Here is a 278,574-nt window from a genome sequence, read left to right as displayed (position 1 = left end):
CTGTTCTCCCTCCCTCTCCCCTCTCTATTAACCTCACCCTTCCCAATCCAGTGGGGTAGTATTAAGTCCCAGTCGCAGATGGGGCAATAATGTCCCTGCACCCCTTCCTCCACACACCCAGGGCTTCCTGTTCTTTCCACCCTCACCCTGAAGAGCTGCAGGGTGGTGGGGGGAGGCAAAGGCTCATTACTTCATAAGATTTTCATTACTTTATAAGATTTCATTTTACATTTTACTTAAGTGTCCTTGTTTCAGAGAGTGGTAAAGACAGATCCTGCTCCTCTCAATCCAATCCTGTAGATTTCTTCAGTTACCTCAACAGGGTCATACTGGCTCCTGAAATGGGCACCATTATTTAAAAGAAATAGAGGTACAGAGTCCTCAAGATTTATGGGCACCTGAGTTTCTGCCCCGTGCCCCGCTGCAGGTTTCCCAATCCCCTAAAGACATTCATGGATGGATGAGAGGAGCTGACACTTCCCCCTCTGTGACCACTTTCTCTTTGGCCATGGAGAAAGTCTTGCTGCCCCTGGCTGTGACATCTGACCCCAGGCCCTTTAATCAACAACTCCCAGAGCCTCCAGACCCAAAATGTGTTTTGGAACCCCAGGACAATCCTGAACTGGCACCTGCCCTGGTGTGTGCCCTTTGCTGCTGCTTTGGAATCATCTACTGCTGCTTCAGTGAGGGCAGGGCCAAGGACCTGGGGGGCCATTGCCCAAGACTGTCACCCTCAAGGATGATGCCAGCTTTCCTCCTTGCTCCTGGGCCATCTCACCTCCTCTGCCAGGGGTTCCTACCTCCAGTGTGGCCCATGTTGCTCTGGCTGTATTCCTAGGCCCGTGTTGCTCTTGCCAGCTTCTTGTCCATCCTCCATGCCCATGCCTTCCAGCTCTCACCTCTGGCATCTATCATTTGCTCTTCTCTTAACTTCTACCTGAAAACCCCACTTCTAAATTATTCTCTATGTTTCAGACTTCTTCACTCTTCCCAAAAAACCTGAATCAGCTTGTGCTGATTTTTTCCTATCTGCTATCCCTGAAAGGACTAGACCTTCTTTCTATCCTTACTCCCCATCTTACCTCTTGATTTTCCCTCCCATTCCCTCACAGTTCCTGAAACAGTGCCCCCCCGACCCTAAGCTACCCCATTCTGCCCCTGGCCTTGAGGTCCCTTGACGTGCTGCTCCTGTCTTCTGCTCCTCTAGTGAGCCATTCCTCTCCCTTGGAATTCATCAGTCATCCCTGTAGAGCCCCCTTCCTGCCTCACAATGCCTCCTGCCTCACTTCCCAGGCTACCGCTGCTTCAAGACAGTGATGTTTCTCTCCGGTCAGCTGTCAGGAGCGCTGTTGAGCTTCCTACTGTGCCACAAGGTGCGGGTGCTGGAGACACAGCTGAGCCTAGAAATGAGAGTGGGCATCGCCGTGGTCATCATGATTCCTCTGCGGCGTGGTCACCGTGTTGGTTCACTGTGTTGGGCTCTTATTGACTGGTCTCCTGCTAGGCCTGACCTTGGGTGCCGGAGCCCTGCTGGCTTCTGAGCCTATCTACCAACCATCTTCAGCCTAGGTGCCAGCTGGGGGGCTGGTGGGGCTGGCGCTGCTGGGATCCCTGCTCACGCTTTGGTGGCCACGTCCATTCACAGTTCTGGGCACAGCCCTGCTGGGTTCTGCAGTGCTTGTGGCCTGTGTTGACTACTTCCTGGAGGGGCTGGCACTGGGCAGTCAGCTGGGCCAACGCCTGCAGACACTTCCAGCCTTGCCTTCTCACTGCTGATATAGCTGGGTCTTACTGGGGATCTGGCCAGCCTTGGGGGCCCTTGGGGCCCTGGCCCAGTGGAAGCTCGTGCCTGAGGAACATGGAGGCCACGCTAATGGTGAGTTAGTGCTGTGGTACAGAAGCAAGGTCATGCCTGAGGAACATGGAGGCCACACCAATGGTGAGTTAGTGCTGTGGTACAGAAGCAGCCAACCTGTGCCTACTCATGTCCCCAGTTCCTAGACTTGAGGAGGGAAGGGGAGAAATACACTTGAGGAAGGAGAGTGGGGGAGGATGTCCAAGGTGAATGGGGCAGGGCACTGAAAAAAAAAGTTGAAGGAGTCAGGGGAAGCAGGAAAGAGTTACGGAAGGAAAGGAGGATCTCAGGGAAGTCTAGGAGGAAAGAATAGAGTTCCAAAGAGTTTCTTTTAGAATAAATTGTGGGGGGGGGGTGCTGGGCACGGTGGCTCCCGCATATAATCCCAGCACTTTGGGAGGCCAAGGCAGGTGGATCACGAGATCAGGAGATCAAGACCATCCTGACTAACACGGTGAAACCCTATCTCTACTAAAAATACAAAAAAAAAAAAAAACTAGCTGGGCCTGTTGGCGGGCGCCTATAGTCCCAGCTACTCGGGAGGCTGAGGCAGGAGAATGGCTTGAACCCAGGAGGCGGAGCTTGCAGTGTGCCAAGATCACGCCACTGCACTCTAGCCTGGGCGACAGAGCGAGACTCCATCTCAAAAAAAAAAAAAAAAAAAAAGGAATAAATGGGGGTAAGATGAGGCTTGAGAGAAACAACAGGAAGGTCAAATGGGTTTCTTTAGAATGTGAGTGTGTATAGGGTAGGATTCAGGGTCTAAAGAGGCCTCCTTGAGTCTGTATTGCCGCCTCCGAAGCAGTGGTCTTTTTGAGACGGAGTCTCACTCTGTCACCCAGGCTGGAGTACAATGGCATGATCTTGGCTCACTGTAACCTCCGCTTCCTGGATTCAAGTGATTCTCATGCCTCAGCTTCCCAAGTAACTGGGATTACAGATATGCATCACCATGCCCGGCTAATTTTTGTATCTTTAGTAGAGATGGGGTTTCACCATGTTGGCCAGGCTGGTCTTAAACTCCTGACCTCAAGTGATCCACCCACCTCAGCCTCCCAAAGTGCTGGGATTACAAGTGTGAGCCACCGCGCCTGGCCAGCAGTAGTCTTAAGCCACCAGCAAAGCCATCTCCAACTCCTTCAGACCCTTCAGCAAAAGGCCAAATGGCACTGGATCCCCTCTGGGGTGGGGCTTTGTGAGGGCAGCTGTCGGCACCAGCTCCCTGCCAATATCTGCAGCCCTGCTGACAGTCTCGCTCCAGTGAGTGGGGGGCTTGGGGACACCCTGGGCAGATGGAGCAGAGGGCATATGGGGATGGTCAGGGTGGGAGGGGGGCTCTGACCCAGGCCCCTCCTTACTCCCTCTCTGCCCTGTGTCCCTCTAGAGTTACTTCCAGAGTCTTCAAGAGTGCCAACTGGGACCAGGACCCCAGGCCACAGCCCCCCACACCGTCCTGGACCTGGATTCTGACTGTGGTTCCACTGTACCCCTCACCTTAATCTCTGGTTCTAACCAGACCTGAGCCTAGACTTCCACTTTTTCCCTCACACCTGTGAGGGCCTGGGAACACTAGGTGGGCAGGGTTTGAGCCCACAGGACCTGCACACAAACTTCCCCACCTCTTGGACTTGGGGACAGGATCTGTGCCTCAACCCAGACCAGCCTTGTAGGGATATGTTCCAAGAACAGAGAAGAATCTTATGGGGAAGGGGGAGGAAGGGAAGTATGAATATTTACCTCTGACCAATAATAGAGGTGCCCTGGTCCCCAAAGAAACTGACTCCCGAATTCCCTCCAAGCCTTACCCATATAGCTTTTTTTTTTTTCTTGTTGTGTCCAGTGCCATGGCGTGATCACAGCTCATGACAACTTTGATTTCCCCGGCCCAAGCGAGCCTCTCATTCAGCCTCCTGAGTGGCTGGGATCACAGACGCCACACACAGCTAATTTTTATTTATTCGTTTTTATTTTTTTGCAGGGACAGGGTCTCCCTATGTTGCCCAAGCTGGTCTTGAACTCCTGGGCTCAAGTGATCCTCCTGCTTCAGCCTCCCAAAGTGCTAGGATTACAGCCACCTCACCTGGTCTTGAAATAGCCTTTTAAATATCTACCTCAGCGTGCCTCACAGTGGTAAAAATAAGCGTTTTTTTGTTTTGTAGGATCAGGGAGCTTCCAAGGCATTTGATAGCTTTTTGATGGGAAGAAGGGCTCTGAGGAGCTCCAAGATACCCCAACCTCCAGGCCCTTCATTAGGGGGTAGTTGGGTTTCTGTTTGGCCTTTCCCCCTGGGCCCCATAGGCTTAAACTACCCCCACCCACCCCACCCACCCCCCAGCCTCCTACCTCAGCTGGGAGCACTATCTTCCATGGTGCTTCCACTTCTCTCCTCAACCTGGGGAAGACCACAGGGCAATGCCTGCCTCAGGACCTGCCTTCCCCAAAAGCTGGCTTCTTGCTCCAAGGAGAGAGCATTGGCCCGCCTGCCAGAGTCTTGCCTTTTGCCCAAAGGAGCCTGGTCTTCAGGGCTGCATAGGAGACAAGTGCCTTCTCTGCTTCTCACTGTGGGTGGCACTAATTCCCTCCTTAACCAGAACTTTGTTCCAGCCACTAACCCATTCTAACTCTTCCCCCTCTGACTCTCCTGCCCAAGGTCTGTTCCTGGTTTCCCAGCTGCATAAAGGAAGACATATCCCTTCCCTGGGCAGCAAGGCTACAATGGGAGGGAGGGAGAACATGTGAATAAAATGGCATTAACCAGGGAGTCCAGCCTCTACTGTTGCTCTTTTCTTTCTCTGCACCCCAAAACAAAGAGCTAACCATCTTGACAAATCCTCTGTCCCCTAAAGATCTAATAGAGGTACCTTTATTATACAGACTATTGTGGGAGTTACACAGCCAGACAGCTAGAGGAAGAGCTGTTCAGTCCTCTCTTATGAACATGGAGTTAGCTTTTATTAAACACAAATGTACCAGACACTGTGCCAGGCACTTCACATACAGTATTTCATTTAGTGCAACAATCCTGCAGTACTGGTCTTAACCTAATGTTGCAAATGGGGAATCTGAGATTCAACAAGGTTAATTAGCTTGCCCGTAATCATAAGCACATAAATGTGATTCTCAAGGATTCCAAGGCCCTTGCTCAGTTTACTGGCCATGCTGTTTTCTTGCATTTTATGTAGGAAGAACAGGACCCAGGCATCTCCCTCTACCATTGACCTCCAGAGAAGAGATGACACAGTTGGAAGGGCTGTCTAAGACAGACAGGAAATGGAGTTGGGGGCCAAATCCAAGTTAGGGGAGCTGAGCTAGGGGAGCACTTCTCAGGAGTGAAAATGCACAGGAGAGTGGTGGCTGGAGTTGGAAGTGTTAGAGGCCTGAGGTCTACGGTCATGCCCCTGCCACAGTACCTGCAAGGTTCTACTGAGCAGACAGGTATTTCATTCAGCTATTAGGCCTTAGGCTTCTAGGAGGGAATGAAAGGGTGGGTGGTGGAGCCTCAGGGGTTAATGTCCAAGATTGTGTCTGTGGTTGAGCAGTCAGTATTCAAACGTGGTTTCTGTGGCTGAGAGAGTGGTATCCAAGGTTGTACCCGTACCTGAGGGAGTGGTATTCCCACCTGATGGGGTAGTGTCTATAGTCTGGGGATGACAGTGCATCCAGTTGTGGGCAATATTTCTGGGATAGCCTTTCTCTACTCGAAGCTGCTGGTTGAGGCGCCAGTAGACTTTGCCCTTGAAGAAGTAGACTCGGCCATCTTGCCAACTCATAGCAGCCGAGGGCTGGTTTGGCACTCCCGTAAACAAACCCTTGATTGGTTTGGGGTAGCTGCTGAAGTCGGTTCGGGCTAGCTCGTCCCACTGCCAGTACCCGGAGCCCTGGGTATGGGATGGGTTGGGAGAGGGGAGAGGAAGAGGAGAGAGCTTAGGACCCCCAGAGGTCTACCCCAGCCCACTGCAGCTGCAGAACATCTCCCTTCAAGCGCAAGCTTTGCTTCTCAGTATAAAGTAGCCCACTCCTCCTAAGAAGGGATTTGCCCTTGCTTTGAACTTTATACCTTAAAGAGGAACACCTTTTGGTTGAGAGGCCAATAGAGAGCTGCATCCAGGTTAGGTTCTACCCTATTCAGCTTCTTGGGGAAGCCAGGAGACATCTTGAAATTAATGTAGCGCCACACCTTGTCTCCTGAGAGCATGTGAGGAAAGAACAAGTCACCTCTGTCCTCAGGTGATAGCTTTCGGTCTCCTCCGGTCCACCCATTCAGAAACTTCTCATCTCCCTCCTTTTCATAGTTTCTTTAAGATTAGGCCCTCCTCAAGTAAGACACTGTAACTAGCCCCCTTACCCTTAAAGAAGTGAATCCATTGTGTTCGAGGCGAGTAGACAGCAGCATCCAGGTTTCCGGGGAGCCCCTCCCAAAGGGCAGACACTCGGAACAAGGGGCCCGGTCCTGAATCTGTTACAGTCCACACATAGTCCCCCTTGAAAGCATAGGTCTTCCCACGGGGCCCTGAGAGTAATGGTGTGTCAACAAGTCAAAAAGACAGAGGTCAAGTAGACAGAAACTTAGGGGTATCTCAGCCCTACTAACAATTTGCCCTCTCCCTGCAGGCTGATTCTTCAAAAATTCATTCTACTTTAATTCAAGGAGAAAATTAAAGGCAGAGAAAGAGGACTCAATGCTTTGTTGCTCAGAGCATTTCAGCTCTGGTCCACTCAACAAAACAAAAGCCCTGCAGATAGCTATTCCTCCTTAGGAACCTCACCCTCCCCTCCAAGTGGCTTCCTAGTTGTCCTTCCAACCAGGTGCACCCTCTCTAACAGGCAATCTGGGTAATATAGTTTTCTCCATCTTGCTCCATTTCCAGATGTGTTCTAGTGGCCCTTAGAGGGTGGCAACCTTGGTAAGTGCCTGCCTAAGCTGCCTTTAATTTGGCTCCGAACTCTCCCTCCCCATGTCACGTGTCTCCTTCCATGGTCATTAATGCCTGGGGTCTAACCTCCATTGCTCATGCTGAAGTCCCATGTCACTCCCATATGTCCAGGCCTCAGGATCAGCAGGCTGCCCCCACCGCCTGCCAACAGCCTGGAGGGGAGGGGCCTCACCCAGCATCATGGCATCCAGTTCACTACTGCAGGGGTCTGGCATGGGACTGGGTTCTGTGGGCACTGGGGGCACAGTGGGCAGCTCTGTCTCTTCTTCTTCCTCATCCCTTATCACTGGACTCTTCTTGCCTATAAGGTAAAGTAATGCTGCTTAGGGAGAGAACTCACAGCAGCTGTCCTCCATACCAGTCTCCTGTAAGTTTTGCTCAGAGGCCCCATACAGAGGGGAAAAGGGAATCCTAGAGCGTTTTCATTTGTGGTCGGCAATATTATGTTGATATCAGCAGGAGACACATTCTAGGTTTGAGAGGCACCAGAAAGGGAGAAGGAGGATTGTTAGAATGTGCATTCTTGTCGGGTGTAGTGGCTGACGCCTATAATCCTAGCACTTTGGGAGGCTGAGGTGGGTGGATTGCCTGAGCTCAGGAATTTAAGACCAGCCTGGGCAACATGGTGAAACCCTGTCTCTACTAAAATACAAAAAAAATTAGCTGGGCGTGGTGGTGTGCACCTGTAATCCCAGCTACTTGGGAGGCTGAGGCAGGAGAATCGCTTGAACCCAGGAGGCGGAGGTTGCAGTGAGCCAAGATCATGCCATTGCACTCCAGCCTGGGTGACAGAGTGAGGCTCCATCTCAAAAAAAAAAGGAATGTGCATTCTCCATCCCCAAGCATGAGTGTCAGGAGAGAGGCCTGGAAGGAAGATTAGACATAGAAGAGTCAGAGAAAAACTATTCCTGAGAATGAAGAAGCCTGAGTAACTGGGCTGGAGGAGAAGAAAGAAGAAAGACACTAAGCTATATCCCTACATGGAGGCTAGACCTGTCTCTTCAAGCCTTGACGTGGGAGTCAGACTGACTCTCCCCCTCACTAGGGGGAGGGACTGACCATAGAGAGCCTGGATCCCTGCCACATCATCTGGGTGCAGCTTGAAGTGGGGCCGGTAGCCCTGGTAGACTGGGGCCATGAGGGCCTGGGAATATCGGGAGTGCCCAAGCCCCAGAGCATGGCCCACTTCATGGGCTGCAATGATGCGCAGGTTCACCCCGCGGTAGGTCCCCTCAGTCCAGAACTCGTCTTCATCGAAGTGCACACTGCCCAGCTCTGGGATGTCGGCATGGGCCAGGACTCTCCCTGGACAAAGGCAAAGGTGAATAGGAAGGAGGTCAGAGCCCGCTAGGCTAGAGCACACCCTGCCTATTATAAACTCTAATTAATGCATGCCCTTAAAATTCCCCCAGCTATGTTCACTGTCTCTTGGATGCTTCTTTCTCTCCTTTCAGACTCCCCTGTCATCACCCAGTTCTCTCAGGAATGCCCATCACTGTCCCTTACCTCCCCAGCCACTCCCTGCTCTCTGACTCATACCTCCTCTCTGGCCCATACCTCTAAGGTATGCCTTGAACAGGGGAACTTAAGGGAGAAAAAGAAGCATAGGCAGCCAGGGGTGATGGCTCACACCTGTAATCCCAACACTTTCAGAGGCCAAGGCAGGAGGATTGCTTGAGTACAGGAGTTTAAGACCAGCCTGGGCAACATAGCAAAACCTCATCTCTACAAAAATTAGCCAGGTGTGGTAGTGTTTGCCTGTAGTGTCTACCTGGGAGGCTGAGGCGAGAGGATCACTTGAGCCTGGGAGGTTGAGGCTGCAGTGAGCCATGATTGTGTCACTGTACTCCAGTCTGGGCAACAGAGTGAGACTCTGTCAAGCAAGCAAGAGAGAGGAAGGAAAGAAGGGAGGGAGGGAAAGAAGGAAGGAAGAAAAGAAGGAAGGAAGGGAGGGAGGGAGAGAAGGAAGGAAGGAAGGGAGGGAGGGAGGGAAGGAGAGAAGGAAGGGAGGGAGGGAGGAAGTTTCAAAGAGGAGGCTCCATGTAGATGACCAACTGCGCCCCTGCTCCCATTAGAAGGTAATTAGAGAGTGTATGGTGCAGGTGGGATAAAGGGCAGCCCAAACATCAAGGTTCTAGAGTCACTGGTTCAAGGAGACAGAGGTAATCTCAGAGGTCTATGAGGTGGGAACTGAGAAGTGTTGCCTACCAGGCCCATCAAAAGTATTGGAACAGTACGAGCTTTGGCGGCCATGGAAGGAGAGGCGGATGTCAGCCGCGCCAGCCTGCACCTCTCGGAAGGTCAAGGGAGCCACGTTGCTCCAGTCCTCGAAGGCTTGACGCAGGGCTGTCCGGGCTGTGTGGGGTGGAAGGGTGGAGGGCAGGTTCAAGATGCGGAAAGTCAGGTGCTTCTTTCTCCAGCGGCCTAGTTAATGACCAGAAAACAGATTAGAAATGCAGATCCTTCTGCCAACCCCAGAGAGCTCCTCTGGGTTTAGACACTCAACCCCCAAGACAGGTGATAACCAGGTAATCACCAGGTGATTATCTATTCAACACTGAGCTGGTCCAGACTGTCCTAATGCCACCCACACGCCAAAACCACATCACCCCCTCCTCTCCCTCCCTTTTCCAGGCTCCGTTCTCACCCAGCAACAGGTATTTAAGGGTCTTCTGGTTGAAGGGATCCTCTAGGCCACAACGAGGCTGCCTCATGCGGGCCCTTGTGGCATCATCCAGCTGACCTGAGACTGGAAGTTCAGATGCTTCCTGAAAAGCTCTGAAGGAGGGAGAGGGATGGGTCTACCAGGACAGGAAAATCTGAAATGACTGGGAGATGATTGCTCTTTGACTTCCCGCTGCCCAAGGTCATGGCCAAGAATAGCACAGAATCCCTGAAGCTGACAGGGTTACTCCAGCCTCCAGTCCTCATAACTGGGACTTTCTCTTCTGTTCTGCAGAAATGGAGATACTCCAGCTTCATCTCCCCATTTTCAGTCTCTTTTATTCGAGTAAGTTTGCCCTCAGGTGTAGCCTTCCTCCTCTACTGCAATCTTCCTTCCTTCCTTCCTTCCTTCCTTTCTTCCTTCCTTTTCCTTCCTTCCTTCCTTCCTTTTCCTTCCTTCCTTCCTTCCTTCCTTCCTTTTTCTTCTCTTTCTTCCTTTCTTTTTTGGTAGAGATGGAGTCTCACTATGTTGACGAGGTTGCTGTCAAACTTCTGGGCTCAAGCAATCCCTCTGCCTGGATCTCCCGAAGTGCTGGGATTACAGGCATGAGCCACCATGCCCAGCCCCTCTACTGCAATTTCCAACCTTCTCCTACTCTGTGGAGGTGTCTGGCTCCCCTGCTCTGGAGAGCTTTCCACTAGTGCTCCCATCTGCCAGCCTGTCCTCCTTCAGCCTTCTCCCTTCCTGAATGGATACCCCTCCCAGCCCAGCTTGCCCTGGAGCAATTTCATCCATCTATGGACTGTCATAGGGCCTAGGGGCTTTTCAAGGGACGTGAACATATCTGAGAGCAGAAAGAAAAACAATCCATTACATCAACATATAAAACTATAAAATAGAAATAAATAAGTACCAAATTAAAGGCCCACAAAAGGTAACAGCATGTCAACAACTCAACTCAGTTTTACATATCATTATACTTTATGTGGACTATAACTAAATATTAGTATTTGAGATATGATGTGGGTAGAGACTCCAAAGGAGTGCTTATGGCCTAGGAAGATCCAATGACTGTATTCCTTGTCTGTGAATCCCCATCTCACCCCATGCCCCACCACCATAATAATGATCGCCACCCATCTCTAGATCCCTGGCGTGGTTTAGGGTCAGGAGGAGGTGGGCCTGGGGAAAGGAAGGGATGAGAAGGAAGAAGACCTTGAGACCTTAGCCCTAAAGGCATACACCTCATAGCTTCTCACCTCAGAGCCTCGGTAATATCTTCTGGCTTGAAGTTATTAGATCCTTCTAGAGGCTTCTGTAGGTACCCATATTGTGACAGGTAGTCCTATGATGGCAGTGGAGGTAAGCAGGTTAAAAGGGGGTTAGTCTCAGAGTAAAGCTTCTAAGTGACCTAACAGGTCCATCAGGAGAGGAGGGACAAGATATGGAAGCACTAATGGAGAAGCACCTTAGAGAAGGGGCTCAGGTGGAACAAGGGGAAGCAGCGGGAGATGGGCAGGGTAGACCATGGGGCAGAGAGAGCAAGGGAAAGGCAGAGAGGCTGAAGGTCAGGAGGGAGGCTTGGATGGGGCTGTGGAGCAGTAACCCCTGTCCCTCCGCTGGCCCAGGTCTCTTTCTTGGGGGACTTACCACGGCCGCCACCTCTGCAAGCCCCAGGACCCGGCCTGAGACTGTCATGGGGAGTAGGAAGCCCAGCCACAGCTGCTGCCAGTTCATGGTCCCACCAGACAAGAGCTCCAGAGGCTGCCCGTGCCCTCTGACCTGAGATTTCTGGGAGCCTGGGGGAGCAGTGCTAGGCAGAGGGGCTCTTACCTCCAGTTCTTTTTACTCTCCAGCCTCTGGTCCTCTTTATAACAGCTGAAGGGAATTTGGGGGAGAGGCAGAGGGAGGTGACTCAGCCAAGAGATATGTTGCAATTCACCATTAACCCTTGCCCCACCAGAGAGCAGAAACCAAAGAGAGTTCCCAATCCCTTCCCTCAGAGTCCTCTGCTGGAGACGGAAAAACTTCATACTGCCCTAGGGTGAGCATCCAGGCAGGACGAGAACCAGAATCTCTGGAGAGACTAGAGATAGGGATCATGGACATCCCCTGGAATTAGACATCGCTATGCCTCAGGGACCCTGGGCCAGCAAATCACTCCGCCCCTACCTTTGAGTCTCCCTAGGATAAGCTGAGAGGTAGGAAACAGCTGAGGTAGCTTGGGTTTCAGGTGAAGGAGTCAAGCATGAAGTCTCAGTTTCTTTGTACCCAAGACCAAGTTGGGAATATAAATGCTCCTGAAACCTACTTATGTCTGCTTTAATTAAAAAGTCATTATTTCAAGAATCTAATGAGCCTGGAATATGTGGGTGTAGGTGGGGCTTAACAAGGGCACAAATAAGTAAAGGGCCCAGAGCCTACTCTCAGGGAGCTTACGGATCCAGTGAGGCAGATCCAAACACCTGGGAAGAGGGGAGCCAGCGTGCCAGGCCAGAGGTGATTCACCCTAAGGGGCTTGGGGCTGGGGGGAGGTTTGCTGAGAAGGCAGGCTTTGAGATGGACTTTGAAGGCCAGCTGAGAATTGACGGGGTAAGGCCAGGCATGGTGGCTCACTCCTGTAATCCTAGTACTTTGAAAGGCTGAGGTGGGTGAATCACTTGAGATCGAGAGTTCAAAACCAGCCTGACCAACATGGTGAAACCTTGTTTCTACTAAAAATACAAAAATTAGCCAGGTGTGGTGGTGGGCGCCTGTAATCCCAGCTACTCGGCAGGCTGAGGCAGGAGAATCACGTGAACCCGGGAGGCAGAGGTTGCAGTGAGCTGAGATCGCACCATTGCACTCCAGCCTGGGCAACAGAGCAAAAACTCCATCTCAAAAAAAAAAAAAAAAAAAAGAATTGATAGGGTAAAAGGATACCGAGAGACAGACAGTGCAGGTCTTGAGTAAAAGTGCAGAGCTGAGAGACTGCCGTACTCAGTAAGTCAGAAGGATCAGGACTGCTTCATTCACCACTGAATCCCGAGTGCCTACCCCAGGCCATCTCCGTGCTTTCGAGGCTGTGCTTAATAAATCACTGTCAAAGAATGACCAGGGTGGGAAAATGGTTGGGAGACAGAATTTGGAGAGGGCCTTAAATGCTATGCAAGGAAAAGAAGAAAAACTTGCATTTAAAAATACCGGACGGGAGCAGTGGCTCATGCCTGTAATCCCAGCACTTTTGGAGGCCGAGGTGGGCGGATCACGAGGTCAGGAGTTTGAGACTAGCCTGGCCAACATAGCGAAATCTTGTCTCTACCAAAAATACAAAAATTAGCCAGGTGCGATGGCATGCGCCTGTAATCCCAGCTACTCGGGAGACTGAGGCGAGAGACTGAGGCAGGAGAATTGCTTGAACTGGGGAGGCAGAGATTGCAGTGAGCTGAGATTGCGCCACTGCACTCCAGCCTGGTGACAGAGTGAGACTCCGTCTCAAAATTAATTAATTAATTAATTAAAATAAAAATACCTACTATTGGGTGATGGGTGAACCAAAATCTCACAAATCACCACTAAACACTAAAGAACTCATGTAATCAAATACCGCCTGTTCCCCAAAAACCTATGGAAATAAAAAATTAAAGGAATTAAAGGCCGGGCATGGTGACTCACACTTGTAATCCCAGCACTTTCGGAGGCCGAGGTGGGTGGATCACCCGAGGTCAAGAGTTTGAGACCAGCCTGGCCAACATGGTGAAACCCCATCTCTACTAAAAATACAAAAATTAGCCAGGCGTGGTGGCACGCGCCTGTAATCCCAGCTACTCAGGAGGCTGAGGCAGGAGAATTGCTTGAACCCGGGAGACAGAGGTTGCAGTGAGCTGAGATTGCACCACTGCGCTCCATCCTGGGCGACAGAGCAAAACTCTGTCCCCCCACAAAAAAAAAAAAAAGTAAAAAAAAAAAAAGCTACTATGTATTACATGCTTTATATATTATCTCCTTTAGTTCTCACAGCCATCTGGTGAGGGGAAAATTATTCCGGCCACTTTTTGTAGGAGGAAATAGATACTCAGAAAGGGAAATTTGACCAAGAACATGGAACTCCCAACTGGCCTGACCTTATTTAAATCCCTCTGCTGACTCTATAACTCATGCTGTTTCCATACACCACACTGACACTTAGAGCTTTGTTCTTTAAGTAATTAGGACCCCTGAAGGCTCCACCATCAGTTACACATCATACAACATTTGCATATTGTTCAAAAGCACAATGAAGTAGACATAGGAATGGGGGAAAAGGTAACTGAACTTTTATGTTCTCAGAAGGGCTGGGAGGCCACAAGCGAACACCTCACAGCCCAGGATCAAGGAGGGGGATGCTCCTGATTCATATTGCTGCCCTCAATGATGCTGGTCCCTCTGACCCATCCACCACCCAACTGGTAACCATTGGGTGACTAAGTCTCAAGTGACCAGTGACAGGCAAGGAAGGACAGAAAGCCTCTGAGCGATGAGTGACAGGGCCCATCACCAAGGCTGATGCACCCAGGAAATGATGGAGTTTGGGGACAAGTTCCTGCTTAGTCCCCTGCAGGGGTTTTTCTCCTCTCTTTCTACCCCCTTTCCAGTCTTTCTCCTTTTGAGAACAGAACATGGGCCAATTGAAAATTAATTACAATCGGCTGGGCGCTGTGGCTCACGCTTGTAATCCCAGCACTTTGGGAGGCCGAGGCGGGCGGATCACGAGGTCAGGAGATCGAGACCACGGTGAAACCCCGTCTCTACTAAAAAGACAAAAAATTAGCCGGGCGTGGTGGCGGGCGCCTGTAGTCCCAGCTACTCGGAGAGGCTGAGGCAGGAGAATGGCGTGAACCCAGGAAGCGGAGCTTGCAGTGAGCCGAGATTGCGCCACTGCACTCCAGCCTGGGTGACAGAGCAAGACTCCGTCTCAAAAAAAAAAAAAGAAAATTAATTACGATTTTTAAAATTAATGTTTTGTGTTTTTTTCCTGAATAAGTTATTCATCATTCATTATAATATTTGGTATTAGAAAATACCAAAACAAACAAGGAAGAAAATGAAAACCACTAGTACATTCTACCGAAAAGAGACCACTAGTAACATTTTGATGCATTTCTTTGAAACTGTCTGTGGAACTGAGTTCACCCAGCTCTGCCTGCCTGGCCTCAGCCCCTAGAGACTGGCTGGGATGGAGGAGAAAGCTGTAGGAGCCAGAGAGGATAATGGAGGAGAGGTGAGGGGAGGGGTGGGGAAGAGACAGACAAGGAGGATGCAAGGGACAGGCGTAAAGTGAAATGAATGTTATAGCAAATTACTCCCTCCCCTTAGAAACCTCATGTAAGGAAAAAAAGAAAAAAAAATTTTTTTTTTGGGTCTCCCAGGCTGGAATGCAGTGGCACAATAATCCTGGCTCACTGCAACCTTCGCCTTCTGGGCTCAAGCAATCCTCCCACCTCAGCCTCCTGCATCACTGGGGCTACAGGCACACACCAACCAGCCCAGCTAATTTTTGTATTTTTTGTACAGAGAGTGGGGGGTGAGGGAGGCCGGTTTCCTATGTTGCTCAGGCTGGTCTTGGGCTCAGGTGATCGGCCCACCTCAGCCTCCCAAAATGCTGTGATTATACGTGTGAGCCACTGTGCCTAACCAGAAAAAAAAAAAAAAGTATATATAGATATATATTTAGTGTCTTAGGGAGAGAGATGGCAGTTATCATAAGGTGAGGGTGGGTACTAACTCCAGCCTCAGAAGGCATGGGGGTGGAACTACATTCTAGCAACTTAGGAGCCAGGAGAGGGAGAAAAAATCAAAAGTAAAAGCTGCCAAATAGTTAACTTCATTTACATGTTAACAACAACCCTTCAGCCGGTATTATCATCTTTTTTACTCCTTTTCTAAGACTGAATCTCACTCTGTAGCCCAGGCGGGAGTGCAGTGGCGCAATCTTGGCTCACTGCAACCTCCGCCTCCCGGGTTCAAACAATTCTCCTGCCTCAGCCACCCGAATAGCTGGGATTACAGGCGCTTGCCACCACACCCAGCTAATTTTTGTACTTTTAGTACAGACGGGATTTTGCTGTGTTGGCCAGGCTGGTCTCAAACTCCTGAGCTCAAATGATCCACCTCCCTTGGCCTCCCAAAGCGCTGGGATTACAGACGTGAGCCACCTCACCTGGCCAGTATTATCATCTTTTTACGGAAAGAGAAACTGAGTCTGTAATAAGTTGCTTCAGGTCACATAGCTAGGATGCAGCAGAGCCTGGAGCAGGCTCGAATGCTGCCATCTTTGCTCAGCACTCTTCAGTTTCCCAGAGTTCCCACAGGCACCCAAACAAAAGCCCCTGGAGTCAGGAGCTGCAGGCCGGGCACATGTGCAAGGACTGGATGACTAATTGTTGCCAGCACAGCATCATGACCACCCCCTCCACCAGCCCCTACCCCCTGAGCCAGGCTGACCCAGCTCTTTTTCCCTCTAAATCTGTCATCTCTCACTGGGGGAGATGTGGACATGTGTGCGAAGGGTTAGGACATGTGGCTGGCCTGCCCCAAAAAGAGAACTTGATCTGAGAGAAAAAAAATGGGTTCTTTGTCTTGCTTGCTCCCTTCCTGCAAATTGGTTTCCCTCTCTGTCCACAAATTGTGGCAAAAGAGTTTTACAGAAATATTTTTAATGACAATATTTTAAACTATAGCAAGTGGGAGTAGAGTAGACCTCTGAGAGTATTTTCTAATGATCAGGGGCCGTGGGGCTATGGGTGGAAGGCAAAAGTTTGTAGAGATTTCTAAGCCCAGGAGAAGCTAATCTCGAAGCTATCGCCCACCCCCTCTGACAGCCACCCTTACTCTGTGGAGGCAGTGGGCAGCGAAGCTGCGGAAAGAAGAAAGGGCAATCCCGGAGGGCGGGTAGAAGGGCAAGTCTGGAGCCTGAAACTGGAAACTGGAGGTGAGAAAAACATGAGCTGTAACCAAGTTAGGGCTGGCCCCGACTTTGCCCTTGACCTGGATAAATGTGGGAGTTGGTGGTGTTAGCCTCTGACCTGTTTCCCTCTCAGGGAGTCAGGAGATAGGCAGCTTTCTTTGGCAGAGTGGGGTTGAATTTTTAAGCTGTTACCCTGGAAACCTCTGTTTTTAGGAGGACTCCCCTACATACCCACAAACACAGACATACACACACACTTCTTTAATTACTCATAAGTTCCTAGAAGCCGTATGGGAAGTGATGGTCAGAACTGTGCACAGCTGGAACTGGTTAGTGACCAGGGAAGTGGGAGGGGCTTGGGGATGGCTCAGGGACAGGGCCAGCACATTCTGTTCCCATGATGCCCCAAACTTCCTCAACCCCCATATGAACACTTCCTGGCGTTCCCACCCACCCACCACTGCAGCTTGCACACACACTGCATCGGGCACTGGCCTGCATCAGCTCAGTTGAGAGGACGTCAGACCCAAATCCAGAAGTTCTTCAGTTTCTGCCAAAGTGTGAGGGAGACCAGCATCTGCTCCCCTTCTCCATTTCTCAGAAAAAGTTGCTGTCCCACAGGACTCCCCTGGAAATGGCTTTTTTTTTCTTTTTTTTTTCTTTCTTTCTTTCTTTTTTTTTTTTTTTTTAGTGAGACAGAGTCTCACTCTGTTGCCCAGGCTGGAGTGCTATGGCATGATCTCAGCTCACTGCAACCTCCACCTCCCGGGTTGAAGCGATTCTCCTGCCTTGGCCTCCCGAGTAGCTGGGATTACAGGCGCATGCCACCATGCCCAGCTAATTTTTGTATTTTTGCTAGAAATGGGGTTTCACCGTGTTAGCCAGGCTGGTCTCAAACTCCTGACCTCAGGTGATCCATCCACCTCGGCCTCCCAAAGTGCTGGGATTACAGGCGTGAGCCACCACCCCCAGCCTGGTGCCTTCTACTGGTGGTCTTATTCCCCAGCACAGCGCCTGTTGCATGAAGGGATGAATTATAGCCCCTGGGACAAGGAGGAGACTAGAGAAATGAGAAATGTCAGTGTTCTCTCAGCATCTGGGATGATAGGGAAATGAAGGTAGCACAGGGGTTTTTTGATGCTTGTAGGAATGGCAGCCTTTTCTTTCAAGAAAACCAAACTGCTTTTCCTAAGGGAGGTAGGATGTGGATAAGCACTTTGGCCTCTTGTCCTCACCCTGTGACACCAGGAAACAGATCTGTCTTGACGTTGGGGACTGTCATGGGTGTGGAAAACCCATGTTTGGTTCCTTTTTTGTTGGCAAAAGGGCTTGATAGGGGATTGGCAAGGGAAAGAGCCCAGCACTGACCTCTCCTTCTTTTTATTTTTTTTGAGATGGAGTTTCGCTCTTGTTGCCCAGGCTGGAGTTCAGTGGCGCAATCTCAGCTCACCACAACCTCCACCTCCCGGGTTCAAGCGATTCTCCTGCCTCAGCCTTCCGAGTAGCTGGGATTACAGGCATGCACCACCACGCCCGGCTAACTTTGTATTTTTCGTAGAGAGGGGGTTTCTACTAAAACCCAGAGGACGTCAGACCCAAATCCAGAAGTTCTTCAGCTTCTGCCAAAGTGTGAGGGAGATCAACATCTGCTCCCCTTCTCCATTTCTCAGAAAAAGTTGCTGTCCCACAGGAGTCCCCTAGAAATGGCTGGAGGCTTTTCTTTCTTTTCTTTTTTTTTTTTTTTCTATTTCTTTTTTTTGTGAGACAGAGTCTTGCTCTGTCCTCACTTTGGGTGAGGACAAGAGGGCAAAGTGCTCTCTTAGGAAAAGCAGTTTGGTTTTCTTGAAAGAAAAGGCTGCCATTCCTAGAAGAAGCAAAACCCCCTGTGCTACCTTCATTTCCCTATCATCCCAGATGCTGAGAGAACACTGACGTTTCTTATTTCCCTAGTCTCCTCCTTGTCCCAGGGGCTAGAATTTATCCCTTCATGCATCATGGTGAGCCACTGCACCCGGCCTGACCTCTCCTTTTGAAGAGAGTGGTAACTAGATGAGGGAGGGAAAGTTGGGAAAGACCTAGCTCTGTTGGTGCCAGGCCAGCAACTGCAGAGAGGGGTGTTGGGGTGAGAAGGCTGTCCTTGATGGCGAAGGGATGCCTTGACACCTGTTTTGATGGGGTGGGGGTTCTCCGCAACCCCTATTTTGCCTCTAAATTTTTTAAGAAGGATACTGGGTGTTCACCAGTGTGTTTTTATTCTTTTTTAAATGGAATTCATTAATTTCACCATAGGGGAAGGGTTGATGCTGTGTGCAAGTATATCTTGCACAGAGGAAGAAAGAACTAAAAGGTTTTAAAGTGGTTTTAAAGGGGCACAATTCCAAACTCAAACGAATTGAGCTGTGTGCAACTTTGGCACAATGAGCACTGCTGCTCAGCTGTGAAAGGAGTTTTTGAAATGTGAAATAGGAAAAGATAACTGAGAAAAAAGACTGTTGATCCTAAGGAGACTGTTTTCTCAGATTTTTTATCTTTCTTTGCATTCACTGGTTTGGAACCTCCTTCACTGTGAATCTCTCCTGGGCAAACAGAATGTGAGCTGGTGCCTTCACACAGCCCCACAAACTACAGAGGACATTTTACAGGGCTAGTGTCACCCTCCCCAGTGAATTCTTGGAGCCACACAGTCTTGGTGCATAGCATGGTCTTCGGGTCTCAGTTCCCTTCCTAATCCTTAGTCTTGTGGTTTTTAAGTGGAACCAGCATCCCAGACTAAAAAGCAACATTTATAGCTCCTTGAACAAGCCACCAGGGAGACACAAATACCTCCCTGTTGTCTATAATACACCCTTACAGATCACAAGCTGGCTGTGTGATTGTCACCCTGTTTGACCTGGGGTAAGAGGTCACAAAGGAGGAAGCAGAAGAGGAAATTAAGTCTGAACTAAACAATGCCATAATACAAAGAGATTCCAGAATGCTTTTTTATGCTCTCAACTTCCAGAGGGACCTAAGACCCTGTTAAGTGAAAACTTAGGAAATGTTGACTACATCTTTTGCAGAAGGCTGAAAGACAGAAGACAGAGTGAGGTTGCAGGACCCGAGGATTGATCCCTGGTCTTCAGCGCCTTTTAACTGAAATGGGGAGGATCCAGCCAGACAGGACCTAATAGGTTACTTGGATATTTCAGATAATTTGTCCTGGGATTGTTGCCTCTTTTCAGCGCCCGGTTTAGAGAACGTATGTCTCAAGCCATAACAGTCCAAAGTGGACATTACATCCTCAAGTCTTCCATTTTCAAGTGCCTCATCATGAGTTGGAGAAACCTGGCCCAACATTTTGCTGACTCCTGACATTCCAGGCTTTGCTGCTAGCATAGCAGGGAATTGCTCTTTAGTAAGATCAAAAGCCTTGTTAGAGGGAGGAGTTTCACAAGGGAAACCTAACTCTGTGGATGCCCCAGCTCTCCTTTTTGGTTGTGGATGTTCTCTACTTCATGTAATACTTGGTTAATATACTTTTTTAATTGAGAGTTAGCACACATGCAATAAAATGTATAAAGTGCACTAATTTTAAGTGTGTATTTTGATTTTTAAAAATGTGTATATTGGCCTATGAAGCCATCACTCAGATCAAGATAGAAAATATTTCAGGTACCCCATAAGGGACCCTCATGTCCTTTTCCTGTCTGTATTCCATCAAAGGTATTCTAGGCCAGGTATGGTGGTTCACACCTATAATCCCAGCACTTTGGGAGGCTGAGGTGGGAGGATAGCTTAAGCCCAGGAGTTTGAGACCAGCCTGGCAACATAGGGAAGCCTCCATCTTTAAAAAAAAAAAAAAAAAATCCATCCTGGCCAACATGGTGAAACCGTCTCTACTAAAAATACAAAAATTAGCTGGGCATGGTGGCGCATGCCTATAATCCCAGCTACTTGAGAGGCTGAGGCAGGAGAATTGCTTGAGCCTGGGAGGTGGAGGTTGCAGTGAGCTGAAATTGCGCCACTGAACTCCAGCCTGGGTAACAGAGCGAGACCCAGTCTCAAAAAAAAAAAAAAAAAATTATCCAAATGTCGTAGCGCATGTCTGTGGTCCCAGGTACTCTGGAGGAGGAGTCAGGAGTATCACTTAAGCTTGGGAGGTTGAAGCTGCAGTGAGCTGTGATCCTGCCACTGCACTCTAGCCTGGGCAATGCAGCAAGACCCTGTCTCGAAAAAAACATCTACAAACACCTGTTCTGCTTGCTGCTTGTTCTTTTTTTTTTTTTTTTTTTTTTTTTTTTTTTTTTTTTTTTTTTTTGAGACAGGGTCTCTAAAGGTTATATGGAAAGGTGAAAATAAAACACAACAAAACAGAATAGTCAACTCAATATTCAAGAACAAAGTCAGTTGGCTAATACTACATGACTTCATGACTAATAGTAATCAAGACAGTGTGGTATTGGTGAATAGACAAATAGGCTGGGTGAGGTGGCTCACACCTGTAATCCTAACACTTTGAGAGGCTGAGGAGGGTGGGTCACTTGAGCTCAGGAGTTTGAGACCAGCCTGGGCAACATGCTGAAACCCCATCTCTACAAAAAAATGCAAAAATGAGCTGGACATAGTGGCATGCACCTGTAGTCCCAGCTACTTGGGAGGCTGAGGTGGGAGGTTGGCTTGAGCCCAGAGGTTGTAGTGAGACAAGATCGCACCACTGCACTCCAGCCTGGGTGACAGAGGCAGACCTTGTCTCAAGAAAAAAAGAATAGACAAATAGATCAATGGAGCAGAATAGAGAGCCCAGAAACAGAAATAGAGCCGCATAAATATAGTCAACTGAGCTCCGAGGGAGGAGCAAAGGCAATACAATAGAGCAAGATAGTCTTTTCAATAACTGTGCTAGAACAACTGGAAATCCTCATGCGAAAAAAATGAATGTAGACACAGACCTTATATCCTTCACAAAAATTAGCTCAAAATGGATCATAGACCTAAATGTAAAATGCAAAACGAGAGAACTCCTGGAATATAACATAGGAGAAACCTAGATGACCTTGGGTATGGAAATGACTTTTTAGATACAATGCCAAAGACATGGTTCATAAAAAAAATTGATAAATTGGACTTAATTAAAATTAAAAACTGCTCTGCTAAAGACAATGTCAAGAGAATGAGAAGACATGACACAGACTGGAAAAAAATATTTGCATATCTTAATCAGATACCTTATCTGATTTGTTTATCAGATATGTTTATCTGATTAAGGATTGCTAACTAACATATGCAAAGATCATTTAAAATGCAATAAATGTATAACCCAATTAAAACGTGGGCAAAAGATCTGAAGAATCACCTCATCAAATAAGATACACAGATTGCAGGTACGCATATGAAAAGATGTTTGACATCGTATGTCATTAGAGAACTGCAAATTAAAACAACAGTGAGATATCACTTACACCTATTAGAATAGCCAAAATCCAAAACACTGACAATACCAAATGCTGACAAGGATATGGACCAACAGGAACTCTCATTCGTTGCTGGTGGAAGTGCAAAATGGTACAGTTACTTTGAAAGACGGTTTGGCAGTTGCCTACAAAATTAAACATACTCTTACCATATGATCCAGCAGTTGTGCTCCTTAGTATTTACCCAAATGAACTGAAAAGTTATGTCCGTACAAAATTTCCACGTGGATGTTTACAGCAGCTTTATCCATAATTGCTGAAACGGGGAAGCAACCAAGATGTCCTTCAGTAAGTGAATGTATTAATAAACAGTAGTACATCCAGACAATAGAATATTATTTATTACTAAAAAGAAATGAGTTATCAAGCTGTGAAAAGACATGGAGGAAACTTAAATGCATATTATTAAGAAGCCAATCTGGGCCTGGCACAGTGGCTCATGCCTGTAATCCCAGCATTTTGGGAGGCCAAGGCAGGTGGATCACCTGGGGTCAGGAGTTTGAGACCAGCCTGGCCAATATGGCGAAACCCTGTCTCTACTAAAAATACAAAAAATAAATTAGCCACCTGTAGTAGTGAGTGCGTGTAATCCCAGCTACTCCGGAGGCTGAGGCAGGAGAGTTGCTTGAACCTGGGAGGTGGAGGTTGCAGTGAGCCGAGATCACGCCACGGCACTCCAGCCTGGGTGACAGAATGAGACTCCATCTAAAAAAAAAAAAAAAAAAAAAATTAGCCTGATGTGGTGGCACACACTTGTGGTCCCAGATACTTAGAGGCTGAGGTGGGAGGATCACTACACCCTAGGAGGAGGATCACTACACCCCAGGTGGACTACACTATGTCCACCCCATGAATTGAGATCATGCCACTGCACTCCAGCCTAAGTGACAGAGTAAGACCCCATCTCAAAAGTAAATAAATTAATTAATTAAATAAAATAAACAAGCCAATCTGAAAAGGCTACATGCTATGATGTAGCTTGTATGTATGATTCTAACTATATGACATTCTGGGAAAGGCAAAATCATGGAAACAGTAAAAAGATCATTGTCAAGTTGGACGTGATGGCTCATGCCTGTAATCCTACCACTTTAGGAGGCTGAGGCAGGAGGATCCCTTGAACCCAGAAGTTCAAGACCAGCCTGGGCAACATGGCAAAACCTCATGTCTACAAAAAACCAAAAACGGCCGGGCGCGATGGCTCATGCCTGTAATCCCAGCACTTTGGAGGCCAAGGTGGGCGGATCATAAGGTCAGGAGTTCGAGACCAGCCTGGCCAACATGGTGAAACCCCCGTCTCTACTAAAAATACAAAAATTAGGCTGGGTGCGGTGGCTCACACTTGTAATCCCAGCACTTTGGGAGGCTGAGGCGGGCGGATCACGAGGTCAGGAGATCGAGACCACGGTGAAACCCTGTCTCTACCAAAAATACAAAAAATTAGCCGGGCATGGTGGCGGGCGCCTGTAGTCCCAGCTACTCAGAGAGGCTGAGGCAGGAGAATGGCGTGAACCTGGGAGACAGAGCTTGCAGTGAGCCGAGATTGCGCCACTGCACTCCAGCCTGGGCAACAGAGCGAGACTCCATCTCAAAAAAAAAAAAAAAATTAGCTGGGCGTGGTGGCAGGCACCTGTAATCCCAGCTACTTGGGAGGTTGAGGCAGGAGAATCGCTTGAACCTGGGAAGTGGAGGTTGCAGTGAGCTGAGACCATGCCATTGCATTCCAGCCTGGGCAGCAGAGTGATACTCCATCTCAAAACAAAAACAAAAACAAAAATTATCTGAGTATGGTGGTGTGTACCTGTGGTCCCAGCTACTCGGGAGGCTGAGTCAGGAGGATTGCTTGAGCCCAAGAGATCAAGGCTATGGCAAGCTGTGGTCACACCCCTGCACTCCAGCCTGGGCGACAAAGTGAAATCCTGTTTCAAAAATTAATTAATTAGGCCGGGCACGGTGGCTCATGCCTGTAATCCCAGCACTTTGAGAGGCTGAGGTCAGGAGATCAAGGTGAGGAGATCGAGACCATCCTGGCTAACACCGTGAAGCCCCGTCTCTACTAAAAATACAAAAAAATTAGCTGGGCGTGGTGGCGGGCGTCTGTAGTCCCAGCTACTCGGGAGCCTGAGGCAGGAGAATGGCGTGAACCCGGGAGGCAGAGCTTGCAGTGAGCGGAGATCGGGCCACTGCACTCCAGCCTGGGCGACAGAGCGAGACTCCATTAGGAGATATACCTAATGTAAGTGACAAGTTAATGGGTGCAGCACACCAACATGGCACATGTATGCATATGTAACAAACCTGCACATTGTGCACATGTACCCTAGAACTTAAAGTATAATAAAATATATATTTGTTAAATTAATTAATTAATTAAATACATGCATTTATGTATTTATGTATGTATTAATTAAATACATGCATATATGTATATGTACATATTTATGTATGTGTCCTCTAAAATGTTAATAAAGGAATAAACCCACCAGGACAAGGAGAAGAGTCAATGCATGGGAGATGACAGCATATTTTGGAAGAGGGAAATCAAATAGAGGAGTGATAACATATAGTTTGGAGAGATTTGAAGCCTAAATGCCCATGGAAGGTGAAACAAACAGGAAGCAAGCCAATTTATGCCCCGACCCTGTCTCCCTTTTTTTGAGACAGAGTTTTGCTGTTGTCACCCAGGCTGGAGTGCAATGATATGATGTCGGCTCACTGTAACCTCTGCCTCCCGGGTTCAAGTGATTCTCCTGCCCAGCCTCCTGAGTAGCTAGGATTACAGGCATCTGCCACCACACCCGGCTAATTTTTTATATTTTTAGTAGAGACGGGGTTTCACCGTGGCCTCGATCTCGACCTCATGATCCGCCCGCCTCGGCCTCCCAAAGTGCTGGGATTACAAGCGTGAGCCACTGCGCCCGGCAAAAGATTGCTTTTTAAATATATAATTTATATTTTTGGATAGGAGAAAACATCAGTGCCATGAAATGAAAGGTGCTATTTTTTTTTTTTTTTTTTTGAGAGTCTCACTCTGTCACCCAGGCTGAAGAGCGGTGGCGTGATCTCGGCTCATTGCAACCTCTGCCTCCCGGGTTCAAGTGATTCTCCTGCCACAGCCTCCTGTGTAGCTGGGATAATGGGCGAGCACCACCACGCCTGGCTGTTTTGTATTTTTAGTAGAGATGGGGTTTCGCCATGTTGGCCAGGCTGCTCTCAAACTCCTGACCTCAAGTAATCCACCTTGCCTTGGCTTATCAAAGTGAAAAGGTGCTATTTTTTTATAATTCAAAGAACAAGAAAAAAGTCATGGAAATTTAAAGTATGATAACCAACAGAAAAACATTCCATTGGAAAAGCTGGAAGCTAAAGTCAAGGAAATCTCTAAGTAGAACAAAAAGACTAAACGAGTGACAATAGGAGTGAAAAGGATAGAAAACTCAAATGTCAGTTGAGAAGATATAACATCAGAAAGGAAGAACAGAGAGAGAAATAAGGAGGAAATTACCAAGGAAATAATATGAAAATGCTTTCCAGGCCAGGTACAGAGGCTCAAGCCTGTAGTCCCAGCACTTTGGGAGGCCAAGGCAGGAAGAACTTGAACCCAGGAGTTTGAGACCAGCCTGGGCAACACAGGAAGACCCCATCTCTACAAAAAATAAAAATGAATTAGCCAGGCATGGTGGCAAGCATCTGTAGTCCCAGCTATTCCGAAGGCTGAGGTGGGAAAATCTCCTGAGCCTGGGAAGTCAAGGGTACAGTGAGCCATGTTTGTGCCACTGCACTCCAGTCTATGTGACAGAGCAAGACCCTGTCTCAAAAAAAAAAAAGCTTTCCAAAACTGAAGATTAGTCTCAAAATTTAAAAAAGTGTTCTAAGCATTCAGAAAGAAAAAAATAAAGATAGAAATATACCAATCACATCATCAAGTTAAAGAGCGGATCCCAAAAACTTTCTTTTCTTTTCTTTTTTTGTTTTTTATTTTTTATTTTTTGAGACAGAGTCTCGCTCTGTTGCCCAGGCTGGAGTATGCAGTAGCACAATCTTGGCTCACTACAGCCTCTGCCTCCTGGGTTCAGGCTCCCGAGTAGCTGGGATTACTGGGATTACAGGCGACCACCACTACACCCGGCCAATTTTTTTTTTTTTTTTTTTTGAGACAGAATCTCACTCTTTCTCCCAGGCTGGAGTGCAGTGGTGCGATCTCGGCTCACTGCAACTTCTGCCTCCCGGGTTCAAGCAATTCTTTTTTTTTTTTTTTTTTTTTTTTTGAGACAGAGTCTCGCTCTGTCACCCAGGCTGGAGTGCAGTGGCGCGATCTCTGCTCACTGCAAGCTCCGCCTCCCGGGTTCACGCCATTCTCCTGCCTCAGCCTCTCCGAGTAGCTGGGACTACAGGCGCCCGCCACCACGCCGGCTAATTTTTTGTATTTTTAGTAGAGACGGGGTTTCACCGTGTTAGCCAGGATGGTCTTGATCTCGTGATCCGCCCGCCTCGGCCTCCCAAAGTGCTGGGATTACAAGCGTGAGCCACCGCGCCCGGCCTCAAGCAATTCTTTTGCATTAGCCTCCCGAGTAGCTGAGATTACCGGCATCCGCCGCCACACCCGACTAATTTTTTTGTATTTTTGGCAGAGACAGGGTTTCACCATGTTGCCCAGGATGGTCTTGATCTCCTGCCCTCGTGATCCGCCAGTCTCGGCCTCCCAAAGTGCTGGGATTACAGGCGTGAGCCACCCCGCCTGGCTTTTTTTTTTTTTTTTTTTTTGACGGAGTCTCGCTCTGTCCCCCAGGCTGGAGTGCATTGGTGTGATCTCCGCTCACTGCAACCTCCGCCTCCCGGGTTCACGCCATTCTTCTGCCTCAGCCTCCCAAGTAGTTGGGACTACAGGCGCCTGGCTAATCTTTTTTTTTTTTTTTTTTTTTTTGTATTTTTAGTAGAGACGGGGTTTCATCCTGTTAGCCAGGATGGTCTCAATCTCTTGACCTCGTGATCCGCACGCCTCCGCCTCACAAAGTGCTGGGATTACAGGTGTGAGCCACCGCACCAGGCCCTTTTTTTGTATTTTTTTAGTAGAGATGGGGTTTCACCATGTTGGCCAGGCTGGCCTCAACATCCTGACCTCAGGTGATCTGCCCACCTCAGCCTCCCAAAGTGTTGGGATTACAGGCATGAGCTACCGCACCCGGCCCCTAAAACTTTCAAAGAGAAAACACAAGTCATATATTAGGTATCAGGAATGAGATGACATCTGTTTCCTCAATGCAATATTGAAGGCTAACATTAAAAAAGCAATGCCTTTAAAGTTCTGAAAGAAATTATTTTAACCTAGAAATAAATACCCAGCCAAACTATAAATCAAATGTGAAAGGTGAATAAAGGCATCTTCGGAAATTCAAGCTCACAATTTATCTTTCTTGTACCTTTTCTCAGTAAGGTGTTGTAGGGGCCAAAGGAAAACTTCCCCTCTAGCCTCTGAAGTTTCACTGAAAACTCAACTCTCACAAAAGGCAGATTGATTGGAGAAAAGGCATACAAGGCATACGAACTTATTAATGTGTACAGGGGAGACAGCTGTAGAATGATTATCCTACCCCCAGTGTGGTGCAGAAGCTTATATACCATCTTGAGGTTACAGATAGAATGGGGCTCAGAGCATGGCCAAAAACAGGCTACAGTGGTAAATCAGGTTATAGTGGCAAAACAGACAATGGGAAGGAGGGAAGAGGCCTGGTTAGCAAAGGTGGTCTTGTTCTGCAAATGAAACCTCTCAAGCAGCAGCCCTCAAAGAGGATTGATGGTACATGTTTCTTTCAGGAGTTTAAAGGTGTCAGACTCTCAGTGAATCTTCTCTGGATTTGGGCAAGGGAAGGCCAAGCTGTATCAATGCAGATTCTTACAGATGCAAATCTTCCCCCACAAAATACAGCTTTACAGAGCTACTGTTTTCTGGCTCTCTGACAGCCATCTCAGAATATACCAAATAAATATATTTTGGGGTAAAACATTTTTATTTCCTTCAGTCCCCATTTTGAAACTTTAAAATGATTCAAATATTAAAAGTCAGGTTGATAGCTTCGGAGAGATTTGAGTTGAAGGTTGTTAGATAGAGAAAGGAGCTGACAAATTTGGATAAGCAGGAAAGAGCAAATTTAAATATATCATCCCATATCTTCATTAATCAGAGTCTTAGTTCTGAGAATAGATCAGTTTGGTTAAACAGCTGTGTCCCATTCTAGGAGGTGCCACTGCAGATGGGCTAGGTCTCTATTTATGATGCAGGCAAACAGATCTTTAATAAGAGTCATTTATATGGAAACGGAAGAAAAGCAAAAGCTAATGTCTGGAGTAGTCTATACATTCATTTCTGCAGAGTCTCTAAAGTATCTTCAGATTGCCAGTGCAATCTGACAGATTTTTCTGAATTGTAATTCGAACCAGGTGTTCAGGTGAACTTTCTGAGTATTCTATACATTAGCAAGCCAAATGCTGTTTCTACATAAGTTGCTGTGGTGATTTCTCCTGGAGTTACATCAAGCTATCTAGCTTCAGTATGCAGGGCTTCAGTAAAAGCACAATTTTAATTTTTGGTGAGTCCAAGTCAGAAAAATTGTAGGAAAATTTGAAAACATTAGTTTGGAGACTTGTATCTGGGAAAGAATTCAGATTCAGTCCAAATTGTACACAAATAATAAAGACTTAAAAACAGTGGCCAAGGCTACAATCTAATATCATAGGTACTATATTTTTTTCTGAAACATAATTTTTCTCTTTCCAGTTCCCCATTTCTACCAAAGACAAATAATAATAGGATCAATTTATTTGCAAAATACATTTTACTTTTATTATACGTGGCCTGATTATCTGCATAAAGTGCAGCAAGAATAGTGATTGGTCATATAGTATCTTTTAAAGTTATCTTTGCTGAAATTTTTTTTTTTTTTTGAAATGGAATCTCATTCTGTCTCCCAAGCTGGAGTGCAGTGGCACGATCTTGGCTCACTGCAACCTCTGCCTCCTGGATTCAAGCTGTTCTCCTGCCTCAGCCTCCCAAGTAGCTGGGATTACAGGCGTGCACCACCATGCCCAGCTAATTTTTTGTATTTTTGGTAGATACGGGGTTTCACCATGATGACCAAGCTAGTTTTGAATTCCTGACCTCAAGTGATCTGCCTCCCTCAGCCTCCCAAAGTGCTAGGATTACAGGCATGAGCCACGGTGCCTGGCCAGAATTTTTTAATAAGGAATTTTAGATTCGACTTTTAAAAGCCTGAAGGCTAGAAACCCACATCAAAGATTTATCATCAGATTGTGTTTGTAACACCTATATGAATCTGGTGAATTCTTTTCTTCTCAAGGTCCTCAAAATACCTTGAAATTCCTAGACCTGGGCTGGGTGCATTGGACCATGCCCATAATCCCAGCAATTTGGGAGGCTGAGACGTGCGAATTACTTGAGGCCAGGAGTTTGAGACCAACCTGGTCAACACAGCAAAACCCCATCTCTACTAAAAATACAAAAATTAGCCGGGCATGATGGTGGGTGCCTATAATCCCAGCTTGGGAGGCTGAGGCTTGAAAATCACTTAAGCCTGGGCAGCAGAGATTGCAGTGAGCTGAGATCACGCCACTATACTCCAGCGTGGGTGAGTGAGACACCGTCTAAAAAAAAAAAAAAAAAAAGAAAAGAATAAAAGAAATTCCTAGACCTGTCAGAAAGTGACATTCTTTACTTATCACAAGTCAGAAACCTTGTAAGGGAACTATGTAGACAAGGTAGCAGGCCAGGCTTTCCAGGAGGCTTTATATCAACTCTACAAAGTCTACTTCAATTCCTGAAAGCAATCTGGTCATATGTGAAAATATGCCAATCCAGTCACAGCCTTAATACAATAAGGCTCCAATTGTGTCTCTTTACAAAAGAAAACAGATTCTTATTGAACTTATTCAAATAACCATATTGCCACAAACTAAGAATACTCACAAATAGTTTCTGAATTCTGGAGAAATCAGGCAGAGAAAAGTAAATATTTTGATTTTGCTCATAGAAGTATAATTTGCCCAATTGTTATAAACTACAAATAGCTCAAGGCCAAGTGCAGTGGTTCATGCCGTAATCTCAGCACTTTGGGAAGCCAAGGCTGGTGAATCACTTGAGCCTAGGAATTCCAGACCAGCATGGACAACATGGCAAAACCCCATCTCTAAAAAAATACAAAAATTATCCAGTGGCATGCGTCTGTAGTCCCAGCTATTCAGGAGGCTGAAGAGGGAGGACTGATTGAGCCCATGAGCTCAACGCTGCAGTGAGCCATAATTTTGCCACTACACTCCAGCTTGGGTGACAGAGAGAGACTTTGTCTCAAAAACAAACATTAGGCCACACACAGTGGCTCATGCTGTAATCCCAGCACTTTGGGAGGCTGAAGCAGGTGTATCACTTGAGATCAGGAGTTCAAGACCAGCCTGGCCAACATGGTGAAACCCTGTCTCTACTAAAACTAGGAAAGTTAGCTGGGTGTGGTGGCATGCGACTGTAATCCCAGCTACTCAGGAGGCTGAGGTGCAAGAATCACTTGAACCTGGGAGGCAGGGGTTGCAGTGAGCCGAGATCATGCCACTCCACTCCAGGCTGGGTAACAGAGACTCTGTCTCAAAAATAATAATAATAATAATAATAATAAAGGCTGGGTGCAGTGGCTCATGCCTGTAATCCCAGCACTTTGGGGGGCCAAGGTGGGTGGATCACAAGATCAAGAGTTCAAGACCGACCTGAGCAACATAGCAAGACTCCATCTCTGCAAAATCTTTTAAAAATAGCTAGGTGCCAGGCATGGTGGCATAACCCTGTAGTCCTAGCTACTCGGGAAACTGAGGTGGGAGGATCACTTGAGCCCAGAAGTAGTTCTAGGCTACAATGAGCAATGATCATGCCACTGTACCCTAGTCTGGGTGACAGATTGGGATCCTGTCTCTAAAAAACAAAACAAGGAGCCAGGTGCATTGGCTCATACCTGTAATCCCAGCATTTTGGGAGGCCAAGGTCAGAGGATTGTTTGAGCCCAGGAGTTCAAGACCAGTCTGGGCAACATGGTGAGACCACATCTCTACAAATATTGTTTAAATTAGCCAGGCTTTGTGACATTAGCCAGCTAGTCAGGAGGCCAAGTAGTTTTGACAGTTTAATTAAAAGGTAAGCGGCCGGGCGCGGTGGCTCAAGCCTGTAATCCCAGCACTTTGGGAGGCCGAGGCGGGCGGATCACGAGGTCAGGAGATCGAGACCATCCTGGCTAACACGGTGAAACCCCGTCTCTACTAAAAATACAAAAAAATTAGCCGGGCGTGTTGGCGGGCGCCTGTAGTCCCAGCTACTCGGGAGGCTGAGGCAGGAGAATGGCGTGAACCCGGGAGGCGGAGCTTGCAGTGGGCCGAGATCGCGCCACTGCACTCCAGCCTGGGGGACAGAGAAAGACTCCGTCTCAAAAAAAAAAAAAAAAAAAAAAAAAAAAAATTAAAAGGTAAGCAAAAATTGGCCAGGCAAGGTGGCTCATGCCTGTAATCCCAGGACTTTGGGAGGCCGAGGCGGGTGGATCACAAGGTCAGGAGATCGAGATCTGGCTAACACAGTGAAACCCCGTCTCTACTGAAAATACAAAAAAAATTAGCCAGCTGTGGTGGTGGACGCCTGTAGTCTCAGCTACTCTGGAGGCTGAGGCAGGAGAATGGCATGAACCTGGGAGGCGGAGCTTGCAGTGAACCAAGATCACACCACTGCACACTCCAGCCTGGGTGACAAAGTGAGACTCCATCTGAAAAATAAATAAATAAATAAAATAAAATCAAAATACAAACAATTAGCTGGGCATGGTGGCGGGCGCCTGTAGTCCCAGCTACTCTGGAGGCTGAGGCAGGAGAATGGTGTGAACCTGGGAGACAGAGTTGGCATTGAGCCAAGATCATGCCACTGCACTCCAGCCTGGGTGACAGAGCAAGACTCAATCTCAAAAAAAAAATAAGTAAGCCAAAATCTTTTACTGTCTCTTATTAATACTGCACAAAAACCTTGTTTAAAAGAGAAAGTCAAATTCTATCTTTGCATGTGTATTATTAATGCCAAAGCTAATTTTAATAAAATCTTATAAACAAATCCATCCAATTTCAACCAATTTTGACCACACAAGGTAACATTTTCATAAACCTTTTATAGCCTCTTACAATTTTTCCATTCCCTTTTTTTCCAACTTTTTATACCCATTTAGTTTTATCTATTATCATTCTTCAATTTAAAACAACTTTTTTTTTTTTTTTGGAGACGGAGTCTCGCTCTGTCACCCAGGCTGGAGTGCAGTGACACGATCTCAGCTCACTGCAACCTCTGCCTCCTGGATTCAAGCGATTCTCCTGCCTCAGTCTCCTGAGTAGCTGGGACTATAGGCACTCAACACCATGCCCGGCTAATTTGTGTATTTTTAGTAGAGATGGGGTTTCACCATGTTAGCCAGGATGGTCTCCATCTCCTGACCTTGTGATCCGCCTGCCTCAGCCTACCATAGTGCTGGGATTACTTTGCATACGGAACTGTTTCTCTTGTATGTAGTAATTTTTTGTTTGTTTTTTGTTGTTTTTCTTTTCTATTTAGTAGTTTTAATTACACATATTCATTACAATGTTAGCTCTTAGTAACCCTAATTTTTAGTGTAAAACCTAGGAAATAGGCAATTTTAATTATGTACCAGATGCAGATCTCAGGGCAAAGGACAGATCTGTGAAGACGCTGCCTGGAGGATCCAGCCACTCCAGCATGGCCAGGAGGCACAGCTGGAATAGTGAGGACGGGGCTGGGTGCTGTCCTCGGGCCTCACCAAGTCCACTTTGTCTAGACCTGGAAATCTAAAGGCTCAAATTCAAAGACATAAGCTCACAGACAAAACAAGGAACTATCAAAAAATATCAGAAGCAATAATTTTATGACCTTAAAATATCTGGCAGAGATAACATAAACCTGGTAGACTGATAGATCCAGGCAAAACAATGTCTAAATTAAATTTTGAAGATGTTTCTGTTTGATTTTTACCAATTTTTGAACTGGTTTTATTTACCAAAGATTATTAAAGTCACTTGAACTTGAAAAGCATTTGAGCTTATTTACTTAATTTATGAGTATTCATTTATTTATAATCTAGTTTGATACCATATAGACAATATATAAACATAGACATGTACACATATAACATAAACATACAAACAAACACAAATAAAGACTTTATATTTTTATTTTTAAAAATTTTAGCCATGAGACTGGTAAAACTCACTAGTTTAAAAGGACAGTTGGATTAAAACCCTGCCTTTGTAAATGGAAAAGGTTAAAGTGTATTTTTTTCAATCCTGATCCTTCTGTAATTTGTTTCACATGGCTGAAGCCCTGAGTTTTAGAGAAAACAAAGTGGCAAATTTATATCTCAAAGCACAGAAAGAAAATTTAAGCTTTTTGAAAAAGGAGTTTGGGTGTGTTAGAGAAAGATTAAAAATCAATGCCATTCATAGCTTGCCAGGAGCTTAAAAAAAAAAAAGCACTGGACTCGGTGGCTCATGCCTGTAATCCCAGCACTTTGGGAGGCTGAAGTGGGAGGATTATGTGAGGTTGCGAGTTCAAGGCCAGCCTGGCCAACATAGTGAAACCCCATCTCTACTAAAAATACAAAAATTAGCTGGGTGTGGTGGCGGGCGCCTGTAATTCCAGCTACTTGGGAGGCTGAGGCAGGAGAATCGCTTGAACCCAGGAGGCACAAGTTGCAATGAGCAAAGATTGCACCACTGCACTCTAGCCTGGGTGACAGAGCGAGACTCAGTCTCAGAAAAAAAAAAAAAAAGAAAAAGAAAAGAAAAAAAAAGGGGTGCCAAGGAAACACAAAATCATAAGAATTTACCATAGGATTTTACAAGGAAACATATAGATGAGCCTAGAGGGAATTTGGAAATCTTATTAAAATAATCAGCTAAATCCCAGAAAGTTGTATTTTGGAGACTAACCTAGCTAGACGGTTTTTAATTTAGTCTCTGTTTTCTCACCGCATTGCTGAACTCAGGGCAGGGCCCATTAATGCAAAGCATTTGCAGTTTGGGGGGCCTAATAATTTAAATATTTAAATAATTTAAATATGTGAAAGCAGGCACAGCTGGAAAACAGAGCACCTAGCTCTTTAAATATTATATATATATATATTTTTATTATTTGTTTATTTATTTTTTTTTTAGACAGAGTCTTGCTCTGTTGCCCAGGCTGGAGTACAGTGGCGTGATCTCAGCTTACTGCAACCTCTGCCTCCCAGGTTCAAGTGATTCTTGTGCCTCAGCCTCCTGGGTGAGTAGCTAGGGTTACAGGCATGCGCCACAACTCCCGGCTAATTTTTTGTATTTTTAGTAGAGATGGGGTTTTACCATGTTAGCCACACTGGTCTAGAACTCCTGACCTCAGGTGATCCACCTGCCTCAGCCTCCCCAAGTGCTGGGATTACAGGTGTGAGCCACTGTGCCCGGCCTAAAAACCAAGAATTCTAATTTTACATTGAATCCTTGGTCCCCCCAAAAGAGGGAAATACCATGAGACTAGCACCATGTTTCCACAGTGCACCTTACTGCAAGGACATTCCCCCAAAGCTGGTGGGTAACCAACACCAACCAACCCACTCTGTGATCAGCCCATCCCCCATGGAAGTTTTTTTGTTGTTGTTCTTTTTTTTTTTTTTTGAGACGAAGTCTCGCTCTGTCACCCAAGCTGGAATGCAGGGGCACGATTTTGGCTCACTGCAACCTCCGCCTCCAGGGTTCAAGTGATTCTCCTGCCTCAGCCTCCTGAGTAGCTGGGACTACAGGTGTGCACCACCATGTCCGGCTAATTTTTGTATTTTTAGTAGAGACGAAGTTTCACTATGTTGGCCAGGCTGGTCTTGAACTCCTGATCTTGTGATCCACCCGCCTTGGCCTCCCAAAGTTCTGGGATTACAGGCATGAGCCACTGCATCCGGCCTCCCCCTGGAAGTTTTATCCCTTGATGGTGAATGCTCTCATAGCCTCCAAGTGTACTAACCTGTAGTCTCCTGCAGTAACAATTATTTATCACAACTGAAGTCAACCACCTCCAAAACTGCAGCTCTTACCAGTGACTTGCCAGTCATCACAAACACAAAGGTCAAGTTATCTCATAGTACAAAGTAACCCCTGGTACCTCCAAAAGTCAAAGACAGGCTGGGCATGGTGGCTCACGCCTGTAATCTCAGCACTTTGGGAGGCTGAGGTGGGCAGATCACCTGAAGTCCAGAGTTCGAGACCAGCCTGACCCCAACATGGAGAAACCCTATCTCTACTAAAAATACAAAAATTAGCCAGGCGTGGTGTCGCATGCCTGTAATCCCATCTACTCTGGAGGCTGAGGCAGGAGAATGGCTTGAATCCGGGAGGCGGAGGTTGCTGTGAGCCGAGATCACGCCATTGCACTCCAGCCTGGCAAGAAGAGTGAAACTCCGTCTCAAAAAAAAAAAAAAAAAAAGTCAAAGACAGAAAGACATCAGATAACTCAATACAAAGCTTTAAACCTGAGAAGAATATGTCCACCATTCTTCAGACTCCATAGGAAGAGAGAAGACCCAAAAAAAGGGGTTAGTGGTGCCTTTTTCTGTGTTCCTTAAAGGGTCTGAGTCACTGTAAGTTCCCTCTAAGCCAAACGCAGTGGCCCACACCTGTAATCCCAATACTTTGGGAGGCCAAGGCAGGCAGATCAATAGAGCCCAGGAGTTTGAGACCAGCCTGGCCAACATGATGAAACCCTGTCTCTACTAAAAGTACAAAAAATTAGCTAGGCGTGGTGGTGCACACCTGTAATCCCAGCTACTCGGGAGGCTGAGGCAGGAGAATCACTTGAACCTGGGAGATGGAAGTTGTAGTGAGCTGAGATCGCGCCACTGCACTCCAGCCTAGGAGACAAGAGCAAGACTCTGTCTCAAAAAAAGAGTCCACTCTCTGCTTCCATAGCACCCTGTGTATGTCCCTATTAGGGTATTTATCACATTGTACTGTGGTTGGGTATTTACCTGTGTTTCCCTTTAGTTTCTAGAAAGGAAAATTTATTCAACTTTCTATTCTTCTGGCCTATAGAATGCTCTTGAAAAATGTTTTTATTTTCAGTATTTTCATTTATTCAAATTCTATGACTGGTTGCTTTCCCAAGGAAGAGATCCTTTAACATTTCCTTTTTCTCCTCCTCTCAGCCAATTATATTACCCCACACAGCCAGTTGTTCATTTGGGGTATAACCCCTATCCCTTCCACTGCAATAGAGCATCTTCTTTAATCTCCAGGAGAGAATGGAATGCATTCCTGATCTTTAAGAGGTGGCAATATTGACCAAAAAATGTACCTTCTTCATCCTAGATTTTCTATCCTCCTCAATGTGTTCATCTAGGTTATATTTGGGAAGGAGAGGAAGATCTAGATACCCTCTCCCGAAATTCTTGGGAGCCTGGGGAGAAAAAATTTTCTAACAAAATAAACCTTTCTGCTACTCTGAAAAAAAGCTGGAGTCTAGGGTCAAGGTAACTTGCAAACATTGGCTCCTCCTAGTACCACCTAGTGGACAATAATAAACTAACACATAGGTTCTGAGCCCATGAAAGTAAATGACCAGTCCTAAAATAACTCACTTCCAGATCCCTAGAATCTTGCTATTTGCACGTTATGACAGAATCACATGCAAGGTGGAGAGCAAGATTAAATAAATGGCCTTAGAAATAGAAAAGAAAGTCAGGGGATAATTTAATTTGCCATAAGCTACACGGGCCCATTGGGGAAGTAATTAAAATAATATCCTTCTACCTCACACATCCCAAATATAGGAACCAGAAGAAGGAAAGGATGTGTGATACCTCAGCCCCTCACAATTGATTGTATCGGTGGCTTTCAAATTTATTTTATATATATATAGTATTATGTACAGTTATGTGTTGTTTAGCAACAGAGATGTGTTCTGAGAAATGCATCATTAGGCCTTTTCATCACTGTGCAAACATTATAGAGTGTACTTACATACTAGATGGTATAACCTCCTACACACCTAGGTTATATAGTATGGCCTATTGCTCTTAGGCTACAAACCCCTATGGCATGTACAAGCATCTACTGAATACTATAGGCAAATGTAACACAATAGTAATTTATTTGTGTATCTAAACATGTAAACATAGAAAAGGTACAGAAAAATTAGGATATAAAAGGTAAAAAGTGGTACACCATGAATGGAGTTTGCAGGACTAGAAGTTGCTCTGGGTGAGTCAGTGAGTGAATGTGAAGGCCTAGGACATTATTGTACACTACTGTAGACTTTATTAAAGTATACTTAGCCTGCACTAAATTTATAAGAAGGTATTTTTCTTCAATAATAATTTAACCTTAGCTTACTATAAGTGTTTTGGTTTTTTTTTGAGATGGAGTCTCACTGTGTCACCAAGTAGAGTGCAGTGGTGCAATTTCAGCTCACTACAACCTCCATCTCCCGGGTTCAAGTGATTCTCCTGCTTCAGCCTCCCGAGAATTTGGGATTACAGGCACGCACCACCACACCTGGCTAAGTTTTTGTCTTTTTAGTAGAGAGAGTTTCACCATGTTGGCCAGGCTGGTCTCGAACTCCTGGCATCAAGTGATAAACCCACCTCGGCCTCCCAAAGTGTTGGGATTACAGGCATGAGCCACCGCACCCAGCTGATATTTTTACTTTACAAACTTTAAAATTTTTTGTTAACTTTTTGACTCTTTTGTAAAAAACACTTAGCTTAAAACAGAAACACATTGTACAGCTGTACAAAAATATTTGTTTATATCCTTATTCTATAAGCTTTTTTCTATTTTTATTTATTTACTTATTTATTTTGAGATAGTGTCTTGCTCTGTTGCCCAAGCTGGAGTGCAGTGGCGCGATCTCAGATCACTGCAACCTCTGCCTCCTGGGTTCAAGCAATTCTCCTGCCTCAGCCTCCTAAGTAGCTGGGATTACAGGCACACGCCACAGTGCCCAGCTAATTTTTTTGTATTTTTAGTAGAGACCGGGTTTCACCATGTTGGCCAGGCTGGTCTTGAACTCCTGATCTCAAGTGATCCGCCTGCCTCGGCCTCCCAAAGTGCTGGGATTACAAGGCGTGAGCCGCCACGCCTGGCTCTTTTTTCTATTTTAAAAATTTTTATTTTATTTTATTTGTATTGTATAAACTTTTTTGTTAAAAACTAAGACATGGGACAGGGCGCAGTAACTTTTAGTAATGTTTTAGTAACTTTTAGTCTCTACTAAAAATACAAAAAAAAAAAAACATAGTCGGGCGTGGTGACACACACCATAGTCCCAGCTACTCAGGGAGGCTGAGGGAGGAGAATTTCTTGAACTCAGGAGGCAGAGGTTGCAGTGAGCCAAGATCGCACCACTCCACTACAGCCTGGGTGACAGAGGGAGACCCCATCTCAAAAAAACAAAACAAAACAAAAACAAACAACAACAACAAAAAAACCTAAGACATGGGAGCTGGGCGTAGTGGCTCATGCCTGTAATCCCAGCACTTTCAGAAGCTGAGGTGGGCTGACTGCTTGAGCCTAGGAGTTTGAGACCAGCCTGAGCAACATAGTCAGAACTCATCTCTAGAAAAAAAATTTTTAAATTAGCAGGGTGTGGTGGCACACGCCTGTAGTCCCAGCTACTAAGGACGCTGAAGTCCAAGGATTTAAGGCTGCAGTAAGCCGTTATCGTACCACTGCACTCCAGCCTAGGTGACAGAGATCCTATCTCAAAAAAAGAAGGCAGGGAGTGGTGGCTCACACCAGTATCCCAGCACTTTGGGAGGCCGATGCAGGCAGATCACTTGAGGTCAAGAGTTAGAGACCAGCCTGGACAACATGGTGAGACCCCGTATCTGCTAAAAATACAAAAATTAGCCAGGCATTGTGGTGCACCTGTAATCCCAGTTACTGGGGAGGCTGAGGCAGGAGAATCATCTGAACCCAGGAGGTGGAGGTTGCAGTGAGCCTAGATCGTGTCACTGCACTCCAGCCTGGGCAACAGAGCAAGACTCTGTCCCAAAAAAAAAAAAAAAAAATTAACTGAGCATGATGGAGTAAGCCTACGGTCCCAGCTACATAAGAGGCTGAGGCAGAAGGATCACTTGAGCCCAGGAAGTCAAGGCTGCAGTTAGCTGTGTTTTCACCACTGCACTCCAGCTTGAATGACAGAGAGGTGCTGCCTCACAAAAACAAAAACAAAAGCTAACACACATATTAGCTTAGGCCTACACAGGATCAGGATCATCAATATCACTGTCTTCCACCACCACATTTTGTCCCACTGGAAAGTTTTCTGGGGCAATAACACACATGGTGCTGTCATCTCCTATAACAATGCCTCCTTCTAGAATACCTCCTGAAGGACCTTCCTGAGGCTATTTTACAGTTAACTTTTTTTTTTTTTTTTTTTGAGACAGATTCTCACTCTGTTGCCCAGGCTGGAGTGCAGTGGCATGATCTTGGCTTACTGCAACCTCTGCCTCCCAGTTCAAGCAATTCTCCTCCCTCAGTCTTCCGAGTAGCTGGGATTACAGGCGCGTGTCACCACACCTGGCTAATTTTTATATTTCCTAGTAAAGCGGGGGTTTCACCACGTTGGCCAGGCTGGTCTCGAACTCCTGACCTCAAGTTATCCACCCTCCTCGGCCTCCCAAAGTGCTGGGATTACAGGCGTGAGCCACTGAGCCCGGCCAATAATGGTTTTTAAAGTATAGATTCCTGTAAGATATCTAAATTTACAAAGCATCAAACATCTCTGTATAAGCCAATTAAATCTCACATATAAAATCTCTATAATTTTATAGGGATCCTATGAAAGGAAACTCAGGCTGCTTTTGGTCTCACACTTGACTGGGGTGCTCAGTCAAGTACTCATTAACTGTTCAGTTGTGTGTGAGGCACTAATTGTCCCCCATCTTCTGTTCTGCACATGACTTGCAGCCTCATTCAAATATTTGAGAATGTACTATGTCAGGGACTGAGGATGCAATGATGATAAATACAATCCCAGGGCTTGAGGAGTTCATAGTTTAATAAGGAGGAGGGCTGGCTGGGCACAGTGGCTCATGCCTGTAATCTCAGCACTTTGGGAGGCCGAGGCTGGCAGATCCCCTGAGGTCGGAAGTTCAAGGCCAGCCTGACCAACATGGAGAAACCCCATCTCTACTAAAAATACAAAAATTAGCCAGGCGTGGTGGTGCATGCTTGTAATTCCAGCTATTCGGGAGGCTGAGGCAGGAGAATCGCTGGAACCTGGGAGGCGGAGGTTGTGGTGAGCTGAGATTGCACTCCAGCCTGGGCAACAAGAGCAAAACTTTGTCTCAGAAAAAAATAAAAAATAAATGCTACTACAAAAGTTAAGTTTGAGCTGGGCGCAGTGGCTCATGCCTATAATCCCAGCACTTTGGAAGGCTGAGGCAGGCGGATCACTTGAGGTCAGGAGTTCAAAAACAGCCTAGCCAATATGGTAAAACCTGTCTCTACTAAAAATTAAAAAAAAAAAAAAATTAGCTAGGCATGGTGGTGCACGCCTATAATCCCAGCTACTCAGGAAGCTGATACAGGAGAATCGCTTGGACCTGGAAGGTGGAGGTGACAGTGAGCCGAGATCATGCCACTGCACTCCAGCCTGATGACAGAGTGAGACTTTGTCTGAAAAAAAAAAAAAGCCAGGAATGGTGGCTCACGCCTGTAATCCCAGCACTTTGAGATGCCAAGGCTGGTGGATCACTTGATGTCAGGAATTCAAGACCAGCCTGACCAACATGGTGAAACTCTGTCTCTACTGAAAATACAAAATTAGCCAGACATGGTGGCACACAGTACTTGGGAGGCTGAGGCAGGAGAATCACTTGAACCTGGGAGGCAGAGTTTGCAGTGATCTGAGATCGCGCCATTGCACTCCAGCCTGGGCAACAACAGCGAAACTCCATCTCAAAAAAAAAAACAAAATTTAAAAAAAAAAGAAGGCCAGGTGTGGTGGCATGAGCCTGTAGTCCCAGCTACTTGGGAGGCTGAGGCAGGAGAATCGCTTGAACCCAGGAGGCAGAGGCTGCAGTGAGCCGAGGTCGCGCCACTGCACTCCAGCCTGGGTGACAGAGCAAGACTCTGTCTCAAAAAAAAAAAAAAAGTAAGTTTGGAGTTAAAAAGCAAACAAATAAGGGTGCATAAATTAACATTTGAGAGTACAAGGCAGGCGGATCACCTGAGGTCAGGAGTTCGAGACCAGCCTGGCCAACATGGCGAAACCCCGTCTCTACTAAAAATACAAAAATTAGCCAGGTGTGGTGGCACACGCCTGTAATCCCAGCTACTCGGGAGGCCGAGACAGGAGAATCACTTGAACTCGGGAGGTGGAGGTTGCAGTGAGCCAGGATCATGCCACTGCACTCCAGCCTGGGTGACAGGGTGAGACTCCATCTCAAAAAAAAAAAAAGACTTCAAGACCAGCCTGTCCAACGTGGTGAAACCTCATCTCTTACTACAAATACAAAAATTAGCTGAGCATGGTGTTGGACGCCTGTTATCCAAGCTACTCGGGAGGCTGAGGCAGGAGAATTGCTTGAACCTGGGAGGCGAAAGTTGCAGTGAGTCAAGATTGCACCACTGCACTCTAGCCTGGGCAATACAGCGAGACTCCATCTCAAAAAAAAAACCATATATATGTATGTATACACATACTTATGTGTGTGTATATATATATGCACATATATATATATGTGCATATATATATACACACACATATATATGTGCATATATATACACATATATGTATATATGTATGTATATATGTATATATACATATGTGTATATATTATATGTGTGTGTGTATATATATATGTATATGAATAAAGGAAGGCTTCCCAGAGACAATAACATTTAAGAGAGCCAAAGGCTAAGAAAAATTTCATTAGGGGCCAGGCTTGGTGGCTCACGCCTGTAATCCTAGCACTATGGGAGGCTGAAGCAGGCAGGTGGCTTTAGCTCAGGAGACCACCCTAGGTAACATAGCTAAACCCCATTTCTATCAATTAAAAAGAAAAGTTCATTAGGGGGTCAGGAAGTGTTCTAGGCAGAGGGACAAGCAGAGGCAAAGGACTGAGGCTCAGACAGAATATGGGTCATTTAAAGAACTGAAAGAAGTTCAGTATAGCTGCAGCATTGAGTTCGATCAGAGTTGGAGAATGGAAAGACATGATGCTGGAGTTAAGCAGGGCCAGATTATGTGTGCGCTTATGAATCAGGCTAAGAACTCTGAACTGTTGAGATAGTTCATTACAGCTGACTTCCCACTCCTTTCGTCTCTACCCCCACAGCTAGCTAAAGAAAAAGGCTGCGATAAATGAGGGTATGGAAACCAGAGGACATGTAAAAATTAAGTGACAGATCTTTTGCATGTAAGTTCCTCTACATGTATCACTAATTTGCCCCACAATGCCATCTTGGGGTGGCATCGAAGAAGGTCAAATTTCAAAAGAGCTGTACTAGGTGCAGCTGTGAAATAAGATTATCTTCAGAAACAGGAAGGAAGGTACAAAACTCCCATTGCTATTCAGCACACTAATGGCAACATATAAATTAACATGTCAAGTTAAATTTGTTCTAAGTTTCATTTGATTATAACACTAATTCATTTACTGAAGTCTCAGGAAACATGCAGAAATCAGTGTTGCTAATTTGGTCATAAACTCACAATTTTTAAAAATTAAATACCTCTGGCCAGGTGCAGTGGCTCACGCCTGTAATCTCAGCACTTTGGGAAGTTGAGGCAGGTGGATCACCTGAGATCAGGAGTTCAAGACCAGCCTGGCCAACATGGTGAAACCTCATCTCTACTAAAAATAAAAATAATTAGCCAGGCATGGTGGTGCACGCCTATAATCCCAACTACTCAGGAAGGAGGCTGAGGCAGGAGAATCGCTTGAACCCAGGAGGTGGACATTGAAGTGAGCTGAGATCATGCCACTGCACTCCAGCCTGGGCGACAAGAGACAAACTCCATCTCAAAAAAAAAAAAAAAAAAAAAAAAAAAATTAAATACCTAAGGCTGGGCTCGGTGGCTCACGCCTGTAATCCCACCACTTCGGGAGGCCGAGGCAGGTGGATCACCTGAGGTCAGGAGTTCAAGACCAGCCTGACCAACATAGTGAAACCCAGTCTCTATTAAATACAAAAAAATTACCCAGCACTTTGGGAGGCCGAGGCGGGTGGATCACGAGGTCAGGAGATCGAGACCACGGTGAAACCCCATCTCTACTAAAAATACAAAAAATTAGCCGGGCGTGGTGGCGGGCGCCTGTAGTCCCAGCTACTCGGAGAGGCTGAGGCAGGAGAATGGTGTCAACCCGGGAGGCGGAGCTTGCAGTGAGCCAAGATTGCGCCACTGCACTCCAGCCTGGGTGACAGAGTGATACTCCGTCTCAAAAAAAAAAAAAAAAAATTAGCCGGGCGTGGTGGTGGGCGCCTGTAATCCCAGCTACTTGGGAGGCTGTGGCAGGAGAATCGCTTGAACCCGGGAGGCGGAGGTTGCAGTGAGCCGAGATTGCGCCATTGCCCTCCAGCCCGGGAAACAAGAGGGAAACTCTTGTCTCAAAAATAAAGTAAATAAATAAATACCTCACCCTCATCTATACCAACTACAAGGTGGGCAAGGGTGACTTATGTGAAGGCACTCCCCGGGCAACTGAAGCCTTTTGAGACCCTGCCATCCCAGAACCAGGGAGGCTAGGCCTTCCTTGTGGGCAACCAGATCTCCTTCGCTTACTACAACCTGCTGGACTTGCTGCTGATCCACGAGGTCCTGCCCACCAGCTGCCTGGATGTGTTCCCCGTGCTCTCGGCCTACATGGCACAACTCAGTGCCCGGCCCAAGCTCAAGGCCTTCCTGGCCTCCACTGAGCACCTGAACCACCCCATCAATGGCAACGGGAAACAGTGAGGGCTGGGGGGACCCTCAGCGGGAGGCAGGGGCCATTTGCCTCCCTTTCTCCAGGACCAATAAAGTTTCTAACAGAAAAAAAAAAAGAAATATTGGACTGGGCGTGATGGCTCACACCTGTAATCCTAGCACTTTGGGAGGCTGAACTGGGTGGATCACCTGAGGTCAGGAGTTTGAGACCAGCCTGGCCAACATGCTGAAACTCCGTCTCTGCTAAAAATACAAAAATTAGGTGGGTGTGGTGGTGAGTGTCTATAATCCCAGCTACTCGAGAGGCTAAAGCAGAATTGCTTGAACCCGGGAGGCGGAGGTTGCAGTGAGCTGAAACCGCGCCACTACACTCCAGCCTGGGAGACAGAGCGAGACTCCATCTCACAAAAAAAGAAAAAAGAAAAAAAATATATCGGCTGAGCACGGTAACTCATGCCTAAAATCCCAGCACTTTAGGAGGCCAAGGTGGGTTGATCACCTGAAATCAGGAGTTCAAGACCAGCCTGGCCAACATGGTGAAACCCCATCTCTACTAAAAAATTAGCCAGGTGTGGTGGTGGGCGCCTGTAATCCCAGCTACTCGGGAGGGAGGCTGAGGCAGGAGAACTGCGTGAACTCAGGAGACAGAGTTTGCAGTGAGCCCAGATTACACCACTGCACCCCAACCTGGGCAACAGCACAAAACTCTGTCTCGAAAAGAAAAGAAAAGAAAAGAAAAGAAAAGAAATCACTCCCAATACTTGTCTTCCTGTGCCAAACTCAGGAGATACAATATCTACTAGCAGCTGAAAATAAGGAGGCAAAGCCAGACATGTCTACTTGTGTTTATTCTCGTTTTTGCTTTTTTTTTAAAAAAAAAAAAAAAAAAGATGAGGGATGGAGAGGGAAATAACCCATAAACACCGCGAACAGGAACCAAGACTCCAAGACTTGGGCACACTCCCTCTACCCTCAGCCTCAGTTCTCCAAGAGATTCCCACCCACCTGATTTTCTTTTAAACAAGACACCCAAATCAGCAGCAAAGGTACCTGGGGTAGTCACTGAGATTCTGAACACTGGGAATGGGAGGGGGAAAGTCCAAAAAGTAGAAGTTGAGAAGAAAAGGGAAGGATTGAGGGAGATGCTAGGCTCTGGAGGACAGAGCTGGGCCGCAAGAAGTGGAAGTAAGCCAGTATGGGGGGTACCCCTCCTGACTGCTGTTGCCCGTATTCCCCCAGACCCCAGAGAGCCCCATGGTTTATTCGCAGTCCATTCCCTATTCCCCAAAGGCCTCAGAGGCCTAACTCCAAGTCCTCTAACTCCTCTTCTAGCGCCCTCCTCCTTGCTAGCTTTTCCAGCTGCTCTTTGCTGGGCTGGCTGACTTCCCCAGCCTGGATCCGCTGCTGCAGCTCTTCCACCTGCCGGAGCTTCTTCTTTAGGTTCTTTATTTTCTTGGCTTTCTCAGTGGTGGCAGCTGAGTCAGGCTGGTCAGATGCAGCTGTGGGGGCTGCCCGGGAGCCCTGTGGAGCACTGGGGAGTTGGGCTGTCTCTTCCAGGGACACCTTATCAAGAGTCCTGCTCAAGGCTTCTGCCTCTCCTTTCTCTTGCTGCTGCCGCCTCTTCTCCTTTCGCTTCAGGTTGCGTTTGGCTGTCTTGGAGAGGCCTGGTTCACCACCTTCAGGCCTGGATGGGGTGACAGGAGCAGTGGCCTCAGGGCTTAGCCCTGGGGGCAACTCTGGTTTACTCTTGAAAAACTTCACATACTTGTTTTCATATCTGCAGGAAACAAAGGATGTCAAGAGTTTCAGAGAATCATTGACTTTTTGATCCCTTTTCTTAAACTTCCAAACACTTCATCCTCTTTACATTCTTGCTTCCTTTTTTTGCTGTTGTTGTTTTTGTGGGGTTTGTTTTGTTTGTTTTGTGGGGTTTTTTGTTTTGTTTGTTTTTTGAGATGGAGTCTCGCTCAGTTGCCCAGGCTGGAGTGTAATGGCACAATCTCAGCTCACTGCAACCTCCACCTCCCGGGTTCAAGCGATTCTCCTGCCTCAGCCTCCCGGGTAGCTGGGATTACAGGCGTCTGCCACCACGCCTGGCTAACTGTGTATTTTTAGTAGAGATGGGGTTTCACCATGTTGGTCAGGCTGGTCTTGAACTCCTGACCTCAGGTGATCCACCGATCTTGGCCTCCCAAAGTGCTGGGATTACAGAGAGCCACCATGCCTGCCTGTTTGTTTTTGGGACAGAGTCTTGCTCTGTCACCAGGGCTGAAGTGCACTGGCGCAATCTCGGCTTACTGCAACCTCCCACTTCCTGGGTTCAAGAGATTCTCCTGCCTCAGCCTCCTGAGTAGCTGAGATTACAGGCTCGTGCCACCACGCCTGGCTGATGTTTGTATTTTGTAATTTTGTATTTTTAGTACAGATGGGGTTTCGCCACCTTGGCGAAGCTGTTCTTGAACTCCTGACCTCAAGTAATCCACCCGCCTAGGCCTCCCAAAGTGCTTAGATTACAGATATAGGCCACCGGGCCTGACCACCTTTCTCTCTTTATGGTCCCTCCCCAACTTTCCTCTGCTCTGCAGGAAAGGTGCAGCAAAGTCCCTAGAACCTAAAGCTCTGGAGGTTCTAATGAACAGAGGTCAAAAGTATAGGACTAGTGATCTGTAACCCTCACTCATCCCTGAATCCCAGACTCTTTCTCTGCTTTCTCAGATAGTTGCCCCCCGTTCCATTTCCTTGGGGCTTACGAGAGTCCTCCCTGAACTTGTAGACATAAGGGTATTCTATTCTTCTGTAGGGACCCCATCAGAAAACCCCTACTCAAGCCTAACCACATACACTGGGACCTCCTCCTGGGGCACATATCCTTCTTTCACCCTCCGCTGCTTGCGCCAGGTCCCGTCAGGTCGCTGTGTTGACGCGATATACTTGCCTAAAATAAGAAAAATTAAGTTGAAAATTACTCTTATTTTCAAACATTTTACAAGATGAGACAAGAATGTATAAATGCACATACCATCTCTCAGCACCCATTCATCCAAATGCAACCATTAAGGCTCCTTTTCTCATACCAACACTCAATCCCTCTCTCATTATTTATTTACCAAGTGCCAATACACTGTACAACAAACCATCCTTGCCCTCATGAAGATTCTATTTGCATAATTTAGTAGGTAAGACAGGATAGGCACGGAGGAAGAATTTTGTTAAAAAACCAAGGCAATAGCATGGGAACATGAAAGGCAGTAAATGAACAAGAGGCTAAAAAGACGCAAAAACCATAGGGAGGAGAAACGACAAGAGCGGATGTTGTAAAGAAGGAGAAATTTTATTTAGATGGAACTTAAAAAAATAGGTCAACTTTTAGGAATTCATACCATAGATATATACCCAGCAGTACACGAGGATGTATTTAAAGGGTATTTGGTTTTTGTTTCATTTTGTTTTTTTTTTTTAAGATGGAGTTTCACTCTGTCACCCAGGCTGGAGTGCAGTGGTGCATCTCAGCTCACCGCAACCTCCACCTCCCAGGTTAGGCAATTCTCCTGCCTCAGCCTCCTGAGTAGCTAGGATTACAGGCCCCTGCCACCACATCCAGCTAATTTTTGTATTATTAGTAGAGATGGGTTTCGCCATGTCAGCCAGGCTAGTCTCAAACTCCTGACCTTAGGTGATCCTCCCGCCTCGGCCTCCCAAATTGCTGGGATTATAGGCATGAGCCACAGTGCCTGGCCTTTAAAGGGTATTCGTTGATGCATGATTTAAATTAGCAAAAAGCTGGCCAGGCACAGTGGCTCACACCTGTAATCCCAGCACTTTGGGAGGCCGAGGAGGGGGTGGTGAATCACGAGGTCAGGAGTTCGAGATCAGCCTGACCAACATAGTGAAACCCCGTCTCTACTAAAAATACAAAAAAAATTAGCTGGGCATGCTAGAGCACGCCTGTAGTTCCAGCTACTCAGAAGGCTGAGGCAGGAGAATCACTTGAACTCAGGGGGCGGAGGTTGCAGTGAGCCGAGACTGCGCCACTGCACTCCAGCCTGGGCAACAGAGCAAGACTCCATCTCAAAAAAAAAAAAGAAAAAAAAATTAGCAAAAAGCTGAAAGCAACGTAAAAGGCCATCAATAAATGAATAATTAGCACTTTGGGAGACCGAGGCTAGTAGATCTATTGAGGTCAGGAGTTCGAGACCAGCCTGGCCAACATGGTGAAACCCTGTCTCTACTAAAAATACAAAAATTAGCTAGGTGTGATGGCACACGTCTGTAATCCCAGCTACTGGGGAGGCCGAGGCACGAGAATTGCTTGAACCTGGGAGGCAGAGGTTGCAGTGAGTCTCAAAAAAAATAAATGTTCTGACACTGACTAGTGTTCAAGATATACTAAGTGAAAAAGCAAGCTGTAGGATAACATGTGGAGTAGTGGTCCTCTAACTTTTTTTATTTCAGGACCCCCTTTACACTGTTATTTTGTAATGTGCATATCATTATACAATATTTATTTATTTATTTATTTTGAGACGGAGTCTCACTCTGTCACCCAGGCTGGAGTGCAGTGGCGCAATCTCAGCTCACTGCAAGCTCTGCCGCCCGGGTTCACGCCATTCTCCTGCCTCAGCCTCCCGAGTAGCTGGGACTACAGGTGCCTGCCACCACACCTGGCTAATTTTTTTTTTTTCTTTTGTATTTCTAATAAAGACGGGGTTTCACCATGTTAGCCAGAATGGTCTCGATCTCCTGACCTCGTGATCCGCCTGCCTCGGCCTCCCAAAGTGCTGGGATTACAGGCATGAGCCACCGCGCCTAGCCTATTATACAATATTTAAAAGAGATCATATTCATTAATCTCATCACTAAAGTATTTAAGTACATGGAAGCTATCAAGCTCAGAATGGGAGATATATAAGTTTTCCAAAATTCTTGGCTGGGCACAGTAGCTCATGCCTGTAATCCCAACACTTTGAGAGGCTGAGGCGGGCGGATCACCTGAGGTCAGGAGTTCGAGAGCAGCCTGGCTAACATGGCAAAACCCTGTCTCTACTAAAAATACAAAAATTAGCTGGGCGTGGTGGCAGGCGCCTGTAATCCCAGCTACTCGGGAGGCTGAGGCAGGGGGAACTGCTTGAACCCAGGAGACGGAGGTTGCAGTGAGCGGAGATTGCGCCACTGCAGTCCAGCCTGGGTGACAGAGCGAGACTCCATCCCAATTAAAAAAAAAAAAAAATATATATATATATATATATATATATATATAAAATATAAAATAAATATTTTCCAAAATTCTAATTTTCACTTAAGTGTTTGAATTTTATCATTGACGAGAAAAACTATCAGCTGTTTTCCTTCACTTTCACTTCCTTCATTTTCAGGAAAATGATCATTGGATAGTCAGGTCTGAATTACCATAGTTTGTCTGTGTTTTTTTTTTTTTTTCAAATAAAAAATACTGCTCCATGAGAAGAAAGTTTGTTCAGCTTGCAATTCAGACAACCATCCTACTTTGGTATGCAGCAGAAATGTTTCATGCTTACTTCCCATGAGTCACAGAGAACATTAAAAAAATATGTATTCAAGGGCTGGGCTTAATACAATTAATCATTTTTATTGTATCATCAATGATATTCTTAGGTGAAGCTGGGATTTACAGCAAGTGTGTGGCAGTGAAGAACACAATGATTAGTATAATTTGGTGCCACTGCCCTGACAAATGCATGCTTACAGGGCCAGCAGTTTCACCAACTATGTCTTTTGCACCATTGGTGCAAAGTCAACCCTGTGAAAAAGACAGATAAATAAGCATGATTATGAGAATAGTTTTCCTTGCAGACCTTCTGAAAGAGTCTCAGGGACCCCCTTAAGGGTCCTGAACCACACTTTGAGAATCATTGGTATAGAATATGGTACTATTTTGTTTTATTTATTTATTTATTTTGAGACGGAGTTTCGCTCTTGTTGCCCAGGCTGGAGTGCAATGGCGCAATCTCAGCTCACTGCAACCTCCTCCTCCCAGATTCAAGCGATTCTCCTGCCTCAGCCTCCTGAGTAGCTGGGATTACAGGCATACACCACAACACCTGGCTAATTTTGTATTTTTAGTAGAGACGGGATTTCTCCGTATTGGTCAGGCTGGTTGCGAACTCCCGACCTCAGGTGATCCGCCCGCCTCGGCCTCCCAAAGTCCTGAGATTACAGGTGTGAGCCACCGCGCCCAGCCAGTATGGTACTATTCTTGTTGGAGTAAGGGGCAACACTTAAAGACATGTAGTCTGTGTACAGGGACAAAGAAAAAGGTGTGCAAGGACACATATCAAACTGTTAATGCTGGTTACCTTAAGAGAGAAACTTAACATATATGTATGTTTTGTTGTAGCTCTCTTAAGTATTACTTTTGTAAAAATAAAGAAAAAAAGATTTTTAAGGCCAGATGCGGTGGTTCACATCTGTAATCCCAGCAATTTGGGAGGCTGAAGTGGGTGGATCACATGAGGCCAGGAGTTCCAGACCAGCCTGGCCAACATGGCAAAACCCCGTCTCTACTAAAAATACAAAAATTGGCAAGGCATGGTGGCTCACACCTATAATGCCAGCACTTTGGGAGGCCGAGGCAGGTGGATTGCCTGAACTCAGGAGTTCAAAACTAGCCTGGACAACATGGTGAAACCCTGTCTCTACATACAAAACCCTGTCTCTACATAAATACAAAAAAAAAAAATTAGCCGGGCATGGCGGCATATGCTTGTAATCCCAGCTACTCGGGAGGTTGAAGCAGGAGAATCACTTGAAACGGGGTCGGAGGTTGCAGTGAGCCGAGATTGCGCCACTGCACTCCAGCCTGGTGACAGAGCGAGACTTCGTCTGGAAAAAAAAAAAAATTGGAGGCCAGGCGCGGTGGTGCACACCTGTAATCCCAGCACTTTGGGAAGCTGAGGCGAGCGGATCACTTAAGGTCAGGAGTTCGAGACCAGCCTGGCCAACATGGTGAAACCCCATCTCCATTAAAAACACAAAAATTAGCTGGGTGTGGTGGCAAGTGCCTGTAGTCTCAGCTACTTGGGAGGGTAAGGCAAGAGCATCGCTTGAACCTGGGAGGTGGAGGTTGCAGTGAGCCGAGATTGCAACGCTGCACTCCAACCTGGGCGACAGAGAAAGACTCCATCTCAAAAAGTAAAAATAAGTAAAATAAATAAAAATTAAAAAATTAGCTGGGCATGGTGGCACGTTTGTAATCCCAGCTACTGGGGATGCTGAGGCATAAGAATTGCTTGAGCCCAGGAGGCGGAGGTTGCAGTCAACCGATATCGTGCCACTGCACTCCAGCTTCGGCAACAGAGTGAAAATCTTTCTCAAAAAAAAAAAAAAGAAAGAAAAAGGAAAAAAAGACTTTTAAAATAAAAGTCTAGGGCCTCCTACATTAATTATATATTACATGAATTAGTTTTTTGTTCAAAATGCAAATATAATTAATACATTAAAACAAAAAAGTCCAGGCGCACGGGCCCATTCCTGTACTCCTAGCACTTTGGGAGGCCGAGGCAGGCGGATCACCTGAGGTCAGGAGTTTGAGACCAGCCTGGCCAACACTGTGAAACCCCGTCTCTACTAAAATACAAAAAATAGCCAGGAGTGGTGGCTGGGCGTCTGTAATCCCAGCTACTCCAGAGGCTGAGGCAGGAGAATCACTTGAGCCCAGAAGGCGGAGGTTGCAGTGAGCTGAGATCATACCATTGCACTCCAGCCTGGGTGACAGAGCAAGACTCTGTCTCCAAAAAAATAAAATAAAATAAAACAAAAAAAGTTGTTAAAGGCAATGGGTGATTCGACAGGTGGAGGGGATGGAAGAAAGAAAAATCATGAGCAAAGGGGCTCAAACTTGAGCAAAGAAAGGCATGGATGTGGGAATGGGCATGAGTAGGGAACAGAAAGCAGAGAGGCTCAGGTGAATGAGACAGTTCATGTTAGGGAATAGGAAGCCTGGTTGGAAATGAAAAATGGGGTAATCGCAGAAAGTCTTAAAAACAAGGTCAAGAACTTTGGACTTTATTGGGTGAGTAAAAGAGAACTACTAAGGATATTTTTTACCCAGCTGTGACAAGAATAAAAACTAAAGAAAAAAAACTAGGAGGCTTCCTGGAGGGAGGACTGAGACTGGAGCTGGGCTTTGAAGGAAGAGTCAAACTAAACAAAAAGGGAGACAGAGTAGATTAGAAACAGTTCGTTCTCAAACAAAAACTCACGCATGGGAATGTAGATAGCATTTTCAGGCAACGACAAATAGACCAGTCAGGCTGAGCCAGAGACAGGGCTGGAATGTTCAGACCTTGAATACCAGTTAAAGATTTTAATATCTGGCACACGGCATGCACTCAACAAATATTTGTCAAATGAATGAATCCTTTATGCGAAGTATTGTCTTAGGGCTTTGAATAAATGAATGAACCCTTTATACAAAGCAGTGTTTCAGAGTATTTAATCTAGCGTAATAAAAGGGTGACTTGGAAAAAAAAAAACCAGAGACGTGGAAACTAGTTAGGGAAAAAATATTGCGATAATCTTGGCATGAAGGGACAGAATTGGCTGAAACAGGGGCACTGGAAAGTAAGAGACTAAGGGCAGATACGTTATCAAAGAATCAACAACATTTGGTAATTCACTGACTAGGGAAGGAGTAAGAGGATAAGAAATCAAAGATAATTCAATATACTTTTTATTTTAGTAATCTCAATGTCCACAATTTACCATAGTTATAATAGGAAAAAATAAAAACAAAAAAGAGAGGAAGAGATAATCATATGAATATGATGGCATTATCAATAAATAGTGAAAAGTCAGGCACAGTGGCTCATGGCTATAATCCCAGCACTTTGGGAGGCCAAGATGGGAGGATCCCTTGAGCCCAGGCATTCAAGACCAGCCTGAGCAACATAGGGAGACCCCCGTCTTTACGAACTACACAAAAATTAGCTGGGTATGGTTAGTGGCATGTACCTGTGCTACCAGCTACTCAGGAGGGTGACCTGTGTTGACGAAAAGAGTCGAACTCTGTAAAATATTTTTAGAGATTCTGAGCCAAATATGAGTGACCATGGCCTGTGACACTGACTTAGGAGGTCCTGAGAACATGTGCCCTAGGTGCTTGGGGTACAGCTTGGTTTTATATATATATATATATATATATATAAAATTTTTTTGAGACAGAATCTCACTCTGTCTCTCAGGCTGGAGTGCAGTAGCCCGATCCTGGCTCACTGCAATCTCCGCCTCCCCAGTTAAAGTGCTTTTCCTGCCTCAGCCTGCCGAGTAGCTGGACTACAGAGCATCACCACACCTGGCTAATTATTGTTTTTGTTTTTTGACACAGTCTAACCCTGTTGCCCAGGCTGCAGTGTAGTGACACGATCTTGGCTCACTGCAACCTCCGTCCCCCGGGTTCAAGCGATTCTCTTGCCTCAGTCTCCCGAGTACCTGGGACTACAGGCACCCACCACCACGCCCAGCTAATTTTTTGTATTTTTAGTAGAGACAGGGTTTCACCATGGTGGCCAGGCTAGTCTCAAACTCCTGACCTCAGGTGATCCACCCACCTCAGCCTCCCAAAGTGTTGGGATTGCAGGTGTGAGCCACCACGCCTGGTTTTATATATCTTAGGGAGGCATGAGACATCACTCAAATACATTTAAGAAATACACTGGTTTGGTTCAGAAAGGTGGGACAACTCAAAGCGGGGGGTTTCCAGGCTATAGGTAAATTTAAACATTTCTGGTTGACAATTGGTTGAGTTTGTCTAAAGGCCTGGGATCGACAGAAAGGTTCAGGTTCAGATAAAAGATTGTGGAGACCAAGGTTCTTTTGAAGTCTTATGGTGGCTACCCTTAGAGACAACAGACGACAAACGTTTCCTATTCAGTTCTTTAAAAGGTGCTAGACTTTTAGTTAACCTCTTCAGCATTGGGAGAGCCTGGAAGACATAGATCTAGCTATGTTAATACAGAGTTTTATTTATTTATTTATTTTTTTGAGACGGAGTTTTGCTCTTGTAGCCCAGGCTGGAGTGCAGAGGCACCATCTCAGCTCACTGCAACCTCCACCTCCGGGTTCAAATGATTCTCCTGCTTCAGCCTCCCGAGTAGCTGGGATTACAGATGTGTGCCACCACGTCTGGCTAATTTTTATAATTTTTTTAAGTAGAGATGGGGTTTCGCCATGTTGGCCAAGCTGGTCTTGAACTCCTGACCTCATGTAATCTACCCACCTCGGCCTCCCAAAGTACTGAGATTACAGGTGTGAGTGATTGAGCCCGGCCTGTTAATAGAGATTTTTTACAGATGCAGTTTCCCCCACAAAGGTCGGCTTTGCAGGGCCATTTTAAGATACGGCAAGAAACATGTTTTGGGGTAAAATATTTTCATTTTCTTGTTATGTCAGAGTCAAATTGAAAAGTAAGTAATGAGGCCAGGCGTGGTGGCTCACGCCTGTAATCACAGCACTTTGGGAGGCCAAGGTGGGTGGATCACCTGAGGTCAGGAGTTTAAAACCAGCCTGGCCAACATGGTGAAACCCCGTCTCTAGTAAAAATACAAAAATTAGCTGGGAGTGGTGGCAGGCACCTGTACCTGTAATCCCAGCTACTCAGGAGGCTGAGGCAGGAGAATCACTTGATCCCAGGAGGTGGAAGTTGCAATGAGCCAAGACTGCACCATTGCACTCCAGCCTGGGTGACAAGAGCAAAACTCCATCAAGAAAACAGAAGGGGAGGGGAGGGCAGGGGAGGGGAGATACAGGGTTAAATAACCTATCTGATGAGAACTTACGGTTTGTAGGGCATGAATCCCCAGACCCCTTAGATACAAATTTTGGCAAGATAAAAAAAATCAGAGCTTAGTCCTCATGTGGGAGGATCAATTGAATCTTGGACAACATATTGAGACCCCATCTCTATTTTAAAAACTTTTTTGAAAATAATGTGCAAGGCAGGGTGCAGTGGCTCATGCCTGTAATGCCAACACTTTGGGAAGCTGAGGCAGGTAGGTCACCTGAGGTCAGGAATTCGAGACCAGCCCGGCCAACATGGCAAAACCCTATCTCTACAAAAAAAAAAAAAAAAAAATTAGCTGGGCATGGTGGTGCACGCCTGTAGTCCCAGCTACTCAGGAGGCTAAGGTGGGACAATCACTTGAGTCTGGGAAGTGGAGGCTGCAGTGAACCGAGATCACGCCACTGCACCCCAGCCTGGGTGATAGAGCAAGACTCCATCTCAAAAAATTAAAAAAAGAAAAGAACATGCAATAATGAAAATTCTATTGGGGTGATAACTTTTCTGTTAAAAATTTCCATTATGCCAGGCACGGTGGCTCACACCTGTAATCCCAGCTACCTGGGAGGCTGAGGGAGGAGAATTGCTTGAACTTGGGAGGCAGAAGCTGCAGTGAGCCAAGATCATGCCATTGCACTCCAGCCTGGGCAACAGGAGCAAAACTCCGCAAGTGGGGAAAAAAAAAAAAAAAAGGCCTTCTTGATTTACCTCTTGCTAGTTTTCAGCCTCTTAGCATAAAGCCACCATACTCTCTGCTCTAGAAACAAATATTTGGCTGGGTGCAGTAGCTCACATATGTAATCCCAGCACTTTGGGAGACTGAGGCGGGTGGATCATCTGAGGTCAGGAGTTCGAGACCAGCCTGGCCAATATGGAGAAACTGCATCTCTACTAAAAATACAAAAATTAGCAGGGCGTTGTGGCGAGCTCCTGTAATCCCAGCTACTTGGGAGCCTGAGGCAGGAGAATCACTTGAACCCGGGAGGCGGAGGTTGCAGTGAGCCAAGATCACGCCATTGCACTCCAGCCTGGGCGACAAGAGCAAAACTCCATCTCAAAAGAAAAAAAAAAATAGAGACTAAAATATTCACAAATCTCAACCTGACCCATGTCTCTATTCTCTGTACCTTTTTGCTTTTGCTTCCTCTGGCCTGGAATAGACTATATTTGCTTATCTTAAGTTCATTCCTATTGGTCTTTAAAGGTCAAATTCAAGTATCAACTCAAGGCAGCCTTCCTGACTTCCTTACACCAAGCCAGGTTAAAACTTGCTTTCTGTGCACTCACAGCACCTGTTTTAGCTTTTATCATGCTCTAATGCTTAACATAATTATTTGCTTGTTGGAAAGCAGAAACTGTCTTTGAACTTTGTAGCAAAGAGCCTGGCCCACAGAAGACAGTAAATATGGATTGAATTAATGAATAAATAAATGTGAGTATCTCATCAGGGAAGAGCAAGAATCCAGAATGTTCTGGGCAAAAAGCATATGTAATGTGGAAAGAAACTCAGGGTAAATTAGTGAGACTATGAAAGGTCTCCAACCTCCACTGAGTTTGGACTGAAGCCTTAAGCTGTAGAATACTGACGACCAATAAGGGAGTACAGGTGATCTGTTCAAAGCAATAATTTAAGATTAAACTGAAAAATGTGTACCATAAACCAAAGGTAGAGAAAATGAAAACAATAGCTGCAATGTGAGAAGACTTGACTTCGATGGTTTCTACAGGTAATGAAAGGAAAATGAAAGAGAAATTCATTGTGAAGATTAAATCAACAGGATCCAAAGACTTACCAAGATATGAATTAGAGAGGAAATAATCAAAACAGTGACACGGTGGATTTAATCTCGTGCTTTTCACATGTATTCTTATTTTTTCTCAATATACGGTAGGGCACATGGTAATCACATTTATTCACACATGGATTTTAAATTTTTATTGAGCACTTACTCTTGTGCCAGACACTGTAACAGAAGCTAGGGATACAACAATGAATAAAGCAAGCAAGGTTCTTGCCTTCTTAGAGTATACATTCTAGTGAGAAAGATAACAAACAAGAACACAACTATTTATAATATCACTCTTGACTTTGGAAAATTGGGAAAATAAAAACTACTGCTATAAACAAAGTCCACAGGGGAAAACAACTTTGTGGAAACAACAATTCAATTCAGACAAGTGTTTTACATGGAATTTGGGAGAAAGGGACAATACTAGAAACATATATTTAAGTCGATTGCATAGAGATTATAGCTGAAGTTTAGGAGGACTAAAGATAGACTGTAATGAAAGGCAGAGCAGAAGCTTCTTGAATGGCCATCCTGTGTGGAAGCCCTCAGAGATACAAATAGCCCATTATCACAAAGGAGCACCTATTTTATGTTATCTTGGTTCCATCCTCTGGCCTTGATGGTATCCAAGGGTGAAGTCAAAAAGAAGGGAGAGGTTTGGCGGTTCCCACCCCTAGAAATAAAAACCAAGGGCAAAATATCAGGACTTTCAGATAATATCTTGCAGAGAGTCAAAAACTAGAGATTGGGGACTGCTACTGTAAGAATCTTTTTAAGCTTTGTCATTTTCTCACATCTGCCGTTTTTTAATTCTCAATCTATTTCCTTAAGTCTGTCAGCAATAAAAACTCTTACACTGAAAGGGTCCTTGTTTCCAGGGGTTGCAGGTAGACAGTGAAAAGACAACATAGCAAGGCATGGAGGAACTCCAAGGAGGTAGGGGACATGGTTGTTAAAGGTATGAGACCTGCTTCAAATAAGAAAAGAGATCTAAGTCACAGGTCTCAGCCTGCGGATGATCTCAGGGCCAAAATAAGACCTGGATGTGGTGTCCAACATGGAGAAAATATAACAAAGAGAAGATTAGAGCTGGAGGAATGACCCTGAAATAATGGTCATAATCATTTCCCTCAAGGAAGAAAAGGTGACAGCAACAACAGGAAATGATTCATAGGAAAGGAAGACCAGGACATGCTAAGCCATGGAGACCAACAGTTTTAAATAAAGGTAGGTAGGTGATGGCCAGGCATGGTGGCTCACGCCTGTAATCCCAGCACTTTGGGAGGCCGAGGCGGGTGGATCACGAGGTCAGAAGATGGAGACCATCCTGGCTAACACGATGAAACCCCATCTCTACTAAAAATAGAAAAAATTAGCCGGGCATGGAGGCATGCACCTGTAGTCCCAGCTACTCAGGAGGCTGAGGCAGGAGAATCACTTGAACGCGGGAGGCAGAGGTTGCAGTAAGCCAAGATCACGCCACTGCACTCCAGCCTGGGCGACAGTCCAAGACTCGGTCTAAAAAAAACAAACAAACAAACAAAAAAAAAGAGTAAAGGTAGGTGATTAACAGTATTAAATACTACAGAGAGATCAAGGAAAGGAGAACTGAGAAAAAGGTTCTGGCTTTGGCATTTTGGAAATCCCTGGTTATCTCCACAAATACAGCCTCAGAAAAGCACAGTGGTAAAGAGGCCAGACTACAAATTAAACACAATCAACATTAAAAGCCTCCTAGCTGGGCATGGTGGCACACACCTGTAATCCCAGCTACTCGGGAGGCTAAGACAGGAGAATCGCTTGATCCCGGGAGGCAGAGGTTGCAGATCATGCCATTGCACTCCAGCCTGGGTGACAGAGCTAGTTCATCTTTAAAAAAAAAAAAAAAAAGTCTCCTAGAAGAAAAGTACCATAAGTGCCAATAGGGTTATCAAAATGAGTAAGATGGTCCCAATTTTCAAAAAATTTACAGACTAAGTAAGGAGAAAGTGGGCAAATTAGGCAAGCAAAGCATAAGACAAAAGTAAAGAGTGTCGTTAAGTATCCTAAGAGATGACAGGAGATAATCAGGAAAACCTCATTTGACACTAAAGACAATAAAGTAGTAATAATTAATGATAACTACAAATCAGCAGCCAGTATTTCTGCAGGCAGAGAAAAGGGAAAGGGGATAAGAGGAACAACAAAAGCAAAATCCTAGCAGTGGAAAACTCAATATTTAAGAATGATTAGTAAAGAGTACTTATTAAGTAGCTACATTACAGGAGGAACTTTGTATACATTATCCTGTTAAATCTAAACGATAGATAGATATTATCATTTACAGCCAAGGAAACAGTCTTCAAAAAGTTAAAAGACATGGTCAAGTCTTGGTGCGGTGGCTCACGCCTGTAATCCCAGCACTTTGGGAGGCCAAGGCAGGCGGATCACCTGAGGTCAGGAGTTCGAGACCAGCCTGGCCAACATGGCGAAGCCCCATCTCTACTAAAAATACAAAAATTAGCCAGACATGCTGGCGCATGCTTGTAATCCCAGCTACTCGGGAGGCTGAGACAGGAGAATTGCTTGAAGTCAGGAGGCAGAGGCTGCAGTGAGCTGAAACCACACCAATGCACTCCAGCCTGGGCGACACAGTGAGACTCCAGCTCAAAAAAAAAAAAAAAAAAAAAAAAAAAAAAAGACATGGTCAAGATCCCAAAGGTAGCACATATCTGTAACCTGAACTCAAGTCTGATGCCAAAGCTTACACACCATTGCACTGCTGTTCCACATCAGTCATATAGCCCAGTTTCACTAGAGGGTATGGGCAAAAACATGGCATGTGATAATACTATATTTAAAAGTAGTTAGCCAGGCACGGTGACTCACATCTGTAATCCCAGTACTTTGAGAGGCAGAGGCGGGCGGATCACCTGAGGTCAGGAGTTCAAGACCAGCCTGACCAACATGGAGAAAGCCCCATCTCTACTAAAAATACAAAAATTAGCCAGGCGTGGTGGCACATGCCTGTAATCCCAGCTACTCGGGAGGCTGAGGCAGAAGAATCACTTGAACCTGGGAGGTGGATGTTGCGGTGAGCTGAGGTCGGGCCATTGCACTCCACAGCCTGGGCAACAACAGCAAAAGTCAGTCTCAAAAAAAGAAAAAAAAAAGTAGTCTGAGGTTGGGCGTGGTGGCTCATGCCTGTAATCCCAACACTTTGGGAGGCTGAGGCAGGCAGATCGCTTGCGCCCAGGAGTTCAAGACCAGCCTGGGCAACATGGTGAAACCTCTTCTCTACAAAAATTAGCTGGGCATGGTGGCGCACACCTGTAATCCCAGCTACTTGGGAGGGTAAGCTGGGAAGATCACTTGAACCCAGGAGGTCAAGCCTGCAGTAAACTGCAATCACACCACTGTACTCCAGCCTGGGTAACAGAGTGAAACTCTGTCTCAAAAATAAAAAAAAATTTAAAAAGTAGTTTGTCGGCTGGGTGCAGTGGCTCACCATGCCTGCAATCCCAGCACTTTGGGATGCCAAGACGGGTGGATCACCTGAGGTCAGGAACTCGAGACCAGCCTGGCCAACATGGTGAAAGCCCATCTCTACTAAAAATAAAAAAAATTAGCTGGGCGTGGTGGTGGGCGCCTATAATCCCAGCTACTTGGGAGGCTGAGGCAAGAGATCACTTGAACCCAGGAGGCAGAGGTTGCAGGGAGCCGAGGTCGCACCATTGCACTCCAGCCTGGGCAACAAGAGCGAGACTCCATCTCAAAACAAAAAAAAATTAATTAAATAAAAAGTAGTTTGTCACAGCCATAAAGAACAAAATAATGTCCTTTGTAGCAACATGGATGCAGCTGAGGGCCATTATCCTAAGCAAATTAACACAGGAACAGAAAACCAAATACTGCATGTTCTCTTATAAGTAGGAGCTAAACACTGGGTACTCACGGACATAAAGATGGCAACAACAGACACTGGGGACTACTAGAGGCAGGCACGGGTTTAAAAACTATCTACTGAGGCCAGGCGCAGTGGCTCACGCCTGTAATCCCAGCACTTTGGGAGGCCAAGCTAGATGGATCACCTGAGGTCAGGAGTTGGAGACCAGCCTGGCCAACACGGTGAAACCCCAACTCTACTAAATACAAAACTCAGCCAGTCATGGTGGTGCATGCCTGTAATCCCAGCTACTTGGGATGCTGAGGCAGGAGAATCACTTCAACCCGGGAGATAGAGGTTGTAGTGAGCCAAGATCACACCACTGAACTCCAGTCTGGGCAACAGAGCAAGACTCCATCTCAAAAAAAAAAAAACAGGCCGGGTGTGGTGGCTCAAGCCTGTAATCCCAGCACTTTGGGAGGCCGAGGCGGGCGGATCACAAGGTCAGGAGATCGAGACCATCCTGGCTAACACGGTGAAACCCCGTCTCTACTAAAAAAATACAAAAAATTAGCCGGGTGCGGTGGCGGGTGCCTGTATTCCCAGCTACTCGGGAGGCTGAGGCAGGAGAATGGCGTGAACCCGGGAGGCGGAGCTTGCAGTGAGCCGAGATCGCGCCACTGCACTCCAGCCTGGGGGAGAGAGCAAGACTCTGTCTCAAAAAAAACAAAAAAACAAAAAACTTAACTATTGGGTACTATGCTCACTATCTGGGTGATGGGATCACTCGTACCCAAACCTCAGCATCACATAATTATTATACTCATGTAACAAACCTGCATATTTTCTTTTTTTTTTTTTTTTTTTTTTTTTTTTTTTTGAGACGGAGTCTGGCTTTGTCGCCCAGGCTAGAGTGCAGTGGCGTGATCTCGGCTCACTGCAAGCTCCGCCTCCCGGGTTCATGCCATTCTCCTGCCTCAGCTTCCCGAGTAGCTGGGACTACAGGTGCCCGCCACCGTGCCCGGCTAATTTTCTTCTGTATTTTTAGTAGAGACGGGGTTTCACTGTGTTAGCCAGGATGGTCTCGATCTCCTGACCTCGTGATCCGCCCACCTTGGCCTCCCAAAGTGCTGGGATTACAGCCGTGAGCCACTGCACCCAACCACAAACCTGCACATTTTCTAAATCTAAAATAAAAATTGAAATAAAAAAAAAAAAAAAAAAATTGAAATCAACAACAAATAGTCCAGGCATGGTGGCTCACGTCTGTAATCCCAGCACACTAGGAGCTGAGGTAGGAGGATTTGAGCCCAGGAGTTCAAGACCATCCTGGGTTAAGATGGTAAGACCTCCATCTCTACAAAAAATTTAAAAATTAGGCTGGACATGGTGGCTTACACCTGTAATCCCAGCACTGGGAGGCCAAGGCGGGTGGATCACCTGAGGTCAGGAGTTTGAGACCAGCCTGGCCAACACGGTGAAACCCCATCTCTACTAAAAATACAAAAATTAGCTGGGCGTGGTGGCAGGTGCCCGTAGTCCCACCTACTTGGGAGGCTGAGGCAGGAGAATCACTTGAACCCGGGAGGCAGAGGTTGCACTGAGCCGAGACTGCACCACTGCACTCCAGCCTGGGTGACAGAGCAAGAGTCCATCTCAAAAAAATAAAAATAAGGCCGGGCGCAGTGGCTCACGCTTGTAATCCCAGCACTTTGGGAGGCCGAGGCGGGCAGATCACAAGGTCAGGAGATCGAGACCACTGTGAAACCCCGTCTCTACTAAAAAAATACAAAAAAATTAGCCGGGCGTGGTGGCGGGCGCCTGTAGTCCCAGCTACTCGGAGAGGTTGAGGCAGAAGAATGGCGTGAACGCAGGAGGCGGAGCTTGCAGTGAGCCGAGATTGCGCCACTGCACTCCAGCCTGGGTGACAGAGCGAGACTCCGTCTCAAAAAAAATAAAAATAATAAAAATAAAAAAAATAAAAAAGGTAGTCCTATCATTTAATCACATTTCCCAAAGCTTTTGTTATGTAAAATACTACTCCCATAAGATATTAAACAGGGGTTATCCCTACAAATTGTTAAATAAGTTTGGGAAATTCTGGGTTAAACACCAAAAAAGATTTTGTGTTTGTTTGTTTGTTTTTTTTTTTTAACAGCAAGGCTTAAATGAGTTACTATGTTCTTATTCAGGTAAATATGCAAGATGGGAATATCGTTTACAGTGTTTCTCAAAATTTCTGCACAGAAACATTATTTGTATTTTATTTTATTTATCTTTGAGATGAGGTCACTGTCACCCAAGCTGGAGTGCAGTAGCCAGACCTTGACTCACTGCAGTCTCCACCTCCCAGGGTCAAGCAATTCCTCCCACCTCAGCCCTCCAAGTAGTTGGGACTACAGGAGTGTGTGTGTCACCACACCCAGTCAATTTTTTTGTATTTTTTGTAGAGACGAGGTTTTGCCACGTTGCCCAGGCTGGCCTCGAATTCCTGGGCTCAAGCAATCCACCCGCCTCGGCCTCCCGAAGTGTTGACATTACAGGCGTGAGCCACCACTCCCGGCCTCTATTTTAGTTATTTATTTTGTGTCACATCTCAGAAGACTACTAGGTGTTTCAAGGCTTCATATTTTGGAAAATAACAGCCAATCTTAACAGTATAATTCCAAATATGTCATTTTACTTTAATGTTATATATGCGTATGTGCTTAGAAAAACTAGGCTGGGGGCCAGGAGTGGTGGCTCATGCCTATAATCCCAGCACTTTGGGAGGCCAAGGCAGGCAGATCACCTGAGGTCAGGAGTTCGAGACCAGCCTGGCCAACACGGTGAAACCCCATCTCTAACTAAAAATACAAAAAAATAGCTGGGCGTGGTGGTGCGTGCCTGTAATCTCATCTATTTGGGAGGCTGAGGCAGGAGAATAGCTTGAGCCCAGTTGGCAGAGCAGAGATCGCGTCACTGGACTCCAGTCTGGGTGACTGGAGACAGAGCAAAACTCTGTCTCAAAAAAAAAAAAAAAAAAAAAAGAAAAGAAAAAAGAAAAACTAGGCTGGGTGCAGTGGCTCGTGCCTGTAATCCCACCACTTTGGAAGGCCAAGGTGGGAGCACTGCTTGTGAAAAGAAGTTTGAGAACAGCCTGGGCAACATAGCTCTATAAAAAAATTCAAAAATTAGCCAGCCATGGTGGCGCATGCCTGTAGTACTAGTACTAGCTACTCAGGAGGTGGAGGCAGAATTGCTTGACCCCAACAGTTGAGACTACAGCAAGGTATGACTGCGCCACTGTACACTAACCTGGGCAACAGAGCAAGACCTTGTCTCTTTAAAAAAAAAAAAAAAAAGGAAAAGAAAAGAAAAACTAGTTGCTCATGCCTATAATCCCAACACTTCAGAAGGCCGAGGTGAGAGGATCACTTGAGCCCAGGAGTTGGAGACCAGCCTGGGAAACATAGCAAGACCTCATCTTACAGATAATTTAAAAAATCAGGCCGAGCACGGTGGCTCATGCCTGTAATTCTAGCATTCTGGGAGGCCGAGGTGGGCGATCCTTTGAGGCCAGGAGTTCAAGACCAGCCTAGACAACATGGTAAAACCCCATCTCTACTAAAAATACAAAAATTACCCGGGTGTGGGGGTGCATGCCAGTAATTCCAGCTACTCGGGAGGCTGAGGCAGGAGAATCACTTGAGCTCAGGAGGTGGAGATTGTAGTGAGCAGAGATCGCACCACTGCACTCCAGCCTGGTGACACAGCGAGACTCGGTCTCAAAGAAAAAAAAAAAAAAAAAGGAAAAGGTCTCAAAAAAAAAAGAAAAAGAAAATAACCCTAAATGCAGAAAAAGATGCATGCACAAAAACATTCATAGTGTTCTTATAATAAAAATTCTGAAAACAATCTAAAAGTCCAATAACAGAAGAAAGTAAGATAGGGTGCATGCCCAAACTATAAAACACTCGGCCAGTATTTTAAAAGATGTTTACGGAGTTTTTAATAGCAAGGAAAAACATTTACCTCATAAGGCTAAATGAAAAGTCAAGATAAAAAATGTATATACCATCTGATTCTGCTATGTTCAAAACAGTTTAGAAAGATATATGCCATATATAACAGCAGACTCTGGGTTGATGAATTAATATTGAACAAAAATTACATAACTAAATTTGTACTTAAGAAGCAGTAATCTGGTAGCAGTGTATCTGAAGAAATGAAACAAGAGAGGGACTGGAAATAGGATGACCAGTTTAGGAAGTCACAGTAATATTTGCAGAACAACAGAAACTAGAATTTTAGCAGGCACTTAGAATGGCCCAAGTACTATGCCTGGTACTTGGCCATATATAGTAACTTCTAACCCATACAATGATCCTTACATAATAGTAATAATTATAGAACAATGTGTTGGACACTTTTTATGTGCCAAACATGTAAATTACTTTATTTAAATTTTAATACTCATAATAATCCTGTGTTGCAGGAGTTATTCCAATTTCATTTATGAGAAAACTAAGATTCCCAAGGCTATATAACTAACAAGTACTGAAGATGGGATAAGGGTAACAGCAGTAGGAATAAAAGAATGATATTTTGATAACTGATATACGTGAGGAGGGCAAGAGAGAAGTAAAAGATAATAAAAATAATCGTAAAAAAATAAAACTCCCATAAAAAAAATACTCCCATACAAATAAAAACACCTAGTGATCAGATCTTAGTTTTTAACATTACTCTTTAGTAAAAAGAACAAGGGCTTCTTAGAGAAATGGCAGACCATAGGACTGGAGCAGAGAACAAAATCATACCTGCAATGATGGTGAATGTCAAAGGGAGATGGGCCAAGTAAAAAACTGAAAGAGTTCCCAGTGTTCAAAACTGGAACATTTGAGCAATAAAGCAAATAAAATAGTATTGGATTATAACCTAACATATAAAATAAACACCTATAAGTCCATATTGATATACATAAATAAACAAAGGGAAATAAAAAAATCTCCTGGGCAGAAGAATGCCAAATAATGTGTTTTTTTATTGTTTTTTGAGACAGCCTCTCACCAAGGCTGGAGTACAGTGGCACAATCACGGCTCAATGTAGCCTCAGCCTCCCTGGCTCAAACAATCTTCCCCTCTCAGGCTCCCTGAGTAGCTGGGACCACAGGTGTGTGCCACCTTACCCAGCTCATTTTTTTTTATCTTTTTGTAGATAAGAGGTCTTGCTATGTTGCTTAGGATGGCCTCAAGCAATCCTTCAGCCTCAGCCTCCCAAAGTGCTGGGATTACAGGCATATGCCACCATGCCCAGCCCTTAATCTCTTTTTTTAAGGAGAGCACAACTCTCTACTCCTTATGCGTGGGCTGGCAATAGTGACTTCCCTACAGTATGGGAAGGAAGGGGGTAAAGCGTAACTTTACAGTGAAGCCTTACAAACAATATCTGCCAGATGATCATGGTCAATACTAATAGGCTGGGCACAGTGACTCATGACTAGTAATCCCAGAATTTTGGTAGGCCAAAGGGGAACAATACCTTGAGCTCAGGAGTTCAAGACCAGCCCAGGTAACATAGTGAGACCATCTTTACCAAAAAAAAAAAAAATTAGCTGGGCATGATAGCACACGCCTGTGGTCCCAGATACTCAGGAGGCTGAGGTGGAAGGATCAGTTGAGCCTGGGAGGTCAAGGCTTCAGTGAGCCATGACGGCTTCACCGCACTCCAGTCTGGGCAACAGAGGGAAGACCCTGTCTCAAAAAAACAAAAAAATTAACAGTAAAAAATCATTGTGATACTGTGTACCCTGATACAACGTGATGAAAATGTCACTTTACCTCTGTGGTCTTCCTCCCCAAAACACATAACCCAAGTCTAATCATGAGAAATACATCAGACAAATTCCAATAGAAGGACATCCTACAAAATACCTGACCAGTACTCCTCAAAACTCAAGGTCATGGAAAACAAGGAAAGCCTGAAAAAATGTCACAGCCAAGAGGAGCTTAAAGAGACATGAGAACTAAATGTTATGTAGTACCCTGGATAAGATCCTGGAACAACAACAAAAAATTAGGTAAAAAGGCTGGGCGCAGTGGCTCACACCTGTAATCCCAGCACTTTTGGGTGATCTGAGGTGGGCAGATCACCTGAGGTCAGGAGTTTGAGACCAGCCTGACCAACATGGAGAAACCCATCTCTACTAAAAATACAAAATTAGCCGGGCATGGTGGCACATGCCTGTAATCCCAGCTACCCAGGAGGCTGAGGCAGAGGAATCACTTGAATCTGGGAGGCAGAGGTTGCGGTGAGCTGAGATCTCACCATTGCACTCTAGTCTGGGCAACAAGAACAGAACTCCATCCCAAAAAAATAATAATAATAATAAATAAATAAATAAATAAATATAAAAATAAATTAAGTAAAAACTAAGGAAATCAGCCAGGCATGATGGTTCACACCTGTAATCCCAGCACTTTGGGAGGCCAGGGCGTGAGGATCGCTTGAGCCCAGGAATTTGAGATCAGACTGGGCAACAGAGCAAGACCGCATTTCTACAAAAAATACAAAAACTAGCCAGGCGTGGTGGTGTGTACCTGTAGTCCCAGCTACTCAGTAGGTTGAGGTGGGAGGATCACTTGAGCCCAGAAGTTAAGACTACAGTAAATGGTGATTGCACCACTGCACTCCAGCCTGGGTGACAGAGCAAGACCCTGTCTGGAAAAAAAAAAAAAACTAATGAAATCATGTATGGATTCTAGTTAATAGTAATATATCGATATTGCTTCATTAATTGCAAGCAAAGTACCATATTAACGTAAGGTGATAATAATAGGAGAAACTGAGTGTAGGGTATATGAGAAATCTCCGTAGTATCTTCTCAATTTTTCTCTAATCTAAAAGTGTTCTAAAAAATCAAGTATATTTAGAATATTAAAAAAAGAAATGGCCAGGCGTGGTGACTCACGCCTGTAATCCCAGCACTTTGGGAGGCCAAGGTGGGCAGATCACAAGGTCAGGAGTTCGAGACCAACCTGACCAACATGATGAAACCCTGTCTCTACTAACAATACAAAAATTAGCCAGGCGTGGTGACATGCGCCTGTAATCCCAGCTACTCATGAGACAGAGGCAGGAGAATCGCTTGAACCAGGGAGGCGGAGGTTGCAGTGAGCCGAGATCACGCTGCTGCACTCCAGCCTGGGCGACAGAGTGACTCCGTCTCAAAGAAAAAAAAAGAAACGATACAAAAGTTTATCTTGGGTTGGCTAGAACAGTGGTGCCTTTAACAGAAATAGTGATGGAAAAACTGATACTGGTTTTGATCAGGTTGGATTTGAGGTATGACAGTATATCCAAGAGTTAAGATATCCACGAAACAATTAGAAAAAGGCATAGGCAACTCGAGAGAGGGTAGTGCCAGAAATAATGACTGCAAAGAGTTAAGAAACAAATAGGCAGCAAGGAAACAGAAATATCAGGAGATTTCTTCATATTCAAGAAATCTGGGGCCAGGTGCAGGCTCACACCTGTAATCCCAACATTTTGGCAGACTGAGGTGGGAAGATCACTTGAGGCCAGGAGTTCAAAACCAGCCTGGGCAACATAACAAGTCTGCATTGCTTCATTTTAAAAAAAAAGAAAGAAACAAAATCTGGCTGTGAAGAAAAAGGAAACAAAAATGATAGGCCTTGAGTTTTCAGTGAAATAAAAATGAAGTCATCTGCCAAAAGAAGGAGAATTAAAAGGGATGGTCACACAGATCTCGAAAAGGTTGGGGAAACAGCTATGGAAGAACATAAAAAATAAATTTAAATATTTACTTATTATTTATTTTTGAGACAGAGTCTCGCTCTGTCGCCCGGGCTGGAGTGCAGTGGCACGATCTCAGCTCACTGCAACCGCTTTCTCTTGTGTTCAAGCAATTCTCCTGTCTCAACCTCCCGAGTAGCTGAGATGACAGGCCTACGCCACCACACCACCACACCCAGCTAATTTTAGTAGTTTTAGTAGAGATGGGGTTTCACCATATTGGTCAGGCTGGTCTTGAACTCCGGACCTCAGTTGATCCCCCTACCTCGGCCTCCCAAAGTGCTGGGATTATAGGTGTGAGTCGCCACGCCCAGCAAAATTTTTTTTTAAAAAGAAAAAAATAATTAGAAGCCATGATCTTGGCAGAAGTTAAGTTATACTGAATCTGATAGCTTCTGTACTTTTTCTCTAGCAACATGCTGTGGCCTAGAAGCAGAAGCCAAGAAAACATCTCTAATCATACCCATCATTAGAGATAACAGTAGTGCCTGCTTAGTATAGAAAATCAAAATGAATAAAGAAAGCAAGAGGATATTATCAAAGTGGCTGGTCACAGAGGTCTAGCTGGGCAGCATCAAAGGCCATAAGGTACTGACAGATTCAATGAAATGGGAAGGTCAAGAACCAGAGAACCTGAGGACAAAAAGCTGATCCTGTGGGTTTAAGATAGTGAAATAGGTGACTGGTAAGGAGGCTAAAGTGATGGGGAGCACCAGAAGAAAAAGCGGTGTCCTAGATGAGATCCAGGTTGTAGTGATTCTGATGTGCAACTGGTTTGAAAATACAAAGGAAAGTCGACCGTCTCATGCTGAGGAACTATGAGATCGGAGTATTCCAATGGTGCTGGAGACACTGAAAATGATAGCAAGAAAAAAAGGAGAGAAAAAAATATGATGCAATAGGCCTGGGTCCTTGTGGGCAGTAAATGATGTCACTAAAGTTTTACAGAAACTGCTATAATTGCATGGCAATACCTTCCATGAGGATTAGAGTGACAGTGGTAGATCAATGATCTGGACATAGTAAAGGAAAACAAAAAAGCAGTTTATTCCTTTTTCTCTTCCACATAGTCACGGAAAACAGAAAACAGCTTTTAGTGGCAAGGTAAGGTGAGATGTGATACCTGGATTTTCACGGAGTCAGGGTAAAGAAAATGATTCAGAGTAAAGAGAAGTATACTGGATAAGAAGTATTTTCAAAGCACACATTAAAAGTTGGTAATTCATGAAGGAGCTACTGGGTAGGGAACAGAAGGAAAGAGGTAGTACCACTTTAAATTGTGAGGTTGGGGAGAAGTAGCAGCAACCTGGGTTGTCATCAGGTGCCACAAGATAGGTGGGCTGAGGTGTAAGGAACATGGAAAGCAGCAGAGCAAGAAGCAAAATGGCACATTTTAAAACACCGTGTGTACCAAGGCACAGGCACAGTGTTGCTTCTACAGACTACACATATGAGGACTACAAAAACAGAAACACTTTGCACTTGCACAGCATTTTATAAATTGCTTTCACATATATTATTTGATCATCATTGAGTACCTATTACTACTATGCATATTTTTCTAAAGATGAGGCCATTAGGAAGGGACAAAACCATGATGAAAGCTGTGATTCTCCGTTTCCAACACATACACCTCACATACACAGCAGACACTTCAGCATCTTGGCCAGCCAGGCTGCAAATTCTTCTCTAGCCAGAAGGAATAGTGGGTTTTATTCACTTGTCAAAGGGCTTCGGAGAAAAGCCACTAGACACTTTCCTGTTTGCCTTTTCCCACCTTAGACCCCTCAATTTCTATCACCATCACGGGAGAAGGTAACGAAGGGTGACTCCATCAGGGAGAAAACTCAAGCTGAAAGTTGTATTAGGGTCCTCTTCCCTTCACACCTCTAAACCTCAGTGACCCAACAAATAAAGATAAGGGAGAGGAAAAAGTACTATGTAGAAACGAGGAGGTCTTCAGCAAATAAAGCTTCGAGAAAAATAATGAAAACGGCACTGGGGTAGGGCAGAAAGCAAGTATAGCTGAGATGGGGGAGGGGAAAAGGAGGAGGGCAGGAATTGGAGGGAAATGAGAGTGTAGGAGCCCCCAAGCCTGAAGAACCTAAAAGAGACATGAGTGCTCCAACTGCTGGAGAAAAGCTAAGGGCCCGTGAGGGTCCTGAGGCAGGGACCAGCACTGAAGGACCCCAGGGTTTGGGTGACCGGAAGCAGAGACCCCAAACACGAGACCAGAAGGGGGCGCAGGAGACACCCCGTAGGAGAGAATGAATGGGGAAGGCGGTCCGGGGGGCGGGGCAAAGGAGGGGCCCCGGGATGGGCGGGGCACAGACCCCTTTCCAAGTCCGAACCCCTGTCCCGAGAGCCCGGAGAGAAGCGGCTCCGCGCCTCCCGCACTCACCGCCGGTCTCGTCAGTAACATAGGGAGTCGCCATCTTGAAAACGCAAACCACTTCCGGCGTGAGCGGGCTGGGGTCCCGCCCCCCTCCCCACCGGAAGTGGAGTCCCGATCGTAGCAAGCCACCATCTTAGTCTTAAAGGGAGAGTGCACCATTTCATGGGCGGAGGTGGAGGAGGAGGAAGAGGGGAGAAGCTGAAATAGTTAATAAAATAAAGGCGTAGGCTCTTTTACTGCCACCGATACCATTATTGAGCGCTTGCTGCCTGTAAAACAGTCTTCAGGGAGCCAAGAGAAGTTCCGAGGCACAGTCCCTCTCATCCCAGGAACTCCTCGTACGTCCAGGACCTGCGAGGGAAAAGGACGCAAGGCCCACCTGCACCCAAAAAGGGGGCCTTTTAAATGAAGAAAGGAAGAATATCCAGGCTCTGGCGTGCACCCAGATCTCAGAGCGGCTTGGTGACGTGGAGCAGACAAACTCCAGGAACGCACTGGGGCGCACAAGTGTTTCTAGGGACGGTTGGAAGACCCCATCTAACCCTAAGAAGGTGGGGAGGTCGAACTCGTGTGCCGAGTGCTGTCGGCCGCCCCACTCAACCTCCAGGGACCCGCGGGAGGGGCGTGCAAGGCGGAGGGCGCCGCGGGTCGGTCACCTGTCTCCGTAGCCGCAGGGTTGCCGGCAGCTTCCATGGCCGAAGAGGCAGCGGACCAGGTTGGGCGGGCGGCCCTGGCCTGGCTCTGCCCCGCTGGGCGGCGCCGGGGATTCGGCGGCGAAGTGATGAGGGCCCTAGTTGCTTCTCGCCCAGACCTGCTAACCCTGAGTGCCTCCTTGGGCTGGGCCCTAGGGTCAGAGGGCAGGGTGAAAGCTTCTGGGCGGACCTACTTAGTATTCTAATTAAACTCGTCCAACCGCTGAGGATCTAAAGCGGGGCAACTCGCCAATAATCCGGTCCCGCAGTGTCACTCCATTTGTAATCCTGCCCTGCTCCGTACCTCCCTATTCTTCAGACGAACCCATATGGTCTTTCTCCGCCGCCCATTTCAGCAACTGTTGTTCCTTCAGGGCTAAGTCCTGTTAAACTTGTTTCCCCTACAGCTTGGGAGGGACCCGGCTGCAGGTTCCTCTCCTCAGGTGTCAACTCTGCCCTCCTCCCTCATATAGCTTTTTCCATATCAACCCTTTTACCTTCCTCTTTATCCCCACTTTGGCTTAGCTTAATGTCCAGCAGTACCCCTGGAACCAGGGAGGAGGGAGGAGGTAAGTATTGGTGACTACCTCCAACACTAGGCAGCATGTCCCATTTAAAAAACAAAACAAAAGCCAGGCGCGGTGGCTCACGCCTGTAATCCCAGCACTTTGGAAGGCCAAGGCGGGTGGATCACGAGGTCTGGAGTTCAAGACCAACCTGGCCAAGATGGTGAAACCCCGTCTCTACTAAAAATACAAAAAAATTAGCCGGGCGTGGTGGCGGGAGGCTGAGGCAGAGAATTTCTTGAATCTGGGAGGCGGAGGTTGCAGTGAGCCAAGATCGCGCCACTGCACTGCAGCCTGGACGACAGAGTGAGACTCCGTCTCAAAAAAAAAAGAACCCACTAAAAAACTGAGCAATGGCTGACTAGGACCTTTATAAGACAAATTAGGCCTCAGAAGTTTTCTGGGGGCCGTAGCTTGCCTTCCTTCCCATCCTCCATCTCTGTGACTTCCACTAGAAGCCAATTCAGAATGTCTGGGGGTGGGGGACGGGGGCTCGTTTAAAAAGTATTTCCAGGCCGGGTGCGGTGTCTCATGCCTGTAATCCCAACACTTTGGGAGCCCAAGGTGGGCAGATCACTTGAGATCAGGAGTTCGAGACCAGCCATGGCCAACAGGGTGAAATCCCGTCTCTACTAAAAATACAAAAATTAGCTGGGTGTGGTGGCGAGTGCCTGTAATCTCAGCTACTCGGGAGGCTGAGGCAGGAGAATCACTTGAACCTGGGAGGTGGAGGTTGCAGTGAGCCAAGATCGTGCCACTGCACTCCAGCTTGTATGACAGAGCAAGACTCAGTCTCAAAATAAATAAATAAAAAGTATTTGCATACGATACACTGTTATTGCAAGTGTTGTGACACTGTGGTCTTAAACCCTTGCTCTCTTTCCACCGATTGTACTTCAGCCCCTCAGGGTCTGACATCTTGTCCTTAACCTTGTTATGATTAAACGTGAGAGTGTGGGATGAAGCCTCTAAAAACTAATGGGATACGTTGGTCTTGACTGAACCACCTCAGGAGTGGTCTCTGCAGCTTTCAGAGGCTGCTCAATAGACCTTTCTGCAGGAGGGAAACCTGAAGTGGCCCCCGTTCACTACCAACCCTAGGCCCCCTTTCCACCCCCAGACATCCTGCCTCAGCACTGGGGTTGACAGGAAGTGAAACTCAATTGTCTGCTTAGTAGACCTGCCTGGGACCCAACCCGGGGCCCCGGATGTGGCCCCCCACCCTGAGGAGGAACAGGGCAAAAAAGGCCGGGGAGAACAGGCTGTTGTTTTTTCCTTTCCCTTTGTTCATTGCGGTTTCTTTCTTTCTGATTGTTATGATGTGGTTGATTAAAGAAATGAGCACCTGGAACCGTAGGCATTAAACGCCTCCTTCTTAGATGTTTCTTGGCTTTTCTTCCCCCACCCACACCCCCCAGTAACTGACTTGGGGTATGATGGAGCACAGATCCTAAAGAAGACACTAAGAAGTCTAGAGTAAGACTGATTCCACCTTATTCCTTATTCGAGAGATAACATTACACCCCACTTTGAAGTACCAAAAACTATCTTAAAAGGAGTGTCTTCAACTTTATTTAGGGACATATCTAAAGACGATAAGAGTGAGAAACACAGGTAATACACAGGGTGGCATTACTTTAAGCATTCTTTGCAAGGAAAGCTGAGTGCCTTAGAGATTAATATCATTCCAAGATTTCTAAATGAAAGATCCAGGGACAGAAAACTGATAGGCAGAGGTGTTAGGGGACCTATTCTTATATTGTATGTTTGTTTAAAGTAGCTCAGAGCAGAGAGGCTTTACACACATTGCACCGCTCATTGGTATGGTCCCTAAACTGGACTGTGTTTTTGCTTGTATTGCAGAACTAAGTACAGGACTTAGTGTATAAAAGGCCTTCAGAACAGTTTGTTTACTATGACTAAGGAGGTCATAGAGGAAGGAGAGATGAAGCTTTGCTAACAGTGAAGAAAATACTGTAAAGACAGGATGGGGAGTATCAAGGGCCTTGTCTTTTTTTTTTTTTTTTGAGACGGAGTTTTGCTCGTGTCGCCCAGGGTGGAGTGCAGTGGCGCGATCTCGGCTCACTACAACCTCCGCCTCCCGGGTTCAAGCGATTATCCTGCCTCAGCCTCCTGAGTAACTGGGACTATAGGCATGTGTCACCACGCCTGGCTAATTTTTTGTATTTTTAGTAGAGACAGGTTTTCACCGTGTTAGCCAGGATGGTCTCGATCTCCTGATCTCGTGATCCACCTGCCTCGGCCTGCCAAAGTGCTGAGATTACAGGTGTTAGCCACCGTGCCCGGCCTTTGGCCCTTGTCTTTTTATGATTGGGGGTGAGAGGGTGAGACTTGGAGGGGCACAGGAGCAGAGAGACAGACTGCTCTTCAACCTATGCCCGAAATCTCCAGTTTAGATACAACAGCAATACTCCCAAACCCTATTATTCAGCAGCTATATTTCTGGCAAATGTGGAGGAGTCTGTTCCAACAAGCCTGTCTTGAAACAATCAAGAACTGCTTAGATATCCCTGTTTCCACTAGAGGGCCTCATGTATTCATTCCCTTTCCGACCCCCACCAAAAGTATGTGTATATTATGTGTGTGTATGTATGCATACACAATACCCACACATGCATATACCCTTCTAGTCAGAGGTCTCCCCTCCCCCTTCTTCCCACTCCCAGGTGTAAGAAGGACGATTCCAGGAACCTAAGGCTTTGTTACTCTGCCCCATTTTCAATGAAGGGTAGGAGGGAGTTAGATAGGGGTTGGGGCGGGGCCAGTGAGCAGGATGCCTGGGTCTCCAGTTCCTGCCAGTAAGTCCCTAGGCCCCCATCTCTCTCCCTTGCTGTACCACCTTCACCACCATCCATGCGCCCCCAAGAGCCTTAATGACTCTAGAAGAGACTCCAGGCAGGAGAAGCTGAAAGGACCTTTCACTCCCTACTTTTGGCCAGGGCCTTCTATGCCACCTGCCAAGGCCAGCAGGTAAAGTGGGAGGATGAGGGCGTGGAGAAAGGCTGGACACAGACCAAAGTGCAAACCTCCACCCTAGAATTAAGGAGAGGACATGAGTCTTGACAGGAGGTGTCCTTAGACTGGGGAAAATAGGTCTAAAAGGAAAGAGAGGAACGTGGAGAAGGTAGGCAGATTGTCTCAAGCAGGGTAGAGCCTGGGGCGGGAGGGAGGTGTTTGGTCAGGTTGTGGAGTTTGGGACTCTGGGCTTGCCCCCCTGGGATCTCCTGAGTGTAAAGTCAGTAGTGGATGGAAGGGAGTTGGTCAGGGAAGTTCAGGATGGCAGCAATCAGGAGAGAGTGAGACGTTGGTTGGGTGCCCAACTGCCGAGCTGTTCTGTTAGCGGCCCGCCCGGTATCTTCGCCTCCCAGGTTTGGGAGGAAGGGAGAGGCTGTGAGTGATTAGAAAGAAGGGAAAATAGAAGCAGAGCTGCCGCCGGCGCGGGAAGAAGATGAGGAGTGCAGCAAATGGAGAAAATGTGTCAAAAGCCCCAGACATATTCGAGGGAGGCTGGAGCAGGTTATGGTGAACTGGAAACCTAGAAACGGGCCTCTCCAACTTCGAAGTTCCCAGAGTTGGGGGCGCCCGGCGCGGGCGCCGCGGGCAGGCTGGGGTGGGGGACGGGCAGCTATGTCGTCAGGAACGGGGCGGCCCCGCTGCGGCCGCGTCTGCCTGGCCCGTCCCCTCCAGCCCAGCTCGGGCTCCAGCTCCAGCGCCGGCGCTTCAGCTGCGACCGCGAGCCCTCTCAAGCAAGGTAGAGACCCCGCGAGCCCCCCAGCGCCCCACTCTCCCCCATCGGAAAAGGACAGGCATAGGGAAGCCGAGAACCCATGGGCTGCGTTCGTGCTGCTGGGTCGGGAAGGAGGAAGCGTGACAGCTGGAGCGGGTATCGAGAAGGGTCTGCGCTGGGACACGGGGGTGCAGCGGGAGGGCTGGGCCAGAACCCGGTGGGTAACGTTTCCCAGACCTTCCCCTCCCTCCCTCCCGCTCATTCGGAGGAATGGTGAAGCCCGGTTCCTGGGACCCGACTCGGAGGGAAGTCCTTTTCGGAACCTCCACAGCGCCGCACGGGTGGAGAAGGGTTCTTGTTTGGCCTCCAGGTCCCCAACTTCCCACCCCCAACCTCTCCCCACCTGTCACTGGGAAGTTTCTGAAAATACCTGAGTCTAAATCTCACTTTTCACCTTGATGGGAGAAATGAGCCTTCCTGGGGAAGAAAGGCAAATATTATTGGGCATCTCTTCAGCCTCAGCACAGACAAGCCCACATCCCCCAACCATGCCAGTATCGTAACTTCCTCCTATACTACGCAATGACACCCTCTACACACACACACACACACACACACACACACACACACAACCCCCTCAGCCAGGTAGCACTGAAGTCTTCAGTGTTTGTGGAGGCTTAATAAGTTTTCAGGCTTCAAGCAAATGATTCCCTTTTGAGGGCTACCTACTAGCAGCAACGGTCGGGGAGAGGAGGAGGATACAGTCTATGATGTGATTAAGGAATTCAGAAGTCCAGGTAATCAGGACTGGACCCTCAAATTCAGAGCTCCTGCCCCCTGGGGCAGCCTCAATATTCTGGAGACGTAGCTATTTCCTGGGTAATGGTCGACTTAAAGGACTTGGAATGTTAGCAATGAATGCTTACGTGAAAAAAGGAAACTTTAAATACTAACACAGGCTTTGGAAATAATATTTATCTCTTGGTTAAGATTTTAGTATTTGATGTTTAAAATTAGATCCAGAGAGCCATGAGCTCTAAGATTTAGTGGAATGTACTAAGGATGGGTGTCTAGAGTCTGACTGTGCCCTTAAGAGAGTAATTCTCTCTGTATGCCTCAATTTCCTCCTCTGTAAAATATGAGGGTTGGTGACTCCCAGCTCTGTGGATGTTCTAAGATTCTCTGCCTCCAAGTGAACTTCTTCCTTTCTCACCCCAAGCGGGTAGGGGCAGGCAGGGAAACCAGAGGAGGGAAGGGAAGGGTGAGTCACAAATAGCTGGCAGGCTGGCAGCAGACCCCACCCTCCCAGCCCTGGCATTCGCCTAGACTAGCCCAGGTTATAGCCTCAGGGTTGGGATGGACCTGGAGGAAAAAAATGGACTTGTTCCAGGTCTTTAAGTCCCCAGGATCCCACAGTTTGCTGCCCTTCAGCTCCAGGGGTAGCTAAACTTTCAGTCAGAGAAGTCAAGAGAATCACTGAGAAGATCCCAGGAGCACTCGTTTCCAAGATTCCAGCCCAGGGGTGTCCTTGAACCCTGAGAGTCTAGTTCTAGCCACCTCGTCATCCTCCCAGAGGCAAAGTTCAGGATCCTGATACTACATGTTTGCACCTGACACATATATTAATAACAAGGGGTAAGACGTACAACTGGGCTTCACTGATGCTAGCAGTCCCTGAAATTTATGCCTTCCTGGTTCAAAGACATCATTTTTCCTAATCTCCAGAAATGTTTCTCTAGGTACTACCCTTGTGTAATAATGACAATAGCTGATGTTCATTGAGTTCTTATTCTGTGTCATGCTGTTTGCTAAGTACATTGCATATATCATCTTATTTAATGCCCATATTGCGACTGATTTCTGTAGGTGCCCACTTTACTGATGAGAAAACTGAGGCTCAGGGAGTTGAAATGACCTCTCAAAGAGCTAGGATTGTGATCCTTGCCTGTCCAATTTGCAAGTCCATTCTCTTAACTTCTACTGTATACTACTTCTCCAGGTTTAAGACCTGGGGAGCTAGGAAGGAGCAAGAAAGAGTTAGATCATTGTAAAAAGAGAGGCAGAGAAGAAGCCTGTCCTCTCTCCTTTGCATTGTAACTTGTTTGCTCCCTCCTTGTCACTTTCTCCCTCAGATTCCATTTCCTAGAACTTTGGAGTCATCTTAGAATCCCCAGGGGTAATCAGAGAGGCTAATTAAGCTATAGAGGCCCCATTAGCCATAAGACTATTAGTATTCATTAGATCTGTTCGCAGCAGAAGTTGGAATATAGTCATTGAAAAGTGCCAGATGGGTAGAGTCCTTTCTCTGGGATGTCAGTATCCCAGAACCCTCTTCTGAGTGTTCCCAGAAAGCTGCTGGAACAGGAATGGTGTGCTGCATAAAAGTAGGCAGCAGAGATGTCCCAAGGGCAGAAGCTGCAGAGAAAGTCCTTGCATCATCAGAAAGGAAAAGGGCTGGGCTGTTCTGGGCTGTGCTTGAACACCCAAACTGCTTCCCTAACCCAACAAGCCCTAAATGAGTGGGTGGAGATCAGGGTGTTTGATGGGGTAGTCAATATGTGCTTTTCAGCATCATTCATTTATTTAACAGATATTTATTTAGCACCTACTCTATGTACTACAAATTATCTCCTTTCCTCTGACTGTCAGGTGGACACTCTGGCATCCTATTCCCATGTAACCATATTTGGATAAATAGCCCCAAATTATGAATCCCCAGCTTTACACAATCATTTGTCCAACCAATATTGAGCACTCACTACATACTGGGAAGGGTATCCCAGGCAGACAGAACAGTAAGACTCATTGCTCTGAGCAGGGGAGAGCTTGGCATGCCTGAGGAACAGAAAGGAGCACAGTGAGACCAGATGGCGGGGTGTGAGGAGAAAGAGGAACAAGAGGAGGGCAAAGTGACAAGCAGAGGCACTACCACATGGCCTTGGGCTGGAGCCCTGGATTTTCCATCTATCAACTGCCTTAGGAAATCCAAGCTTCTCTGAGCTCCAGTTTCCTCATCTGCAGAATGGTTATGCCAATAATTTCCTATGTCTCATGATTTGATTCTAATTGTTAGTACAGTAATAACTAGCATTTCTTGTAGGCCTCCTAAATGTCAGGCATTATATGAGCGACTTTTCATATATTTTACTTAAGCCACACAACTGTGAAAAATGGTTCTCATTCTCCCCATTTTACAGATATAACTTCCCCAAGTCACACAGTGGTATCAGAGCTAAGAATGGGACCCAGATATGACTGATCCTAGTTCTGTTCCAAAACCGTGCTGTATTATATTAACGTAAGATATATTATTATCATTATTGAATCAAGGCAAGCCGCCCACTGCACCTTGGTCCCTGGATCCAGTAGCCAAAACATGGAGCTCCCTAAGCACTGCTGACCTAGCAGAGTGGAAGGAAGTTCCCAGGAGCCGAGACACTAGCACTCGGCTCCACCGTCCCGGGACTGGGAAATACTAGATCTGTTGGCAGCAGAAGTTGGACTATAGTCATTGAAAACTGCCAGATGGTTAGAGTCCTTTCTCTAGGATGTCAGTATCCCAGAATCCTCTTCTAAGAAGAGACTCTGTGAGTACCCAGAGTCTCTTCCCCTGCCTCTTCCCTACCCCGCGCCTAGGTCTCCACCCTTCCCTAGTGGAGCTCCGCGGAACGCAGTCCAGGCGGGGCCAGGGCTAGGGACCTTGCCGGAGCTGGTTCTGTGTCGCGCGTCAGAAGCGCTAGAGGTCGTTGCGGGGCGTGGGTGGCTCGGGGAGTGGGTGGCTGAGCGGAGCTGGGGTCTCTGGCCAGAGGCGGAACAAAATGGGGTCATGGCCAGGAAGACGCGCTAACGCAGTAAGAGTCACCCAGAGGGCCGGAACTGCCGGAACTGCCGAAGACCCGAGATGGGAGAGAGCGCAGGCTGGGGAGAGTCTGCAGAGATTGACGATGGCGGAAGAAAGCGCAGAAACAGACAAGGGACACACCCACAGAAACATATATAGACTGAGAAAGCCGGGTGCGGGTGGGAAGGTGAGGGTGGTCAGATGAATCAAGATAGGTTGGGGGAGAGGGAGAAGGATCCAGAAATGGAGAGACAGAGATGAGAAACAGAGACAGAGGACAGACAATGTCAGGGAAGGTAGAGGCATAGGGAAGAGGGACACAGGGAAAGGAAGATATTTAGGGAGGGACTAGGAGAGAAGGAAAGAACAAAAAATAATAGTGGGAGTACAGACAGAATGGAACAGACAGAAGAAAAGACACCCAGACAGCTGGCTCTTCCCACTGTACCCTCTGTCACTTTTCCCCAGGCCTACCCTCTGAAGAGGTCCAAGCAACGGAAGTACTACTACGAAGCTGCCTTTCTGGCCATCCTTGAGAAAAACAGACAGATGGCCAAGGAGAGGGGCCTAATAAGCCCCAGTGATTTTGCCCAGCTGCAAAAATACATGGAATGTGAGTCTTCCTGTCAGGCCTTCAGTTCTGGAGACCCTGCCCCAGAGAATCCCTCCTCCTCCTCATTACACCCCCTGGCCCCCAGCTTCCTCAGTGGCTTTGAGCAGTGTGCTGCTCAGATGTGCCCATGACTGGGAATGGGAGGAGTGGGAGATGGGGAGATGTCAGAAAAGGATCCGGATCTACCACAGTCTAACCCGGCTGCATTGTGCAAGGTCTCGGCTCTCTACCCACCTTCGCTATACCTGGACTGCTTGCTCCAGCTCTCAGAGAAGAGGAGTAAAGAGTGGTACTGTTCTGGAGGATCTGAAATATTTTTCTCTCTGTATTTCTGTGTTTCTTCTTGGAATTTCTTCATCTCATTTGAATCTTTTTTCCTGCTGGATTTCTCTGGCAGGAGAACTCAGCTGGACTAATAATGCTGTTCTCTTACTCTCTCTATACCCTAGACTCCACCAAAAAGGTCAGTGATGTCCTAAAGCTCTTTGAGGATGGCGAGATGGCTAAATATGTCCAAGGAGATGTGAGTGGCAGCTGGGAAATCCTCTCCTTGATCAACTCTTCCCATCTTTGTTTTTGATCCCCAACTTCCAGGAATTATGCTGGGCCTGCCCCTCACTATCCCCTCCAGAGATACCCTAGTGTCCATTGTCACTCCGACTATTGCTTTAGGATAAAACAAGAGATTCTATTACCTCAGGACTTAATCAAAGAAACCATACTCCTGCCTCAGATGCTTCTCAGCTCTGCACTTATTATCCCTGTCCCCACTACTCCCAATTCTTCAGCCCCAGCTCCGACCTTGCAGACTCCCCAGGATAATGCTCACTCTCATTATAGGCCATTGGGTACGAGGGATTCCAGCAATTCCTGAAAATCTATCTGGAATTGGATAATGTTCCCAGACACCTAAGCCTGGCACTGTTTCAATCCTTTGAGACTGGTCACTGCTTAAATGAGACAAATGTGGCAAAAGGTATGGTCAAGCAGGTAGGACTGGGCTGAGCCTCTGGCAGAAAAATCAAACTAGTATGGATTTGGGGATGAGAATTGACTTGAGTCACATGTTGTGCAGGTTGGGGGGGAAATTGGTGGAGAATAGTCAGGCTGGTCTAGGAGCTAAAGGGAGGAAAGGTAAAGGGGAAAGGTAAGTTGAGGGCAGTTGCTCATACCTGTAGTCCCAGCACTTTGGGAGGCTGAGGTGGGAGGATTGCTTGAGGCCAGGAGTTCAAGGTGCAGTGAGCGATAATCATGCCACTGCACTCCAGCCTCAGTGACAGAGCGAGACCCTGTCTCTTAAAAAATCAGTAAATCTTTTTTGTAAAAAAAGGGAGTGGTGGAACAAACAAAGAATAAAACATGGGCCAAAGTGGAGGGAGCCCTGACTTCTGATCTGCTTTTTTGTAACCAGATATGGTGTGTCTCAATGATGTTTCCTGCTACTTTTCCCTTCTGGAGGGTGGTCGGCCAGAAGACAAGTTAGAATGTGAGTTGCCCTTCTGAAGTGAGGTGGCGGGGCAGTGAAGGGAGAGAGAGGTGTTTCCCAGCCTCCTTTCCCTTATTCCTTCAGGATTCCTAAAGGCTGACAGGTCTAGACAAAGGTGGGGCCAGAGAATGAGCCCATTTCCTCTGTTCTCCCAGACTATTTATACCTAATGCCCTTCACCATAGTCACCCCAGTACCCATGTCTTGTACATTCCCATGTAGGCGGCCTAGGATGTCCTTGGGATATGGATTGTGTATTGTCTCCCCTGACACATTCACTGAGGGTGGAATCCATGCCTCTTTTCCTTTCCTTTTTGTCTCTCTCTCAGTCCCATCCCAGGCTCTAGGCTTCTCACCCAAAGGCTCTCTCCCTGTCTCTTTGTTTCCCCCATATTCTGGTATGAATTCTTTGGGTATCTCTCACAAACTGACCCTGGCCCCCCTAAAACATCCCACAGTCACCTTCAAGCTGTACGACACGGACAGAAATGGGATCCTGGACAGCTCAGTGAGTTGGGGACCCTGTATGCTGGGCAAGGGAATATGTGTTAATTTGTTTGCACCCTCCTGCCCCAACTCTTCCAGGGTCTTAAGAAACAGAAGAGGATGGGGGGAGAGGTTGAGTCCTCTAGGACTAAATTTGAAAGTAAGTCCCAAGCTCTTGAGCCCTCAAAAAGAATGCTGGAGACATGAATTGGGTCTGCCTTACAAACATACAAACACATTTATTTACTTGGCAGACGTACCTGAGAATGAGAGGTGTGAATCTGGGGTGGAAGCCAGGAACACTGATTTCTGGAAAAGAGTTTGGATGGTGGTAGTAAAGGGGATGTGGCTGTGGCTCTTGCCCTTTTTGCTCCAGGAAGTGGACAAAATTATCCTACAGATGATGCGAGTGGCTGAATACCTGGATTGGGATGTGTCTGAGCTGAGGCCGGTAAGGCAGCTCTTCCTTCATGTCCCTTCTTGTATCTTCTTCCCTGGTGAGTCCTGCATCTGCCTTACCTCATCTCTGACAGGCAACCTGGTTCCCTTGGCTAGGATGGCTGGGCTGGATATCCTAAGAGGCAGTGGAGAGGTGTTGGGTCTGAAGACCCACTCATACTGAAAGTCCCTTTCCACTCTGTGCTCAGATTCTTCAAGAGATGATGAAAGAGATTGACTATGATGGCAGTGGCTCTGTCTCTCAAGCTGAGTGGGTCCGGGCTGGGGCCACCACCGTGCCACTGCTAGTGCTGCTGGGTCTGGAGATGGTGAGTAGGAGAGACTTTGGGGGATGAGTAAGACAGCCTTGGGTTATGCTTGCCAGGATTGGCCCTGTAAGGGCTTTGACACTCCCTAGCATCTACTGTGCCTTCCTAGACTCTGAAGGACGATGGACAGCACATGTGGAGGCCCAAGAGGTTCCCCAGACCAATCTACTGCAACCTGTGCGAGTCAAGCATTGGTCTTGGCAAACAGGGACTGAGCTGTAACCGTGAGTAATGGGAGCTGGGAGGTAGGGGAAGAGGGTCAGCCCAGCTATCTGTGGGAGCTTGACGCTGTGAACTTAGAAAGACCTAGGTTTGAATCCTGGGCTCTGCCACGGACTAGTTATGTGACCTTGGGAAAGCCACATCACTTCTTTAAGCCTTAGTTTCCTCAACTGAAAATGAGGTAACTGTGAGCATTAAAAAAGTTGGTGCAACAAAAGTGCTTCAGATGGTGCATGCACATACTATAAGATGCAATAAAAAATATCTATTATGATTACTGTTGCTGTTAGACCTGGGCCTCCCAAGCATCATCCAGCTCAGTTCCTGCCTGGCACATGGATGGTGTGGGGCAGGCATGGGGTAGCAGCTGATCTTTTAGGAGGAAGAGTTAGGAAAAGGCGTGGGTTTTGGAGGTGGGCACCTCACCCCAAACTTTTATTCTGTTACACCCTCAAGCAAGGGATCACATATCTGATCCTGCCTCACCCTCAGGTAAGAAGGAAATAGGGGGAGAGGCTCAGCTAAGCCTCCCAACTTCTTCCTTCTCCCTCAGTCTGTAAGTACACTGTTCACGACCAGTGTGCCATGAAAGCCCTGCCTTGTGAAGTCAGCACCTATGCCAAGTCTCGGAAGGACATTGGTGTGAGTGATCTCAAGCCTCCGCCCCCAACATCACCTACATCCTGGCCCTGGCCCTGGCCCTGGCCCTTGGCTCATTGCTGCCCTCAGCCCCTCCCTCCCCTAAGTCCTGCTCAGACCCTCCCAGACAAGGAACTGCCTTTCTCCCCAAGGTCCAATCACATGTGTGGGTGCGAGGGGGCTGTGAGTCCGGGCGCTGCGACCGCTGTCAGAAAAAGATCCGGATCTACCACAGTCTGACCGGGCTGCATTGTGTATGGTGCCACCTAGAGGTCAGTTTGGGAGCTATCCCTTCTGGGTACGTCTTAGGGCCCCGCAGAGCTGCCCTCTCCACGGGCCTCCCAGCCACACCTCCTTTACAGCCACAGTTGCCCCTGCTCCCAAGGGCTCTTTCCAGCCCAGACTGCCAGGTTGAGAGGAGACAGGGTTCCCTTCGTGATCTCTCTGTGCCCACCTCGTCTTTCAGATCCACGATGACTGCCTGCAAGCGGTGGGCCATGAGTGTGACTGTGGGCTGCTCCGGGATCACATCCTGCCTCCATCTTCCATCTATCCCAGTGTCCTGGTGAGACCCTCGGCAGCAGCGGGGAGGGGACAGGAGTGCCTCCCCGATTTCCCACACGCACAGAGTGGCATTTAGAATAGAAAGCTCATACTTTTAGGATTCAAGTCAGACTCCTCGATTTAGGGATTCATGCACAATACAGCTTTCCTTCCCTCTGCTTTCCTCCCCTCCCAGGCCTCTGGATCGGATCGTAAAAATAGCAAAACAAGCCAGAAGACCATGGATGATTTAAATTTGAGCACCTCTGAGGCTCTGCGGGTACAGGGCTGAGAGTCTTGGGCTTCATGATGGGGGCCGGTTTTTCGCTGGAGCCCTCATGGGTGGGAATGAAGTGGGAGAGCCTGGTGGGGAGCGGTTGATGCTCACTCTCCAGAAACTCCACCACGGTAGGGGAGGGAAGGGGAGGGAAACAGGAGGGAGGGGGGAAATATCTTGGTGGAATGCCAGCCCTCTGCCCCTGTCTCCAGGGCCCACCTTAACTCTGACAAAATCCTGCTTTCTTTATCCTTACTTTCTTCCCCCAATGCAGATTGACCCTGTTCCTAACACCCACCCACTTCTTGTCTTTGTCAATCCTAAGAGTGGCGGGAAACAGGGGCAGAGGTGAGGAGAGATATATTGGGTCTTCTAAGATGAGAGGGAGGGCCTGCCTGCAGCACTTGGAAGGTGGAAGGGGATGTGTGTGTCTGGAGGGGCATACCTTGAGGAACACACCAAGAGGGTGAGGTTCAGAAGATCACCCCCAACCCCTGCGCCTGCCATGAGCTTTTCTTTTTCCCACACACAGGGTGCTCTGGAAGTTCCAGTATATATTAAACCCTCGACAGGTGTTCAACCTCCTAAAGGATGGTCCTGAGATAGGGTGAGCACCGGTTAGGGACCGTCTCACAGTGTTTTCGTGGGTCTGTGTATCTGTATATGTCAGGAGAGTGCAGGAAAGAGTGCAGGTTGGGAGAGGAGGGCTAGAGATCCCCTAGAGGCCAGAATTCAGAATATTTCCTTCCCTAGGGTCACTGGGTATCCCATCCTCCGAGCTCTCTGGCCCATCTTTGTCCTGCTCTCAAAGAATGAAGATCCTATTTTTCCCTAACCACTGAGGAGTGGCTGTAACTTTCCCCCATTGTTCTTTTCTGTGACCTTCATAGAAACTCAAGTCTTTTGACAAAAAGGAGGAAGGTCCTACGGAATGAGAGACAAGAAGCAATCTGCCTGCCCGGGACTTGGGTAGCCTGAGTCCTGTTATCCTTCTTCATCTTCTCTCTCCCCTTTGTCTCAGGCTCCGATTATTCAAGGATGTTCCTGATAGCCGGATTTTGGTGTGTGGTGGAGACGGCACAGTAGGCTGGATTCTAGAAACCATTGGTCAGTGCAGGGAGGGGCTCTGGGAAGGGATTGGGGTTGTAGTCTTGCAGAGCTAACTCACTCCATCCTTCTCTTCACCTGCCTCCGCAGACAAAGCTAACTTGCCGGTTTTGCCTCCTGTTGCTGTGTTGCCCCTGGGTACTGGAAATGATCTGGCTCGATGCCTAAGATGGGGAGGAGGTAAGTGGTTAGAAATTGTTTTGCTGTAGGCTGGGGGGAGTTGTGTAGGAAGGGAAAGGCACTTAGAGTCGAAACTAGGCATCTGGTATAGAAAGGATTGGGGAAGAAGAGGGGCACAGACAGGTGGATACAAAAGTGGAATGTCCAAAAAGAAGAGAGCTTTGGAAGAAGCAGGGACCACATTCTGAACCTAGAAGGGTCAAGAGTGATAGTCCCCTTTCCTGTAAATATTTTTATGTTTCTCCCAACCAACTCTTATGGCTCAGAGAATCAAGGAATATGGGGGTTGGGAACAATGTGTGAATAAGGAAGGTTGTATAAGAGCTAAGCCAGATGCTGAGTGATGGAGCTAGCAGGGAGCTTGGTCATGACTCATTCACTCATTCAAACAATTAACCAGGTAGTCATTAATTAATTCACTATGACTTCTTTCCGAGTATTGCAATAGTCTCCTAACTGCTCTCCCATTTCTAATCTCTTATGCCTTCCAAACAGAAAGAATTTGAAGGATGGTATTGGTAGGTAAAGAGGTCAGCGTAGGGCAGATTGTGTTTGAGGAATCTTGGAGTTGAGGTTATTGGGTTCAGAGTCCAGCTCTAAGATCTTGCTGGAGATCTTAGGGAATAGAGATCTGCGAAGGGCAGCGGAAGGCATTCTAGGTGGAGGAAGTAGTGTAAGGCCAGAGGAGCCACCAAAAAACATGGTGGTGCATTGGGGGAACTGTAAGTCATTCATCATGATTGGGACATAGGGTGCAAGGTGGAAAATGTGGAGAGGGAAGACTAGTTGAGCAGAGTCCAGATTATGGAGGGTTATGAATACTGTGCCAGGGAGTTTTTAATTTTATCCTGCCAGAGATTGCAAGCTGACAGCCCACAGTAATGATTTTGTGTTGTTTTGTATTAGTTGCCTTGCAGTGTTTTCAATTTCTTTGTACTTGATTATTTCAAAGTGGGACATGTATTCTTCAGTTTGTCATAATCCCCTTGGCTCCCTGCTAGTCACTTATTCACTTTCCCTTTCTTTTTTTTTTTTTTTTTCTTGAGATGGAATCTCGCTCTGTTGCCCAGGCTGGAGTGCAGTGGTACCATCTCAGCTCACTGCAACCTCTGCCTCCCAGGTTCAAGTGATTCTCCTGTCTCAGCCTCCTGAGTAGCTGGAAATACAGGTGTGTGCCATCACGCCCTGCTAATTTTTGTATTTTTAGTAGAGACGAGGTAGGATGGTCTCAAACTCCTGACCTCAAGTGATCTGCCCACCTAGGCTTCCCAAAGTGTTGGGATTACAGGTGTGAGCCACCATGCCCAACCCACTTTACCATTCAAGCCACTCAGGTATTTGAGTGTGCAATCCCTGAACTATGGGCAAACTTTTTTTTTTTCTTTTTTTTTAACCCAATCAAACAAGCAGCAGTGAGGGAGAACTCGATGTAAGTAAAAGATGTAACTAGAAGAACAAATAGGAAGAAATATCTCTGAGTGCTCATTATAACTTAAGTTTTATATGTAGACATATAACCAATTCTTTGACCAGTTTTCAGATCCTCAACATCTGACTTCTTCATTTATAATATTAGACATTTTGAAATTACATATTTTATGTCTTCCCTGTGTTCTGCAAACAAAAATCAAGTTAGCATAAACAAGCAAACAAGTTAGCAGAAAACATTGCAGTTTTCTGCTAACTCAACCTGAATCATGACAGTAAGGATATAAATATAGCACTAATGAAAATGTATGTTGGGCTGGGCACTGTGGCTCATTCCTATAATCCCAACACTTTGGGAGGCCAAGGTGAGAAGATCGCTTTAAGCCAGGAGCTGGAGACCAGCCTGGACAACAAAGTGAGACCAAGTCTCTACAAAATATTTTTTTAAAAATTAGCTGGGCATGGTGGCACGCACCTGTAGTCCCAACAACTCAGGAGGTGGAGGCTGGAGGATTCCTTGAGCCCAGGAGTTTCAGGCTGCAATGAGCTATGATTGGGCCACTGCACTCAATCCTGGGTGACACAGTGAGATCTCATCTCTAAAAATAAATAAGCAAACACACAAATAAATAGCCAGGCATGGTGGCACATGCCTATAGTCCCAGCTGAGGCTGAGGCGGGAGAATTGCTTCAGCTGAAAGATCGAGACTGTAGTGAGCCATGATTGCACCACTGCACTCCAGCCTGGACAACAGTGTGAGACTTTAAATTGAAAAATAAAATGGAAAACATGTTGACACTGAAAAAATCATAAGGTTTGAAGAGGGGGGATTGAAAGGAGTATCACTATGGGAGCTCTGTGGAAGATGGATTGTAGGAAGGAGACAGAATAGGAAATTACCTGTTTGCAGTAGTCCAGACAAGAGATGATGAACACAGAAGCCAAGGCAGCAGCAGTGGAGTTAATGAGGTAGAAGCCACAGCTCTGGATAACTGATAGGTTGTGGAGAAGGAAGTAGAGACAAGTCTAGGACATTTCCTAGGTTTGTGGACTCAGCAGATGGGGGTGGCATTTATTTATTCATTTATTCATTTATCTATTTTTATTTATCTTTTTGAGACAGAGTCTCACTCTGTTGCCTAGACTGGAGTGCAGTGGCACGATCTCAGCTCACTGCAACCTCTACCTCCCAGGTTCCGGCGATTCTCCTGCCTTAGCCTCCCGAGTAGCTGGGATTGCAGGCGTCCACCACCACATCCAGCTAATTTTTGTATTTTAAGTGGAGACGAGATTTCACTATGCTGGCCAGGCTGGTCTCGAACTCCTGACCTCAGGTGATCCGCCCGCCTCTGCCTCCCAAAGTGCTGAGATTATATGTGTGAGCCACCACGCCCAACCTTGGGGTGGCATTTATTAAGACAGGGAATATATGAGGAAGACCAGTTTAAGGAAGAAAAATTCAGTTTGGGGCAGGTAGAGATGTTGTGGTGGGTGGTTAGAAATACATGTCAGGAATTTAGGAGAGAAGTCAAATATTTTAGGAGATACATGTTTGAGAGTCATCTGCTCCTAGGTGGTAATTGACATTCTGAGAGTAGCTGAGATTACCCAGAGAAGGAGGTAAGAGAAGGTGAACAAGGACAGCAAGATCCTGGTAAACACCCTATTTAACAGTTGAGCAGAGGAAGAGGAGTTATTAAAGGACTCTGCATTAGTGTCCCATTGCTGCTGTCACCAGTTACCACAAACAGTGGCTTAAAGCAACACAAATTTATTATCTTACAGTTCTGGATGAGAGAAGTCCAAAATGGGTCTCACTAGGCTAAAATCAAGGTGTTGGCAGGGCCGAGTTCTTTTCTAGAGGCTCTAGGGAAGAATCCTTTGCTTTTTCTAGTTTCTACAGGCTGTCTGCATTCCTTGGCTCAAGGTCCCCCTTCCAACCAGCGATCTTATCACTCCAACCCTTGCTTCCACGGTCACATCTCCTTTTACAACTCTTTTCTCCTGCCTTCCTCTTTCACTTATAAGGACCCCTGTGATTACATTGGTACCACCCAGATAATCCAGTATGATCTCCCATCTCAAAAGCCTCATTTTTTTTTTTTTTTTTTAAAGACAGAGTCTCCCTCTGTTGCCCAGGCTGTAGTGCAGTGGCACAATCTCGGCTCATCGCAACCTCTGCCTCCCTGGCTCAAGCGATTCTCATGTCTCAGTCTCCCAGGTAGCTGGGATTACAAGCCTGTGCCAACATGCCGGCTAATTTTTGTATTTTTAGTAGAGACAGGTTTCACCATGCTGCCCATGCTGGTCTTGAACTCCTGACCTCAAGTGAACCGCCTGCCTCAGCCTCCCAAAGTGCTGGGATTACAGGCGTGAGCCACCGTGCCTGACCTGAAATCCTCAATTTAAATGTATCTGCAGAGTCTCTTTTTCCATGTAGGGTAACATATTCACAGTTTCTTTTTTTCTTTCTTCTTCTTCTTTTTTTTTTTTTTTTTTTGAGAGGGAGTTTTGCTCTTGTTGCCCAGGCTGGAGTGCAATGGCACGGTCTGGGCTCAATACCACCTCTGCCTCCCAGGTTCAAGCGATTCTCCTGCCTCAGCCTCCCTAGTAGCTGGGGTTACAGGCATGTGCCACAACGCCTGGCTGATTTTCTTTTGTTGTTGTTGTTATTGTTGTTGTTGTTTTTGGAGACGGAGTCTCACTCCATCGCACAGGCTGGAGTGCAGTGGCGCAATCTCAGCTCACTGCAACCTCTGCCTCCCAGGTTCAAGTGATTCTCCGGCCTCAGCCTTCTGAGTAGCTGAGATTACAGGCGTGCGCCATCACAACTGGCTAATTTTTGTATTTTTAGTAGAGACGGGTTTTGCCATGTTGGCCAGGCTGTTGTCAAACTCCTGACCTCAGGTGATCCACCCACCTCGGCCTCCCAAAATGCTGGGATTACAGGCGTGAGCCACCTCACCCAGCAATATTCAGTTTCTTGAGATTAAGATGTGGACCTCTTTGAGAAGCTAGTATTCTGCCTACCACAAAGACTAAAAAGGAGTAGTCAAAGAGAAAGGAAAGTCAAAGGAAAGTCCCTCTGTAACCAAGAGAGTGATGTTTCAGAGGTTAAGTGAAGACTTTCAAGAGTTAAAATGAAAACGAAAGATACACTGTTGGCAGGAGTCATTGGCAATCTTTGCCAAAAAAGTTTCAGCAGGGTGGGATGGGCAAAAGGTAAATTACAGTGGATTGAACCCTCAATAGAATGTGAGAAAGTGGAAACTTTTTTTCTTTTTCTTTTTCTTTTCTTTCTTTCTTTTTTTTTTTTTGAGACAGAGTTTTGCTCTTGTTGCCCGGGACGGAGTGCAATGGTGCAATCTCGGCTCATTGCAACCTCCACCTCCCGGGTTCAATCGATTCTCCTGCATCAGCCTCCCAAGTAGCTGGAATTACAGGCATGTGCCACCACGCCCAGCTAATTTTGTATTTTTAGTAGAGTTGGGGTTTCTCCATGTTGTTCAGGCTGGTCTCGAACTCCTGACCTCAGGTGATCCACCTGCCTTGGCCTCCCAAAGTGCTGGGTATTACAGATGTAAGCTACTGCACCCAGCTGTGAAGACATTTTTAAAACCTTTTTTCTTCCCTGACTACAATTATAATATATGCTGGTGGTAAAAAATAACTCAAACATTTCATATATATGTGCCAAGAAAGTGAAAGCTCCCTATAATCTATGCCCTACAGTTTTGGGGGCTGTTCCTCCATGTTTTACTTCCTAGACACAAACTAACATATATTTAAACAATGAGATCATTTTATAGATGTTTTTCTTCTTTTTCTAACTTAACAGTTCATATTGGTTATCATTATATTTCTATACAGTCAGGTTTGCCTCATCCATTTTTTTTTTTTGAGGCGGAGTCTCGCTCTGTCGCCCAGGCTGGAGTGCAGTGGCGCAATCTCGGCTCACTGCAAGCTCCGCCTCCCGGGTTAACGCCATTCTCCTGCCTCAGCCTCTCTGAGTAGCTGGGACTACAGGCGCCCGCCACCACGCCCGGCTAATTTTTTTTTGTATTTTTTAGTAGAGACGGGGTTTCACTGTGGTCTCGATCTCCTGACCTCGTGATCCGCCCGCCTCGGCCTCCCAAAGTGCTGGGATTACAAGCGTGAGCCACCGCGCCCGGCCTTGCCTCATCCATTTTAGCACTGAATAGAGTTCCGTTGTGTGAATGTGTAATCATTTATAAACAGTTCCCTATTGGTGGACATTAGGGTAGCATTCAGTTTTTTAATCTTACAAACCGTGGTGCAGTGAACACTCATACATCTATCTCTGCGCACAGATATGAACATTTCTCTAGGAGAGATTTCTAGAAGTAGAATTGCTGACTCAGAGAGAATATGAACATTTTTATTTTATTTTATTTATTTTTTTGAGATGGAGTTCCGCTCTTCTTACCCAGGCTGGAGTGCAATAGTACAATCTCGGCTCACTGCAACCTCCACCTCCTGGGTTCAAGCGATTCTCATGCCTCAGCCTCCCAAGTAGCTGGGACTAAAGGCATGCGCCACCACGCCTGGCTAATTTTTTGTATTTTCAGTAGAGATGAGGCTTCACCATGTTGGCCAGGCTGATCTCGAACTTTTGACCTCAGGTGATCCTCCCACCTGGGCCTCCCAAAGTGCTGGGATTACAAGTGTGAGCCACCACACCCAGCCGAAAATAACTATTAATAGTAAAATGTTCATGTTGGACATGGTGGCTCATGCCTGTAATCCCAGCACTTTGGGAGGCCAAGGCGGGTGGATCATGAGGTCAGGACTTCAAGACCAGCCTGGCCAAGATGGTGAAACCTCATCTCTACTAAAAATACAAAAATCAGCTGGGTATGGTGGCAGGCACCTGTAATCCCAGCTACTCAGTAGGCTGAGGCAGGAGAATCGCTTGAACCCAGGAGGCGGAGGTTGCAGTGAGCCGAGATCACGCCACTGCACTCCAGCCTGGACGACAGAGCTAGACTCCATCTCGAAAAAAAAAAAAGGGTATTTTCTTTTTAAAAAAACTATTCAAATAGCCGAACATGGTGGCTCACACCTGTAATCCCAGCACTTTGGGAGGCCAAGGCTGGAAGATCGCTTGAGCCCAGGAGTTTGAGACCATCCTGGGCTACATAGTGAGACCTCGTCTCTATGAAAAGTAAAATAATTAGCCAGGCATGGTGGCACACACTTGTGGTTCCAGATACTCAGGAGGCTGAGGCAGGAGGATAGCTTGAGCCTGGCAGGTTGAGGCTGCAGTGAGCCAGTGCACTCCAGCTTGGGCAAGAGAACAAGATCCTGTCTCAAAAGAAAAAAAGAAAAATTACACAAATGGGCTGGGCGCAGTGGCTCACGCCTGTAATCCCAGCACTTTGGGAGGCCAAGGTGGGCGGATCATGAGGTCAGGAGATCAAGACCATCCTGGCTAACATGATGAAACCCTGTCTCTACTAAAAATACAAAAAATTGGCTGGGCGGATCATGAGGTCAGGAGATCAAGACCATCCTGGCTAACATGATGAAACCCTGTCTCTACTAAAAATACAAAAAATTGGCTGGGCGTGGTGGCATACGCCTGTAATCCCAGCTACTTGGGAGGCTGAGCAGGAGTATAGCTTGAACCTGGGAGGCGGAGGTTGCAGTGAGACGAGATCGTGCCAACAATCTGGGCAACAGAGCCGGACTCCGTCTCAAAAAAAAAAAAAAAAAGTACATAAATAAGTCATCAGTACATTGTCACCATAAAGATTTAAAGACTCCCCACAAAACTCCATGTACCTCCTCAGAGATAAACATTGTTTCCTATTTACAGTCATTTTTCTGTTTTTACGCATGCACACACACACACACACACACACACATACGCATAAACAGACAACTTTTTTTTTTTTGAGACGGAGTCTCACTCTGTCACCCAGGCTGGAGTACAGTGGCGTGATCTCAGCTCCCTGCAACCTCTGCCTCCTGGCTTCAAGCGATTCTCCCTGTCTCAGCCTCCTGAGTAGCTGGGATTACAGGCGCCCACCACCATGCCCAGCTAATTTTTGTATTTTTAGCAGAGACAGGGTTTCACCATGTTGGCCAGGTTGATCTCGAACTCCTGACCTTAGGTGATTTGCCCACCTCGGCCTCCCAAAGTGCTGGGATTACAGGCATGAGTCATGGCACCCAGCGAAAAATATGTTTTGATAAAATTTGATAACATTTTGATAATAGTTGCCAAAATGCTTTCCAAAAATGACTTATCAAGTCATGCCGTAGCTAACAGCAAATGAGAATGCCAATTTATTCATAAACTCATTAGCACTTGGTTTTCTGAATCTCATTATACTTTGCCAACCTGATAGGCAACAAAAGGTAGCTAATTGTTTTAATTATGGTTCTTGAAATTGTTAGTAATACTGAGCACGTTTCATATGCATATTGGCCATTCGTATTTTTTCTTCTATCATAGGCTTGTTTGTATTATTTGCGCATTTTTCCTTTTTTGTTTTTTGTTTCTTTCTTTGTTTTGAGATAGTCTTGCTTTGCTGCCCATGCTGGAGTACAGTGGTGAGCTCACAGCTCACCACAGCCTCGAACTCCTAGGATCATGAAATCCTCTCACCTCAGAGTAGCCTGGACTACAGTCACATGCCACCACACCTGGCTAATTTTTTTTTTTTTTTTTTTTTTTGAGACGAGAGTTTCACTCTTGTTGCCCAGGCTGGAGTGCAGTGGCACAATCTCGGCTCACTGCAACCTCCGCCTCCTGAGTTCAAGCGATTCTCCTGCCTCACCCTCCCAAGTAGCTGGGATTACAGGTGTCTGCCACCATGCCTTGCTAATTTTTTGTATTTTTAGTAAAGATGGGGTTTCTTTTTTTTTTTTTTTTTGAGACGGAGTCTTGCTCTGTCGCCCAGGCTGGAGTGCAGTGGCGCAGTCTCGGCTCACTGCAAGCTCCGCCTCTCGGGTTCACGCCATTCTCCTGCCTCAGCCTCTCCGAGTAGCTGGGACTACAGGCGCCCGCCACCACGCCCGGCTAATTTTTTTGTATTTTTAGTAGTGACGGGGTTTCACCGTGGTCTCGATCTCCTGACCTCATGATCCGCCCGCCTCGGCCTCCCAAAGTGCTGGGATTACAAGCGTGAGCCACCGCGCCCGGCGCAAAGATGGGGTTTCACCATGTTGGCCAGGCTGGTCTGAAACTCCTGACCTGTGATCTGCCCGCCTCGGCCTCCCAAAATGCTGGGATTACAGGCGTCAGCCATCGCGCCCGGCCTACACCTGGCTAATTTTTATTTTATTTATTTATTTATTTATTTTTGAGAAGGAGTCTTGCTCTGTCACCCAGGCTGGAGTGCAGTGGCGCGATCTCGGCTCACTGAAAGCTCCACCTCCTGGGTTCATGCCATTCTCCTGCCTCAGCCTCCCGAGTAGCTGGGACTACAGGTGCCCACCACCACGCCTGGCTAATTTTTTGTATTTTTAGTAGAGTCAGGGTTTCACCATGTTAGCCAGGATGGTCTCAATCTCCTGACCTCGTGATCCGCATGCCTCTGCCTCCCAAAGTGCTGGGATTACAGGCATGAGTCACCGACACCTGGCTAATTTTTATATTTTTTATAGAGATGAGGTTTTCCATGTTGTCCAGGCTGGTCTCAAACTCCTGGCCTCAAGGGATTACCTGCTTCAGCCTCCGAAAGTGCTGGGACTACAGGAGTGAGCCACTGCACCTGGCCTTGTTTGTTTTTTGAGATGGGGTCTCACTATGTTGGCCAGGCTGGTCTCGAACTCCTGGGTTTGAGCAATCCTCCTGCCATGTAGCTGGGATTATAGGGGCTACCATGTCCGTCTAGTTTTAAATTTTAATATAATTATATTTATCTATCTTTTTTGGGGGGCTTCTAGTTTTGTATCCGTTCAAAGATTATAAAAACATTTACTAATGTTTTCTTCTAGTACAAATTCTGGCCAGGCGCAGTGGCCTGTAATCCCAGCACTTTGGGAGGTTTGGGGTATGGATGGCCACGTCATGCAGGTAGCGAGCATTGAACCCAGTAGGTAGTTTTTCATGCTGCTCCTCCCTTTCCCCAGCACGATTTATTGAATAATCTATCTTTTCCCCATTTATTTGAAATGACATCACATACTAAATTTCTATATATACTTGAGTCTATTTGGGGGCTCTCTGTTCTTTACTATTGAACCTTTTATTCCATTCACTCTGCCTGTATAACACTGTTTACACATGGTTGCTTTATACTGTGGTCTGTCTGAATGGGGAGTGAAAGCATCAGGGGTCGAGGGTGAGAGAGGATTATCCCCATTTGTCACCCATCTTTTTCAGCATTCTCCTGGCTATTCTCTCCAACCTTCCAGATGACTGTTGGCACCATCTTTACATATCCACACACATTAAAAACATTCACCCTCCACACAGCATGGAGGAAAGGTCCATGGGAGCTGTGACCATGCACGCTGCCCTGTCACTGGCTAAGGCTGGGAGGCTTTGCAGAAACAGGGCAGAAGGCCCCCGGGAATTTGTGGAATTGGGAGCTGAGAAGAGGCCTCTCTGGGACCCAGAGCTCAGTGCTAACCTGTCTTCTCCACTCCTAGGGTATGAAGGACAGAATCTGGCAAAGATCCTCAAGGATTTAGAGATGAGTAAAGTGGTACATATGGATCGATGGTCTGTGGAGGTGATACCTCAACAAACTGAAGAAAAAAGTGACCCAGTCCCCTTTCAAATCATCAATAACTACTTCTCTATTGGTGTGGTCAGTGGAATGGGGCCTGGGGAGAAGGGAGAAAGCGGGGGCCAAGCAGTCAGAAGCTGGAGGAGAGCAGAAAAGGAGGGGGAGGTTAAGTGACCTGTGACACAGGGAAATTGGGAGTGCAGTACAGTGCTGTGAGTTGCAAGGGAAGATCTTGGGACATGCTATGGGGAGCAGCATGGGGACTTGGGAGAGAGGGGAGACTGGGAGGGAGAGATTGAGCTCTGTACTGACCTTCATGTCCTGAACTCTCCAGGATGCCTCTATTGCTCATCGATTCCACATCATGCGAGAGAAATATCCGGAGAAGTTCAACAGCAGGTTAGGGAAAGGAGGGGGTGGTGTGGGCATACACAGTGTCAGGAGCCAGGTTTTGACCAAGTTTGACTCAGATTGCTCAGAAAAGCAGTGGCACCTCTAGGAGATCCCCCAACCAAAGCCACCCTTGTTTCCCATGGGACTAAAGTTAGGAGGTTGATGCCCTTCCCTGTCACTTACCACCCCTGCCAGCACTGTGTAACCTGTCCCTTCCTACTGGGCCTTGTGTTGGGGCTGACACAGAATGAAGAACAAGCTATGGTACTTCGAATTTGCCACATCTGAATCCATCTTCTCAACATGCAAAAGGCTGGAGGAGTCTTTGACAGTTGAGGTGTGTGTAATAAGACTCAACCCTACATCCTTTTCAGCTTCTTAATAGCCAAGTTTCTCCCTCCATGGCACCCTTAGGAACTTCCCATATTCTTGAACCTATGCTTCTTTGACCTCCCAGCTCTCCTACCCCAATTCTCCAAGTCCTCAAGATACACTAGTCCCTATTTCCATCCCTTGCATACCTCCAAATCCTGCCCTCTCCAGTTTGTCATCTGGTGGAGGGAGCGATCACATCTGTGATCATGCCATGAGGTGAGGATCTGTACCCTCCCTAACTGGGACTGTGCCCCCTCCTCTCAGATCTGTGGGAAACCGCTGGATCTGAGCAACCTGTCCCTAGAAGGCATCGCAGTGCTAAACATCCCTAGCATGCATGGTGGCTCCAACCTCTGGGGTGATACCAGGAGACCCCATGGGGATATCTATGGGATCAACCAGGCCTTAGGTGCTACAGCTAAAGTCATCACCGACCCTGATATCCTGAAAACCTGTGTACCAGGTGAGAGGAGCAGCCTTGGGAGCTGAGTGGGCAGGACCAAGGGAAAGTGTGACTCCCTATGGGGATATCCTGTTTATGTAAAACTTAACTCCCTGCTTCATCCCCAGACCTAAGTGACAAGAGACTGGAAGTGGTCGGATTGGAGGGTGCAATTGAGATGGGCCAAATCTATACCAAGCTCAAGAATGCTGGCCGTCGGCTGGCCAAGTGCTCTGAGATCACCTTCCAGTAAGGAAGACTCCACTAGGGTCCCTGAGGGAAGGTGTGGGGCTGGGGCAGCAGAAGGGTCATGGGAATGGTGGGGAGGGGCTTTACTAGATCTCCCTCAGTAACAAAAGTCTCAAAGCCAACCTGAGAAGCAGAGTTTTGGTATTCGATTGGTAAGGAAATCACTAATGTTCCTTGGCCTCCTATAGCACCACAAAAACCCTTCCCATGCAAATTGATGGAGAACCCTGGATGCAGACGCCGTGTACAGTGAGTATTGATGATCCCAGCCAAAAACTAAACCGTTGGGCTTCATGGATCGTAAATCCCCATTCCACAGCTTCTTTACATCCTTCTGATGCCTGAACTTCCCCTGCACATCATTCATCCTAAACCCTGATTTCTCAGCCCCTGGTTTCCCTATCATGGCCTCTCCAGGAACCTAGCAACCCACCCCAAACCCCACAGATTTCCCTCCAAATCTCTGAAGCCACAGCCCCAAAGCATCAGATCCTGCCTCTGAATGTGCTCCCTTCCCTTCCAGATCAAGATCACCCACAAGAACCAGATGCCCATGCTCATGGGCCCACCCCCCCGCTCCACCAATTTCTTTGGCTTCTTGAGCTAAGGGGGGACACCCTTGGCCTCCAAGCCAGCCTTGAACCCACCTCCCTGTCCCTGGACTCTACTCCTGAGGCGCTGTACATTGCTGCCACATACTCCTGCCAGCTTGGGGGAGTGTTCCTTCACCCTCACAGTATTTATTATCCTGCACCACCTCACTGTTCCCCATGCGCACACACATACACACACCCCAAAACACATACATTGAAAGTGCCTCATCTGAATAAAATGACTTGTGTTTCCCCTTTGGGATCTGCTAAGTAAGTGGTACACTTCCTTCTTTTATACCTTAACTCCTTAAATGACACAGATTCTCCCGGCCGGGTGCGGTGGCTCACGCTTGTAATCCCAGCACTTTGGGAGGCCGAGGTGGGCGGATCACGAGGTCAGGAGATCGAGACCACGGTGAAACCCCGTCTCTACTAAAAATACAAAAAAATTAGCCAGGCGTAGTGGCGGGTGCCTGTAGTCCCAGCTACTCGGAGAGGCTGAGGCAGGAGAATGGCGTGAACCCAGGAGGCGGAGCTTACAGTGAGCTGAGATTGCACCACTGCACTCCAGCCTGGGCAACAGAGCGAGACTCCGTCTCAAAAAAAAAAAAAAAAAAAGACATAGATTCTCCCAAGAAGCAACAGAAAAACCAGCATCAGGCTCTGAGTATTTATTTCAGTTAATAGTAGTCTCCCAGGGAAGACTGGGGGAAATATAGGTGTTTCTGTCAACTCCAGGAAAATCACAGCATCATATGAGAATACTCAGACCTGCTGCCCACTGAGGAGTGGGCTGTTTTCACCAATGGGGCAAGAGCGGAAGATGCGGGGCAGACGCAGCCAGTGACTGCTGCTATGTGGCAGCTGGGGAACGGAGAAGTCTTGCTTCATAAGTCTGCGCCTGATATTGGGAGAAGGGGTAAACTGGTTAGCAATGGACAAAGGTAGCTTGTCTGTGCTTCTCCAAAGAAGGGAACACACCCATATCCCAGTCTGCTTAGCCTTAATCCTAGCTTCCTCCCCTTCTCCTCACCTCCAGGGTTTACCCTCTCTTATTTCTGTGGTAACCTCTGTCCATTCCTCCCTCACCCCGTAAGCTTTCCTGCCTGAGGACCATGCCACCCCAGGCCTGGGGGATCTGCCCTTCTTGCAGGTAGAAAACTCAGTTCACCCCAGGCCAGGCACGGTGGCTCACGCCTGTAATCCCAGCACTTTGGGAGGCCAAGGAGGGCAGATCACGAGGTCAGGAGTTTGAGACCAGCCTGGCCAACATGGTGAAACCCTGTCTTTACTAAAAATACAAAAATTAGCCAGGTGTGGTGGCGGGCACCTGAAATCCCAGCTACTCGGGAAGCTGAAGCAGGAGAATCACTTGAAACTGGAAGGTGGAGGTTGCAGTGAGCCAAGATTATGCCACTATACTCCAGCCTGAGCAAAAAGGGTGAAACTCTGCCTCAAAAAAAAAAAAAGAAAAGAAAATTCAGTTTACCCAAACTGCCCCCACTCTTCATATTATTAACAACAGTCATTAATATCAATTATTGCACTCTTGCTTCAGAGCCAGGTGCTTTACTCATTGTTTCTAATCTTTACAATAGCCCCACAGGGCAAGTATTAGTTTACCTACTTTTCAGAGGCTTAGACAGGTTAAGCTACTTCCCCCAGGTTCCACAGGCAAGACTGCAGCCCAAGTCTGTCTAACTTACAAGCCTGGGCTCTTTCCTGGACACCATGCTTCCTCAAAGGGAGAGGTGGTTTCTTCTCCCCTTGAGGAAGAGTGAGTAGTGATAATAAGGGATAAGGGGGTCTGAGCTGTGTGATGAGGCCCTTACCTATATATCAGAGATGCAAGGACCACAGCCATCAACACCAGCAAGATGCCCACGAACAGCGGAGCCTGCCCAAGGCCTGCTTCTTGACCTGTGAGAAGAATCCCAGGCACTGCTTCACTCAGTGTCTGCTCTTTGCCAGCTGCCTTCTGTCCACTCCCTTCCTCATCTTAGCTCTTGTCCAAGGACCTACCAGGCATGATAAGCTGGGTGCTGACCACTGCCAAGCTGCTGGCATCAGCCAGAGACACATTGAGGCAGTATGTCCCTGAGCCACCCTTCAGTATCTGGTGCAGAACCAGCTGGCAGGCTGGGCTGGGTAGCACAGGCTGGCACACCCGCTGGGCAGGGGGCTGGCACCCTGGCGATGAGATCTCCATGCAGGCTTCCTTGGGCAGCCTGGAAGAGGTGTCAGCATATATAAAGGGATCTGGGAAGGGACACTAAATGCCAGAGAGCAGAGAAACAGTCAACCCAAGAGTTACCAGCACACTAGTGAGACACTCACCCGCCTTGGCAGGACACAGTCAGCTCAAATGCATCCCCCTCACTGGATGGCACAGCCTGCAGGATCTCGGCACTTTCAATACCCTCTGCAGAGTTGCAAGATTATCAAGTTAGGATTCCTCTACCTGGCCTCCCCAAAAGCCCAGAGACAGGAAAGCCCCAGGGCTGCTCCACCAATCCCATCCCTGTGCTTTCAAATGAGGACTCTGGCATTTGGGTATTCTTCCTATCTAGGTGAGTAATTCCTCCCATCTAGGTGAGTAATTCCTCCCAAGGTGTGCTTCCACTGACCAGCCCTGGGCAGCACACAGCTGCCTCCATCAGCCCCCAAAGTAGGCAAGACTCACGGACGATGTCCAGGGTGACGGAAAAGGAACCATATCGATACAGAACACAATCCAGGGGGACTTGTCTCTTCACCAGCCTTAAGGTGGCCGTACTATCCAGCAGGGGGCCCAGGGAACCTGGCAGGAGAGGATCAAGGAGGCAAGATCAAGAGACAGATGACTCATCTGGAGGCAGAGGCCAAGCAGGCATTTTTTCAGGTTGAACCAGAGTTACTGGATTCTGGAGTCACAGGCTTGGAATCAGATAAGACCTGGGAAACCTTATTCTATAGATAAGGAAACTGAGGCCCAGAAGAAGAAAATGACTCCTCCAGAGTTAGGGGTGGCACTGGAGTTTTAAAAAATCCTCAAATGTTTATCACACCCCACAATATGCCAGGTCCTAGGCTAGACATTCAACATGTATTAACTCATTTAAGCATCACTGTTTCATTCCTCCCTTTTTGCTTTGGGATGGGAATCCAGGGTTGGGAAATGGAAGGATCAGGATCTCGGAATCTGGGAAGGATTTTCGTGCATTTATGCTTGAACAGAAAATGAGCTATAAATATTATGTAAATGATCACAGTCTGTTCCCTGGTCTCGCCAACCGTTCTCAGCAGTAGAGAAAGCAACAAGCTCTTCCCTCATGGCCTAGGGGAAGACCTTGGTTTCCTGAACTCCAGACCTATTCCATGTCAGTAAGAGAGACTGGAGGGCTTTATAGCCAGGCCAGTGAGAGCTCTGAAGGGACTACAGTGCTAAGCAAAGGATTGGGTAACATCTGAGTCCCGGGTAAGACTTACAGAGTAGAGTAGGGTACCCCACCTCCACGAACCTCATTCGCCCTGATACTCTTACCTGTAATACTTTCCGTAGACATGATTGAGCTGGCATCTGGACCCTCAGGCTCAGATGTAGGTAGCTCTCCAGCTGTGGTCTCCACCCACTCTGTAGTTGTTACCTGTGCAGCTGTGGTTCCAGAAGGCACTACAATTGATACCTCTGCAGGTGTCATATCTATAGCCTCTGGAGTTGACATCTCTGCCAGTGTGGTACCCATGACCTCTGAAACTGGCACCTTCTCAGGTGTCGTACCTGTGCTCTCTGCAGTTGGCATCTGCACAGGTGTAGTGCTTATGACTTCAGTGGTTGGCACCTGCACAGATGTGGTTCCAGAGGGCTCTGCAGTTGACATCTGACCAGGTGTAGTACCCATGACTTCTGTAGTAGGCACTTGGCCAGCTGTGGTGTTAGGGGCCTCTGCAGTTGGCCTGTGCCCATCCGTGGTGCCTGGAACTGGGGAGGAGCCACAGGAGGTAAGAGGAATGGCAGCCTGCAGGACCACCTGGGCAGTGACTGGGCCAGGCTCCAGGTAAGTATGAGTGACCACAATTGCCCGAGAGATCAGGGTTCCACTACTGTCTCCAAAGTCCCAGGTGTAGGAGAGGTCAGCTTCAGCCAAATAGCCACTGGGGTCATGGAGCTGGAGGGCAAAGGTCAGAGGCTGATTTCTCAGGAAGTGCTTGTTCCCTCCATCCAAGGCCCGCAGCTGGGACACGCTCACAGAGAAAGGCACCTGGTCTGGGATTGGAGCCAGAAAAGGTGAGAACCAGGCCTGAGCCACAGCTTCTCCTTTCACAGCCACGCCTTCCAACCCCAAGCTGACTGGCTGGCCCTTCACTGGCACTAAGCCTCACATTTCTCTGCCTTGGTCTTCCTGGCCCTTCTACTTTAAGTTTGCACAGCATTTCACCTTTCCCCTTTCCAGTCCATCCAAGCCTCCCTGCCTTCTCTTGCCCTATGACTGGCCTTGCCCCTTCCTAAACCCTTACCAGTAATGGTGAAGGCTGAGCTGGAATGAGCAAGAGGCACATAGCTCTGGGATCCCCGGCGATGGTAGACAGTCACTTCCATGGTGTGTGTGCCCAGCATTGCCCTGCCTGTCCCAATGCTCAGCCCAGACACTGGGCCCCCAAGAACTTGCCAGTATTGGCCTGAAGTTTTTGGTATGAAAAGCAAGGAAGAAGAGATTACTGGTCAAAGGGGACTGAGGAACAGGCTTAGAAACAGGGCACTGGAGATGGGAGGTCAGGAGGTATGATTACTTCTGAGGGTGTTTGGAAGGCTGTGATATGGGGGGACAGGGAAGAGGTCCTAATGAGGCATTCCATGGGGTAGGACTACAATTGAGGAAGAGCTGCCAGAAAGAATTATGATAGAGTTGAAGGGGGCTAAGTGCTATGAAAGAGAAAAGATCCAAGAGGAAAATGAAGATTAGAGAAAATCACAGAAGTTAAGATGGAAGGGGCGGCCAAAAGAAAGGCGATCAGGTAGAAAGAAGTAAACACAAGTGTGGATGACAGGCTGAGAAGGGAGTCCCTCACCCCAGGTCTTCCAGACATAAACAAAGCTTCTCTTCTGAAACCAAGGGCCAGATGGGCAAGGTCCACCATCAGGGAAGACGCAGGCATCATCAGTTTCCTGGGGATACACTGGCTGTCCTCCCCACACCTGGCTCCCTGAAAGGTAAATACAGAGTCACTCTCAAACCCTGGCATTCTTTTTTATATGCCAAAACCCCTAAAATTGCTCCCAGGGTATCAGAGAGGGGCTCTGGGAATATTCCCTAGCTAGAAAGTACATTCTCCATGGTATAACCATTTGAGGTGGTAGTTGGGGGTTGAGGGTGTGGAAACTACATTTTTTTTTTTAGAGACAGGGTCTTACTCTGATATCCAGGCTGGACTGCAGTGGTGTGATCACAGCTCACTGGAGTGTCAACCTCCCGGGGTCAAGCAATCCTCCCATCTCAGCCTCCTGAGTAGCTGGGACTACAGGTGTGCACCACCATACCCAGCTAATTTTATTTTTTTGTAGAGACAGGGTCTTGCTATGTTGCCAGGGCTGGTCTTGAACTCCTAGGCTTAAGCAATCCTCCCGCCTCGGCCTCCCGAAGTGCTGGGTTTACAGGCATGCACCACCGTGCCTGGCCAGAAGCTATAATTTAATTGGCCAGGTGTGGTGGCTCATGGCTATAAACCCAGCACTTTGGGAAGCTGAGGTGGGAGGACTGCTTGAGGCAGGGAATTCAAGACCAGCCTGATCAACATAGCAAGACCCTGTCTCTACAAAATACATTTAAAAAAAATTAGCCAGGTGTGGTGGTATGCACCTGTAGTTCCAGCTACTCTAGGGGCTGAGGAAGGAGGATCACTTGAGCCCAGGAGGTTGAGGCTGCAATTAGCTACGATCGCACCACTGTACTCCAGCCTGGAAGAGAGAGAAGGACCCTGACTTTAAAATAAATAAATAAATAAATAAATAAATAAGAAAAAGAAATGAAAAAGAAGATATATGTGTGTGTGTATATATATATATATATATAGCCACATATCAAAATATTTAGAGTGATTTGCTCTAGCTAGTGGAATAAAAATAACAGCACTAGGGGGCCAGGCGCAGTGGCTTACACCTGTAATCCTAGCACTCTGGGAATCCGAAGCGGTTAAATCACCTGAGGTCAGGAGTTCAAGACCAGCCTGGCCAACGTGGTAAAACCCTGTCTTTACTAAAAATACAAAAATTAGCCAGGTGTGCTGGCGGAAGCCTGTAATCCCAGCTACCCAGGGGGCTGACGCAGGAGAATCGCTGGAACCTGGGAGGTGGAGGCTGCAGTGAGCCAAGATCGCACCACTGCACTCCAGCCTGGGCGGCACACCGAGACTCTGTCTCAAAAATAAATACATAAATAAATAGCAGCACTAGATAACAGTTATTTAGCCTTTACTGTAGGCTAGAGCAGACATTACATTAAGTACTTTACACATGTTATCACATTCTAATCCTTACAACAATCCTTTTTTCTTCGGAAATGGAAACACGATGAGGTGGGCAGATCACTTGAGCTCAGGAGTTTGAGACCAGCCTAGGTAACATGGTGAAACCTTGTCTCTACTAAAAATACAAAAGAATTAGCCAGGCATGGTAACATGTGCCTGTACCAGCTACTTGGGAGGCTACTCCCAGCTACTCAGGAGGCTGAGGTGGGAGGATCACTTGAACCCAAGAGGCGGAGGTCGCAGTGAGCTGAGATCCTGCCACTGCACTCCAGCCTGAGCGACACAGCCAGACTCTGTCTCAAAAAAAAAAAAACAAGAAAAAAGAAATGGAAATACAAAACAAGTAACTTGCTCAAGGTCACATACCAAGGACAAGTTTAAATATAGGTCTGTTCAACTTCTAGGTCCCCTGAATTCTGCTGTCCTCCACTTTAGGGACTGTAATTTTCTTTTTCTTTTTTCTTTTTGAGACAGGGTCTCACTCTGTCACCCAGGCTGAAGTGCAGTGGCGTGATCATGCAGTCTCGACCTCCCAGGCTCATGATCCTCCCACCTGAGACTCTTGAGTAGCAGGGACTACAGCTGTAATTTTCTTTTCTTTTTGCTTTCTGTTTTTTTTTTTTTTTTTTTTTTTTGATGGAGTCTCGCCCTGTGGCCCAGGCTGGAGTGCAGTGGCATGATCTCAGCTCACTGCAAGCTCCACCTCCCGGGTTCACGCCATTCTCCTGTCTCAGCCTCCCGAGTAGCAGGGACTACATGCGCCTGCCACCATACCCGGCTAATTTTTTGTATTTTATTTTTTTTTTTAGTGGAGACGGAGTTTCACCGTGTTAGCCAAGATGGTCTCGATCTCCTGACCTCGTGACCCGCCCGCCTCGGCCTCCTGAAGTGCTGTGATTACAGGCGTGAGCTACCACGCCCGGCCTTCTCTGTGTTTTTAAATTTTAACTACAATGCGTATGTATTACACATATAACTTGTTTTAAAAAGTAGAGGAGGAGGCTGGGTGCGATGGCTCACACCTGTAATCCCAGAACTTTGGGAGGCGGAGGCAGGTGGATCACAAGGTCAAGAGATGGAGACTATCCTGGCTAACATGGTGAAACCCTGCCTCTACTAAAAATACAAAAAAAATTAGTCGGGCATGGTGGCAGGCGCCCGTAATCCAGCTACTCGGGAGGCTGAGGCAGGAGAATGGCGTGAACCCAGGAGGCGGAGCTTGTAGTGAGCCGAGATCGCGCCACTGCACTCCAGCCTGGGCGACAGAGCGACACTCCGTCTCAAAAAAGAAAAAAAAAAGTAGAGGAGGAAGGGGCATGCCCTGAGCTCACTGGGCATACCAGGGAACCTGAGCCCTAGGAATAAGGACCTAGAATAGAGAAGTACTCACCATTGATGATGGTATTGTTGACCCAGATAACTTGCCCATCTGGCAATACCTTTTGGCTTCCAGGGAAGTTCAAGGCAATAGAGAAGGAGGCATTTGCACCAATCAGTGTAGGCCCATCATTACTGACCTTAAGGGACACTTGACCACCTGGGAAGGAAAGCTACATTAGCTGGGACTCCTGGGCTTCCCCTCCCTGTATATGTTTCCCCTCCTTTTCTTCACAAGCTATACTCAATGCAGTTCATCTTGCTTTTTTCCTCATCCCACTCCCACCATGCCCTTCCCTGGAACTTCCAAGTTCCTACCTCTCCAGCAGTCAAGTCTCTGGGCTTCTGTCCACTCTGGATACAGCTGCCTGTTCCAGGCTTTGGTTCTGAGTTGCCTTGAGACACCAAGCCAGTCCTGGTTTCTGGGTCCTAAAAGGAATGTGCCATGAAAGGCCCTAGGATCCTTTCAGTTCCTTCTCAGGGATAGCAGTCTATTCATGTCACCCCATTCATTCTCACATTCAAAGTGCATTTTTTTTTTTTTTTTTTTTGAATTGGAGTTTCGCTGTTGTTGCCCAGGCTGGAGTGCAATGGTGCAATCTCAGCTCATTGCAACCTCTGTCTCCTGGGTTCAAGCGATTCTCCTGTCTCAGCCGCCCGAGTAGCTGGGATTACAGACATGTGCCACCATGCCAGGCTAATTTTGTATTTTTAGTAGAGATGGGGTTTCTCCATGTTGGTTGGTCCGGTCTTGAACTCCTGACCTTAGGTGATCTGCCCGCCTCGGCCTCCCAAAGTGCTGGGATTACAGGCGTGAGCCACTTTGCCTGGCCGAAGTGCATTTTTAAAACTCATTTTTTTTTTTTGAGACAGAGTCTCGCTGTCGCCCAGGCTGGAGTGCAGTGGTGCGATCTGGGCTCACTGCAGGCTCCGCTCCCTGGGGTTCACGCCATTCTCCTGCCTCAGCCTCCCGAGTAGCTGGGACTACAGGCGCCCGCCACCTCGCCCGGCTAATTTTTTGTATTTTTAGTAGAGACGAGGTTTCACTGTGTTAGCCAGGATGGTCTCGATCTCCTGACCTCGTGATCTGCCCGCCTTGGCCTCCCAAAGTGCTGGGATTACAGGCGTGAGCCACCGCGCCCGGCCTTAAAACTCATTTATTCGGCTGGATGTGGTGGCTCACGCCTGTAATCCCAGCACTTTGGGAGGCTGAGGCGGGTGGATCATGAGGTCAAGAGACAGAGACCATCCTGGCCAACATGGGGAAACCCCGTCTCTACTAAAAATACAAAAATTAGCCGGCGTGGTGGTGGTGCGCACCGGTAGTTCCAGCTACTCAGGAGGCTGAGGAAGGAGAATTGCTTGAAACCGGGAGGCAGAGATTGCAGTGAGCTGAGATTGCACCAATGTACTCCAGCCGGCAATAGAGTAAGACTCCATCTCAAAAAAAAAAAAAAACAAAAACAAAACCCTTATGTATTTATTTATTATTACTTTTTTTTTTTTTTTTTTGAGATGGAGTCTCACTCTGCCCCCTAGGCTGGAATGCAGTGGCATGATCTTGGCTCACTATAGCCTCCACTTCCTGGATTCAAGCAATTCTCGTTCCTCAGCCTCCCAAGTAGGTGGGACTACAGGTGCCCACCACCACACCCGACTAATTTCTGTATTTTTAGTTTCGCAATGTTTCATGGTTTCACCATGTTGGCCAGGCTTTTCTCGAACTCCTGACCTCTAGTGATCCATCCTCTTCGGCCTCCCAAAGTGCTGGGATTATAGGCGTGAGCCACTGCGCCTGGCCTGTTTTGTTTTAAATCGAGACATAATTCACATAATATAAAATTTACTTTTAGCGAGGCACGGTGGCTCACGTCTGTAATCCCAGCACTTTGAGAGGCTGAGGCAGGTGGATCACAAGGTCAGGAGTTCAAGACAAGCTTGGCCAAGTGAAACCCTGTCTCTACTAAAAATACAAAAATTAGCCAGGCGTGGTGGCAGGCACCTGTAGTTCCAGCTACTCAGGAGGCTGAGGCAGGAGAATTGCTTGAACCTGGGAGGCGGAGGTGGCAGTGAGCTGAGATCACGCCACTGCACTCCAGCCTGGGCTACAGAGTGAGACTCCATCTCAAAAAAAAAAAAAATTTACTTTTGTTTTTTTTTTTTTTTTTTTTTTTTTTGAGACGGAGTCTCGCTCTGTCGTCCAGGCTGGAGTCCAATGGTGCGATCTCGGCTCGCTGCAACCTCCGCCTCCTGGGTTCAAGCGATTCTCCTGCTTCAGCCTTCCGAATAGCTGGGATGAGAGGCATGCGCCACCACGCCCGACTAATTTTGTATTTTTAGTAGAGACGGGGTTTCTCCATATTGGTCAGGCCAGCCTCGAACTCCCGACCTCAGGTGATCCGCCCGCCTCGGCCTCCCAAAGTGCTGGGATTACAGGCGTGAGCCACCGCGCCCGGCCAAAAATTTACTTTTGAACATGATCAAATTTGTGTTTTAGAAAGATCATGATGGCAAGCAGTGAGGAGGGTGGATTAGAGGCTGGCAGAGATTGGGGATGGGGACAGGGAAGACAAAATTATTGTAACTGACCAAGAGAGGTCTGAGAAGAAAAGGATATGCTGGACCTCCATCTGCCCCACCCAGGTCCAACAACTATCAACACCTTGCCACATTTGCTTTGTTTATCCTTACTAGTTGTTTTTGTTTTTGTTTTGGCTAAAGTATGTAAAAGCAAATCCCAAACATCGTGTTTTTTTAACCCTACAAATTTAAAAAATATGAGTATTTTCTTGCATAAGCACAATGTCATTTCATGCTAGACAAAATTATCAAACTCAGTCCATATAAAATTTCATGAATATCTGGAAAGATGTCTTACGATTTTTAAAATCAGGATCCAAAATATAAGTACAGTCTTTTTGTTAAGAGCCTTAGGTGGGTGGGTGTGAACAGACTCTTTCCAGGATACATTAAGGAATATAGTAAAAGAAAAAGACTCGAAACTGCAGCACAGCGAGGAAAATCAGATCAAGGAGAGCTTCCTAGAAATCTGTGAGACTAAACATCTAGGGAGAAAGTGGGGCTGGGATATAATGTATATATTTCAGCACAGCAGAAACTACCCTCACCCCATTTTTCCCTTTCCTGCAGAAACCTCTCTTCCCTCCGCTTCCCTCCCCTCTCCTCTCCTTTCTGTATATACTTCAGCACAGCAAAAACTACCCTCACCCCATTTTTCCCTTTCCTGCAGAAACTTCCTTCCCTTTCCTTTCCCTCTTCCTTTCCCCTTTCCTTTCCTTTTGATACAGGGTTTTGCTCTCTTTCCCTGCGTGCAGTGGCACGTTCATCGCTCACTGCAGCCTCAAACTCCTAGGCTGAAGCCATCTTCCTGATTAGCTTCCCAAGTAGCTAGGACTACAGGTGCTCACCACCAGGCCCGGCTAATTTTTTTTTTTTTTTTTTTTGAGATAGAGTTTCACTCTTGTTGCCCGGGCTGGAAGGCTGGAGTACAATGGCATGATCTCAGCTTACTACAACCTCCGCCTCCCGGGTTCAAGCGATTCTCCTGCCTCAGCCTCCTGAGTGGCTGGGATTACAGGCATGTGCCACCACGCCCAGCTAATTTTGTATTTTTAGTAGAGACTGGGTTGTTGGTCAGGCTGGTCTCAAACTCCCAACTTCAGCTGATCCACCTGCCTTGGCCTCGCAAAGTGCTGGGATTACAGGCGTGAGCCACCAAGCCTGGCCTAGGCCTGGCTAATTTTTTTACTTTTTGTACAGACAGGGTCTCACTATGTTGCTCAGGCTGGTCTTGAACTCCTGGGCTCAAGCAATCCTATGGCCACAGCCTCCCAAAGTGCTGGGATTACAGGTGTGAGCCACCACACCCGGCCTCCTCATCTCCTTTCTCTTCTTTTCTTTTCTTTTCTTTTCTATTTTTTTGAGACAGAGTCTTGCTCTGTTGCCCAGGCTGGAATGCAGTGGTGTGATCTCGGCTCACTGCAACCTCTGCCTCCCAGGTTCAAGCAATTCTCGTGCCTCAGCCTCCCAAGTAGTTGGGATTACAGGTGTGTACCACCATGCCCAGCTAAGTTTTGTATTTTTAGTGGAGATGGGGTTTCACCATATTGGCCAGGCTGGTCTGACCTCAAGTGATCCATCCGTCTCAGCCTCTCAAAGTGCTAGGATTACAGACATGAGTTACTGTGCCGGGCCTCATCCCCTTTCTTTTTTTTTTTTTTTGAGACGGAGACTCGCTCTGTCACCCAGGCTGGAGTGCAGTGGCGTGATCTTGGCTCACTGCAACCTCCGCCTTCCGGGTTCAAGTGATTCTCCTGCCTCAGCCTTCTGAGTAGCTGGGACTACAGGCATGTGCCACCATGCCTGGCTAATTTTTGTACTTTTAGTAGAGACAGGGTTTCACCATATTGGCCAGGCTGGTCTCGAACTCCTGACCTCGTGATCCACCCGCTTCAGCCTCCCAAAGTGCTGGGATTATAGGCATGAGCCACCGCGCCCGGCCTCATCCCCTTTCTAATGTGTGCTGTAACCCTAGTTGACTCTGCTGGGAGAGGATCTGGAATCATCTATTGAGCATCCCACCACTACAGCAAGAGAAGTCATAAGATACCCCATTCTTTCTCCACTTCCAACTCTCCTCAGAGCAGCACGGGACATTCCAGACCCTCTCACCACCCCACCCCCGCCCCTTGCTCCTGTCACGAGGCCCAATCCCCCAGAGCCCTTTCATGTGATGCTCAGCTGAGACCCCTCTGCCTATCTCTCCCAGCCCCAGAACAAAAGGTCTGGGCTGTGTTCACCCGTACCCATCCCAAGAGGAGAGGATTGTATCTCCTTAGTGTTCTTACCCAATACCACATTCTCTGACTCCCCACTTTAAATCTCCTACCCCAAGAGATGTTTCCTAGAAGAGTCTCCCGCACATTTCACCCCTTTGGAGCCCCTGCTCCAGCTCATTGCCAAGGAAGCCTCAGAATCAGTGCCACAGAGACCTTCTATCCTTCTGCCTCTCCAAGCATATGAGATTATTTTCAGGCTAAATCCCAAATCTCCATATAGGGAGGGAGCCCAGGTGCCCACATCCTCACTAAATCAAATGAGTGGGAGATGCCTGAAATATTGCCGCTATCTCCCATTAGGAGGACAGAAACCAGAGCAGGGGGAATTCATCCCCCTGTTCACACCTGCTCATGTCCACATATCCACACATACCTTTTGTAGCCCCCACAGCCAGCAAAGCACCTATCACAGCCAAATGAAGAAGGCATCTTTTTAGCACCAGATCCATTGTGTTCTTCCCTCCAGCAACCAAAGGCACTGGGGGGACTGGGATAGGCCCCTATATAAGAAAAGGGTGCTCATTTGCATAGCCCTTCCTCTTCTCCCTCAGAGAAGGCCTGGGAGGGGCCGGAGGAGAGGAAAAAGGAAAAACTGACAAAGGGATCCTGGTCCCTAGACATTGCTTTCCCATCCTGCTACTCAATGACAGTTTCTGGTTTCACTGGGTCACTCTCATCTTGATACACTCCCGGGCAAGAGCTAACTGATAGGCAGCTGCATAACACATACCAGACACAACAGTTTATCATGGGAGAGTGAATTAAACCGGGAACTTCTCAAAAAGACAGAAACAGAACTCTGCATCCCAAAACAGAGACAGTGTCGGGGTAGGCTATGAGGCAGAGAGGCATCGACTCCTCTGAGGCCGAGGATTCCTTTGCAAGGAGATTCCTGGCTTCCTGCTTTCCAAAGGAGGCTCCTGGGCCAGGTGGAATTTAACCTTAGGTCGATACATATTTTCCCCAGGAGTGGTGAAAATAGTGAGTTAGAAATCAAGAAATCCCTACAGACTAGAGACATAGGTAGGAAACTTGGACCCAAAGTAGGTACTTGGGAAGAGTGTTCAGCCGCCCCACCGGGGAAGAAACTTGTCTAGCCCCCAGGAACCAAACTTGCCTGGGGCGGGGTCATTTGCGGGGAGGAGCGCTGGGCTCGCCCCCCGGCTCTGACGTTGACCAATAGAAAGGCCTGGGGGCGGAGCCAGGGAAACGCGGGAAGCAGGGGCGGGGCCTCTGGTGGCGGTCGGGAACTCGGGGGGAGGCGGCAACATTGTTTCAAGTTGGCCAAATTGACAACAGCGAGAGGTGTACTGCGTTCCATCCCGACCCGGGGCCACGGTACTGGGCCCTGTTTCCCCCTCCTCGGCCCCCGAGAGCCAGGGTCCGCCTTCTGCAGGGTTCCCAGGCCCCCGCTCCAGGGCCGGGCTGACCCTACTTGCTGGCGCTTCATGGAGAACTTCCAAAAGGTGGAAAAGATCGGAGAGGGCACTTACGGAGTTGTGTACAAAGCCAGAAACAAGTTGACGGGAGAAGTGGTGGCGCTTAAGAAAATCCGCCTGGACACGTGAGTGGCCTCTGTACCCGGGACTCCTAACTGGGGACCTCCTTGATTGTCCCCCCCAACCGCCCACGGGCGAGTAGCCGTCCAGGGACCGGAAGAGAGCAGGGAGAGACTTCTTTAGAAGTGGAGAGGTGGGTTGGGGGCCAGTAGAAGGTGGAGAGTATACTTATACTCCCTGGGAGAGTATAGGGTGGTGTGGAATCCATGGAAAACTTTCTTCCCAAACTGAGCCGGATCGTGCCCCCAAATGTGCGACTACAGACTCGGGGAGAGAAAGGAGGTCTCTGAGATGAGGTCCAAGACTCCATGGAGTGGAGTTATGTGGGAACCGGCGAGAATCGCCTTTCTGAATGAACAGCCCTCTTCACTGCCCCACCCTCACCTTAGAATTCTCTCTTCTTTCCAAAGAATGGCAGTTGAACCTCACTGGCCCCTCTGGGAAGGCTGGGGGCTACTCCTGCATTTTTTTCCCCCCATTACAGTCTCCCTGCTTCACCTTAACCAGGCGGCCTTACTTACCTACCCCTGGGAAAAGAGGAGATAATGACCTTAATATGTCCAAAAGCCACACCTTGACTACCCAAGAATTAGCTCTTACCATCACCCTTTCTCTTCTCTCACTTTCCTAGGGGGTGCTGGGTGGTGTCTCCTTGGGGGAAAGAAATGACTAGGTGGGGGGAAAAGGAATATTTGTAACCATATTCCCATCTCTGCTTTCCCCACCTCTCCAAGTGAGACTGAGGGTGTGCCCAGTACTGCCATCCGAGAGATCTCTCTGCTTAAGGAGCTTAACCATCCTAATATTGTCAAGTAAGTATGTGTCTGAGAGGTGATCCAGCTGGAAAGGAGGATAAGTTCTGTCTGTACAGTGTGGGCATTTCTCTCTCTCTCGCACCTCCATTTCCTCAAACTTTCCTTCTCTAGGCTGCTGGATGTCATTCACACAGAAAATAAACTCTACCTGGTTTTTGAATTTCTGCACCAAGATCTCAAGAAATTCATGGATGCCTCTGCTCTCACTGGCATTCCTCTTCCCCTCATCAAGGTAATGCTTCTCATCAGCTCCTCCCATCATGGGCATATCTTGGGGGACTGGTGGCAGGCAATTCAGGGTGATATTTTATGATCTTGGCCTCCTTCTGAGCCCTCATCTCCTATACACACACACACTCCCCTTCTTTTTGTGTCTCCTTCCCTGCTCATTATATTCATTAACCCTAGGGTTGGACTGAACAATCAAAGTTGAAACTCTAGTGAGTCAACCTAGCAACTCAGGTGGGAGGTCAGATGAAACTCAGATAAACGGGATTTGAGAGCACTTGGTAAATTCCTCCAAAAAGCCCTTCCGTTTGGTGGAAGAACTAGCTAGTGAGTCTCTATTGCCTATTTTAGGGCTGGATTCTTCACTCCCAGAGCTACTTTCAATCTATTGACAAACATTTGTTCAATGCACAGCATACAGAAAAGGGATGCAAGGCCGGGCGCGGTGGCTCACGCCTGTAATCCCAGCGCTTTGGGAGGCCGAGGCGGGTGGATCACGAGGTCAGGAGATCGAGACCATCCTGGCTAACACGGTGAAACCCTTTCTCTACTAAAAATACAAAAAAAATTAGCCGGGCGTGGTGGCAGACACCTGTAGTCCCAGCTACTTGGGAGGCTGAGGCAGGAGAATGGCATGAACCCGGGAGGCAGAGCTTGCAGTGAGCCGAGATCGTGCCACTGCACTCTAGCCTGGGTGACAAAGCGAGACTCCATCTCAAAAAAAAAAAAAAAAAAAAAAAAAAAAGAAAAGGGATGCAAAATTGAATAAGACTTGGTCCTTATCCTGTCTGGGCTGACAGTCCATTGGGAGAAATAGCTTGTAAATATGTAACTATAATCCAACATAGTAAAGGCTTTAGTAGAGTTTGGGGGGCACAGAGCAAACCCAATCTGCTCACTGTAATGGAGAAACACCGTCCTCTCTTTCTCCTTTGTCAGAGCTATCTGTTCCAGCTGCTCCAGGGCCTAGCTTTCTGCCATTCTCATCGGGTCCTCCACCGAGACCTTAAACCTCAGAATCTGCTTATTAACACAGAGGGGGCCATCAAGCTAGCAGACTTTGGACTAGCCAGAGCTTTTGGAGTCCCTGTTCGTACTTACACCCATGAGGTGAGTCCCTTTATGTCTTTTTTCTCTGAGCTTCCCAAGAGGTGTTAACTAGGGTATTCACAAAGTTACTAAAAATATCTGGCTAACAGTTTCTTACTAGGTAGAAATAATCTCTTGACATCCTAAAGAGTCTTAGGGTATGCATGGAATTCATACTGTGTTGCTAACTGGGCTCACGCCTGTAATACCAGTACTTTGGGAGGCTGAGGTGGGAGGATCATTTGAGCCCAGGAGTTCGAGACCATCATGGGCAACATATCGAGACCCCATCTCTACAAATCTACAAAAAGAAAAAATTTAGACATAAAATTATGACCAATTTGTCTCAAGTTTTTCCAGGAAGATCTCAAATTGGGAGTTCAGTCCAGAACTATGGACTGGAAATCAGTGGGAGGGGAAAGATGGAGGGAAGGAAACTGCTTGTTAAGAGGCCAAGAGTAAGCAGAGTAGTGTTGAGGAACTGAGATGCGGGAATTTCCATACCCTATAAACCACCTCGCCACTCCCTATTCCTGTCCCTCAGGTGGTGACCCTGTGGTACCGAGCTCCTGAAATCCTCCTGGGCTGCAAATATTACTCCACAGCCGTGGACATCTGGAGCCTGGGCTGCATCTTTGCTGAGATGGTATGGAGGATTGCCCAAGTTCCACCCAGCCCCCTCCCCCTCCTCCCCACATCCAAGAACAACAGAACTGTTTCTTGGCCCAGACCTATGGCCCTTCTATCACAGGGTTCTCTCTCTAAAGTAGCACCAAGGGGAATGGTAGGAAAGGATGCAACTGTTGCCCTGATATCAACCACAATGTTGGGATATCCTAAAACAGCCTTAGTACCTAGTATACATCTCTTATCCCTGAGGTAAAGCATTTCTGCAGCTGTTTTAGCTGTAGTCTGCATATATTTGGGAGAATGATTCCATTTAGTGCCTCTTTTATTTCAGGCCTTCATTTCAAGGCTTGTAGACCTTGTTGTATGGTGCCAGCAATGTAGTGAAGACAACTGTGGTCACTTTACCCACACCCTTCATTTAAACTGCAGATTTAGGCAGGGTGCAGTGGCTCACACCTGTAATCCCAGCACTTTGGGAGACTGAGGTAGGTGGATCACCTGAGGTCAGGAGTTCCAGACCAGCCTGGCCAACATGGTAAAATCCCGTCTCTACTAAAAATACAAAAATTAGTCAGGTGTGGCTACTTGGGATTACACACCTGTAATCCCAGCTACTTGGGAGGCCAAGGCAGGAGAATCGGTTGAACCCGGGGGTTGGAGGTTGCAGTGAGCCGAGATCACACCACTGCACTCCAGCCTGGGCAACAGGATGAGATTCCATCTCAAAAAAAAAAAAAGATTTAGATCATGTCCCCCTTCAATCTCTGGCTTTTCAGACTGAAGAATCCTTGAGGCCTGGCTTTATGTAGAAGCTCCCGTCTCCTTTAATACAACAGTGCAGTGCAGTAGACTGAGTCTTCAAATCAGCAATGTTTTATTGTCTTTTATCTTGGTTGTAACCAAGAGCTTAAAGACCATTAGCCTATACATAGGTAATGTGCATTTATCCCCCAGTGTATTACCTTACAGTTGTCCATATTCCTCTCAATTCATCAAAAAATATTTGCTAAGCACCTAGTGGGTACCCAGCACCATGCTAGGTGCTGTGGGGAACACAGAAGAAATGGAAGACAGGGTCTCTGCCCGCTGTGCTCCTATCTAGAAGTGGCTGCATCACAAGGTTGGGGGATGACCACAGTGTCTACCCCATACCCCGTGACTGGCTTGGGATACCTTTGCTACACGTCAGTGGCACCCCAGACATTCACCCCCTCCCAGACCCACCCAGCCTTGGGGATCTGCAAAGCCATGGTTGGGGGAAGGAAGGCGGGGGCGAGGAGACAGATGAAGGGACTTCATTGTCTCAGGTTCTCTGTGACTGACCCCATGAAAGGCCCTGGGGAGGGAGTCATGGGACCCTGCTGACCTTTTACTGTCTGTGGGAATTCCTTTGTATAGAGGAGAGTTTTGACTGACGTCAACGTGGGTCTTGGTATTTCCTCTTTCCCCATTTTCAGGTGACTCGCCGGGCCCTATTCCCTGGAGATTCTGAGATTGACCAGCTCTTCCGGATCTTTCGGACTCTGGGGACCCCAGATGAGGTGGTGTGGCCAGGAGTTACTTCTATGCCTGATTACAAGCCAAGTTTCCCCAAGTGGGCCCGGCAAGATTTTAGTAAAGTTGTACCTCCCCTGGATGAAGATGGACGGAGCTTGTTATCGGTGAGAGTGGGCACCTGTTTTCCCTTATTCATTTCTCTCAGGGAAAGGCTTTTCCAGGATGAAGGAAGGATGAGACCCTGAAATCTGGGCCTCAGTATTTCATTTCCCTGGTTCCTGCTCTCCCTGTTGGCACACTGATTCAGCTATGGGAGGATGGAAGTGAGAATTCTGCCTTGGGTAGAAAGAGTTCTGGTTTCCTGATTTCTGGGAACACCTGCTGCCCATTTAGTCCACTATCACATCATTGAAGTCAACATACATCTCTCCCTCTAGCAAATGCTGCACTACGACCCTAACAAGCGGATCTCGGCCAAGGCAGCCCTGGCTCACCCTTTCTTCCAGGATGTGACCAAGCCAGTACCCCATCTTCGACTCTGATAGCCTTCTTGAAGCCCCCAGCCCTAATCTCACCCTCTCCTCCAGTGTGGGCTTGACCTGGCTTGGCCTTGGGCTATTTGGACTCAGGTGGGCCCTCTGATCTTGCCTTAAACACTCACCTTCTAGTCTTGGCCAGCCAACTCTGGGAATACAGGGGTGAAAGGGAGGAACCGGTGAAAATGAAAGGAAGTTTCAGTATTAGATGCACTTAAGTTAGCCTCCACCACACTTTCCCCCTTCTCTTAGTTATTGCTGAAGAGGGTTGGTATAAAAATAATAAAAAAAAGCCTTCCTACACATTAGATTTGCCGTACCAATCTCTGAATGCCCCATAATTATTATTTCCAGTGTTTGGGATGACCAGGATCCCAAGCCTCCTGCTGCCACAATGTTTATAAAGGCCAAATGATAGCAGGGGCTAAGTTGGAGCTTTTGAGAACCACGTAAAATAAAACCACTGGGAGGAGTCTATTTTAAAGAATTTGGTTGAAAAAATAGATCCAATCAGTTGATACCCTAGTTAGTGTTTTGCCTCACCTAATAGGCTGTGAGACTGAAGACTCAGCCTGGGTGGGGCTGCAGAAAAATGATTGGCCCCAGTCCCCTTGTTTGTCCCTTCTACAGGCATGAGGAATCTGGGAGGCCCTGGGACAGGGATTGTGCTTCATTCCAATCTATTGCTTCACCATGGCCTTATGAGGCAGGTGAGAGATGTTTGAATTTTTCTCTTCCTTTTAGTATTCTTAGTTCTTTAGTTGCCAGGGATCCCTGATCCCATTTTCATCTGAAGTCCACCTGCTACCCCATAGGAGTTAGAGGTTAGGGTTTACGCATCATTTTGAGAATGCTGACACTTTTTCAGGGCTGTGATTGAGTGAGGGCATGGGTAAAAATATTTCTTTAAAAGAAGGATGAACAATTATATTTATATTTCAGGTTATATCCAGTAGTGGAGTTGGCTTTTTTTTTTTTTTTTTTTGGTCATAGTGGGTGGATTTGTTGCCATGTGCACCTTGTGATTTTGTAATGACAGTGCTAAAAAAAAAAAAAAAGCATTTTTTTTGTTTATGATTTGTCTGTCACCCTTGTCCTTCAGTGCTCTTGCTATTAACGTTATTTGTAATTTAGTTTGTAGTTCATTAAAAAAATGTGCCTAGTTTTATAGTTCATCTCTTTCCTCCTATTATTTACTGAAAGAATGGTGGGAGACAGAATATGAATATGTAAATGTGATCACTGATTTCAGACCCCTTTTCCTAATCTCTCTGTGCATGGCTGCCCACCCCACCCCATTTTGGCTAGAGCTGACGGTGAACAAAGTGGTTATTATCGTCCCTATTTATGGCTGGGGAAACTGAAGCCTATATACTTCCTACTTCACTTTCTCCACACACCAGCAAACCTCCTTTCCCCCAGCCAACATACCACACACACACCACATACACACAACACACCACGCACACACACCACATACAACACACGACACACACATCATATACACACATGTACCACACACACCACGTATACATATACCAAATACACACCATATATACACACACACCCCATACACACACACGCACACACACACACACCCATGCACATACATAGCGGCAGGAAGAGGGCTCCCGGGGAATCTGCCTTTCGACACTGCATTTCCCAGTAAGCCCGCCGTTTTTCCTTTCTGTTTCATATCACAAACAGCAAAGTTTTCCAAAGATTCTTTTATTTACATTTACATACGATTCTGAAAAAGCGTCTCCAAGCTACCACTTCTTGTAGTTGCCATTGTCTCATTCCACCAAAAAACATCTCAGACCGCCCGCCGGCCACCCCAAATACGCCTGTCCCCTGAAGCCTCACTAAAAGGAGGAAGCGCTGATGTCAGGGTTACTTAAATTCCCAGGCTCCAGATCCCTAGAAGAGGTATTTCCCTTTACGCCCGCGAATTTGTCATAGAAGGCGGGACACTAGAGCCAGCCCCAGCCAAGTCCAGGGGGAGGGGCGAAGGTCAGTAGCGGCCTTCCTAAGGCTTCCTTCAACCCCTCCTTGCCTGCCAGTCAAGTCCCGTATTTTCGCAGTACTGGTTAAAGTTTCACTTTGACCCGCCTCCGTCACTCACCTGATTAGATGTTTATGAGTCAAAAGGCGGGGTCATGGGGTGTCGAGATTTTATTGGTGGATACATACGCCTGTCGGCAGTGTACCGCCCCCTGTCTTCAGGAGGTTGCTCTTTAATGGCTCCTTACCTCGCCCATCTTCGAGGTTTCTCCCTCGCTATTGGTTTGTGGCCCCGCCTGTCGAGTCCCTTGCTCGTACTTGTTGGTGATAGTGCCCAAAGAGACTCGCCTTTCTCCAGAGGATTGGTGGATAAGTGCACATATAGCCCACCCTCGAAGGTAGGCGGGTAATCGAGCTATTGGCTGGAGCCCCGCCCCAGGGCGAGGAGGAGAAGGAGGGGCAGGAGGGTTTGGTTGAGCTGCAGCTGTTTGTCTGTTCGACACAGGCTTGGGGCCGACGGGGGAGACGGAGCCCCAGGTACCGAGCTGATGGAGCCCAAAGGGCAGGGGCGGAAGCGCCCGGGAGATGAGAGCAGCCTGGCCTGAGAGCGGAGGCGGGTCTGGTCCTAAGCGAGGGGTTAGAGTGGCCCACCGGAGAGGGAAGAAGGGGGCCGGGCCCCGGCAGGCCTAATGGGGGCGCTGAGGAGGGGACTGGGCGGGCTGGGACCCCGAAGTTGGTGAGTCGGGAAGGCGGCTGGGCTGTGGCGGCGGCCAGGCCGAGGGCCGGGCGCTGGAGGCCCGGAGCTTGAGTGAGGGCAGGGGCAGGCCTCATTAAGCAGCGCTGAAGAGGGAGGAGCTGGGGAAAGGGACAGGGCAGCGGGTGAGGTGAGCCCATTTGCCGGGAGGTGAGGAGGGGTCAGACCTGTCGCCCGAGCCCCGGGAGTGACTGGGGCTGGGTCCCTGCAGAGAGGTTCATTGGAAGGGCCTGAGAAGGGTTCTTAGTTGGGTAAGAAGCGTTCGTTTCAGGGAAAGTGCCTATTGTAAAAAGAACTGACGGTGCTATGGTGTTGAGCTGAGAGAGATTTGGGTTCAGTGAGGGAGAATTGGGGAAAATGAAGAAGGCTGTATTAATCTAGAAGACTAAGGTAGTTGAAGTAATGGAAGCAGGGCCTGGTATCAGTTATGGGAACTTCTGGGAATGCTGAAGAGTGGGCTGGAGGCTCTGGGTCTTGGGAGTACACACTCTTTTGTTCCCTTTAGTGATTAGATGTGGTAATTTGGAGCTTTTTAAAACTCCCAGGGTAGGGATGAAGATCAAAGTAATTTTTTTTTTTCCATGACTGTTGGCTGCTCCAAACTCAGCCCCTACACTTTCTCTTGGCCTCATATCTAGTCTATACTGCAGTCTGTTTCTTAACTTACTGTTTCATGTCCTATGAAAGAGCTAAGAAATTGGATTGGGGGCATGTTTTGTCCACTTCTTTCTTACTTAATAATGTGGTCTATAGTGAATACCATGTCTCCTAGAACTGAGAATCTATTTCATATCTATTTCGTTATCTACGTGGGAAAGGGGCTTAGAGATCCTCAGCCATCAGGAGATCTTCTGATCATAGTTGGTGAAACTTTTGTGGGACTTAGACTTGACTTGGGTATTTCCCAGGCAGGTAATGGAGTTAACAGGTCCGAAACTATGAGGTGATATTACTGAGGAAGAGATTTGGGGAAGAGTGAGAAATTCCATTTCAAAAGCTTGGCATCACCCCTTGTTCTTTGTCTACTTCAAAAGCCCAGATTTCTGTGCTGTTAGAAAGTTGGGTCAAACTATGAAGTATCTGGGGAAGATGGTGAGTAGAGAAAAAGATACAGAGGTGCAGTAGCCCACGCCTGTAATCCCAGCACTTTGGGAGGCTGAGACAGGAGGATCACTTGAGCCCAGGAGTTCGAGGGTGCAGTGAGCCATGATCTTGCCACTGCACTCCAGCCTGGGCGACAGAATGAGACCCTGTCTCCAAAAAAAAAAAAAAAGAAAGAAAAAAATTGCCAAAGCAGAGGAGTGGAGTACCCTCCTCCCCACATATTTTTAATGGTCTGCTAGCCTTCTTAGTCCCTTATAGATTGGAGCCTATTAGATTTTCCCTTACTGTACTTCCTCCTTTTCCGCTTCTCTACCAATATATTTTATCACTACATTTCTTCTTTTTTTTTTTTTTTTTGAGACGGAGTCTCACTGTAACCTCCACCTCCCAGGTTCAAGAGATTCTCCTGCCTCAGCCTCCCAAGTAGGTGGGACTACAGGCGTGTGCCACCACGCCCAGCTAATTTTTGTATTTTTAGTAGAGACAGGGTTTTACCATGTTGGCCAGGATGGTCTCAATCTCTTGACCTCATGATCCGCCCACCTCGGCCTCCCAAAGTGCTGGGATTACAGGCGTGAGCCACCACACCCGGCCATCACTACATTTCTTAATTACAAAAGTTAATATGTACATATTTTAAAATATGGAAGCTGTACAGCAGTTTAAGAAGTATAAATCCTCCCACACATACCTTACTCATATTTCATTTAGGAAGGTCAAGGATCAGAGACAGCAAATCAGACTAATCTTGCTTTGAGGGATGTGTCACAAAAGGCAATTCTGTTTTCATGTTCTCATCAAACTCTAGTCTTATTCTTTCTACAGTTTTCCCTTCTGGGATGATACTCTGTTATTTATTGTGTTCCTTTCACAGTTCGTTTTGTCTTCTACCAAGTCCAACAAGCAGAGGGCTGTACTGTGTGTTACTCACCTTGAGTACACACACACACACACACACACACACACACACACCCCAAGTTGTGTGCTGGGTGTCCTAGGAAATGCCCAAAGCGATGGAACAAAACTTTATGGGGAGAAAGGATCATTTTGTTTGGGATAATTGTTGGCATCTCTGCTAAAGAAAGGAATTTCAGACCCTTATCTCAAATTCATGGTCTCTGGATGTTCATGGTCTCTGCATGTTCACATTACTTGATTATTCCTTTCTTATCCATGATGATGATGGTTCTCCTAAGAGGCCCCTGTATTTGTCTTTCTTTTCTTCTATTTTTAGAGACAGGGTCTTGCTCTGTCGCTCAGGATGGAGTACAGTGTGTGTCTTTCTGTAGGGATCTGAGAAGCTCCAAGCTTATCTGAATTTGAAATCGGTTTTCCTCTAAATCTCAGAGTCAGAGTACAGCTGGGACATTTCATACTACCACCTTATTAATTGAATTTGTCCTTACTAGCTTTAAAAGCCCTCTGTTGTACCCAGCCTTTGTATAGCACCCATTGGAAACCTCGGTTGTTTCCCCCAAGGAACTTTTCTCACCTGCAAGCCAGTCCTAGAGACAGTTGTGTAGAGGTATGTGTGTGTGTTTTTAGACGGAGTTTCACTCTTGTTGCCCAGGCTGGAGTGCAATGGCATGATCTCGACTCACTACAATGTCTGCCTCCTAGGTTGACACGATTCTCCTGCCTCAGCCTCCAGAGTAGCTGGGATTACAGGCGTGCACCACCACGACCAACTAATTTTTGTATTATTAGTAGAGACGGGATTTGACCATGTTGGCCAGTCTGGACTCGAACTCCTGACCTCAGGTGATCCACACGCCTCAGCCTCCCAAAGCGCTGGGACTACAGGAGTGAGCCACCGCGCCTGGCCGTGTGTGTGTGTGTGTGTGTGTGTGTGTGTGTGTGTGTGTTTTAATCCTATCTAATTTTTCCAACAGTTTTTTGCATCTTAAGAGAGAGTTTAGGAGTAGAATTATCAATAAGGAATTTCATACATAGATCTGGAGTTGCAAAAATATATTTGGAGAAGAGAGCTTTCCCATTGCCCTTCAAGTCATACCTCATATCTTTTTAAATTTTTTTCCTGGACAATCCCTACTGCATAACATACCTCATATCTCCTCTTACTTTACCTGGGAGCAAATATTGCTTATTAGTATGAATTTTACTTCTGAGAAGGAGGCATAGGGTAGAAGAAGCAAGCATATAGTTTGCTCCCTAATCCTAAAGCACTTCAGATTGGAAGGTAACCAAAGTGTGAGACAGTGAACTTATAATAAGGAAATGCAGCAGCCCTCTTGGAGGAAGGATACCATAAAACCCTACATGTTATACTCGCACTTCCCACAAGTGTTTTGGGAAAGATTTAGTCATTGACTCAACAGTAACTGAACTGAATAAGGAGCTACCCAGGTGAACAAAGTGTGTGTACATTTCTGGGCAAGGTTGTAGCTTCTGTTCAGGGACAGTGGGTACCTTTTCGGAGTGTCTCCTGGTTCTGTGGTGTTATGGCTCTTTTTTTAAAACTTGTGTTTCTCAAGTCAGGAATTAAAAGATAGTGGCCCAGAGCTTTTGACCATTCAACATCAACTTTAAATTCAGCGAACTTTGTTTTTAGCTACAGTTGCCTCAGCGTTTGGGTGGGAGGGCCACATATTGGGTGTGATTAGGCCATCTGAGGCATAGTAACGGGTGACAGGAAAAGCAGTTAGCCCATGAGAGTTGCAATAGTACCTTGTGGGCAAGATCCCAAGGGGGCCCTCCATCCAAAGGAGATCACAGAGGGACCAGGGAGAGAATTGATTATCTGAGGCCTATTAAAAACATTCCCAAATGGGGCCGTGTGCGGTGGCTTATGCCTGTAATCCCAGCACTTTGGGAGGCTGAGGCGGGTGCATCACGAGGTCAGGAGATTGAGACCATCCTGGCTAACACGGTGAAACCCCATCTCTACTAAACAAAATACAAAAAATTAGCTAGGTGTGGTGGTGGGCGCCTGTAGTCCCAGCTTCTCGGGAGGCTGAAGCAGGAGAATGGCATGAACCTGGGAGGCATAGCTTGCAGTGAGCCGAGATCGCGCCACTGCACTCCAGCCTGGGCGACAGAGCGAGACTCCGTCTCAGGAAAAAAAAAAAAATCCAAATGGAATTGAGTAAGATCTGTCCAGATGTACAGAAAGGGAGGAGTTAATTGGGGGAGAGAAGTAGAATTACTTAGCCTTAATTTAGGGAGCATTTAATGAGCACCTCCTAGGGATCAGGCAGCATGCTGTGCTCTGAAGATTTTAAGATAACATAAAGAAACTCCCACTTTTAAAGAAGTTCATAGTTTAGCAGAGCAGACAGACACAATTTATATACTGTGATAATGTGATACATACTATCATAGAAATACTGTTTTTTTGTTTTTTTGAGACGGATTCTTGCTTTATTGCCCAGGCTGGAGTGCAGTGGCGCTATCTGTGCTCACTGCAACCTCCACCTCCTGGGCTCAAGCAATTCTCATGTCTCAGCCTCCTGGGTAACTGGGATTACAAGCCTGCGCCAACATGCCCAGCTAATTTTTGTATTTTTAGTAGAGACGGGGTTTCACCATATTGGCCAGGCTGGTCTCGAACTCCTGACCTCCAGTGATCCATCTCCCTTGGCCTCTCAAAGTGCTGGGATTACAGGTGTGCGCCACCACGCCTGGCCAGAAATACAGTCTTAATACTGTGGGACCCTACAGGCCTCTAGAGAATGATTAATTCTGTGGGGGAGAGGGTGATTATGTAATTTTACTGAAGTAACATTTGAGCTTGGTCTTATGAGATATATAGAATTTTGCTAGGCAGGCAAGTAGGGATGGGCATTCCAATCTTACCTAGGTCAATAATAGGGAGTTTGTACTACCATGCTGATAAGAGGTAAGTATGCTTTTTGCCTCTTGGAGAAATATAAGGGAAAGGGTGCGGGATGTGGAAGGAATCTCATTTAATCCAGTGACTCATTGGGTAACACTGGATCAACAAAATGAAGAGCTGAGCCAAGTGGTAGAACTCTCATTTCAAGATTTTGGTGACTTGGGTTTAAACAAAGTTGGAGAGGGAGATGAAGGTATTTACTGGTTTCTGCTCTGTCTTCCCTACTTAGTAAACCTCTCACATTAATCGCAGGGCCCACCAAATTCTGCAAAAGTTACCACTTGTTTTCCTATTGCCTCCCATTGAATTGCTTCTATTTCAACTGTCCTGGCAGGGGTTGGTCAAAGACCTTCTAGAAAAGAGTAGTGATGAATTAACTCTTCTGTCAGAAGGATATGGGACTGCATTCCAGTTGCCAGGGAAGGCCTGGGTCTTCTTAATTTGTTTTTAGTCCCAAAGCAAGTACTTACCTAAACTGAATAGAGGCAGGAACTCTATCCAGTCTAAGCTCTTGATCCTGTCCTGGTGTTCTCTTTAGAGTTCAGCATTTCCTGCTTCTTTAAGAAGTATAGCAGTATAAAAGAGGCAGGAGTACCTGACTAGGAGTCCTACATTTACTACTTAGCAGTTGGCTGTATGGTAACACTTGACAAGTTGATTAATTTTATTTTATTTTTTATTTATTTATTTTTGAGACGGAATCTCGCTCTGTTGTCCAGGCTGGAGTGCAGTCGTGTGATCTTGGCTCACTGCTACCTCTGCCTCCCAGGTTCAAGCAATTCTCGTGCCTCAGCCTCCTGAGTAGCTGGGATTACAGGCATGCACCACCACACCCAGCTAATTTTTGTATTTTTAGTAGAGACAGGTTTTCACCACATTGGCCAGGCTGGTCTGGAGCTCCTGACCTCAGATGATCCGCCCGCCTTGCCCTCCCAAAGTGCTAGGATTACAGGCGTAAGCCACCATGCCTAGCCCAAATTGACTAATTTTATGTGTCTCAGTTTCCTCACCTATAAAATATAGAGATTGGACTAAATGACCTCTAGACTGGCTCTGATCTGCCTGACTGACCTTTTTTTTTTTTTTTGAGACAGAGTCTCGCTCTGTCGCCCAGGCTGGTGTGCAGTGGCGCAATCTCCGCTCACTGCAAGCTCCGCCTCCCGGGTTCACACCATTCTCCTGCCTCAGCCTCTCCGAGTAGCTGGGACCACAGGCGCCCGCCACCACGCCCGGCTAATTTTTTTTTGTATTTTTAGTAGAGATGGGGTTTCACTGTGGTCTCGATCTCCTGACCTCATGATCCGCCCGCCTCGGCCTCCCAAAGTGCAGGGATTACAAGCGTGAGCCACCGCGCCCGGCCCTGACTGACCTTAAGGCTGACAACTGGTACTGGGTTGGACTCCAGGGGCTATATATACTGAGAACTCTGTCTCTGTTGATAGGTGATAGACTTCTGGAGGCTTCATATGTATTTGGTTTAGAGACTCAAAGCTAACAAGTGGAAGGGGGCTTGAGGAATGGAGTCTTACTCTAGCTGGGACTACGAAGACACTTTTACTGTTATGCCTACTTTGCTGCACTGCTTGGGAGAGCTGCCCACATTAAAAAACATCCTCCATCCCCATCTCCTGCACCTAGTGGGCTAACCCATGGTCAGGCCTCAATCCTCCCTAGTTAATGGGTCATTTTGTAAGTCATTCTTGTGGAGCTGCACTTCTTTTTTCTTTTTTATGGAGTCTTGCTCTGTCGCCCAGGCTGGAGTGCAGTGGCGAAGTCTCCACCCACTGCAGCCTCCGCCTCCCAAGTTCAAGCAATTCTCCTGCTTCAGCCTCCCAAGTAGCTGGGATTACAGGCGTCAGCCACCACACCCGGCTAATTTTTGTGTTTTTAATAGAGACGGGGTTTCACCATGTTGGCGACTGATGTTGAACTCCTGACCTCAGGTGATCCGCCCACCTCAGCCTCCCAAAGTGCTGGGATTTCAGGCATGAGTCTCTGTGCCCAGCAGAGCTGCACTTTTTTTTTTTTTTTTTTTTTTGAGGCGGAGTCTGGCTCTTTCCCCCAGGCTGGAGTGCAGTGGCGCGATCTCGGCTCACTGCAAGCTCCGCCTCCCGGGTTCACGCCATTCTCCTGCCTAAGCCTCCCGAGTAGCTGGGACTACAGGCGCCTGCCGCCGCGCCCGGCTAATTTTTTTGTATTTTTAGTGGAGACGGGGTTTCACCGTGTTAGCCAGGATGGTCTCGATCTCCTGACCTCGTGATCCGCCCGTCTCGGCCTCCCAAAGTGCTGGGATTACAGGCGTGAGCCACAGCGCCCGGCCCAGAGCTGCACTTCTAAGGGAAGTTAAATCTTATCTCTTCTGAGCTAAAAAGGGTGAAAGGAAGAAAAACCTGCCCCATCTCCCTTTTTTTTGCCTCAGGTTCGAAGGTAATAATCATCATACCACTTGACTGATTTACCAAAAAAAAAAAAAAAATTAGTATTTTTGTGGGAAAAAATCAGAATAGGAAGTAAATCAATTGAATCTGTTATATATGATTTCATTTCTGTACCACAGATCTTTTGAGAGTCTAGCTATTATATTTTTTAAATGATACCCTTATAAACATGATGAGATTAAAGATCAAAGCTTAGAGGTGGCTCAACAATTGATGTGAACGAGGAAGAAGGCAGGCCATATTCTTTCTTTTTCAGAGGTGGGATCTCGTTATGTTGCCCAGGCTGGTCTCAAACTCCTGGGCTTAAGTGATCCTCCCGCCTTGGCCTTCCAAAATGCTGGGATTACAGGCGTGAACCACCATGTCCAGCCAGAACATACTCTTAAGGCTACATATTAGGGTACGAGGTAATCTTTTCTAAGTTAGTAGTTACTGATCTCTGAGAATCCAAGGTTGCTTAGTAGCAAGAAAGCTTGCTGACCACATCTGGGCTCTGGCTTGACTTCCCATCTCTGAGAGTTAGTGACAGAGACTTTGCAACTCAAGCGTGTCTGCAACTGTTTCCTGTCTTTACACTCCCCCAGAGCTCAAGTGATATGTTTAGCCATGAGAATTCAGTCCATTCTAACTCCCACATTTTCCTATATTGTAGAGTAGTAACGTTGAGGCTTAATATTCAACCCCTTGGATCACATGCTTTGAAATACATAAAAATGTGTGGGAGTAAGTTGAAAAAACCAGTAACTTTTTCTATTGTTTCTTGAGAGTATAGCACATATACATCACCTGAAGGAAACTTGATCAGCTTATCATCTGTCCTTTTTTTTTTATTATGGTGTCACCTGTCTTCTCTTTTATTTATTTATTTATTTTGAGAGACAGAGTCTTGCTCTGTTGCCCGGGCTGGAGTACAGTGGCGTAATCTCAGCTCACTGCAACCTCCGCCTTCTGGGTTCAAGCGATTCTCCTGCCTCAGCTTCCCAAGTAGCTGGGACTACAGGCGTGTGCCGCCATGCCCAGCTAATTTTTGTATTTTTTAGTAGAGACGGGGTTTCACTATATGTTGGCCAGGCTGGTCTCAAACTCGTGACCTCAGATGATCCTCCTGTCTTGGCCTCCCAAAGTGCTGGGATTACAGACGTGAGCCACTGCGCCCAGCCTATTTATTTATTTTTTGAGACAAGGTCTTACTTTGTGGCCCATGTTGGAATGCAGTGGCATAATCACAACTTACTGCAGCCTCAACCTCCTGGGCTCAAGTGATCCTCCCACCTCAGCCTCCTGAGTAGCCAGGATGACAGGCATGCACCACCATGCCTGGCTAATTTTTTTTTTTTTTTTAATTTTTGTAGAGACAAGGTTTCACTATGTTGCCCACACTTGTATTGAACTCCTGGCCTCAAGCAGTCCTCCCACCTCAGCCCTCCAAAGTGCTGGTATTACAGGTGTGAACCACCAAGCCTGGCTGTGTTTACTCTTTTAAAGTTTACCATTCTGGCCGGGCGCAGTGGCTCACGCCTGTAATCCCAGCACTTTGGGAGGCTGAGGTGGGCGGATCACGAGGTCAGGAGATCGAGACTATCCTGGCTAACGCAGTGAAACCCCATCTCTACTAAAAAATAGAAAAAAATTAGCCGTGCATGGTGGTGGGCTCCTGTAGTCCCAGCTACTCAGGAGGCTGAGACAGGAGAATGGCATGAACCCAGGAGGCGGAGCTTGCAGTGAGCCGAGATCACGCCACTGCACTTCTAGCCTGGGCGACAGAGCCAGACTCTGTCTCAAAATAAATAAATAAATAAAGTTTACCATTCTGCTGGTCTGTCCTTTTTTCCTATGACACAGTGTGTATGAATACCACGTAAATATATGCTTTAGAAGTAATTCATCCTCACAGATGCCTTAAGCAGCAAGTTTCTTAAATGTACACAGAACTTTGGAAGTGAATTCAAATTCTGCTCTTTGCCACTTTCACCAATTCCATTCTCCCACATAGATCCTTATAAATGGGGAAGATCCCAGCACTTTGGGAGGCCGAGGCTAATGGATCACCTGAGGTCGGGAGTTTGAGATCAGCCTGACCAACATGGAGAAACCCCGTCTCTACTAAAAATACAAAATTAGCCAGGCGTAGTGGTACATGCTTGTAATCCCAGCTACTCGGGAGGCTGAGGCAGGAGAATCACTTGAACCCAGGAAGCAGAGGTTGCGGTGAGCCGAGAGCGTGCCATTGCACTCCAGCCTGGGCAACAAGAGCAAAACTCCGTCTCCAAAAAAAAAGGGGGAAGCTGAGGATCAGAAAAACAAAAGGAGTGAGTAGCCTAAGATCACAGTGGGTTGTGGCAAAGCAGAGAACAGAACTCGGACTTGCCTGATTCCAAAAACTTTACCAACTCTGCAGGACTGCCTCTGTCTAGGTTGGCTCTCCTCACTTTTATGATAGCTCTATAACTTTAGTGGCAGGGTTGGAGAAATCTCTGATCCCTGGAAAGCCCGTCATTCGGTCCTCATCTGAATTTCATCTGGAACTGCTTGAGTAGTAACTGTAACTATAGACTGTCCAGAAACTAAACTTATTTCCATCCCTACTAACCCATCTTTCAGTGTCAGGCCTCTCCAAAGCAGTATTTATAAAACTTTTTTTTTTAATGATAACTCATAGTTTTAAAAAATGAATAAATACTTAAACTGATTACATAGGGAGACCCCATCTCTACACAAAATAGAAAAAATTAGCCAGGTGTGGTGGAGGATCACTGGAGCCCAGGAGTTGGAGCCTACAATGAGCTATGATCACTCCACTGCACTGCAGCCTGGGCACCAGAGTGAGACTATCTCTAAAAATGGAAAATAAATTTTAAAATGTTATGATTAAAGATACTCATTTAAGTTGAATAAATTTAGCTTTATGAAAAATTTGCTGTATCATCTTTATTTTGATCTTTTCGTCATAGACCATTGAAAACTTAAAATAGTACATGTATATCTGAATTTTTAAGACTGACTGACCAAGGGGACTACAGAATACCCAATAGAATCAAAGTAATTGTCATGTTCCTCTGTATTAATCTAGGCTACTTTGGGACCTTGAGTTCTCACCTCTCATTCTTTTGCTAACTTCCTCTTTCCCTTTAGTTCTGTCGCTCTCTCTTTTTTTTTTTTTTTTTTTTTTAGAGATAGTGTCTTTTTCTGTTGCCCAGGCTGGAGTGCAGTGGTGCAGTCAGCTCACTACAACCTTCAACTCCTGGGTTTCAGTGATTCTCCCACCACAGCCTCTGGAGTAGCTGGAATTATAGGCACATACCACCATGCCCAGCTAATTTTTTTAAAATGTTTTCTAGAGACTCAGTCTCGCTGTGTTGCCTAGGCTGGTCTCAAACTCCTCACCTCAAGCAAGCCTTCCCCTTTTATCTCCCAAACCCGTGGGATTACAGGCATGGGCTGCTCTGCCAGGTCTGTTTTTTCTCTTTTTCTTTTTCTGTACCACTTTCATATTGTGGCTGCTTCCCCGCCCTCATCTCCCCCCTACCCACCCCAGATGGAGTCTTGCTGTGTTACCCAGGCTAGAATGGGGTGGCACGATCTCGGCTCACTGCAACCTCCGCCTCCCGGGTTTAAGCAGTTCTCCTGCCTCAGCCTCCCGAGTAGGATTACAAACGCCGGGCACCAACCACACCCGGCTAATTTTTTTTTTTTTTTTTTTTTTTTACACTGAGTCTCACTGTTGCTCTGTTGCCAGGCTGGAGTACAGTGGTGCAATCTCAGCTCACTGCAGCCTCCGCCTCACAGGTTCAAGCAATTCACCTGCCTCAGCCTCCCAAGTAGCTGGGACTACAGGCACGCGCCACCACACCGAGCTAATTTTTGTTTCACCATGTTTGCCAGGCTGGTCTCAAACTCCTGACCTCCTGATCCGCCCGCCTTGGCCTCCCAAAGTGCTGGGATTACAGGCGTGAGCCACTGTGCCCGCCTTTTTTTTTTTTGAGACGGAGTCTCGCTCTGTCACCCAGGCTGGAGCACAGTGGTGCATCAGCTCAGTGCACCCTCTACCTTCTGAGTTTAAGCGATTCTCCTGCCTCAGTCTCTGGAGTAGCTGGGATTACAGGTATGCACCACCATACCCAGCTAATTTTTTTTTTTTTTTTTTTGAGACGGAGTCTCGCTCTTTCACCCAGGCTGGAGTGCAGTGGCGCGATCTCGGCTCACTGCAGGCTCCGCCCCCCGGGGTTCACGCCATTCTCCTGCCTCAGCCTCCCGCGTAGCTGGGACTACAGGCACCCGCCACCTCGCCCGGCTAATTTTTTGTATTTTTAGTAGAGACGGGGTTTCACCGTGTTAGCCAGGATGGTCTCGATCTCCTGACCTTGTGATCCGCCTGCCTCGGCCTCCCAAAGTGCTGGGATTACAGGCGTGAGCCACCGCGCCTGGCCTATACCCAGCTAATTTTTTTTGTATTTTTAGTGGAGACGGAGTTTCACCATGTTGGCCAGACAGGTCTCAAACTTTTGACCTCAGGTGATCCACCTCAGCCTCCCAAAGTGCTGGGGTTATAGGTATGAGCCACTGCACCCAGCCTGTGGTGCTTTTTAGGAATATATTGATAACAACTAATATTGAGATCTATTTTAATAGCTATTAGCACTATGCTAAACACATCTTTCACTTATTATTTGTAGCTATGAGGATGGTATTTTTTCCAATTTACAAAGGTAGAAGGTAAGGCTTAGAGAGGTAGAGAAATTCTCTTTATATTAGTAATGATTAGTAGCTTAATATTTGTTTAGCACTTAGTATATATCAAATACTTAAAATACTTAAGTTATTTATATGCATTATCTCACTTAATCCTTAAAACACCCTTATGAAGTAGGTGCTTATAAGGCTATTATCAGGCCGGGTGCGGTGGCTCACGCTTGTAATCCCAGCACTTTGGGAGGCTGAGGCGGGCGGATCACAAGGTCAGGAGATCGAGACCACGGTGAAACCCCATCTCTACTAAAAATACAAAAAATTAGCTGGGCGTGGTGGCGGGCGCCTGTAGTCCCAGCTACTCCGAGAGGCTGAGGCAGGAGAATGGCGTGAACCCGGGAGCCGGAGCTTGCAGTGAGCTGAGATCGCGCCACTGCACTCCAGCCTGGGGGACAGAGCGAGACTCCGTCTCAAAAAAAAAAAAAAAAAAAAAAAAAAAAAGGCTATTATCTCATTTTACAGATGAGGAAATGAATGCACACATATATTTAGTGACTTGCCCAAGTTCATAGCTAGTAAGGAGAATTGGACTCCAGAGCCTTTATTCCTCTGCATTGCCTCCTGTATGATTTTCTGTCTTTACGATCTAGTAAGTGGGATTACTGAAATTTTTTAACCCCACTTTAACTCCAGACCCACTAATTGTGGTGACAAAATAATGATGTTTCCCCACATATGCCATAGAGTATGATGTCTGTGAAGTCACTAGGATCTGCTTTGGAAAAGCAAAAGATTAATTTGAACAAGCAAAGTACAACTATCAAGCAATGCTTAGGTTTGGGAGAGAGGTTTTTGCATGCTCTGCCCATGCTAACTTCCCTTTGAATTTCATAGCTCCTTTCCGCTCAGAGTCAGGATGATGAAATGTATTTAGATTTAGACGATTAGAATCTCAAAGTCCCAACTCCTCTCTGTTCCCTGCCCCAACAGCAGCTTTCTTAGCCCTCTTAGAAGATAGAGGAGTTGATTCAGTGTATTCTTTCATCAAATATTGATCGCTTGCAGACTTATCCCCTATACCATCCTCTGGAGACTCCTGCATGTCTTTAGAAGGTATACCTTTCTCTGCCTCTAATGTGGAGGGCTACAGCTGTTAGGCCCCTTTGCTGTGGAGGGTAATCTAATCCCTAGGCACCAGCAAGACAGCTGCAAGTTGAGAGTAGGTCAAGCTTACTGATTCTTGATAGGCTTTCAGATTTGGAAAGATGGCAGAAATAAAGTGAAAAAAGTTGTTAATGAAACAGAGTTGATAATGAATGTGATCTGTTGGTTGTATTTCTCTCTTTACCTTCAACCAAAAATGAGAAAGGATAGATTTTCTGGCAATGGGACCCTGGTTAGATCTTTAGAAATGTCTTATCAGGGAGACCAGTCATATATAAAGGATAGAGCAGCAGCTACCCTTCTGCCCTTAGGAGGGGTGACTCTTATCCCACACCCCTAGAGTGAATCTCTCATTTTGACAAAGAGCTAAGGAAAAATGAAAAGAAGGCCAGGCACGGTGGCTCACTCCTGTAATATCAGCACTTTGGGAGGCCAAGGCGGGCAGATCACCTGAGGTCAGGACTTCTTAGACTAACCTGACCAACATGGAGAAATCCAGTCTCTACTAAAAATACAAAATTAGCCAGGCGTGGTGGCGCATGCCTGTAATCCCAGCTAGTCAGGAGACTGAGGTGGGAGAATTGCTTGAACCCGGGAGGCAGAGGTTGTGGTGAGCCAAGATCGTGCCATTGCACTCCAGCCTGGGCAACAAGAGTGACGTCTCAAAAAAAAAAAAAAGGAAAAGGAAAAGAAGAGCACAGCACCAGGATGCCACAGAGATACTAGGGATCTAGGGTACCTGTGGGTGGATCTGGATATTCTTCAGGCCAACTAAAGGTTGATCACTTTGTGTGACTCAAACAAAAAACCTTGAAGACCTGGTGGGGAATTAAAAAGTCTCAGTTTTCAGTCTCTCTATTTCATTTTGTTTTTTTGTTTTGTTTTTTTTTGAGACAGAGTCTCGCTCTGTCGCCCGGGCTCTATTTCAGCTCCCTTGGCAGTTAGAGATTATGTGGTAGGGCAGACTCCAGAAGCAGTTCTTATTTTGCTCTTCCCAACTCTTACCACTGAGGATCAGCTGCCTGGGACCTTCTCAGAGGTATAACCTGTCAATAGCAGATGACTGCAAGAGCTAAGTCCTCATAGAAGCAAGGAGATGAGATTCTATCCTTCTCTGAAAAGCGACTGCAGCTTCAATGGACGTATGTCTAATTTTATTCACTTTTTTTTTCTTGCAGGAGTGTTGAAGCCTGGAAATCCCCTCCCCTTCCCCCTCCCCCCTTTACAGCATCCCCCTCCCTCCACCCTTTCCCACTCTGATAATCTGGCCATGACTAGCAGAAGCACAGCTAGGCCCAATGGGCAACCCCAGGCCAGCAAAATTTGCCAGTTCAAATTGGTCCTGCTGGGAGAATCTGCAGTGGGAAAGTCAAGCCTGGTATTACGTTTTGTCAAAGGGCAGTTCCATGAGTACCAGGAGAGCACCATTGGAGGTGAGTGCCTTGGGGTAAGAGGAGATTGAATGTTTGCTAAGGGTTTTTTTTTTTTTTTTTTTTAGATGGAGTCTTGCTCTGTTACCCAGGCTGGAGTGCAGTGGCACAATCTTGACTCACTGCAACCTCTGTCTCCCAGGTTCAAGCGATTCTTATGCCTCAGCCTCCCGAGTAACTGGGATTACAGGTGCACACCATGGCGCCTGGCTAATTTTTGTATTTTTAATGGAGAGGGGGTTTCACCATCATGTTGGCCAGGTTGGTCTCAAACTCCTGACCTCAGGTGATCTGCCTGCCTCAGCCTCCCAAGGTGCTGGGATTACAGGCGTGAGTCACTGCGCCTGGCCAGTAAGGGTTTTGAAAAGAGATATAAGACCTGATTATGGAGCTGGCCCTCTTAGTCCCATTCTTTTCCCCAGAAATGGAAACCCTTTATGAAAACAGAGACTGGGCCCAGTGGCCCACCACTTTGGGAGGCCAAAGTGGGCGGATCACCTGAGGTCAGGAGTTCGAGACCAGCCTGCCCAACATGGCGAAATCCTGTCTCTACTAAAAATACAAAAAATTAGCCGGGCATGGTGGCGGGCGCCTGTAATCCCAGCTACTCAGGAGGCTAAGGCAGGAGAATCACTTGAACCCGGGAGGCGGAGGTTGTAGTGAGCCAAGATTGCGCCACCGCACTCCACCCTGGGTGACAAGAGCAAAACTCCATCTCAAAAAACAAAAAAAAAATCAAAATCTGGTAAAATAGGCTGGGCATGGTGGCTCACACCTGTAATCCCAGCATTTGGGAGGCCGAAGCAGGCAGATCACTTGAGGCCAGGAGTTCGAGACCAGCCTGGCTAACATGGTGAAACCCCCATCTCTACTAAAAATACAAAAATTAGCTGGGCGTGGTGGCACATGCCTGTAATTCCAGCTACTCAGGAGGCTGAGGTAGGAGAACTGCTTGAACCCAGGAGATGGAGGTTGCACTGAGCCAAGATTGTGCCATTGCACTCCAGCCTGGGTGACTAGAGCGAAAATCCATCTCAAAAAAACAAAACAACAACAACAAAGATTAGCCGGACATGGTGGCACACGCCCGTAATCCCAGCTACTTGGGAAGCTGAGGCAGGAGACTCGCTTGAACCCACGAGGCGGAGGTTGCAGTAAGCCAAAATCACGCCAGTGCATTTTACCCTAGGCGAAGGAGTGAGACTATTTAAAAAAAAAAAAAAAAAAAAAAAAATCTGGTTAAATAGAGGCTGGAACTAATGCAAAATACAAAGGGTGTCTGTCTTTCTCATCTTTGCTACCTTTTCCCCACTACTACCCCAAAATAGGGTGCTAATTCAATAAAGGATCTTCTGTGAGAACTTCCGTATTATTCCTTCCCCTTATTATTTTTATTTATTTATTTATTTATTTGTTTTTGAGACAGAGTCTCACTCTGTCACCCAGACTGGAGTGCAGTGGTGCAATCTTGGCTCATTGCATCTTCTGCCTCCCAGGTTCAAGTGATTCTCGTGCCTCAGCCTCCTGAGCAACGGAGATTACAGGCACACACCACCATGCCTGGCTAATTTTTGTATTTTTAATAAAGACAGGGTTTTGCCGTGTTGGCCAGGCTGGTCTCAAACTCCTGACTTCAAGTGATCCACCCGCCTCAGCCTTCCAAAGTGCTGGGATTACAAGCGTGAGCCACCGTACCTGGCCTCTTTCCCCTTTTTATTAGTCATCTTGGAAATGTATTCCTGGACCTGCAGAAGATTGTATGAAAAAGTAACAGCCAAATAATATTGATAATGATGTGGGACTTGCCATCAAGCTTTAAAATCTTCTAATTAGTTCTTTTTTTTTTTTTTTTTTGGATACTGAGTCTCACCCTGTTGCCCAGGCTGGAGTGCAGTGGTGCAGTGGTTGTCCACTGCAACTTCCGCTTCCCCAGTTCAAGCAATTCTGCTGCCTCAGCCTCCCAAGTAACTGGAATTACAGGCGTCCATCACCACGCCTGGTTAACTTTTGTGTTTTTAGTAGAGGCAGGGTTTCACTGTGTTGGCCAGGCTGGTCTCGAACTCCTGACCTCAAGCCATCCACCTGCGTTGGCCTCCCAAAGTGCTGGGGTTACAGGCGTGAGCCACTGCGCCCAGCCAATCCTCTAATTAATTCTTTTGTTTGTTTGCATTTGTTTGTTTGTTTGTTTTTTGAGACGGAGTTCCGCTCTTGTTGCCCAGGCTGAAGTGCAGTGGCGCCATCTTGGCTCACTGCAACCTCCACCTCCTAAGTTCAAGGGATTTTCCAGCCTCAGCCTCCCGAGTAGCTGTGATTACAGCTGCCCACCACCACGCCTGGCTAATTTTTGTATTTTTAGTAGAGACGGGTTTTGCCATGTTGGCCAGACTGGTCTCAAACTCCTGACCTCAGGTGATCCACCCACCTCCGCCTCTGCCTCCCAAAGTGCTGGGATTACAGGCATGAGCCTCCGTGCCCAGCCCAATCTTCTAATTAATTCTTGATGTGACTTTTATCTGAAGCTATTTTCTCTGTCATTTGTTATTCTCCTATTTTGGTTAGAAGAAGGATGACTCGTATAAGTGCCAGTTCTTCTGTCCCTCTCAGTTTATGATATACCCCCATTCCTTAGCCAGTGACATTTCTGGCTGGAAAGACTTAGCCAAGGGCAGTCTTAATCCTGGTTCCAAGACTTACATGTAAGGAGAACTCAAAACCTTTTCCTGTAGCTGACTATCCTGGGTGGTGACTGGTCTTAGTGTGAGGGCAGTTATATTTTGAAGGGGGGTGGGATGTTCCCATTCATCCTCCCACTTACAGCATCTTCCCCTCCATTCTCTCATCCATAGCGGCCTTCCTCACCCAGTCCGTTTGTCTAGATGACACAACAGTCAAGTTTGAGATCTGGGACACAGCTGGGCAGGAGCGATATCACAGCTTAGCCCCCATGTACTACAGGGGTGCCCAGGCTGCAATCGTGGTTTACGACATTACTAATCAGGTAAGTGAGCTAAGAAGACTGTCCTTGTTGGCCAGGCATGGTGGCTCACGCCTGTAATCCCAACACTTTAGGAGGCCAAGGTGGGAGGATCATGAGGTCAAGAGATTGAGACCATCCTGGCCAACATGGTGAAACCCCGTCTCTACTAAAATTACAAAAATTAGTTGGGCGTGGTGGTGCGCGCCTGTAGTCCCAGCTACTCGGAGGCTGAGGCAGGAGAATCGCTTGAACCCAGGAGGCGGAGGTTGCAGTGAGCCGAGATCCAGCCAGTGCACTCCAGCCTGGGTGACAGAGCAAAAAAAGACTGTCCTTGCTTATATTTAGAGGAGTTAGTTTGGGGCAGGGGGTGGGGGGGGCAGAAAACAACGGGTTCTTGAAATAGCAAATAAGAGTACAAACTATGCTTCCAAGTGCTAAGAAGACAGATAATGAATTATCAGAGACCTGTGGTTTCACTGAGGGAAGACCACCTAGAAGAGGCGAATTTTGAGACTCATTTTAAAAGGTGATGGTTATGGATTGGCAGTCATTCCAGCCTACTCATTCTCTTCATGTTTTCCTAGGAAACCTTTGCCCGAGCAAAGACATGGGTGAAGGAACTACAGCGACAGGCCAGTCCTAGCATCGTTATTGCCCTGGCAGGGAACAAAGCTGACCTGGCCAACAAGCGTATGGTGGAGTATGAAGTAAGATGGCCCGTGGAGTTCCTCTCTAACACTTCCTCTGTTCCTGGGACCTCTTTTTTTCCAAACCAGCCCTCTCTGAAAATGTCAACCAAGGACATTCATTGTCTCATTCCCCAGTTCTACACCAAGTTAAATACAGCAACACTGTGACCCTAATGACAGCCAGGAGATTTTCAGAGGAGTCAGGAGAAAACTCCAGAGCAGAGGGTTAGGGAAGTACCAGCTGTGGGGGTACCAGTGTGAAAACAGGAAGGAAGGCGCAATTAAGTTTGCGGTAAGGGACTATTCAAGTGTCAGAACCCAAAAGCCCCCAACTAACTTACCCTCTCCCCTATAATTAAGCTTTCTGACATTTGTGTGTTGGACTGAATGGACATGGGGTCATCTCGAGGGAGTTGTCATTAAATTATGCCTCTAGGCTAGCTGGCTCGAAGGGGTATTAATTAAGGGGAGGGAACCTAGGATTTTGCCTAGCTGTTGTGCTGCATGGGAGTGGAAAGGCAATACTCGTTCCCACCCTACATTCTGAGCACTAATACACCCCACTCCTTGCAGGAGGCCCAGGCATATGCAGATGACAACAGCTTATTGTTCATGGAGACTTCAGCCAAGACGGCTATGAACGTGAATGATCTCTTTCTGGCAATAGGTAAGGTCAGAACATCCTGAGGTCTTCCTTTTTCCCTCATTTATAGGCAAAATTATAGCTAACCCAAATCAAGGATAGGTGCGAGTATCTCCTTTTGCAAAAACTTAAGGTATGGAAATACCTTAACTCTCTGTTGTGACCTCCATCCTTGGCTGCAGCTTTAGCTCCCTTGTCTTCATTGTGTAAGTTTGCCGGTTGGGCGTGGTGGCTCAGGGCTGGGCGTCGGGCATGGTGGCTAACGCCTATAATCCCAGCATTTTGGGAGGCTGAGGCGGGCAGATCACGAGGTCAAGAGATCGAGACCATCCTGGCCAATGTGGTGAAACCCCGTCTCTACTAAAAATACAAAAATTAGCTGGGCATGGTGGTGCACACCTGTAGTCCCAGCTACTTGGGAGGCTGAGCCAGGAGAATCACTTGGACCCAGGAGGTGGAGGTTGCAGTGAGCCGAGATTGTGCCACTGCACTCCATCCTGGCAACAGAGCAAGACTCCATGTCAAAAAAAAAAAAAAAAAGTTTGCAAATAGTGAACCCTCCCATCTTCAGAACATTCTTTTAATCTCTCAAATTCTCCCTTTTCCCCAACTCAGTAGCCGTTTTTGGGGCGTGGGGGCAGAGGGGCAGGGAAGTAAAGTCTACCATACTTTGTTCTCTTCTCTTTTTATCTCTAGCTAAGAAGTTGCCAAAGAGTGAACCCCAGAATCTGGGAGGTGCAGCAGGCCGAAGCCGGGGTGTGGATCTCCATGAACAGTCCCAGCAGAACAAGAGCCAGTGTTGTAGCAACTGAGGGGGTGGCTAGCAGCAAACAAGTATGGAGCTAGCACAAGAGCTAAGAAATAACCTCCATCCCTACCCCTCAGCACACAACCCCTACGGTAACAGCACACTGAGCCCTGGCTCCCAAGGGCTGCCTCCTGACAGCTCCGTCATGGCACTTTTTAACGCTTCAGCAACCAACACCAGGCAGCTGTTGCCACTGGCCTCCTACCCCCTACTCTGGGGCTTGGGGGTCAACTCCCCCCAGGACTTACCTTCCAAAACAAACTTTCTTCACTTTGTATTATAGGTACAAGACAGCAACTTACTTATCTTTTCTCCTCCTCCCTAGTGTTCCTCCCCATTTTTTCAGAAAACACTTCTGACTCCTGTCCCTTCCCCTTCTGCTTTTGGTCAATCCCTGTTCTTGAGCCTCTTTTCTCCTCTCCCCAGGATGCAGAAAGTGGTGAACCCAGGAGCTGAGGAAGGAGGTTTCCAGTTCATTTACATTAAGGGCCCTGGGGGAGAATAAAGCTCAGAGCAGGAAGGAGTAAGGAAACATTTCCTTTTTGTTTTTATTTGGTTGGAGTTTCTCATATTTGAAAACATTGCGGTATCCATGAGTTGGCCTTGTGGAGGGTGTTCCTAGGTAGAGGTGAGAATGGGGAGGCAGGTCTCAGGCACCAGGCAGGAGGTGCCTTGTAAGCCAACTGGGCGGAGGTGGAGGTGCAGTGTCATCTGTAACTCTCCAAAGGCCCAGTTTCCCCTCACGCAGCCTCTTAGGTAGTGTTTCCCCTATCGTGGGGATTGGACCCCAGAGTCTTCCAAAGAATCTTCACTGGTTGCCTGCATCTTTGGCTCTGCTGTGATCTGATTGGAGGAGGGACAGTTTCTAGTACCCATCCTCTGATTTATACATATGCATTTTTTCCCCTCTGGCCTTTAGATGGCCTCAGCCCCAGCCACCGTATACCCCTGCAGTTTGCACTTTAATTGATGGTAGTTCAGTTGGGGTACTTGTTTTATGGAAATTTTGATTGATTTACTTGCCCTCCCACCTTCTTTTTAATTCAATGAAATCTGAGGTTAATACGAGGTTTGAGGAGAGGTTATAGATAAAACTACCAGTGGCAGCTACTCAAGTCCTATCTCCACTGTTAGCTTCCTCCAACTCTAATTCCTAACCTATATTCTTGCCAAGCTAGCTGTTGAGTATAGGTTTGCCTTTCCTGGAGAATTAACTGAGCAATTGGGAAGTGTCTCAGGATAGCACAGGCCAAGGTAGGGGAGTAAAAAGGAGGTCAGGCAAAAGGGAGGAGTTTTCTATCCTTTCCCAGGTTTCACACTCAATTTGATATCCATTACCATGTCTTTTCTACTTCCTTGTAAATAGGTATGATCTTTATTCCCACTGTACAGTCTGTTCTATCCTCTGCCTCCCATCAGGCCCTGTTTCTTTGCTCCTTTGTTAATATCTTGAATTTAGTCCCTCCATCCTTAATCCTCCCATCCCTCCCCATCATGCAACCAGTGGTTTAATCCATGTACCAATAGGGGCTAGTACCACAGAGGCCTCCTGTGGTGCCCTCATATCATACCACCTGTTCCTGTGGACAGGGAATGACCGGCATTTACAGCTGGCTCATATTATCAGAGGACCTTGGTCCTTTCTAAATCTCTAGTCTCCCTTCATATCCCTCATCAGGTGTTTTAAGATGTCTCTGAGAAGCCATCAAGGCAAAAGAGAACTTTAAGTTCCGTGTTCCAGCCCGGAGTTTTGGGAAAGAAAGAAAGAAAGAAAGGGAAGGTCACAGTGACCTAGGATTGGAACCTTCCTGCCCTTTTGGCTTGCAGACTACCTTCTATCCCAGAACAGCTGAGAAATCTATGAAGCTGAGATTCTGAAGGACCCAGCTTAGGTTCTTCCACTTAGGCCTCAATTCCCTTCCTTTTCCAGGGGCAGCCTTAGTTCCCATGGCCCTGAAACACACACATTTCCCCCTTCCTTTCCCAGAAGCCACTGGCCCCCCAAAGCACCCAGTGCATCCTTTTTACAAGTGGAAGAACTAGGATGGCTTTCCAAAGTCTCCTAGAAATGAAGTTCTTTCTCTGTGCAGCCTTTCCCCTTGGAGCAGGAGTGAAGATGTTTCATTGTCTTGGGGCTGGGAAACCACTTCCCCAGGCTTCTCCCTCCCCCACCCCCATAGGAACAGGATTTGGCCTTAGCTTCTGGGCCTATCGGCTGCCTTCCCTCTACTTCCTACCACCTCTTCTGCCTTCCTTTGAGCTCTGTTGGGCTTGGGGATCTTAGTTTTTTTTTTTGTTTTTTATTTCCCAGCTCATTTTTTTCTTCTGGTCAGTTTTTTTAAGGGGGGTGTTGTGGTTTTTTGTTTTGCTTCTAAGAAAGCATTTGCCTTTCTTCCTCTCCCAACATAACAATCGTGGTAACAGAATGCGACTGCTGATTTACCGATGTATTTAATGTAAGTAAAACAAGGAAAAAAGAAAAGGGCATTGGAGTGTTGCTTTTTTTTATTTTATTATTATTATTATTATTATTACTATTTTTGCTATTTGTTTGTCAGGTACTAGGAATTTGGAAGAAAGGATACCCAGTAATGTTTTACTGAATCAGAAACACACCTTTCCCTGCATCTTGATACGTTCTTATTCCCTTTAATCTTTTCTTAAACATCTAGTTTAGAAAATAGCCCTTCTATTGCTATTTAATCACCCCTCTTCTAAGGCCACTAGATTGTTCATCAAATCAAACCCTATTATATCTTTTTAGGCCCTCTTAACAATGTATATGTGTAGGGTGTGGTCTATGGATCTTTGGGCCCACTGATGAGATTGGAGGGAGGGGTGCTATCTGAAGTAGTATACAAAAATGTATGTGCATATTTCTTTTTTTTTTTGAGACAGAGTCTCTAGGCTGGAGTACAGTGGCATGATCTTGGCTCACAGCAATCTCCACCTCCCGAGTTCAAGTGATTCTCCTTCCTCAGCCTCCTGAGTAGCTGGGATTACAGGCGCGCACCAACACACCCAGCTAATTTTTGTATTTTTAGTAGAGACGGGGTTTCACCATGTTGGTCAGGCTGGTCTCGAACTCCTGACCTCGTGATCCACCCACCTCGGCCTCCCAAAGTGCTGGGATTACGGGCGTGAGCAACTGCGCCCGGCCGTATGTGCATATTTCTAGGATCCATTTCTATATGTTTCTAAAAGGGGTCCATGCCGGGCGCGGTGGCTCACGCTTGTAATCCCAGCACTTTGGGAGGCCGAGGCGGGCGGATCACGAGGTCAGGAGATCGAGACCACGGTGAAACCCCGTCTCTACTAAAAAAATACAAAAAAATTAGCCGGGCGTAGTGGCGGGCGCCTGTAGTCCCAGCTACTCGGAGAGGCTGAGGCAGGAGAATGGCGTGAACCCGGGAGGCGGAGCTTGCAGTGAGCCGAGAGGGCGCCACTGCACTCCAGCCTGGGCGACAGAGTGAGACTCCGTCTCAAAAAAAAAAAAAAATAAAAAATAAAAAAAAATAAAAAAAAATAAAAGGGGTCCATGACCCAAAGGTTGAAAAACATCACTGAATTAGTTTTTTCGGTTCATCTTGTAGTTTCCGCCTCAACGGGAAAATTTCCCCTGGATCTGCTCTTGACTCCTAGTGTACTTCAAACCCTTCAGTCCATCACAGTCTAAAGGTCGAGGGAAGGGGAATGAAATAGGATTATGTGTGGTTGCAGGAGGCTTTAAATTCCAAAGAATCTGAAGGTGGAAAGGAAAGAGGACTGGTGCCAGACAAATCTGGCATTCTAGGCCTGTCTCTGTCAACTTAACAGCTGTGGCCTTGATCAAGTTAGTGCTTTTGAGAGGTGACAGTGTGCTGGCAGTCCTCGCAGCCCTCGCTTGCTCTCGGCGCCTCCTCTGCCTGGGCTCCCACTTTGGCGGCACTTGAGGAGCCCTTCAGCCCACCGCTGCACTGTGGGAGCCCCTTTCTGGGCTGGCCAAGGCGGGAGCCGGCTCCCTCCCTCGGCTTGTGGGGAGGTGTGGAGGGAGAGGCGCCAGCGGGAACCGGGGCTACACGCGGCACTTGCGGGCCAGCTGGAGTTCTGGGTGGGCGTGGGCTTGGTGGGCCCCCCCACCCGGAGCAGCCGTCCGGCCCTGCCGGCCCTGGGCAGTGAGGGGCTTAGCACCCAGGCCAGCGGCTGCGGAGGGTGTACTGGGTCCCCCGGCAGTGCCAACCCACCAGCACTGTGCTCGATTTCTCACCAGACCTTAGCTGTCTTCCCGTGGGACAGGGCTCGGGACCTGCAGCCCGCCATGCCTGAGCCTCCCACCCCCTCCATGGGCTCCTGTGCGGCCCGAGCCTCCCCAACGAGCGCCACCCCCTGCTCCACAGCGCCCAGTCCCATCAACCACCCAAGGGCTGAGGAGTGCCAGCACGCGGCGCGGGACTGGCGGGCTGCTCCACCTGCAGCCCCGGTGCGGGATCCACTGGGTGAAGCCAGCTGGGCTCCTGAGTCTGGTGGTGATGTGGAGAACCTTTATGTCTAGCTCAGGGATTGTAAACACACCAATCAGCACCCTGTGTCTAGCTCGAGGTTTCTGGATGCACCAATCGACACTCTGTGTCTGGCTGCTCTGGTGGGGCCTTGAAGAACCTTTGTGTGGATACTCTGTGTCTAACTGATTTGATGGGGACGTGGAGGACTTTTTATGTCTAGCTCAGGGGTGGTAAACGCACCAATCAGCGCCCTGTCAAAACAGACCACTCGGCTCTACCAATCAGCAGGACGTGGGTAGGGCCAGATAGAATAAAAGCAGGCTGCCCCAGCCAGCAGTGGCAACCCGCTCGGGTCCCCTTCCGCACTGTGGAAGCTTTGTTCTTTCGCTCTTTGCAATAAATCTTGCTACTGCTCACTCTTTGGGTCCACACTGCTTTTATGAGCTGTAACATTCACCGCGAAGGTCTGCAGCTTCACTCCTGAAGCCAGCGAGACCACGAGCCCACCAGGAGGAAAGAACAAATCCAGACATGCCGCCTTAAGAGCTGTAACACTCACTGCGAAGGTCTGCAGCTTCACTCCTGAGCCAGCGAGAACACGAACCCACCAGAAGGAAGAAACTCCGAACACATCCGAACATCAGAAGGAACAAACTCCGGACATGCCGCCTTTAGAACTGTAACACTCACCGCGAAGGTCCGCGGCTTCATTCTTGAAGTCAGTGAGACCAAGAACCCACCAATTCCGGACACACTTTCTGCCTCGTTTCTTAATCTGTAAAATAAAAGCTGAAGATTAAGGTCAATTATGTAAAGTATGTGTGTAACACAAAAGTAGATGACACTATTAGGAAGGAGGCTTTTAGATAGTCCCTAACTGACTATCTTCCTTTGGCTGAGACGTTTTTTAGGTTGAAGCTCGCGCTCGCGCTCTCTCTCTCTCTCTCTCTTATATATAGATATATATTTTTTTAACAACTGGTAGGATAGGTTGGGCATCGGCCTTCTTCAATGATTTGATTGTATACAGATTGAAATCCTTTCCATTTCCAAACACTTAAGAGCCAAAGCCAACTTTTCACTGTCAGTTCCCTTACTTTATATCTCTTGATAATACCTGCCACCCCCGTTCCCTGATTCCTGGTAAAAGCTCTAGTTGGAGAGCCGAAAGGAAAGGAAATGATCTTTCAAAATTAAAGGTGAACACCTTCACTTAAACTGATTAAAATTGCAGCTCCACCGTCCGGCCTCTAGAGGGCAGTGTATGGATACATTTGTCCAGGTTGGGGGACGAGGTTTGATAAATTTTGTCCTGCATCAAATGACAAAAGGGTAATAGAAAATGTGTTATATTTATGCCCCTTACTTTGAGATAAGAGTCTACAACCTTCATACTTCGGGGTGTTAAGCTGCCATTGCTCTTGTTAAGGGGCAGTTTGTTATTTTAAGAGATGGGGTCTTGCTCTGTTGTCCAGGCTGGAGTGCAGTGCCGCGATCTTGGCTCAGTGCAACCTCGAACTCCTGGGCTTAAGCGATCCTCCCGCCTCAGCCTCCCGAGTACTGGGAATACAGGCGTGTGCCACCAAGGGGTGATTATTATTTTTTTCTATGCAAAATAAAAGATGGCTATTCAGTGTTGTTGGTTCATTTTTGTTTGGGGAGAAATTCTACTAGCCCAAGGAATCTCAAATTCTTGGAACCACTACTTTAGGCATTTCTGTTCTCGTTCCTTGAATATGAGAACTGAGCGATTGACTTTGCTTTCCCTAAAAGATAAACAGGGTAGTTGTAGTTGCAACAGTGTAGATAGAGGGAGGTCTACCCTGGGGTTAAAGTGGAGATCACAGCCGGGAGAAACCGGACTGGATCCCGAGGTCTCCTCCAGGGAGGGGCAGCAGGGGTATCTCAAAATCTCCCACCTGTCAGCCCAACTTTTGGATTCCTCGTCACTTCCACACTGCCCCAGTTCCGGACATACAGCCCCGGTGCACGAGGGTCCCATTCTTTGCACACCAGCGGTATAATGGACTCCGGACTGTTGGCGAGAGTGACAGCAAAAAGCCAGCCTGTTCTCCGAGGCTTCTTAGCAACCTGCCTGTCTTGGCTCTAGGAGGCGGGTTCCAGCCAATGGCTGAGCCACCCGCTTCCAGCCAATGGCCGAGGGATGAGCTGAGGGGAGTGAGAGGTCCCTTACTGCACTCGGACATAACGGCGCTGGCCCTGCCCCTTCTCGAGAACTCGCTGAGAGCTGGGCTGGTAAAATTGCAGTGCTGAGGACACTGGACCCGGTAAGGAGACTGGGGGTGGTAAAGAAGCTGGGGAGGAAGGGCTGCTGAGCTGGGCAGCGGAGGGGGCCTTGGTGTCCAGCTGTGCTCCGAACCTCAAGGGCAACAAAACTATCAGTACCTGCCTCCACTCCCTCTGTCTGGGTGCTCTTGAGATCGCGGGGTGTTGCCACAAGACCCTTTTGTGCCTGGATGCCGGACGTATCTTCCTACCTAACGTGCCCATGGGGAGTGAGGGGTCATCACCTGCACCAACGGGTGGCATTTCTGTATTACAGCAAAAGGCTGTCCCTCCCAAACCTGGGATTCTGGGCTCACTGAGTTCACCTGCGAGTCAGCCCTACCTGCACTGCTCTGGTCTAGTACAAACAGGCTGCTGGCATTGAGGTAGGCAGCAGAGAGAGTAAGGGTCCCATGGCCTAGGGGCAAGGTGAAGACTGCTCCTATTCCCATCTCTAGGTTTCTTTCCCTCCCTACCCACGACCCACCCACCCTGACACATTGGTCTCCAGCATCTCATCAGCAGTTTAGACATTTCTCACCCCTCCTCACTTTGGCCCTGCTGGGTCAGTGCTCCCTGTTCAGCAATGGGAGGAAGAAACTTGCAGGGCAGAGAGCAGAAAAATTACCTTCCTTCTCCAGCCTGCCCCCGACACTCTGGCCATTAACTCCTCAATTTGCTGAGCTCACTACAGTGGCATAGACAAGATTGAGGTGGTCTGGGACCCTGGGTTGGGGTCCAGTTCCCAGCTGGGTTCAATTTTTTTTAGGGTGAATGGGGGGAGAGTTGGGGACTGAAAGGCCTTCAAAGACAATGTTATTACAGCAGTCTCCCCTTATCCAAGCTTTCCTTTTCCTGAGTTTCAGTTAGCCATGGTCAACTGCTTGGAAAATAGGTGAACACAGTACAATAAGATATTTTGAGGCTGGGAGTGGTGGCTCATGCCTGTAATAATCCTAGGCCTTTGTGAGGCCAAGTTTGAAGGATCACTTGAACTCAGGAGTTTGAGACCAACCTGGGCAACATAGTAAGACCTTATCTCTACAAAAAAAAAAAAAAAAAAAAAAAAATGCCATGCATGGTGGCACACGCCTGTGGTCCCAGCTACTCAGGAGGTTGAGGCAGGAAGATGGCTTGAGCCCAGAAGTTTGATGCTGTAGTGAGCTGAGATCACGCCACTGCACTCCAGCCTGGGCAACAGAGCGAGACCCTGTCAGGGGCAGGGGGAGGGGAAGGGAAGCCTGTAATCCCAGCACTTTGGGGTCTGAGGCAGCAAGAGGCCAGGAGTTCAAGACCAGCCCTGACAACATAGACTCCCATGTCTACAGAAAAATTAGCCAGGCTTGGTGACACACGCTTGTAGTCCCAGCTACTGGGGAGGCTAAGGCAGGAGGATGGCTTGAGCCCAGGTTGAAGCTGCAGTGAGCCATGATTGACACTCACTCCATTGCCCAGGCTTTTTTTTTTTTTTTTTTTTTGAGACAAGGTCTTGCCCTGTTGCCCAGGCTGGAGTACAGTGGCACCATCATGATTCATTGCAGTCTCGACCTCCTGGGCTCCAGCCGTCCTCTCATCTCAGCACTCCTCTCCCCACCACCCCAGTAGCTGAGACTACAGACAGGCACCACCATGCCCAGCTAATTTTTTTTTTTTTTTTCTAGAGACACAGTCTCAGTATGTTGCCCAAGCTGGTCTTGAACTCCTGGAGTCAAGTGATCCTCCTTCCTTGGCCTCCCAAAATGTTGGGATCATAGGCATGAGCCACCATGACTGGCCAAAAAAAAAGTATATTTTGAGAGACCACATTCACATAACTTTTTTTTGTTTTTGTTTCAAGACAGGGTCTCTCTCTCTGTTGCCCAAGCTGAAGTGCAGTGGCACAGTCAACTCACTGTAACCTCAAACTCCTGGGCTTAGATCTTCTCATCTCAGCCTCCAGAGTAGATGGGACCACAGGTGCACTCCACCATGCCCAACTAACTTTTTATTTTTTGTAGGGACGGAGTCTCCAACTCCTGGCCTCTAGCAGTCCTCCTGCGTAGGTCTCCCAAAGTGCCAGGATTATAAGGGTGAGCCACCACACCCAGCCCTTTTATTACAGTATAATGTTATAAATTTTTCTTTTTCTTTTTTTTTTTTTGAGACATTTGAGACGGAGTCTCGCTCTGTCACCCAGGCTGGAGTGCAGTGGCGCGATCTTGGCTCACTGCAACCTCTGCCTCCTGGGTTCACGCCATTCTCCTGTCTCAGCCTCCCGAGTAGCAGGGACATAGGCGTCCGCTGCCCCGCCCGGCTAATTTTTTTTTTTTTTATTTTTAGAAGAGACAAGGTTTCGCCGTGTTAGCCAGGATGGTTTCGATCTCCTGACATCATGATCTGCCAGTCTCAGCCTCCCAAAGTGCTGGGATTACAAGCGTGAGCCACTGCGCCGGGCTAATTTTTCTATTTTGTTATTGTTGTTAATCTGTTGTGTTTTTTTTTGTTTTTTTTTTGAGATGGAGTCTGTCTCTGTTGCCCAGGCTGGAGAGCAGTGGCGTGATCTCAGCTCACTGCAACCTCCACCTCCCAGGTTCAAGCGATTCTCCTGCCTCAGCCTCCTGAGTAGCTGGGGTTACAGGCACATGTCACCATACCCGGCTTATTTTTGTATTTTTTGTAGAGACTGAGTTTCCCCATTTTGGCCAGGCTGGTCTCAAATTCCTGACCTCAGGTGATTTGCCCACCTCAGCCTCCCAAAGTGCTGGGATTACAGACGTGAGCCACCGCACCGGCCATTGTTGTTAATCTCTTACTCTGGGTCATTTAGTAATTAAACTATAAGAAGTATGTATGTATGTATGGGGGAAAAAACAGTAATATAGGGTTTGGTACAGTCTGTGGTTTCAAACATCTACTGGGGGTCGTAGAACATATCCCCAGTAGATAAGGGGGTTCCACTGTTGATAAGGGGGTACTGTACTTGTTGACTCTTCATGTTAGCTCTGCTAGGCAAATGTCATTTCAGAGATGAGGAAGCAAGTTCAGAATGGCTTGGAATGTTGCTCAGGAAATCGGGCTGGTTAATGAATAGCAAGATCCAGTTTCACAAACCCAAGGCATTTTGCCCCCAGAATCTGGGCTCCTTCACCCAATTAGGCTGTCACTACATTTTTTTTTCACTTTTTTATCCCTGTTTAAGTCAGTCTGACCCACAGTTGTCCTCAGCTGACTTCAGAAATAATAATCTGGCCAGTAGACATTTGGTTTCGGTCCTTTAGGCCCTTCACCCCAGGCATTGTTCTCTATGGTGGACAAAGTTCAGGATGGAAGATGGGAGAAAGGTGATCTGATTCTAGAAGCACCCATCCCTCCTACCCCATTCCCCACCCGCATTACCTGCCATCCTGTCAGCACAGTCTGTCTCTGAAGTGCTCCAAGTTTTCTCTAAGGGCCCATTTGGACTCCCACTCTCAAGACTCCTCATTTGCCCACAAAGCTCCTTGCTGACCTTCTCTGTGTCTTCCTCTCACCCATTCCCTTAGGCCTCCCTAATATCCCCTCCCAGGGTCTCCCTATCTTGATCCCAGAATCTTCCTTCTATAGGTCTGCTACAATGCTGCTGCTGCACAGAGCTGTGGTCCTCAGGCTCCAACAGGCCTGCAGGTAGGCCAGCCCATCCCAGGACTTGCCTCCTAGCCCCTATCTGCCACCCTTAGTGTCTTTTACAATGTCATACTTTGCAAATAAGATCGTTGAGAGAGCGTGTCCAGGGAGGACAGAGAAAGCCAGATCCCACTTTTCCCACTTATCCCTGGAGAAACTAAGTTCCAACTTAAGGAACCAATGGCCAACCAGGGAGAAAGAAGTAGACCCCAAGCCTTCACTGGCCCTTTCACATGGCCATACGTGCTACTAAGACCTCTCTCTCTTCCAGACTCAAGTCAATCCCCTCAAGGATCTGCATTCAGGCCTGCTCCACAAATGATTCATTTCAGCCCCAGCGCCCCAGCCTCACCTTCTCTGGTGATAACTCCAGCACCCAGGGATGGAGAGTCATGGGGACCCTATTAGGTCTCGGGGCAGTGTTGGCCTATCAGGACCATCGGTGTAGGGTAAGTAGGGAAGGTGCTTCATTGTCAGAACAGACTGGGCGCAGTGGCTCACGCCTGTTATCCCAGCACTATAGGAGGCCAAGGTGGGTGGGTCACATGAGGTCAGGAGTTTGAGACCAGCCTGGGCAACATGGCAAAACCCCATCTCTAGTAAAAATACAAAAATTAGCCAGGTGTGGTGGTGCACGCCTGTAATCTCAGCTACTTGAGAGGCTGAGACACGAGAATTGCTTAAACCCAGGAGGCTAAGTCTGCAGTGAGCCAAGATCAAGATCGGGCCACTGCACTCCAGCCTGGGTGACAGAGTGAGACTCCATCTCAAAAAAAAAAAAAAAAAAATTGTCAGAATAAAGGAATCAGTCCTAGTAAACTCTACAGGCAATGCAGGCTGTGACCCGTGTTCTCGCAGTTACCATAGAGTTCACAGTGACACAGTCTTCATGCACAGTGGAGATGAAATCTGCTCATCTGCTACCTTCACTTCCCAGTGGCCAACACTGTGGGTTGGGTCAGGGTGAGCTAGAGTGATTTCTTCTTTTTTTTTTTTGAGACGGAGTTTCGTTCTTGTTGCCCAGGCTGGAGTGCAACGGCATGATCTCAGCTCACCACAACCTCCACCTCCCGGGTTCAAGTGATTCTCCTGCCTCAGCCTCCCGAGTAGCTGGAATTACAGGCATGTGCCACCATGCCCAGCTAATTTTGTATTTTTAGTAGAGACAGGGTTTCTCCATGTTGGTCAAGCTGGTCTCGAACTCCCGACCTTAGGTGATCCGCCCACCTCGGCCTCCCAAAGTGCTGGGATTACAGTCGTGAGTCACCACGCCCGGCCAAGTGATTTCTTGTTAATAGTCTCTTCCCTTTTATCTTACTCCTTCCCTGCCAACAGGCTGCTCAGGAGTCAACACACATATACACTAAGGAGGAAGTGAGTTCCCACACCAGCCCTGAGACTGGGATCTGGGTGACGCTGGGCTCTGAGGTCTTTGATGTCACAGAATTTGTGGACCTACATCCAGGGGGGCCTTCAAAGCTGATGCTAGCAGCTGGGGGTCCCCTAGAGCCCTTCTGGGCCCTCTATGGTGTTCACAACCAGTCCCATGTGCGTGAGTTACTGGCTCAGTACAAGATTGGGGAGCTGAACCCTGAAGACAAGGTAGCCCCCACCGTGGAGACCTCTGACCCTTATGCTGATGATCCTGTACGTCACCCAGCCCTGAAGGTCAACAGCCAGCGGCCTTTTAATGCAGAGCCCCCCCCTGAGCTGCTGACAGAAAACTACATCACACCCAACCCTATCTTCTTCACCCGGAACCATCTGCCTGTACCTAACCTGGATCCAGACACCTATCGCTTACACGTAGTAGGAGCACCTGGGGGTCAGTCACTGTCTCTTTCCCTGGATGACTTGCGCAACTTTCCCAGGTACGAGATCACAGTCACTCTGCAGTGTGCCGGCAACCGGCGCTCTGAGATGACTCAGGTTAAAGAAGTAAAAGGTCTGGAGTGGAGAACAGGAGCCATCAGCACTGCACGCTGGGCTGGGGCACGGCTCTGTGATGTGTTAGCCCAGGCTGGCTACCAACTCTGTGAAACTGAGGCCCACGTCTGCTTTGAGGGACTGGACTCAGACCCTACTGGGGCTGCCTATGGAGCATCCATCCCTCTGGCTCGGGCCATGGACCCTGAAGCTGAGGTCCTGCTGGCATATGAGATGAATGGGCAGCCTCTGCCACGTGACCACGGCTTCCCTGTGCGTGTGGTGGTTCCTGGAGTGGTGGGTGCCCGCCATGTCAAATGGCTGGGCAGAGTGAGTGTGCAGCCAGAGGAAAGTTACAGCCACTGGCAACGGCGGGATTACAAAGGCTTCTCTCCATCTGTGGACTGGGACACTGTAGATTTTGACTCTGCTCCATCCATTCAGGAACTTCCTGTCCAGTCGGCCATCACAGAGCCCCGGGATGGAGAGACTGTAGAATCAGGGGAGGTGACCATCAAGGGCTATGCATGGAGTGGTGGTGGCAGGGCTGTGATCCGGGTGGATGTGTCTCTGGATGGGGGCCTAACCTGGCAGGTGGCTAAGCTGGATGGAGAGGAACAGCGCCCCAGGAAGGCCTGGGCATGGCGTCTGTGGCAGTTGAAAGCCCCTGTGCCAGCTGGACAAAAGGAACTGAACATTGTTTGTAAGGCTGTGGATGATGGTTACAATGTGCAGCCAGACACTGTGGCCCCAATCTGGAACCTGCGAGGTGTTCTCAGCAATGCCTGGCATCGTGTCCATGTCTATGTCTCCCCATGAGCATGGAAAGGAGCCACCTCCACCCCTTTCCCCACCCATTAGCCTCACTCCTTCAGAAAAATCTTTCCCACCTCTCAACTTCTTGGATCACAACTCTGGCCTTCCTAAGCCATACCCAAGTACACATATAGCACATTTCACCCAAGGACCCTCCCTCCTTGGACACTATGTTACATACCCCTCTTGGCCTTTGAACCTGTGCCAGGAAGTGTGAGCTGTTACAGCAAGGGGCTAGAAGTGAGAGAAGTAATTCTGGAGTCAAGCACTATTTTCTCTTCCTACCCCACCTCCATTTCTAATGCCTACTGCCATCAAGGCTTTGTTTTGCTTTTCTTTTTGGATTCTTCAGAGAAATGTGTGTGGCATGTGTAAGAAAAGTGTATATACTATTTTATACTACCTCTCCAGGTTGCCAGAGAGTTGTGAGGACAGCAAGGGGCACAACCGTCTCCCTTTATAGTTCTACTTTTCTAATAAATAGTCTGTTTAAGATCATAACTCTTGGGCCTGGGGAGTGAGCCTATTGCAGGAGGGAGGATACATTTGTACTGGGATGTATAATGAGATTAGTCCAAAACAAACAAAACTGGGGAGAAGACAGAGAGGAAGTAGGCTTGTAGGTTAAGAAGTAGGGCTTCCGGCTGAGCACAGTGGCTCACGCCTGTAATCCCAGCACTTTGGGAGGCCAAGGCAGGTGGATCACTTGAGCTCAGGAGTTCAAGACCAGCCTGGCCAACATGGCAAAACCCCATCTCTACCAAAAATACAAAAATTAGCCGGGTGTGGTGGCGGGTGCCTGTAATCCCAGCTACTTGGGAGGCTGAGGCAGGAGAATTGCTTGAACCAAGGAGGCGGACGTTGCAGTGAGCCGAGATCACACCCACTACACCCCAGCCTGGGCGACAGAGCGAGATTCTGTCTCAAAAAAAAAGGGGGCTTCCTTCTCTGAGGTCTGGCAGTATCTGCAGGGACACCTAGGTGATTGACCTCAGGATACCATGAAGATAGCAGAGGTGACAAAAACATGTACCCTCCAACTCCTCTCCCCAACAATTCCAATGCACTTGGCAGGAAAGGCAAAGGGTGCTAGGAGTTTAAAATCAATATTGTCTTAGGAGGTTGTGAAAGCAAAATAAATCTTGGGGCCCCAGAATCACTAAGCTAAAGGGAAAAGTCAAGCTGGGAACTGATTAGAGTAAAGCTGCCTCCCATTCAAAGTCATCCCTCTGCTCACTGAGATAAATGCATATCTGATTGCCTTCTTTGAGAGGAATACAACGATTTGCTCTTTTTTTTTTTTTTTTTTTTTTTTTTTTTTGTAGAGACAGAGTCTCACTCTGTCACCCAGGCTGGAGTGCAGGAGTGCGGTGGCACGATCTCTGCTCTCTGCAACCTCCGCCTCCGGAATTCAAGCAATTCTGTCTCAGCCTCCCAGGTAGCTGGGACTACAGGCGCACACCGCCACGCCCGGCTAATTTCTTTTGTATTTTAGTAGAGATGGGTTTCACCACGTTGCCCAGGCTGGTCTCAAACTCCTGAGCTCAGGCAATCCGTCTGCCTCGGCCTCCCAAAGTGCTAGGATTACAGGTGTGAGCCACCGCGCCCGGCTTTTTTTCTTTTTTTTTTTTTTGAGGCTAAGTCTCACTCTGTTGCTCAGGCTGGACTGCAGTGGCGCGATCTCGGCTCACTGCAACCTCCGCCTCCCGGGTTCAAGCGATTCTCCTGCCTCAGCCTCCTAAGTAGCTGGGACTACAGGCGCGCGCCACCATACCCCGGCTAATTTTTTATTTTTAGTAGAGACGGGTTTTCACCATGTTGGTCAGGCTGGTCCTGAGCTCCTGACCTCAGGTGATCCGCACGCCTCGGCCTCCCAAAGTGCTGGGATTACAGGCGTGAGCCACTGCGCCCGGCCCCATTTACCTCTTATCTACCTATGACCTGGAAGCCTCCTCCCAGCTTTGAGTTGTCCCGTCTTTACATATATTGATTGATGTCTCTTGTCTCCCTAAAATGTATAACACCAAGTTGTGCTCCATGTCGTCAGGACCTCCTAAGGCTGTGTTACGGGCGTGCGTCCTTAACTTTGGCAAAATAAACTTCCTAAACTGAGACCTGTCTCACATTTTTGGGATTCACAAGGTACAGAGGAAAAACTTGGTTCTAGGGCCTGACGTGCTAGGCCACATAGGGCGTCCAGCGTGTGCTTAGATTGCAAACTGGGTGCAGATTACAGGCTAGGTTTTGGGTTACCTTCGGCAGGCGATGGCGCCTTTCGGACTTGAATCTTTCGGCGCTCGGCTACTCTCCCCTAGCTCCTCTCCCATTTTCCCCCAGCAGTCTCCCGGGCTTGGGGACGCTCGGTGTTCGGCCACGCCGCCTGTCGCCTGGTAGTGGGACCGGAAGTTGTTAGGGGGAGGGGGACGGCTGTGATGGGGGGGGATATTTGGGGGGGCAGGTCCCTTCTCAGGTGAAGCTGCTGATGGAGATGGAGCCGCCACCACTGCCGCCTCTGAGCGCCCGGGTCCTGGCTCCGGCCCGGCGACTGCCGCCGCCTCAGTGACCCCACTCCCCCCGCACTGGGCCGCCCGGGCCAGAGTGGGGGACCCCCGCCCCCTCGCCTCCCTCTCCCCCAACACCGTCCCCTCTCCCCAACCCCTCACAGCCTGCGCGCGCGCGGAGACGCCTCAGGTGAGTGAGGGGCGGGGCTTTATGGGGGTAAAGCGGGGGCGGGGCCTCGGTAGCCGGGGGCGGGGCCTGAGGGGCTCGGGCGTGAAGGAGCAGGGAGACGTGGGCGGGGGAAGGGTCCAGGCTGAGAGAGGGTCGCGGGTTGGGCTGGGGCCGGAGGGGTGGAAGATGGCCGGGGAAGTTTGGCCCGAGGCCCCAGTATTAAGAGCGAGGTAGCAGGGACTCGGGGGTCCTAAAAAGGCGGGAGACAGATCAAGGCAGGGGGCTGAGGACAGGCAGGAGCTGCCAGGCGCGGGGCTCCTCCGTGGGGATGTGGCTTGGGTATACAGCAGAAGGACAGCGAGGAGAAGGAGCAGCAGAGAGAGTATCTCAACAAAAAAAGCGAGAGACCCGGGTGTTGGGTCGAGGAATGCTGAAGACAGGAGTCTGGGGATAAAGACGTAGGCCTAGGTGAGATCTGGGAGGCAATGAGCATATTGGGAGAAACATGTAGAGAAGAAACTTAGGATGGAGTGAGAAGTGCACAGTGTAGGGTGAGAGGTGTAGGGAACTTGGGAAGCAAGGCTGGGAAGGAAGAGATTCACTGCCTAAGAGCCCTAAGAAAGAAATGCAACAGAGGAAACCCCAGGGCAGACATCCAGATGGGTGCCTGCTTCCTGTGTACCAAAACAGCCCTCCCTATACCTCCTCACACAAATCCCATCCCGTTATTTTCTTACCCTATGGCTGCTAGAGTTGTAGGTTCTCACTTTTTAAATTTTCTATATTATTTCTGTGCCTTTAAAAAAAATTATGACTAGTCCTGTCTGGGAACAGTGGAATGTTTAATGGAACGTGGACCTTTAGATATGCTTATGAAATATTGTACCCCAATCCCCCTCCAAGGTCAAGAACTCACGAACTCTGCTTCCAGGAAATTTATTTTATTTTATTTTATTTTTGAGACGGAGTTTCACTCTTGTTGCCCAGGCTGGAGTGCAATGGTGCGACCTCGGCTCACTGCAACCTCCATCTCCCAGGTTCAAGGGATTCTCATGCCTCAGCCTCCCAAGTAGCTGGGATTACAGGCGCCCGCCACCACCCCTGGCTAATTTTTTGTATTTTTAGTAGAGATGGGGTTTCACCATGTTGGCCAGGCTGGTCTGGAACTCCTGACCTCAGGTGATCCACCCGCCTCGGCCTCCCAAAGTGCTGGGATTACAGGCATGAGCCACTGTGCCTGGCCAGAAAATTTTTTGCATACCTTATTTCGCCCCATTCCCTTCTTTCATGAACAAAACTGTCTATTGTTACTCTTATCAACCCTCGCTTATATGTCTAGTAGTTCCTACTGTGCCTGTCTCCCCAGCCTGTGCCCTCGAAGCGTCAGTGGTGGGCATGGTATGTTCCTGACATGCTCACATGTCAGCTTTAGGTGTTCCAACGTCATGGTCAACCAGATAACCATTGAAGCCTGTCTCCCCTTACTGATACTTGCTCACTTTGCCTGGGTGAAGATACATGTTCATATCCTTAAGGAAGCATAAAAATGTTATCTGACTACCTAGAATATTTCCACTTAAGATAACTCAGATTCTGAGGACAAGGCCAGATAAAAGGCCAAATCAGACAATCTTCGAAAGCATAGTGTTTCGTTTGGTTGGTGTGTATGGTAATCCCTCACCTCCCCATGGACCTGCTAGTAGGTCCGTGAATCTTGCTCTATGGTTTGCAGGAGGACTTCAGCTTTCCCTACTAACAGCCTAAAGCCAGAGAATCCAGACAGACCCTTGGGTCATGAGAACAGTCAGATGAGTAGCTCCTGAGATAAAAATAAAATCTTAAAAGAAGAAAATAGCTTTACCATTGGGAAGCAAGAGAAGTTTCACTGGAGCTTCTGGGGTGGGCTTCAGAATGGTGAGAGCTGCCCTCATTTTGGCAGCTTCAGAATTATACCTTGCCTTAGTCAATAGAAGTTGATGTCTCAAACACAAAATATAATGTCTTTGTTGCCCACTGAGTGCAGTTAGTTAGTTGAATTGTAGCTTCTGGGCAATCCCCTTCCTCTGAGTAGGTTATAAGGGTAAGGCATATTTCAGGACTTGGCTCAGAAATAAGTCCTGACTTTTTCCCAGTGAAAATGCAACTGAAAGTCTCTTTATGTCCTCTTGGTTTGAAATCTGCAGCTTGAACTTCCCAGCATGGGAGAAACTTATCCCACCTTTCACCATACCCCCCGCCCCCACACACACAGCAGTATCCACAAAGGAATTATTTTTTTCCCCAACTGGCCATCTCTCTGTCTCTCTTTCCACACACACACACCCCAAAGAAAAAGAAAGATAGGTATTTCTAGCCTCGTTTTACTCTGTAGGAACAAATAAGAGTGTGGGACCCTGTCAGTGTGGACAATGCCACAGGCAGAGGGACTCCCTTTCTTTATTGGTCTGTTGACTCTGCTGAAGAAAGCTTTGAATTCCAGGCTTTGATTTGCTTCCTCTTCTTAGAAGAGTTATGGACTCTGTTCTGGAAACAGAGAGATAGGTTCAAAGTTTATCAGACAAAAGCATCTAAGAAAGGGTAGTGCTGATATGAATGACCTGGTCCAGCTGCGGGTAGGATCCACATTGTAGGCTCTGATGCAATACATATGCTGGGGTAGTCCTCGAGCTAAGAGGCCATTTCTACTTTAAAGAGACTTAATGACCATCTAGTTTGGTGTTTTCCTCAAGTCCATTATCTCTGAAAAGAGACATAGGAGGAAGAGGATTATTTATCCTCCCATCCATAAGCCTGTGTTTCCAGTTCAAGGATTTAGGTCACCAAGACGCAGACCCAAAAACCGTTCATTTAATAACCCAAGAAAGAAGGCAAGCAGCGTGGCCCAAATCTTCCAACTGGGGCAAGATTTAATATAGTGTTCCAGTGGAAAGAACCCTCTAATGGTAACTTGGGCTGTACATGTCCTAATTCTGTTGTTAACGAGATTGGTGACTCTGGGCTTAGTTTCTTCTGTTAAAAACCAGGAAATTGTAGATCATCTCTCAACTCCATTTCAGCTCCAGGATTTCTCAGTTCCTGGAGTACCCCTGCCCTAGACCCTCCACATGAAGAAGAGAGGCTTACCAAATTGGATTATCAGAGCAAGACTATTAGCAGAGGAGCCTGAAAACATCTTTCTGGCCCAAACAACAGTGAGCTTTTTTGATCAGCATGTATTAGGGACTTTTGGGCACAATTGCAATCAAAGGCAATTGTTCCTGTCTCTTCTACATTTTTTTGCTACTGTACCCTAGTCAGAATACTTCATTGAGACTTCCCTGTAATTTCAAACTTCACTTGAGAGCACTAACCCTGTTTTGGGCATCTTTGGCTTTAAAACTGATTATTATAAAACTCAAATTGAATTTCCCTGCTCTACTTTCTCCACCCCTGCCCAAACATACCACTGAACAGCAATGATTTTGTGAGGCCTTTCTATAAACAGAGAGCTATACTTGGGGGTACACCCCAAAACCCCAAAAAGTATCATCTCCTATGTATCATATCTAGTGATTTAAAGTGTTTAGTTTGGCCCTTTTCCTTAGTTCCTTATGTCCTGAAATGAGACATGGGAGGGATAGGATTGTTTCTTCTCCCACTCATAAACCATAGCCTTCTCTCTCTTCTGCAGTCTACATGGGGAGGACAGAGAAGCGCAAAGAACAAGAGAAAAGATGCATCCATCTGAGATCTAAAAGGAGACAATGAGGTGATATTTTCCCCCTGCCCAGGTGTTGTGTTTTCAGCTCTTACCCCTTTTTATTTTAGAGACTGGCCATTCCTAGGATGACCTGGGAATTCATCCCCTCTGCACTGCTCCCCAAGCACTTAGATAATGAAGCTGAGCTGTCTTCAACTGTATTATATGTAGACAGAAGGTCACCATCTACAGCCTGGTGAAAAATGAGTCAGACCTTTCCACTGTAAAGACAAACACATGAGCTGAGCTAAGGTTGGTGGGTTTCCTTCAGAGAGCACTAGGTTGACCCTAAAGATAATTTCAGAGCTGCAAATTGCTTGATGTCTAGGTCTTTTTCCTGGAAAGGGGCTTGCAGACAATGGCTAATTCCATACCTTTCCCTGGCCCCTTTGCGTCTTCTCCCTCCTCAATTATGCAAAGCTTTGATAGAGAGCAGAGCCAGCTATGTGATTCCAACATATTTTTGCTCAGATTTCATTCAGTTCAGGAAGGCACAGACAGTAGAGGATGATGCTGTGGGTTTGCTCTACTTGTAGCACCTGAATGGCTCATACCCAAGGCACATGGGAAGTTCTGTCTTGTTAATAACTACTGCTATCCACCGCAGAACCCAGGTACTAAGGGAAAGTGGAGAAAATTTTTCCACTTCTGCCTGTTATAGTTTGGGAATAATAACAAAAACATGGTATGGATCCTTGCCATTCTCTCTACCTTCACCCTCTTTCCCAGCAATATTCTTCTCATGACCTTTTACCCCCTAGGCCACATTAAGCATGTGTTAAATGACTTTTTTTTTTGAGACGGAGTTTCGCTCTTATTGCCCAATCTGGAGTGCAATGGCCCGATCTCGGCTCACTGCAACCTCCGCCTCCTGGGTTCAAGTGATTCTCCTGCTTCAGCCTCCTGAGTAGCTGGGATTACAGGCATGAACCACCACCCCTGGCTAATTTTGTATTCTTAGTAGAGATGGGGTTTCTCCATTTGGTCAGGCTGGTCTCGAACTCCTGACCTTAGGTGATCCACCCACCTTGGCTTCCCAAAGTGCTGGGATTACAGGCGTGAGCCACCACACCTGGCCTAAATTACTTTTTTTTTTTTTTTTTTAGGATCTCACTATGTTGCCCAGGATGGCCTAGAACTCCTGGCCTCAAGCAGTCCTCTTGCCTTGGCCTCCCAAAGTGCTGAGATTACAGGTATGGGCCACCATGCCCGGCCTAAATTCCAATTTTGAAGTGTCACTGGATTAAACAGGATTCTTTAGAGTATTTGAAGAGTTTTAATCACTAGTGATGTCCATCTTATTTCAGGCTTTCAGAGCCACCACATAGAGAAAACCTGACTTTCTCACATTTTTGTCATCAATACTTAGAGCCATGAGAATGTTTCTGGGGAAAGGGGGGTGGTAGCTGATACCTGACCTCCTCTTGGAAATCAGACTCTGGAATGGCCCTCACTGCTGCCTGTCAGGGAGCCTGGTGGGAAATCTTCTGTTTAGAAAGGATGCCCATTCCTGTTCAAATGTGTTATAATGTTGATGGGAGAAAGCCAGGGCCATGGAGGACTCTCGTTTATGCCAAGTGGATTCAAACAAATGGGGAAGAGCTAGGCACAGTGGCACATGCACCTGTAGTCCCAACTACTCATTAGGCTGAGGAAGGAGGATTGCTTGAGGCCAAGAGTTTGAGGCTGTAGTGTGCTGTGATGTGCCCATGAACAGCCACTGCACTCCAGCCCAGACAACATAGTGAGATCCCATCTCTAGTAAATATAATGAATAAATAAGAACAGGGAAGAAAATTTGTGTCTCCAGAGATTACAAGACCAGCGTTTCCTCCCTCCTCACAGAGATATTCCTTTTGAATTGGAACACTGATTGTTTCTAGTTGCTTTGTATTCAGCTCAGAGCTGAATTTACAGTACATATGTGCCTACCCGCCATCACTGAGCGACGGTTATGTTGCTTTATTTATTTATTTATTTTGTGACAGAGTCTCACTCTGTCACCCAGGCTGGAGTGCAATGGCATGATCTCAGCTCACTCCAACCTCTGCCTCCGGAGTTCAAACAATTCTTATGCCTCAGCCTCCCAAGCAGCTGGGAGTACAGGCACGTACCACCAAGCCCAGCTAATTTTTGTATTTTTAGTAGAGATGGGGTTTCACCACGTTGGCCAAGCTGATCTTGAACTCTTTTTTTTTTTTTTTTTTTGATACGGAGTCTCGCTCTGTCACCCAGGCTGGAGTGCAGTGGCGCAATCTCGGCTCACTGCAAGCTCTGCCTCCCGGGTTCACGCCATTCTCCTGCCTCAGCCTCTCCGAGTAGCTGGGACTACAGGCGCCCGCCACCACGCCCGGCTAATTTTTTGTATTTTTTTTTTTAGTAGAGATGGGGTTTCACCGTGGTCTCGATCTCCTGACCTCGTGATCCGCCCGCCTCGGCCTCCCAAAGTGCTGGGATTACAAGCGTGAGCCACCGCGCCCAGCCGATCTTGAACTCTTGACCTCAAGTGATCTGCCTACCTCAGCCTCCCAGAGTGCTGGGATTACAGGTGTGAGCCACCGCCCCCGGCGGACAGTTATGTTGCTTTAAAGCTAATCTCCTTCCAAGATCTTTGATACAATACTGTCTCATGTAACTAACTTCCCTCTCCTTATACCTCCTCCTCCTGCAATGTGTCTCCAACTGGCACTGCCTAATTTGACCCAGTTCCTTTAAGGAGACGCTAAGATCTGCCTGGCTGGTTAGGCAGGGGAGGAGGTGCTTTAAGGGGTAGAGAGTAGGAAGGCTGGGTAGGATGTGCTGCAGGGAGATTTGAGCAAAGAGTAAAGTACATCTACTGATTTGCTCCTGGTTTGCACAGAAAACCAGGACTGAAAACAGCAGAGTTTCAATCCAATGCCCTCTCACTTCCAGGGTTACCAACTTGGTATTAAAACCAGCTGGAGAGCCAGGCGCAGTGGCTCACACCTGTAATCCCAACACTTTGGGAGGCCGAGGTGGGCAGATTACCTGAGGTCAGGAGTTCGAGACCAGCCTGGCCAACATGCCTGGCCAACATGGCAAAACCCTGTCTCTACTAAAAATACAAAAATTAGCCGGGTGTGGTGGCGCACACCTGTAATCCTAGCTACTTGGGAGGCTGAGGCAGGAGAATCACTTGAACCCGTGATGCAGAGGTTGCAGTGAGCTGAGATCGTGCCACTGCACTCCAGCCTGAGTGACAGATCGAGACTCCGTCTCAAAAAAAAAAAAGAAAAGAAAAGAAAAGAAACAAACAAAAACCCAGCTGGAGTCAGCTAAGTACAGCTAAGTACTGATTTTGCCCAAGATGTGTCACAGAGCACATGTTAAGAGCAATTAAGCAGGAAAGCTCAGCTTACTGTTAGAAAGTCCAACTCAGAAAACAACTCCGTCAGACCTTTCTGGAAATTGTTTTGGGGCCATTTGGGCAAAAGTCCAAGAATGAGATACACTTTCTGAGCCAGTGCTAGCTGAATGCTATGCTTCACCTGTTCTACCCACCTAGTGCTTGTCTAGCCCTTCATTCACACAGGCATTAGGCATGCTGCATGCACACAAACACACACACACACACACACACAAAATAATATGAGCATATTTCTTCCTGTAGAGCCAGCTCGACTTGTTCTTCCTTTTTAAGTAACAGACCCCACTCCCACAGGGATCACACCAAAGGAAAAGATGACTTACCTGATATTAGAACCAGGGAAAAGAATTAGCTGAGTGTGGTGGTCCATGCCAGTAGTCCCGGCTACTCGGAAGGCTGAGGCAGGAGAACTGCTTGAACCTGGGAGCCAAACTCATGCCACTGTACTCCAGCCTGGGCAACACAGCGAGACTCCGTCTCAAAAAAAAAAAAAAAAAAAAAAAAAAAAAAAAAAAAACAGGGAAAAGCAAGAAAACCCATGAAGGCCTTGAGTAGCCTGGCTTTTGAAAGGTTTAACAGAAAGAGGACACCTCAGAGAGGCAGGCACCTTGTATTCTTGTTCTTGTTCTATTCTCACCATGAACCTTGGGACAAGTAACTTCACTGCTCTCAGCCTCAGTTTCTCTCAGTTTCTCCAAGCAGAAAACAGGAAAATCCTGCTCATTCTTTCCTCTCCTGTATGGGGAGGTGTGTGAGGGAAGTTTCAAGTGGCACTTTGTGGGCTTATTTTGTTTTGTTTGAGACAGAGTCTTGCTCTCGTCGCCCAGGCTGGAGTGCAGTGGCATGATCTCGGCTCACTGCAACCTCCGTCTCCCGGGTTCAAGGAATTCTCCTGCCTCAGCCTCCCGAGTAGCTGGGATTACAGGCGCACCCCACCACGCCCGGCTAATTTTTGTATTTTTAGTAGAGATGGGGTTTTGCCATGTTGGCCAGGCTGGTCTCAAACTCCTGACCCTGTGATCAGCCCGCCTCAGCCTCCCAAAGTGCTGGAATTATAGGCGTGAGCTACCACGCCCGGCTTCAAGTGGCACTTTGAACTTTGCATTCTTTTTCTTTTTTTTTTTTGAAATGGAGTCTCCCTTTGTTGCCCAGGCTGGAGTGCAGTGGCGTGATCTCTGCTCACTGCAACCTACACCTCCCTGGTTCAAGCAATTCTGCCTCAGCCTCCCGAGTAGCTGGGATTATAGGTGTGCACCACCATGCCCAGCTAATTTTTTTGTATTTTTAGTAGAGATGGGGTTTCGCCACATTGGCCAGGCTGGTCTCGAACTCCTGACCTCAGGTGATCCACCCACCTCGCCCTCTCAAAGAGCTGGGATTACAGGCATGAGCCACCATGCCCAGCCTGAGCTTTCCATTCATTTTGAAAAACACCAAAGGGCAATTATGAGTCTAATGATTTGGAAATGAAAGGGCCCCTCAATACCAGACTGCCCTTCTTTATCTTTTGATCTCTATCTCAAGTTTTGTGGCTAGTTCCAGAGAGTATGAGTTCTCTAACAACTGCGGACTTGGGCTCTTCTAATGATTGTTCCTAAGGGACCCTTCAATGAACCACTTATTATTATGGCTTGTTCTAGTGGTCCAGTCCCATCCCAGGAAGGATGTCAAGAAAAGAGGGTTAATAAACTTAGAGAATTTTCTTCTCCATGCCCTGGCTTCCTAGGGAAAGAGGGTTGATACTAGGAATCTCTCTGACAAAATGTAAGAGAGAATTGCTTTGTGAGGTGAAGGTAAGCCCATGTTTCAGGTTTTCTCATGAGCCTTTAAAAGGAGTCTCTCAACTCCAGACAAGAATTGGGTGGGGGGGCAGGAAAACAGATACTTTCCTCTGTATGCCTTCCTGCACCCCATCACCCCCACCCTACCTCTCTCAATATACCATTACAAGCAAACCAAATCTTTATCCATCTGCCTCAGTGAGATCCTTCAAAAAGACTAAGAATCCCCACAGCAGCTCAGACTGTTCCCTTGCCCCATTCTTGCTTCTGCCTCTGCCTCAGGGCATTTAGTTTTCATCAGATGAGTGGGGAATGCAATTTTCATTTTTTTTGTTTTTTTTGTGACCGGGTCTCACTCTGTTGCCCAGGCTGGAGTGCAGTGGCAGGATCTCGGTGCACTGCAACCTCCACTTCCCAGGCTCAAGCGATTCTCCTGCCTCAGCCTCCCGAGTAGCTGGGATTACAGGCATGTGCCACCACGCCTGGCTAATTTTTTTTTTTTTTTTTTTTTTTTAGTAGAGATGGGGTTTCTCCATGTTGGTCAGGCTGGTCTCGAACTCCTGACCTGAGGTGATCCACCCGCCTCGGTCTCCCAAAGTACTGAGATTACAGGTGTGAGCCAGTGTGCCTGGCCATAATTTTGTATTTTTAGTGTAGACGGGGTTTCACCATATTGGCCAGGCTGGTCTTGAACTCCTGATTTCAAATGATCCACCCACCTCAGCCTCCCAAAGTGCTGGAATTACAGATGTGAGCCACCATGCTGGCCGCAATTTTGGAGGTATGTAAATTTCCACCAGATTTTTTTTTTCTCTCCTCCCACAGGCTCCTAAAGAGATAATTCATTGCAACAAATTATCACTTTTAAGTGTTCTCAGTTCCTGATTGTTTAATACTCTACTGCCAATTACTGCTTGCCTTCCCTCAAATAGACATTAACCTTCATTTTAAATTCAGACTCCCCCCTCCTTTTTTAAAATAAGTGTAGCAGAGTAATTGATGAGAGGGTGGGGATAACCATTTACAGGTTTAACTTGTTTATTACACTTTCAGTAGAGGACTTATCACTGAACCCTAAGTGGGCTGCTCTCCTCCATCTTCTACTTTCCTGTCACCCTCCCTCACACCACATACTCCAAGACAGAATCCCTTGAATGACTGAACCCAGCTTCTTCTTATTACTTTAACTGCGGTATAGAGCCTCTAAGGGGCTGTTTCTTTGCCTCCTCAGGGCTGAGGTGTAACTTCCACCTACATACACGGTCTAATCTCAAAATCCAGGACCACTCTGGATTAAGACAGCGTTTCCACCTCAGAGGCTGGGGAGGCCTGCAGAAGTTGTAAATTGGAGGAAATATTAGGATTTGTAAATCAGGGTACGTTGTCTTTCACCAGGACAAAGTGTAAGGTTTTTCTTGGAGGCAGGGTCTTGCTCGGTTACCCAGGCTGGAGTGCAGTGGTAAGATCACAGCTCACTGCAGCCTCGACCTCCAGGCTCAAGTGATCCTCCCACCTCAGCCTCCTGAATAGCTGGGACTACAGGCACATGCCACGATGCCTAATTTATTTTTATATTTTGTAGAGATGGGATCTCCCTATATTGCCCAGGCTGGTCTCAAACTCCTGGGCTCGAGCGATCCTCCCACCTTCTTTCCAAAGCACTGGGATTACAGGCGTTGAGCCACAGTGCCTGGCTAAGGTTTTTCTTCTTTAGGATAGTATCACACCATGCTTAAGTGCTCCTTTAGGTTTCTTGCTAACTCAAGAATGTTAAAGAAAAGCCTCCTGCCTTCCCAGAGCTATCTTCTAATGGCAGCTATTTTCTCTTTCAGCAGAATCTCTTTAAAATGGACATAGAAGACTGCAATGGCCGCTCCTATATGTCTGGTATGCCTTCTGTGTGTTCTGTTTGTTAGGGGCTGGAAGCAGACACTCTCCTGTAGAGCAGAGCAGAGAGCCTTCAGCCTAGGCACACAGCCTCTAAATGTCCTAGTCACACAGCTAACACTCATGCTTGGTGGCCCTTGGTAGTGTGCAGTTATTTTGGTGATCTTACATTCCCTAAATAGTAATTCTCTTTTCCAGACTTCTTGGGGGATAGAGGAAGGGAATAGGAGGGGAATATGAGCAGACATCATTAGAAGAATAATTTGGGCCGGGCGCGGTGGCTCACGCTTGTAATCCCAGCACTTTGGGAGGCCGAGGCGGGCGGATCACGAGGTCAGGAGATCGAGACCACGATGAAACCCCGTCTCTACTAAAAATACAAAAAATTAGCCGGGCGTGGTAGCGGGCGCCTGTAGTCCCAGCTACTCGGAGAGGCTGAGACAGGAGAATGGCGTGAACCCAGGAGGTGGAGCTTGCAGTGAGCCGAGATTACGCCACTGCACTCCAGCCTGGGTGACAAAGCGAGACTCCGTCTCAAAAAAAAAAAAAAAAAAGAAGAAGAATTTGAAGCAAATAGATGGAAACAAGACATGGTTCCTTCTCCTTTGCTCTGAAGTCACCAGCCAAACATGAAATCCTGTTCTATCCAGATAGAGTGGCACAAGGTTTCAAAGCTCAAAGGCCTGCAAGGGCCAGGTGGTCATGTGAATGAGTGAAGTAAGGTTAGGATAATAAGCAGAAAAGAATGGCGGGGGCTGCTGTCATGAAGTGGAGAACATATGTCCCACTTAAAGGGACAGCAGCTTTCAGTGTCCACTAGAACTTGTCATGCAGGAATGTGTATCTAGTGTGGCCAAAACTTCTAAATTTTTAAGAGAAATCAGAAATCCAAATTTTTATATGAAATGTCTCCATTTTAAAATAATGACTCAAGGCTGGGCACGGTGGCTCACGCCTGTAATCCCAGCACTTTGGGAGACAGGCAGATCACCTGAGGTCAGGAGTTCGAGACCAGCCTGGGCAACATGGTGAAACCCCCCTCTCTACTAAAAATACAAAAATTAGGCCAGGCACGTGGCTCACGCCTGTAATCCCAGCACTTTGGGCGGCTGAGGTGGGCAGATCACGAAGTCAAGAGATTGGGACCACCCTGGCCAACACGGTGAAACCCTGTCTCTACTAAAAATACAAAAATTAGCTGGGTGTGGTGGCTCACACCTGTAGTCTCAGCTACTCAGGAGGCTGAGGCAGGAGAACTCAGGAGACGGAGGTTGCAGTGAGCCGAGATCACGCCACTGCACTCCAGCCTGGCGACAGAGTGAGACTCCATCTCAAAAAAAAAAAAAAAAAAAGAAATAATAGAAACCAAAACTGGGTTTTGATGTGATGAGTATCCCTATCAGAAACCCAAGCACCATTGTGGAAATGACCTATAGCTTATTTTTTACTCTAAAGTAGGACCAATGAAGGAATTATTGGCATGCACTAAAGGAGATAGCAAGATGGGTCAGACACACATATGAGAGTCATTGGCAACACCCGGGTAATGTAAGGTAAGATGTTGACTCTGACCCCTTTCTTGTTTAAGGAGGGAAGGAGTTGGAATGGGTAAAGGCATTCAATACCTGCCACATGCTTGACAGAATGACAGGGATCAGGTAGACTCATTTAATTGGAATAAACTTTATTAGAACAAAAGTCATGGCCTTGTGAGGAGCGAGCCAGCCCTCCTACCTCCTGCTCAGTTAAGCCTATTCAGAAAACCACTACTGAGCAGCGAGTACACTTGGGACCCTGCTTTAATGCTGGGGAACACTCAGATGGATAAAATCCAGTCCCTGCCATAAACCAGGCAAATGAGAAACTACAAATCCCGTGGAGCTCTTTTCAAACCTGTTTATGGAGAATATTGGATACTCATGGAGGTGATTTGCTTCACCGTGCTATGAAACCAAGTTTTCCCTGCTTTCAGCAGATTGGCATTTCCTAGATAAGAAGTGGCCTCTGCACAGGATGGTTTTTGAATGGAAATGGAGGCCAGGAACTCCTCCTCTGTACTTTGAGAATTCTAGATGTCAGCAGCTACCTTAGGGAAAAGGGAAAGTCAAAGTAGGGCTACCATTAGCCCTGAAAAGTACCCCTCTTAGGACTGGGCATAGCTGCGCTCATCACTGACCCATCTCTCCTGGAAGAGTCATATGGAAGCAGAGGGAAAGGCTGCAGCACCCAGCCCTCCTGAAGCACACTGCGGGCCTCCACAGGCCATCATAGTTCTTCTGCTCCGTGCCAGGTGACCTTCCCTCATCAGGCCACTTGATGAAAAGGGTATCTCTCCTGTTCTTCCAAGAGATTTGAATTCCTCACAGAATGTGATTCAGAAAATCCATCTTTTCTCCCCTTTTCTCTTTTTAAAGGTACAGATCATTCCCTTCTGGGGCAGGGAAAAGGGGGAGATAAGCAGGAGTCTATTAATTTACAGCACAGATAACCACCCCCTCCATTTTCCTATCTTTCAAGGGAAACAGTTGCTGAAACCCAGCTCCTGCCATTAATTGACTGAGCAGTGCTTGCCCCAAGTTTTCTGAGACTGTGAAATGTTTAAGAGAACTTTAGTAGAAAGGGATTCAGGGATAGGCAGCCCAAAGTTTCACAGCCCCTCCCACCCCCAAATTCTTGGAATCAGAAAATGTAGTCTTCCAAAGTAGGTCAGTTTGTCAGTGAGCAGCTCCTCTGAAAGGGAAGGGAGCAGAGGCCTTGTCCTGATAGAGGGCGGATTCATCCAGGGCTTTCGGCTGCTGGGGCCCCAGGGGCACAGGAGGGAGGGGAAGTGGGGAGACCATACCAGCCTTTTTCCTGGGATCTGAAAGGTCTCAGGGCCACGGAGCAACACTAGCCTGACACCAGACTCTGCTGGGCCCTCTCACTGCTGGAAAGGAGGAGGCTGTCAGTCCCCAGATCTAGAGAGCAACCTTCCTCCTGAAGGAGGAGGGAAAGAGTTTGGTGGGGGAGGGGCTTTCTGCCTATCTGAGAGCCTTGAAGCTGTCCGTGTCCTGGGCCCCATGACCTCTGGGGCCTTGGCTTCCCCAGCTGGCAGAGGATTGGGCCTTCCCTGGGGCCCCCCCTTTCTCCCTCCCACCCGCAGGCCCATCCATCTCTCTCTCTCTCTCTCTCTCTCTCTCACACACACACACACACACTCTTGCCTCTCTCAGGCATTTGTTGTGCAGTTCCTCTTTGTCTGCTGGGCACGAGGGGCAACAGCATCTGCCTTTCCCTCCCTGTGCACACACCCACCACCCACCCCCTTCACTGTCTTGGAAAAGGGATGCTGTAGCCTAGCATCTCCCCCACTATATACACATATACATTCTCTCCAGCCCCCTCCCCAAGCACATCCAAGCGTGCTCTCCCCTCTCCTTCTCTCTCTCCCTCTCTCCCTCTCCCTCTGTCTCACACACACACACACACACACACACACTCAACACACATACACCCTGGGCTGAGCTGCTCTTGCTGGCTGCAGCCGTGGGCCTCTGCTCACCGTGCCGCTGCTGCTGCCTGCGAAATGACGGCGGTTCCCCTCACTTCCAGGAATCCACGCTTCCTGGAAGGTGAGTGGCTGGGCTCACCCCTGCCTGCCACTGAGACGCAGACATGCATACACCACCCGCACTCCCTCGCCGTTTCCAAGGCGGCGGCCGCGTTCGCACCCCAGGGTCTCACCGGCAAGGGAAGGATAATGTAAGTTCAGGCAGAAGGCGGCTAGTGGAGGGAGGAAGGGGGTGCTGGGGCTAGGGAGCCAATTCAGTAACTACTCCCAAGCCTGAGGAGATGGAGAGGATGGGGGCTGTGTGTGTGTGTGTGTGTGTGTGTGTGTGTGTGTGTGTGTAGCGGGGGAGGGGGCGTTCCTCCTTATACTTGTGGAGGATGGGAAAGGGTGTTTGGTGTTGCTAAGCAAAGACGGCGAGTTGGACAGTGGGAGCCTATGGTGACATCTTGATTAGGCCTTGGGGATAGAGGTAGAGCTGCCTGGGGTGAGATGCCGAGACAGGCCTGGGTGGGAAGGGGTAGTGGAGAAAATCAAGGTAAGGAAGAGGAGCCTTGGCAAGCAGATGCCTCAGCCTGGAACAGAGATCTGAGGGGCCTCAGCCTCCTCCCCACAAAAGAGCTGAGGATGGGCGTCTTTCTTTGCTCTTGTACCCACTATTCCCTGCTAGCAGGCTAGGATCCTGCCACCCTGGAGCCCATGGTCAAGAAAGGGAAAGCAGTTATGATGAGGTGCCTTGCAGAGAAGTGTGGAGGTTCTCCAAGCTCATGGCTATTCCCTAGATGTAGCCACTATTTAAAGGTCTCAAGGAAAGGCAGCAGGAGTGGAGGGCTAGCCTCCTTTAACATGTGAAACACCTTTAGCTTGTGGCCTGTTTCCCAGTTCCTTTCTCTCCCTCCTGCTTTTCAGCCTTTACCTACCTCCCAGTTCCTCTGATGTGAACCTCATGATTTGGCTTTGCCCTCTGGGGGTTCAGCCAATCTATGATGACTTTGAGCAAGAAAATTTCTCAGAGACCTAAGAGCAGCCTTAATTCTTGGCTTTGACAGTCTGGGATTTCTTGGGAGTCCCAGACTTTTGAAATTCCCTCACTGGGGTTTCTGGGGCTGAGAGAGGAACTGTTAAAGTTCCTAAATCTTACTCTAGTCCCCTTCACCCCTGAGCTAGAATTCAAAATCCTTGGTGCCCAAGAAAGCCTTTCTGACTCCTGAAACAGATTCATTATACATATGTATTAACCCCATGAAAGTAGACTTGAGCCTGTTTTTCCCCTTACCTTAATCTTAGGGAGAGCAACAGCATCAAAGAGCCTCTTGAATTACTGGTGTGACTCCTGCTTCTCTTCCTGTTTCTGGGCCTTAATTGGGAAAGCCACAAAGGATGCTTTCCCCTCAGTGTTTCTAAGCGTACTTTTAAATAGATTTTCCTCCACATAGCAAGTCCCTGGCCTCAAGAGGCAGCCTCAGCCGAACAAGCTGAGACCAGCGATGGATTTCCAACAAGTTCACTCATCCTTTTAGGGTCAAGGCCTCAAAGCCAAGTGCCCTGTTCTTCCCTGATTAGTAACATCAAGTGATTTAGGGCAATTCAGCACTAATAAAAGGAATAAGAAGATACCCTTTTCAGCCCTTCTAACCCTAGTAAACCCTACACTTAGTTGAAAGGATATATTTAAAAGTGGCTCTGAGTCTACAAGTCTCAACCCACAATCCTGAGATGCTCACTTCATGATATGTGTGTGGTTCTGATTTCGGGCAACATTTTTAGGTAACCATGGCTCACCTAAAGAGCCCCAGCTGGGAAAACTCAGATTCAAGCCATAAGGCTTTTTCTATAGATAGTGAACAAATTTCCTCAGGCTTTGACGGGATAGAATGGGGAAAATGGGACTTTAGGAGAGGATATGAATGGGAAATGGTCCCAAAGTCCTGAGTGGTTGTTTTCTTCCCACTGACCAAAGCTGGAGAGGGATCCCTCAGGAGGGTGTGTTCCGGATTTCTTGCCTCAGGCCCAAGACTCCAACCATTTTATAATGGAATCTTTATTTTGTGAAAGTAAGTATGTGCATAGCTGGGCAATTGGGTAAAGTACTAATAGGTGGACTTCAGGGATGAATTTTAGGCTTCCTCTCTCTTTCTTGCACTCTCTCTTGCTTTCTCTCTCTCTCTTCCATATTTAGGCCTGTGTGCACACATCCATGCATGTTCATGTTAGCAGATAATGTAGAAGGCTACCAGTATGTTTATCCCAATAGGTATGTTCTCTTTATATGTATCTACATGTGTGCTGTGTCTCTGTGTGTGTTTATCTACATGTATTTTTATTTCACCTATATATTTGTGTAGAAGATTGTGGGGAGGAGGGATTTTTTAAAAAAAGACATTCATATCTTTCTTTAGGTATGTTATCTGATTTGGAAAACATTATGAAAGCCTCAAAAAGCATTTTTACAAAGCAATTTATCAGAAAATTAAAACAAATATACTGAGAATAAATTGATCACTTAACTGTCAATGAATATCAGATAGTAAACACGTGATTGGAATCACATCAGTAGGAGAGTTTCTAGAGTAATCAAGTTTTTGCTGAATTTAGAAAGTCTAAGGGACCCAATTCTTCCCTACTAAGATTGTGACCCCCAATTGGCTGTGTAGGTGCTGGTTAAGGACATGGACATTTACTGTCTGTGGTCCCAGTTCCACACTAGCAGCTATGTAACCTTAAACAACTAACATAACCTCTTTTGTACCTCAGTTGCCTCATCTGAAAAAATCATATTAGCACCTACTTGCTGTGAAGATTAATGAAATTATTCATTTCAAGTGCACAGAATAAAGCCTGACACATAGTAAGCACTCAATTAATATTATTAGCTGCTATGATGATTACTAATATTATCATTAGATTCAAGGACAATTCCAGCTACCTTTCCTGCAGATCCTGAACCTGGCTGGGGGCTCCAGAGAGGAACAGTAGGGAAGAATGTCCGTCCTGAACGTCTGTCCCTTCTGCAGCCCCCATTTTCCTCTCCGCCCTGGCGCGCCCAGCCCCAGCCCTGCTTCCTGTGGACGTCAGGCAGTGATGCTCTTCCCCTCAGGCCTAGATAAAGGTAGGGTAGGCAAGGCCCAGCCACTGAGCTCACAGAAGGCAGCACCAGGCATCCGGACTGGCGGGGGCGCAAGGTATGGTGCCCAGCATACAACACTGCCTTGTACATGGCTGTGAAGGAAATGTTTGTGAAATTTAACTGAATTTTTTTAAAAGATTAGGCAATGGACAGTAGATAACTCCAGCTCCAGCTTTACCTGCCCTCTTGTTCTCTCCTCCAAGGTAGCGGGGACTCATCTCTGGAGAAGGAGTTCCTCGGGGCCCCAGTGGGGCCCTCGGTGAGCACCCCCAACAGCCAGCACTCTTCTCCCAGCCGCTCACTCAGTGGTAAGTGTAACCTCCTACCACCTCCTGGCAGTAGGCACCCCCTGTTGCATTTGGCCTTCAATTCACCTTCCACTGGCAACCATTTCCCCATCGTCACCTCCTGCTGGTCTCCTGCTTAGTCTCTAAGAGCAATAAGGAGCCTAGTGTCTAGGGTTTTTCTGGCTTCTGAAAGGAGAGTGAATAGTCAGTCACTGGCAGACTAGGGTGGAATTAAAAGAGGTATAGGTGAGATTAAGGTAAAGGTTTCAAAGAGAAATTATGGAATTAGAGAAGCAGGTAGATAGAAATGGTCATCAGGTGGAGTTAGATAGGAAATAGAGAGTAGAAGGACCTCCCCATCTCCCCACAGCCCATTCTCCTACCCAGACAGGGTCCCCATGACTGCCCCTCCCCAGCTGGCCCTAGATCTGTGACATTCTCTAAATGGTTGGAATAGCCAGGAATGTAGGTCGAAGCTAGAGCCAAAGCCTTCTCCTCAATGGTTCCTTCTTCCTTTATCCCTCCTGCCCTGCCTCAGTGTTTTATGGAGGTGGAGGGGGTAGAGGGGTTCAATCTAATGGGGTGGGAGGAAACTGTAAGCATGTCTGTCTTCCAGGTTTGCTCTCTTTGGCCTGTTGTCCCCCTTCAGTCTTCCTAGATCTGTTTTCCCGCCACTGTTAACTTGCTGGCTTCCTGCCCAGGGCCAAGCCAGACATCTTTCTTAATGACAAGAGAGTAGAGAAAAAAGCTCCCCTTAGTCACCTCCTTTCCTCAGTGAGAGAAGACATCCTATGTACCCCCAACTTTTTTCTTTTTGAGATGGAGTCTTGCTCTGTCGCCCAGGCTGGACTGCAGTGGCATGATCTCGTCTCACTGCAACCTCTGCCTCCCAAGTTCAAGCAATTCTCCTGCCTTAGCCTTCGAAGTAGCTGGGATTACAGGCATACACCACCATGCCCAGCTAATTTTTGTATTTTTAGTAAAGACAGGGTTTCACCATGTTGGCCAGGCTGGTCTCAAACTCCTGACCTCAAAAGAAAACACCCGCCTCGGCCTCCCAAAGTGCTGGGATTACAGGTGTGAGCCACCACACCTGGCCCAACTTTTTTCTCTTGAAGCCTATTTGCCTGGTGGGTGGGAGAAAAGGTTGTCTCAGGTTCCCATAGGATTCTGATATCAGCAGCAGGGATACTAGGGTGTTAGTTCCACTTAAGGCTTGAATGTCTCAGGGCCTAAAGATACCCTCTTAAACTTTAAGAGTGCCATCTGGGCCGGGCGCAGTGGCTCACACCTGTAATCCCAGCACTTTGGGAGGCCAAGGCAGGCAGATCACCTGAGGTTGGGAGTTTGAGACCATCCTGACCAACATGGAGAAACTCCGTCTCTTCTAAAAATACCAAATTAGCTGGGTGTGGTGGTGCATGCCTGTAATCCCAGCTACTCAGGAGGCTGAGGCAGGAGAATCACTTGAATCTGGGAGGCGGAGGTTGCGGTGAGCCAAGATCGTGCCATTGCACTCCAGCCTGGGCAACAAGAGTGAAATTCCATCTCAAAAAAAAAAAAAAAAAAGAGTGCCATTCTGGCCTGGGAGCAGCTTCCCCCTTTGCCTCTCTCTATTCTAAACACCATCCCACCCCTCAGCCAACTCCATCAAGGTGGAGATGTACAGCGATGAGGAGTCAAGCAGACTGCTGGGGCCAGATGAGCGGCTCCTGGAAAAGGACGACAGCGTGATTGTGGAAGATTCATTGTCTGAGCCCTTGGGCTACTGTGATGGTAGTGGGCCAGAGCCTCACTCCCCTGGGGGCATCCGGCTGCCCAATGGCAAGCTCAAGTGTGACGTCTGCGGCATGGTCTGTATTGGACCCAACGTGCTCATGGTGCACAAGCGCAGTCACACTGGTAAGTAAGCCAGAGGGGCTCTGGGAGGAGCTCCCAGGGTGGAGTTGAGAGGCAGGGGCAGTGCTGGGACAACAGCAGGTATGGGGCTGGAGGAGGCCATGCAGGGAGTGGGTAGCCTCAGAAAGGGAAGGGTCTCACCCAGCACATTTTCCAGCTGACAAAATGAGGCAGGGTGGGGGTGGGTACAGAATTTGAATTCCCCTCAATACCTGTAGTTTCCTGGCACTTTCCTCAACTGCTGTTACAAAGAAAAGCTGATATTTTTCTCAGTATATGAGGGAGGGGAAAGTGTAGACTCAAGAATGAGCCAATGGTCCAATAGGGGTAAGACTCCTGGGTATTCTTTGGGCCCTCCCATCTAATAATTAAACAGCAACAACAACAACAAAAACAGAAAACAAAAGCCTTCTCTTCTCAGCTTCCTCAGGCCTTGGGCTCCTAGGGCAGAGTGGGCCCTGTGGGGCTCAGTTTTTGGTAACAGTCTTTTGGCCTCAAGTTCCAGGCCCCTCTCCCTGCCACACACCTCTAATCCACACCTTCCCCATAGTAAGACCCCAGGGATCCCCAAGGGATCTTCATAAATCAGGGTTTGTGTGCATTGCACTTCTGCCCATCAGCAGTGTGTTCAGAGCACCTTCCCTTGGGCAAGGTAGGGGCCCGATAGGTTCAACCTTCAAAGTTCCTCACATGCAGTCCTCTGGGATTTGTTCTTTCACTTGCAGGTGAAAGGCCCTTCCATTGCAACCAGTGTGGTGCCTCCTTCACCCAGAAGGGGAACCTGCTGCGCCACATCAAGCTGCACTCTGGGGAGAAGCCCTTTAAATGTCCCTTCTGCAACTATGCCTGCCGCCGGCGTGATGCACTCACTGGTCACCTCCGCACACACTCAGGTCAGTGACTGTCCAGTGGGAGGAGGGAATGAGGCTCCAACACACCCAGTATGTAGAGCTCAGTGACTTCTCTTGTATTCGGGAAGTTCCAGTGTCTGTCATTGAGGAGGGAGGAGCATTTAAGAGCAGATAGGGCCCCCTGCCTCTCTCACCCATCCTCTGGGCAGCAAGGCCTCATGGGAAATTTGGGAGACACCTTGATGGGGTATTTTACATCCATATCTACTTGGAGCAAAAGGAATAGGGGCAATGTTCTTGGCTGTTAACAGTCACCCTTGGCCGGGCGCAGTGGCTCATGCCTGTAATCCCAGCACTTTGGGAGGCCGAGATGGGCGGATCACGAGGTCAGGGGATCGAGACCATCCTGGCCAACACAGTGAAACCCCATCTCTACTAAAAATACAAAAAAAAAAAAAAAAATTAGCCAGGCGTGGTGGCGGGCACCTGTAGTCCCGACTACTTGGGAGGCTGAGGCCAGAGAATGGCGTGAACCTGGGAGGCGGAGCTTGCAGTGAGCCGAGATTGTGCCATTGCACTCTAGCCTGGGTGACTGAGCAAGACTCCACCTCAAAAAAAAAAAAGAAAGTCACCCTTCCCTGACTTTTGTTTGTTTTTTTGTTTGTTTTTTTCAAGATGGTGTCTCACACTGTTGCCCAGGCTGGAGTGTAGTGGTGCAATTTTGGCTCACTGCAGCCTTGATCTCCTGAGCTCAAGCCATCTCCCACCTCAGCTTCCTGAGTAGGTGGAAGGATGCCGCCACACCCAGCTAATTTTTGTATTTTTTCATAGAGACAGGATCTCCCTATGCTGCCCAGGCTTCTCTTGATCTCAAGCAATAGGCCCGCCTCAGCCTCCTGAAGTACTGGGATTACAGGCGTGGCGTCAGCCACTGTGCCTGGCCTTCCCTGACTTTTGTATTTTAGATTGTTGATGCCACAATCCATGCCCTATTACCCCCAACATCTAAGCCCCTGGGAGATCCCTCCTCTCACTTCCATCTGCCCCAGGCCCCACACCTGTCATCATCTTCACCCTCCTTCCTCCCACACCACCAGAGGTCTTGAGCAACCAATCTGTCCTCTCCTTTACTTCCTTCTGGCTCCTGGAAATATCCATGGGCCTCTCAAATTGCAAAAAAGGGAGCCTAGGACTTACAAATAGGAAGAGTATCCTATTTCTGTTCCCTATCCCAGAGGTTGTCACCTTCCCAGAGGCAAGAGAAAGTCCAGAGGGTGCCTAGAGATCAATGTTTGGAACAGTGCTGGGAAACTGGATTAACAAGGTTTTCTAGCCCAGTCAAGACTGTTTGAATCAGTATCTGTCTGAATCAGCTAGACAGATAGCACTTTTTAGGCATTTTACTAAGCTTTAGGCTTTTGGCTTGGACTTGGGAAGAGGCCAGGAGCTGAGCTGGCAGGAAGGGGGGAGCTCAAGATTGGGAAAAGGCAGGAAGAAAGGAAGGGAGAAAGAATTAGTAGGGTCTGTCCTTGGAAACTTTCCTGGCTATTTTTCTCTTCTTAAACTCTCCTGAGCCAGGATTTAAAGGGACAGAGCAATCATTTCATCACCCTCTACTTTCTCCATCCACTTACCTTGTTCCAGGTTCTCCCACCTTGTAATTGGGACCTCTTTATCTTTTTTTTTTTTTTTTTTTTTTTGAGACGGAGTCTTGCTCTGTCGCCCAGGCTGGAGTGCAGTGGCGCAATCTCGGCTCACTGCAAGCTCCGCCTCCCGGGTTCACGCCATTCTCCTGCCTCAGCCTCTCCGAGTAGCTGGGACTACAGGCGCCCGCCACGACGCCCGGCTAATTTTTTTTTATGTTTTAGTAGAGACGGGGTTTCACCGTGGTCTCGATCTCCTGACCTCGTGATCCGCCCGCCTCGGCCTCCCAAAGTGCTGGGATTACAAGCGTGAGCCACCGCACCCGGCCGGGACCTCTTTATCTCTATGTATTTGGAGAAACGGAGAAAGATCATGTTGATACATACTTTATATCTACAGAGCATTTCACTTGTGTTTCTTCATGTCATCCTCATAACAATTCCAAGGTAGATGTGATTATCCCCATTTTGTTGACAAGGAAAATGAAGCGGTTGGGGGGAAAAATGAGTTGCGGGTCACATAGCTATTCTTCAGCCTAGCTGGAACCCCATCAAGGTCCAGTGCCAGAAATACGTACTCCTTTTCCTCAGAAAAGGGGCTGCTCCCCCTGCTGGTTTGGAACAAGGATGGCTTGGCCCCTAGAATTCTTACCAACCTCACAGTGAGGCAAACTGGGTAGATTTTGGATGTTGATCTGTAGATTATTAACAACAGAAGCAGACACAGATATACTGTCAGGTCCCATCTCTGTGAAGTGCTTTCTGTTGCAACCCCTATTATAAGAAAAAAGAGACTGGATGCACGTTCTCACTCATGTGGGAGCTAAAAAAGTTGATCTCATAGAAGCATGGAGTAGGCTGGGCACAGTGGCTCACGTCTATCATCCCAGCACGGGAAGCCAAGGCGGGTAGATCGCTTGAGCCCAGGAGTTTGAGACCAGCCAGAGCAACATAGTGAGACTTCGTCTCTACTACAAAAAAAAAAAAAAAAAAAAAAAAAAAAAGCCTGGTGTGGTGGCACACACCTGTAGTCCCAGCTACTCAGGAGGCTGAGACAGGGAGGATCACTTGAACCTGGGGGGTCAAGACTTCAGTGACCTGTGATCATGTCATTGCACTCCAGTCTGGGTGACAGAGTGAGACCCTATCTTGCAGAAAAAAAAAAAGCCAGGCACAGTGGCTCATGCCTGTAATCCCCAGCACTTTGGGAGGCCAAGGCGGGCAGATCACCTGAGGTCAGGAGTTCAAGACCAGCCTGACCAACATGAAGAAACCCCGTTTCTACTAAAAATACAAAATTAGTCAGGCGTGGTGGCGCATGCCTATAATTCTCGCTACTCGGGAGGCTGAGACAGGAGAATTGCTTGAGCCCAGGAGGCAGAGGTTGCAGTGAGCCAAGATCGCGCCATTGCACTCCAGCCTGGGCAACAAGGGTGAAACTCTGTCTCAAAAAAAAAAGTAGAGAGTAGAACAGTGGTTACCAGAGGCTGACTGAGAAGGGTTGGGAGTAGGTGGATAGGGAGAGGCTGGTTAATGGGTACAAGATTACAGTTAGATAGGAGGAATAAGTTGTAGTGTTCCACAGCATAGTAGAATGACTGTAGTTAACAATAATTTATTGTATATTTCAAAATCGCTAGAAGAGATTATTTTGAATGTTCCCAATACAAAGAAATGATAAATGTTTGCCGGGCGCGGTGGCTCACACCTGTAATCCTAGCACTTTGGGAGGCCGAGGCAGACGGATCATGAGGTCAGGAGATCGAGACCATCCTGGCTAACACGGTGAAACCCCATCTCTACTAAAAATACAAAAAATTAGCTGGGCGTGGTGGCGGGCGCCTGTAGTCCCAGCTACTGGGAGGCTGAGGCAGGAGAATCTCTTGAACCCAGGAGGTGGAGGTTGCAGTGAGCCGAGATCATGCCACTGCACTCCAGCCTGGGCAACAGAGTAAGACTCTGTCTCCAAAAAAAAGAAGAAAAAAAGATAAATGTTTGAGGTGACAGATATGCCAGTTATCCCAATTTGATCATTACATGTCGCATACATGTATGAAAATATCATATGTATCTCATAAACATGTATAATTATTATGATCAATTATCAATTAAAATTTGAAAAAAAAGACAGCGGTTGGAGGATCATTCCTCTCCCAGATGTTAAACCGTTTCCCCAAGGGTCTTTGGGTGGATAGGGACCATGGTGTTCATTTCATCCCTAAAATACAAGAGTTTACAGAGCCTGAGTAAAATGCAGTAGATTGATTTAGTCAAGGCCCAGCTTTGGCATGGCAGGGTTAGGGGTGAATAGTAATTACCAGCTTCCTAGAGATCCCTTCTCCTGTCTCCCTGCTCAATAGCAGCAAGATACATCAAATATACAATACATTGTTTCTCTCCACTTTTTTCTCTCCTCTCACAAATGTCTCTTAAGAGTTATCTTTAAATGAAGTACCACTCTGTTTTCCAATTTTTTTCTTCGGTAGAAACAAGATCTTTATAACCTGTTCTTCATTACAAGCACATAAACAAACAAACCCAAATTTGGTGTTCTCTTTTTTTTACTCTTCTTTATTTTCTTCTCTGTTCTTTTATTCTTTTTCTCTTCTCAGAATTACTCTATCAGTGATGGGCTTTCTAGACCTCTCTTGGTATCTCAGCATAGAGAGACAGAGAGACAAAATAATCAGTAAACCAGGCTAGGGCTGGAGGTCAAAATACAAGTAAAGGTCAATGAAAACTGCCCCCTCCCCACATTGGCAGATCTAAGGGCTCTCATTTCTGTCATGCCAGCCCACCAGTTTCCCCCAAACCAAAGCAGATAGTTCATAAAAAGCAAAAAATCCCCTTGTCTGATAAACAGCACTTACATCCGCCTGCCAAATGGAAAGGTTAAACCACAGTCTGGGCCCCAGACTCTGAGATCCTGCAGTGGGGCCTACCTGTCTGCCAGGGATGATCCCCTACAAAGTCCCTGGGTCCTCACTTCCTTTGAGCAGCAATTTGGCCATCTTGAACAAACCCACCACCAGTCTGAAGCCACATGCCCTAGGATTCCCTTGCCCCCATAACTGCACATTATCCTTCATCATCAAATATGGTCATCTGTCCACGGTTGCAGTTGAAGTTGGGGAATGAAAGACAAGCAGAAGAACTCAATTTAGCAACATCCTTTCCTCCCCATGCCAGTGTACACTTGCTCTTGGCTGAATCTGCAGAGCCAGGGCACAGCAAGAAATAGCTCTGATGCCATCTTTCCGCTCTCCTCCACAGTCTCCTCTCCTACAGTGGGCAAGCCCTACAAGTGTAACTACTGTGGCCGGAGCTACAAACAGCAGAGTACCCTGGAGGAGCACAAGGAGCGGTGCCATAACTACCTACAGAGTCTCAGCACTGAAGCCCAAGCTTTGGCTGGCCAACCAGGTAGGGCTGTCGATGCACTACTGGGAAGTTAAAAGGGGATGGTGAGAGAGAGTGCTGGACAAGGGTGACTCCAGTATCTCCCGCACTGAGGGATGAAGTCTGTGGAACAGGGGATGGTTACCCCAGTAAATCTGCCAAACACCCCATTCTAGGTACCCCAGTTGGTGGAGAACCTTGCCTGTGGTGGGTGCTTTAGGGAGATCGAGAGGTAGGGGAAGTTTGGGTCTATATCCTTGGCCTAATGGGAGAGAGAGAACACAAGAAGTATAAAACCAAGGGCCAGATGTGTATGATTGTCCCCAAATGATCTGAAATGTTGTTGGAGTGAGCTTTAGGTAGGGTAAACAGAGCCCAGTTTCCCAGGCATCTGGTATGTCCTTCCTTGGCTACTGACCTGCTGGTTTTCTCCAGGCAAAGGCTGTGGGGCCAATGCTACCCCTACTCAACTGCTACTACCTGTCTCCACCTTCTTCCCACTAGGTGACGAAATACGTGACCTGGAGATGGTGCCAGACTCCATGCTGCACTCATCCTCTGAGCGGCCAACTTTCATCGATCGTCTGGCCAATAGCCTCACCAAACGCAAGCGTTCCACACCCCAGAAGTTTGTAGGTAAGAATCCAGTTGGAAAGAGGTATCAGCTTTAAGCCACAGCTCAAATAAATCTGAGCTGTGTGGTCTGGAGATCTGGTTTAGGGAAAGAAAGCAGTCTGGTGGGCTGGGCGCGGTGGCTCACGCCTGTAATCCCAGCACTTTGGGAGGCCAAGGCGGGTGGATCAAGAGGTCAGGCGATCAAGACCATCCTGGTTAACATGGTGAAACCCCATCTCTACTAAAAATACAAAAAATTAGCCGGGCGTGGTGGCGGGCACCTGTAGTACCAGCTACTCGGGAGGCAGAGGCAGGAGAATGGTGTGAACCCGGGAGGCGGAGAAAAAAAAAAAAAAAAAAAAAGGAAAGAAAGAAAGCAACCTGGTGGCCTCTGATACTGAAAATCTATCCTCAGGACAGGGGGAAAGTAAAGAGGGAGGATGTACTCAAAGAGAGTGGAGAAAGGTTGGCACTGAAGACTCTTGTGGTAGTTGTAAGGGACAGGGTCGAGGCATCGGGCTGTCTCAGTTTTTTGTGTGTTTGTTTGTTTTTGAGACGGAGTCTCGCTCTGTCGCCCAGGCTAGAATGCAGTGGCATGATCTCGGCTCACTACAACCTCTGTCTGCCAGGTTCACGCCATTCGCCTGCCTCAGCCTCCTCAGTAGCTGGGACTACAGACGCCTGCCACCATGCCCTGCTAATTTTTTTTATTTTTATTTTTAGTAGAGATGGGGTTTCACTGTGTTAGCCAGGATGGTCTTGATCTCCTGACCTCGTGATCCGCCCGCCTGGGCCTCCCAAAGTGCTAGGATTACAGGCGTGAGCCACCACACCCAGCCCGGGCTATCTCAGTTTTTAAGAATAACAAGAACCTCAGTCTGTGTGGGCCCTTAGAGAGTCAGAGAGAGGAAATAAGTATGTGGTTCCCCCTATCCCCAGCACTACTCATTAGCTCTCTAAGGACCTGGAGCTTTATGGAGAGTAATAAAATGAAGTATTAAAAATCAATAGGCTGGGATTGAGTCCTTCTCTGAGATTATAGCCTAGAGTCAGGGAGCAGTCCCACAAAGGACCTGACCCTGCGAAAGTAAATGCTGCGTAGTAAATAATGTTACACCCAGCCCCACAGGTAAGAAAACAAAGAAGTAATCCTGAGGAGAGTGTAGGAATTCTCCAAACCCAGCCCTGCTGAGTTCCTCTTCTCCACAGGCGAAAAGCAGATGCGCTTCAGCCTCTCAGACCTCCCCTATGACGTGAACTCGGGTGGCTATGAAAAGGATGTGGAGTTGGTGGCACACCACAGCCTGGAGCCTGGCTTTGGAAGTTCCCTGGCCTTTGTGGGTGCAGAGCATCTGCGTCCCCTCCGCCTTCCACCCACCAATTGCATCTCAGAACTCACGCCTGTCATCAGCTCTGTCTACACCCAGATGCAGCCCCTCCCTGGTCGACTGGAGCTTCCAGGATCCCGAGAAGCAGGTGAGGGACCTGAGGACCTGGCTGATGGAGGTCCCCTCCTCTACCGGGCCCGAGGCCCCCTGACTGACCCTGGGGCATCCCCCAGCAATGGCTGCCAGGACTCCACAGACACAGAAAGCAACCACGAAGATCGGGTTGCAGGGGTGGTATCCCTCCCTCAGGGTCCCCCACCCCAGCCACCTCCCACCATTGTGGTGGGCCGGCACAGTCCTGCCTACGCCAAAGAGGACCCCAAGCCACAGGAGGGGTTATTGCGGGGCACCCCAGGCCCCTCCAAGGAAGTGCTTCGGGTGGTGGGCGAGAGTGGTGAGCCTGTGAAGGCCTTCAAGTGTGAGCACTGCCGTATCCTCTTCCTGGACCACGTCATGTTCACTATCCACATGGGCTGCCATGGCTTCAGAGACCCTTTTGAGTGCAACATCTGTGGTTATCACAGCCAGGACCGGTACGAATTCTCTTCCCACATTGTCCGGGGGGAGCATAAGGTGAGCTAGCAACCTCTCCCTCTCCCCTCAGTCCACCACTCCACTGCCCTGCCTACAGGCATTGATCCCTGTCCCCACCATTTCCCAAGGAGTTTTGCTTTGTAGCCCTCACTACTGGCCACCTGACCTCACACCTGACCCTGACCCCTCCTCACCTATTCTCCTCCTCTATCCTGACCGATTTAAGCATTGTGATGAAACAGATCTTTTGCTTATGTTTTTCCTTTTTATCTTCTCTCATCCCAGCATACTGAGTTATTTATTAATTAGTTGATTTATTTTTGCCTTTTTAAATTTTAACTTATATCAGTCACTTGCCACTCCCCCACCCTCCTGTCCACAGCTCCTTTCCACTTTAGGCCAATTTTTCTCTCTTAGATCTTCCAGCAGCCCCAGGGGTAGGAAGCTCCTCTTAGTACTAAGAGACTTCAAGCTTCTTGCTTTAAGTCCTCACCCTTTACATTATCTTAATTCTTCAGTTTTGATGCTGATACCTCCCCCCGGCCCTACCTTAGCTCTGTGGCATTATATCTCCTCTCTGGGACTCTTCAACCTGGTACTCCATACCTCTTGTGCCCTCTCACTTTAGGCAGCTTGCACTATTCTTGAATGAATGAAGAATTATTTCCTCATTTGGAAGTAGGAGGGACTGAAGAAATTCTCCCCAGGCACTGTGGGACTGAGAGTCCTATTCCCCTAGTAATAGGTCATATTCCCCTAGTAATATGAGTTCTCAAAGCCTACATTCAGGATCTCCCTCTAGGATGTGATAGATCTGGTCCCTGTCCTTGAACTATCCCTCCGCACACTCTAGTCCCTTCAACCTACCGGTCTATTAAGTGGTGGCTTTTCTCTCCTTGGAGTGCCCCAATTTTATATTCTCAGGGGCCAAGGCTAGGTCTGCAACCCTCTGTCTCTGACACATTGGGAGCCACAGGTGCCTAATTGGGAACCAGGGCATGGGAAAGGAGTGGGTCAAAATTCTTCTCTTTCTCCTCCACCTCTCAGACTTCTTCACTATAGTGACCTTCCTAGGCTCTCATCCTATGAGAAACTAGTGGGTTGCTGCCTGATGACAAGGGGTTGTTTCAGCCCCTCAGTCATGCTGCCTTCTGCTGCTCCCTCCCAGCAGGATTCACCCTCTCATTCCCGGGCTCCTGGGCCCTGTTCTTAGGATCAGTGGCAGGGAGAAACGGGTATCTCTTTTCTGTCTTCTAATTTTCAGTATAACCAAAAATTATCCCAGCATGAGCATGGGCACGTGCCCTTCACCCCATTCCACCCTTGTTCCAGTAAGACTGGATGGGTGCAACTGAACTGGGGTCATCCTTTACTACCCCCTTCTACACTCAGCTCCCAGACACAGGGTAGGAGGGGGTACTGCTGGCTACTGCAGAGACCCCTGGCTATTTGAGTAACCTAGGATTAGTGAGAAGGGGCAGAAGGAGATACAACTCCACTGCAAGTGGAGGTTTCTTTCTACAAGAGTTTTCTGCCCGAGGCCACAGCCATCCCACTCTCTGCTTCCTTGAGATTCAAACCAAAGGCTGTTTTTCTATGTTTAAAGAAAAAAAAAAGTAAAAACCAAACATAACACCTCACAAGTTGTAACTCTTGGTCCTTCTCTCTCTCCTTTTCTCTTCCCTTCCTTCTCCTTCCATCTTTCTTTCCACATGTCCTTTCCTTATTGGCTCTTTTACCTCCTACTTTTCTGACTCCCTATCAGGGATATTTTGGGGGGGATGGTAAAGAGTGGGCTAAGGAACAGACCTTGGGATTAGGGCCCTAAGGGCCCTGAGAGGAGTCTACCTTGCCTTCTTATGGGAAGGGAGACCCTAAAAAACTTTCTCCTCTTTGTCCTCCTTTTTCTCCCCCACTCTGAGGTTTCCCCAAGAGAACCAGATTGGCAGGGAGAAGCATTGTGGGGTGATTGTTCCTCCTTGACAATGTAGCAATAAATAGATGCTGCCAAGGGCAGAAAATGGGGAGGTTAGCTCAGAGCAGAGTGGTCTCTAGAGAAAGGAAGAATCCTCAACGGCACCCTGGGGTGCTAGCTCCTTTTTAGAATGTCAGCAGAGCTGAGATTAATATCTGGGCTTTTCCTGAACTATTCTGGTTATTGAGCCCTTCCTGTTAGATCTACCCCCTCCCACCTCTTCTGTGTCTGCTGTGTGTTTGGTGACACTTCATAAGGACTAGTCCCTTCTCGGGTATCAGAGCCTTAGGGTGCCCCCATCCCCTTCCCCAGTCAACTGTGGCACCTGTAACCTCCCGGAACATGAAGGACTATGCTCTGAGGCTATACTCTGTGCCCATGAGAGCAGAGACTGGAAGGGCAAGACCAGGTGCTAAGGAGGGGAGAGGGGGCATCCTGTCTCTCTCCAGACCATCACTGCACTTTAACCAGGGTCTTAGGTACAAAATCCTACTTTTCAGAGCCTTCCAGCTCTGGAACCTCAAACATCCTCATGCTCTCTCCCAGCTCCTTTTGCATAAAAAAAAAGTAAAGAAAAAGAAAAAAAAAAAACACACACTGAAACCCACATGGAGAAAAGAGGTGTTTCGTTTTATATTGCTATTCAAAATCAATACCACAAACAAAATATTTCTAAGTAGACACTTTTCCAGACCTTTGTTTTTTTGTGTCAGTGTCCAAGCTGCAGATAGGATTTTGTAATACTTCTGGCAGCTTCTTTCCTTGTGTACATAATATATATATATATATATATATATATATATTTTTAATCAGAAGTTATGAAGAACAAAAAGAAAAAATAAACACAGAAGCAAGTGCAATACCACCTCTCTTCTCCCTCTCTCCTAGGGTTTCCTTTGTAGCCTATGTTTGGTGTCTCTTTTGACCTTTACCCCTTCACCTCCTCTCTTCTTCTGATTCCCCTCCCCACCCTTTTTAAAGAGTTTTTCTCCTTTCTCAAGGGGAGTTAAACTAGCTTTTGAGACTTATTGCAAAGCATTTTGTATATGTAATATATTGTAAGTAAATATTTGTGTAACGGAGATATACTACTGTAAGTTTTGTACTGTACTGGCTGAAAGTCTGTTATAAATAAACATGAGTAATTTAACACCTCTGGTTGTTTTTGCAGACTTCCTTTGCCTTGCTTTTCTACTAAGAGGGAGGGGTCCTCCTTGCAGTATGTTATACCAACTACTGAACAGTTTAGGAGGTGAATAAAAATGAATTTTCAGCCTAGACTGGGAAATGGAGGAGATTTTCCTACCAGGAAGGAGTGCCTTCAGGATAGGAGAGAAAGTCTGACTTGCCTGTCTACCCAAAGTAGAAATTAATCAAACGTTTGTTGAGTACCTACTGTGCACAAAATACATTCTGTGTCCAGGGTGAAATAATGTGAATGATGATAATCACAGGGTCTACCACTGCTTGAGCATCTCATAAATGCTAAGTACTCACTGAGTTGTAGAAACACCTACAAAAGGATGATCACAATTATTGGTGAAAAAAATAAAAGCCCAAGAGAGAATAAATATCTTGTCCAAGGCTCATCAGCCAGTAAGTGACAGAACCAGAATTTGAACCCAGGGGTGTGTGATCCAAAGCATGTGCTCATCCCTTTATGCCAGGGAATGCAGCCAGTGAAACCCCTAAGTTAGAAAAACCCAAAGTAGGAACATCAATTTGTTTCTGTCTTAAATAGTAACTATTTTCTGTTCTCCTCACTCTGAACTTTTTTCTGTTCTCTTCCGTCTACCTCATTGCTATTCCATATGGTAATGTCTGCCTTCTGTTTTCCACGAGATTACAGTGAAGTGAAAATTAGAGACACTCCTATCTAGAGTCTATTATTTTCCATGTCCCATTGAAACTGGCAAATTCAAAGTCAAAACAGACAGGAAAGCTGGGAGTGGTGGAGGACACCTGTCATCCCAGCTACTTGGGAGGATCACTTGAGCCTAGGAGTTTGAGAACAGCCTCAGCAACACAGGGCAACACCATCTCTACAAGAAATTTTAAAATTAGCTAGGCATGGTGGTGCATGCCTGTAGTCCCAGCTACTTGGAAAGCTGAGACAGCAGGATCACTTGAGCCCAGGAGGTCAAGGCTGCACTGAACTGTGATCATGCCACTGCAGCCTCCAGACCCATCTTAGAAAAAAAAGGGCTGGGCACAGTGGCTCACGCCTGTAATCCTAGCACTCTGGGAGGCTGAGGCAGGCGGATCACGAGGTCAGGAGATCAAGACCATCTGGCCAACATGGTGAAACTCTGTCTCTACTAAAATACAAAAAATTAGTTGGGCATGGTGGTACGTGCCTATAGTGCCAGCTACTTGGGAGGCTGAGGCAGGAGAATCGCTTGAACCCAGGAGGCGGAGGTTGCAGTGAGCCGAGATCGCACCACTGCACTCCAGCCTGGGCAACAGAGCAAGACTCCATCTCGAAAAAAAAGGCTGGGCGCAGTGGCTCACGCCTGTAATCCTAGCACTTTGGGAGGCCAAGTCGGGTGGATATCCTGAGCTCAGGGGTTCGAGACCAGATTGGGCAACATGGCGAAACCCTGTCTCTACTAAAAATACAAAAATCAGCTGGGGCTGGGTGCAGTGGCTCACGCCTATAATCCCAGCACTTTGGGAGGCTGAGGCGGATGGATCATGAGGCCAAGAGATTGAGACCATCCTGGCCAACATGGTGAAACCCTGTCTCCACTAAAAATACAAAAATTAGCTGGGCATGGTGGTGCCCACCTGTAGTCCCACCTACTCGGGAGGCTGAGGCAGGAGAATCGCTTGAACCCGGGAGGCAGAGGTTGCTGTGAGCTGAGATGGCGCCACTGCACTCCAGCCTGGGTGACAGAGCAAGAGTCTGTCTCAAAAATAAAAATAGAAAAAGAAAAAAGAAAATAAGAAAATAAGAAAACAGATTTTAGCCCCAAGAAGTGGGTTAAAGGTTAAAAGAAACCATGATGGGTTGCTGGAGAGAAGGTGAACCTGGTGTGTTCAAACTCTAGAGTGAGTCATGAATGAACAATGGTTTCCATCTGTACCATCCTGGGTCTGAATGCTAGAAGGCTCCCTTGCCACCCTAGTGTCTTCAACTTTGGAGACAACTGGGTGGTTGGCTGTCTGTGGACAGCCATTCCTGCTCAAGGCTGAAGCTTGCTTGCTTTTTTTTTTTTTTTGAGACAGAGTTTTGCTCTACTGCCCAGACTGTAGCACAGTAGCCCAATCTCGGCTCACTGCAACTTCTGTCTCCCAGGTGCAAGCAATTCTCCTGTCTCAGTCTCCCGAGTAGCTGGGATTACAGGTGTGCACCACCAGGCCTAATTTTTTTATTTTTAGTAGAGATGGGGTGTTACCATGTCGACCAGGCTGGTCTCGAACTCCTGACCTCAGGTGATCCGCTTGCCTTGGCCTCCCAAAGTGTTGGGATTACAGGCGTGAGCCACTGCACCCAGCCTAAGGCTTAAGTCTTTCTGATGGCTCTTCAGAGGTAAATGGAGCTTATACATAATCTTTCAATTAGGGGTCAGATTCACTAATGAGTGGTGAAATAATTTTCGTGGTTTTTGATCAGCATTTATTAAAATAAAATAGAGAACAGAAAGATTAAGTAAAAATAAAATAAAGAATAGAACATACCAGCACACCTATGACAGGGTAAGTATCGTTTCATGAAGCTTGTGTTTCAGTTTTGCATGTGCATGTAATCGTGTGTGTGTGTGTACTGGGTACCAATGTAAAATGTATTCGTGCTATGGATCTGGGTGAAAAACGTTTAAGTCATTAGTCCAGGCTATTCCTCCATCCATTTGTTAGGTGACATACAGCATAGCACAGTGGAGCCAGAATACCTACTGCACCTCAGTTCTTCAATTTTTTTTTTTAATTGATTTTTTTATTTTTGAGACAGTTTCAATCTTGTTACCCAGGCTAGAGTGCGGTGGCGCGATCTTGGCTCACTGGAACCTCCGCCTCCCAGGTTCAAGATTCTCCTGTCTCAGCCTCCTGAGTACCTGGTATTACAGGTGCCCGCCACCAGGCCGAGCTAAATTCTTCAATCTTTAAAGTGAGGATAATAATAGTAGCTAACTATAGGCTTGCTCAAAGTTAAATGAGTTAATATTTATAAAGGCGCTTACCACAGTGCCAGGCACTGTGCCAGAGATAAAAAGATGAATGAGAAATAGCCCCAGCCTCAATGCACTTCATTGTGGGATTTTCTCCATATTGGAAGGAGGTATTCACAAAATGCTTGTTTCCTCTCAGGCCTTCTTCTTCGTAATCCTACACCTACCTAGTAGCAGGACTGTCAGAGAAACGAGCCCAGGGCGTCCCCCGGTGGCGCAGCGCCGCCTTCGGTCTAAGGACTTGGGGCCGGGCGGGGGTGGGGGAGAAGGAGGGGCCTCTTGGCTTCGCACTACAATTCCCACCAGGCAACTCTCCCTCTCTGGCCTCTAATAACGAGTGCGCCTTGTGGTCCAGCGTCCGGCAACTTCCACGCCTAGCGTCGCCTAAACCGGAAAACTGCATCGTCCAGAATTGCGTCCGAGTCGGCGCGGCGCAAGGCTTGCTGGGAGACACCTAACCTCGATTTTCTTCCGCCAGCCGGCTAAATAGTCCCATGTGCACTTTATTCCATGGATAAATAAACACTAGGAACGCATTTCCACCCTAGATTTCAGAAGAAATGCTGAATATAAAGGAATATTTGAGTAAAGTGAGTTGCCGTTCTTGAAGCCCGTCTCCTAAGGATTCTCCTGGTGTGCGCGTAGGGATCTCATGCTACATAAGAGGGCCCTGCCACACACCACTTCCTCTCTCCGGTCCGTGCCTCCAAAATGGTGAGTCTTGGTGCGTGGGGAGGTTGGGGGTTCGGGTGCAGACTCTGGGATTGTGGGGATTTGAGAGCCTGGAGCACGGCTGAGGAGTGGACCGAGTGTATATTTCATTTGCTCTGGGGGTTGGCGGGATTTGCGGAGAAACAGGAGATCCGAGCGGCGCCTTCCTGGAGGCTGCTGGTGCGGCTTGTGGCCGGAAAGGGGCTGAGGCTGGGTAAGTTGCGCCGTCTTCCTAACAGGTTTCCCATCCTGTTGCAGACAAAGAAAAGAAGGAACAATGGTCGTGCCAAAAAGGGCCGCGGCCACGTGCAGCCTATTCGCTGCACTAACTGTGCCCGATGCGTGCCCAAGGACAAGGCCATTAAGAAATTCGTCATTCGAAACATAGTGGAGGCCGCAGCAGTCAGGGACATTTCTGAAGCGAGCGTCTTCGATGGTAAGTGGGTCACCGGCGCGAACTGCGTGAGGATCCCAGTACCTTAAAGCCTTCGCCCAACCTCGCCCTTCTGCAGGCTCTGTTCTTTGGAGCCTCTCAGGCAGTTTCCACGTATTTAAGGTTGTTGCTGGTAGAAGAGAATTCTCGTTTGCCGTTTTGATTCTTTTCTGAGCAGAGGGTGACTTTTTGTGACAGAATGCACAGCCTTTACTCTGAGGTAAAGGTTTGCCTGTTTCGGTTATGAGATTCCAAAAACTAGAAACTTGGTAAATTTGACAATTCTTGTACTATTGATTATTTGAGTACTTGTGAAAATATACAGGTGAGGAAGAATGTCTTCAACGTTTCGAGAATGGAGGCCGTCTAGTTCGGTGTGCAAGGATGATGTTTGGAGCAATAAGAACGTCGCTTTGCTTTTTTCCTTTTATAGAAAGAGCAAGGTTCAGGGTAGGCATTAGGGCAGGTGTAGCTGTAGAAAGAACTGGATTATTGGTTTATTGCATCTAGAGTGTCAGTCTGGTCCTTGTGTCAAGATGAACTCACGTGGGATGTTAATTCACTTGTAAAACTGAGGGTTATACATATGTGCTCACGTATTGGGCTGAACAGGTGCTTTGGGGGTGCTTTTATGTGCCTGACAGGCATTTAAATAGGTTTAGTTTTAATTGACGTAAACATGTAAGATGCTATTCATTAATGTAACAAAAAAGCAAGATAGGTATATAATACCAGTATAACTCTATTTTCTATTCCTTAGCCTATGTGCTTCCCAAGCTGTATGTGAAGCTACATTACTGTGTGAGTTGTGCAATTCACAGCAAAGTAGTCAGGAATCGATCTCGTGAAGCCCGCAAGGACCGAACACCCCCACCCCGATTTAGACCTGCGGTGAGTATTTTAAAAGGAGAATGGAAGCCAAGGGAGTGATGGTTAAAAACATTTCATCCTGGCCGGGCGCGGTGGCTCAAGCCTGTAATCCCAGCACTTTGGGAGGCCGAGGTGAGCAGATCACGAGGTCAGGAGATCGAGACTATCCTGGCCAACACGGTGAAACCCCGTCTCTACTAAAAAAAATACAAAAAATTAGCCAGGCGCGGTGGCGGGCGCCTGTAGTCCCAGCTACTCGGGAGGCTGAGGCAGGAGAATGGCGTGAACCCGGAAGGCGGAGCTTACAGTGAGCCGAGATCGAGCCACTGCAATCCAGCCTGGGGGACAGAGCAAGACTCCGTCTCAAAAAGAAAAAAAAAAAAACATTTCATCCTGGCGGGTCACGGTGTCCTATACCTGTAACCTCAACACTTTGGGAGACTGGGACAAGAAGATTGCTAGAAACCAGCAGTTTATGACCCCATCTCTTCAAAAAATACTGAGAAGGAAGCCAAGCATGATAGCATGAACCTATATAGTCTGGCTGCTCAAGAGGCTGAGGCAGGAGGATCACTTGAGCCCAGGAGTTTCAGGTTGCAGTGAGCTATGATTATACCACTTGCGCTCCAGCCAGGGCAAAAGTGAGACCTTGTCTCTTAAAAAAAAAAAAAAAAAAAAAAAAAGTTGCATCCTCCTGTGGTGCAGGGGGTATCAAATTAAGGTCTGTGCCTCAGGTTAAGCTGTAAGGCAGGTGAGACCCACACCTGAACATGCTTAGAGACACTGCAAAGCACTGTTAGAATCAGAATTGGTTTTTAGGATGCAGAGTAGTGTTCTCCCTCCACCTCTACCAGCTTCCCATGCGTAGCCTGAATACATCAGTTAGTGAGAGGATGGTGGTCAAGTTCTTCTTGGGGGAAGGGAGTCTTGGATCCATGGGTTTTAATTTACTCTTTTGTTTGTCTTTTAGGGTGCTGCCCCACGTCCCCCACCAAAGCCCATGTAAGGAGCTGAGTTCTTAAAGACTGAAGACAGACTATTCTCTGGAGAAAAATAAAATGGAAATTGTACTTAATATTGCTTGTTAAGTGTATCTGTGCCAGATAGGGTGGGGATTTTGTGTGTGAGACCAAGTGTGAAGTGATACGTATTATTTTCATGGGGAAGAAAGCTTATTCATGTAATTTAATTTTTTCTTTTTTTTTTTTTATTTGAGACGGAGTCTTCATCGCCCAGGCTGAAGTGCAGTGGCGTGATCTCAGCTCACTGCAACCTCCGTCTCCCGGGTTCAAGTGATTCTCCCGCCTCAGCTTCTTGAGTAGCTGGGATTACAGGTGTCTGCCACCACACCCGGCTAATTTTTGTATTTTTGATAGAGACGGCGCTTCACTATGTTGTCCGTGCTGGTCTTGAACTTCTGACCTCAGTTAATCCACCGGCCTTGGCCTCCCAAAGTGCTGGGATTATAGGCTTGAGCCACCTCGCCTAGCTATTTATGTAAATTAAACCTTAATTGTGGTCGTGTCCTTGGCCCCACAATTTGCATAGCTGTGTGAAATAAAGGGAGATTAGGCATCTGTGAATTTTGGATTTAACCATATCGAGTTTTTTTTTTTTTTTTTGAGACGGAGTCTCGCTCTTTCGCCCAGGCTGGAGTGCAGTGGCGCAATCTCGGCTCACTGCAAGCTCCGCCTCCCGGGTTAACGCCATTCTCCTGCCTCAGCCTCTCTGAGTAGCTGGGACTACAGGCGTCCGCCACCACGCCCGGCTAATTTTTTTTTGTATTTTTTAGTAGAGACGGGGTTTCACTGTGGTCTCGATCTCCTGACCTCGTGATCCGCCCGCCTCGGCCTCCCAAAGTGCTGGGATTACAAGCGTGAGCCACCGCGCCTGGCCAACCATATCAAGTTTTAAGTTGGCATCCTAAAAATGGGTAAACAGTAGGAGAATGAGGAAAAGCTACTGAGTGAGGAGCACATTGGGAAGTGACCTAAACTGAGGTGTTTATACCCCTCGAGGGGGAATTTGAATAGTGGATGTATGACTTGGTTAGCTTCAGAGCATAAAAGGATTAATGTTCAGATGCTCATCTTCCTACCTTTGAAAAGACACTAAAGGCATTCCTAGAAACATGAGACATCCCGGAAAGTATGGAGAAAGGCTCTACCTTATTTTTGTCTGTGTGACAATAGTTTTATTTCTCCTAGAATTCAGGAAAAAAATTATTTGGGAGTAAATTGTTACTGACTTTGCCAGTGAAAGGTAACTCCTGTATAGCTTGGAGATTTTAGACAACTTGGGAGTCACCCGCACCCCTGCCCCGTTTCAAGCAGTTCTGCCTCAACCTCCCAAATAGCTGGGATTACAAGCATGCACCAGCTAGTTTTATTTTTTTGGTAAAGATGGAGTTTCACCATGTTGGCCAGGCTGGTCTCAAACTCCTGACCTCAGGTGATCCACCCTCCTCGGCCTCCGAAAGTGCTGGGATTATAGGTGTGAGCCACCGCACCCAGCCTAAGGAAGGGGTAGAGTATTTCAGAATGTGGAGATTGCCCTGTTAATTGGAATGCACTCCCCAACAGACATCCGAGACAGGAACTGCTGACCTGACTTGACTGTCAATACACCAGTGTTTGTACTGGAATAGCCGTGGCAAATCCTGAGTCTGTAAGAGCACTGAGTGTAGGCGATAGTCTACATCCTTTAGGGAGGCTCAAGACATCTTGCCCCTTGTAACCTGATCACACCAAGGGTAAACAGGAAGTGATAGAAGAAAATTAGAGGTCCAAGGCAAAAATGGGTACTGAATCTGAGTGATCCCAAAGTCCAGCTTGCTCAACAGAACCAGATTCAAATAGTAAATCGTGGTTGTGGGTGTACTTACAGAGCTGATCCAAGACTCCTCTTGAAGTGTCTAAACTCACAACATACTCTGCATTGTAAGTGCAGAGTATGTTGTTTGATTGTCTCCATGGATTCTACTTTCAACAACCTAGCTGGTAAGAATTGACTTAGTTTTTTGTCTTGATAATCCCAAACTTGTTTTTGAGATGGAGTCTCGCTCTGTCACCCAGGCTGGAGTGCAGTGGCCCGATCTCGGCTCACTGCAAGCTCAGCCTCCCGGGTTCACGCCATTCTCCTGCCTCAGCCTCTCCGAGTAGCTGGGACTACAGGCGCCCGCCACCACGCCCGGCTAATTTTTTGTATTTTTTTTAGTAGAGACGGTGTTTCACCGTGGTCTCGATCTCCTGACCTCGTGATCCGCCCGCCTTGGCCTCCCAAAGTGCTGGGATTACAAGCGTGAGCCACCGCGCCTGGCCTCCTGGCTAATTTTTGTATTTTTAGTAGAGATGGGGTTTCACCATGTTGGCCAGGCTGGTTTAGAACTCCCGATCTCAAGGGATCAGCCCACCTCAGCCTCCCAAAGTGCTGGGATTATAGGCGTGAGCCACCGTGCCTGGCCAGGAATCTGCATTTTAATAGTGTCCCAAGTGATTCTGATGCAACTGGTCTGCGGACTATACTGCAGAGCAGATGGTGAAGGGAATGTTGAGTTTGGAGGATTTTACTGATGATGAATCCTGGGTTCCAGAAAGCTATGAAAGGGTTTCAGGAGATGGAGAAGAGTGCAAATGGGGTCAGAAAGGACTGCATGAGAACCAGAATCTGAGAGACGTGGAATGAGCTGGAGGCCTGGGTTTCTGGTGGTGACTGTGCACAAACAGGTGCAACTGAGCCATGGTAAACATCATGCTCACAAGCCAAGTGTGCAGTGTGACCTGGAGTCCCAACTCACTATCTACAGGTCCAGGGACCCTGACTTCACAGCTACCTCCCAAGGCTATTTTCCTAACCTTTTCTCTCTACTCTCTTAGATCAGTGTTGCACTCATCATTTCTGAAATATGAGAATGTGTGGGAAGGCAGCAAGGTGAGATAGGCCCAGAAACATTGGGAGGAGTGCAGGGAGCACTAGGAGAGGAGGAGATCGATTGGGGTGGGGAGGAGGAATACAGTCTCCCTCCCACATCCCTGGACCCCAGAAAGAAGTCCTGAAGACACATCCTTTTTTCTAGTATAATGCACTATTGACCCTGATCCAGGCAGTCTGAATGAAAGGTGACTTCCGGATCAGGCGCCCTGGCTCACAGCTGTAATCTCAACACTTTGGGAGCCTGAGGCGGGTGGATCACCTAAGTAAGGTCAGGAGTTTGAGACCAGCCTAACCAACACGGGGAAACCCCACCTCTCCTAAGAAATATAAAATGAGCCGGGCGTGATGGCACGCGCCTATAATCCCAGCTACTTGGGAAGCTGAAGCAGGAGAATAATTTGAACCTGGGAGCGAAGGTTGCAGTGAGCCAAGATCGTGCCACGGCACTCCAGCCTGGCGAAAGTGCGAAATTTTTTCTGAAAAAAAAAAAAAGAAAGAGCCGGGCGCGGTGGCTCACGCTTGTAATCCCAGCACTTTGGGAGGCCGAGGCGGGCGGATCACGAGGTCAGGAGATCGAGACCGCGGTGAAACCCCGTCTCTACTAAAAATACAAAAAATTAGCCGGGCGTGGTGGCGGGCGCCTGTAGTCCCAGCTACTCGGAAAGGCTGAGGCAGGAGAATGGCATGAACCCGGGAGGCGGAGCTTGCAGTGAGCCGAGACTGCGCCACTGCACTCCAGCCTGGGCGACAGAGTGAGACTCCGTCTCAAAAAAAAAAAAAAAAAAAAAAGAAAGAAAGAAAGAAAAAGAAAATTAGGTAACTTCCTCAGGCTACAGTTAAAGATGATGTCATGAGTAGTAAGCCAGGCCTCATTGATGTTAGTACCTCGGGTTGACCATAGAGGGCAGTGTCGTGCAGGAGTTAAGAGCCCAGCTTTGGAGTCTAACAGGCGACGTAAGTTTGAATCCTTCCTTCACTCTGGTAGCTTTGGGTAAGTTACTCTATCTAAACCTCCAAAAATTCATTTAAAAACACTTCACAAGAACATTTTGAGAACTAAATGAAATAATCTTTGCAAAGGACTTTGCAAAGAACCTGCCAGATAGGCCAGGCATGGTGGCTCACTCCTGTAATCCCAGTACTTTGGGAGTCCGAGGTGGGCGGATCACGAGGTCAGGAGATCGAGACCATCCTGGCTAACACGGCGAAACCCCATCTCTACTAAAAAATACAAAAAAAAAAAAAATTAGCCGGGCGTGGTGGAGGGTACCTGTAGTCCCAGCTACTTGGGAGGCTGAGGCAGGATAATGGTGTGAACCTGGGAGGCAGAGCTTGCAGTAAGCAGAGATCACACCACTGCACTCCAGCCTGGGCGACAGAGCGAGACTCCGTCTCAAAAAAAAAAAAAAAAAAAAAAAGAACCTGCCAGATAATGCAACTTTACAAATGGCAGTGGTTACTATTTTTGGCCCAGTCTTACTCTTTGTAAGTCTTTAAAAAATCAATTTTTTTGCAGATTTATTGAGGGTAATTGAAGTATAATACATTGTAGGTATTTAAAGTGTACAATTTGAAAAGTTTTTTGTTTGTTTGTTTTTTGAGACAGACTATCGCTCTGTCACCCAGGCTGGAGTACAATGGCGCCATCTTGGCTCACTACAACCTCCGCTTCCCGAGTTCAAACAATTATACTGCCTCAGCCTCCCGAGTAGCTGGGATTACAGTCACGTGCCACCACACCCACTAATTTTTGTATTTTTAGTAGAGACGGGGCTTCACCATGTTGTCCAGTCTGGTCTCGAACTCCTGACCCCCATGATCGGCCTGCCTCCGCCTCCCAAAGTGCTGGGATTACAGGCATAAGCCACTGTGCCTGGCCAAAGTTTTGACATATACCCAAGTGTATACCCATGAAACCAACACCATACTCAAGATAATTAACATATAGATCACCCCAGAATTTGCCTCTTGCTCCTTTGTAATCTCATCATCCTGCCACTCCCAGCACTGTCCCCAGGCAACCACTGACCTGCTTTCTGTAACTATAGATTAGTTTGCATTTCTAGAATTGTAGAATTGTACATAAATGGAATCCCACAGTATATATGTGTGTATACTAAAAACATATAAATTAGCTGGGTATGGTGGCAGGTGCCCGTAATCCCAGCTACTCGGGAGGCCGAGGCGGGAGAATTGCGGGAACCTGGGAGGTGGAGGTTGCAGTGAGCCCAGATCGCGCCACTGCACTCCAGCCTGGGTGACAGAGTGAGACTCAAAAAAGAAAAAAAGAAAAAAAAAACATTGCTACAAACATTTGTGTACAAAGTCTGTGTGGACATATGCTTTCTTTTCTCTTATGTAAATAGAGTCATGTGTCCTCAAGCACAGGGATATGTTCTGAGAAATTCATCCTTAGGCAGTTTTGTCATATGAACATCTTAGAGTGTACTTACACAAACCTAGATGGTATAGTCTACTACACACCAAGGCCATATGGTAGAGTCTATTACTCCCAGGCTACCAACCTGTGCGGCATGCTACTGTAGTCAACACTGTAGGCAATTGTAACATAATGGTATTTGTGTATCTAACCATATCTAAACATAGAAAAGATACAGTAGGCCAGGCACCGTGGCTCATGCTGGTAATCCCAACACTTTGGGAGGCTGAGGTGGGCTGATTTCTTGAGACCAGGAGTTTAAGACCAGCCTGGCCAACGTGGTGAAACCCCGTCTCTACTAAAAATACAGAAATTAGCCAGGCGTGGTGGCAGGTGTCTGTAGTCCCAGCTACTGGTGCGGCTGAGGCAGGAGAATCGCTTTAACCCTGGAGGCGAAGGTTACAGTGAGCCAAGATCGCACCATTGCACTCCAGCCTGGGCAACAAAGCAAGACTCCATCTTGAGAAAAAAAGAAAGAAAGAGGGAGGGAGGGAGGAAGGGAGGGAGGGAGGGAGGAAGGAAGGAAGGAAGGAAGGAAGGAAGGAAGGAAGGAAGGAAGGAAGGAAGGAAGGAAACGAACAGTAAAAATATGGCATAAAAGATTAAAAGTGGGCCGGGCTCAGTGGCTCACGCCTGTAATTCTAGCACTTTGGGAGGCTGAGGCGGGTGGATCACGAGGTCAGGAGTTCAAGACCAGCCTGGCCAACATGGTGAAATCCCATCTCTACTAAAAATACAAAAAATTAGCCGGGTGTGGTGGTGAGCACCTGTAATCCCAGCTACTCGGGAGGCTGAGGCAGAGAATTGCTTGAACCTGGGAGGCAGAGGTTGCACTGAGCCGAGATCATGCTACTGCACTCCAGCCTGGGCAACAGAGCGAGACTCTATCTCAAAAAATATAAATAAATAAATGGGCCGGGCACGGTGGCTCACGCCTGTAATCCCAGCACTTTGGGAGGCTGAGGCGGGTAGATCACCTGAAGTCAGGAGTTCAACACCAGCCTGACCAAGCTGGCGAAACCCCGTCTCTACAAAAAATACAAAAATTAGCTGGGTGTGGTGGTGGGCGCCTGTAATCCCAGCTACTCGGGAGGCTGAGGCAGGAGAATCACTTGAACCCAGGAGGCGGAGGTTGCAGTGAGCTGAGATAGTACCATTGCACTCCAGCCTGGGTAACAGAGTGAGACTCTGTCTCAAAAAAATAAATAAATAAATAAATGGGCCGGGTGCAGTGGCTTACGCCTGTAATCCCAGCACTTTGGGAGGCTGAGACAGGTGAATCAGGAGGTCAGGAGTTTGAGACCAGCCTGGCCAACATGGTGAAACCCCATCTCTACTAAAAATACAAAAAATTAGCTAGGCATAGTGGCAGGCGGCTGTAATCCCAGGTACTCCAGAGGCTGAGGCAGGAGAATCGCTTGAACCCAGGAGGCGGAGGTTGCAGTGAGCCAAGATCACACCACTGCACTCCAGCCCGGGCGACAGAGTGACACTCCGTCTCAAAAAAAAAAAAAGATTAAAAATGGTACACCTGTATGGGGTGTTTACCATAAATGGAGTTTGCCAGACTGGATGCTGCTCTGGGTAAGTCAGTGAGTAGTGAGTGAATGTGAAGGCCTAGGATATAACTGTATACTACCATTGACTTTATAAATACTGTACACTTAGGCTACATTAAATTTATTTACTTATTTGTTTATTTATTTATTATTTTTTATTTTTGAGATGGAGTCTTGCTCTGTCGCCCAGGCTGGAGTGCAGTGGCGCGATCTCGGCTCACTGCAACCTCCATCTCCTGGGTTCAAGTGATTCTCCTGCCTCAGCCTCCTGGAGTAGCTGGGATTACAGGCGTGAGCCACCGCACCCAGCAAATTTATTTTAAATATTTTTTCTTCAATAATAAATTAACCTTAGCTTACTGTAACTTTTTTTCTTTCTTTTTTTTTTTTTTTTTTTTTTTTGGAGACAGGGTCTTACTCTTGTCACCCACACTGGAGTGCAGTGGCACAATCATGGGTCATTGCAGCCTCTACCTGTACCTCCCAGGCTTAACGGATCTTCCTGCCTTAGCCTCCTGAGTACTGGGACTACAGGCATGCTCCATCATGCCCAGCTAATTTTTCTTTTCTTTTCTTGTTTTTTTTATTTTGGTTTTTTGTTTTTTTGTTTTTGTAGACATGAGCTCTCACTCAACTAGCAGGGGAGGCTTGTCTTGAACTTCTGGGCTCAAGCAATCCTCCCACCTTGGCCTCTGAAAGTGCTGGGATTACAGGCACGAGCCACTGCCTCTGGCACCAGGTTACTGTAATTATTTTACTTTATAAACTTATTAACTGTTTTACCTTTTTGACTCTTTTGTAATAACAGTTTAAAACACAAACACTTTGTACAGCCGTACAAAAATATTTCTTTCTTTATATCTTTATTCTATAAGCTTTTTTCTATTTTAAAAATTCTTGATCTTTTTACTTAAAATTTTTTTTGGCCAGGTGCAGTGGCTCACGCCTGTAATCCCAGCACTTTGGGAGGCCGAGGCAGGCAGATCACGAGGTCAAGAGATTGAGACCATCCTGGCCAACATGGTGAAACCCCGTCTCTATTGAAAATACAAAAATTAGCTGGGTGTGGTGGTGTGCGCCTATAGTCCCAGCTACTAGGGAGGCTGAGGTAGAAGAATTACTTGAACCTGGGAGGCAAAAGTTGCAGTGAGCCGAGATCCTGCCACTGCACTCCAGCCTGGCGACAGAGCAAGACTCTGTCTCAAAAAAAAAAAAAAAAATATTAAAAACTAAGACATGGGCCGGGCGCAGTGCCTCACACCTGTAATCCCAGCCCTTTGGGAGACCAAGGTGGGTGGATTGCTTGAGGCCAGGAGTTCGAGAGCAGCCTGGGCAACATGGTGAAACCCCGTGTCTACTAAAATACAAAAAAATAGCCAGGCATGGTGGCACGCACCTGTCAGCTACTCGGGAGGTTGAAGTACAATAATCGCTTGAACCCAGGAGGCAGAGATTCCAGTGAACCGAAATGGCACAACTGCACTCCAGCCTGGGTGACAAAGCGAAACTCTGTCTCAAAAAATAAAAAATAAAAATAAAAACTAAGACATGGCCGGGCATGGAAGCTCACGCCTATAATCCCAGCAATTTGGGAAGGCCAAGATGGGAGGACTGCTTGAGTCCAGGAGTTCAAGACCTGCCTGGGCAGCATGGTGAAACCCCTGTCTCTACAAAAAAAAAAAAAAAAAAATTAGCCAGATATGGTAGCGTTTGCCTCTCTTGTCCCAGCTACTCGGAAGGGTAAGGTGACAGGATCGCTTGAGCCCAGAGGCAGACATTACAGTGAGCTGAGATCACACCAGTGCACTCCAGCCTGGGCAACAGAGCAAGACCTTTTTTAAAAAGAAAAAAGAAAAGAAAAGAGGCCGGGCACGGTGGCTCACGCCTACAATCCCAGCACTTTGGGAGGCTGAGGCGGGTGGATCACGAGGTCAGGAGATCGAGACCATCATGGCTAACACAGTGAAACCCCGTCTCTACTAAAAATACAAAAAAATTAGCCAGGCGTGGTGGCGGGCGCCTGTAGTCCCAGCTACTCGGGAGGCTGAGGCAGGAGAATGGCGTGAACCCGGGAGGCGGAGCTTGCAGTGAGCCGAGATTGCGCCACTGCACTCCAGCCTGGGCGACAGAGCGAGACTCCGTCTCAAAAAAAAAAAAAAAAAAAAAGAAAAGAAAAAAGGAAAAGAAAACTAAGACATGAACACACACACTAGCCTAGGCCTACCCAGGGACAGGATCATCAATCCACCCACCTGGGCCTCCCACCTCCACATCTTGTCCCACTGGAAGATCTTCCGGGGCAATAACACTCACCTTTTGTGATAACATGCCTTTTTCTGGAATACCTTCTAAAGACCTGCCTGAGGCTGTTTCACAGTTAACTGGTTTCTTTTTCTTTTTTTTAAGGCAGAGTTGTTGTTGTTGTTTTTTTTTTTTTTGAGACGGAGTCTTTCTCTGTCCCTCAGGCTGGAGTGCGGTGGCGCGATCTCGGCTCACCGCAACCTCCACCTCCTGGGTTCACGCCATTCTCCTGCCTCAGCCTCCCGAGTAGCTGGGACCACAGGCGCCCGCCAACACGCCCGGCCAATTTTTTTGTATTTTTTAGTACAGACGGGGTTTCACCGTGTTAGCCAGGATGGTCTCGATCTCCTGACCTCGTGATCCCCCCGCCTCGGCCTCCCAAAGTGCTGGGATTACAGGCTTGAGCCACCGCGCCCGGCCGAGGCAGAGTTTTGTTTTTGTTGTCCAGGCTGGAGTGCAATGGCACAATCTCAACTCGCCGCAACCTCTGTCTCCTGGCTTCAAGCGATTCTCCTGCCTTGGCCTTCCAAGTAGCTGGGACTACAGGTGTGCGCCACCATGCCTGGCTAATTTTTTGTATTTTTAGTAGAGATGGGGGTTTCACCATGTTGGCCAGGCTGGTCTCAAACTCCTGACCTCAAGTGATCCACCCACCTCGGCCTCCTAAGGTGCTGGGGTTACAGGTATGAGTCACTGTGCCTGACCAACTTGTATCTTTTAAGCAGAAAGAGTACACTCTAAAATAACGATAAAAATAAATACGTAAACCAGGCTGGGCATGGTGGCTCACACCTGTAATCCCAGTACTTTAGGAAGCTGAGGCGGGTGGATCACGAAGTCAGGAGTTCAAGACCAGCCTGGCCAAGATGATGAAACCCCGTCTCTACTAAAAATACGAAAAATTAGCCAGACATGGTGGCAGGCACCTGTAATCCCAGCTACTCGGGAGGCTGAGGTAGAGAATTGCTTGAATCCAGGAGGCAGAGGTTGCAGTCAGCCGAGATCTCACCACTGCACTCCAGCCTGGGTGACAGAGCAAGACCCCGTCCCAAAAACAAAAACAAAACATAAACCAGTAACATAGTCATTTATTATCATTATCAAGTATTATGTACATAACTGAACATGCTATACTTTTAACAGCCAGCAGTGCAGTAGGTTTGTTTACACCAGAATCACCACAAACACATGAGTAATGTGTTGTGCTATGATGTTATGATGGCTACGTCTCTAAGCCATAGGAATTTTTCAGCTCCATTATAATCTTATGAGACCACCGTCATTAATGTGGCCATTGTCAACCAAAATGTCATCATATGGTGCATGACTGTATCTAGAAGTGGAATTACTGGCTGGGTGAGTCACACAGTAGACATATACTTTATTTTTTTTCCTCTGAGTCTGCTTGCTAGGGAATATACTTAACTTTTTAAGAAACCACTGCCAGGTGCGGTGGCTCATGCCCATAATCGAGTGCTATGGGAGGCCGAGGTGGGAGGATCGCTTGAGGCCAGGAGGTGGAGGTTGCAGTGAGCCAAGATTATGCCACTACACTCCAGCCTGGGCGACAGATCAAGACTCCATCTTGAAAAAAATAAACAACTAACATCAGTCACTTTCTTGGGATAATCCCTCCTGTCTGGGAAGTTAACTCAGGAGACCAGACTGTAAAACTAAGGCTTGTTTCATCAGCACAGGATTAGGGCTGGAGTAGTAAATTGCTCCTCTACTCTAGGGACAGTTTTATCTAGGAAAGATACTCATTTCTGTATAAACACAACACACTCTCTATGACTCTATAAACAAGATACACTTCTAGTAATCTTTCTTTTTTGTTTTTGCTTCTTGGGGGGGTTTTATTGAGATGGAGTCTCACTCTTGCCAGACTGAAGAGCAGTGGCACCATCTCAGCTCACTGCAACCTCTGCCTCCTGGGTTCAAGCGATTCTTCTTGCCTTAGCCTCCCGAGTAGTTGGGATTACAGGCATGTGCCACCATGCCCAGCTAATTTTCTAGTAATCTTTCTTTTTTTTTTTTTTTTTGAGACAGAGTCTTGCTCTGTCACCAGGCCTGAGTGCAGTGGCGCAATCTTGGCTCACTGCAACCTCCGCCTCCCGGGTTCAAGCCATTCTCCTGCCTCAGCCTCCTGAGTAGCTGGGATTACAGGCACCCACCACCATACCCAGCTAATTTTTTTTTTTTGGAGACAGAGTCTCACTCTGTCGCCCAGGCTGGAGTGCAGTTGCGCGATCTCGGCTCATGCAACCTCCACCTCCCGGGTTCAAGCAATCCTCTGCCTCAGCCTCCCAAGTAGCCGGGATTACAAGCAACCGCCACCACGCCCGGCTAATTTTTGTATTTTTAGTAGAGGAGGGGTTTCACCGTGTTGGCCAGGCTGGTCTTGAACTCCTGACCTTGTGATCCACCTGCCTCGGCCTCCCAAAGTGCTGGGATTACAGGCGTGAGCCACCGTGCCCGGCCGTTTTCTAGTAATCTTTCTAAATTCTCCTCTTAAAAAACAATTACAGCATGTAATCCCAGCACTTTGGGAGGCCGAGGCAAGCGGATCAGGAGGTCAGGAGATTGAGACCATCCTGGCTAACACAGTGAAACCCCATCTCTACTAAACATACAAACAATTAGCCAGACATGGTGGCAGGCGCCTGTAGTCCCAGCTACTCAGGAGGCTGAGGCAAGAGAATCACTTGAACCCGGGCGTGGAGGTTGCAATGAGCCGAGATCACGCCACTGCGCTCCAGCCTCGGCGACAGAGCGAGACTCTGTCTAAAAATAAAAAATAAAAAATAAAAAAAAAATTACATATACATTTGCTATGTTTGTGCATGGAATATTTCCAGAATGATTCTCAAGAAACTATTAACAGTTGTTGCCTCCAGGGAAAAGAACTGGGTGACTGGAGGACAAATGGAAGAGAGATTTCTTTTTCAGTGCTGTGGTACTAGTCCAAGCCACCATTATCTCTCATCTAGATTATATTGGGGCCTCCTACCTGGCTTTCTTGCCTCTATTCTTGTCCACCACAGTTCTTTTACCACACAGCAACAAGACTGATTATTTTAGTTTAGTTTAATTTTTGAGACAGAGTCTCACTCTGTCACCCAGGCTGGAATGCAGAGGTGCAGTCTTGGCTCACAGCAACCTCCACCTCCCAGGTTCAGCGATTCCCCTGCCTTAGCCTCCAAGTAGCTGGGATTATAAGCATGTGCCACCACGCCCGGCTGGTTTTTTTTTTTTTTTTTTTTAGTAGAGATGGCGTGTTTCACCATGTTGGCGAGGCTTGTCTTGAACTCCTGACCTCAAGTGATCCATCCGCCTCTGCCTCCCAAAGTGCTGGGATTACAGGCATGAGCCACCACTCCCAGCCAAGGCTGATTATTTTAAAAAGCAAACCACTGCCAGGTGCGGTGGCTCACACCTGTAATGCCAGTGCTGCAGGAGGATCCCTTAAGCCCCGGAGTCCCAGACCAGTCTGATCAACATGGTGAAAACTCGTCTCTACAAAAAAAACTTTAAAAATTAGCCAGGTGTGGTGGTGTATAACTGTAGTCCCAGCTATTGGGGAGGCTGAGGTGGGAGGATCCCTTGAGCCTGGGAGGTCGAGGCTGCAGTGAGCCAAGATAGTGCCACTGCACTCCAGTCTGGGCAACAGAGCAAGACTCTGACTCTTAGAAAAAAAAAAGGGGGGGGTGGCTGGGAGTGGTGCCTCACACCTGTAATCCCAGAACTTTGGGAGGCCAAGGCAGTAGATCATGAGGTCAGGAGTTTGAGACCAGCCTGGCCAACATAGTGAAGCCCCATCTCTACTAAAAATACAAAAATTAGTCAGGTGAAAAAAAAAAAAAAAAAAAAATTAGTCAGGTGTTGTGGCACACGCCTGTAGTCCCAGCTACTCAGGAGGCTGAGGCAGGAGAATCGCTTGAACCCAGGAGGCGGAGGTTGTGGTGAGCCGAGATGGCACCACCACCCTCCAGCCTGGGCAACAGAGCTAGACTCTGTCTCAAAAAAAAAAAACAAAAACGGCCGGTGCAGTGGATCACGCCTGTAATCCAAACACTTTGGGAGGCCAAGGCCGGTGTGGTGGATCATGAGGTCAAGAGATTGAGACCATCCTGGACAACATGGTGAAATCCCATCTCTACTAAAAATACAAAAATTAGCCAGGTGTGGTGGCACTTGTCTGTAATCCGAGCTCCTTAGGATGCTGAGGCAAGAGAATCGCTTGAACCCAGGAGGCAGAGGTTGCAGTGAGCCGAGATCAAGTCACTGTACTCCAGCCTGGGCAACAGAGCAAGACTCTGTCTCAAAAAAAAAAAAAAAAAAGCAAATACAAAAATACAATCTCATCACTCCCCCACTTAAATTCTTAAGCTTCTCTCTATAATTAAAATGTACACTCCTTACTGTGGTATATATGCCCCTGCATGGTCCGGACCCTCCCTTCCTCTCTAACCACCTCCTCTGCCATGGCCTCCACATGATTCTCTCTGTTCCACCACACTGGCCTCCTTTCTGTTCCTCAGACCCTCCAAGCTCATTCTTCCTTCAGACCTTGTCCCCTCGCTAGTTGCTCTGCCAGGAATGCTCTTCTTTCAGGTCAACACACAACTGGCTCCTTCTTATTTAAAGCTTGGTGCAAATGACACTGCCTCAGAGACCCCCCTTCTTGACCACTCTGTCTAAATTAGCTCCTCCAGGCGCACAGCAGTGGTCACCTTCCCAGTACCTTGTTTCGTTTTCTTCATACCACTTACTACTGAAGTTATTTCCTGAGTTGTTCATTAGCTGTCTGCACTCTCTAGAATGTAAGCCCCTTGAAGGCAGAAACTTGTCTCTTGTTCTCCTGTGTCCTCAGTGTTTGGAGCAACACATAACACTGAATGAATGAAGGCATGCATGCATGTATGGGGGCACATGGGAAGGATGCAGGTGGCAGGTGGTTGTATTCGTTTCCTCTCGGTGCTGTAACAAATTACCACAAACTCAGTTTTATTATTATTATTATTTATTTTATTTTTATTTTTTTGAGACAGAGTTTCGCTCTTTTTGCCCAGGCTGGAGTGCAATGGCGCAATCTCAGCTCACTGCAACCTCCGCCTCCCGGGTTCAAGTGATTCTCCTGCCTCAGCCTCCCAAGTAGCTGGGATGACAGGCGCACGCCACCACACCCAGCTAATTTTTTGTATTTTTTTAGTAGAGACGGGGTTTCACCATGTTGGCCAGGATGGTCTCGAACTCTTGACCTCGTGATCCACCCACCTTGGCCTCCCAAAGTGCTGGGATTATAGGCCGCGCCCGGCCAGTTTTATTATCTTATAGTTCTGGAGGTCAGAATCTGAAACGGGCCTTACAGGACTACAAGGTGTTGGTGAAGCTGGGTTCCTTCTGGACACCCTAGGGGAGAATCTATTTCCTTCCCTTTTTAGCTTCTAGAGGCTGCCCGAATTCCTTGGCTGAGGTTGCAGCAAGCCAAGATCGCGCCGTTGCACTCCAGCCTGGGCAACAAGTGCAAAATTCTGTCTCAAAAAAAAAAAAATTGGTCTGGGTGCACCAATTTTACTAGTCCCTGGATGTTTCAAAGATAAATCAGATGCAGGCCAGGTGGCTCATTCCTGTAATCCCAACACTTTGGGAGGCCGAGGCAGAGGATTACTTGAGGACAGGAGTTTGAGATCAGCCTGGGCAACATAGCAAGACCCTCTTTCTTTCTTTCTTTCTTTCTTTCTTTCTTTCTTTCTTTCTTTCTTTCTTTCTTTCTTTCTTTCTTCTTTCTTTTTTTTGAGACGGAGTCTGGCTCTGTCACCCAGGCTGGAGTGCAGTGGCGCCATCTCAGCTCACTGCAAGCTCCGCCTCCCAGGTTCATGCCATTCTCCTGCTTCAGCCTCCCGAGTAGCTGGGACTGCAGGCGCCCTCTGCCACGCCCGGCTAATTTTTTGTATTTTTAGTAGAGACAGGGTTTCACTGTGTTTGCCAGGATGGTCTCGATCTCCTGACCTCATCATCCACCCGCCTCGGCCTCCCAAAGTGCTGGGATTACAGGCGTGAGCCACCACGCCCGGCCTCTTGCTTTCTTGCTTCCTTGCTTTCCTCTCTCTTTCTTCCTTCCCTCTCTCTCTCTTTTCTTTTCCTTCTCTTTAATTTTCCTTTCCTTTTCTTTCTTTTTTGAGACAGAGTCTCACTCTCTTGCCCAGGCTGGAGTGCAATGGCACACTCTCAGCTCACTGCAACCTTCATCTTCCAGGTTCAAGCGATTCTCTTGCCTCAGTATCCTGAGTAGCTGGGATTACAGGCACCTGCCACCACGCCCAACTAATTTTTATATTTTTAGTAGAGATAGGGTTCACCATCTTGGCCAGGCTGGTCTCGAACTCCTGACCTTAGGTGATCCGCCTGCCTTGCCCTCAACTTAGACCTTAGCATCACCAAAAACTGTACTATCTTAGAAATTTCAACCCCAAATCTCCAATAATCTCCTTTTAGCTCACTTACTCAACCATGCCACCTCAACAATTTGTGTCCTTCATGTTCACTCCAATCCATTGGTCTTACCATTTCCCCAGCATCCAGCGGTCTCCACATATTTCTTCAAGAATCTTGGTTTCTTTAATGAGAAATGATCATTAGAGTTGGGCATAGTGGCTCACACCTGTAATCCCTGTGACTTGGAAGACTGAGGCAAGATGATCATTTGAGTCCAGGAGTTTGAGACCAGACTGGGGAACAATAGTGCCCAATGGTCTCTACAAAAATAAAAAACTTGGCTGGGGGACCGGGTGTGGTGGCTCACACCTGTAATCCCACAATTTGGGAGGCTGAGGAGGGTGGATCACCTGAGGTCAGGAGTTTGAGATCAACCTAGCCAACATGGTGAAACCCCATCTCTACTAAAAATACAAAAATTACCTGGGCATGTGACGGGTGCCTGTAATCCCAGCTACTCAGGAGGCCAAGGCAGGAGAATCACTTGAACCTGGGAGGCGGAGGTTGCGGTGAGCTGAGATCATGCTGTTACACTCCAGCCTGGGGGACAATAGCGAAACTCCATCTCAAAAAAATAAAAAATGAAAAAAAACTTGGCTGGGTACTGTGGCATGTACCCATAGTTCCAGCTACTTGGGAGGATGAGGCAGGAGGATTGCTGCAGTAAGCTATGATTGGGTCACTGCACTCCTGCCTGAACAACAGAGTGAGACTCAACTGTAAAAGAAAAAAAAAGGTCATTAGAGACTACCATCTCTGCACCAGGATGCTCATGACTATTGAAGATGCTCATTACTATTGGGTTTGTCAAATTTGGGACTACAAAACTACAAAAAGTCTGTTTTCTTTCTTCCATCAAGACTCATGGTTCTTATGGACACAGAAATGGGAGAATTAAAACATTCCATAATTCCTCATTTGTTTTATCCTACACAATACATTAAACAGTCTCAGAATAACTAGTAGTACTACCTTCATCATTATGATTACTAAAAACATATTTAAACTTTTTTTGTAAATGCTATTCCCTTTCTCCTATCTTTTTTGGTTATAATGTCTACATTATCAGATCATATGGCCATTACATACTGTAATCTCTCTTTTACCTTCATTTATTCTCATTTCCATGAGTAACTAATATACAGTACTGACTCTCAGCCCTTATGTTGACATCTCTCTAATTGTCTGAAGTGCACTCTCTAGTGGATTTCTCAGGAAAGGGTCATGGGAACAATAATCCCTGAGTCCCTAAATATTGATAACAATTTGTCTGTGCCCATTATTGTTGAAGATTAGCTTTGCTTTGGCTCACCTGTTCTTCCTTTTTATTTATTTATTATTATTATTTTGTGAGATGGAGTCCCACTCTGTCGCCCAGGCTGGAGTGCAGTGGTGCGATCTTGGCTCACTACAACCTCCGCTTCCCGAGTTCAAGTGATTCTCCTGCCTCAGCCACCCAAGTAGCTGGGATTACAGGCACACGCCACCACGCCTGGGTATTTCATATATATATATATATATATATTTTTTTTTTTTTTTTTTTTTTTTTGTGACGGAGTCTCGCTCTGTCGCCCAGGCTGGAGTGCAGTGGCCCGATCTCCGCTCACTGCAAGCTCCACCTCCCGGGTTCACGCCATTCTCCTGCCTCAGCCTGCGGAGTAGCTGGGACTACAGGCGCCCGCCACCGCGCCCGGCTAATTTTTTGTATTTTTAGTAGAGACGGGGTTTCACCATGGTCTCGATCCCCTGACCTCGTGATCCGCCCGCCTCAGCCTCCCAAAGTGCTGGGATTACAGGCGTGAGCCACCGCGCCCGGCCTTTTTTTTTTTTTTTTTTTGAGAAGGAGTCTCGCTCTTTCACCCAGGCTGGAGTGCAGTGGCGCGATCTCCGCTCACTGCAGGCTCCGTCCCCCGTTCACGCCATTCTCCTGCCTCAGCCTCCCGAGTAGCTGGGACTACAGGCGCCCGCCACCTCGCCCGGCTAATTTTTTTGTATTTTTTAGTAGAGACGGGGTTTCACCGTGTTAGCCAGGATGGTCTTGATCTCCTGACCTCGTGATCCGCCCGCCTCGGCCTCCCAAAGTGCTGGGATTACAGGCGTGAGCCACCGCTCCCGGCCCATATATATATATATTTTTAGTAGAGATGAGATTTCACCATGTTGGCCGAGCTGGTCTCCAACTCCTGACCTCAGGTGATCCACCCACCTCAGCCTCCCAAAATGCTGGGATTACAGACGTTGAGTCACCACGCCCGGCTTGTTATTCCTTAAATATTTAAAATATGTCAGCTAGGTGCGGCGGCTCACGCCTATAATCCCAGCACTTTGGGAGACCAAGGCAGGCGAATCACTTTGAGATCAGGAGTTTGAGACCAGCCTGGCCAACGTGGTGAAACCCCATCTCTACCAAAAAAAAAAACCCCACAAAAACTAGCCAGGTGTGGTGGCAGTTGCCTGCAATCTTTTTCAAATTACAATATTTGTCATTTTGGACAAATGAGATCACTTAATCACTTTGGATCACTTGAGGTCAGGAGTTCAAGATCAGCCTGGCCAACATGGCGAAACCCCATCTCTACTAAAAATGCATAAATTAGCCGGGTGTGGTGGTGCATGCCTGTAATCCCAGCTACTCGGGAGGCTGAGGCCTGAGAATCGCTTGAATCTGGGAGGTGGAGGTTGCAGTGAGCCAAGATTGCACCACAGCACTTCAGCCTGGGTGACAGACTGTCTCAAAAAAAATTGTTTTTTCATTTATTTATTTATTTTAGAGATGAGATCTCACTCTATTGCCCTGGCTGGAGTACAGGTGCAAGCCACAGCGCCTAGCTTCTTTCATGTCTCTTTTTTATTTATTTATTTATTTATTTTTACTTTTTTTTTTCTTAGTATTTATTGATCATTCTTGGGTGTTTCTCGGAGAAGGGGATGTGGCAGGGTCATAGGATAATAGTGGAGAGAAGGTCAGCAGATTAACACCTGAACAAAGGTCTCTGGCTTTCCTAGGCAGAGGTCCCTGCGGCCTTCCACAGTGTTTGTGTCCCTGGGTACTTAAGGGAGTGGTGATGACTTTCAAGGAGCATGCTGCCTTCAAGCATCTGTTTAACAAAGCACATCTTGCAGAGCCCTTAATCCACTTAACCCTGAGTTGACACAGCACATGTTTCAGAGAGCATGGGGTTGGGGGTAAGGTTATAGATTAACAGCATCCCAAGGCAGAAGAATTTTTCTTAGTACAGAACAAAATGGAGTCTCCTATGTCTACTTCTTTCTACACAGACACAGTAACAATCTGATCACTCTTTCTTTTTCCCACATTTCCCCCTTTTCTTTTCGACAAAACCGCCATCGTCATCATGGCCCGTTCTTGATGGTCGCTGTCTCTTCGGAGCTGTTGGGTACACCTGCAGAAAGGCTGTCATTTCACAGTTGGAAGGTTGCACAGCGGCCAGGCAGAGGCGCTCCTCACTTCCCAGACGGGGTGGCGGCTGGGCAGAGGCGCTCCTCAATTCCCAGACGGGGCGGCCGGGCAGAGGCACTCCTCACTTCCTAGACGGGGTGGCGGCCGGGCAGAAGCGCTCCTCACATCCCAGACGGGGCGGCCGGGCAGAGACGCTCCTCACTTCCCAGACGGGGTGGCCAGGCAGACGCTCCTCACTTCCCAGACGGGGCGGCCGGGCAGAGGCACTCCTCACTTCCTAGACAGGGCGGCTGGGCAGAGACGCTCCTCACATCCCAGACGGGGTGGCTGCCGGGCAGAGACGTTCCTCACTTCCTAGACGGGGTGGCGGCCGGGCAGAGGCTGTAATCTTAGCACTCTGGGAGGCCAAGGCAGGCGGCTGGGAGGTGGAGGTTGTAGCGAGCCGAGATCACGCCACTGCATTCCAGCCTGGGCAACATTGAGCATTGCGTGAGGAAGACTCCGTCTGTAATCCCAGCACTTCGGGAGGCGGAGGCGGGCAGATCACTCTAGGTCAGGAGTTGGAGACCAGCCTGGCCAACATGGCGAAACCCCGTCTCCAAAAATACAAAAACCAGCCAGGCGTGGCGGCGCGTGCCTGCAATCCCAGGCACTCGGCAGGCTGAGGCAGGAGAATCAAGGGAGCCCGAGGCAGGGAGGTTGCAGTGAGCCAAGATTATGCCGCTGCACTCCAGCCTGGGCAACAGAGGGAGACCGTCTCGAAAGAAAGAAACAAAAGAAAGGAAAGGAAAGAAAGAAAGAAGAAAGAAAAGAGAAAGAAAGAAAGAAAGAAGAAAGAAAGAAAGAAAGAAAGAAAGAAAGAAAGAAAGAAAGAAGAAAGAAAGAGAGAAAGAGAGAAAGGAAGGAAGGAAAGAAGGAAGGAAGGAAGGAAGGAAGGAAGGAAGGAAGGAAGGAAGGAAAGGAAGGAAGGAAAAGGAGGGAGGGAAGGAGGGAGGGAGGGAGGGAAGGAAGGAAGCTTTTTTTTGTTTGTTTGTTTTTGAGATAGAGTCTTGCTCTGAAATGCTGGAGTGCAGTAGCATCGTCTCAACTCACTGCAACCTCCACCTCCCAGGTTCAAGTGATTCTCCTGCCTCAGCCTCCCGAGTGGCTGGGACTACAGGTGCACGCTGCCATGCCTGGCTAATTTTTGTATTTTTAGTAGAGATGGGGTTTTGCCATGTTGGCCAGGCTGGTCTCAAACTGCTGTAATTCGCCTGCCTCAGACTCCCAAAGTGCTGGGATTACAGGCATGAGCCATAGCACCCAACTTTATATCACTTTCTTTTTTTTTTTTTTTTTTTGAGATGGAGTCTCGCTGTCACGAAGGCTGGAGTGCAGTGGCACGATCTCGGCTCACTGCAAGCTCCGCCTCCCGGGTTCACGCCATTCTCCTGCCTCAGCCTCCGGAGTAGTTGGGACTACAGGTGCCCACCACCACGCCCGGCTAATTTTTGTATTTTTAGTAGAGACGGGGTTTCACCGTGTTAGCCAGGATGGTCTCGATCTCCTGACCTCGTGATCCGCCCTCCTCGGCCTCCCAAAGTGCTGGGATTACAGGCGTGAGCCACCGCGCCCGGCTATATCACTTTCTTAATGTCTTTTAGCTCACTTTAAAATAAAATGTTATGATTTTCATCTGTTTTGTGAGCATCTCTCTGGCATGAATCTTTTTCTGTCCTCATTATCTGTTTTCTTTTTCTCTTTTTTTTTAACCTACCTATTCTCAATTCTCTTTTCTTTTTTTTTTAACTTTTTTTTTTTTTTTTTTTTGAGACCAAGTCTCACTCTTGTCCCCCAGGCTGGAGTGCAATAGCAGGATCTCGGCTCACTGCAACCTCCATCTCCTGGATTCAAGCCATTCTCCTGCCTCAGCCTCCTGAGTAGCTGGGATTACAGGCACCTGCCACCATGCCCGGCTAATTTTTGTATTTTCATTTTTATTTTATTTTATTTTATTTTATTTTATTTTATTTTATTTTATTTTATTTTTTGAGACGGAGTCTCGCTCTGTCGCCCAGGCTGGAGTGCAGTGGTGCGATCTCAGCTCACTGCAAGCTCCGCCTCCCGGGTTCCGGCCATTCTCCTGCCTCAGCCTCTCCGAGTAGCTGGGACTACAGGCGCCCGCCGCCACGCCTGGCTAATTTTTGTTTGTATTTTTAGTAGAGACGGAGTTTCACCGTGGTCTCCATCTGCTGACCTCGTGATCCGCCCGCCTCGGCCTCCCAAAGTGCTGGGATTACAAGCGTGAGCCACCAGGCCCGGCCAATTTTTGTATTTTTAGTAGAGACGGGGTTTCACCATGTTGGCCAGGTTGGTCTCGAACTCCTGACCTCAGGTGATCTGCCCACCTCGGCTTCCCAAAGTGCTGGGATTACAGGTGTGAGCCACTGCGCCCGGCCTCAATTCTCTTTTTTCTTATAGTAACTTTGTGTGGAATTTAATACGATACTCTTCTGTTGCTCACATTTATATAAATTTAATTTTTCTGAAGGATTTCTTCAGATGGCTTTCCTACCTAGACTAAGCTCCTTCTTCTGTCTGTCGTTTTCTGGTAGTGTTCAAAAACATGATGTCTTGCTCTCTGAGGCTCTCTACCTCTACCCCACTTTTGTCCAAGCCTTCTCTTTGTCTCTATTGTCCATGTCCTACTACGTTTTTTTTTTTTTTTTTGAGGCGGAGTCTCGCTCTGCCGCCCAGGCTGGAGTGCAGTGGCGCAATCTCGGCTCACTGCAAGCTCCGCCTCCCGGGTTCACGCCATTCTCCTGCCTCAGCCTCTCCGAGTAGCTGGGACTACAGGCGCCCGCGACCACGCCCGGCTAATTTTTTGTATTCTTTCAGTAGAGACGGGGTTTCACCGTGTTAACCAGGATGGTCTCGATCTCCTGACCTCGTGATCCGCCCGCCTTGGCCTCCCAAAGTGCTGGGATTACAAGCGTGAGCCACCGCGCCCGGCCTTTTTTTTTTTTTTTTAAGACAGTGTTTCATTCTGTCTCCTAGGCTCACTGCAGCTTTCGCCTCCCAGGTTCAAGCGATTCTCCTGCCTCAGCCTCTTGAGTAGCTGGGATTACAGGTGTGCAACATCATGCCTGGCTAATTTTTGTATTTTTTGCAGAGATGGAATTTCACCATGTTGGCCAGGCTGGTTTCAAACTCCTGACCTCAAGTGATCTGCCCTCCTTGGTCTCCCAATGTACTAGGATTATAGGTGTGAGCCACCGCACCCAGCCCATGTCCTACTAAGTTGTTTTGTTTTGTTCTGTTTTGTTTGGATGGAGTCTCGCTTAGCTGCCCAGGCTGGAGTGCAGTGGTGCGATCTTGACTCACTGCAGCCTTGAATTCCCAAGCTCAGTTGATTTTCCCACATCGGCCTCCCAAGTAGCTGGGACTACAGGCATGAGCCACTGTGCCCGGCAAGGAGGGATTACTAACTGAGTCACTCAAAGAACAATGAGAGGACACAGAGATGTTTAGTTGGGGGAAAGAAATGTAAGGGGAGCCACACATGGTGTCATGTACCTGTAGTCCCAGCTACCCAGGAGGCTGAAGCAGAGGGAGGGGGATCCCTTGAGTCCAGGAGTTCAAGGTCAGCTTGGGCAACATAGCAAGACCCCATCTCTTTTTTTTTTATTTTTATTTTTTTGAGACGGAGTCTCGCTCTGTCGCCCAGGCTGGAGTGCAGTGGCGCAATCTCGGCTCACTGCAAGCTCCGCCTCCCGGGTTCACGCCATTCTTCTGCCTCAGCCTCTCGGAGTAGCTGGGACTACAGGCTCCCGCCACCACACCCGGCTAATTTTTTTTTTTGTATTTTTAGTAGAGACGGGGTTTCGCCGCAGTCTCGATCTCCTGACCTCGTGATCCGCCTGCCTCGGCCTCCCAAAGTGCTGGGATTACAAGCGTGAGCCACCGCGCCCGGCGCAAGACCCCATCTCTAAAAATTAAAAATAAAAATATTTTAAAGGCTGGGCACAGTGGCTTACACCTGCAATCCCACTACTTTGGGAGGCCAAGGCAGGCAGATCCTCTTGAACCCAAGAGTCTGAGAACAGCCTTGGCAACATAGGGAAACCCCATCTCTACAAAACATCTAAAAATTAGCCAAGCATGGTGGTGCACGCCTGTAGTCCCACCTACTTGAGAAGCTGAAGTGGGAGGATCACTTGAGCCTGGGAGGTTGAGGCTGCAGTGAGCTATGATTGTGCCACTGTACCCCAGCCTAGGTGACAGAGCAAGACCTTGTCTCAAAATAAAATAAAATAAAATAAAACAAAATTAAATTAAATTAAAAAGAAAACTAAAGGGGAAAAGAGAGACATTTTCAAAGGTCTGAAGGGTTGTTATATACAAGAGGGATTAACCAGAGGTTAGAATTAGACTTGCTTGGTAGAAGTTATAGAGAAACACAACTGGTCTAAAATTTTTCTTCCTTCCTCCTTCTTTCCTTTCCAATTATTTTATTTTTGATCACATAAAACATGAACAAAATATAAAAAGTACAAAAGAATATATAGTAAAGTCTTGCATTCAGTTCCTCTTCCCAGAGCCAGTTTCTTATATATCCTTCAAGATACATTTTAAGCATATATAAACATTTTTTTATTTTTTAAAAGGAATTTAATATGCTTTTAGATAATGAAAATATTTCTTATTCTTGTAGCAGCAGTCTTGCAATGACTGTCTCAGGCATTTCCTGTCCTGGAGCTATTCAGGGGAAATAGACAAGAAATCATCTGAGGTATTTTTTTTCTCTCTTGCAATTTATTTGTTGAAAAAACTGGATTGTACCTCCTTCCCTGTTCCAGGTGAAAAAGAAGAAAAAAAGAAAAAAAATTGGATTGTTGTCCTGTTGAATTTCCTGCATTCTGGATTTTGCTGATCATGTGGCATCTTTCCTCTGTCCTATGGAGTTTTTGTAAATTGGTATTGGATTGAAAGGTTTGATCAAATTCAGATTTGATTATTTTGGTAAGACTACTTCATAAACAGTGGTGAGTTCATTTTTTTTTTTTTTTTTTGAGATGGAGTCTTGCTGTGTCACCCAGGCTAGAGTGCAATGGCACGATCTCAGCTCACTGCAATATCCACCTCCTGGGCTCAAGTCATTCTCCTGCCTCAGCCTCCCCAGTAGCTGGGATTACAGGTGCCCGCCACCATGCCTGGCTATTTTTTGTATTTTTGGTAGAGATGAGGTTTCACCATGTTGGCCAGGCTGGTCTCGAACTCCTGACCTCGTGATCCGCCCGCCTCAGCCTCCCAAAGGGCTGGGATTATGAACGTGAGTCACTGCGCCCAGCCAGTGAGTTCTTCCATCAGGAGACACATAATATCTGGTATCTCTTTTTGTGATGGTCACAACTCAGGATGCTCAAAGCCTAAATCTATAAACTCATCAGAAGTTGACAAATGGTTGGCTGGTTGGGGTGGCTCACACCTGTGATCCCAGCACTTTGGGAGGCTCAGGCGGATGGATCACCTGAGGCTAGGAGTTCAAGACCAGCCTGGGAAAAAAAGTGAGACCCCCCCATCTTTATAAAAAATAAAAAATTCAGCCTGCTTGTCGCAGCTACTTGGAAGGCTGAGATGGGAGGATCACTTCAGTCCGGGAGGTCTAGGCTGCAGCAAGGTGTGATTTTACAAAAATTAAAAAATTTAGGCCAGGCGTGGTGGCTCACGCCTGTAATCCCAGCACTTTGGGAGGCCGAGGCGGGTGGATCACCTGAGGTCGGAAGTTTGAGATCTGCCTAACATGGAGAAACCCTGTCTCTACTAAAAATACAAAAATTAGGGTGTGATGGGGCATGCCTGTAATCCCAGCTGCTCAGGAGGCTGAAGCAGGAGAATCTCTTGAACCTGGGAGGTGGAGGTTGCGGTGAGCCGACATCACGCCAAAAAAAAAACATGGCACAAGAAGTATGCTGAGGAAATAGGCGGATGGTGGTATTCTCTCATTACTCTTTTGTTTTTCTTCTCACTATTTCTTTTATCTCTGCTTTAGTCTTTATTATTTCCTTCCTTCTACCACTTTTGAGTTTAGTTTGCTCTTCTTTTCCTAGTTTGAGATATGAAGTTTGATTATTGATTTGAGATATTTCTTCTTTATTTGCTTTATTTAGTAGTATTATTATTATTGAGACGGAGTTTCGCTCTTGTTGCCCAGGCTGGAGTGCAATGGCATGATCTCAGCTCACCACAACCTCCGCCTCCCAGGTTGAAGCTATTCTCCTGCCTCAAGCTCCCAAGTAGCTGGGATTACAGACATGTGCCACCATGCCTGGCTAATTTTTTGTTGTTGTTGTTTGTTTTTTGAGACAGCGTTTCCTTCTTGTTACCCAGTCTGGAGTGCAACCGCGTGATCTCAGCTCACCACAACCTCTGCCTCCCAGGTTCAAGTGATTGTCCTGTCTCAGCCTCCCAAGCAGCTGGGATTACAGACATGTGCCACCAGGCCCAGCTGATTTTGTATTTTTAGTAGAGATGAGGTTTCTCCATTTTGGTCAGGCTAGTCTCGAACTCCCGACCTTAGGTGATCCGCCCGCCTTGGCCTCCCAAAGTGCTGGGATTACAGGCATGAGCCACCGCTCTTGGCCTATTTCTTCTTTTGGAAAGTTGGCATTTACAGCTACAAATTTTCCTCTGAGCACTGCTTCTACTGCATCCAGTAAGTTTTGATATGTTGTGATTTCATTTGCATTTATCTCAAAGTATTTTCTAATATTCTTTGTGATTTCTTCTTTGACCCACTGGCTTTCAACAGATTGAAAACACAAAACCAAAAGTTTGGTTATTTGAAAAAAAAATCAGTAAAATTAGCAAACACTTAGCTAAGAAAAAAGAACACAAATAGTTAAAATCAGAAATAAAAATGAGGCTGGGCGTGGTGGCTCACACCTGTAATCCCAGCACTTTGGGAGGCCAAGGGGGGTGGATCACAAGGTCAAGAGATCGAGACCATCCTGGCCAACATGGTGAAACCCCGTCTCTACTAAAAATACAAAAATTAGCTGGGCATGGTGGCGTGTGCCTGTAATCTCAGCTACTTAGGAGGCTGAGGCAGGACAATCGCTTGAACCTGGGAGGCGGAGGTTGCAGTGGGTCAGGATTACGCCACTGCACTCCAGCCTGGCAACAGAGTGAGACTCCATCTCAAAAAAAAAAAAGAAAAAAGAAAGAAATAAATAAATATGAAGCCTGGGCATGGTGGCTCAAGTCTGTAATCCTAACAATTTGGGAGGTGAAGGCAGGAGGATCATTTGAGCTCAGGAGTTGGAGTTCAGCCTGCACAACATAGTGAGACCTTGTCTCTATACTATAAAAATAAAAAATAGGCCAGGCGCGGTGGCTCATGCCTGTAATCCCAGCACTTTGGGAGGCCAAGGCGGGCAGATTCCAGCTACTGGGGAGGCTGAGGCAGGAGAATCGCTTGAACCTGGGAGGCAGAGGTTTCAGTGAGCCATGATCATACCATCGCACTCCAGCCTGGGCAACAAGAGCAAAAATCCGTCTCAAAAATAAAATAAAATAAATAAATAAATAAATAAATAAATAAAAATGAAGACATTACTACCAACCATACAGAAATGGGACTATAGGAAAATACTATGAGTATTCAAATGAAACCCTGGTTTCAACACTCCAGTATGCCCTCAACTAGTGCAATGGGGGTGATGCTGCCACCCCAGTGACTCTGGAAGGTGAAACATCAAGCCAAAAAGGATTCTTCTCTTTTTTTCTTTTCTTTTTCTTTTTTTTTTTTTTTTTTGAGACAGAGTCTCGCTCTGTCGCCCAGGCTGGAGTGCAGTGGCACGATCTCGGCTCATTTCAAGCTCCGCCTCCCAGGTTCACGCCATTCTCCTGCCTCAGCCTCCCAAGTAGCTGAGATTAAATGTGCCCACCACCATGCCCGGCTGATTTTTTTGTGTTTTGTTTAGTAGAGACGGGGTTTCACTGTGTTAGCCAGGATGGTCTCGATCTCCTGACCTCGTGATCCACCCATCTCGGTCTCCCAAAGTGCTGGGATTACAGGCGTGAGCCACTGCACCCGGCCAAGAGGATTATTCTCAAGGCTTTCAATCTAATGGAGTTTGCCTTGCTCGATTTTTTTTTTGTTTTTTTTGAGACAGAGTCTCACTCTGTCACCCAGGCTGGAATGCAGTCGCATGATCTCGGCAACCTCCGTCTCCCGGATTCAAGCGACTCTCCTGCCTCAGCCTCCCGAGTAGCTGGGATTACAGGCACCCACCACCACGCATGACTAATTTTTTGTATTTTTAGTAGAGACAGAGTTTCACCATCTTGGCCAGGCTGGTCGTGAACTCCTGACCTCTTGATCCACCCGCCTCGGCCTCCCAAAGTGCTGGGATTATAGGCATGAGCCACCGTGCTTGGCCTGCCTTGCTCAGTTTTTTTACTTGCATGGAACTCATCACCTTCTTCTTTCTGATTTCTAGCTTTTGGAATGGGAATATCTAACTCATGGCTGTTTCACCAGTGTATTTTGGAAGCACATAGTCTGTCTGGTTCCACAGATTCACAGCTAGAGGGAAATTTTACCTCAGTATGAATCATTTCTAGAGTCTCACCCATACCTAATCTGATTTAGATATTTAGATGAGACTTTGGACTTGGAACTGATGCTGAAGTGGTTTTAGCCTTTAGAGAGTGTTGGGGGGTGATAGAGTGAATGTATTTTGCATGCCAGAGGTACATGAATTTTTTTTTTTTTTTTTTCTTTCTGAGACAGAGTCTCGCTCTGTCACCCAGGCTGGAGTGCAGTGGCGCGATCTCGGCTCACTGCAAGCGCCGCCTCCCAGGTTCACGCCATTCTCCTGCCTCAGCCTCTCCAAGTAGCTGGGACTACAGGCGCCCGCCACCACGCCCGGCTAATTTTTTGTATTTTTAGTAGAGACGGGGTTTCACCGTGGTCTCGATCTCCTGACCTCCTGATCTACCCGCCTCGGCCTCCCAAAGTGCTGGGATTACAAGCGTGAGCCACTGTGCCCGGCCTCAGAGGTACATGAATTTGGAGGGGGCAGAGAGAAAAATGATATGGAGTGAATTGTGTTCCCTAAAATTCATATGCTAAAGTCCTAACTCCCAGCGTGACTATATTTGGAGATAGGGCCTGTAAGTGATTAATTAAGATTAAATGGGTCATAAGGGTGGGACCCTAATCCAAGAGGACTTGTCTATAAGAAGAGGAAAGGACTCCAGAGCTCTCTCCGTGTGTGCGCAGAGAAAAGGCCATGTGAGGACATACAGAGAAGCTGCCATCTGCAAGCTGAGGAGAGAGGTCTCACCAAAACCCAATCCTATCAGCACCTGAATTTTGAATTTCCAGCCTCTAGAACTGTGAGAAAATAAACTTTTGTTTAAGCCACCCAGTCTGTGATATTGTGTTACAGCAACCTGAGTAGACTAAAATACTATATATAGGAAATTCCAAAGAATTTATAAGAAAGCTATTAAAGTTGAATGAATTCAGCAAAGTTGCTGTTATGAGATCACCACATGAAGATACGTCAATCTAAAAGGAAGAAGCCAAGGCAAAATTAATGGGTTTTTTTCTTTTTTTTTTTTTTTTTTGAGACAGAGTTAGGTTTTTGTTGCCCAGGCTGGAGTGCAATGGCTTGATCGCAGCTCACCGCAACATCTGCCTCCTAGGTTCAAGCAATTCTCCTGCCTCAGCCTCCCGAGTAGCTGGGATTACAAGCATGGGCCACCATGCCCGGCTAATTTTTTTGTACTTTTAGTAGAGACGGGGTTTCTCCATGTTGGTCAGGCTGGTCTCAAATTCCCGACCTCAGGTGATCCACCCACCTTGGCCTCCCAAAGTGCTGGGATTACAGGCGTGACCACCGCACCTGGCCAAAATTAATGTTTAAGTAGAGAGTTTGTTTGGGCCAATCTTGAGGATTACAACCTAGGAGCACAGATTCAAGTTCTCCTGAATATACATGCTGATTAGCAGCAGTTACAAGTGGATTTTTTTGTTTTCAAAAAAATTTTTAGAGAGAGTATCTCACTATGTTGCCCAGGCTGGTTTTGAATGCCTAGCTTCAAGTGATCCTCCTGCATTGGCCTCACAAAGTGCTAGGATTACAGGCACGAGCCACCCTGCCCAGCAAGCAAGCAGTTTCAAGAGATGAATACATAGCTCAAACGGGGGGAGGAGGACATGATTGTTCTTTTTTTTTTGAGATGGAGTCTCACTCTGTAGCCCAGGCTGGAGTACAGTGGTGCTATCTCGGCTCACTGCGAGCTCCACCTCCCGGGTTCAAGCAATTCACCGTGCCTCAGTCTCCTGAGTAGCTGGGATCACAGGTGCCCGCCACCACTCCTGGCTAGTTTTTTTGTATTTTTTAGTAGAGACGGGATTTGATCATGTTGGCCAGGCTGGTCTTGAACTCCTGACCTCAGGTGAGCTGCCCACCTAGGCCTCCCAAAGTGCTAGGATTACGCCCAGTCTATTGTCTCATTTTTTTTTTTTTTTGTTTTTTTGAGACAGAGTTTCACTCTGTCACACAGGCTGGAGTACAGTGGCGCGATCTTGGCTCACTGCAACCTCCACCCTCTGGGTTCAAACGATTCTCCTTCCTCAGCCTCCTGAGTAGCTGGGACTACAGGCGCCTGCCAACGTGCCCAGCCAATTTTTTGTATTTTCAGTAGAGATGGGGTTTCACCATCTTGGCCAGGCTGGTCTTGAACTCCTGATCTCGTGATCCACTGACCTTAGCCTCCCAAAGTGCTGGGATTACAGGTGTCAGCCACCACACCTGGTCTATTGTCTCATTTTAATGTATCTCAGGGCCTCGTAATTAAAAGAACTGGCATTCCTCAGATGAAAGTTATTTTCTTTTATCATTTCTCTCTCTCTCTTTTTTTTTTTTTTTTTTTTTTTTTTTTTTTGAGACAGAGTCTTGCTCTTTTGCCCAGGCTGGTTTCAAACTGCTAAGTTCAAGCAATCCTCCCACCTCAGCCTCCCAAAGTTCTGGGATTACAGGTGTGAGCCACCATGCCCCAACCATAAACCATTTTTTGAGAAGAATCAAAGTAAAACAATAATTGTCTGTGGATGACAAAAGACTTTTGGTTTGACTATTCTAGCCATGGTTAATGACACAATTGATAAAGAATATTTCTGTAGCATATAACAATTTAACATAATAACCGTAATTATTATTGATAACATTTATTAAGACATATCAAAATTTTAGGAATTTCAGACAATTTTGAAACATATATATTAATAACATCTTTGTACAAATATAACCCAAAGAAAGTTAAACACCTTCAAATTCATATGGAATTAACCAGGGATCCAGAAGAGCCAAAACAACCTTGAAAAAGAACAAAGTTGGTTAACTCACACTTCCCAATTTCAAAACTTACTACAAAGCTACAGTAATCAAAATAATGTGTAACTGGCATATAAATAGACATATAGACCAACAAAATAGAATTGAGAGTCTAGAAATAAACCCATATGTCTATGGCCAATTAATTTTCAACAAGGGTGCCAGGACCACTCAATGGGGAAAGGATAGTCTCTTCAACAAGTGGTGCTGCAACAAGCGGACATCCACATGCAAGGGAAGGAAGTTGGGCCCCTGTTCACACTATATATAAAATTAACTCAAAATGGACCAAAGAGTTAAACCATAAAACTTAGGAGAAAACATAGGGGTAAATCTTCATGACTTTGAATTTGGCAGTTAATTTTTTCTTTTCTTTCCCCTTTTTTTTTTGTCACTCCAGCTTTCTTTCAATTGGCAGTTGATTCATTCTTTGTTTTTTGTTTGAGACAGGGTCTCGCTCTGTCGCCTGAGCTGGAGCACAGTGGCGCAATTTCAGCTCACCGCAACCTCCACCTCCTGGGTTCAAGCGATTCTCGTGCCTCAACCTCCTGAGTAGCTGGAACTACAGGCGCATGCCACCACACCCGGCTAATTTTGTATATATTTGGTGGTAGAGACGGGGTTTCACCATGTTGGCCAGGCTGATCTTGAACTCCTGACTTCAGGTGATCTGCCTGCGTCGGCCTTCCAAAGTGCTGGGATTACAGGCATGAGCCACCGTGCCAGGCTTCATTCTTTTTTTTTTTTTTTTTTTTGAGACGGAGTCTCGCTCTGTCGTCCAGGCTGGAGTGCAGTGGCGCAATCTCAGCTCACTGCAAGCTCCGCCTCCCGAGTTCACCCCATTCTCCTGCCTCAGCCTCTCCGAGTAGCTGGGACTACAGGCGCCCGCCACCACGCCCGGCTAATTTTTTGTATTTTTTAGTAGAGACGGGGTTTCACTGTGGTCTCCATCTCCTGACCTCGTGATCCGCCCGCCTCGGCCTCCCAAAGTGCTGGGATTACAAGTGTGAGCCACCGTGCCCGGCCTCATTCTTAAATATGACACCAAAAGTATAAGCAGCAAAAGAAAAAAATAGGTAAATCGGATTTCATCAAAATTTAACACTTAGCCAGGCATGATGGCGTGTACCTGTAGTCTCAGCTACTCAAGAGTCTGAGACAGGAAGATCACTTGAGCCCATTAAGTTCAGGCCAGCCTGGACAAAACAAAATTTCTTTATAAATTTAAAAAAAAAAATTTTTTAAGGCCAGGAGCAGTGGCTCACGCCTGTAATTCCAGCACTTTGGGAGGCTGAGGCAGGAGGCTTACTTGAGCCGAGTTTGAAACCAGCCTGGGCAACACAGTGAGATACCATCTCTAAAAAAATAAAATAATAATAGTAATAATAAATACAATTTTTTTTTTTTTTTTTTGAGACGGAGTCTCGCTCTGTCCCTTAGGCTCGAGTGCATTGGCGCAATCTCGGCTCACTGCAAGCTCCGCCTCCCGGGTTCACGCCATTCTCCTGCCTCAGCCTCTCCGAGTAGCTGGGACTGCAGGCGCCCGCCACCACGCCCGGCTAATTTTCTGTATTTTTAGTAGAGACGGGGTTTCACCGTGGTCTCGATCTCCTGACCTCGTGATCCGCCCACCTCGGCCTCCCAAAGTGCTGGGATTACAAGTGTGAGCCACCGTGCCCAGCCATAAATACAAATTTTTAAAAAAATTAGCCAGGCATGGTGGTGGGTGTCTGTAGTCCCAGCTATTCAGGAGGCTGAGATGAGATGATCACTTGGGCACAGGAGTTTGACGTTACAGTGAACTGTGATCAGGCCACTGCACTCCAGCCTGGGCAACAAAGACCCTGTCTCAAAAGAAAGAAAGAAAACAGATATTCAAACAAGTATAAATACTTGTGCAAAATGTTCACTGTAGCACCATTCACAATAGCCAAGAGGTGGAAACAACCCAAATGTCCCTCTACGGACAAATGGATAAACAATTTGCGGTAGCCAGGTGCTCATGGCTATAATCCCAGCATTTTGTGAGGCCGAGGCAGTGGGATTGCTTGAAGCCAAGAGTTCAAGACCAGCCTAGGCAGCAAAGCAAGACCACACCTCTACCAAAAAAAAAAAAAAAAAAAAAAAAGGCCGGGCGCGGTGGCTCACGACTGTAATCCCAGCACTGTGAGAGGCTGAGGCGGGCGGATCACCAGGTCAAGAGACCGAGACTATCCTGGCCAACATGGTGAAACCCCATTTGTACTAAAAATACAAAAATTAGCTGGACGTGGTGGCACGCACCTGTAGTCCCAGCTACTTGGGAGGCTGAGGCAGGAGAATTGCTTGAACCCGGGAGGTGGAGGTTGCAGTGAGCTGAAGTTGCGCCACTGCACTCCAGCCTGGTGACAGAGCAAGACTTTGTCTCAAAGAAAAAAAAAACTAGCTGGGCATGCTGGCACGTGTCTGTAGTGCCAGATACTTTTGAGAGGCTAAGGCAAGAGGATCGCTTGAGCCCAGGAATTCAAGGCTGCAGTGAGCTATGATTGCACCACTGCATTCCAGCCTGGGTGACAGAGCAAGATCCCATCTTTAAAAAAAAAAAAAAAAAAAAAGAAAAGAACAATTTGTGGAATCCAATGGAATGTTATTCAGTCATAAAAAGGAATGAAGTCCTAACTCATGCTACAACATAGGTAAACCTTGAAAACATGCTAAGTTGAAAGAAGTCAGACATAAAAGATTACATATTGTATTATTCCATCTATGTAAATTATCCAGAATAGGTAAATCTATAGAAATAGAAAGACTGGTGTTTGCCAGAGGCTAGAAATAGGGGGAGATAGGGAGGAACTGTCTAATGGATATAGGGTTTTATTTTGGGATGACAAAAATGTTTTGGGCTGTGCAGTGGCTCATGCCTGTAATCCCAGCACTTTGAAAGGCTGAGGCGAGCGGATCACCTGAGGTCAGGAGTTTGAGACCAGCCCAGCCAATATGGCGAAAACCTGTCTCTACTAAAAACACAAAAATTAGCTGGGCGTGGTGGCACCTCAGGCCTATGTTAACTCTCTTGCCCTTTATCATAAAACAATATGAACAGATCTGACCAGCTAAAGGTCTCTCAAAACATCACTATATTGATCTGCTACATTGATAACATCATGCAAATTGGACTGGTTGAGCAGGAAATGGCAAGTATGTCAGATGCCTTGGTAAGACACTTATCCTCCAGAAGGTGGGATATTAACTAACTTTAATTCAGAGTTATTTTCAGGATTAACTGAAGTGTTTTTGGGGTGGTGGGGACGGGCGGAGACTGAGTCTCGCTCTGTCACCCAGGCTGGAGTGCAGTGGTGCAATCTCGGCTCACTGCAACCTCCACCTCCCAGGTTCAAGTGATTCTCTTGCCTCAGCCTCCCAAGTAACTGGGATTACAGGTGTGTGCCACCACACCCAGCTAATTTTTGTATTTTTGGGAGAGACAGGGTTCCACCATGCTGGCCAGGCTGGTCTCAGACTCCTGACCTCAAGTGATTCACTCTCCTCAGCCTCCCAAAGTGCTGGGATTACAGGCCTGAGTCACCGCACCTGGCCTTCTTTTTTTTTTTTTTTTTTTTTTTTGATACGGGGTCTCACTTTGTCACCCAGGCTGGAGTGCATGGTGCGATCACAGCTCACTGCAGCCTGAACCTTCTGGGATCAAGCTATCCTCCCACTTAGCCTCTTGAGTAGCTGGGACCACAGGTCCCCACCACCATGCCTGGCTGCTGGTGGGGTGTCTACTCTGCAACCCAACTTCTCCTTCTGTCCAGTCCTGCTTCTTCCTTTCTTTTCCTACAAGTATTGATCCCAAGTGCACTCACTCATAAGTTTCCACACTCTAGTTTCCACCTTAGAATTGGCTTCTGTGGAAACTAGAGTGTGGTAAAGCTTTGCTTTATCAGGCAAAAATAACCCAAAAGTGAGGGGAGTTTTTTTTTGTTTGTTTGTTTTTTGAGACAGAATCTCGCACTGTCGCCCAGGCTGGAGTGCAGTGGCATGATCTCCACTTACTGCAACCTCCCCCTCCCAAGTTCAAGTGATTCTCCTGCCTCAGCCTCCCAAGTCGCTGGGATTACAGGCACCCGCCACCATGCCTGGCTGGTTTTTTGTATTTGTAGTAAGGACAGGGCTTCACTGTGTTGGCCATGCTGGTCTTGAACTCCTGACCTTGCGATCGGCCCGCCTCAGCCTCCCAAAGTCCTGCGATTAGAGGCATGAGCCACTGCGCCCGGCCTAAGATGAGATTTTAATGTGACAAAATTCAAGGGAAAAAGTTTGGGACAAAAGAGAAAGTGTTACATAATGGCAGAATAAACAAGAAAGCAAGAAAATATAACCACTGCAAATGTACTTGCCAATATACATTCAGAATATACAAATACCTCTTCTAAATCTTCTTGCAAACAAGAAAAAAGAAACAATATATAAATAGTAATAGTTTACTGAGTACCTTTGATGTGTCAGGCATGTGCCATAGGCTTTATATTTGTTTGTTTGTTTGCTTGTTTGTTTGTTTTTTGAGACAGAGTCTCACTCTGTCGCCCAAGCTGGAGTACAGTGATGCAATCTCAGCTCACTGCAACCTCCGCCTCCCAGGTTCAAGTGATTCTCCTGCCTCAGCCTCACGAGTAGCTGGGACTACAGGCATTTACCGCAATGTCCGGTTAATGTTTTTGTATTTTTGGTAGAGACAGGGTTTCACCGCATTAGTCAGGCGGTGGATCACGAGGTCAGGAGATCGAGACCATCCTGGCTAACACGGTGAAACCCCGTCTCTCCTAAAAATACAAAAAATTAGCCGGGCATGGTGGCGGGTGCCTGTAGTCCCAGCTATTCGGGAGGCTGAGGCAGGAGAATGGCGTGAACCTGGGAGGCGGAGCTTGCAGTGAGCTGAGATTGCTCCATTGCACTCCAGCTTGGGCGACAGAGCGATACTCCATCTCAAAAACAAACAAACAAACAAAAAACAGGCCAGGTGCAGTGGCTCATGGCTGTAATGACAACACTATGGGAGGCCAAAACAGGCAGATGGCTTCAGCTCCAGAGTTCGAGACCAGCCTGGGCAACATGGCGAAACCCCATCTCTACAAAAAAAAGTCTAGGCACGATGGCTCACGCCTGTAATCCCAGCACTTTGGGAGGCTGAGGCGGGTGGATCACCTGAGGTCAGGAGTTCAAGACCAGCCTGGCCAACATGGTGAAACCCCGTCTCTACTAAAAATACAAAAAAATTAGCCAGGTGTGGTGATGAGTGCCTGTAATTCCAGCTACTTGGGAGGCCGAGGCAGGAGAATCACTTGAACCCAGGAGGCAGAGATTGCAGTGAGCTGAGATCGCACCATTGCACTGTCCAGCCTGGGCAAAAAGAGCGAAACTCTGTCTCAAAAAAAAAAGCAAATAAACAAAAAACGAAAAATTAGCTGGTCATGGTTGTGCCCACCTGTGGTCCCAGCTACTCAGGAGGCTGAGGTAGGAGGATCTCCTGAGTCCAGGAAGACAAGGCTGCAGTGAGCCATGATTGTGCCACCACTGCTCCCTAGCCTGGGCGACAGAATGAGACCCTGCCTCAAAAAAAAAAAAAAAAAGTAATATATTGTACATTTTTACAATTTTTTTCTATGCTAATGTATTTTTTAAATTTAGATTTTATTTAGGTTCAGGGGTACATTTTTATTTTTGGTTTAGGGGTACATGTGCAGGTTTGTTAGTAAGTAAATTGTGTGTCATGGGGTTTGGTGTACAGATTATTAAATGTAGTATTAAGCCTTCCTTTGTAACTTGGTACATAGCCATTTTTTGTAAATGTTTCACATGTGCCAGAAAAAGTATATTATCTGTTTGTTAGATGTAGAAATCTCCATATATCATAGATTGAGCTTATTAATTGCATTATCCAGAATTTATAAATCTCTGCTTGTTTATCTGCTTGATCTATCAGTTTCTTTCTTTTCTTTTTTTTTGAAACAAAGTCTCACTTTGTCACCCAGGCTGGAGTACAGAGGCACAATCTCAGCTCACTGCAACCTCCACCTCCCGGGTTCAAGCGATTCTCCTGACTCAGCCTCCCAAGTAGCTGGGATTACAGGCGTGTGCCACCATGTCTGGCCAATTTTTGTATTTTTAGTAGAGACAGGGTTTTGCCATGTTGGCCAGGCTGTTCTCCAACTCCTGATCTCAGGTGATCCACTCACCACGGCCTCCCAAAGTGGCTTACAGGCGTGAACGACTGTGCCCAGCCAGTTTGTTTTTTTCTTTTCATTTTTTTTACGTACACATTCTGTTTATGTATGATCTATCAGTTTCTAAGAGAACTATGTAGATATTTCCAGTTTCAATAGTGTTTTTCTTTTCTTTCTTTCTTTTTTTTTTTTTTTTTTGAAACTACGCCTGGCCGGGTGCGGTGGCTCACACCTGTAATCCCAGCACTCTGGGAGGCCGAGGCGGGTGGATCACGAGGTCAGGAGATGGAGACCATCCTGGCTAACACAGTGAAACCACGTCTCTACTAAAAAATACAAAAAATTAGCCGGGTGTGGTGGGAGGCACTTGTAGTCCTAGCTACTCGGGAGGCTGAGGCAGGAGAATTGCTTGAACCTGGGAGGCAGAGGTTGCAGGGAGCCGAGATCGTGCCACTGCACTCCAGCCTGGGCAACAAAGTGAGACTCCATCTCAAAAAAAAAAAAAAAGAAACTAGGCCTCACTCTGTCACCCAGCTGGAGTGCAGTGTCAGGTTCACTGAAGCCTCTACCTCCCCAGCTCAAGCTGTCCTCCCAGCCTCAGCCTCCTGAGTAATGGTGACCACAGACACACACCACCATGCCCAGCTAATTTTTTGTATTTTTGGGGGAGATGGGGTTTCACAATGTTACCCAGGCTAAAAAAGAATTTCTGTTCAATAAACAATATTATTGACTGAGTTAATGAAAAAAGATTGGAGATATTTACAATGTCTAATATCAAAGAGGGACTAATATCTGAAATATATAATAAACTATTGAAAATCAACATAAAAAATATGGGAAACTCTATACAAAAGTGGGCAAAGAAAAATAAATAGGTAATGCATAATTCCTTACCAAAAGTAAGGAAAAATGTGAGCAAATGCTCAAACATATTAATAATTAAAATTGCCACTTTTTTTTTTTTTTGAGACAGAGTCTTGCTCTGTCACCCAGGCTAGAGTGCAATGGTGTGATCTCGGCTCACTGCAACCTCCGCCTCCTGGGTTCAAGAGATTCTCCTGCCTCAGCTTCCCAAGTAACTAGGATTACAGGTGTGTGCCACCATGCCCGGCTAATTTTTATATTTTTAGAGAGATGGGGTTTCACCATGTTGGCCAGGCTGGTCTTGAACTCCTGACCTTGTGATCCACCATCCTCAGCCTCCTAAAATGCTGGCATTACAGGCGTGAGCCACTGCACCCGGCCCATTTTATTTTATTATTTATTTATTTTTTGGAGACAGTCTCGCTCTGTTGCCCAGGCTGAGGTACAGTGGCATGATCTCGGCTCACTGCAACCTCAGCCTCTGTGCTTAAGCGATTCTCATGCATCAGCCTCCCGTGTAGCTGGGATTAAAGGAGCCCAGCCAGGCGCGGTGGCTCATGCCTGTAATTCCAGCACTTTGGGAGGCCAAGGTGGGTGGATCACGAGGTCAGGAGATCGAGACCATCCTGGTTAACACGGTGAAACCCTGTCTGTACTAAAAATACAAAAAATTAGCAGGGCGTGGTGGCGGGCACCTGTAGTCTCAGCTACTCGGGAGAGTGAGGCAGGAGAATGGCATGAACCCGGGAGGCAGAGCGTGCAGTGAGCCGAGATCGCACCACTGCTCTCCAGCCTGGGCGACAGAGCAACACTCCGACTCAAAAAAAAAAAAAAAGACCAGCCTGACCAACATGGTGAAACCTTGTCTCTACCGAAAAATACAAAAACTAGCCAGGTGTGGTGGCAGGCACCTGTAATCCCAGATACTCAGGAGGATGAGGCAGGAGGAATTGCTTGAACCTGGGAGGTGGAGGGAGCCATGATCGCGCCATTGCATTCCATCCAGCCTGGGTGACAGAGCGAGACTCCGTCTAAAAAAGAAAAAAGGCGCCTGCCCAACTAATTTTTGTATTTTCAGTAGAGATGGGGTTTCATCATGTTGGCCAGGCTTGTCTCGAACTCCTGACTTCAGGTGATCCACTTGCCTCGGCCTCCCAAAGTGCTAGGATTACTGGCATGAGCCACCACGCCTGGCTAAAATACCATTTTAAGCTCAAGACAAATTGGAAAATTGGAAACTTCAATGATGTCAAGTACTGGCAAGGAAGCTGGGACATAGAAACCCCACTATTGGTGGTGGGAGGGTAAAGACATTCCGGAGAGTGTAGAGCTCTGTATGCACAAGAAATTATAGTACAACCAATTGAGGCATGTAGGAGCATATTTATTGCAGTATCTCTTGTGGCAGCAGGAAGTTGGAGGCAATCTAAGGTTTTGTCACTGGGGTAGCAAAGTGTAGGGATCCACAAAATACAACATCTTGTGGCAGTTAAGAGCAATGAGCCACCGGGCGCGGTGGCTCATGCCTGTAATCCCAGCACTTTGGGAGGCTGAGGCGGGTGGATCACGAGGTCAGGAAATCGATATCATCCTGGCTAACAGGGTGAAACTCCATCTCTACTAAAAATACAAAAAATTAGCTGGGCGTGGTGGTGGGTGCCTGTAGTCCCAGCTACTTGGGAGGCTGAGGCAGGAGAATGGCATGAACCTGGGAGGCGGAGCTTGCAGTGAGCCAAGATCGCACCACTGCACTCCAGCCTGGGCGACAGAGCGAGACTCCGTCTCAAAAAAAAAAAAAAGCAATAAGCCTGGGCAACATGGCTAAATCTCATCTCTACAAAAAATACAAAGGTTAAATTTTGTAAGCCAGGTGCAGTGGCTCATGCCTATAATGCTAGCACTTTGGGAGGCCAAGGTGGGTGGATCACTTGAGCTCAGAAGTTCAAGACCAGCCTGGACAACATGGTGAAACCCCATCTCTACAAAAAACAAAAATTGGCCGAGTGCAGTGGCTCACGCCTGTAATCCCAGCACTTTGGGAGGCCGAGGCGGGTGGATCACGAGGTCAGGAGATCGAGACCATCCTTGCTAACACGGTGAAACCCCGTATCTACTAAAAATACAAAAAATTAGCCAGGCGTGCTGGCAGGTGCCTGTAGTCCCAGCTATTCGGGAGGCTGAGGCAGGAGAATGGCATGAACCCAGGAGGCGGAGCTGGCAGTGAGCCAAGATCGCGCCACTGCACTCCAGCCTGGGAGACAGAGCAAGAAGACTCCGTCTCAAAAAAAAAAAAAAAAAATACAAAAATTAGCCAGGTGTGGTGGATTGTGCCTAAAGTCCCAGCTACTTGGGAGGCTGAGGCAGGAGGACTGCTTGAGCTCAGGAGACAGAGGTTGCAGTGAGCTGAGATCAGGCCATTGCACTCTAACCCAGGTGACAGTGAGACCCTGTCTCAAAAAACAAACAAGGACCGGGCGCAGTGGCTCATGCCTGTAATCCTAGCACTTTGGGAGGCCAAGGTGGGTGCCCTGCTTGAGCTCAGGAGTTCAAAACCAGCCTGGCAAACACGGTGAAACCCTGTCTCTACTAAAAATACAAAAATTAGGCAGGCTGCCGGGCTCAGTGGCTGACGCCTGTAATCCCAGCACTTTGGGAGGCCAAGGCGGGCGGATCACCTGAGGTCAGGAGTTTGAGACCAACCTGACCAATATGGTGAAACCCCATCTCTACTAAAAACACAAAAATTAGCCGGGCATGGTGGCCGGTGCCTGTAATCTCAGCTACTCAGGAGGCTGAGGCAGGAGAATCGCTTGAACCCAGGGGGCAGAGGTTGCAGTGAGCCAAGATCGTGCCATTGCACTCCAGCCTGGGGGACAGAGCAAGACTCCGTCTCAAAAAAAAAAAAAAAAAATTAGGCCGGGAGTGGTGGCTCACGCCTGTAATCCCAGCACTTTGAGAGGCCGAGGCAGGCAGATCATGAGGTCAGGAGATCGAGACCATCCTGGCTAACATGGTGAAACCCTGTCTCTACTAAAAACACAAAAAATTAGTCGGGCATGGTGGCAGGCGCCTGTAGTCTCAGCTACTGGGAGGCTGAGGCAGGAGAATGGCTTGAACCTGGGAGGCAGAGATTGCAGTGAGCCGAGATTGTGCCACTGCACTCCAGCCTGGGCGACAGGGCAAGACTCCGTCTCAAAAACAAAAAAACAAAAAACAAACAAACAAAGAAAAAACAAAAATAAGCCAGGCATGTTGGTGCACGCCTGTAATCCCAGCTACTCATGAGGCAGAGGTTGCAGTGAGCTGAGATCACGCAATTGCACTCCAGCCTGGGCAACAGAGCGAGACTCCATCTCAAAAGCAAACAAACAAACAAAGTAGCCAAGCATTTTGGTGCCCACCTGTAGACTCAGCTACTAGGGAGGCTGAAGTGGGAGAATCACCTGAGCTTGGGAGGTTGAGGCTGCTGTGAGCCATGATTGCAACACTGCACTCCAGCCTGGGCGACAGAGGGAGATCCTGTCTCAAAAAAAGGGAAAAAAGCCAGGCACAGTGGCTCACACCTGTAATCCCAGCACTTTGGGAGGCTGAGGTGGGTGGATCACTTGAGTTCAGGAATTGGAGACTAGTCTGGCCATCATAGTGAAACCCCATTTCTACTAAAAATACAAAAACTTAGCTGGGCATGGTGGCGCGCCTGTAGTCCCAGCTACTTGGAAGGCTGAGGCAGGAGAATTGCTTGAACTCAGCAATGAGCCGAGATTGGGCCACTGCACTCCAGCCTGGGTGACAGAAACAGAACAAGATTCCACCTCAAAAAAAAAAAAAAAAAAAAAAGCAACAGACCAGAAGACCATGAGGTCAAAGAATGTTTTGTTTTTGCTTTTGTTTTGAGATGGAGTCTCACTCTGTCACCCAGGCTGGAGTGCATTGATATGATCTCAGCTCACTGCAACCTCCGCCTCCCGGGTTCAAGCGATTCTCCTGCCTCAGTCTCCTAAGTAGCTGGGATTACAGGTGTCCACCACCATGCCCAGCTAATTTTTGTATTTTTAGTAGAGACAGGGTTTCACTATGTTGGCTAGGCTGGTCTCGAACTCCTGGCTTCAAGTGATGTGCCCACCTCAGCCTCCCAAAGTGCTGGGATTACAGGCATGAGCCACCGCGCCCAGCCGAATGTTTTATTTTTTTAAGATGGAAGATATCCCAGCACATTGGCAGGCTGAGGCAGGTGGATCATGAGGTCGGAAATTCGAGACCAGCCTGGCCAAGATGGCAAAACCCTGTCTCTACTAAAAATACAAAAATTAGCCAGGTATGGTGGCTCAAGCCTGTAGTCCCAGCTACTGGGGAGGATGAGGCAGGAGAATCACTTGAACCCAGGAGGCAGAGGTTGCAGTAAGTAGAGATCAAGCCACTGCACTCCAGCCTAGGTGACAGAGTGAGACTTCTCAAAAAAAAAAAAAAAAAAAGATGGAAGATTTCGTCTCAAAAAAAAAAAAAAAAGATGGAAGGTATTACAGCATGTTTGTATGCTAATGTGAATGATCCAGTAAAGAGAAAAATTGATAGTAGGCTGGGCGCAGTGGCTCACGCCTGTAATCCCAGCACTTTGGGAGGCTGAGGCGGGCAGATTACCTGAGGTCGGGCGTTCGAGACCAGCCTGGCCAACATGGTGAAACCCCATCTCTACTAAAAATACAAAAATTAGCTGGGTATGGTGGAGCGCTCCTGTAATCCCAGCTACTCAGGAGGCTGAGGAAGGAGAATCGCTTGAACCTGGGAGGCGGAGGTTGCAGTGAGCCAAGATTGTTCCACTGCACTCCAGCCTGGGCGACAGAGCAAAACTCCGTCTCAAATGACAACAATGACAAAAATTGATAGTAGAGGAGAAAGGGGATATTGCCAGAAAAACAGTCCTTAAGGCAAGAAGGAATGAACTCCGGTGTAGAACTAGAATGTTGGGGTGGGGGCTGGAAATGAAGGAGTAACAGTTGGCTTTATTTTATTTTATTTTTTAGACAGGGTCTCACTCTGTTACCCAGGCTGGAGTGCAGTGGCATGATCCTACCTCACTGCAGCCTCAAACTCCTGGGCTCAAGTGATCCTCCCACCTCAGCCTCCAGGGCACACACCATCGTGGGCTGGCTAACATTTTGTTTGTGGAGATGGAAATCTCACTGTGTTACCCAGGCTGTTCTCAAACTCCTGACTTCAAGCCATCCTCCCATCATGGCCTCCCAAAGTGCTGAGGTTACAGGCTTGAACTACTGCACACGACGAGTTGGCTTTAAATAGAAGCAAGGAGAATTCATTGTAACAGATGAAAGTTAGAGCGTATCGATGAGGATGGAGGTAAATTGATCAAATTAGTTGTAGAAAGATAAGGATGTTTCCTTTTTTCTTTTCTTTTTCTTTTTTTTTATAGTTTTTTTTTTTTTTTTTTTGAGACAGAGTCTCACTCTGTCGCCCGGGCTGGAGTGCAGTGGCGCAATCTCCGCTCACTGCAAGCTCCGCCTCCCGGGTTCACGCCATTCTCCTGCCTCAGCCTCCGAGTAGCTGGGACTACAGGCGCCCGCCACCGCGCCCGGCTAATTTTTTGTATTTTTTAGTAGAGACGGGGTTTCACCGTGGTCTCGATCTCCTCACCTCGTGATCCGCCCGCCTCGGCCTCCCAAAGTGCTGGGATTACAAGCGTGAGCCACCGCGCCCGGCCTATAGTTTTTTTTTAATTAATTTTTTTTGCACACAAAACAATAAACATTTTCTAAAAATACATACAAACAAAAAGATGCGTATCAAACATATTAGGAAGGTTGCACATGGGAAGTCAGGGAATAGAAATGGGGGGTGGGAATTAAAATAAATGAGAGAGGGACTTTATATGGATCAGTGATAATAACTCAATCCTCTATTTGACAAAGAAGAAGGAGAAGGAAGAGGAAGAAAAAGAAAGTGGGATAAAGGATCAGAAAGGGAGGAAAATAGAAAAAATTAGAGTATGACTCCAGGGTAGACCTGTTTTGTTGTCACTGAGTTCGTTGGTTGGTTTGTCTGTTGTATTTTTCATATGTTTCGCCATGTTGGCCAGACTGGTCTCGAACTCCTAGCCTGAAGTGATCAACCCGCCTCGGCCCCCCAGAGTGCCAGGACCACAGGCGTGAGCCACCACGTCCAGCCCCTACATTGCTTCTGGCCTCCGTGGTAGACCTCCCAGACGGGGCAGTCGGGCAGAGGTGCTCCCCACATCCCAGACAGGGCAGCCGGACAGAGGCGCTCCTCACTTCCCAGACGGGGCGGCCAGGCAGAGACGCTCCTCACTTCTTCACAGCTGGGGCGGCCAGGCAGAGGTGCTCCTCACTTCTTCCCAGACGGGGCGCTGGGCAGAGGTGCTCCTCATTTCTTCCCAGACGGGGCGGCCGGGCAGAGGCACTCCTCACCTCCCAGATGGGGTGACTGGGTAGACATGTTGCTCATTTCTTCCCAGACGGGGCGGCCGGGCAGAGACGCTCCTCACTTCTTCCCAGATGGGGCGGCCGGGCAGAGGCGCTCCTCACTTCTTCCCAGATGGGGCGGCCGGGCAGAGGCGCTCCTCACTTCCCAGACGATGGGTGGCCGGGCAGAGGCGCTCCTCACTTCCCAGATGATGGGTGACCGGGCAGAGGCGCTCCTCACTTCCCAGACGGGGCGGCCGGGCAGAGGCGCTCCTCACTTCCCAGATGGGGCGGCCGGGCAGAGGCGCTCCTCACTTCCCAGACGGGGCGGCCGGGCAGAGGCGCTCCTCACTTCCCAGACGATGGGTGGCCAGGCAGAGGTGCTCCTCACTTCCCAGACGATGGGTGGCCGGGCAGAGGCGCTCCTCACTTCCCAGACGGGGCGGCCGGGCAGAGGTGCTCCTCACTTCTTCCCGGACGGGGCGGCCGGGCAGAGGCGCTCCTCACTTCTTCCCAGACGATGGGTGGCCGGGCAGAGGCGCTCCTCACCTCCCAGACGACGGGTGGCCGGGCAGAGGCACTCCTCACTTCCCAGACGACGGGTGGCCGGGCAGAGGCGCTCCTCACTTCTTCCCAGACGGGGCGGCCGGGCAGAGGCGCTCCTCACTTCTTCCCAGACGGGGCGGCCGGGCAGAGGCGCTCCTCACTTCTTCCCAGACGATAGGTGGCGGGGCAGAGGCGCTCCTCACTTCCCAGACGATGGGTGGCCGGGCAGAGGCGCTCCTCACTTCCCAGACGGGGCGGCTGGGCAGAGGCGCTCCTAACTTCCCAGACGGGGTGGCCGGGCAGAGGCGCTCCTCACTTCCCAGACGATGGGTGGCCGGGCAGAGGCGCTCCTCACCTCCCAGACGATGGGTGGCCGGGCAGAGGTGCTCCTCACTTCCCAGACGATGGGTGGCTGGGCAGAGGCGCTCCTCACTTTCCAGATGGGGAGGCCGGGCAGAGGGGCGGCCGAGCAGAGACGCTCCCCACCTCCCAGACGGGGCGGCGGCCGGGCAGGGGCTGCAATCCCAGCACCCTGGTAGGCCAAGGCAGGTGGCTGGGAGGCGGAGGCTGCCGCGAGCCAAGACCACACCACCGCACTCCAGCCCGGGCAACACCGAGCACCGAGCGAGCGCGACTCCGCCTGCAGTCCCAGCACCTCGGGAGGCCGAGGTGGGCAGAGCACTCGGGGTCAGGAGCTGGAGAGCAGCGTGGCCAACATGTGGAAACCGCGCCTCCTGGCGCGCGCCGGCAGTCTCAGGCAGTCCGCGGTGGGGCGCCGAAAGGAAGGAAGGAAGGAAGGAAGGAGGGAGGGAGGGAGGGAGAGAGGGCGGGCGGGCGGGCAGGCAGGCTCTTTTTTTTTTTTTTTTTTTTTTTTTTTTTTTTTTTTTTTTTTTTTGAGACGGAGTCTTGCTCTGTCGCCCAGGCTGGAGTGCAGTGGCGCAGTCTCGGCTCACTGCAAGCTCCGCCTCCCGGGTTCACGCCATTCTCCTGCCTCAGCCTCTCCGAGTAGCTGGGACTACAGGCGCCCGCCACCGCGCCCGGCTTATTTTTTTTTTTATACATTTAGTAGAGACAGGGTTTCACCATGGTCTCGATCTCCTGACCTCGTGATCCGCCCGCCTCGGCCTCCCAAAGTGCTGGGATTACAAGCGTGAGCCACCGCGCCCGGCCGTCTTTTTCTTTTTTTGAAGCGGAGTTTTGCTCTTGTTGCTCAGGCTGGAGTGCAATGTGGTGATCTCAGCTCACTGCAACCTCCACCTCCCGGGTTCAAGCAATTCTCCTGCCTCAGCCTCCCGAGTAGCTGGGATTACAGGCACCTGCCACCACGCCTGGCTAATTTTTGTATTTTTAGTAGAGACGGGGTTTCACTGTGTTGACCAGGCTGGTCTCAAACTCCTGACCTTGGGCAATCCACCCACCTCAGCCTCCCAAAGTGCTGGGATTACAGGCATGAGCCACCAGGCCTGGTCTTACCTAGAATTTCTTTATTATTTTTGTATGATGTAGAGATGGAGAGTGTCTATGTCGGCTAAGCTGGTCTTGAACTCCTGGCCTCTGCAATCCTCCCACCTCAGTTTGCCCAAATTGTTTGCATTTCAGGCATGAACCACCATGCCTGGCCTTACCTAGGATTTCTTACTGTTCTGCTGAGACTGGTGATCTGCCTACCTTGGCCTCCCAAAGTGCTGGGATTACAGGAATGAGCCACCGCACCTGGCCCAGGATGTTTTCTTTTACTTTTATTTTCACAGTAAAATAATAGCCAAAGTCATCAGCTAAGAGTAAAGAAAGATAAAGGGATGCTGGAAAACTGCAGAGACTGTTCATAAATAAAGCCTCCCTTCTTTCATTTATTCAGTCAGGACAGCACCCCACAGAGGTGGCCGGTTACCTGGCAGCTTTATCTACTGTATATATCCCGGATGCTTAGCATGATGTGTCCCTAAGTGTTGAAGAATCCATCGCATCTTGGGATCTAGCTGAGAGGGAAGGGTTGGGGCTGGGAAAATAGCAATAGATACAGCTAGCATTCATTGAATGCTTCTTAAAGGTTGAGCACAGTAATTCAGAGCTCCACCTGACTTTTCTCATTGAATCCAAACAACAGTCAGCTAGATGCAGTGGCTCACACCTGTAATCCCAGCACTTTGGGAGGCTGAGGCAAGTGGATCACCTGAGGTCAGGGGTTCAAGACCAGCCTGGCCAAAATGGTGAAACCCCATCTCTACTAGGTGGTAGGCGCCTGTAATCCCAGCTACTCGGGAGGCTGAGGCAGGAGAATCACTTGAACCCAAGAGGTGGAGGTTGCAGTGGGCCGAGATCACCCCATTGCACTCCAGTCTGGGCAACAAGAGCGAAACTCCATCTCAGAAAAAAAAAAAAAAAATCCAAACAACAGTCTTATAAGTAGATACAACAGTTTATAAACAAGGAAACCAAAGATTTTTCTCCTTCAGAACTTGGACCCCAAAGGGGTCCAACCTGAATATTCAACCTGAATACCAGGTTGAGCTGGAGCTGAGTGAGTAATAAAATGAAAGGCCCTTTAATTTGGGGGAGGGTAGGTAGGAGTGGAGACCCTTAAGTGGTATCAGCACTGTTATCTGATGGGAGTGTGAATCTGAACACATGAAACTCCAGTCTCAGTAGAACAGTAAGAAATCCTAAGTAAGGCCAGGCATGGTGGTTCACACCTGAAATCCTAACAATTTGGGTAAACTGAGGTGGAAGGATTGCAGAGGCCAGGAGTTCAAGACCAGCTTGGGCAACATAGCCAGACCCCCTGCCCCACCCCCGCATCTCCACATCATACAAAAATAATAAAGAAATCCTAGGTAAGGCCAGGCAGTAAGGCCAGGCCTGGTGGCTCACGCCTGTAATCCCAGCACTTTGGGAGGCTGAGGTGGGTGGATCGCCCAAGGTCAAGAGTTCAAGACCAGCCTGGTCAACACAGTGAAACCCCATCTCTACTAAAAATACAAAAATTAGCCAGGTGTTGTGGCAGGCACCTGTAATCTCAGCTACTCAGGAGGCTGAGGCAGGAGAATCGCTTGAACCCAAGAGGTAGAGGTTGCAGTGAGCCGAGATCGAGCCATTTCACTCCAGCCTGGGTAACAAAAGTGAAACTCAGGAGAATGCCTTGAACCCAGGAGGCAGAGGTTGCAGTGAGCTGAGATCACGCCATTGCACTCCAGCCTGGGCAACAGAGCGAGACTCCATCTCAAAAACAAACAAACAAAAAAACAAAGTAGCCAGACATTTTGGTGCCCACCTGTAGACTCAGTTACTAGGGATGCTGAAGTGGGAGAATCACCTGAGCCTGGGAGATTGAGGCTGCTGTGAGCCATGATTGCACCACTGCACTCCAGCCTGGGCGACAGAGGGAGATCCTGTCTCAAAAAAGGAAAAAAAGCCAGGTGTGGTGGCTCACACCTGTAATCCCAGCACTTTGGGAGGCTGAGGTGGGTGGATCACCTGAGGTCAGGAATTAGAGACTAGTCTGGCCATCATAGTGAAACTCCATCTCTACTAAAAATACAAAAAATTAGCCAGGCATGGTGGTGCACACCTGTAGCCCCAGCTACTTGGAAGGCTGAGGCAGGAGAATCGCTTGAACTCAGCAGTGAGCTGAGATCGGGCCACTGCACTCCAGCCTGGGTGACAGAAACAGAACGAGATTCCGTTTCAAAAAAAAAAAACAACAGACCAGAAGGCCATGAGGTCAAACAAAACAATGTTTTGTTTTTGTTTTCGTTTTGAGATAGTGTCTCACTCTGTCGCCCAAGCTGGAGTGCATTGATGTGATCTCAGCTCACTGCAACCTCCGCCTCCCGGGTTCAAGTGATTCTCCTGCCTCAGTCTCCTAAGTAGCTGGGATTACAGGTGCCCACCATCATGCCTAGCTAATTTTTGTATTTTTAGTAGAGACGGTGTTTCACTATGTTGACTAGGCTGGTCTCGAACTCCTGACCTCAAGTGATCTGCCTGCCTCAGCCTCCCAAAGTGCTGGGATTACAGGCATGAGCCACCGCGCCCAGCCAAATGTTTTGTTTTTTAAGATGGAATATATCCCAGCACTTTGGCAGGCTGAAGCAGGTGGATCATTCCAGCTTGGGCAACAAGAGTGATACTCTGTCTCAAAAAAAAAAAAAGAAAGAAAAAAGAAAAAAAAGAGAAAGAAATCCTAGGTAAAAGTCTGAGCCCCACCTCCCAATCACCTGATCACCTCAACCATTGTCACCAGGTCGATGACCTTGGAGAGGTCACACACTTCTAGTTCCATAAAATGGAGTTATATTGCCTAAATCATATAATTTTTATGTTAAGTGACACATTCTCTAAGGCACTAAGTTTGAGGACATACTTTGTAAATGAAATGATATATGGAAATATCTGTATATGGTAATGGTTTTGTTGTTGCTATTATTATTATGACTGCTATACACGTGGTCTGGAGAAAGCCAACCTCCCCAAAGCAGAGATTCTCCAATAGAGAACAGGCCCTCTAGGTTGCATATCAATAGGGAGCATGTTTAAGGAATGTTAGCCGGTAGTCTTTGCTAGGTGTGAGGAGTGAAATTTTTCTTTATCAAGGCTCAACTGTTTTCGAAGTCTTCAGGCTTGAAGTTCTGGAGAAAATAACTAAGCTTTCCGGGCGAGATCCCGAATACCAGTTTAAGGGATTTGAAATGCAAGGCCGTCTGAGACTCCACTGCCACGGTTAGGCACCAGGCGGCGCCGGTCGGATCCGTCCCGGAACTAGCAAGGCTTTGGGCAGCAACCCGCAGCGAGCCCGACCGCCTCTGGCCAGGTCCGGGCAGCTGGTGGGGGAGGTTCCAGCGGTCCACGCCATTCGTGGACGCAGTCTCTAGTGTCCTCTCCGCGTCCCACTTCACTGCCCCATCCCCTTTCCTGCGAGAGCCTGGACTTGGAAGGCACCTGGGAGGGTGTAAGCGCCTTGGTGTGTGCCCATCTGGGTCCCCAGAAAAGCGGCGGGAACTGCGGCCGCCCGGACGGTGCGGCCAAACTCCAGTGTGGAAGGGGAGGCAGCTGTTCTCCCAGGCGGCCGTGGGGGGCAGCAGAGGGGACGGCGACAGGTGCGGGAGCCCCTCCCGGGGTAGAAGTGGAAAGGCGGGCTCCGGGGTCTGTTCCCAGGCTGGAAACCACCCCCGCCCCCCATCCAAATCCCCGGGAGAGGCCCGGCCGGCGCCGGGTCTGGAGGAGGAAGCGACCAGAGACAGTGCAATTTCACGCGGCCTCTGTGGCTCGGGTTCCTGGGCTGGATGGATGAGTTATGGGGTTTCGAGTCTGGGAGAAACTGAGGTGGCCTGGACGTGAGGCAAAAAACACCCTCCCCCTCAAAAACACACAGAGAGAAATATTCACATTCTGAGAGAAAATCTACCAAGTGAACCAACCGGCTAGGGGAGTTGAGTGATTTGGTTAATGGGCGAGGCCAACTTTCAGGGGGCAGGGCTTTGGAGCGCTTTCCACTCCCTCATTCATTACCCTTCCTTGGATCTGGGGGCTTTTGGAATCTCGACTTCCCCTTGGCCTATCTCCTGCAGAAAAATTAGGGTGAGCCCCATCCTCGATCTGCTCCGCCAAGTTGCGGGACCGCGGGGCGTGGCACGCTCGGGGCAGGCGGTCCGAGGCTCCGCAATCCCTACTCCAGCCTCGCGCGGGAGGGGCGCGGCCGTGACTCACCCCCTTCCCTTTGCGTTCCTCCCTCCCTCTCTCTTTCTCACACACACACACCCCTCCCCTGCCATCCCGCCCCGGACTCCGGCTCCGGCTCCGATTGCAATTTGCAACCTCCGCTGCCGCCGCCGCAGCAGCCACCAATTCGCCTGCGGTTCAGGTGGCTCTTGCCTCGATGTCCTAGTCTAGGGGCCCCCGGGCCGGACTCGGCTGGGCTCCCTTCACCCTCTGCGGAGTCATGAGGGCGAACGACGCTCTGCAGGTGCTGGGCTTGCTTTTCAGCCTGGCCCGGGGCTCCGAGGTGGGCAACTCTCAGGCAGGTAAGTGACGCGAGAGCACCGGCGGGCTCAGCACCTGGGAGCCGGAACCCAGTGCGCGCAGCCTCGGAGGGCATGGGTAGGGTCTCAGGCGGCGCGGGGGTGTGGGTGCTGCCCCCGGTTTGCCAGGACCACCTGGGAGAGGGGCGGTCAGGCTCGGGTTATCGGCGTGGTCCGGCCGAGGGCGGCATTTCTGGACCCTCACGCTCCCCTTCCCCAGAGCGTCGCCGACCGTCTAAACGGTCTCCCCAGAAGAGGCTGAGGCCGAAACAGTAGTTCACACTTCTGAGGGGCCCTGCAGGGAGCGGAGCAGGGACCTTCATTCTGTAAACAGGAGGTGCTTGGAGGTGGGGGCCTTGGCGGAAGGGTCTCGGTTTGCTCGCCAACCCCCTGCCCCCACCCCGCGCCGATTTCAGCTACCCCTAGTTTCGTTGTTTTGCCGACAGGGCGGAGCTACAGAAGGTTGGAGGGGGTTGTTGTTCTCTGGTGTTGGAAAAACAGGAGCGGCACCTCCTCTTCCGTGAGTGAGCCTGCCCTGGGGAGGTCTGAGATTAACCAGAGGGCCAAGTTCAGGTGACATCAGGCAGGAGGCCCAACAGAAGCTGGCGCCCCCTTTCCTCAGTATAGCAGAGCTTAAGCAACATCTCTTTGTCAAGACCCAGGTCAACGCAACTCATATTTGTTGAGCATCTACTATACACAAGGCCCTGGGCCAGGAGCTGTAGGGGCAAGGATGTCCAACCTCTTGTCTTTTCTCTCCCCAACCTGAGGATCAAGAGGGCACCTCTGCTACTTCCTAAGCCTCCTGCCTTGGGGAGTCCTTCCTGGGCTCAGCTTGTGCCCCCCGCCCCCATTTTGCTTATTGTCTGACACTGTCTCTAGGACCCTAGACAGAGCCCCGGATTGCTCTTCTCCAGTCCTCCCCCGACTCCCATGCTATCTGAGCCCACCCCTTTGGGGTGTCTCTGGGACCGTGGACACCTGAGGATTGAAATTCTGTGGATCTTCTCCCCTCCCCTCAGATCTCAGCTTGGGGTTTGGCACAGCCAGGGCCCCTTCCCCAATGTGGGAGTGGAAGAAACCACCTGTGCTTCCCTCACAGTTGCTGGGTCTAAATTTAGATCCTGGGATTTTTAGATGTGAACACTCCCAGCTGGTGGAGGGGGGTGGTCTGGGGACTGGCGTGGGAGGGAGCAGTGGAGTGACTGTATAACTGTCCCATCCAGACTCCTGCAGTCTTCACCCAGAAACCCAGAAGTACCAGATTCTGGCCACCCTCCCTGGGGAGGCAGGAGGCAGGCATGGTTGGGTCTCTTTACCCTTTATCTGGGTCCTGCAGCCTCTGGGCATCCGGCCCTGTCTCAGTCCTTCTATAGCCCCTTTGTCCTGGCTGTGATGGGGGTGGGGGATGTTGGAGGGGAGGCCTCTGGTTGAGGAGGGGCTGGAGATTCTGGCTCTATCCCACCCCTAGTGCTCTCTACCAAAGGAGGGCCTGTGACACTGCCCCTCTCTATGCTCCCGGTCCCTGGGTACAGAAGGGATTTTTATGATTCCCCTTCCCTGCCCTGCTCCCCAAGCTGCCTAGCTCCTCCCCAGAGGTGTTGTTTGTGCTCCCTTCCTGCCCAGGCCCTTTGCCCCCTGTTTGTGTAATATGGACTTTACCCTCAGGGTAGCAGGGAACTGGGCTACGTCTAACACTGTAGCCTTCTAAGCACAGACACAAAGTCTGCACAAACACTTATGGGCACGTGGGATAGATGGGGCCACCTGAAATACTTCCTGCAAGGAAACCCATCTATAGATTCCTGGGCCAGCAGGACCAATGTGTACGTGTTCGTGTGTACGTTGTGTGTGTATGTGTGTGCCCACACTACTACTTCCCTGTGCAGAAAGCTTGGCTCCTCCCTTATCTAGGGAGAAGTGTTGGCACTATAACTTGGGAAAGGGGGTATCCTGCCAGGAAGGGGATTGGGGTGGGGCTGTTCCAGAAATGACTAACCTTCCTAGTCTCTTTCATTTCAACCCGAGGACCCTGGAGTTCCCAGCTCCTCTGGAACTAGCTATCTTTGCTGCGACTAGCCAGCCTTCATGGGGAGTGATAAGGAGTCCTCCAAGGTCAAGAAGTCAGACTAGGGGTGTATGTTATAGGAGGGATTGGGGCCTCACCAGTCTCCCTCCCTCCATTCCCACTGTTGCCTCCCACTGAGCTACCACCGCCTCAGGGAAGGGTGGCTGGAGCAGGTGGTATCTACCCCCTACTCCCCACCCCACACATAGTCTTTCACTGAACCAGAGGAAAGAGACTGGGGTAGGGCTTCAGAGTCCAGGACTTCCCATAGCCCATTGTCCACCACATTTGCAAAGAAGAGTGAACTCCCAAGGCTGACATGCCATGTACCCCTAGTCTAGGCTCTCCCCTAGTGCGGGTGAGGATTGCCATGGTGAAAGGCTTCTTCATGAACCTCTTCTAACAGTGAAATTGGGTGGAGGCTCAGTGTGAGGCATCTGCTACTATTTCTCTCCAGGTTCCTCTGTATTTGCTGAAAAATACTCTAGGGCTGGAAAGTGATGCTGAGGTTGCTAGAGTGTGTTGGGATGGGGGAGAGAGTGAGAAGGAAAGCCTGAGTTTAGGAAGGCGGGGAGGCAACTAGCTCCTTATCTTCCAGCTTTAAAGACAAAGCTCCCATTGACCCCCCCCTCGCCCCACTACTGCCAGAGCTCCCCCCTCTACTGAGGTCACTTGTCTGAGCCCAAGGCTTGAGGGTGGAGGGGAGTGCTGCTGAGGACGGGGTGTCTAGGGACAGGGTGGGGCAGCCCCCCTCCTGGATAGAATCGCCTCATTGTGGGCTGGACTGTGGCCCCAGGCACTGCCCCCACCCTCTGCCCCCATCCCACCCTCAGTAGACACAATAGGGGCTGTGTACTAGCCCCAAAGAGATATTTATTCCAGGACCTAGAGAGAGGCAGGATGAGGGTAGAGAAGTGAGTGCCCTAGTTGGAGGGGGAGAAGAGGGTAATCAAAGTTGCGGCCTTTTCCTAACTTCTCTTTTCTAGGGAGGGAAACAAATTCCCTGTCTTCGTTCTCAATTAACCCCTTAGTACTCAAAAGAAGCACAGAGGGGTCCCAGGTAGAAAAAGGAAATCTTTTCACCTTCCCATTCATGGGATGGTAAGGGGATTCTGAGAAGAGGGAAAGCTCTCAGGCCACTACAGCTTCTGCCTATCGCTTGTGGGAGGGTTGGAGGCAAATGCCATCTGATCCTTCTAATGTAACTGGAAGACAGCAACCAAGGGGGTGATCTTGGGGGATGGTAGATGGGCTGAGAATTTGTGTTCAGCCCTCAGCCACTCTTCCCTCTGCTTTGAACAGTGTGTCCTGGGACTCTAAATGGCCTGAGTGTGACCGGCGATGCTGAGAACCAATACCAGACACTGTACAAGCTCTACGAGAGGTGTGAGGTGGTGATGGGGAACCTTGAGATTGTGCTCACGGGACACAATGCCGACCTCTCCTTCCTGCAGGTTAGTGTGCCCACCCTCGTTCCTTAACCTGCTCCTCTTTATTCTCCCCTAGAACCCTCCTTCCCTCTTCAGGGCTACCTTCTGCTGGAGTTCACCCTTCCTAAGACTCAGGAGTTCCTAAGATTCAAACCCGTGTATTTATGGGGACAGTGGCTGTCATCTGGGACCTACGGCCTCACTGTTGTAGCCAGGGATATATAGGGGCAGGGGCAGGGGCAGGTGGTGTTCTATGGTAGTGCAAGGTCAGCAAGGACTAGTGCAGAGGGACACCTGAGGACCGAGAGGGTACCTGGGGAGATGAGGAAGGGGCCCTCCCGGTATGAGGAGCTTTGAGGAGAAAGCTGCCTGTCTTCACTCCCAGAAGTGACACAGTAGTGTGACACAGTCTACTCCCTACTCCCAAATAAGAATTAGCAAGAGTTGGCCGGGCGCGGTGGCTCACGCTTGTAATCTCAGCACTTTGGGAGGCCAAGGCAGGCGGATCATGAGGTCAGGAGATCGAGACCACGGTGAAACCCCGTCTCTACTAAAAAAAAAAATACAAAAAATTAGCCGGGCGTGGTGGCGGGCGCCTGTAGTCCCAGCTACTCGGAGAGGCTGAGGCAGGAGAATGGCGTCAACCCGGGAGGCGGAGCTTGCAGTGAGCCGAGATTGCGCCACTGCACTCCAGCCTGGGCGATAGAGCAAGACTCCGTCTCAAAAAAAAAAAAAAAAAGAGAATTAGCAAGAGTTAAGGCCAGGTGCAGTGGCTCATGCCTGTAATCCCAGCACTTTGGGAGGCCAAGGAAGGCAGATCACTTGAGATCAGGAGTTCAAGACCAGCCTGAGCAACATGGTGAAACCCTGTCTCTACAAAAATACAAAAATTAGCTGGGCATGGTGGCATGCACCTGTAGTCCCAGCTACTTGGAGGGCTGAGGTGGGAGGATTGCTTGAGCCCAGGAGTTTGATGCTGCAGTGAGCGAGATCGTGCCACTCGTGACAGAGCAAGACCCTGTCTCACCAAAAAAAAAAAAAAAAAAAAGGCCAAATGCAGATCACCTGAGGTCAGGAGTTCGAGACCAGCCTGACCAACATGGAAAAACCCCGTCTCTACTAAAAATACAAAATTAGCCAGGTGTAGTGGCGCATGCCTGTAATCCCAGCTACTTGGGAGGCTGCGGCAGGAGAATTGCTTGAACCCGGGAGGTGGAGGTTGTGGTGAGCCGAGATTGCACCATTGCACTCCAGCCTGGGCAACAAGAACGAAACTCCGTCTCAAATTAAAAAAAAAAAGAAAAAAAGAAAGGGAAGAAAGAAGGAAGAATTAAAAGAGTTAAAGAGTCTTTAATGCCTGAAAGAGGAGAGGGGATTGAGATTATTTCGCCCTGTTGTCTCTCTCATTGACATTATCTGCTCTGTCACAGTGGATTCGAGAAGTGACAGGCTATGTCCTCGTGGCCATGAATGAATTCTCTACTCTACCATTGCCCAACCTCCGCGTGGTGCGAGGGACCCAGGTCTACGATGGGAAGTTTGCCATCTTCATCATGTTGAACTATAACACCAACTCCAGCCACGCACTGCGCCAGCTCCGCTTGACTCAGCTCACCGGTCAGTTCCCGATGGTTCCTTCTGGCCTCACTCCTCAGCCAGCCCAAGACTGGTACCTCCTTGATGATGACCCAAGACTGCTCACTCTAAGTGCCTCTTCCAAGGTGCCTGTCACCTTGGCCACTGTCTAAAGGTCCATTGCTCCCTAAGCAATAGAGGGCCCCCAGTAGGGGGAGCTAGGGGCATCTGCTCCAGGGAAAGGAACCCTGTGTCCTTGAGGGGCTGGAGTCAGAGCTGGATCTGTTACCCATTTCTCTAACTTCAAAGTACAGTGTACCGGAGGCCAGGCGTGATGGCTCACACCTGTAATCCCAGCATTTTGGGAGGCAAAGGAGGACAGATCACTTGAGATCAGGAGTTTGAGACCAGCCTGGCCAACATGGCGAAACCCTGTCTCTACTAAAAATACAAAAAAAAAAAAATTAGCTGGCTATAGTGGTGCGCACCTGTAATCCCAGCTGCTCGTGAGGCTGAGGCAGGAGACTCACTTGAACCTGGGGGGTGGAGGTTGCAGTGAGCCGAGATTGTACCACTGCAATCTAGCATAAGTGACAGTGAGACTCCGTCTCAAAAAAAAAAAAAAAAAAAAAAAAAGGCTGGGCGCGGTGGCTTACGCCTGTAATCCTAGCACTTTGGGAGGCCGAGGTGGGCGGATCACAAGGTCAGGAGATCGAGACCATCCTGGCTAACACGGTGAAACCCCATCTCTACTAAAATTACAAAAAATTAGCCAGGTGTGGTGGCGGGCACCTGTAGTCCCAGCTACTCGGGAGGCTGAGGCAGGAGAATGCGGCGTGAACCTGGGAGGCGGAGCTTGCAATGAGCCGAGATCGCGCCACTGCACTCCAGCCTGGGCAACAGAGAGCAAGACTCCATCTCAAAAAAAAAAAAAAAAAACCAAAGTACAGTATACCTGGATGTCCCTCCTTCCCTAGGAATTCTACCTTTACTCTCCTAAACCAAACCCCTATGAGCTGGAGGAATATAGGGGTTAAAAACCACCTGTCTATCTCCTGCTTCTCCCTGTCTCAGTCAGTTGGAAAACATATGGGCAGGGCTTGGGGGAGGGGATGTTGAGTCAGAAATCTTCTCTCCCTCTCTCCCTTCCCCTCCCCCACTGGCTAAACCGGATCTGGACAGGTGACTGAGGAGGCAGGAGTTTCTTTTGGCCTGACTTCTCATCTTATAAAGGGAGTCTTCTCTGCAGCTTGGATTTAATTGGACCTATCTGTCTGCCTCATTCTCCCACTCCTGAGTCTCAGGTGTCCTTTTGGATGGGTGGAGAGGTAAGGAAGAGGCGTTCTGCTGCGGCCCTTAACCCTGTCACTTCTTTCCCTACCTCAGAGATTCTGTCAGGGGGTGTTTATATTGAGAAGAACGATAAGCTTTGTCACATGGACACAATTGACTGGAGGGACATCGTGAGGGACCGAGATGCTGAGATAGTGGTGAAGGACAATGGCAGAAGCTGTAAGTGGCCATGATCAAGATTGCTTCCCAGTCCCACCAAACCAGAGTGACTCCCTTCTTTCCATCATCCTTATATTCCTGATCTGAACCCATCTCCCCACTGAACAAACACCTCGGGTCCCTGACTCAGCAGCCCACCAGGAGGGACCAATGCCAGTCTCCTGGAATCTAAACCACAGAGGAGGTGTTTTAAGAAAAGGAGCAGGCTGAGCTTGGTGGCTCATACCTATAATCCTGGCACTTTGGGAGGCCAAGGTGGGAGGATCGCTTGAGTTCAGGAGTCCAAGACCAGCCTGGGTAACATAGCAAAAAATCTACAAAAAATGTAAAAAATCAGACAGGCGTAGTGGCTCGCACCTGTAATCCCAGCTACTCAGGAGGCTGAGGCAGAGAATTGCTTGAGCCCAGGAGGCTGCAGTTGCAGTGAGCTGTGATTGTGCCATTGCGCTCTAGCCTGGGCAACAGAGTGAGACCTTGTCTCAAAAAAAAAAAAATCCCTGGGTACTAAGCAGGGAAGCCAGATCTTTAGACTCCACATCTGTTACTTGTTCCACTAGAATATACTCCCTTCACCTTGGAGCCCACCTTCCCCTGACAATTCACATGCATATATTCCTGCATGTATTCAGTTTGCCCAGGAGGAACTAAGTTCCTGGGTTGGGACTAAGGTTGGCATTTGCCCCAGTCCCTCCCCTTCAGCTGCCCAGTGGGTGGTATGGAGGCGTGGCCCCGCCCCTTGTTGACAGGTTCACTTGAGCCCAGCCCTGCTCTCCAAGGGCAGGGAGGGACACAGCCCTGGCTTTTTGCTTCCCGGGATTGAGGTGCCTGTGTGCTGACATCATACCCTGTTGATTCAAACAAGCCTTTCTTAGCCCTGATGGCCCCTTGTGTTGCCTTCCTTCCCAACCAGGTCCCCCCTGTCATGAGGTTTGCAAGGGGCGATGCTGGGGTCCTGGACCAGAAGACTGCCAGACATGTGGGTTTGAACTTCCCTCCAAAAACTTCACTCATACGCTTTCATATCCTTTCCTCCCCAAGCCTGGGTCAACACTGCGGGGGAGGCATGAGCAGTGGCCTCAGAATTCAGTCCTAGGAGCCCTAATAGCCATGCTTTCTTTCCTTCCATAGTGACCAAGACCATCTGTGCTCCTCAGTGTAATGGTCACTGCTTTGGGCCCAACCCCAACCAGTGCTGCCATGATGAGTGTGCTGGGGGCTGCTCAGGCCCTCAGGACACAGACTGCTTTGTACGTACTCTTTCCATTGCCTGGGTTCTGAAATTGGGATGTGGCCTTTGAGGAGGAGGTGGGGGTACACACGTAACATAAATCTGATGAGCCTCCTTTTTTCCCAGGCCTGCCGGCACTTCAATGACAGTGGAGCCTGTGTACCTCGCTGTCCACAGCCTCTTGTCTACAACAAGCTAACTTTCCAGCTGGAACCCAATCCCCACACCAAGTATCAGTATGGAGGAGTTTGTGTAGCCAGCTGTCCCCGTAAGTGTCTGAGGGGAAGGAACAATGATCAATAATAGTAGATCCAAGATTTTAGACAAAATTGTGGAAGGGAAAAAGAATCCAGTTGGTGATAAACAGGGAGACTGGTGAATGGTTATGATCATCTAACCACTCTGGTGAGTGACCCTTACGTCCAGTCCTCCCATGACTTCAGCTATCACCCTTACTTCTGCTTCTTGTAGCAACAAATAGTGAAGAGACTTTCGAATCTATAGGGTAGCACTTAAGGGATCTAGGGTGGCAGATGGGGACAAATCCAGTGCAGAGCTGGAGGGAGCCTAGGCCCAGAGCAAGGGTTCCATTGGTAGCTGGTGGTGTTCCTCCCTCATCTCTAATGGTGTCCTCCTCCTCTTCCCTAGATAACTTTGTGGTGGATCAAACATCCTGTGTCAGGGCCTGTCCTCCTGACAAGATGGAAGTAGATAAAAATGGGCTCAAGATGTGTGAGCCTTGTGGGGGACTATGTCCCAAAGGTGGGTAGGAGATGGTAAGAAGCTGTAAAGAGACAGCCTTTCCTCTGAGCCTGCGCAGACCGCCCCCACTGAACCTCTCTTACATTTGCAGCCTGTGAGGGGACAGGCTCTGGGAGCCGCTTCCAGACTGTGGACTCGAGCAACATCGATGGATTTGTGAACTGCACCAAGATCCTGGGCAACCTGGACTTTCTGATCACCGGCCTCAATGGGTTAGAGATCCTGCCTTCCCTCCTTAGACCCCAGCCCATGCACCCCTCACAGTTCATTTTATCGGCCAAAACTGTCCTATGTAGAGCTGACTAGGAATCAAAGTCATAAAATTCTAGCCTGTTACAAAGGACCTGAAAGAATGCTTAACACATCTTCCATCCAGGCCTTGGGTCCCCTCAGGAACATCTTTGAGCAATTCAATATCGCACTGCCAAGGAACAAGGGACAGGATCAACATATCCTCCTTCTCAAAGTTTTCTTTTTTATTCTTTTTTCTTTTTTGAGATAGGGTCTCGCTCTGTCACCTAGGCTGGAGTGCAGTGGCATGATCTCAACTCACTGTAGCCTCGACCTCCTGGGCTCAAGAGATCCTCCCACCTCAGCCTCCCAAGTAGCTGGGACTATAGGCACACACCATCATACTTGACTAATTTTTTTGTATTTTTTTGTAGAGACAGGGTCTTGCTATGTTGACCAGGCTGATCTCAAACTCCTGTGCTCAAGCAATCCTCCCATCCTGGCCTCCCAAAGTGCTGGGGATCACAGCACCCAACCTCCTTCTTAAAGTTTTCTAAAAGTTCTTCCTTAGATTTGGATAAAAATCTGTCTCCAGGCCGGGCCCAGTGGCTCATGCCTATAATCCCAGTGCTTTGGGAGGCCGAGGCGGGCAGATTACAAGGTCAGATCGAGACCATCCTGGCTAACATGGTGAAATGCCATCTCTACCAAAAATACAAAAATTAGCTGGGTGTGGTGGCGCACATGCCTGTAATCCCAGCTACTCGGGAGGCTGAGGCACGAGAATCACTTGAACCCAGGAGGCGGAAATTGCAGTGAACTGAGATTACACCACCGCACTCCAGCCTGGCGACAGAGTGAGACTCCGTCTCAAAAAAAAAAAAAAAAAAGAAAAGAAAATTCTGTCTCCCCATGACTTTTAGCTGTTTTCACTCATTCTGCTCCTTGGAGCAACAAAGGACAAAGGGACTTTCTAGTCTATAGGACAGCATTTAAAGTGTGTGTGTGTGTGTGTGTGTGTGTGTGTGAGAGAGAGAGAGAGAGAGGGAAAAAAAACCACTATGACCACCTGTTTTTTTTTTTTTTTTTTTTTTTTTTTTTTTTTTTTTTTGAGAGACAGAGTCTCGCTCTGTCGCCCAGGCTGGAGTGCAGTGGCGCAATCTCGGCTCACTGCAAGCTCCGCCTCCCCGGTTCACGCCATTCTCCTGCCTCAGCCTCTCTGAGTAGCTGGGACTACAGGCGCCCGCCACTACGCCCGGCTAATTTTTTGTATTTTTAGTAGAGACGGGGTTTCACCGTGGTCTCGATCTCCTGACCTCGTGATCCGCCCGCCTCAGCCTCCCAAAGTGCTGGGATTACAAGCGTGAGCCACCGCGCCCGGCCCTGTTTTTTTTTCCTTCAATTTTTTATCTTGACATAATTTTAGATCTACACTGAAGTTGCAAGAATGGTATAAAATTCCCCATATACTTTTTTTTTTTTTTTTAAGACAAAGTCTCACTCTGTTCCCCAGGCTGGAGTGCAGTGGTGCAATCTTGGCTCACTGCAACCTCCGCCTCCTCTGCCTCCCGGGTTCAAGCAATTCTTCTGCCTCAGTCTCCTGAGTAGCTGGAATTATAGGTGTGGACCATCATGCCCGGCTAATTTTTGTATTTTTAGTAGAGACAGAGTTTCACCATGTAGGCCAGGCTGGTCTCAAACTCCTGACCTCAAGTGATCCACCCGCCCCAGCTTCCCAAAGCGTTGCGATTACAAGTGTGAGCCACCGCGTCTGGCCCCCCATATACTCTTTTACCCAGATCCTCCAAATGTTAACATACCACATATGGCCGGGCCTGTAATCCCAGCACTTTGGGAGGCCAAGGCAGGTGGATCACTAGGTGTGGATCACGAGGTCAAGAGATTGAGACCATCCTGGCCAACATGGTGAAACCTCATCTCTACTAAAAATACAAAAATTAGCTGGGCGTGGTGGCGGGTGCCTGTAATCCCAGTTACTCAGGAGGCTGAGGCAGGAGAATTGCTTGAACCCGGGAGGCGGAGGTTGCAGTGAGCCGAGATCATGCCACTGCACTCCAGCCTGGTGAAAGAGCGAGACTCTGTCCCCTGCCAAAAAAAATACCACATATACTTTATCACTTCTCTCTCTCTACACACACACACACACAAACACACACACACAAACACACATACACACACACACAAAACATGGTACTGTTTTCCTGTACCACTTGAGGGTAAATTTTCACACGATTCTTTCTTACCCCTGTTATATTTCAGTGTATATTCCTTAAAAATAATATTTTCTTACATAACCACAGCATAGTTGTTTGAATAGGAAAATTAACATTGACACAAAATATTATCTAAGCTACAGAACTTATTCACATGTCACTAATTGTCCTCCTAAGGTTTGGGATCATACATTACATTCAGTTATCGTGGCTCTTCAATCTCCTTTATAACAGCTGCTCAGGTTTTGTTTATCTTTCATGATATTCTTGATGAGTATAAGTTAGGTAATGGGCAGCATGGTCTTCAGTTTGGATTAGTTTGATGTGTCCTCATGATTAGATTCAAGTTTTTGTAGTTTTTTGAGACAAGGTCTGGCTCTATTGCCCAGGCTGGAATGCAGTGGCATGATCTCGGCTCACTGCAACCTCTGCCTCCCATGCTCAATCGATCCTCCCACCTCAGACCCCTGAGTAGCTGGGATTACAGGTGCATGCCACCATGCTTGGCTAATTTTATATATATATATATAAATAATATATATAAACATAAACATTATATATAAACATAAATATAAATTTATATATAAATATACATATATAATATAGTATATATTACATATATGTTATAATATACAATATCTAATATATATTATTATTATATATTTATACATGTATATATATATATATATATTTTTTTTTGAGACGGAGTTTCGCTCTTGTCTCCCAGGCTTGAGTGCAGTGGCATGATCTCAGCTCACCGCAACCTCCACCTCTCAGGTTCAAGCCATTCTCTATAGAGACAGGGTTGCAGCATGTTGTCCAGGATGGTCTCGAACTCATGAGCTCAAGCGATCCTCCTGTCTCGCCCTCCCAAAGTGCTGGGATTATAGGCATGCACCGCTGCCAGGCTGGAGTTTGATAAGAACACCACAGAGGCTGTGAGCTCAGGGCATCCTATTGAGGATGTATGTGATGTTGATTTGTCCCAGCACTCGCAATGTCTCTGGTCACTTAGTTATGGTGATATCTGTCAGGTTTTTCTACTGTAAAGTTACTGTTTTTCCATTCACAATTAATGAATGTCTTCGGATAATTGCCTGAATCAATTATTGTTATGATAGCTGCCAAATGATAATTTTCTAACTCCATTATTCCTTCTGCATTTGTTTGTTGGCATTCTACTGTTAGGAAGAGTCTTTCCAGCTGAGCACAGTGGCTTATGCCTGTAATCTCAGCACTTTGGGAGCCGGTGGGAAAATTGCTTGAGCCCAGGAGTTCAAGGTTACAATGAGCTATAATGGCACTAATGCACTCTAGCCAGTGCACTCACTCTGCACAACAGAGTGGGACCCTGTCTCTTTAAAAAAAAAAAAAAAAAAAGTCCAGGTGCAGTGGCTCACGCCTGTAATCCCAGCACTTTGGGAGGCCGAGGCAGGTGGATCATGAGGTTAGGAGTTCGAGACCAGCCTGGCCAGCATGGTGAAACCCCGTCTCTACTAAAAATACAAAAAATCAGCCAGGCATGGTGGTGTGCTCCTGTATTCTCAGCTACTCAGGAGGCTGAGGCAGGAGAATCACTTGAACCCAGGAGGTGGAGGTTGCAGTGAGCCGAGATTGCTGCCACTGTACTCCAGCCTGGGTGATAGAGCAAGACTCTGTCTCAAAAAAAAAAAAAAAAAGTCTTCCTTTCCTATTTATTTACTCTTATGGATACTTATTTTATTCTAGTCAATGGTTATAATCCTTTACAATCATTGTTTATTTTAGCCAGCCCCTCCAAGTTGGCTCCTGTGTTGTTTGGGCTGTACCCTTAATTCTTTGAGTCTTTTCTTGTTTGCACAAGATGCTCTGGGCTCATATTATAGTTCCCCCATCCCAGCCATTTCTCCAAGGAATGTTTCCTTTTAGTGGAGAATGATATTTAGAAACCAAATTCTGAGGCTGGGTGTGCTCACTGCCACTGAATTATACCTTTACCTTATTGACCGGTTTCTACTGTTCTACTCAGAGACCCCTGGCACAAGATCCCTGCCCTGGACCCAGAGAAGCTCAGTGTCTTCCGGACAGTACGGGAGATCACAGGTGAGTGGCAGAGAGTTTGCCCTTTCTAGAAGAATAGGTGAACCACTGGCATAAATTGCAGTATAACTACTTGAGAAAATCACGTCCCAAGTTACAGGGGAGGAGCCAGGAGAACCCAAGAAAGAAGAAGCCTCCCTGCCCATATGCCTCTCTCCAACTCCTCAGGTTACCTGAACATCCAGTCCTGGCCACCCCACATGCACAACTTCAGTGTTTTTTCCAACTTGACAACCATTGGAGGCAGAAGCCTCTACAAGTGAGTAAAGGGTACGGAGGAAGTGGCATCTTCAGGCCATGAAGCCTGTGTCATAGGCATTCTTTAGGAAAATACAAGGCACTGTCTCATACAGCAGTGCCTCAAAACCAAAGAGTTTCAGAGTTTCATGTGGAAAAGGCAAAAGGAGGGGGATTCCCTCTCAGTGGATCTGACTAGCACTGAGCGAATTTCTTGACTAACATGAATCCTTTGAATAGTTAATGTTCCCTTCGTAGTCTCTCCTCTCATCCTGTCTCCTTATTCGCAGCCGGGGCTTCTCATTGTTGATCATGAAGAATTTGAATGTCACATCTCTGGGCTTCCGATCCCTGAAGGAAATTAGTGCTGGGCGTATCTATATAAGTGCCAATAGGCAGCTCTGCTACCACCACTCTTTGAACTGGACCAAGGTGCTTCGGGGGCCTACAGAAGAGCGACTAGACATCAAGCATAATCGGCCACGCAGAGATTGCGGTGAGGGAAAGGGTCTGCTGGGTGGTGAGAATAGGGAGTCAGGGAGGAGAGGGCTGAAAGGACTATTCTGCCCTAGACGTGGGAGTAGGGTTGAGGGATGGAACCAAGGAGAAGGGGGCTGTTAGGCTGGAAGCAGTAACGAGGAAGAATAATGAAGAGAGGGCTTGCTGGGAGTCCTCAGACTCCTAACCCACCCCTTCCTTTCCAGTGGCAGAGGGCAAAGTGTGTGACCCACTGTGCTCCTCTGGGGGATGCTGGGGCCCGGGCCCTGGTCAGTGCTTGTCCTGTCGAAACTATAGCCGAGGAGGTGTCTGTGTGACCCACTGCAACTTTCTGAATGGGTACAGTAAGGGGAGCCAGTCAAGGATGGGTGGGGGTGGGGCCCTGCAATGGAACTGTTCAGGTGGCATATAATAAAAGACAGCTTTCTGCATGTACCTTGGTGGGAGTGAGGTAGGAGACCTGTGGTTGTGAGATCAGGGCATGAAGGTCAGGACTTGGAAGTGACCCCCCTCCCTTTATTCCCCACTGCAGGGAGCCTCGAGAATTTGCCCATGAGGCCGAATGCTTCTCCTGCCACCCGGAATGCCAACCCATGGAGGGCACTGCCACATGCAATGGCTCGGTATAGTAGTAGCACCAGGATCTCCAAGGGAGACAGAGAAGGGGCAATACTTGGAGCATCTGGGGAATGATATGGCTAAGGATAGCACAGAGAGGCCAGATAATGCTAGGGCCTGCAGATAGAAGATCCTGAATGTCTGGGTTGGTCTTTGCTGGGAGGTACGGAATTGACCTTGGGATCTGATTCTTCCTGACCTTCTCTCTTCCACTCAGGGCTCTGATACTTGTGCTCAATGTGCCCATTTTCGAGATGGGCCCCACTGTGTGAGCAGCTGCCCCCATGGAGTCCTAGGTGCCAAGGGCCCAATCTACAAGTACCCAGATGTTCAGAATGAATGTCGGCCCTGCCACGAGAACTGCACCCAGGGGTCAGTGATGGGATAATAAGGAGGGGGGTCAGGTGGAAGGGTAGGAGCATAGAACTAGGGTGAGGGAAGCAGACAGAAGAGAGAGGCTGTGATTTAAGAATCACTCCCAGCTGGCCGGGCGCAGTGGCTCACACCTGTAATCCCAGCACTTTGGTAGGCCGAGGCGGGTGGATCACCTGAGGTCAGGAGTTCGAGATCAGCCTGACCAATATGGAGAAACCCCATCTCTACTAAAAATATAAAATTAGCCGGGCGTGGTGGCGCATGCCTGTAATCCCAGCTATGCGGGAGGCTGAGGCAGGAGGATTTCTTGAACCCAGGAGGTGGAGGTTGCGATGCGCTGAGATTGCATCATTGTACTCCAGCCTGGGCAACAAGAGCAAAACTCCGTCTCAAAAAAAAAAGAAAAAAAATAAAAATCACTCCCAGCTGTGTAGCGAAGGATTGGAGAGAGGGAAAATCAGTAACAGCACAAAATTACACCACAGTTTTGGGAACCTGGAATAACCTCAGTTCAAGGGATTTTCACAGAAGAGGGGCTTGGGGAGAGCTAGTGAGCTGGAGGTGGAGACCATGTCTTGGGATCAGCTTTGGGCTCCAGGATGGGATGCCATGGTAAGTTCTGAAACAAGCTTTTGTATGTTAGGCTGGTGAAATTGAGCCTCTGTTGTCCAAGCTCTCATTTAAGGCGGTGACTTTCTTTCCTAGGTGTAAAGGACCAGAGCTTCAAGACTGTTTAGGACAAACACTGGTGCTGATCGGGTATGATGGGGTTGGAGATTCTGGAAACTGGGGATATTTGGGAGTTGGGAGGGAGGTGGTTACCTGGAGAGAAGAGGGAGGCTGTCTTCATTCTGGCCTTTTATGTACACAGTCCACTATCACTGGACACTTGGGACTCAAGAATGCAGGCTTCTGGACTTCCCTTCCTAAAACTAACTTCCAGTAGTCTAAGACTGGTCCAGATTTAGGTTGGTCCCTTTAGTGCTTAAGGATATACATGTGAATGTTAATTTCTTGCCCCAGATCAGCATCATACCTTCAGCACAAGTATAGTTGACATTTGTAAGGAAGATGCAAACCCAGGATAATGTTGGGTTTCTATATATCCCATAGCAAAACCCATCTGACAATGGCTTTGACAGTGATAGCAGGATTGGTAGTGATTTTCATGATGCTGGGCGGCACTTTTCTCTACTGGCGTGGGCGCCGGATTCAGAATAAAAGGGCTATGAGGCGATACTTGGAACGGGGTGAGGTGAGTACTTAGCTTACTTTTGTTTTTTCTTTTCTTTCTTTTTTGCATGCCCTGGAAGTCTCTTTATAGCTTAATTTTGAGTGGTACCCTGTGCACCCAGGGGTCAGTGATGGGATGAATGTCACTCCCCTCCTCTTTCCCCAGAGATTTGATCCCTTTCTTCAAGGAAGTAGTGTGGTCGCCTAGAAAGAAAACTGGTCAGAGAAATGGGAGGCATGCATTCTAGTCCTGATTGTGCCATTAATTTGCCACATGACTTTGAAGAAGTTACTTACCTTCTCTGTGCCTCAGTTTATGCATCTATACAGAGGAAATAACATTTATCCTTCCAGGATGGCTGTAAGGGTAAAGGGGGATGATGTATGTGAAAGTGCTTTGGAAAGCACAGAGCACTGTATAAAAGGTACTCAAGGTGGTAATAGTATTACCAACTCTCCCTAGCTGTCCCCTTCCCCACTTCGTGCTCCTCCATCAAATGGAAAACCCAACCCCTTTGATTCCTGATCTCATGAGCACAAATAACTTCCTCAATTCTCAGGATCTGTACCTCAATATGCCTATAATGCATTCCAGGACTAACAGTGCTTCCTCTTCCTGCCCTTGCAGCTCTGCCACTTTTGGCATTCACCTATGGGGAGCGGGTTGGAGTGGGACATGGGAATGGCCTTTCCTGAGTACCTCCTTCCCATTTGCTCCTCAGAGCATAGAGCCTCTGGACCCCAGTGAGAAGGCTAACAAAGTCTTGGCCAGAATCTTCAAAGAGACAGAGCTAAGGAAGCTTAAAGTGCTTGGCTCGGGTGTCTTTGGAACTGTGCACAAAGTGAGTGACCCATTGGAATTCTGGAGAGGTGGGGAAGGCATCTAGGGCAAAGGGGTGAAAGATTTTTGCATAGGATTGACCTGGGGAGAATGACCTTATGCCGACTCCTGCCCCAAACTTCCCAGGGAGTGTGGATCCCTGAGGGTGAATCAATCAAGATTCCAGTCTGCATTAAAGTCATTGAGGACAAGAGTGGACGGCAGAGTTTTCAAGCTGTGACAGATGTAAGTGAAGGAAATTCTGTATGCCGCTAGGAGAGAGGACAATATTAGATACAATCATGTAGAAGCAGGGTCCTGTGCTTCTCAGCAGCTACTATGTTAGCCAGAATGTTGGGGGTGGGGGGGCCTGGGCTGGCTGTGCACATGCTAAGTGTATGTGAACCTGTTGGTGTCCTAGATAATACCTTTTGTGTCTCTTAGCATATGCTGGCCATTGGCAGCCTGGACCATGCCCACATTGTACGGCTGCTGGGACTATGCCCAGGGTCATCTCTGCAGCTTGTCACTCAATACTTGCCTCTGGGTTCTCTGCTGGATCATGTGAGACAACACCGGGGGGCACTGGGGCCACAGCTGCTGCTCAACTGGGGAGTACAAATTGCCAAGGTGAGAGAAGCCTGGAGGAATTCTGTGATAAGAACTGCTTGGCTGGGAGCCAGCCAGGAAAAAGTGGGAAGGTTGACGTTCTGAGAGGTGGGGTCCCCAACCCCCAGGCTGCAGACTGGTACCAGTCCATGGCCTGTTAGGAACCGGGCCACACAGCAAGTGAGCGGCAGGCGTGCGAGTGAAGCTTCATCTGTATTTACAGCCAGTCCCCATCACTTGCATTACCGCCCGAGCTCCGCCTCCTGTCAGATCAGGGGCAGCATTAGATTCTCTTAGGAGCTTGACCTCTATTGTGAACTGTGCACGTGAAGGATCTAGGTTGTGCACTCCTTATGAGAATCTAACTAATGCCTGATGATCTGAGGTGGAACAATTTCATCCCGAAACCAACCCTCTCCTTCCCCTGGAAAAACTGTCTTCCACAAAACCGGTCCCTGGTGCCAAAAAAGGTTGGGGACTGCTGCTGAGAGGTACCTTCAAGATTTGGGGGAATTCCAGATCTCAGTGACTGATTCCCCCAACCTTAAGAATACTTTCTTCCCCTATACCTACAGGGAATGTACTACCTTGAGGAACATGGTATGGTGCATAGAAACCTGGCTGCCCGAAACGTGCTACTCAAGTCACCCAGTCAGGTTCAGGTGGCAGATTTTGGTGTGGCTGACCTGCTGCCTCCTGATGATAAGCAGCTGCTATACAGTGAGGCCAAGGTGAGGAGACACAAAGGGTAAGGAGGTGGGGGTGGAGTGAAGCATGGGGCCAGGGAGCAGCCAGTGGTCTCTTCCAGAGGCAAGTAGATGCTTCATGGTAAGTTCAAGAAGAGAAGGCTGCAGATACCAGATATTTTAGTTCAGAGAGCAACAAAGAAAATAATGATCAAGAACTTGGGACTGGCCGGGTGTGGTGGCTCACGCCTGTAATCCCAGCACTTTGGGAGGCCAAGGCGGGTGGATCACAAGGTCAGGAGATCGAGACCATCCTGGCTAGCACAGTGAAACCCTATCTCTACTAAAAATTCAAAAAAAAAAAAAAAAAAAAAATTAGCCAGGCATGGCGGCATGCACCTGTAGTCCCAGCTACTCGGGAGGCTCAGGCAGGAGAATGGCGTGAATCTGGGAGGCGGAGCTTGCAGTGGGCCAAGATCACACCACTGCACTCCAGCCTGGGTGACAGAGCGAGACTCCATCTCAAAAAAAAAAAAAAAAAAGAACTTGGGACTTGGAAATGCTAAGAAAATCTGTGGAAATAAACTTGTGATACCTCTATCTTTAATCCACAGACTCCAATCAAGTGGATGGCCCTTGAGAGTATCCACTTTGGGAAATACACACACCAGAGTGATGTCTGGAGCTATGGTCAGTGCATCTGGATGCCCTCTCTACCATCACTGGCCCCAATTTCAAATTTACCTTTTGAGACCCCCTCTTAGAATCTCTAAGCACTTCAGATTTTTGTGTCAGATCAGGTTCTGCCTTCCCTTCATTTCATGCCCATGTCTACTATTTTGCCAGTGACTAGTCCATGTCTTCCTGCACCAGGTGTGACAGTTTGGGAGCTGATGACCTTCGGGGCAGAGCCCTATGCAGGACTGCGATTAGCTGAAGTACCAGACCTGCTAGAGAAGGGGGAGCGGTTGGCACAGCCCCAGATCTGCACAATTGATGTCTACATGGTGATGGTCAAGTGTGAGTTACCTGCTGAGCCCAACCATTTTCTTTCTTTTTCTTTTCTTTTTTTTTTTTTTTTGAGACAGAGTCTCATTCTTGTCACCCAGGCTGGAGTGCAATGGTGCAATCTTGGCTCACTACAACCTCCGCCTCTCGGGTTCAAGCGATTCTCCTGCTTCAGCCTCCAGAGTAGCTGGGATTACAGGCACCCACCACCACACCTGGCTAATTGTTATATTTTTAGTAGAGAAGGGGTTTCACCATGTTGGCCAGGCTGGTCTCAAACTCCTGACCTCAGGTGATCCGCCTGCCTCAGCTTCCCAAAGTGCTGGGATTACAGGTGTGAGTCATCATGCTCGGCCTGACTGCAGCCATTTTCTGCCTTCCCTCTGTACTCCTCTTATGGCTCTATTCTTTTTTCTTTTTTTTTTTTTTTTAATGGAGTCTCGCTCTGTTGCGCATACTAGAGTGCAGTGGCGTGACCTTGGCTCACCGTGACTCCACGTTCCAGGTTTAAGCAGTTCTGTCTCAGCCTCCGAGATAGCTGGGACTTTAGGCGTGCACCACCATGCCCAGCTAATTTTTTTTTGTCTTTTTAGTAGAGACGGGGTTTCACTATGTTGGCCAGGCTGGTCTTAAAGCCCCGACCTCAGGTGATCCACCCGCCTCGGCCTCCCAAAGTGCTGGGATTATAGGTGTGAGCCACCGTGCCCAGCCATGGAATGTATTCTCTTTTATGTCTCTACCTCCTACATCTTATCTCCAGGTTGGATGATTGATGAGAACATTCGCCCGACCTTTAAAGAACTAGCCAATGAGTTCACCAGGATGGCCCGAGACCCACCACGGTATCTGGTCATAAAGGTGAGTAGGGAGTAGGAGGTGCTAAGGAAATTTAGAAAAAGGAGGAGTTGGCTGGAACCAGGATTCCCCCTAACAATCACCTATCGATATAGAGAGAGAGTGGGCCTGGAATAGCCCCTGGGCCAGAGCCTCATGGTCTGACAAACAAGAAGCTAGAGGAAGTAGAGCTGGAGCCAGAACTAGACCTAGACCTAGACTTGGAAGCAGAGGATGACAACCTGGCAACCACCACACTGGGCTCCGCCCTCAGCCTACCAGTTGGAACACTTAATCGGCCACGTGGGGTAAGACACCTTCTAATTACCCAACACTTTGCACCCTGAGCCCTCACAAACCCTACAGATACCCAGAATAACTAATCAAAGGCCCCCATGGTGAATGTAGATTTCTCCCTTCATCTTAACCTTTTTCTTATTTTTTCATCCTAGAGCCAGAGCCTTTTAAGTCCATCATCTGGATACATGCCCATGAACCAGGGTAATCTTGGGGAGTCTTGCCAGGTAAGTTCTGTTGCTGAGAGTCTGGGTTTTAGGATCAGATTGATAGAAGTAGTATGGAAGACATTAGAAACCTTTGAGGTTTATTTTAATCAGTGTCCTGCAAAAAAGAAGGCAGTGAGAGCCGGGCGAGATGGCTCACACCTATAATCCCAGCACTTTGGGAGGCCAGAGGGAGTGGATCACCTGAGGTTAGGAGGTTGAGACCAGCCTGGCCAACATGGTGAAACCCCATCTCTACCCAAAATACAAAAATTAGCTGGGTGTGGTGGTGCACACCTGTAATCCCAGCTACTCAGGAGGCTGAGACAGGAGAATTGCTTGAACCCGGGAGGCAGAGGTTGCAGTGAGCTGAGATTGTACCACTGCACTCCAGCCTGGGTGACAGAGCAAGACCCTGTCCCTTAAAAATAAATAAATAAAAGGCCAGGTGCGGTGGCTCACGCCTATAATCCCAGCACTTTGGGAGGTGAGCAGATCACTTGAGGTCAGGAGTTCGAGACCAGCCTGGCCAACATGGCAAAACCCTGTCTCTACTAAAAATACAAAAACCAGCCGCACATGGTGGCAGGTGCCTGTAATCCCAGCTACTCAGGAGGCTGAGGCAGGAGAATCACTTGAACAGGGAAGCAGAGGCTGTAGTGAGCCAAGATAATGCCACTGCACTCCAGCCTGGGCGACAAGAACAAGACTCTACCTCAAAAAAAAAAAAAAAAAGGCAGTGAACAACCCAATTTCCTTCTATACAAATCTCTCTTCTTTCCTCATCATGTAAATCTCCTTGCATTATTTTCTGTTTATTTTCTTCCTTAGGAGTCTGCAGTTTCTGGGAGCAGTGAACGGTGTCCCCGTCCAGTCTCTCTACATCCAATGCCACGGGGATGCCTGGCATCAGAGTCATCAGAGGGCCATGTAACAGGCTCTGAGGCTGAGCTCCAGGAGAAAGTGTCAATGTGTAGGAGCCGGAGCAGGAGCCGGAGCCCACGGCCACACGGAGATAGCGCCTACCATTCCCAGCGCCACAGTCTGCTTACTCCTGTTACCCCACTCTCCCCACCAGGGTTAGAGGAAGAGGATGTCAACGGTTATGTCATGCCAGATACACACCTCAAAGGTGCCTGACTCTTCCTAGGGCTTTCCTCAATTCTTCCTCGAATCCTTTCCCTGGACTCCTCTTGTTTTTTCTTCTGTGATCCTATGCCTCTCTGTCCTATTAATTTTTTCAAACTTTCCCCTACCCCCATGAAGTTCTTCACATACCTAGCCTTTCTTCTCAACCCCCAGGTACTCCCTCCTCCCGGGAAGGCACCCTTTCTTCAGTGGGTCTCAGTTCTGTCCTGGGTACTGAAGAAGAAGATGAAGATGAGGAGTATGAATACATGAACCGGAGGAGAAGGCACAGTCCACCTCATCCGCCTAGGCCAAGTTCCCTTGAGGAGCTGGGTTATGAGTACATGGATGTGGGGTCAGACCTCAGTGCCTCTCTGGGCAGCACACAGAGTTGCCCACTCCACCCTGTACCAATCATGCCCACTGCTGGCACAACTCCAGATGAAGACTATGAATATATGAATCGGCAACGAGGTGGAGGTGGTCCTGGGGGTGATTATGCAGCCATGGGGGCCTGCCCAGCATCTGAGCAAGGGTATGAAGAGATGAGAGCTTTTCAGGGGCCTGAACATCAGGCCCCCCATGTCCATTATGCCCGCCTAAAAACTCTACGTAGCTTAGAGGCTACAGACTCTGCCTTTGATAACCCTGATTACTGGCATAGCAGGCTTTTCCCCAAGGCTAATGCCCAGAGAACGTAACTCCTGCTCCCTGTGGCACTCAGGGAGCATTTAATGGCAGCTAGTGCCTTTAGAGGGTACCCTCTTCTCCCTATTCCCTCTCTCTCCCGGGTCCCAGCCCCTTTTCCCCAGTCCCAGACAATTCCATTCAATCTTTGGAGGCTTTTAAACATTTTGACACAAAATTCTTATGGTATGTAGCCAGCTGTGCACTTTCTTCTCTTTCCCAACCCCAGGAAAGGTTTTCCTTATTTTGTGTGCTTTCCCAGTCCCATTCCTCAGCTTTTTCACAGGCACTCCTGGAGATATGAAGGATTACTCTCCATATCCCTTCCTCTCAGGCTCTGACTACTTGGAACTAGGCTCTTATGTGTGCCTTTGTTTCCCATCAGACTGTCAAGAAGAGGAAAGGGAGGAAACCTAGCAGAGGAAAGTGTAATTTTGGTTTATGACTCTTAACCCCCTAGAAAGACAGAAGCTTAAAATCTGTGAAGAAAGAGGTTAGGAGTAGATATTGATTACTATTATAATAATTCAGCACTTAACTATGAGCCAGGCATCATACTAAACTTCACCTACATTATCTCACTTAGTCCTTTATCATCCTTACAACAATTCTGTGACATACATATTATCTCATTTTACAAAAAGGGAAGTCAGGCATGGTGGCTCATGCCTGTAATCTCAGCACTTTGGGAGGCTGAGGTGGAAGGATTACCTGAGGCAAGGAGTTTGAGACCAGCCTAGCCAACATAGTAAGACCCCATCTCTTAAAAAAACAAAAAACAAAACAAAAAAAACTTTAGAACTGGGCGCAGTGGCTCATGCCTGTAATCCCAGCACTTTGGGAGGCTGAGATGGGAAGATCACTTGAGCCCAGAATTAGAGACAAGCCTATGGAAACATAGCAAGACACCGTCTCTACAGGGAAAAAAAAAAAAAAAAGAAACTGAGCCTTAAAGAGATGAAATAAATTAAGCAGTAGGTCCAGGATGCAAAATCCTCCCAATTCCTATGCATGTGTTCTTATTGTAAGGTGCCAAGAAAAACTGATTTAAGTCACAGCCCTTGTTTAAGGGGCACCGTTTCTTGTTTTTGCACTGAATCAAGTCTAACCCCAACAGCCACATCCTCCTATTCCCAGACATCTCATCTCAGGAAGTGGTGGTGGGGGTAGTCAGAAGGAAAAATAACTGGACATCTTTGTGTAAACCATAATCCATATGTGCCGTAAATGATCTTCACTCCTTATCCGAGGGCAAATTCACAAGGATCCCCAAGATCCACTTTTAGAAGCCATTCTCATCCAGCAGTGAGAAGCTTCCAGGTAGGACAGAAAGAAGATCCAGCTTCAGCTTCACACCTCTGTCCCCTTGGATGGGGAACTGAGGGAAAACGTCTGTTGATCACTGAAGTTTTTTGTTTTGTTTTTATACGTGTCTGAATAAAAATGCCAAAGTTTTTTTTCAGCTTCCTGTCTGTCAAATGAAAACATTTCGTATGTCAGATAAGAGATCTGCTCCTCAGCAGTGGATACTCACCTTTCTGTCTTCTGACAGTGCTACTCTGTCCCATGCAGCTTTCTCTAGTCCTACTATTACTTCTATTTCTTTTTTTTTTTTTTTTTTTTGAGACGGAGTCTCACCCTGTCGCCCAGGCTGGAGTGCAGTGGCGCAATCTCGGCTCACTGCAAGCTCCGCCTCCCAGGTTCACGCCATTCTCCTGCCTCAGCCTCCCAAGTAGCTGGGACTACAGGCGCCCGCCACTGCGCCCGGCTAATTTTTCTGTATTTTTAGTAGAGACGGGGTTTCACCGTGTTAGCCTGGATGGTCTCGATCTCCTGACCTCGTGATCCGCCCGCCTCGGCCTCCCAAAATGCTGGGATTACAGGCGTGAGCCACCGCGCCCAGCCTACTTCTATTTCTTTAGAACAAGCATAGCGCATACTCCTTTTCATTAGGGTTTCAGTAGGAATCTACAAGGCAACCAACTGGGAATAACAAAAAGAACCCACGTGCTTGAGGACTTATAAAAAGCCCTACACGTGTCTGGTCTCCTTCAGAGGCCAAATACTGAAACCTCCAGATGCTTCTGAATTCATTATCTTAGAAAAGTCACCAAATCTTTTTATTTTTTCACGGTAAGAACTCTCAACAAACATGTCTTTCTGAACACTTCCCTTAGGTGCCCCATCAAGGTGCCTGTTATTGGAACAACAAGGTCATGTTACTTCATTAGGAGTCCGGTCTCTAGATTGCGAGGCCTTTAAATGGATGATCCCTCCGGTGTCTGACTGCCCAGTTAGCCCCCCGTTCCCAGCACCCTTGGTCTTCTTCCACCTGTCTGCCCCTCCCTGTTTTCTCAGCTTCGGAGGACGACTGGACCGGCTGGGCGGGTTTCGCCAGCCGACTCAGGGATCCGAAGAAGGGCGCACCCAGCCTCCCCGCCCTAGGCGTAGACACACTGCCCACCAGCTGCGGCTCCACTCTACTCCACCCCTGCCGGCTCGACTCTAAACCCATTTCCCCGCCGTAGCCCCGCCCCTCTCCCCTCAGCCCGCCCCTCTCTGTTACTGGCTCTCGCTAGCGTTCTCGGTGGAAGTGGTTTTTCCGGGAGAGACCACGCTTCCCCTCAAGCTCCCCAACGGCTCCGCCTTCCCGCCGGAGCCTGACCCTTCCCAGCGTGCCCGACGATTCCGGCGTGCGAGGCCCTTGGAGGGCAAGGCCCCAGGGCCTGGCTTAGGAGCGCGAGAGGCAGGCTGGGAATTGTAGTTCGAAAGCCCTCGAGAGCGGCTAGAGGCTGGCGGTGGAGAGGACTAGTTGTCCCAGCGTGCCCTGCGCCTCAGCCCGCGCGCTCGCAGCTTCTCGCTCTCGCCTGCCGGCCCGCTCCCTTGCTTGCTCGCGCTTTCGCTCGCCCTCTCCTCGAGGATCGAGGGGACTCTGACCACAGCCTGTGGCTGGGAAGGGAGACAGAGGCGGCGGCGGCTCAGGGGAAACGAGGCTGCAGTGGTGGTAGTAGGAAGATGTCGGGCGAGGACGAGCAGCAGGAGCAAACTATCGCTGAGGACCTGGTCGTGACCAAGTATAAGATGGGGGGCGACATCGCCAACAGTGAGTGCGGCCTCGGGGGTCGGGGAATCAAGGCTGATAGGGAAAGGTAACAGGCTGGCCCCGAAGGGGCTGGAGCGGAGGGGTCATGCGGACTGAGCTACTGAGGGGCTCGCACCGGTCCGCTGGGGACGGCGTGGTGGGAAGACCCGGTGTCGCGCCTGGGACCTGAGCGGCCAGGCCCAGGCTGAAGTCTATGGAGGTGCGGGTCGGCGACCAGGATGAGCGCAGAAAGGCGACCCTGGTAGGTTCCGACCCGAGGCCGTTTGTTAGGAGGCAAGACGTGTTTTCTCTTGTTCTATCCTTCATTCCCGATTTCTGCTTCCTCTGATTCTGGCAGCGGCGAGGCCACCTCGAAAAGTAAGCGCCCAGCTATTGGCGACAGAAGCGCCCCTCTGTTTTTGTAGCGTCTCCGGGGCGTCAGGAGCCGAGCCGGCACGTGTTGCTGGGTCCCCTTGCGGATGGCTGGCCCCCTTCTTCCTCCACTACCGTCCCTGACACCAGCTTCCCCACCACGTGCTTTGCTGGAGCCTTTCCTTCTTTACTTCAGCTCTTACCCTGGTGGGGGCCCCCTTCTACCCTTGGGCCAGCTAAGGGGACCGTTGGAGAGCACTCCTGGAGCTTCTAATACAAGTCTTGGAGATATATATGGCTTTTCTTGAAGTTACTCATTACTACCACCTTTCCAATCTGTGCAGATAGCCTTAGTTAGCATTCACATTTGTTGTTCTCAGTGACGTGACAACTCAAATGTTTTGGGGTCTCCGTCTTATCCCAACTAGGCAAGCTTGTGAACATTACTGGAAAAGGGAGGACTGATTGTAGGATTTTCACAAGTCATCCTTATTCCAGGTGTGCTCTGACGATCTCAGCAGTTGCTTGTCACTCTAGGCAGATGCCACTTTCTCTTTTCTCTCTTTCCAGTTAGCCTTTCCATTTTATTTAAAACCCAGTTAGGGAGATACAAACTGCTTGTCATTGTGCTTTTAAATGGTTTTAACGCAAAGATGGTGGGGAACAGGTATTTAGGATGCCTCCCGTCCTGTGGGTGAAAATCTGAGTTTTACCAGCTTTCGAAGAATCACCAAAACTGAGATTTCAAAAATCAAACCTGTGCTTTATATCACAGTGGACATTTAGTATCGTACCCTGGTTTTTTTGGTGCCTTTTAGTATTTGAGATATTAGTGGTTTGAATCAGAAAATCTCTTTCTTAGAGTTTATAACTTTAGCCTCATATTTCTTTTAGATAAGCCATGATCCCCCAAAATGAAACCCAGGGACCTTAGATTAAGTTCCCTTGGCTTATGCCCTTGTTTATGAGGAAATAAATCTATATAGATTGAGATTCCTAACACCTAATTAGAGTGTCTGAGAAAGGAATGCAGTAACATTTAACAGTGCATCGGCTTCGAGTCAGCAATTCTATCTACCTTCTTGTCCCTGATGCCTATAAATTTCATCTAGTCTTTGCGTGTATGTGGGGATACCATGGCGAACCCTCTGAAGTTCATAACTCTGTCCTGTCACACCAAAGGTAGCATCTTTGGAAAGTCCAAGGCCTTACCTAGGGAGATGGCTTGCACATACCCAGTTGTCACATAATGTAAGGAAGAGAAGGGAATGTTGACCTTTCAGCCTCAGGGCAATGGCACTAGGGAGTATTATAGAAACTCTTAAATTCAACTTCCAGGTATTCCTTGGGTGGTAACTAGACAATGAATACATACAAGGCTGACATGATGGGATTCTGTCCTCAGGGGTACTTCGGTCCTTGGTGGAAGCATCTAGCTCAGGTGTGTCGGTACTGAGCCTGTGTGAGAAAGGTGATGCCATGATTATGGAAGAAACAGGGAAAATCTTCAAGAAAGAAAAGGAAATGAAGAAAGGTAAAAAAAAAAAAAAAAAAAAAAATCCCTCACTAATTTCCCGTTTGACACTTATTTGGTACTATATGTTTTTATTTTTTTCACTGTAATGACGCAGTCCCCACCCCAGCTCTGGCTGAGGTATGGAAATTTGGAATGGCAAGTGGGATACAAGCAGTTTCCTACCTAATCCAAACTGATGAAACTTAAGCAAGACCCTGAAAAAATCCTTCTACATTTCTGAAGGGCACTAGGGCTCCCGGGAGACAGCAAGGCAGTAGGCTGATGATTCTTTCTTTACAGGTATTGCTTTTCCCACCAGCATTTCGGTAAATAACTGTGTATGTCACTTCTCCCCTTTGAAGAGCGACCAGGATTATATTCTCAAGGAAGGTGACTTGGTAAAAATGTAAGGTTAAACCGTTTTAAAGCATTTTTCTTTTTTTAAAGCATTTACAAAGTGCCAGTTCCTAATGCAGTACTCTGATCTTGCCTTTCAGTGACCTTGGGGTCCATGTGGATGGCTTCATCGCTAATGTAGCTCATACTTTTGTGGTTGATGTAGCTCAGGTGGGTGGCCTGCTTTTGATCTCTGTTCAGCCTTGGGGGTGGAGGGAATGCACTGCCATTTGCTTCTTATCCCCACCGCCAATCACCACGTAAGTTGAGAGAGTCTCTAGAGAAGCAAAAGGAGAAAGGTTTTTGTTGTTGTTGTTGTTTTTGCCCTCCTGTTCATTGGCTGGTCTTCGTATGTGGGCTCACAGATATTAACCAGATAGCCAGCTGAGTTAACAGACTTTCCAAGAAGATACTGATTGCATGTCCTTATCTACAGGGGACCCAAGTAACAGGGAGGAAAGCAGATGTTATTAAGGCAGCTCACCTTTGTGCTGAAGCTGCCCTACGCCTGGTCAAACCTGGAAATCAGGTAAGCTATTTTATCCAATTCCAAAGCTCGGTTGAACCAAAGATGCATGAGGCACCTATAGCTACTCTATATGAAACTACCAACCTTCCCTACAGACCCCTTATATAACAGCTTTTTAAAATTAGCTATATTTGGCTGGGCACAGTGACTCACATCTGTAATCCCATCACTTTGGGGTGCCAACGTAGGAGGATAGCTTGAGGCTGGGAGTTCAAGACCAGCCTGGGAAACATGGTGAAACCCCATTTCTACAAAAAATACAAAAATTATCTGGGTGTGGTAACATGTGCCTGTATTCCCAGCTTCCAGGGAGGCTGAGGTGGGAGAATCACCTGAGCCTGGGAGATTGAGGCTGTGGTGAGCTATGATCATGCCACTGCACTCCAGCCTGGGCAACAGTGAAACCCTGTCTCACAAAAGGAAAAGGAAAAATAAGCATTTGCTGTCCCCACAAAACAGATTAGAATGCCAGGTAAAAAAGGATAAACACTGGACTTAACATTATAGGCATGTGGTGGCACATGCCTGTAATCCCAGCACTTTGGGAGGCCAAGGTGGGAGGATTGCTTGAACCCAGGAGTTTGAGACCAGCTTGGGAAACATAGCGAGACCCGTCTCTACAAAAAGAAAAAAGAAAACCCAGGTTTATGACCAAGTTCTTTCACTTAGCAGTCATTTAACCTGGGGCAAATCATTTAACCTGAGACTCAGTTTCCTTGCCTTCTAGATTGGGATATACATCTGCCCTGTTCACTTGCAAAATTTATTGAATTAGACCATCTTTGTGAAAGCACTGGGTAAAATGATATGCAGATACAGCTGGTCCTCAGCTTGATGCTACATTCAGTAGAAGCTATACTTTGAATACGTATACAACCATTCTGTTTTTCATTTTCCATATAGTATTTAGTAAATTACATGAGATATTCAACACTATTATAAAATAGGCATGTGTTAGATAATTCTGCCCAACTGTAGGATAATGTTTTTTAAGTGCTCTGAGCACATTTAACATATGCTAGGCTATGATGTTAGGTAGGTTAGGTGTATTAAATGCATTTTTGACTTAGTGATATTTTCAACTTACGAGTTTTTTGGAGATGTAACCCCATTGCAAGTTGGGGAACATCTGTATAAAGTATTTTTAGATTGTAGGGATAATCAAGCTATGAAATGAAAAACCAGTGAATGAGAATCATTGGGACTTGATGGAGGATATTAGAATGCTCAGTTCTGCCAGGTGTGGTGGCTCACGCCTGTAATCCCAACACTTTGGGAGGCTGAGGTGGGCGGATCACGAGGTCAGGAGATTGAGACCATCCTGGCCAACATGGTGAAACCCCGTCTCTTCTAAAAATACAAAAATTAGCTGGGCGTGGTGTTGTGTGCCTGTAATCCCAGCTACTCAGGAGGCTGAGGCAGGAGAATAGCCTGAACCTGGGAGGCAGAGATTGCAATGAGCCAAGATCACACCACTGCACTCCAGCCTGGCGGCAAAGCCAGACTCCATCTCAAAAAAAAAAACAAAAAATGCTCAGTTCTTTTATGCTTCTTATTCTCATTGTAGAGAACTTACTAGCTCCTGATATCTCACCTTTCATTTGATGTTGTACTTCTAGAACACACAAGTGACAGAAGCCTGGAACAAAGTTGCCCACTCATTTAACTGCACACCAATAGAAGGTGAGAACAGATAACAGGGTTGAGGGTCTAAGAATGAGTGGCTTTGCCAGGTGCGTTGGCTCATGCCTGTAATCCCAGCACTTTGGGAGGCTGAGGTGGGAGGATCACCTGAGGTCAGGAGTTTGAGAGCAGCCTGGCCAACATGGTGAAACCCCGTCTCTACTAAAAATATAAAAAATTAGCTGGACGTGGTGGTGGGTGCCATTGCACTCCAGTCTGGGCAATAAGAGCAAAACTCCATCTCAAAAAAAAAAAAAGAATGAGTGGCTTCGCAGAATTGAGGCTTTTGCTCCCTTGAAGATCTATCCTGGCTATAGCCCAGTCTAAGCCAGAAATCTCAGAGCCCTGTGTTTCCATAACCAGGTAGTTTTCTCACTGCCTACCCCATCAAACTGCTGAAGTGGGTAGATTTGGAAACCTTTTGGGATACTGGATAGCTCGTTCCATAGGTTGTGTCCTGTCTACAGGTATGCTGTCACACCAGTTGAAGCAGCATGTCATCGATGGAGAAAAAACCATTATCCAGAATCCCACAGACCAGCAGAAGTAGGTGCCAACCCTACTTATCACCTTATACCACACAAGACTAGTCATCAGGTTTTCTTCTATACTCCCAACTGAATCTTGTCTACCCTCTACTCCATGTTTTCAGGAGTGACCTGTTGCTCTTAATATTCCCTTTCTGTAGGCCGGGCGTGGTGGCTCACGCCTGTAATCCCAGCACTTTGGGAGGCTGAGGCGGGTGGATCACCTGAGGTCACGAGTTCGGAACCAGCCTGACCAACATGGCGAAACCCTGTCTCTACTAAAAACTACAAAAATGAGCCAGGCGTGGTGGTTTGCGCCTATAGTCCCAGCTACTTGGGAGGCTGAGGCAGAAGAGTTGCTTGAACCCAGGAGGTGGAGGTTGCAGTAAGCTGAGATTGTGCCACTGCACTCCAGCCTGGGTGACAGAATGAGACTCTGTGTCAAAAAAAAAAAAAAAATTCCCTTTCTCTCTATTCCTTTTAGGAAGGACCATGAAAAAGCTGAATTTGAGGTACATGAAGTATATGCTGTGGATGTTCTCGTCAGCTCAGGAGAGGGCAAGGTGAGGAGAGTACCAGAATTGGCAAAGAGGGGTGACAGAGTGTTCACCAGACCAAATGTTACTTAAATTACTCTTTCAGGCCAAGGATGCAGGACAGAGAACCACTATTTACAAACGAGACCCCTCTAAACAGTATGGACTGAAAATGAAAACTTCACGTGCCTTCTTCAGTGAGGTGGAAAGGCGTTTTGATGCCATGCCATTTACTTTAAGGTACTATACTTAGCAGTGATAGTACTTGGAACCAGTCTGACTCACAGACCATACACCCAGGGACACTTTTTCCTCTCCCTTCCTGCCTAGACTTGTAGCGTGCACGTGCTCACTCCCTCCCTCTCTCTCCCCATCTCCTTCTCACTGAAGGTAATGTAAAAGAGCAATCCTAAGCATGATTTCTGCCTGAGGGTAGGAGCTATTTTAAAATATGAGCAAAATGGTAAGACTTGATGTGGAGTTAAAGATACCTCTGAATATCATCTTCCCTGCCAGAGCATTTGAAGATGAGAAGAAGGCTCGGATGGGTGTGGTGGAGTGTGCGAAACATGAACTGCTGCAACCATTTAATGTTCTCTATGAGAAGGAGGGTGAGTTCTAAAAAGAGCTTCACTTTGGATTCCCTGATTATATGATATCCTTCCTGTAAGTTCAGAAGAGCTAAGTATGACAAAGGAACTTTTTATCAAAACACATCTTCATTTTTGCCATAGGTGAATTTGTTGCCCAGTTTAAATTTACAGTTCTGCTCATGCCCAATGGCCCCATGCGGATAACCAGTGGTCCCTTCGAGCCTGACCTCTACAAGTCTGAGATGGAGGTCCAGGATGCAGAGCTAAAGGTTAGTATGGAATAGAAGGTGGTGAGTATGTACATGGTATCCTGCCTGTGAGTGAGGGCTAAATGCCAGCAAAGTCCTGAAAAGAGCTACAGTACTGAAAGTAACCCTTTGTTTTTAATTTCCTCCACATTCCTCAAAATTTTTTTTCCTTCTTCCTGTTTTCCAGGCCCTCCTCCAGAGTTCTGCAAGTCGAAAAACCCAGAAAAAGAAAAAAAAGAAGGTGTGTTATTACGATCATCCCTCTCTGGCAGGGTGGACCTGATCCCTCTTTCTCCCACTGTGTTAAGTTGTAGTGGAATGTGGATTTTTATACAGATGCTCCTCAACTTATATGATAGAACTTTGTCCCAGTAAACCCATCATAAATTGAAAATACTGTAAGTCAAAATGGATTTTTAAAATATATATATATTTTTTTTAAGAGACAGAGTCTCAAACTTCTGGCCTTGAACAGTCCTTCCACCTCAGCCTCCCAAACTGTTGGGATTACAGGCATGAGCTGCCATGCCCAGCCTTGTTTTGGCCGGGCACAGTGGCTCATGCCTGTAATCCCAGCACTTTGGGAGGCCAAGGCAGACGGATCACTTGAGATCAGGAGTTTGAGATCAGCCTGACCAACATAGAGAGAAACCCCGTCTCTACTAAAAATACAAAATTAGCTGGGTATGGTGGCACATGCTTGTAATCCCAGCTACTCGGGAGGCTGAGGCAGGAGAATTGTTTGAATCTGGGAGGCAGAGGTTGCAGTGGGCCAAGATTGCACTATTGTGCTCCAGCCTGGGCAATAAGAGTGAAACTCTGTCTCAAAAAGATGATCTCACTGTGTCACCCAGGTTGACGTGTAGTGGCATGATCATAGCTCACTGTATCCTCAAAACTCCTGGGTTCAAGTGATTGTCCTGCCTTGACCTGCTGAGTAGCTACCACCATGCCTGGCTCAAAATGGATTTGATATATCTTAACCTACCATGAACCTCATAGCTTAGCCTGGCCTACCTTTAATGTGCTCAAAACATTTATTGAACAAATTATCATGTATCGAAATATCCATATTGCTTTCACACCATTGTGAAGTTGAAAAATCACAAGTTGACCATTGTAAGTCAGACACCTGTATATCTCTATTTCAGCTGTGACCCAGAAGATTGAGATAACTTTATGGCTGGGTGTGGTGGTTCACACATATAATCCCAACAGTTTGGGAGGCCTAGGCAGGAGCATCACTTGAGCCCAGGAGTTCAAGATCAGCCCGGGCAACATGGTGAAACCTCATCTCTACAAAAAATACAAAAAAGTCGTATGTGGTGGCATGGCCTATAGTCCCAGCTACCTGGGAGGCTGAGGTGGGAGGATCACCTGAGCCCAGGGAAGTTGTACCACTGCACTCCAGGCTGGACGACAGAGTGAGACTTTCAGAAAAAAAAAATACTTTTATCTCTGGTCCCAGACACCCCCAAGTAGTTAGAAACTGACACGTCTTCTCCCTCTCCTTTTCTTGCATATAGGCCTCCAAGACTGCAGAGAATGCCACCAGTGGGGAAACATTAGAAGAAAATGAAGCTGGGGACTGAGGTGGGTCCCATCTCCCCAGCTTGCTGCTCCTGCCTCATCCCTTTCCCACCAAACCCCAGACTCTGTGAAGTGCAGTTCTTCTTCTCCACCTAGGACCGCCAGCAGAGCGGGGGCGATCTCCCTGCCCCCAGCCCAGTTCCCCAACCCACTCCCTTCCAACAACAACCAGCTCCAACTGACTCTGGTCTTGGGAGGCGAGGCTTCCCAACCACGGAAGACTACTTTAAATGAAAAAAAGAAATTGAATAATAAAATCAAGAGTCAAAATTCATCGTCTTCAAGCCCCTCTTTCTAGCCTTTTCTACTACTCTCTGCTTGGTCAAGGTTTGTGCCCTACTACAGAACAGGGCTAAATTAGCCACCACCACTGAAAACTCAACTGAATTTTTTTATACCACTCTGATGTCAGCATTTTTCCATCTGTTTGGGGCTTTTTCCTCTTTTTTCCATTCTCCCCAAATATTTTATCTGGCTTCAAAATTAAGAGGATTATTTTTCAGATTGTTTTTATTCAGTGTGGCCGATTCCTCATCTGATTCAGGCTGTCCAGCCAGGCCCCTCCCATTTTAGGAGCTGGAGCCTTTATGAAGAGATTCTCATCTATGAAATGGATCCTCATTTGTAAATCTTTTTTCTTCCATTTTCACAAAGCTGTAAAGAAATAATCCATCTCAACCTTACCCTTTTCTCTGGAGTCAGTGGGGTCTTTCCTCGCTCCATCTTACACAAACCTGAGGTGGAAGCTCAACTGGTTTTGTTCCCTGTTTGAAATATTGTGATCTCCCTCCCTTGAAAGAAAAACCAAGAACCAGAGGAGTAGACTGACTGAAGACACAACTCCTGGCTTTCTGAAGCTATGGACTTGGATTGAATTGCTGGGGGTTTGTAGAGAAAGGTGACAAATTTCAGTACCTCTGGCATGCTGTCCCAGGAAACTAGGGCTCCCACTAACTTATGAGGTTTTTAAACACACTGAAAATGACATGACATTAAAATAAATTTGGATTTGCTCATAATGATGTGCTTTGTATGCTGCTCTTATTTGATGGAGGTGGGGAGAATGTCAGTTGAAGTGGTATTGGAACTGTTCCTCCACAGTGCCATGCTCTACCTTCCCAAAACGAGGAATGTCTTGACTTGCAGAAGACACAAATCCTAGAATCTTTGATGATACAGTAAGTTATCTGCTGGAGTTGGGTGGCGTAATTTTATAAGTAGAAACAGTCCTCACTGCTAAGATTTGTTTGCGGCCGGGCGCGGTGGCTCAAGCCTGTAATCCCAGCACTTTGGGAGGCCGAGGCGGGCGGATCACGAGGTCAGGAGATCGAGACCATCCTGGCTAACACGGTGAAACCCCGTCTCTACTAAAAATACAAAAAATTAGCCGGGCGTGTTGGCGGGCGCCTGTAGTCCCAGCTACTCGGGAGGCTGAGACAGGAGAATGGTGTGAACCCAGGAGGTGGAGGTTGCGGTGAGCCGAGATCACGCCACTGCACTCCAGCCTGGGGGACAGAGAAAGACTCCGTCTCAAAAAAAAAAAAAAAAAGATTTGTTTGGGGCTAGGACGCTTAATGTGTACTGCAAAAACAGCACTGCAAGTGTTTATCTTGAGTTCAAGAAGCCAGGAAGAATGTCTGGTACATTAGTTTTCAGGGCCAGACTAAAGTCAGATGGGTAATTAGTTTATCTCACTACATGTCAGGAATTGGCAAACTAGAGATACTACAAGTGAACAGAACACAGGTCAAATGTGTAATGATGTATATCCACCATTAAAATAGAGTAGTTTCAGTGCCCTAAAAATCCTGTGTTTTGCCTGTTCATCTCTCCTTGCTTACGCATTTGTCCAAAGGAAAGGAATGTACAATGCCTAGAGTGAACCCTACTGTAAACTAAACTATGGATTTGGGGTAATAATGGTATATCAATGTAGGTTCTATTGTTAACAAATGTACCACTCTGGCAGGGTGGAGTGATGTTTATA

The 278,574-nt window shown here is 47.8% G+C and overlaps 11 protein-coding genes and 1 pseudogene across 65 annotated transcripts; 9 read left to right on the top strand and 3 right to left on the bottom strand.

Annotated features, from left to right (window-relative positions):
- Positions 1-4,598: 4,598 nt before the first annotated feature.
- Positions 4,599-22,549, bottom strand: MMP19 (matrix metallopeptidase 19). 3 transcript variants are annotated; one of them, XM_055250711.2, is made up of 11 exons: positions 22,397-22,549; positions 21,979-22,085; positions 11,105-12,751; positions 10,714-10,799; positions 9,437-9,567; positions 8,998-9,213; positions 7,849-8,094; positions 6,962-7,090; positions 6,201-6,365; positions 5,913-6,040; positions 4,599-5,733 (listed from the first exon to the last, which is right to left on the bottom strand). In XM_055250711.2, the coding sequence occupies exons 3-11, from the start codon at positions 11,189-11,191 to the stop codon at positions 5,395-5,397; spliced, it is 1,527 nt and encodes a 508-aa protein (XP_055106686.1). In that variant the 5' UTR covers positions 11,192-12,751; positions 21,979-22,085; positions 22,397-22,549; the 3' UTR covers positions 4,599-5,394. The 3 variants fall into 3 exon arrangements, with proteins under 3 accessions (XP_055106686.1, XP_055106687.1, XP_063477506.1); XM_055250712.2 differs by having other exon boundaries at positions 4,617-5,733; positions 9,437-9,538; positions 11,288-11,332; positions 22,397-22,548; XM_063621436.1 differs by lacking the exon at positions 11,105-12,751 and having other exon boundaries at positions 4,617-5,733.
- Positions 22,550-43,531: 20,982 nt separating this feature from the next.
- On the top strand, positions 43,532-44,019 carry LOC129466773 (glutathione S-transferase P-like; annotated as a pseudogene).
- Positions 44,020-44,655: 636 nt separating this feature from the next.
- On the bottom strand, positions 44,656-73,088 carry PYM1 (PYM homolog 1, exon junction complex associated factor). 2 transcript variants are annotated; one of them, XM_055247325.2, is made up of 3 exons: positions 71,144-73,088; positions 46,668-46,761; positions 44,656-45,603 (listed from the first exon to the last, which is right to left on the bottom strand). In XM_055247325.2, the coding sequence occupies exons 1-3, from the start codon at positions 71,178-71,180 to the stop codon at positions 45,120-45,122; spliced, it is 615 nt and encodes a 204-aa protein (XP_055103300.1). In that variant the 5' UTR covers positions 71,181-73,088; the 3' UTR covers positions 44,656-45,119. The 2 variants fall into 2 exon arrangements, with proteins under 2 accessions (XP_055103300.1, XP_055103301.1); XM_055247326.2 differs by lacking the exon at positions 71,144-73,088 and adding an exon at positions 70,494-70,701.
- A 1,783-nt stretch (positions 73,089-74,871) lies between these two features.
- DGKA (diacylglycerol kinase alpha) lies at positions 74,872-98,110 on the top strand. 12 transcript variants are annotated; one of them, XM_063621401.1, is made up of 25 exons: positions 75,457-75,517; positions 78,691-78,791; positions 79,803-79,947; positions 80,397-80,470; positions 80,788-80,923; positions 81,359-81,433; positions 81,892-81,941; positions 82,296-82,370; positions 82,567-82,686; positions 82,796-82,910; positions 83,462-83,550; positions 83,700-83,819; positions 84,014-84,112; positions 84,287-84,370; positions 84,642-84,715; positions 84,900-84,974; positions 85,389-85,474; positions 85,565-85,654; positions 95,709-95,869; positions 96,123-96,187; positions 96,428-96,518; positions 96,821-97,019; positions 97,127-97,247; positions 97,436-97,496; positions 97,771-98,110. In XM_063621401.1, the coding sequence occupies exons 3-25, from the start codon at positions 79,884-79,886 to the stop codon at positions 97,852-97,854; spliced, it is 2,208 nt and encodes a 735-aa protein (XP_063477471.1). In that variant the 5' UTR covers positions 75,457-75,517; positions 78,691-78,791; positions 79,803-79,883; the 3' UTR covers positions 97,855-98,110. The 12 variants fall into 12 exon arrangements, with proteins under 12 accessions (XP_055103545.1, XP_055103543.1, XP_063477472.1 ...); XM_055247570.2 differs by lacking the exons at positions 75,457-75,517; positions 78,691-78,791 and adding an exon at positions 74,872-74,890; XM_055247568.2 differs by lacking the exon at positions 78,691-78,791 and having other exon boundaries at positions 75,428-75,517.
- Positions 98,111-98,496: 386 nt separating this feature from the next.
- PMEL (premelanosome protein) lies at positions 98,497-111,601 on the bottom strand. 6 transcript variants are annotated; one of them, XM_055247342.2, is made up of 12 exons: positions 111,311-111,601; positions 110,954-111,080; positions 106,040-106,150; positions 105,735-105,881; positions 102,890-103,024; positions 102,338-102,499; positions 101,364-102,086; positions 100,524-100,640; positions 100,178-100,262; positions 99,863-100,068; positions 99,673-99,760; positions 98,497-98,741 (listed from the first exon to the last, which is right to left on the bottom strand). In XM_055247342.2, exons 1-12 carry the CDS (start codon positions 111,599-111,601, stop codon positions 98,606-98,608), a joined length of 2,328 nt encoding a protein of 775 aa, XP_055103317.2. In that variant the 3' UTR covers positions 98,497-98,605. The 6 variants fall into 6 exon arrangements, with proteins under 6 accessions (XP_055103317.2, XP_063477478.1, XP_063477479.1 ...); XM_063621408.1 differs by lacking the exon at positions 111,311-111,601 and having other exon boundaries at positions 99,673-99,781; positions 101,364-101,474; positions 101,601-102,086; positions 110,954-111,105; XM_063621409.1 differs by lacking the exon at positions 111,311-111,601 and having other exon boundaries at positions 101,364-101,474; positions 101,601-102,086; positions 110,954-111,105.
- Positions 111,602-111,767: 166 nt separating this feature from the next.
- On the top strand, positions 111,768-118,109 carry CDK2 (cyclin dependent kinase 2). 5 transcript variants are annotated; one of them, XM_055248662.2, is made up of 8 exons: positions 111,799-112,144; positions 112,874-112,951; positions 113,066-113,186; positions 114,122-114,292; positions 114,816-114,917; positions 115,913-116,056; positions 116,359-116,562; positions 116,836-118,109. In XM_055248662.2, exons 1-8 carry the CDS (start codon positions 112,029-112,031, stop codon positions 116,938-116,940), a joined length of 1,041 nt encoding a protein of 346 aa, XP_055104637.2. In that variant the 5' UTR covers positions 111,799-112,028; the 3' UTR covers positions 116,941-118,109. The 5 variants fall into 5 exon arrangements, with proteins under 5 accessions (XP_063477508.1, XP_055104638.2, XP_055104637.2 ...); XM_055248663.2 differs by lacking the exon at positions 115,913-116,056 and having other exon boundaries at positions 111,790-112,144; XM_063621438.1 differs by lacking the exons at positions 112,874-112,951; positions 115,913-116,056 and having other exon boundaries at positions 111,768-112,144.
- A 1,239-nt stretch (positions 118,110-119,348) lies between these two features.
- Positions 119,349-141,969, top strand: RAB5B (RAB5B, member RAS oncogene family). Of its 6 annotated transcripts, none has more exons than XM_063621441.1 (7): positions 119,382-119,475; positions 134,119-134,373; positions 137,217-137,368; positions 137,932-138,054; positions 138,610-138,703; positions 139,376-139,513; positions 139,914-141,969. In XM_063621441.1, the coding sequence occupies exons 2-6, from the start codon at positions 134,211-134,213 to the stop codon at positions 139,489-139,491; spliced, it is 648 nt and encodes a 215-aa protein (XP_063477511.1). In that variant the 5' UTR covers positions 119,382-119,475; positions 134,119-134,210; the 3' UTR covers positions 139,492-139,513; positions 139,914-141,969. The 6 variants fall into 6 exon arrangements, with proteins under 6 accessions (XP_055104356.1, XP_063477511.1, XP_063477510.1 ...); XM_055248378.2 differs by lacking the exon at positions 119,382-119,475 and adding an exon at positions 124,647-124,845; XM_055248381.2 differs by having other exon boundaries at positions 119,349-119,475; positions 139,376-141,969.
- Positions 141,970-146,148: 4,179 nt separating this feature from the next.
- On the top strand, positions 146,149-154,750 carry SUOX (sulfite oxidase). Of its 2 annotated transcripts, XR_010116620.1 has the most exons (5): positions 146,160-146,256; positions 149,837-149,896; positions 150,168-150,345; positions 151,232-153,335; positions 154,465-154,750. XR_010116620.1 is itself a non-coding variant. In XM_055249088.2 (4 exons), exons 2-4 carry the CDS (start codon positions 149,847-149,849, stop codon positions 152,639-152,641), a joined length of 1,638 nt encoding a protein of 545 aa, XP_055105063.2. In that variant the 5' UTR covers positions 146,149-146,256; positions 149,837-149,846; the 3' UTR covers positions 152,642-154,750. The 2 variants fall into 2 exon arrangements, 1 of the variants encoding a protein (XP_055105063.2); XM_055249088.2 differs by having other exon boundaries at positions 146,149-146,256; positions 151,232-154,750.
- Positions 154,751-155,030: 280 nt separating this feature from the next.
- On the top strand, positions 155,031-186,522 carry IKZF4 (IKAROS family zinc finger 4). Of its 26 annotated transcripts, none has more exons than XM_063621423.1 (13): positions 155,065-155,329; positions 158,979-159,056; positions 166,052-166,103; positions 167,559-167,656; positions 171,611-171,904; positions 172,405-172,498; positions 172,588-172,832; positions 172,981-173,085; positions 174,706-174,966; positions 175,689-175,856; positions 180,731-180,880; positions 181,361-181,492; positions 182,681-186,522. In XM_063621423.1, exons 9-13 carry the CDS (start codon positions 174,726-174,728, stop codon positions 183,439-183,441), a joined length of 1,452 nt encoding a protein of 483 aa, XP_063477493.1. In that variant the 5' UTR covers positions 155,065-155,329; positions 158,979-159,056; positions 166,052-166,103; positions 167,559-167,656; positions 171,611-171,904; positions 172,405-172,498; positions 172,588-172,832; positions 172,981-173,085; positions 174,706-174,725; the 3' UTR covers positions 183,442-186,522. The 26 variants fall into 26 exon arrangements, with proteins under 26 accessions (XP_063477489.1, XP_055104574.1, XP_063477493.1 ...); XM_063621414.1 differs by lacking the exons at positions 172,405-172,498; positions 172,588-172,832 and adding exons at positions 160,154-160,240; positions 169,695-169,844 and having other exon boundaries at positions 166,049-166,103; positions 171,611-171,704; XM_063621415.1 differs by lacking the exons at positions 158,979-159,056; positions 172,405-172,498; positions 172,588-172,832 and adding exons at positions 160,154-160,240; positions 169,695-169,844 and having other exon boundaries at positions 166,049-166,103; positions 171,611-171,704.
- Positions 186,523-189,813: 3,291 nt separating this feature from the next.
- On the top strand, positions 189,814-192,626 carry RPS26 (ribosomal protein S26). The gene is made up of 4 exons (XM_055249098.2): positions 189,814-190,251; positions 190,507-190,684; positions 191,442-191,572; positions 192,522-192,626. The coding sequence occupies exons 1-4, from the start codon at positions 190,249-190,251 to the stop codon at positions 192,555-192,557; spliced, it is 348 nt and encodes a 115-aa protein (XP_055105073.1). The 5' UTR covers positions 189,814-190,248; the 3' UTR covers positions 192,558-192,626.
- A 50,262-nt stretch (positions 192,627-242,888) lies between these two features.
- Positions 242,889-266,977, top strand: ERBB3 (erb-b2 receptor tyrosine kinase 3). The gene is made up of 28 exons (XM_055250742.2): positions 242,889-243,163; positions 246,531-246,682; positions 248,089-248,275; positions 249,620-249,745; positions 250,656-250,721; positions 250,874-250,992; positions 251,100-251,241; positions 251,622-251,735; positions 251,827-251,947; positions 256,209-256,282; positions 256,448-256,538; positions 256,807-257,012; positions 257,221-257,353; positions 257,547-257,637; positions 257,850-258,004; positions 258,713-258,766; positions 259,121-259,262; positions 259,963-260,082; positions 260,208-260,306; positions 260,505-260,690; positions 261,245-261,400; positions 261,970-262,045; positions 262,229-262,375; positions 263,124-263,221; positions 263,314-263,505; positions 263,650-263,721; positions 264,532-264,832; positions 265,003-266,977. Exons 1-28 carry the CDS (start codon positions 243,082-243,084, stop codon positions 265,527-265,529), a joined length of 4,029 nt encoding a protein of 1,342 aa, XP_055106717.2. The 5' UTR covers positions 242,889-243,081; the 3' UTR covers positions 265,530-266,977.
- A 1,126-nt stretch (positions 266,978-268,103) lies between these two features.
- PA2G4 (proliferation-associated 2G4) lies at positions 268,104-277,606 on the top strand. Its single transcript, XM_055250761.2, has 14 exons — positions 268,104-268,618; positions 270,375-270,503; positions 270,786-270,891; positions 270,983-271,052; positions 271,318-271,410; positions 273,030-273,093; positions 273,561-273,639; positions 274,105-274,183; positions 274,263-274,396; positions 274,673-274,767; positions 274,891-275,018; positions 275,185-275,238; positions 276,524-276,590; positions 276,684-277,606. The coding sequence occupies exons 1-13, from the start codon at positions 268,531-268,533 to the stop codon at positions 276,587-276,589; spliced, it is 1,185 nt and encodes a 394-aa protein (XP_055106736.1). The 5' UTR covers positions 268,104-268,530; the 3' UTR covers position 276,590; positions 276,684-277,606.
- The last annotated feature ends 968 nt before the right edge of the window (positions 277,607-278,574 follow it).

Source organism: Symphalangus syndactylus, chromosome 17 (assembly GCF_028878055.3).
Source record: "Symphalangus syndactylus isolate Jambi chromosome 17, NHGRI_mSymSyn1-v2.1_pri, whole genome shotgun sequence".
Lineage (NCBI taxonomy): Eukaryota > Metazoa > Chordata > Mammalia > Primates > Hylobatidae > Symphalangus > Symphalangus syndactylus.
The sequence above is the reverse complement of the archived record's forward strand: the minus strand, read 5'-3'. Positions and strand labels throughout refer to the sequence as shown.

What these genes read in the sequence shown, in the direction of transcription:
- MMP19 (XM_055250711.2), bottom strand. Translation starts at nt 11,191, where the DNA reads ATGAACTGGCAGCAGCTGTGGCTGGGCTTCCTACTCCCCATGACAGTC. An exon ending in CAATACTTTTGATGGGCCTG is followed by an intron (nt 8,095 to 8,997) that starts GTAGGCAACACT and finishes GCCTTTGTCCAG; the next exon opens with GGAGAGTCCTGGCCCATGCC. An exon ending in ACTGGATGCCATGATGCTGG is followed by an intron (nt 6,366 to 6,961) that starts GTGAGGCCCCTC and finishes CATTACTCTCAG; the next exon opens with GGCCCCGTGGGAAGACCTAT.
- PYM1 (XM_055247325.2), bottom strand. Translation starts at nt 71,180, where the DNA reads ATGGAAGCTGCCGGCAACCCTGCGGCTACGGAGACAG. An exon ending in CCCTGCGGCTACGGAGACAG is followed by an intron (nt 46,762 to 71,143) that starts GTGACCGACCCG and finishes TTCTTATTTTAG; the next exon opens with GCAAGTATATCGCGTCAACA. An exon ending in CCCCAGGAGGAGGTCCCAGT is followed by an intron (nt 45,604 to 46,667) that starts GTATGTGGTTAG and finishes TGTTTCCTGCAG; the next exon opens with ATATGAAAACAAGTATGTGA.
- DGKA (XM_055247563.2), top strand. Translation starts at nt 79,438, where the DNA reads ATGGCGGAAGAAAGCGCAGAAACAGACAAGGGACACACCCACAGAAAC. An exon ending in TGCTGCTGGGTCTGGAGATG is followed by an intron (nt 82,687 to 82,795) that starts GTGAGTAGGAGA and finishes GTGCCTTCCTAG; the next exon opens with ACTCTGAAGGACGATGGACA. An exon ending in TGCTCTGAGATCACCTTCCA is followed by an intron (nt 97,248 to 97,435) that starts GTAAGGAAGACT and finishes GGCCTCCTATAG; the next exon opens with CACCACAAAAACCCTTCCCA.
- PMEL (XM_055247342.2), bottom strand. Translation starts at nt 111,601, where the DNA reads ATGTCTCTAGTCTGTAGGGATTTCTTGATTTCTAACTCACTATTTTCA. An exon ending in GAGACTTGACTGCTGGAGAG is followed by an intron (nt 105,882 to 106,039) that starts GTAGGAACTTGG and finishes TTTCCTTCCCAG; the next exon opens with GTGGTCAAGTGTCCCTTAAG. An exon ending in ACTGTGTCCTGCCAAGGCGG is followed by an intron (nt 100,069 to 100,177) that starts GTGAGTGTCTCA and finishes CACCTCTTCCAG; the next exon opens with GCTGCCCAAGGAAGCCTGCA.
- CDK2 (XM_055248662.2), top strand. Translation starts at nt 112,029, where the DNA reads ATGGAGAACTTCCAAAAGGTGGAAAAGATCGGAGAGGGCACTTACGGA. An exon ending in TTCGTACTTACACCCATGAG is followed by an intron (nt 114,293 to 114,815) that starts GTGAGTCCCTTT and finishes CCTGTCCCTCAG; the next exon opens with GTGGTGACCCTGTGGTACCG. An exon ending in CAGTGTCTACCCCATACCCC is followed by an intron (nt 116,057 to 116,358) that starts GTGACTGGCTTG and finishes CCCCATTTTCAG; the next exon opens with GTGACTCGCCGGGCCCTATT.
- RAB5B (XM_055248378.2), top strand. Translation starts at nt 124,662, where the DNA reads ATGCTTTTTGCCTCTTGGAGAAATATAAGGGAAAGGGTGCGGGATGTG. An exon ending in AGTTGGAGAGGGAGATGAAG is followed by an intron (nt 124,846 to 134,118) that starts GTATTTACTGGT and finishes TTTTTCTTGCAG; the next exon opens with GAGTGTTGAAGCCTGGAAAT. An exon ending in AGCGTATGGTGGAGTATGAA is followed by an intron (nt 138,055 to 138,609) that starts GTAAGATGGCCC and finishes CACTCCTTGCAG; the next exon opens with GAGGCCCAGGCATATGCAGA.
- SUOX (XM_055249088.2), top strand. Translation starts at nt 149,847, where the DNA reads ATGCTGCTGCTGCACAGAGCTGTGGTCCTCAGGCTCCAACAGGCCTGC. An exon ending in AGGCTCCAACAGGCCTGCAG is followed by an intron (nt 149,897 to 150,167) that starts GTAGGCCAGCCC and finishes TCTCTCTTCCAG; the next exon opens with ACTCAAGTCAATCCCCTCAA. An exon ending in ATCAGGACCATCGGTGTAGG is followed by an intron (nt 150,346 to 151,231) that starts GTAAGTAGGGAA and finishes CCCTGCCAACAG; the next exon opens with GCTGCTCAGGAGTCAACACA.
- IKZF4 (XM_063621413.1), top strand. Translation starts at nt 168,302, where the DNA reads ATGGAAGCAGAGGGAAAGGCTGCAGCACCCAGCCCTCCTGAAGCACAC. An exon ending in ACCGGCAAGGGAAGGATAAT is followed by an intron (nt 169,845 to 172,984) that starts GTAAGTTCAGGC and finishes CCTCCAAGGTAG; the next exon opens with CGGGGACTCATCTCTGGAGA. An exon ending in TCCCAGCCGCTCACTCAGTG is followed by an intron (nt 173,086 to 174,705) that starts GTAAGTGTAACC and finishes CCCACCCCTCAG; the next exon opens with CCAACTCCATCAAGGTGGAG.
- RPS26 (XM_055249098.2), top strand. An exon ending in TGAAGCGAGCGTCTTCGATG is followed by an intron (nt 190,685 to 191,441) that starts GTAAGTGGGTCA and finishes TCTATTCCTTAG; the next exon opens with CCTATGTGCTTCCCAAGCTG. An exon ending in CACCCCGATTTAGACCTGCG is followed by an intron (nt 191,573 to 192,521) that starts GTGAGTATTTTA and finishes TTTGTCTTTTAG; the next exon opens with GGTGCTGCCCCACGTCCCCC.
- ERBB3 (XM_055250742.2), top strand. Translation starts at nt 243,082, where the DNA reads ATGAGGGCGAACGACGCTCTGCAGGTGCTGGGCTTGCTTTTCAGCCTG. An exon ending in ACCAGAAGACTGCCAGACAT is followed by an intron (nt 250,722 to 250,873) that starts GTGGGTTTGAAC and finishes TTCCTTCCATAG; the next exon opens with TGACCAAGACCATCTGTGCT. An exon ending in GACAGTACGGGAGATCACAG is followed by an intron (nt 256,283 to 256,447) that starts GTGAGTGGCAGA and finishes CCAACTCCTCAG; the next exon opens with GTTACCTGAACATCCAGTCC.
- PA2G4 (XM_055250761.2), top strand. Translation starts at nt 268,531, where the DNA reads ATGTCGGGCGAGGACGAGCAGCAGGAGCAAACTATCGCTGAGGACCTG. An exon ending in GGGGGGCGACATCGCCAACA is followed by an intron (nt 268,619 to 270,374) that starts GTGAGTGCGGCC and finishes TTCTGTCCTCAG; the next exon opens with GGGTACTTCGGTCCTTGGTG. An exon ending in TTGTGGTTGATGTAGCTCAG is followed by an intron (nt 271,053 to 271,317) that starts GTGGGTGGCCTG and finishes CCTTATCTACAG; the next exon opens with GGGACCCAAGTAACAGGGAG.